General features: G+C 46.9%; 2 protein-coding genes and 1 pseudogene across 5 annotated transcripts; 1 reads left to right on the forward strand and 2 right to left on the reverse strand.

Annotated features, from left to right (window-relative positions):
• Positions 1 to 32,534: 32,534 nt before the first annotated feature.
• On the reverse strand, positions 32,535 to 59,129 carry LOC139059314 (ipis-1-like). Of its 2 annotated transcripts, XM_070537541.1 has the most exons (6): positions 59,030 to 59,129; positions 58,061 to 58,221; positions 52,351 to 52,617; positions 51,192 to 51,558; positions 38,190 to 38,420; positions 32,544 to 33,041 (listed from the first exon to the last, which is right to left on the reverse strand). In XM_070537541.1, the coding sequence occupies exons 2-6, from the start codon at positions 58,138 to 58,140 to the stop codon at positions 32,646 to 32,648; spliced, it is 1,341 nt and encodes a 446-aa protein (XP_070393642.1). In that variant the 5' UTR covers positions 58,141 to 58,221; positions 59,030 to 59,129; the 3' UTR covers positions 32,544 to 32,645. The 2 variants fall into 2 exon arrangements, with proteins under 2 accessions (XP_070393643.1, XP_070393642.1); XM_070537542.1 differs by lacking the exon at positions 52,351 to 52,617 and having other exon boundaries at positions 32,535 to 33,041.
• An 18,597-nt stretch (positions 59,130 to 77,726) lies between these two features.
• LOC139054780 (activating molecule in BECN1-regulated autophagy protein 1A-like) lies at positions 77,727 to 200,779 on the forward strand. Of its 3 annotated transcripts, none has more exons than XM_070532385.1 (19): positions 77,727 to 77,932; positions 83,117 to 83,282; positions 84,314 to 84,372; positions 97,147 to 97,372; positions 100,617 to 100,784; positions 107,753 to 107,986; positions 115,934 to 116,077; positions 127,104 to 127,417; positions 135,354 to 135,534; positions 143,835 to 143,928; positions 149,032 to 149,208; positions 154,697 to 155,295; positions 166,697 to 166,901; positions 173,285 to 173,368; positions 185,948 to 186,207; positions 186,676 to 186,738; positions 191,293 to 191,450; positions 192,569 to 192,698; positions 196,939 to 200,779. In XM_070532385.1, exons 2-19 carry the CDS (start codon positions 83,127 to 83,129, stop codon positions 197,188 to 197,190), a joined length of 3,504 nt encoding a protein of 1,167 aa, XP_070388486.1. In that variant the 5' UTR covers positions 77,727 to 77,932; positions 83,117 to 83,126; the 3' UTR covers positions 197,191 to 200,779. The 3 variants fall into 3 exon arrangements, with proteins under 3 accessions (XP_070388486.1, XP_070388487.1, XP_070388488.1); XM_070532386.1 differs by having other exon boundaries at positions 97,147 to 97,330; XM_070532387.1 differs by lacking the exon at positions 115,934 to 116,077.
• On the reverse strand, positions 168,869 to 169,700 carry LOC139055000 (uncharacterized; annotated as a pseudogene).
• Positions 200,780 to 206,774: the final 5,995 nt, after the last annotated feature.

The following is a 206,774-nucleotide window of genomic DNA, read 5'->3' on the forward strand; positions in this document are numbered from 1 at the left end:
GGGCGTATGCGCGCCACTTCTACGGGTTTTTGCGTGTGTACGTGTGAATATAACATGTCAGTGTACAATATTGGTTTGTTATTGGTGTATATATATGTAAATATTTCTTGTTCTCATTCTTCACAGCTTGGTGCGAACAGTTTCTTTTTCTTTTTTTCTTTTTAGTTCTTTTTTGTTTCTGAAGTTGCTTTTTTTCTTCTTCTTCTAGTACGACATACACTGCTGTTTTGCCGCTGTTGCCACTGCCTGTAGGGCCTCAGGCCTCGCCAAGCTGCTCAATGAGCAGCTTTTTGTCTGGGGTCCATTTTTCCTTTCCTTGAGGAAAATAAAACCTATTGTGATTCTGATTCTGATTCTGACCTTTCGTCGGATTCCACCTCCATCACGCCTTCCCGCGTGCTCCGCCGTCAGGTCTCCCATTTTACCGTGCGAGACAACCTGCTCTACCGACGCAACTATACACAGTGTCTTTTTTCAGCTGCATCAAATTTTTAAAACCAGAAAAATATAAATCACGGTAACATTATTTTTACCATTTGAATGTACGGACAGACAGCCTCTAGATACAGCGCAATTTCCGCAATGCCTACTTAGCGAAGTTTCGGTAATTAACTTTTTAATTATAAACAATAGGTGGCTACAGCAAATGAGTGATTTGGGGCCCGTCCTCGACACTACCTATCCCAACGATTAAATTTTGAATAGCGAGTTTCATGTGGGAGCTACATGAACAATTAGTCTCATTTGACCGTCTCCTTGAAACCGAAACTGGCTGGAAAAAGAGTGTCTTGTAGTGAATGTCGCCGCCCAGCCCCGCGAGCAACTTGCGTTATCTCCTTGCGGTCTGCGGCGTTGGCCTAGCACTTCAATGTCGGCGAGATGCCAAATTTACTTCGTCATTCCTTTGGGCCCCTTAAATGGCATTTTGTTGGTGGAACCGGACACGTGGTGCCCAACGTCTGATAAGGATTTGGCCACTTTCCGTGTAGATTCACTCGTTTGCTTATGGATTCCACCTCACGTTCTCGGTCTTTCATCCAAGCTGCTGGCTCAATACCGCGGACTCTATAGGATTCTCGCCTGTAGATCTGCTGTAAACAATGTGGTCGAACCTCTGACTCCATCTCACGACCTGCGGCGTCATGGTCGTGAGGTAATGCACGTCAGCAGGCTTAAACCGTATTATGATCCTTTTATTGTGTCGTCAACGTGAGTCGCAAGGATGGCTACTCTTCTGGCGTAGGGACATTGTAATAAAGAAGATAGCACAAGCGTTGCTCTGACGCATGATTCATGAAGTGAGGAAGGCGAATACAGAAGGATCGGTGTCGCTGCTTTCGCTCGCGCTGGCGCTTGGCTGGAAATGCTCAGCAGTACTCTGCGCTGGACCCGACTTGACTGGGATTCCCGCTAACCGTCAATAAACCTCGTAGCGACAGTATTAAATAACTTTGGTTCGTCAGCATATAGAAGGAATTAAAAGTGTTGAATTGCTGGCGAAATGTCATTTATGAACAGTAGGAAGAGAATAGGACCAAGAACAGATCCTTGAGAAACTCCGCTAGTGACCTCATAGCTCTCTGTCCGTTAATTCCAACGCAACACGATCTATTGTTTAGGTAATTTGATACCGTGGCAGTGACGGAAGAAGGTATATCCATTTGCGTGAGCTTTGTAATAATCAGCTCATGGCATAAAAAGCTTATATCGATGTAGTAGTAGTAATAATAATAATAATAATAATAATAATAATACAGTTTCTACGAGGTCAAGAGGGAAGTTAGGGGAAACGTTGTTCAACATTAATTCACTAAGCCAAAACTTCCAAACAATTAGCTGCAGCAGGGCAGGAAGGACAAAAAAATTGTACACTTAGAAGAAGAAAAACAGAAAAAGAATAATAGGAGCATAACTCTAAAAGAGGCCGTCAGTAATAAAAATAAGAAAACAATAAAAGATGCACACAATACATTCGGAAGAAGCACGGCAATCGCCAAGTTACTTGACTGGAGCGAAAAATAATGTAGCTAACTAATAATCACAAGAGCAAGCATTTCACAATCCGGTATGACGAATCTTTGCGTTGTTTACACAATTGTACTTAGTCAGAAGAAAGAACGAATATTCGATCTCAATCACTAGACGACATTGACAGAACCGCTAGACCAAACACGGTATGCATAAATTCGTTTGAAATGGGCAAATATGACGCGGAAACTGGTTTTCACTGCTCACCGTCATGAATGCGTGTCCCTCGCTACCGGGCCTTTCTGTGCACCCGTGTTCTGCGGGCTTGGCAAGCGTTTTGGAAGCCGGGAAAATTGAGACCCGAAAGCAGTGACGCACTAGGCCGTATATATATATATATATATATATATATATATATATATATATATATATATATATATATATATATATATATATATATATATATATATATATATATATATATATAAAATGTGCGAGTTTGAAGGTAACGCATCCACCACCGCGCCGGAACAGCTGGCAGAGATGTGCCGCGCAAGTTTTTCAAGAACTAACAACCCGAACACGAGGTGAAGTGAAGCGATCTCTAGCTTCTCTGAAAGAGCGCGACAGCGCGTATGGATGGTACTTTCAGCACAGGGCTCAATCTTTATGGCAATAGACGCCTGAGTGGCGGGTTATGAAAAAAAAGAAAGGAAAACGTACAGTAAAGTTTAACCCTACAATGCCCAACGTATCATGGATGCTGCGCTGCTCTGAAACCTCAAAATTGGGACTAACGCACAAAAATTTTGACATGTACGGTATGGGAAACGAGTGCTGAAGGTTTTGAATCGACACACAGCGCCCCCTTGCGTACATCGTGCGCATAGTTTAGGCGTATACAAACAGAAGGAAATTGCCAGCGGCTGTATGGTGGAAGACGTGCGAAAGTTGTGAAAGAAAGAAAAAAAGCACCTTGAAGGTCGTCGATATTTGCGGGTGTTTTATTGCCGCAACTAGAAAAGCTGTACTACAACCCCATCATTCTATCATTTTCCGTAAAAAAAAAAAACTGCGAGCATGAGCGGTGCCGAAGTTGGATTCAGGCAGGCACAATCGCATGCCATTTCGACGATTATTTCTACGGCTTTCAATATATTCGTGTGAATTTGATTTTGTTGAGCCGTGTAACTGCAACGACCAAGAAAATGTTTGTACTGTACAAGAATACATGAGGCGGTGACTTTTTTTTTTTTTGAGAGCGAAAGGAGTCTAATATTAGTGCCAGTCGATGTAAAAGCCCATTGGGTTTAGAGAAGTGCGCGCTTTCACAGAGCCTGGTGACGAAACGTAAGATCAGCAAATGAAACTGCTAACCATACAATCTCCCAGCGAACATAAAGTGTAGATGGTTTACTTTGATAACAGCGCATCGACGCTGTATCAGCGCGGCGCCGCAACCAGCAACATAAACATGGCTTATTTTAGCTATGCAGCTTATATTCCAGGCCTAACTGTGTCCTTTAGAGTAATGTGATACGTAATGTAATGATAGTTTCATTAAAAGCAAAGTCTGCGGTCAAGCGCTTAGCGCAAACAAGAATTACGATATAAGTCAAGTTCAGCTGCAGTGCGCGGCACCCGCCGTGGTTGCTCAGTGGCTATGGTGTTGGGCTGCTGAGCACGAGGTCGCGGGATCGAATCCCGGCCACGGCGGCCGCATTTCAATGGGGGCGAAATGCAAAAACACCCGTGTACTTAGATTTAGGTGACGTTAAAGATTTCCGGAGTCCTCCATTTCGGCGTGCCTCATAATCAGAAAGTCGTTTTGGCACGTAAAGCCCCATAATTTATTTTTAATTTTTTTTTTGCAGTGCACGGCTACCACAGCTCACGGCGAACCAGCTTGGCAGCGCTTGCATCGCAGCCGGCGGCGCCACAAACATCAGCATGTTTTCTCCTTTGCGGGAAATTGTTGCGAGCAGATGTCCAAGCGGCAACAGCGCTAACAAAACATTGCGGCTTGGGAGCGTAGCCGGTTCGTTCTGAGGCGCCGTAAGCTACAGATTCGAAGTGAACCGGAAAAGGCTGACGATATCGGTGGCGAGCCATCAGTGGCGGTGAGGCTGCCGGCGACGCCAAAGCGTAGCCGCGACCACTCTTTTGTCGCTGAACGGCCACGTCGCTGTGCCGCAAGGGGGATCTCGCAGGGAGATCCTCTCTGTGATAGTGAGCTCTCGCCGCTTGCCAGCAATAACGGCGTGCGGGGAGTTACCGTGCCGCTAACGTGGGCACGCCTTCATTTGCGGAGCCGTGAAGACTACCAGTGGCTCCAAAGAAATCGCCCCTCTGCTTACGAATGAATTGTCTTCATTTGCGCCAGGAATATTGTTGTGCCATTACCACAAGCCCGGATTCCGAATCTGCAAGATGCGGAATCTATCCTGCGAGCGCCATAATTCTCCCTTCACAAGTCAAGATGCTGCGCCTTCGTGCGGGAGAAGCCTCGGCGGAGCAGCGTGTTTTGACGTGCCCGCGTGTGCCCGACGGCCCGGCGCCGCACCTCCCTTGCCTGGAGGTCACCGCGCGCGCGAACTTTGAACCGAGTGGCCAGCGCGGTCGCTGGTTGGACCCCTCGGACGACCGTCGTGTGCTGACTTTGTATTGGGCCGGTTGAGTGACAATGGGCCTCGGGGATTATAAAAGCAGTGACAAGCCGCCTGAAAAACAGGATCCGCCGACCCCACCTGGAGAGAGGGTCGCTCCCGACTGGGGTGAGATGTGTCACGCGTTTTCGCCGGACGCCGTCGTGCGAGAACAGTCGCGTTTGTGTGAGCTCTCGGCCCCAGTGCCGATCCGTTTATGTCCTGTATGATAACCTGTATATAATGTATAAAGTCCCTTTTGTTATTCTCATCGACGCCAGGCTCGGAGTCTTCGCTACCAACGCTCTGTCACGAAACGGGTGAAGAGCGCTACGGGACCACAAAGCCGTAATCGTGGTGCAGCGGTGCAAGTTCGTAACACTGGTGGCACCGGTTGGGAGTTCGTAACACTGGATGGCAGCTACGGGATTGACCGGCATCAGCTACCTCGGCGCGGTGAGTGCCTGAAGTTTACCTCAAACACCAGACTTTCTCTGACACAGGTTATAGTAGCTTAGGGAAGGATTTGGTGTTGCATTGTGATAACCTTGTGTGTTTCAAGCCTAGTAAGAGTGTTTTGAAAACCAGGGGATGCTGAGGGGGTAAACAGGGCAGTGTGTGATATACTTGCATATGTCTTACTAGTAGTGTTATAGTAGCGTACGGCAGGTATATTCAAAAAGGGTAAACAGCAGGAGGACAGTGTGAACGATGGAGAAGTACAAGGTGAAGGAACTTCTCGAAATTTGTGAGGAGTTGGGCATTGAGTTGGGCTCAACCAAAAGAAAGAATGCGATCCTTGAGGTCATGAGGACTGGGGACGTAACGGCTGAGGAAGCCGCAGAGGCCTTGGCGGGTATCAATGAACGTCGGGAAAGGGAGGAGAAGGAACGTTGTGAGCAGGAAAGGAAGGAAAATGAACGACGGGAAAGGGAGGAAAGGAGAGAACAGGAACGTCGCGAAGAGGAAAGGGAGGAAAGGAGAGAAAAGGAACATCGGAAGTTGCAGGCAGAGAGGGAGCGACGTGAGCACGAGCTTAAAATGAAAGAGTTGGAGACCCGAAATAGCTCGCCAGCGCCTAGTCTCACTTCTAACGTTCCAAGAATACGCGATCAACTTCCACCCTTTGTCGTCGGAGAGGATATGGCCAAATACCTCGTGAAATTTGAGCACGTGTGCGAACGGAATAGCATTGAGCGATCCCTCTGGGCACAGAATCTGTTAGCGTTGCTTCCTGGGGAGGCATCAGACGTAATAACTTGCTTATCGAAAGAGGCGTTTGAGAGCTACAGTGATGTGAAGGAAGCGCTACTGCGGAAGTACAAATTGTCGCCCGAAGCTTTCCGGCAGAGGTTCCGGTATGCAAAAAAGGGTAAGGAGTCGAATGTTGACTTCGCGTTTCGTCTAAAAGCCGACCTGGTGGAATGGCTGAAGGGCGAAGAGGTTTACGACGACCGCGACAAAATTGTCGAATGCATCGCGTTGGAGCAGTTCTACCGTTGCATTGATGAGGATGTCCGGCTCTGGCTGCAAGATAGGCTAAAGGAGGTTAAGCTAAACAAGGCAGCAGAGTTAGCGGAAGAGTATTACACACGCCGCAGCTTGCACAGCAAGGCAGTGCGCGTAGAAAAAGCTGATAGAAGAGATGTGTTTTCCGGGAAGTCCGACGAACGGAAGCAAATCACGCGTCGCGAGTTTCGGAAAGATGAGTCTCTTACCAAAGAAACTGTAAGGGAAGGACAGAATGCATCTCAGAATGCTAACGATGGTCCCAAGCAGCGAAACGATACGATGCGTTCTTTTGAAAGACGTAAACCGTTAACCTGCTACAATTGCAAAAAGCAAGGGCACATCGCTGCAAGCTGCCCAGAGAGAATTGCTTTTGCAACGATACAGGAAACTCACAAAAACATACGTCTATTGGAGCCCTATGTGCAGGAAATTAAGGTAAACGGCAAGAAGTGCCGAGCACTGCGGGACTCTGCAGCCACTATGGACGTTGTTCACCCGTCTTTCGTCTCCTCGAGTGATTTTACGGGAGAGTGCGTTAGGATACGGCAAGTGGCCGAGAAGGAGAGTGTCTGTTTACCGATCGCAACGGTTATCATTGAAGGAGAGTTTGGAAAACTTAACACCGAAGCCGCTGTGTCAGCCGCCCTCCCGGAGCAATTTTCCTACCTCTTCTCAAATAGCTCGGAGCAGCTGCTGAGGGATCAGGGCAAATCATTCTTTGCCGACGTGGCGTACATGGCCCCCACGCGATCCAAAGCGCGCCCGCTGTCGAGGGAACTTGACTTAGCGTCGGTGAGCGAAAGGCGGTGCGGCACACGGACCGATCACGGTAACTTGAGTGGCGAGCAGTCACGGGAGAGGCAGAGCTCGGAGGCTGGCCTAGACGAGCGGGTCCTGGAAGTGAGTGGGAGTGACGCGTGCAGTGCTAGCCGCGATATAGACTCGACGCCGCAATCAGGCGACGCGGGCTCCACACTCGCTCCGGTTTCCGCCAGCTGGCAGGAGCAGGCTGCAGTTGAAAGGGAAACTCGGATTCGCGAACAACAGGAAGATTGTTCACTAGCCGATCTGAGGAAGAGCGTCAAACGGGGAGTGAAAGAAAAGGGGGTTTCATTTGGCAAGGAATCTGGCTTATTGTACCGCCGCTACACGGATAAGCAGGGTCGCAAATATAAGCAGCTTCGGATTCCGCGAAAATATCGCCGGGAAAAATGAATGACCTCATTTGCTTCCTCAGAAGTATGTTTTCGGTCCAAGCGATTTCAAGGGGACCATTCTATTTGTCATTATTATTGATGATTAATAATTGTTTCTAGTTTGTTATGTTGATGATTTGAAAACTGATTGTTTGAGCCTTGTGTGCTAGATCGTACACCTGCCTCTTGTTGCAGCGGGAGCAAAAGGGGATAGCGATTAATTAGGTTGATTTGAATTATGGCTTTGTCTGGTGTTTGACGGGAGACAGAGGGCACTTGTTCGTGTTGGGTGTTGCCTTTTGCCGGTCGGTTTTGCAAGCTGCAGAACGACCAAGCGGGACCAGTGGCGAGAAGCAAGGTCTTAGGAACGACCCGAGCGGAGCTGGTCAAGGTGCCTTGGCGACGACGTGGTGAGCAGAGCTCCTGTCCTGACGAGTCGGACCTGGGCACGTGAAGTTACCTGGCGTCCCGACAATGGACGTGAACTTGGACGAGCCTGACGAACGTGCGCGCCTGGCATCCGAGCCACGTGGAGGCAGCTCGTCTTCCCGGCGCCTTATCTGAGGGCGGGGATGCTGTTGTGCCATTACCACAAGCCCGGATTCCGAATCTGCAAGATGCGGAATCTATCCTGCGAGCGCCATAATTCTCCCTTCACAAGTCAAGATGCTGCGCCTTCGTGCGGGAGAAGCCTCGGCGGAGCAGCGTGTTTTGACGTGCCCGCGTGTGCCCGACGGCCCGGCGCCGCACCTCCCTTGCCTGGAGGTCACCGCGCGCGCGAACTTTGAACCGAGTGGCCAGCGCGGTCGCTGGTTGGACCCCTCGGACGACCGTCGTGTGCTGACTTTGTATTGGGCCGGTTGAGTGACAATGGGCCTCGGGGATTATAAAAGCAGTGACAAGCCGCCTGAAAAACAGGATCCGCCGACCCCACCTGGAGAGAGGGTCGCTCCCGACTGGGGTGAGATGTGTCACGCGTTTTCGCCGGACGCCGTCGTGCGAGAACAGTCGCGTTTGTGTGAGCTCTCGGCCCCAGTGCCGATCCGTTTATGTCCTGTATGATAACCTGTATATAATGTATAAAGTCCCTTTTGTTATTCTCATCGACGCCAGGCTCGGAGTCTTCGCTACCAACGCTCTGTCACGAAACGGGTGAAGAGCGCTACGGGACCACAAAGCCGTAATCGTGGTGCAGCGGTTGAAGTTCGTAACAATATGCAGTAAGGGAACAATTGATCGCTTACTTGAATTTCGATGGCGTTCATATGGCTCCTTCGCTGGTGAAATGCATTTCGCCGAAACACTGAATCGCCGTTGTCGGGTATCATTTTCTCACCATGGAAAAGAATTTGCTGTGTACAATTCTCTCGCTTTCCGACTTATCTTGAGCGAAAGAACTCTTACAGTGCGTGGACCCTTTTGAAACCATATACCGCAACACGTACCGGTAGTACATACGCTTGCAGGTGCTGGTGGCCCCTTGTCTTCTGCGCAAGACACGTGTATAGGGCCCTTTTTCTTGACGAGGTGCGTTTCCTCGATCGGCAGCGCTGGTTTCCCATCGTAGCTCTTTAAAGTGAAGCTTTTTTTTTTTCAAAACTGTCGGGGGCTCTCGTGATCGCGGGTGCTGCGCGGCAGCTCTTTTGACGAATAGGCCAACCACTCACGGTGGAGGACGCGCGAGACGTCACGGCCGCAGGGTTCTTTGCACCACCACAAGATGGCGCTCGCCTCCGCGCATCTGCGGCAGCGAACACTCGGGGCAATAAAAAAAGAGAACAAAAAATACGCCCCAAGACCTATTGCACGTTTGTGTTTCGTTCACAAAACATTGCATCAACATCACTAAAATGCCTGAATGAAGCTTTCCGTGTCACTTTGTGACGATGTTCAATAAACATAAACTCATATTTCGACTCTTCATGTACTCACGCAAAGCTTCGCTGTATGTAGATACCAATCCGTTTGATCTGCCACTTTCTCCTATATTCTGGAGAGTTTTCACGTTTGGATATGTATTGTTGTTAAGCGAACTAATTACTAAATAATTAATTACTGTACTAACTAACTTCATTGCCATGTCACTGTTGTTTTTCCGTCTTTTTGTATTAATCTATTCGCACGATATATGTATTTTAATTCTAACTTTATGCTACGTGGCAATGCATGCGAATTTAAAGAAAATGTACTCCCCATTACAAGGAATGGGGATGACTAAGTTGCTCAAATTTTCCTTCATGTGAAACTGAGTTTGGGCGTTCCAGGGTTTTTAAGGTAGCTAATATTTGTCTTGGCACCGTCATCTGTTTACTGCGGCTTCGCAGTACGCGTTTTCTGTTCGCGGTTTCGCAGCATTATGGGCTTTCAGACTGCACCCTTGCCGCTTTAGAAACAACATTCCTATAATTTCAGATAGGCATAAGAGAACCAATACTGAAAGAGATGGCAAGGGCATTTATTTTTAAACGAGACAGCTTTATAGGAGAGTGTATTGGTCTCGCTCGATGTCGGAACATTTCTCGTGGTTATTTACTCTGTCAGTATTTATGTTCCAGATTGTGAGCGCGGTGTTTTCATTGTGCTACGAGCAGAAGGACTAGCGAAGTGGACGATCATCAGTGGGACAAAGAAGACGACGCAGTGTGGCTAGGCTAGACTATCCTCCATACTGGGTGTGTCCACGCGAGCTTGTAGATAGCAAATATGTTTTCATTTATCTCTGTTTCTACCCGTATCATTTTTCGTGGAGGTGCTGGGCTTCGACGGAACTCCGCAGCAGAGTTTTATTTAGTGCGTTAGTTGGCCTTACGGCGTCAAAAGGAAGTGCTACACATAATCGTTAAGCTGTCTCTTGCATAAAGTCTAAAAAGGTGCGGGGATGAAGGCCAAAGATCCACTTGTGTCAGTCTGGCGGCCCATTAGGGTGGAGACCCACACGGATCAGATGACGTCGACATGCCGATTGCAGACCAGGGCAGGTCCCTAGCAAATGCTTTAGCTCTGCCTCTTGTACTGGCACAGGATAGTACGGGCATCTGGAAGACGCGTCGACATGTCCACACTGCGCGCGTATGAACGGTGTGACAGCCGCACTCATGACAACTCTTCGGAGCGATATCTCCTCTTGACGCGTAAAGGCCAAACCAGTGGCACGCGTCGGCACACCTCCACACTCGCCAATGCGTCAAACGCGCCAAAAGCGTCAGTCGCGAACAGGCTCACGTGTGGCGATGCGTCGCCAGTGTGCACCAATCAGAAGCTGTGACGCCGCGCCGGCGTCCACTAATGAGAGGTTGCGAGGCCTCTGGCTGCTGTGCCCATGATGGCCGCCGATGCGAAGACGCCGACACCAACGATCGTCCGAGTTCTTTGGACGTACGACGCGCGCGACAGTGTTCGTGGAAGACAGTGGTGTGATACTAGGCCGACAACGACGCGACCGACGACCGTGGGTTGTAGCAGTGCGACCTGGATATGAACCGACTTCGAACGACGCCGACAAATCCAACCTGCCCACTGGGTTCTGCCGGACTCAATGCGATCGTCTGCTAAAACATCCAACCGAATCAGGATAGCCGCAACGTATGTGCTTGGTGTATGTGTATTTTGTCGTGCTCGAAACGAATGGAAACATGCTTCCGAACTACGACGTCTGGATAACCAGCGCTCGCCTACCGCCTATGTCGTTTACATTACGCGTACGCCTAGCGCGTCCATCGGGTGCGTAAATGGCGAGTTAATGAGCCCAGCTGAGAAACTCTGTCGAATGAAGTGAATTTTCAGTTCCGTTTCGCGCTGCAGCGATTTAAAATGTGCCACTCCTGACTTCGTGTGGTGTGTAATGTGGTGAATTAACCCTGTGGAATTTCGGGTGGTGAACCGAGGCGTGTTTCGTGTGGTCTCAGATGACTCAAGTTTAATGGGCGAGCTCTGCGCTGTTTCTAGCAGCAAACTTCCGAAAGCGAAAGACACTAGCAGCCAAACAATGGGAAGTACCTACATCGTCATTCATGACATCCGTTTCAGCTGGCATTGCGCTGTTCTATCCTGCATGCGAATCCAGTTCAGTATAAGTTCACAGTACTCATTCACTCACTTCATTAAACTGCACGCATCTCATAGGCGAGTTGGGAATAAATCGCTCGTGCAGCACTCGGGAACGCTGTTGCACCGAAGGAAACATGGCACAGCGCTGTCATGTTTGAGTCAGTGTGTCCTTATGCTTAGGCACAGCAAAAAAGAAATTATTTCTTTGTAATATGTGCACCATGTGCAATGCATAGGAGGGCCTGCATCATGCAAGACCTATGCATGCAGCTGCGTATACCAGGATTGCTTCGATGCCTGCTTGAGAAGCAGCACGTACTGAGTCAAAGAAAGTGTGATTGGCTTTCGATCCCCTCCCCCCCCCCTTTTTTTTTCTTTTTGTCTGTGGGAAGAACAGATGGTGTGAGTGCATTTTCGGGAAGGGGAAAAGGAGTGATCAGTGCGTCGTGCAGTCTTTATGCTTAAACTGCCCGAATCTTTTCAGCTTCCATTGAAATATTTCTCCCTGCGATACTATAAATTGTAGTCAGCAATAAGATCAACTGAAAACCAAGTTTCTAATGCATGTTTAATTAACGTGTTTAATTGTTTAAATGTTTAATTGTTTAAATGTTTAAGAACGTGTTTAATTAACAAGTTAACACTTTCACTGACACATTATGCCGATGTACAGCATATGCGCTTGAAATAAATACGTTCTGTAAATGTGAACGACTGAACCTGCAATAACAAACTTTGTAGTAGCGCTGCGAAAAGTGTGACCATGCGTGTCAGTCACAATAAAACGGCTGCGTATCCGACCTACTTCCCCGGAGGCACCCCTATGAAGACTGTTCGGGCCCTACCGATCCTGTGTGTAACATTCAGGCCTTCTCTCGACTTTCCGCATATCTCACCAGCACTGTATGTAAGGCTGGTCCCATTCTTGGTTTTGTGCCCCGTGTCTTCCTTCCCTATGGACCTGACGTTTCCTGGCAAAGATGCATCGCGGACTACATCCAGGTTTGCCTGAATGCCTTTCTTCTTGACTACCCGTTCTTGTTGATCCGCAGCTCTAAAGAGGTTATTGCAACGCTGAATAGCAGCCCACCAACGTCTTGTTTTTCAATAGACGTGAACCACCTCTTCTACAGTGTCCGCAGGCCAGCGGTGGCACAAGCGGTTGAAGAAGCCATCGAGAAGTTCAGCTGCACAAAATGTCAGAATGCGTGCAAGTGCAGTATTTCCAGTTTTGTGAACTTGCTAAATCCATATCTGCAGTCTCCGTTTATCGAATACGGTGATAGTGTGCGTGAGCGAAGTGACTGTATCGCTATTGGTTTCTGTATAGCTCCTGTTGTTTCGGACTGATTTTTGAATGTGGGTGACAGAAAACTCGCAGTCATAATTGTTTGAAAAATACTAACATAACTGCCTCTTTAGATATGTTGACGATTATTTCGTGTGCAGGGAACAAAATCAGAGCGAACCAGTGAGCGTAGACACTGTTATCGGCATTTTCAAAAAAGTGCATGATGGTCTAGAATTCACGCACGAGACTCCTGCCAAAAGGCGATGCAGTAGCTTGACATAAGCATAAGGCTCAGCTACTCCCACACCTGCTGGTGCTACAAAACAAGAAGTGAGAAAGAAATCCTGCGGCATGACCTTTGCCATTAAAAATCAGAAAAAGAGGCATCGCCAAAGCTTGCGTTAGTCAAGCAGTTGAAAAATCATACCGCAATGCTGTGGGGGAGAGCCTTGATTTGCAAGTAAGTCGCGTGAAAAAAAGTGGGTACCGCTAGAGCATGGTGGCGCAAATCGGTGAAAACATGTTGCCGGAAATGAAGGCAAAGAGAAAAAGGCAAAAAAAGCACAGGTAAAAGAAAAATTTCAAAACGAAACACACGTGGTGTTGCCTTACCCGCATGGAATGTCCCATAGAATAAAAAAAAAACTGCGCAATGCTGTGGCGTTCAACTACTGTTCTCCGCTTCGCAAAAACTAAAAGGCATGTGCAAGAGGGTGAACGCGGAAACAAAAGAAGGAAAAACAACTGTTGGATTCTGTCAGACTAAGCACGTAAAAAAGTGCGTAGCATGCTCTAGTTCCGTGGTTTACCACACCCCACTATAATGCGGGAAATTGTGTATTGGGCGAACCGGACGCTGTCTGAACGACAGATTACGGGAGCACAAATACACGTGCCAGCTCCCGACAGCACCTAAGAACTTGGCTGCGTACAGCAAACAGTGCGCAGCTCTTTAAAGCATCGATGATGCTCTTAAAAAGCATCAAAGTCATTGGCACAGCAAAAACGAGAACGGAGCGACAAATATGAGAAGCACTTGCGATAACAAAAGAAAAACAGAAGTGCGCAAGCACTCCTTACATCATGCTCATCGAAGCTGTGATCGACTTTGCCAGGCCGAACGGGTGCAATTGAACGCTGTTGTTTCGCCCAACCGCATCATCACATGTCGGTCACCTTGTCACGTGTTACATTTCACTCCATCTCCCCCCCCTCATCTCCTTGTATATAAGCAATGCTTATATGCTTATTAAGCATGTTATTTAACAGTATTAAACGAGTTGATAGTTTGCGCCACGTACGTCTACGCTTTTGTTCCTTCGTGTTTGTCCATTATTTCCGCCAGTGTAACACTAATCCCAATACAATCATGAGCTGTTTGCAGAGATTGACGATAATTAGTGGTGATACTAGTGGCGAAGGTGTAATTTCTTCAGCGTTTAGTCCAATACCAGAGTGATGACTTGATACGAAACGTTACATTTCGTGCAGCCCTCCTGTTCGTCTGCGTAGTCCATACACCCAGAACACCCAGAGACGCGTTTGCATGAGGTGTTGTTGTGCGTCATTATTTATAATGTCTCGGAGTGTTGAGCATTGTCATTGCCTCACATGATACATCGCATGGCGGCAGAAGTGTTGCACTTCAATTAAATTTTGAGACTGCACGTAATTCCGCTAATCATTATAATTGTATATCTATGCATTGTGTACATACATTAGCGGTGTCTGCCACGTTTAACAGCGTGGCGAAGACGCTGTTCCACGAGACGCTTCTTTCGGGCCTGGGTAACCTCGACGCTGAGTGAACGCTCTGGGGCTATTTTGCAAGCAAACTACATGTTTATGTGCTATTTCTGCGTACGTGACCAGCACGCCATTGAGACGCCAGCTCCAAGTGACCTCTTCAGGCTATCGACGATTGCAATGTTTACAGTATCACAGCCCAGCACGCGACCTCCACAGCCCAGCAACCGCATTTTTGTCGCATATGAATGCATAGATAGCACGTGCAACACACAAACTGTGTACCTCTGTCCCGGTTGCGCCGGCCGGCCGGCCGGCGATGTATGTATGTATGTATGTATGTATGTATGTATGTATGTATGTATGTATGTATGTATGTATGTATGTATGTATGTATGTATGTATGTATGTATGTATGTATGTATGTATGTATGTATGTATGTATGTATGTATGTTATGAACGTCCTCTTTGGAACTGGGCGGGGCGTTGCACCACCAAGCTCTTGCCATTATACTGCCTAATGTCCTCCCTAGGTTAAGAAAGAAATAAAGAAGAAACCAATATGAACTCCCACAACCAAATTTTCTGACCACCTATACCGAACTTTGCTTTTGTACGTCTCTGTTTTCTGTCGTTTCCCTACTTTTCTTCCACCAATCTTCCAATCACCTCTTACTAATCTCTATTTCGGACATGTTTACTTTTCCCCTGCTCTCGCTGAACCCAAGGGCTTCAAGGACGCCAGTGGTGCCTAAATCGACCGCTGGGCAAATGTCTTCACATTCTAATAAAACATGCTCCATCGTTTCCCTAGCTTTACCACAGCAAGCGCATGCTTCTTCTTACTTCTTATATCTGGCTTCATAGGTGCGTGTTCTAAGGCATCCCGATCTCGCTTCGAAAAGTAATGAGCTTTCCATTGGGTTAGCATAAATTGTTTCTTTCCTGATTTCGTTTTTTCCCCTTAATTAGTTACTCATGGCCAGCTTATTTTCCATTGCCACCACCTATGATATTATTTCAGCCTCTATGACTTTCCGCTTGACGTTCTTTGTTGCTGTATTACTCACGCTACAGGCCGCATACTTGCTGGTAAGCTTCCTAGTTCTTTTCGTCCGCTGTGAATCAATGTTTTTCCTGTACAAACACCTCAACACTCTCCCATCCCATTTACTATCTTGCATATTTCTCAGTCGTAATTCATAATCACTTTTACTGTGAGCCTCACTTCAAACCTACTCCAGCCCATATCACCCTGCACAGCTTCATTTGTAGTCTTCGAGTAAGCGCCCAATGCGAGTCGTCCCACTGACCTTTGGTTCCCATCGAGTCGTGCTTGTACCCTTGATTTCAAGCCAACAAGCGCATTTCCAAAAGTAAGTCCTGGAACCATTGCACCTTTCCGCATACCGCGGGGCACCTCGTACCTATTTCTCCCCCTAGCACTCTGTGCTTCATTATGGCTGATTTCTCTTGCCCTTTACTGTTATTGTTTTTTGCTGTGTTTCCATATATCTATTGTCTTCGTTTATCCATATACCAAGGAATGCGTGGACGTGAACACCATCTGGCGGTGTCTCAAGAAATCCAGCTGCACGCGCGAGCATGGATGGATGGATGGATGTTATGAGCGTCCCCTTTGGAACGGGGTGGTGGGTTGCGCGACCAAGCTCTTGCTATTATACTGCGTAATGTTCTCCCTAGGTTAAAGAAATAAATAAAAAAAGAAACCAATATGAACTCCCACAACCAAACTTTCTGATCCCCTATTGCGAACTTTCCTTTTGTACGCCTCCGTTTTCTGTCGTTTCCCTACTTTTCTTCCACCAATCTTCCAATCGCCTCTTACTAATCCCTATTGCGGAGATGTTTACTTTTCAATTGCTCTTGCTGAACCCAAGGGCTTCAAGGAGGCCAGTGCTGCCTAAATCGACTGCTGGGCAGACGGTTTCACATTCTAATAAAACATGCTCCATCGTTTCCCTAGCTTTACCGCAGCAAGCACATGCTTCTTCCAAGACCAGGAGCAAGACCAGGAGGCGAGCGCCGTCTAGTGGTGCTGCAAGAAACCCAGCGGCGCGCGCGAGCAACACCACTTCAGCCGCCGTGCCCGGAAAGTCGTGAGAAGAGACAAATAAAGATTCGCTTTAAAGGTCACAGGCCTGCGCGGTACACCTAGCACAGTCACAGCGTAAGCTCGAGGAGCGGCTCCATAAGAGCTGCATTTTCGGCACCACGCACTACAGGGTTTTAGCAGATGGCATTCGATGAGACTTCGTTTCACATGGCGGAACGTTGAAGAAGATTGCCAGACCAGCCATAGAAATTAAATAGGTCTTTAAATGCACCTCCCAGTCACCCCGATTCAGTCTTACTGTGCGGAGGTACTGCCCTATCTATTAACACTGTTGTTTATATACTACCGTTCAAACACTGCCATGATTCCTACTCTGGGAAAGCCCATTTGCACACTTGGGGTCGGTTACACCTCAGTGTTGTGCACTCTATAGTTCCATCCGTGATAAGGCTCCAGCGTTTGTTACTGTGAACACTTATTCCAGTCGAGAGTTATCACTTTGTCATTTGGCGTATTTAGTGTATCTGATCATTTTTCTATTATATATTTATATGTCGTGAACATTTCTATCTACGATTTTATTTACGGAAAAGTTCAGTGATCCGCTTATCTTCTTCGCACCGCGCACTTAATATACCTGGTTTATTTCGCTATATTATTTTTGTATTCTATTATTGTGTGTGCTCTTTTATATTCCAGTAACAAGAAAAAGGTGTGAAACAAGACGATAACATTTTTTTACGTTGCTTCATGTTGCATATCAATGGCTGCTGTGACAAAATTACGTGTTACATTTAGAAATATGTGCTCAAGACAGCTGGTCACCGGGCTAAAATTGCAATCGGTAACAGGCGACAAGAGCCATGGTTGCACCAAAGCAAATAAAGGCATTTAAAAAAATTGGAGGACGCTTAAGCTTCGCCTTCAAGAGTGAAACGCGATAGCGTTACCGCAGCCCGTTCGCACCGCCCACTCATTAGCTCAGCATGCTCTTGAGTCACACAAAGACAGCGTCCCACATCAGACGCTGCACCTAGGAATCGTGCTGTGAGTGGAAAGAGGAGCCGCGTCGCCTAAGCATGAGAGAGATAGAGAGAATACACTTTATTCAAGAACCCCGGTCCGGGTTCGCCCGCTTAGTTCTAGTTGTATGCAAAGCCGAGCGTCGTGATGAGCTCGATCATGGCATGTACGTAGTCAGAGGAGGAGTCCGCCAGCCACTCCTCAAGTGTCGTACGTCTACGGGTGGGTGAGAGTTTGGCAAGGCTAGCCTGAATAGCGCGACGGCTCCCCGGACAATCCCACAGAATGTGAGCATTATCCGGGAAGCCGCCACATGCCATGCAAGCAGGTTTACCAGGCAAACCTTGTATGTAGTGTTGGAAGTGTGGGGACAAGAGAGAGTGCGTCTGTGCACGTCTCCATAGTACGGCCTCTCTTCGATTCATGTGTGTATCCGCTTGTGGATACTTCATGGAGTTGTTTAATAAATCGTCAAGTTTTTCGCGCCTTTCCGCCCGCGCGAAGGCATATTGCTCATTCAGACTCTGTGGCTTGAGGGACGCACGCTGGAAGTTAGAAGCGGAGAGAGCGAGAAACTTATTAAACGCAAGGGTATTGGGGCATACACGCACGGGTCCCCGCACGGCACCAATGCGCTCAAACAAGACGAAGGGGAGAAGCGGGCAAGTGGCGCGCCACCTGTCGGGGCAGCTCCGTACATTGCGAGGAGGGGGTCTTCTGTATTTGCCGCAAGATGGCTCTGCGTGTGCGCCAAGCGCAGAAGAAATGTAGCGGAAACGTACTTCGCTACTCATTTAACTGCGACTTTTGCGACATGCTCATAGTTACCTATATACACCGCAGCAAAACTTTCTATGGCACGTTTCTAAGGCAACACCGCATTCACTAGAGGCGCTTTTGTCGCGCTTTAAACCATCGAACTCATACACTCCGGAGACCCTGGTTCGATTTCCACCCAGCCCATATTGCAAGTTGTTTTTATTTATGAATTGCATTCCGGGATTTTTCACTTACGGCCAACGCCGCGACGCCGACGACACCGGATTTTCTGCGACACGAGCTCCTTAACGCTGTCGTGTTAAAACGTAGCGCACTATAGTCAGCGTGAGATGAGGTTAGTGTTGATTAATTTTATCGTTTATGTATTCCTGTATCAGCATACAACACGCAGCAAGGGCGAATTCAGATCGAAGCGGGCTGTGTGGACTCTGGCATGCTGTTACAGTTACGGCAGCCGAAGGAAGCCACCACGACAGCCCACGGTATAGGACGCACATGCGCCCTCTGGGCGTATGGCGGTGACATTGTCATGGTATCATATCAAAAATACGACAGCACGCAAAGTACGATTGCACGCAAAATTTCAGGACGTACTCACGCTAACTATGCTGTACAAGCTCTCTACTACATGAACAGGACGTGCGTGCAAAGAGCGCGACCTCGCTAGTAGACGACGCACATCATAATAACAACAAAATTCAACACGTATAATCCATGCGTCAAATATATATATATATGTTTGGCAAAACGGTGTAAACATAAATTTGCAGTTGAAATGAAGCACTAGGATAAAGTGCGCAACTGGCCTTGGCGCCCGCAGAGCGAGTACGTTGAATATTTCGCGGAGCGCGTCTCCCTCTCAATACAGTTCAATACAGTCTCAATACAGACACTAAAGGTTACTATTAAGTCAACGTGGACTGTTGAAATACCATCCCAAAAACCTCCAAACGCTTGTTTAGTGCCAAGGAGAGACTTATTTTTTAAGGGAAAATGCGTTCTGAAGCGTCCGCGTACCACAAGCGCAGTTCATATCGCCCGCCCTCCGATCGAGGAGTACTGACATCATGGTCTCATAGTGACGTTGCGCCATGGATGAAGGAAACTGAGGAGAGGCCCTACCCCCTCCGCGCGCTAGGAGAAAAGTGTGGAGGAAATGACGTAGTAGGTTCTCCTTTGTTTTGCTGTTATTTTATTTCTTTGCTGTAGCGGCCCCACCTTTCGGGCCACAATGGCGGCTTTGTGATTGTTCTGTACGCTCACACGTGTTGCTCCGTAGTTTTCGTACTGTGGCAGAGGCGCCGTGCGGGCTGGCTTGCGTTGGTCTCCGTGTTTTGTTGCACTTCGTTATCTGGTCCGTGCTCTACCGGATGTTGCTGTGGCCAGGTGGGACAGGAGGAACTAAAGTTTGTGAAATGAACGCGCATGCAACGCTGTACGCAATGTACCGCGCCACGGCAATGGCAACGGACGGAGGAATATCCGCGGGAAGTTTTGCCCACTTTGGCGGAATCATGCTAACGTGCTACCGATTGCTTAGTATTGCTGCGGAGCACGCGGGTCCGAGCAGCACGGTTTGCGCAGCGCGGCGTGGTTTCGCGAGAAATGTAAACAAGAGAGGGGAGCTGGCCCGATAGGCGGAGCAACGCCATGAGCAACGCCATGAGCAACGCCAACTTCCGGCTTCACTTTCGCTTCACAAAGAGTGACGTCAGGGCCTCTCCTGAGTTTCCTTCCTCCGTGCGTTGCGCCATCGGTGAGTAGAACGGCGTCCGCAGACGGCGCTACGGCTTTTCTGCGCAAAACGCAAACGCGCGGCCAGAAACAGAGCCAAGACAAAGCCGACAGCAGAGCGAAAGCGGGAGTATGGTGGCTAGCGGAAGGAGAAACGCACGACCATAAGCTGGTAGTTCATTCTATGACGCAAAGTTCGACGCTCGTCGCAATGGACCCTGACAACGACAGATTGGCTCGCGATGCTGGGCTCAACTTAAGCGATTTGAGCACTGACGAGTGCGACCTGCTACTGAGGGCTCGCGCTGCCGGCGTCGTTGCGTACCACGACGGCGGCCTCGACACCGGCTCTCCGGAGCGGGAAAGCAACGAGGGCTTCCCACGGCATCACATGGACGTGGCGTTCTCGCTGCTTGTTCCAACTGAAAGTTTCGCGACCCAGCAGAACCTGCACAGCACGACGCGATAACGAAACTACTGAAACTCCAAAGCGTGCGCGGCGCAGAGTCGAGCGAAAACGAAACCTTTCGAACACCCATATTACTGAAGGGTAACGTCAAAGTGTTACTTTTTCTTAGAATCAAATAGACGTAGACAAGTAGCATTTTCTTCCGTCTTATAATCGAATAAAATGATATTTTTAATACGAGTAGTTGAGTATTAGTAACACAAATTATGAGGAGTGCTTTCGTCACCGGGCTAGTACCGGAATGTCGCTGGGGGGTCTCAAATCGTGTCATGCATTTACCTCAATTTCTCTGTTACTAAAGCTCTGTTCGCGATTATATTGACGCCTTAGACGTTCTAGAACGTTGCTCTACCACTTTAACTTGACTTTCTGGTAACCTTTAGTGTCCCTTTAAGGACCCTTGTTACGATCGGCCTGCATGAGTACTGAACTGCAAACTCTTCTTAGCACGCTGCAGTTGTTTCGATCGACCTGCAGGGGTGGCGATCTCCGGAGAAGCGACCTTCGAACCCTCCCGGCCCGCTGCGAAGAGTCCCTTTGCAAAGCCAGCAATGCGCCTCTTCGGACAGCCCAACGGCGCCGGCACGTTTGGCTACGTTCGGCGAACTGAGTATTGTTAGTTGGTTCGCTGTCACCTCCACGGTCTACTTGGAGCAAGGGAACTCCTGGAAAATGGTTTTTTGCGGTGCTTTCTGACGGGCCCCAGAAATCGTCACAGTCAATGGACAGACTGCGGGGTCAGCTCTGAAATCAAGAGGCGCCTGCTTGGGTCAAGCGCATCAACCCCTGTCTACGAGAACCCTCTCACCTTGGTGTGTTCAGGGAAACCAAAGTGCGGAAGTGAGTGTGAGAACCCTCTCCCACAAAGGCGGGTCGACTACGATGACTTTGGACGCTCCCATTGGAAGAAGGTTGAACGGAAGTTTTCCTTCACCTAGGGAACTAGGGAGCACAGAGGGTTTTTAAGCAGCCGTTGTCGGCTGTTCGGTGTGGTTTTCTTTTTCAGTCATGCTAGACTGATGAGAAGTAGCGTTCTCCGCACTTCATGCAGATATTGTAAATAAATCTCATATTCCTCGTTCTCGACGAGAACAAGTCCCTCCCTTCATCAACATCTTAGCGTGGATGAGTCGGACGACGGCATGGCCCAGCTACCGATTATTTAATGCCTGACCCCAACTCTTACACCCTGAATGAAACTAAAAGGTAGCGACTTTCCTTCTCGCCTGGCCTCTCGTTCTCCTGACTCGCTTTTTCTCTCGTACCTCGCCCTCGCAGTTTGGTCCTTCGCTCGGAAGCCGCGCATAGTGTTACACGAGGTGAGACATTAAAAATTGTTGGGTGTTCGTGCGTGATTTTTTTGCCGTATTTATGGCTGGATTATTGTGTGCTGTGATAGGAGCGACGATGGAACGCTATGAAACTGGCAGAAGCAGATGTTTTCTTCGGCGCGTAGCTGCTCGCTTGTTTTGTGGCTTCAGGTTAGCTGCCTGCTTCCAGTTAGAAGAAGGCTTTTGGGGCTAGTTTGGTGGACAAATTCCATTTAGTGTCGAGTACTAGCACGAAAATCAGAATTATTTGTCTCGCCAGTAATGTATACGTAATGTACACGATGTTTATATACATGCCAGAGCTTTGAGTGTTATGTCATCCACGGCCATGCATTGCGGTCGCATGCGAAAGACACTGTTGCGACTTGCACAGATCAACCCGCTTCGTGAGTTATTCCTGTTGCATTGATCAGATTCTTTACTTGGCTTTCTAAAGACACTTGCCCGGCGTGAAAGAGCCCTGATGGTTTCGCCGGTACACGCCAAAGGCGATGCGCTTGCGTGTGTGCAGCACTATGTAGCAGCCGAATCGACAACTCGGATGCGTTTGCGCCTCTCGAAGTGCGTACGTGTGTACTTGCGTGTGCCCAGTCGACTGCCATGTGTCCAGCTTGTGCAGCTTCATAATTCAATCATCTTAGTACCATGATTACCGCACGCAACGCGCATGACATATTCGCCTGAATAACGCGAGCTTCACGTAGAAACGTGCGCGAGCAACGCGGAGCACCTCAGCTATTTTGGTCGTTTCGTCATGATGCTGGCATCTCTTCATGCGGTGAAACTGGTCCTACGCGCTTTATGACAAACTGGTGCCGTTGGCTCTCGAGCGCAAGCATCACAGTGGAACCTGTACTTCATTTGTGAACAAGGCGCACGCAAGGACGAAATTTACACATAGAAATGGTTTTTATCAATGAGCAATTTCCCCATTTGCGCAGTTCCAAGCCAATGTGAGCCAACAAACTCCTGCACTATTTTATCCTGCCGAGACCGCGAAGCGTAGAAAGCCTACTCACAATAGTCAAAATCATTTGCACTGGTAGTGAACAGCTTGTCCTCGCAAAATATGTTTGCAGCGCCTATGAAAAGCACACACTGACAAAGCTACGCGCTCTCGGTGCTACAACAATAACACGTGTTACGTTTTTTTTTTTTGAAGTTTGAAGTTTGAAGTTTATTATTACACAATACAATACAATTACAAAGGAAATGTAATACAGAAGGAGGTCCCAAAGTAAAAACTGTCAGGGGGACCTCCTGTTACAACATGCACAAAATATGTAATATAGGATTAGCAACGAGGGTAAGAACACCGTGAAAATACAATGAACATATTAGAAGTAATTACTGAAACATCGGGTAGTTGAAGATTATACAAAAATTAGCAAGAATAATTCCATATTGAAATACACTTGAAGGTACTATCATCACAGTAATTGAATAGAAGTATAATGATTATGAACAAAAGTGGGCAATCCAACAGTGCAACAAAATTAATTTACAAACGACTCATAATCTATCAACATAAATCGAGAAAAATAATGAAACATGGCTACACAGTAATAAATGTATACACACACGCACACATAGATACACACCTATATATAGACACACATATAAAAGTATGTACACTTGTCGAATAATCAGGTAAGGTATGTTGTTAATAAGAACTGTTTTAGAAGCCGCCGGAAACAGTGTAATGAAGAGCATGATTTAATATTTGATGGCAGTGAATTCCAAAATGAAATTGCGGAAAAGAAGGCTGTCATTTTACCGTAGTTAGTGTTGACTTTAGGAAGCAAGAGATTATTATTTTCAGAAAACCGCGCGTTATTTGTATTGAAAAGTTGCGTTGAGGGAAGTAACTCAGCTGGAATGTCACTGTTTCTACTTCTATATAATATAAGACATAGTTTCAGTTGAAATGTGCAAGTTAATGGTAGAATCTCAAGAGTGCGAAAAATGGGCGCTGCTGATGTGATGTATGAACTGTGGGTAATTATTCGGACCGCCCGGTTCTGAAGGTGAATGAGCGTTGTCAGATGTGCAGGATATGTGTTGCCCCATGATGAAATGCAGTAAGTAAGGTGACTGTTAATGAAAGCGTAGTAAAGTGATTTTAGTATATATTGCTGAAAACAGTGTCTTGTTCGAATGAGCACGCGGATGCCGAAAGCAGTCTTCTTAGTGACAGAGTTTACGTGAATGTTATACTTAAGTTGGGGGTCTAATGTAACACCAAGGAAAGTTACAAAATTAGATGGGGTAATGACGTAGTTATCAATGTATAGTTCAGGGGTTCTTGTAGGCGTTTTTTGGGACGAGTGAAATAACATAAACTTTGTTTTAACAGGGTTTACGTTTAGCAAGTTATTTTTACACCAAGACACAAGATTCGTGACATCGGTGTTTAACTTTCTGAGTAGACTGTTAATGTCTTTATCACTACTGAATATCGTTGTATCGTCAGCATAGAGGATGCACTCAGAACTGTTAAGCGATGATGGTAAGTCATTAATGTAAATGAGGAATAGCAGAGGACCCAAAATTGATCCTTGTGGAACGCCCTGGTTCGTTGTTATTGGGGTGGATAAAACGCTTCCATATCTAACAACCTGGGTTCTATTAGTAAGGTAGCTTTGCAAAAGAGCTAAAGCAGGTCCACAAATTCCAAATGATTCAAGTTTAGCGTACAAAATGGAGTGGTTAATAGTGTCAAAAGCTTTAGTTAAATCAACAAATACCGCTCCCGCCCATAGCCCATTGTCGATAAACTGCTTTAGGCTGTCAGTTAGTTTTATCAGTGCTAATTCAGTTGATAAGTTAGCACGAAAACCAAACTGCTTAGAAGTTAAAAGGTTAAATTTTGTTAGGTAGTTCGTTAGGCGATTAACAAGGAGCTTCTCAATTACTTTACTAAAAAATGGCAGTATCGTTATAGGGCGATAATTATAAAAGATATTTCGATCACCTTTTTTAAATACTGGAGTGACTTTTCCTTGTTTGAGACTCGCTGGAAAAACGCCGGTACGAAATGCAGTGTTAATAATATCAGAGAGGACAAAAGATAACTCACGACCAACAAGTTTGATTTTTGATGGATGAATTGAATCTAGGCCACAGCCTGTTGTCTTGAGCCCTATTATAGTGCGATGAACTTCATTTGGCGATGTGGGTTTTAAGAAAAAGGAGTGAGGCACGCGGGGCAACTTGGGCAAGTTAGGGACACCGGCTGCAGAGCTCTTGAAAAATGATTCATTAAATGAATTTGCGACATTTATAGGATCAGTTAGAGTGCTGGTGCCGTCAGTAAACCCTGTCACAGGTGTGTCTTGTTGATTAAGATTTAAAAATTCTTTAATTACATTCCAATTTTTTCTCCAGTCATTCCCATTTTCGAGCACTTTATTTTCATAGTAGGTTCTCTTAGCCTGTTTAAGTAAGACGGTGAGAGTTTGTGAATATAATTTGAATCGAGCCTTAAGGGCGAGGTTAAATGGTTGGAGTTTTAATTTTTTGAAAAGGTTATCTTTTTTATTTATAGAGCGCAGTAGTCCTCTAGTGATCCACGGATGCCTGGGGGTGGAATACCAACGCGATATGGAGGATACAGACGTACAAGTATTTATAATATCTGTTAGTTTCTCATTTAAAGTGCTGAATGCTTTGTTAACACAAGATTCCTCGGATAATAGGCCCCAGTCAGAGCCGGACACCAAATCCACAAAATTTCCTGAATCAAAAGAACTCTTAATCACCATTTTATTTTTGTAAGTAGTTTGAGTATTTAATAAGAGAAAAATTGGATAATGGTCTGTCAGATTAAAATGGACCACACCAGCTTTTTGATTAGTCATAATATTACTGAGTACATGGTCAATAAGCGTATTTTGACCGGAAGAAGCACATCGTGTTGGAGAATCTAGTAAAGATTCCAAACCATGTCCAATGAAGCACTTGGTGTACTGGACACAAGAACTATCGTTAAAATTTGTAATGTTAATGTTAATGTCGCCGACAATGATTACATTATAATTTTTGGTAATGAACGAGTTTAATAAACTATCAAGTTCACCACAAAAATCATCGTAAGATGACGATGGGGAACGGTAAATTGAACCAATGATAATTCTTTTGTTGGTTGGTAGAAAGTGATTGTCAAATTCAAGCCAAACTGATTCGCATTTGGCCATGGAAAATGAGATATCTGCACGCCGTTTATAAGATAATGAGTTGGAAATAAATATTCCCGATCCACCGTGGCGATCAGCCAGACGATGAAAATATTCCGAATGATAGCCCGGTATGGAAAATAAGGTATCGTCAGCTGCAGATAGCCACGTTTCCGATAGACATATGAGCGAAAAGTGGTGATTGGTTAAAGTAAGAAAGTTAACCATATGATCAAAGTTTTTGGGTAAGCTTCGGACGTTAAAATGTATGATAGAAATCTGAGAAGTGGACGAAGAACTAAGTAGTTGCTTCAGCTCATGAACAATGTGTGACGCCATGGTGATTCCCAGTCATTAAGGCACAGGAATAGTGCTTTTCAGGTAAAAATGGATAGATCATCGACTCCAGAGATGCGGTACACCCTACTGTCTGTAGACTTTCTTGCTTTGACACGGCAGTTGTCGACCCAAAGGAACTGCCACTGCTTTTCCCTTTTAAGAGCCAGCGCTTGGGCAAACAGCCGCTTGTTCTCTGGAGTCAGGTGATCGTTGACGAATATGGGCTTATCTTGATTCGTTATGCCAATGGACCTGGTTGACAGACGCACCTTCCTAGCCTTTGTAGCGAACTCGGTCTTCTTTTGACGCGAACAAAAACGCGCAATAATGTTTGAACCACCTTTAGCAGGGACCCTGTGCACAACATCAATTTCTGCAGGAATCACAGGACAACCAATTTTTTCTGCGATATGATGCAGAATTGCTTCACAGCTTTCGCCCTTTGTTTCTGGTACACCTTTGATTTCCACATTGTTCATGCGGGAATATTGCTGCAACTCAGCAACCTGTTTTGTTAGCTGCTCGTTCGTTCGCGAGAGCTCCTTATTTTCTTTGACCAGGCCTTCCTGCTTTGTCTTCATCGTTTCAAACGTTTCATTAAATAGGGCGATGCTGTTACGCAATTCCTCAACTTCTTTTCGCAACGAATCCATCTCTCTAGATAACTCGGCACACGTTGGCATTATGATTTGGCAGCAGTGGGTAGGGCAAAAAAATGTGAAAACGAATTCCTATGCAGTGATACAAATGAAACCAACCTGCGTAGGCGACAGAAAACGTTCAGCAGAATGCTCCGCTGCCGCGACCTCAGCTGCCAAGTGATGAATTCTGCGGTGATCCAACTTTATATGGTTTCCGGGTGCCGATGGTTCCTGGGGTGATGTACAGGTGGCGTTCGTCACGGGCGGCACGTGGCGCTTCGCTGACGCAGCCAGTCCTGTTAAATCTTCATGAGATAGGGCACACGTGCGTTGAATAGGATGGTCGAAGCACTGCTGACGCTGGTTCACGGTAGTACTGCGCCCGATCTGTGAAAACCTGCGTAGGCGACAGAAAACGTTCAGCAGAATGCTCCGCTGCCGCGACCTCAGCTGCCAAGTGAGGTCGCGGTTCGATATATGACAGAACACAGCCTAGGCACTGCATAGCTTCATACACGTGTTGACGAAAGCGCGATCAGGAAAATAAGTCTGAACGAGCACCGAGAATAGCACCCGTGCATAAGCTTAACCATGCCTGAGCTCCGTACCCCGTCCACAAAGAAATATGCTCGGTTCGTACATGTTTGCAACCCCAGTACTCGTACAATCGATCCCTAAGATAAAATAAAACAAAAACTGATTTCTTCATTGACGCGCTTAGCCACGAAACAGCCAAAACATCCGAAATCTCTCGCGAAAGCCTCGCCGCGGAGACTCGACGGCCAACTGTCACGGCCATGAGGGCGGTGAGACGCGTAAAAGAAGAAAAAAAATAGAGAAAAGGCCGCGAAAAACACCACGCGACGGCGCTGAACCAATAGGGAGACAGGAACAGGTTATTAGACAGGAAGACAACAACGATACAACAACATATCCGAAACGAAGATGGAAACAGACGGGAAGGAGAAGCGGCAGTAAATTACACCCGAAAAGTAACAGCCGAATCTTTCCAAGGCAATGGCGAGGTTGTACTTGAAGAAAAAAAAGAGCATGAAAGAGAACCAGGTGGACGAGGAGCTGGTGCAGACACATTTCAACTGGAAGAAAGCCGAAGTGAAAATTCCTAAGCGCACAGCCACAGGGCTAGACGAGGTTCCCGTTAGGCTGATTAATGAACTAGCACCAAAAAGTAAGCATGCTATCGCGAAAGCAGGGCAAAAAACTTTAAAGGATAGACGAATACCAGACAGTAGGCGACAAAGTAGAATGAATTTAATTTGTAAAGGTAAGGGGGAGAAAGATAGAATTCACTCGTATAGACTGTTGATTACATCGGTAATATATAGGCTAGTAATGCAGGCAATCAAATTAAAGCTTCAAGCATGGGCAGAGAATAATGGCATTTTGGGTTAACTTCAGAATGGCTTCAGAATAGGTAGACGTTTAGATGATAACTCATTTGTTCTTACTCAGTGTATTGAAATATCAAAAGTAGAAAGCATACCGTTATATGTGGCCGTTTGAGACATTACAGGAGCCTATGACAACGTAGACCGCAACATTTTGTGGGATATTCTGGAAGGGGAAGGCTTAGGTGACGATTGTATACAGGTTTTGAGATTTACCTAGAAAATACCGTTTGCGTTGAATGGGAAGGAATGAGGAGCGAGGAGAAAGTGCATATCAACAAGGGACTGAGGCAGGGGTGCCCTTTATTCCCACTGCTGTTTATGAGGTACATGGTGAGGATGGAGAGAGCGCTAGAAGGAATGTCAGGTTTAATCTCTCATACAAACAGGCGGGTACAGTAGTAGAGCAGCAGCTTCCAGGTTTATTTTATGCGTACGACATTGTCTTTCTAGCTAACAAGCAAAGTGATTTGCAACGTCTGGCTAATATCTGTGGACGGGAAGGCAATAATTTAGGTTTGAAATTTAGTGTTAGAAAATCAGGTGTTATGGTATTCAATTAGAACAGTGAACAGACAGTGGCGATACAGGGCCAGGAAATACCTCGGGTAATAGAATATAAGTACCTTGGTATATGGATAAACGAAGGCAATAGATGTATGGAAACACAGGATAAAACAATAACAGTGAAGGGGAAGAGAAATGCAGCCATAATGAAGCACAGAGCGCTATGGGGATACAATAGGTACGAGGTGCTCCGAGGTATGTGGAAAGGTATAATGGTTCCAGGACATACTTTTGAAAATGCGGTAGTTTGCTTTAAATCAGAGGTACAATCAGAACTCGATGGGAACCAAAGGTCAGTGGGTCGCCTCGCATTGGGCGCTCATGGAAAAACTAAAATGAAGCTGTGCAGGGTGACATGGGCTGGACTAGTTTTGAAGTGAGGGAAGCTCGCAGTAAAATTGAGTATGGAAACGATCGAGGAATATGGAAGGAAGTAAACGGGCTGGGAGGGTGTTGAAGTATCTGTACAGGAAAAAAATTGATTCACAGTGAAGGAAAAGAACTAGGAAGCTTACTAGCAAGTATGAGGCCTGTAGGGTGGGCGACACAGCAACAAAGAACGTCAAGCGGAAAGTCAGAGAGGCTGAAATAATCTCATGGTTGGCTGAAATGGAAAAGAAACCTACCATGAGTAACTACTTAAGAGGAAAAAACGAAATCAGGAAAGAAACAATTTATGATAACTCAAAGGGAAGCTCATTACTTTTCGAAGCGAGATCGGGATGCCTTAGAACACGCACCTATAAAACTAGATATAAGAAGCAAGAAGAAGCATGTGCTTGCTGCGGTAAAGCTAGGGAGACTATGGAGCATGTTTTATTAGAATGTGAAGACGTCTACCCAGCGGTCGATTTAGACATCACTGGCCTCTTTGAAGCCCTTGGGTTCAGCGAGAGCAGTGGAAAAGTAAACATGTCCGCAATAAGAGGCGATCGGAGTATTGGTGAAAGAAAAGTAAGGAAACGACAAAAAACGGAGACGTACAAAAGCACAGTTCGGATAGGGGATCAGAAAATTTGGTTGTGGGAGTTCATAATGTTTTTTTTTCTTTTTTCATTGTTTAACGTAGGTAGGACATTGGGCAGTATAATGGCAAGAGCATGGTGGCGCAACCCACCGCCCCGTTGGAAAGGGAACGCTCATAACATCCATCCATCCATCCACGCCGACCTTCTCTCCTGCCTCCTCGCATGCTCCTCGCAGCAGCGGCGGCGGCAAGGTAAAAGTAAGTCGCTACCTTTTAGTTTTACTCAGGGACCTTAAAGCCAGTTCGCTTGCAGCGAACTCGCACAATTTTTTCCGCACACGGCACCTCAGCAGGACAGCGGCGTCCTGCACAGTCGACTTCATTGTGGTACACTCTACGTGCACAGCATGCTGCTGCCCAGACAAGCTAACGAGCGATGCACCCTGTTCCAGCTGCTCAGGCGTCCCGTAGGACATGTTCTATTCCCGCGCCAGCTACGCTAGACTGTGGAGCGTCCAATTTTCGCCAATGTAGCGTAACGGGGCCACGCGTGGATCGCGCCCGCGTTAAGGACTATACCGCACCTTTAGCTTGGCCACACCAGTCCGCTCTCCGAGCGGAGGCAGAACGCACCGAGGCCCTGCAGCTGAACGTAGACAACCAGATAGAGAAAACAGGCTAGACTCAGAGAATACAATTCGCATTAAAAGAACACCGCGGGCGCGCTACGGCGTTGTCACAGCGCACGAAACAGGTAACAAAGTGCACTAACTCCGTGGCTAGCAGACGTGCGGGACCTGTTCGCTGATGCACCAGAACGGAATGCAAGTTAGGAAAGCAGACAGTACGGGCGCTGGTTCTCTACATTCTTCAGCTTACATCCCCTCCACTGGGCGATAATGGCAGCGTTTTTTTTTTTATGCGAAGCATATTACGAGAGCTCAACCCAGCTCCTCAGGCGCGGCGGTGTCGCCTTCAATGACCTTTGACCCCATGCCATACCACGTGACACCGTGACGTCACGACAGAGGAGAAACGGGGCTCCAACTCGCGGCGTCGCTCCAGGCGTCGCTCAACTCTCGCAAGATGGGCTGGGTGGGAATCGAACCAGGGTCTCCGGAGTGTGAGACGGAGACGCTACCACTGAGCCACGAATACGACGCTTCAAAGCGGTACAAAAGCGCCTCTAGTGAATGCGGTGTTGCCTTAGAAACGAGCTGTTTCTAAGGCTCAGGCGTGCGTCGCTTGCTCAGGCGCACATTTCGTTGCCGCGCCGAACGCTGCGTTGCTCGACGCTCACCGCGTCCAATGCGGGGCGCGTAGTCGCTGGCGGGTCGACGGGAACGCTGTCGCGTTCCACTCTTGAAGGCGAAGCAGAGTAACACATGAGTTGTTTCTTCGTCTAGCCGAACCAAATATAGCCAAGCAACAGCAGTTCACCAGGCTAAACAGTGGTTCAACAACTAAAATAAAGGCTAGTATGCTTCGCATCCTGGGCTTAACCTTAGCTAAGCCACAGCAATTTTTTAGTTTCCGTATGAAAAACTGATATTTGCGAGCGCTTTGTGACGCATTAACCTGTATTTCAAGCGTAAGGTACATATCCCCGCGCGTCGCGACGCTGCCAGTCGGTGCGGTGATTCCAACGAGTTCTGCCGTGCGTTCCGATGGACGAACCTTCGACTTCTCAGTCAGTAGCTGCGTCAGGCTCCTTTGGACGCCCACTAAACTACGCGAACGAGGTCGAGGCACGTGACACGAGAAATGATACAAGGCAACCTGAAAATGATGCCATTACGTTTCCTAAGACGAGCCGTCATCGGAAAGGCGTCGCCATGTATTCGCATTCATCCACGTAGGGACACACACGTGCCCTCGACATTTGCCTCAGAATTTTCAAAAATGGCAGCCGGAAAACAAAATTTATTCTAAATCTTCTGACTTCAATATTAAAAGTTGAAAAAAAAGAAGCTTCTGTGCTGGAACCTGAAAGTGATTCAATTTTAATGGCATGGCTCTTTCCGGGGCAGCGTAGTGCGTGGCACTTCTGCGATGTCATTCCAGGTCCTACACGGCGTGATAAAGAAGGTGCCAGCAATTCTGGCACAACCACGTGTTAGTCGAAGCCGCGTATACTTAGAACAGCGTCCGAGAAGCTCAAGCGCAACGCTAAATCTTGGTAGTGCTTCGCCCTTAAAGAATTTGTAGATTTTTCTTCGCGCTGTGGATATGACGAGCTGCGAATGACGAGGTTCCTTAGCGTCTACGAGGGAAGAGTCGTCGTCAGCCTATAAAGGTGTCGGCGAACGGACAGACAGACGCACATGGCAAACCCAATATAGAGCGCTTACCTGCCGCAGCACTGAAAACGAGTTTTGCTCATGTGGACGCTTTCTGGTAGCACTACCCAAGGCATGTCGGTACGATTCTGCAAACAAGCTGACTTATTCAAACGCTTCACGTCTTATATGGAGGTACTGACTTTCTGTCAATTCAGTGGATAATGATCATATATTTGCTGCCCACATGCCAGATATACTCAAGCTCTATCACCTATACTGCAGCGCAATATAACTGCTGTCCGCTGCTAGCACAAAGACAAACAATGCGAATAAAGCTGTGAACGCAAGCTGTGCACTTCTTTTCTTTTTTTGTACATCAGAACTTTCTATAAATGCATTGTTCGCGCGGTTCAGAGCGCGCGTCGAACGGCGACCTAAACACTCGTCATTTCTTGACGAGTCCGAAGAGAAGGAAGAAGTCGACGCCGTTGTTCAAGATGAGGAACATGAACGGGTGGTCGACGACGAACTTGCGCCGCTCAGAGTTTTCGGCGCCGGGACCTGCGGCGTTGTCAGCGTCCAGCGCCACCCGTGCGGGCTCCGGTCCAGCGCCAGACGCCGTCGAAGTGGCCGACGAGGCCGACGCCTCAGCTGTCGCTTCCGCTGGTGTCGCGTCCGTTTGCTGTGGCTTGCCGCCTCGCTCGCTGGCGCTGAAGCAGGCCGCGTGTCGCGCCAGCGTCACCCGCACCCCTTTGGCCGAGCTGAGACCGGATAGGTCAGCGCGCTCCGTGAACACGTCGTCCACGCCCAAGGCTGGAAGAACGCGCTTCAGGTCGGTCACCTGCGGCGCAGACAACGCGGCGAGAATCACCAGGGCGTCGCTAAAGGGAAACGTGAGAGAGAGAAAAATATTTCCAGCTTTGTCACGAGTAGGGACCAAGCGGTAACCTGGAGAAGACTACAGGCTGGAACCTACCCACACGGAACACTGCTGCACGCCATGTACCCGGGCATCTACGGGCGAGACTGCAAGCTCTGCCCGCCGGACACGCCCAACACCTTGCGCCATATGGTGCTTGGATGCAGCAATAATCGAGAAGCACGACCATCATCATCGCCACCAGGCGATAACATGCAGAAAGAGGCGGATTCAGATGAAGAATTGGAAGACCAGTGGGAGGCTCTGCTGGTGACGCAAGACCCTGACAGCCAGCTGCGGTTGGTGAACTGGGCTCGGGCGGCGGCAGCGAGCCATGGCTACCTGAACTGAGGAGGCCATCCACCTTTGGGCTCAAGAAGCCTGGTCTCACAATAAACTTTATTTCTCTCTCTGTCACTAAACTATCCCTCTACAATATGCAAAAGAAAAGCACCTCTTGCGGCGAAATGAGGCACGGTAGGCCAGGAAAGTCGCAATACCAAAGGACAGGTGGCAGCGCCGCCTCGAAGTTCCCGCACGAACTGGCCGTGACGTCATAGACTTCGATGGCAACCATTCGGACAAAGTTCATTTTTTACCGGTTATGATGGCGTACACTGTATTCTTAATGAGCTAGAGATTGAATTAAGCAACTCTCAAGGACTTTTGTTTAGCCAAAATCACCCGAATGCGAAAAGATACATTGAAATACGTGACGCCACACTGACGTACTGGCGCTAAGGTTCCCGTGCGAAATTCAAAAAATGACACTTTGACCTTAATTTTATATTCTAATAGGTAACTTATATTACCGCGAAATATAAGAAAGTAGTGTTTCCAAAGCCTGCTTCTTTATCATTGCAAACTGATTTAGTGTCTTTCTTTAGTGCCCTTTAACATGAGGAGAAAAAAAATCGATACAACCAATCTCTCGATGATCGCCGACGGTAATGCATTAGCATTGAATCAATATAGCGACACAACGTATTGCCACCATGCAAACAAGTTATGTGAGGTGCGTACTGCAGCTGGACTCCTCTTTCGCACTTCCATAAAAACACTCTAATACGTAAACAAATACACTGAGTAAGAACAAATAAGTTATCATCCAAAAACCTGCCTATTCTGAAGCCATTCTTAAGTTCTCCCAAAATACCATTATGTTCTGCCCATGCTTGCAGTACGAATTTAATCGCTTCCACTGCTATCCTGTATATTACCGATATAATGGTCAACGGTCTATATCAATGAATTCTATCTTTTTTCCCCTCGCCTTTATAAATTGAATTTATTCTTCTTTGTCGCGAACTGTCTGGTATTCGTCTATATTTCAAGGTTTTTTCTACTGCTTTCAACAGAGCTTCCTTACGTATTGGACCTAGTTCATTAATCTGCCTAGCGTGACCCTCGTCTAGCCCCGTGACTGTGCATTTAGGAATTTTTTCTTCAACATTTACCAGTTGAAATTTGTCAGCACCAGCTTCTTTTCCATCTGGTTCTCTTGCATGCTCTCTTTTTCTCAAATACAACCTCGCCATTGGCTTGGAAAGACTCGGCTGTTATTTTTCGGCTAGGTATAATACCGCGTCCCCATCCAGTTCGTTTACATCTTCGTCTAGGATACGTTGTATTATGCCAGACTTACGCCTAAAAAGTTTACGTGGTTCCGGAATATTCCAGGTGCAGCCACGTATTTCTGACAACCAACGTTAACTTTCACCTTCTATCTTTGCTTGAACCAGTATTTAAACCACAGATTCTTTCTTCTCCCGGTATATTTCCCATGTTCTGGTTACTTCACCCTACGGCAACTGCGCTTGTTTTGCCTGCCTGTGATCTCGGGATGCTTTCTGTCGTTCGGCGATCGCTTCTCGTATCCCTCTGTTCCACCAGCTTTTCGGTTTTTTTTTTTCTTTCCAACGAGCATGTTGCTTCTATTTCTGTATTTCTGTCGTTATTCAATTTAGAAGCTCACTATATTTCCCCTCTTTGCATGGCCATTTGCCAGGTTCTTCATCGACTCTTGTGGCTATATTTGTTGTTGTTGTCGTTATTGTTGTCCAGAGTTCAAGTTTGCACTGGCCATTTTGTACTCCTTGCTTTCTTTCTCAACATTTCCCATTTTCAATATGATGCGTTTATGGTCCTAACCTAAGCTGCTATACCCTTCCTCGTCAATGACCATTTTTCTCAGCTTATCATTAATTCCTTCTGTCAGCAGACAGTAATCAATTGTCAACTGCCGGTTTCCCACTTCCCATGCGAGCTGTCCGTCACACTTAGGCCATGTATTCACGCCATAACGAGGTTATGCTGCTCGCAGAGATCTAAAACTGACTTCCCGTTGTTGTCGGTATAGTCATCTAGATCCTGCATGTGGGCATTCATGTCACCTAAAAAGATAACTTCGGCATCATTCCCGAAACCTTTAATATCGATGCTTAGGGCTTGACATTTTTAATTTAATCTTTCCCATTTGGTCCCCTTATGCGTGAGCATTCCGACTCCCACTCCCTTTCTTTTCCGTTTAGTTCTGTTGCACCCTTCCCAAACATAATTCTCAATCACTGGTGGCTCTTTCAAGTCTCTAAGGTGTATCGCTCTAACCGCACACATATTCTGTTTGTTCTCTATTTAATTGCTCCTCACTGTCTAAACACATTTTCTCTTTTATGTGGTTCCGCCTTTTTATGCAGCCTAGAGCACGGCGAGCTTCGCTTTTTGTTCGCTTCTTCCTCTTTCTGTTATAGACGCTGGTGCTAGTCCCAGGCGCCCCTAGGGGGCCTCCTCCTCCATTACTACCAACCCTGGCCTCCTGATTACCTGTGGCCCCTCAAAAAAGCAATTGCGCGACCAGCAAGTCGCCAGCCCACTTCTCGTCTAAACCTGTGATTGAAGTGGATTCCGTCTCGTTGAAAACCACCAATACCTGCTCACTTCTCTGTTTACTTCCACAAACTCGAAATCTCTCTCGGCTCGCTCATGTAGCCTCATTAACGGCCGAAACCGCTCTTTGATTGTTAGCGTCACGTAAAGGTATCTCCGACACAGTGCTCACCCCATTCTGCACCAGAGGGGACGTCTCACACAAGTCATCTACACCCTTCGCCAGACGCTGGGCTGGTCCTGACCTTTTGCTGTATAGAACATCATTTAGCCGACTCCCAACTAAAAGGTTGCGTCCCTTTGCATTACGCGCGATCTCTTTTCCTAGCTCGTTCCATGACACAGCCCAATGTCTGCCCTGTAAATGCCCCTATCGCCACTTTCTTGCCGCCTTTCACACTCTCCTCAATCGCCTCTGAGCACCTAGTCAGATTTGAGTCCCCGGCGATTATCACCTTTTCATTCTCTTCTACTCACGAGGCCTCTTCCTGCCTCCCCTTGTCATCCTTTTCCGTGACTCTGATTTGACACGGGGCATTGACCATATGGTTCCTCCTTTCCTTTTGTGGTAGCTCCAAGGTAGGTGAACCTCTTTCCAGCTGCCCGAACCGCACGTTGGACGTGTTCCACTCCGAATCCTCTCACCTCGGGAGGCGGCGTTCCGTCGTTACCACTGGTGTGTCTACCATTTCCGTTCATGATGGTGGCCCTGCTCAGTTTTTTTCTCGGCTGCTCGAATTCTTTCTTCTAGCGCCTTCCGTACATCTCGCTCCATATTGAGCTCATTTTTGAGCTCTTCGACCCGCTTTACAAGCTCACTCCGAACGCCCTTAATTTCCTTCAGTCTGGTATTGCCATCACAGTGCCTGCATATCGACTAGATTTCCTCTCCATTCTTATCCCACTCCTCGTCTACCTTGAGGGACCCCCCGCACGCTTCACACTTTACCGCTTTCTTGGCATATGCTGAACTTAGCTTTCTCTAATTTTAACTCCGAACCTATTAAAGCACGTACTTACCAAGCAAAGCCGACACGTACAAAACCTTAATCCTTAAAATGCCACAAATTATTGATATACAAAATTCTATAAGCAATAAATGTCGAACACACTTATGGTTGTGACACACGGTCGCACGCGTTCAAACGAGTGGGCATGCTCTGACTGTCCTACAAAATAAATATTCCCGATACAAATGCGCAGACCTTAAAAACACTAATAGCTAATAGCATTGGCACTTCGCGTCTACTACTTCGATGAAAATGCGGCGTGCGGAACGGAGAAGTAAGCCTGTGACCCTAGTGTCAAGCACCTGAACGCTGTGGCCAATCAGCCAGCCACAACAGCTCAACGAAGTCGACCTAAACTACTCGGTAATTAAACTGTGAAGGTCAGGCCCTTGGCATGACCTTCACATAGAATACAAACCAAGTATCGAAGATTATAATGTCAGTATACTGAATATCGTGCAGAATTATGCATATCTGTGTTTGTTACCGACGCATCAAAATCCTTGACAGGCCACGTCCCAGACATTTCATTGGACCGATACAATCCCTAATGCATTAAATTTTTTTGAAGTATTAAATTTTTACAAGTATTATTAACATTTCATTGTTTTCTATCTTTATTCGTGCAGACCTACCGAGAAGCGTAAGTAATTCCGTGATCTACCTGCAAGTAAAGATGTGTTTCATTTTTCAACCACGAGGCGGAAAGTGGAGGAAAGTATGGCGAAAGCTTGAGTAGAAAAGCGTAGTGCCGCACAAGACGGGCTCTGCGGCGACTATGGCTACGAGATGGCACCAGAGTAGCGCGCGTCGTCTGTTCGCCGATGACGCCTCCAGAAACAAAGCGCTGCGTGAGCGGAGGTCTGTGTGCGGCGGCTGCGGTCAAACGCGCCCACGCGTCACACACGCGCTGCCTTTCACGATCTCCCGATTAGCGAGGCAGTCGCGCCACACTTCGGTCCGTTTGCAACGTGCCGCACGAGACAGAATGTCTGCACCAGCCTACATATCGCGAAATGAAAACACGTATAGAGCAGCGTTCAAATTTCGGATTAGGGAGTAGCGTGATCGTCGGTGAATTTTTATGGTGCCGCTCGATAAATACTTGGCGATAACACTACAATTCTCATACCACGCTCCCTTTGCTGCGTCAGAAGCGCCTTGAGGTCCTCACCTGTCGCAGCCGGAACCGGGGCAGGCTGACGTCGACGTCGCACTCACGGAACTGCAGCTCGAATGTGCCGGCACTGAGCTGCTCCTGCAGCGCGCCAAGTCCATCCAGGTCTTGGGGCAGGAAGAGCACCATGACGGCGCCCGAGTGTCGGTACGGCAGCACCAACGCGCTGGCGCCCAGCGCAGGGCAGTCGGCCAACAAGAAACGGCCAGACTGGTGCATCATGCGCACCTGCATGGAAAGTACACGAACACTTATACTTAACTCGCTAGCCTTCGCATGTCTAGTCGCGTGGAAGTGCCTGCCTAACCAATCTGGTTTTTCTATAGGGCAACTTTTTTTTACGTTTGAGCCTCTGTAAGGTCATGCTCAGTGCACACTCTAAAATGGTTGTTTCACATGCTGCGACTAGAGTGCAAAAATCGCAGCAGCCGCACGCGTCGCAACGCTGTTTTAAATGTCGAATGTTGAAATACCATCCCAGAAACCTCGAAATGCTTGTTTCATGCGAAGAAGAGACTTATTTTAAGAGAAAATGCGTTCTGAAGCATCCGCGTACTTCTAGCACAGTTTAAATCGCCCGCCTTACGATCGAGGAATGGTGACGTCATGTCTCACAGTGACGTTGCGCCATCGGTGAGTAAAACGGCGCCCGCAGACGGCGCTACGGCTTTTCTGCGCAAAACGCAAACGCGCGGCCAGAAACAGAACCAATACAGAGCCGACGGAACTGTGGTTCCGTCGGGGAAAGCGCGCGACGATCAGCTGGTTCTTTATTTTATGACGCCAACTTTGACGCTCGTTGCAATGGACGACCCTGACAACGACACATTGGCTCGCGATGCTGGGCTCGACTTCAGCGATTTAAGCACTGATGAACGTGACCTGCTGCTGAGGGCTCGCGCTGCCGGCGCTGTTGCGCACTACTACGACGGCAACTGTATGTCATGGCTGTACATATTCGCACATTTGTAGCTTTTCCTTCGTAAAAACCAAAATGCCGCCGTCATCGCCCCGTCTTCGACCTGCAGTTCTTGCGCTTCGGAGAATGCAGGCAAGACCGACGGAACAGCGCTACGGGAAAGCATTGCTTTGAAAGGCACTCCACACGACTTCAGTAAGTCGGCATTGAAATCGTAATCCTCTGGACGAAAGTGCAGCAAGCATACTATGCGATTTTTCGGCTCTTTGCCAACGCGCTGCGGCAGAGGTACGGCACTTAACCACTTCGAACGGAGAGGTTCACTCGTTGGCACACAGTGATAAATAACGTTGGATTCGCCACTGCAGCTGCCCTTGGCCAAGTTGCGCGGACCGTTCGCGCATCCCACGACATCACATGGGCGTGGCATTCTCGCTGCTTGTTCCAAATGCAAGTTTCGCGAGCCAGCAGAACCAGCGCAGCACGACGCAATAACGAAACAACTGAAACTCCAAAGCGCGCGCGGCGCAGAGTCGAGCGAAAACGAAACCTTTAGACCACCCATACTACTAAAGGGTAACGTCAAAATGTTATTTTTTCTTAGAATCGAACAGAGGTAGACAAGTAGGATTTTCTTCCGTCTTATAACCTAATGAAATGATCTTTTTAATACGAGTAGTTGAGTACTAGTGACATAAATTGTGATGAGGAGTGCCTTCGTCATCGGGCTAGTACCGGAATGTCACTGGGGGGTCTCAAACCGTGTCATGCATTTACCACAACTTCTCGGTTACTAAAGCTCTGTTCGTGATTATATTGGCCCCTTAGACGTTCTACAGCATTGCTTTATGACTTTAACCTGACTTCATAGCAAACTTTAGTGTCCCTTTAAGAGGGCTCATTTCACACAACTGCGATTTCAGCGATGCGGCTAGTGCGACACCCAGGGTTGCTTGCTGCCAAGTTTCGTGGCATACGCTGCATAATTTTTCAAATGTAACAAGAAAACCAGTGTCTTATGACTTCGTTGGCTTGTCTTTAGCAATAGCAAATAATACGCGTGTTTTCTTAATTAAAAACGCTTCCAAGTTTAAATTTGTTTTCGAGTGCATAACAGCGATTCTTGAAGCGCAGTGCGCAGAGGCATGACGGACGTTCACGGCTCTTCGCAACTGGTCGCTCAGCGCTCTGTGTTGTCTCAAGTGCCTTCCATGTCGGTGTCATTCTGCCTGCGCAACAACAAATTAGAATATGACCTACCAAACAAGCCCATATGGCTGCCCGCACCGCATATGCAGTGTTCGTATAACTCGGCTGCAGCGAAGTCGTCGCAGTGAAGCGACGACTTCGACGACTGCAGCGAAGTCCGCGCAGTGAGATCCTCGCGCTACCTTCGCTCAGCCTCAGCTTCTGGAGGAATGTGTGTATAGTGCTCGTAATGGCGCCTAAGCGGTGCCTGCTCCTATAGCCGTATTCCTGCGCCAAACGCAGCAGCAAGCACGAACCCGAAAGCCCACGTCTGCCCCTCATGGAAGCCGCAAATTATCTGTGTGTAATTACTGAACGGAACAATGCGATTTGTGTTCCGAACATCCATCTTAGTGCTAGTATGGCTCGTCCACCGCGGCGCGCGTGCTATATAGTTACGCATAGAAGCCATCTCTGAATATTTCCATATGCGTAAGCGCCGACACCGCAATCATTTTAGGAGCTGTAGTCACTTGTGTACACAGCATCATGGTATTCTAACAGGAGTGGGCGTCGTCTACTTTCTAGTCCCGTGTGTCGTGTCGTTGTTGTACTGTGAATCTGTTCAAAGATGCTTAAATCAATATGCTCCAGTATGTAGCGCGGCGGCGTAGCCCTACGGCGAACAAGAAATACACTTTTAGGCGTATATTTGTTTCATTAAACAAATTAGAGTACTAGAATTGTTCTATTCGTAGCGACAAAGCAGGCGTAAAGTAGAAAGTTATCGGAACTATGTGCTAGTCACGTTGACATGCATATGTTTCTATCTGCTTCGTCACATTATATTAAAGTGGGGCTGAAAACCCCTGATTATCAAAAACCTGTGCAACTGGAGCAGATGTTATAATTCCTTTACTGGAAATTAAAACAAGAAACTCTATCTGTAGGCTAGTCATGTGCACAACCTGTATTAGATCAGTTTTAAGGCATCCTTATAGGAGTGGTTTCAAACTAGAATAATCGACCAAAATAGAAAAGTGCAAGGAAAGCCTCAAGGCCCAATCTAAGCTGATATTCCTGAATGGTTTGCAATAGCCAGATTTTCGCCTGCTTGAATTGCCTGCATTGATGGACTTTTCAAAGCAGGGCAGACTGATTCCTTTTCTTGCTATTGAAAAGCTGCTTGATTGTAAACAGCATATCACGTATTATGAAAAAAACTGTTGAGTATTGTCAATATGTCTAAGCAGGCACAGACCCATTTATTTTTTTTTTTGGGGGGGGGGGGGGGGGAGGGGAGGCACCCACGGTAAGTTTTCTATGCAAATGAAGGGGGGTGTATCTTTACTAGTACAAATGGCAATAATGCCTCCCGTTCGCCATAAAGACGCAGCTCTGCTGGCACAATGAGCTCAAACCCATTTGTTTTCGCCATACAGATCGCCGCCTTACTGCTCATACCAGCAAAATACGACGGAAAAGGCCAGCATGTGTCAACCAACTCGACCTGTCTTCCAAGGTGTCTTGGATCCCAAGTGCCTACCTCGCCATTCTATTTGGATAAGCACAATCTAGAGCACCATTACAGTGCAACGACAACGCTGGATGACGTCACGGACTTCAGCGCCACCAAAGCGAGGCTATGGGCACCACCGACCATAAAACGAGGAGACAAACTTCGATGAACCACTGGGCATGGCAGCTCTGCTGGCACGATGAGTTCAAACCCATTTGTTTTTGCCATACAGGTGAGCAAACGTGAGCAGACAATCCAATGAATTGTGCCTAATTGTGCCGCATGCCAAAGGCTACTTTCAAATTTGTTGTGTGACTTTTGCGTGCATATTTCAAAACTGCTGCTTATAGCAGGTGATGTCGAAAGTAACCTTAGTCCTGATTATGACCAGTTTTCCAAGCAGCTAAAACAAATTGCAGGCGACCTTCATGCTATTAAGGAAGAGCGTCTAGCATCCATCGACTTAAAGCTTGACAGCCTAAGCAATCTCGATACCAAGGTTTCTACATGCAAGGAACAAATTAACAGCCTCCAGAAAGCACTAATATCGCTTGAACTAAAAGTGGACGATCTCAAAAATCGTTCCAAATTATCCAATCTGATTGTTTACGGTCTTCCCGAGGAAGCTAAGGAAAACGAAGGCTCACTTGAACACAAAGTGCACGAAAAGATTCTTAAAAATGTCCTTAAAGTCGAATATGTAACGATTGAAAGAATTCACAGATTAGGGCAGGCCAGCAGCTAAAAAAGCCAGACCGGTTATTTTGAAGCTCCTGGACTACCGCGACAAATCATAAATCCTAAGCAACTGTTATAATCTGAAGGGGAGCAGTTTTTCAATCGGCGAAGATTTTTCATGGCGTGTAAGAAACATCAGGAAAAAACTATGGAACTACGGCAAAACTAGAAAAGAATCGGGGGACAAGGTATTGCAGGTCTACGACAAACTGCGTATCCATGACGACCTCTACCGATGGGATGACGAAACAAATGGTGTGGCCCTAATCCAACCACATTCAGCTACCTCCAGCTATAAAAAAAAAAACAGGAAGCAGAAAGGCAAACAACACACACTCGGCGCAACGCACTCCGTCCGAAATAACTTTCTGCAATATTAACGCGCGTAGCATACCAAAGAAAACTGACTTCCTTGAAGCATTACTTCTTGGTATCGAACCAGATTTTGTTGCTTTAACTGAGACTTGGCTAACAATCGATATCAGGGATGCTGAAATCACACCACCAAACTACGTAATCGTACGGAAGGACCGGCCGTGGTGGCATCGCGCCTTATTGATTAAAATGGAAATCCCTTATATCGTGTTACCTCACGTCACAGGAGTGGAATGAATTTTTTTGTAAAGTAACATTTCCTACATGCAATATCGTGGTCGGCTGTATTTATCGTAGTCCCTCATGTGAGGTTGAAGTGATGGAAAGACTGTGCTTGTATGTGCAAAATAACGTTTTGGGGGCCAGCCTAATACTTCTAGGGGATTTTAACCTGCCTTATGTGAACTGGTAAACATTTGAACACCACTCACCAAGTGCTGATATGCTTTTCGAACTCATGCTTTCACTGAATGTCAGCCAAATTGTAACAGAGCCCACACGTGTTTAAGAAACTGCTTCCAACATACTTGATTTTTTTTTTTTGAGCCATCATTTCCCGTTAGAGCAAACGTATCTTCAATTCATTAAAGGCATATCTGATCATGAGATTACTTTATGTGTTGTACCTGCTCAGAATACTACGTTTTCTTCCCAACCACGCATCACTTACCCGGACCTCAGTAGAGCAGACGATACGAATATTAATGACTACTTATCTAACGAATTTACCACCTTTGAAGCACTTTCAATAAGTCCCACCACAAACATCGAAACGTTGTGGCATAGTTTCAAAAAAAATGTTTCATTGTGTTTTCAAGTATGTACCTTCTAAAGTTAAAAAAACGAGGAAGCAACATCCCTGGATCTCACGTGACATCATTCATGCCAAACGTCAAGTCAAGCGTCTGAAAAAATCAAATAAAATAGCACCTCATTCTTCATCTCAAAGTAATATTAGTCTAGCTATCCAGGGCATTAAATCTAAAATAAAGAAAGCGAAATCAAACATTTACTCACACATTTCAAGGATTCCTAAGAAATTCAGCGAGCAAATTCTGGAACTACCTTAAACCTAAGGCATCAAGTGATCCCAAAATGTCGCCCGAAATTAACAAAGGAAGCACCAATTCACCAAGTAACTATTTTTCTTCTATCTTCACGACTGACGATGGGGAAAGTACCTCAAATTGACATCACCGTTGATAGCAGTCCAAGCCCTCTTACCGTCACGGAGGGCGGAGTACCGAACCTTTTCCTAAACGTGGACACGAAAAAAGAGCCAGGCCGGGATAAAATACCCAAGGCTTTCTTGAAACGATACGCAGAATAGACGACGAAGTGCTTCTGTATAATATTTAAGATATCATAATCATCTGTTCTTCCAAAGTATTGGAAATCTGCAAAAGTTGTCCCAATACATAAATCAGGCTGCAAAGACAACCCGACCCGTCCAACTTTCGGCCGATTTCGCTTACGAGTACCGTGTGCAAACTTCTGGAACACATCATACTAAAACATATAATCGTTTTCTTAGAAAAGTGGAGTATAATATCAACATGGCTTTCGCAGAGGCCTTTCTACAATTACTCAACTACTGGAACTAACCCACGACATATTTAATATCGACCAACACAGACAAACAGACCTCATCCTACTCGACTTATCGAAGGCATTTGATCGGGTATCACACAAAAAGCTCATAAGGAAACTTGATATTACATTAGGTACAGGCCCCATAATTTACTGAATTTGTGACTATCTCACTAACCGTACCCAATATGTGGAAGTGAACGTACAGAGTTCCCAGACAGCCCGGGTAACATCGGGAGTCCCCCAAGGAAGCGTTCTGACTCCCTTTTTATTTTTACTTTTTATTAATGACCTATCCGCAAAATTCACAGGAAACATTAGGCTATTTGCAGAGGACTGCCTTATTTATCGAAATACTAACTCGCATGATGACCACATAACATTAAACAACGACTTGAAAGCTGTGTCTAACTGGTGTGCCCACTGGCAGATAACTATCAATACTAAGAAATCTGCTGTTCTTTCAATCACCTGAAAAAAAAATTGGCAGTGGCTTAGCTCGGCTATGCCAGAATATACGTAGCGAAAGCTAAGGCATAGCATGGTTAGCCCATGGTTAATCTTGATTGCAAGTCCAGGTTAGTCTGGTTGTCTAGCTATGTTGAGGCGTTTCGCCAGTCGTTCGGCGCGATGTTTGTCTGTTTCCTGGGCGATCCGTTTCCTCTTCAACTCGTTCCGATGTCGATTCCAGGCCTCGTTCTGCTTACCAGAATTGTCGCCGTCCACACTGCCGCCTCAACTGTGGTTGCGGCGCACGCGAGCTTTCCTTTTCAATCCGACATGTTATCAGGCATGCGACGCAGCTGGCAAAGCGAGCGGAGGCGAGCGCAACGACGAGAAGCGTGTGTGACGTCATACCAAACGGCGGCGGCGGAAAGGCGCTGCGCAGCGGTGGAACACTTGTGGCTCGCTGCTACTAGTTGCGCATGCGCAGTAGTGACTAGGGAGCGAGAGAGAAAGAAAGATCCGCGGCGAGGCGCACGTTGTGACGTCATGTGCCTCCTCGGAGCACCGCCACGGCGAAATCGCAAGTTCGCGGTCAGTAAAGCTTTCGCTTTAAAAACAATTTGCCGCAGGTGGGGAACGATCCCACAACCTTCGCATTTCGCGTGCGATGCTCTACGGATTGAGCTGCCGCGGCGCCGTTTCCCCGTCCACTTTCTTAGGTATTTATGTTTGCTTGTAGAACCGTGGGAGTGTTAGCCAGCGCCATCACTCACAGACCTTGGCGGCGGATGTGGAACATTCTTTCTGCCGCAGGCGTCACGAGAACGTGATCTTGTTGGGTGAAGGCAACCTGTCAATAAACCCACATATGCTACCTGAACCAATGTTGCCGAATTCGAGACTTTCGTTCTGTAATCACGAGAAGAACGGAGATTCAGGTACACAAGGGTCATGCTTTCTTTCTATACCTTGCAAGTTGCGCGATACGTTCACTATAGAGGCATGCAGTTATGACAAAAAAAAATAAATTATGGGGTTTTACGTGCCAAAACCACTTTCTGATTATGAGGCACGTCGTAGTGGAGGACTCCGGAAATTTCGACCACCTGGGGTTCTTTAACGTGCACCTAAATCTAAGTACACGGGTGTTTTCGCATTTCGCCCCCATCGAAATGCGGCCGCCGTGGCCGGGATTCGATCCCGCGACCTTGTGCTCAGCAGCCTAACACCATAGCCACTGAGGCAGTTATGACAAGATATGGTTATATGAGTTCATGAAGTAATACAATTAATTCCAAACTCATTAGCAACTTTGCGTCCCTCTCGTTAGGCATGGCTTATGCCCCGTGATAGGTCCGCGCACTCGATTAGCTGTGGACGTGCAAGAACCGTCCGCACTTGAAAGAATGCTACCATTCGTAGGTTTTGATGCACCTGGCTGATTTGCTTTTGTTTAATGTGTTATGTGCCGTTTATAAAAAACAAGGTGTCTGCCTGCTTTCCACATTGTTGCACCTGTCTTACGGCAAGTAGAGAGAGAGAGAAGCAAGAAAAAGCAGGGATGTTTACGGCGAAGTAGTTTATCTTAGACTACTGTGATGTGTTACGACCAGCTTAAACAAAAGCTCAGTGCACTGAAGTAAGTGCAATGTGCGATTACCTTTTAAAGTGATGGTGCAGTACAGGTGCGGTAAAGGTACAAAGTCCACTACATACTGAGGGTTTATTGGTTTCCATGCAGGAAAAAAATGGTATATCAGAAAAAAAAGAGATCAAACTGATTAAATAATGTTCATCCTGCATTAACGCTTCGGAAACAAATTTGCGATGCTGTTTTCCTATCCAATACGGCAAATATTGTATTGCAGAATATTCATTGCGATATCTCGTTTGCACGTTTGCTTTGCGAACTTGATAAGGCATCGCCTCTCACGGAGGAAGTAACAGAACCTTGAAATGAGACGTTCAACTCACCGGAAGAAATACGTGTGAAAGCCGACACCAACACACGGAGACTAAATGGTCGCGCGTACAGTGCGACGTTGATACGTCGGTTATTATGCTGTCATGTCATATCCCTTCGACACCGCATTTGACCATAGTTGCCTATTCCTTAAATTGATGCATCCATAAAAACATAACCAACTACAACTGTGGCATTTTCGTATATCGCGAGTAGTTTGTACGCAATAAACCAGAAAATTGGAGCAACATCCGAAAGCCATGTCTTCTCATAAGGAACAACTCGTATTATTTACAACTAGTAGTGCGTTTAAATAATCGAAATGCACGCAGATGTACGTACAATCAGCACCCGAAGCCCACGTGAAAAAAAGAAAAAACGAAAGAAAGAACCCCGCCGCTTTATTAGCAAGGTAGCGCGTCAACAAACGCATAGAGATCGCAGAGCTGAATCGGGCCTACGAGTTTTCAACTGCCTTGTTCGCGTGTATACGTAGGTGGTACGTACCACTTCGGCAATCTACGGCTACACTAAATTTGTCACACTGTTCACAGATTGTCGAGAAACCGACCGGCAGAGCGATTTCCGTCGCATGCGACCGAAATCGCACTCCCGGTGCGATGAGAATCGCATCAAGTGAAACGGACTGAAGTCGTTCTCATGGGCAAGCTTTAAGAAATATAAAGATGATATTTGACAAAGAGAGAGTCGTAGATAACGAATATGAGACGTGCAGATTCCCAGTCATTGGGTAATTACCGTAGTGTTTATTGTTAAAGTCAGACGCTATGTGAGGCGCGGTCACTCGCATTGCTTTTAGCCATTGAAGCAAAAAAAAAGCTAGGAGGGAGTGTCACATGACAATTTGGAAGTCATCATGCATATAAAGCAAACACTCATGGGAAACACGCCCTCACCACGTGATAAGCAAGCGGTAATTTTTGGCAGGCTAGCGCATATAAGGGAAACAGTAGAGCTGAGAGCGTGGGAGTGGGTGGCGAGGACGGATCGCGAAGAGTACCTTAATTAATGGCATTAATGGCTACCATAAATCAGTCACTGCCATAAAAAGTCCAGCAATCATGGAGGGCTTATTTCTGAAAACCCAACAGATAGGCAGGCCTCGAAAGCAAACAAGGGTGACGTCCGAGGAAGTTGCCTCAGAATTCAAAACTGCCCGAGTTGGTACGCATTCATTTTGTGATCTGTGCACACTCATGAAAACTCATCGCAAGCGCTGATTTGGTACTATGCAGGGTGTTTATTTACAGAATTTTAAATATCGCTTGTGTCAGATAGCCCAATTGTAGTTCTTCAACTGTGTCGAAACCGGTGCCACACTCCGAATTTCTTCCAAGGCATACCTTGCAAACTCAACAGCCACAAGATGGTTGTTAGCCGGACTTATTCGAATAAGGGCTCTTAAGAATGGCCAGCTGCAGTGCAAGATTGCCACCCACTTACGACTATGACGGCAACATCCCGGCGCTGTTATGAATGGCCAGCTGCAGTGCAAGATTGCCACCCGCTTACGACTATGACGGCAACATACCGGGAGCTTCGCCGCCAATTTCTAGTCACAGCGTGACTATAAATCGACTTTGTGACGGAATGAGTTCGGCGGGCCAACTATTATTCCCAAACTCCCCAACGGGCTACCCGGAACGGCTCCGAGTTCTACGGGGCCCCTCTGACGTCGGTTCTCGACCTTCGAACGTCTGCGCTTTTGTGCGTGTAGACCGTCCTGTGGAGAGGCGGCTAGTTTTGCGATCACCAAATGAACGTTCGCGTCGCCTTGTATCGTGGGAGGACCGAGTGTTTAAAAACTGCTGTTGTGCGGATGCTCGACACACTTCTCTTGAGCAGTCATGTTGGACTGACACTCTCTCTCAAGCAGTCATGTTAGACTGATATAAATATTTTATATAAACCCATATTCCTCGTTCTCGATGAGAATCAGTCCTTCCCTTCATCAACGTCTTCAGCGTGGATAAGTTGGACGACGGCATGGGCCAGCTACCTTCTAATTCATGTCCGACTCCAATCTTGACAACGGATCAAGAGCGATGGGATTGAGCCCCCAATCCTGACAGGGCACCACACGGAAAACACCTCAAAAATGTACAAATGGTAGAAGCAACGAACGACGCGGGCGCTGACTGCAATCAAAGTTTATTGCTCAGGGGTGAGAGAGGACGCAAACCAAAAATTATTACATCAGGGACTAAGGAATTCCCAATACGCGCGGAGAGGACGGAGGAAGTAGAGGAAGGGAGACCTATTCATGTAGACACGCAATGTTTAAATGTAACTGGCAAAGGATGTATTACATAAATTTCACTATGGCAGAAAGTTCCCAAAAAGTGAGGCCGATGTTCAAAACTAGCTGTCGTCCCTTATCGGCATGGGATTCCCCACAGGCTGAAGAAAGCAACGGGCAGCGCGGGCGTGTCTGTAGTTTAGTCCACCCAGTGCAGATTACCGAGTCAAGTATAGGAAGGTCAACCAGGACGACCTTCCGCCTACGAACAAAGAATCGGAAAAGAAGCATCAGGCACCCATCATGAGCTGCGTCGCGGGGGTTGTTTATGGCAATACATAAAGCTGCGGCCGATCATACGTGAGCTAGACCGGGCGTCGCAAACCAAGCGGCCACGAAAAAGACAGGGGCAAAAGAAAAGGAAGGGTATGCGCTTATTGGCAACTTATTGTTTTATTAGAACAATGTCACCGTATATATTGTCTAAGTGGAGGAAAAGCTCAGAAGAAACAAGTACAGTGAAAGCTCGTTAATTCGAACTTCAATAATTCGAATTTATGGATAATTCGAACTATACGATTTGGTCCGGCCAAGCTCCACAGAAGTCTATGTATTAAAAAGTCCGTTAATTCGAACGCGAGGAGGTTCCCTCACGGATAATTCGAACTACGCTCGCCTGGCACACGGCCAGAGAAACGCGCCTACTGCCTACACACAAGGCTGTATTGCCTCCGAAACGGAGAGAACGGCGAGAGAAGGCAAAATCGGAAAAAAAATCTAACCGACGCGGGGTCAGCCAGAAGGCAGCGGCGGCTACCGCCCTTCCGTTCTACGTAACCTCCGAGACTTCTTGCCCGTTGCGAATCTCGGAGGCTTCGCAAATCTTGTACAGCTGCTAATGTTGTGCTGAGATGGCACGGCAAGCGCCAAAGCACAGCGAATCAAGTACGTCGCAGCTGCGCTTGCAATCAAGAACCAACGAATCAGGACCTTCGCCACCTTCACATGTTGAGCATCTTTCTCTCGGCAGTCTTCATCGGTTGTGCACCTCTGTTTTCAGCTTAGGAGGTATCGGCCGTCGCGATTCATTGTGATGGGGTTAAGCCTCGGCTAACGTTCGTTTCGGTGGACATCGGTGGTGTGGCACAGTCGGACCCAGAGCTTCGACTTGAAGATGGCGTATGCCCGCGGCACACGCCATCACTTTCTGACGCCAAATTTCTGACATGCCCTACTGCTTCCAAATCGCAGTGTACTGTTGCTCTCCTTCACTTTCGTTAGTTCGAACTTTCGTTAAGTCGAACTGAAGCGGCTTCCCCTTGCGGTTCGAATTAACGAGCTTTTACTGTATGTCCCAACAACTTGTAACTCCGTTAAGGCCAAGCGTATTAAAAATTCAATTTCTCCGCGAGCTGGCGAATAACTCCCATTTATTGCCGCTCAGAAGTTTCGAGATTGCTGCACAAATCACGAGATGAGGTTGCGTTGCCGAGGCTAGCGACCTCGCGTCATGCTTCCTCCCACATTCCTTTTTCCCTGCGTTCTTTCTGTGCAGCAGTGACTCTCGGTGTCCCTATTACACGGAAAAATTATCGGTCGTTGCGTTAGGCGCCAGTTGAGTGCCGTCGTCTCACCGTATAGTCTCTGTCGTGCCATCATCATTATTATTCCGCTATCTTTGTCGTCGTCACCGCCGCATGGTGTCTTCGTCGTGATCTCGACGTAGTCCTCCCATTGAGAACTTCGCGAGGCCAATAGTTTGAGCGTGTCAAATGCGTCAACGCTTCAGGGTGCGTCCAGCGTGGCCTCACCTCAAGGCGCTCATCAAACCGTGCAGAAGAAAAGCGGAGTGGACAAGGGGAAGTTCTAGGGCCCCCTGTAGGTGACTCCAAGCGATGTCTTGTCGGGGCTTCCGTAACAAGCAAGCTTAACGACTTCACCCACGTACCTCGCAAAGGCCGGTCCACCACACGTGGTGGCTCGTCACCGTTCTCGCTCACCTTCTTGGTCCTGCCGGGTGCCAAGTGGAACTCGGCGTCGGTGGTGCGCGCTCGGCTGAAGCGCACCCGCCAGCCACCGGCGAAGCCCACGAAGCTGAGCAGCAGCAGCGAGGTGCTCGACGCCAGACCGGCCACCGCCGACGACGACGACGCCAGCTCCGGCAGGATCTCGTGGGCGCCGAAGCGCGGCACCGCCTGGCGCGCCTCGTCGGCGATGCGCGCCAGGCTCCCGCCCGGGTCGGCCGCGAGGTCGCGCGCCCCAAGCCGCACGGCGCCCGCCGCGTCGCACCGTCGGAACTCGCGACGGATCCGCAGGCTCCGGTCGTGGTAGATCAGGTTTCCCAGCTTCAGGCGCAGCGAGGACACGCTGCGGCGCGCGTCCGAAAAACGCGGGGAATCAGCTTCGGGGAAGGCGGGAACCACGTAAGTGATTCCTTCATATTCCTCTATTCACGTGTCCCTCTTCTTCGAGCTGTCGGTTAATTCAGCCTCGCGCTGCGATCTGCTGTATAGCCTCCTGGTTAACTCAGATGGTAGAACGACGAACGGCCCGGAAAGGCGTTGGTAAGGGATTCGATCTCCAGTTTAAACATCTGTGAAGCTTTCTTTCTAAAAAAAAAGGATTCCGTATGGGTTTCACTTGTAGTTTCTTGCTACAGTCCCGTCGATGACAGCTGTTCCTTTCCCGTTTCCGCACACCTTCAGATAAAGGAGCAAAGTTTAATCACGTCTTTCGTGGTGCGAACGTTCGTATTCGCGACCCATACGGTAGTTATCTAGTTATCCTAGTTATCGGCGGAGGTGTGTTTTCTGCGAAGAAATAAATCACATCGTGTTCACTTTCGCGCCATCAACGAACGATGATCATCAATGAATTTGATCTTACATATGAATTTGGTTACACAATATTCATCAGTTCTTGTTCTATTTATCAGCACACATTATCGATGCACGACGACAAATCTTAATCGATAATTTCCGATGGCATCCCCTCTCAAATGCGGCGGCGGCGTATAGTCATCTAGCCTGCTTGAGCTATTTAAGCAGCAAGTTTGCCGACACTCACTGCAACCTAGCACTTCACCTGTCTCTAGTATATGTGCCTACCCTTCGTCAAAACCTATATCTCTATATTTGTAATATTTACTCTGCCTGTTACCTCACGCAGGACCGGCACTGGGCGTGCAGCCGAGCGAAGTAGTCGTCCGTGATCGGCCAGTGAGAGCGGCGCGCGGGCTGCAGGTGCAGCGCGCACGCGATCTGGTGAGCGGTGGCGCCCCTGGCGGCGTGCAGCAGCACTTCTAGCGTGCTCGCCACAGCGTAAGGCGAGAAGAGGATGTTGCCCGTGCGGCCAGCGAGGCGCAGCTGGCGGCACAGCTCCAGCGCGAACTGCAGCAGGCCCTGAGAGATCTGGTCGTATCGCTCACTGCGCAGTGGGCAACACGCGTGAACAGTGGGCATCAACGTTTTCGCATAGCGTCAGCAATTCGACGCAGTAGTGTTGCTACTGCTATCAGGTGTCATTCCCTGCGGATGTAGCATAGATTATACTTCTCGTAGCCAAAAAGAGTGGCATGTGCCTAAGATAACCTGCATAAGCCCGAGGTTGCTGAGCTTGGCTATAGCTTGGCTGTAAATCTGCGACCGCTACCCGTTCGCCCGCGTGCCATCGCAATAAACCTCATTCGAAATGTGTGCAGCTCCTCGGTTGCAAGGTGGACGAGGACCGTCATCTTCACTCTTGAAATGAGGCTTATTGCGATGCGACGCGGGGCGAACGGGTAACGGTCGCAGATATACAGCCAAGCTAGCCAAGCTCAGCAAACACGATCTTATGCCTATGGAGATACCGCTTAAGTAGAGGCCACTTTTCTTAAAATTAATTTATGGATTTTTATGTGCCAAAACCACGATCAGATTATGAGATACGCCGTAATGAAGGACTCCGAAATAATTTGGACCACCCACGGTTTTTAGCGTGCACCTAAATCTAAGTGCACGGGTCTTTTCGCAGTTCGCTCCCATAGAAATGTGGCCGCCTTGGCAGGGGTTTCATTCCGCGACCTCGTGCTTAGCACCCCAACAACATAACCACTACGCAATCGCTGCGGGTAGGCACCTTTCTTGGCTGCAATCGTTTACACAAAGCACGTAATAACGCAATGGAAGCTAAGGAAGTATAATGCGATCATAGAAATCTCCCTCTGCCAGTCTCGCATGCAGTGCAGTTGCTCTTGATCTGCGGCGCTTTCTAAAGAATAACCGACTTCATATGCGGCTACAGCTTGCAGGCGTAAGTTTACGTCAAATGACACGTTATTTGTGCACCTCTGAGCTTCCAGTATGCGGGGTGCTATGTTTTCCCCGAGAGCGCCAGCACTGGGCTGCGGCTGCACGTAATTCAACAGGATAAATACCTGTAATCTGAGATCTGCGACACCGTTCATGTAATACTTACGTCATATTTTGTGGCATAAAAGTGTGTTATGTCGAATGACATGACGCACACGTATAACTGTTTTTCATATGTGACTTTACACATGCAGCGGAACCATGAGGCGGAAAGTGGAGGAAGAGGAGGGTATGGTGAAAGCGTGAGAAGAAAAGCGTAGTGCCGCGCAAGATGACCCTTGCGGCGACGATGGCCACGAGATGTCAGAGTAGCGCGCGTCATCCATGAATAACTGCTATGAGTAACTACTTAAAAGGAAAAAAAGAAATCAGGAAAGAAACAATCCATGATAACTCAAAGGGAAGCTCATTACTTTTCGAAGCGAAATCGGGATGCCTTAGAACACGCAACTATAAAGCGAGATAAAAGACGGAAGAAGAAGCATGTGCTTGCGGCGGTAAAGCTAGGGAAACTATATGGAACATGTTTTATTAGAATGTGAAGACGCCTACCCAGCGGTCGATTTGGGCACCACTGGCCTTCTTGAAGCCCTTGGGTTCAGCGGGAGCAGTGGTAAGGTAAACATGTCCGCAATAGGCATTAGTAGGAGGCGATTGGAGGATTGGTGGAAGTAGGGAAACGACCAAATACGGAGACGTAGAAAGCACAGTTCGCACTAGGGGATCAGAAAATTTGGGTGAGGTAGTTCCTAGTGTTTTTTTTCTTTTTTATTGTTTAACCTAGGTAGGACATTAGGCAGTATAATAGCAAGAGCTAGGTGGCGCAACCCACCGCCCCGTTCCAGAGGGGACGCTTTTGACATCCATCCATCCATCCATCCATCGTCTGTATGGAAACAAAGCGCTGCATGAGCGGAGGCCTGTCTGCGGCGGCTGCTGTGAATCGCGCCAACGCGTCGCCCAAGCGCTGCCTCTCGTGATCTCCCGATTAGCGAGGCAGTCGTGCCACACTTCGCTTCGTTTGCAACGTGCCGCACGAGACCGATTGTCCATGCCAGTCACTATACCACGAAATGAAGACACGCATAGTGCTGCCCTCAAATTTCGCATTAGGGAGTATCGTATTAGTTGCTGAATTTTATGATTGCTGTCGTTGGTCCGGTGCCTAGTGGTAGCGGTAGGACTTTCATCGCCGATTAAAAATGTGTGCTCTCGCGCAACGAACTTCTTGTATGTTTCCGGAAAGAATAAAATGGAAAAAAGAAAAAAAGAAAACTAGCCCTACCATTTGCGGGATGCTAACCAAACATCCGCACAGAGTCATTCGCGAGGTAAACCATACAATTTGTTCACAAAAATATGCAAGCCTTTTCAAACATTTTTAAAAAGCACAATAACTGCTTGATGTTTAAAACAGTCCCCAGCAGCTGCGAAGCAACTGACCACGGCGGCGGTCAGACCTGTGACGCTGCAGAGGGTGCTAAGAATCACTGGCTCCGGACAGGCCGCCATTGGAATATGAACCTGGCAACGTTTAATGCTAGAACGTTATCTAGTGAGGCGAGTCTAGCAGTGCTATTGGAGGAATTAGAGGGCAGTAAATGGGATATAATAGGGCTCAGTGAAGTTAGGAGGCCAAAAGAAGCATATACAGTGCTAAATAGCGGGCACGTCCTTTGCTACCGGGGCTTAGCGGAGAGAAGAGAACTAGGAGTCGGATTCCTGGTTAATAAGAAAATAGCTGGTAACATACAGGAATTCCATAGCATTAACGAGAGGGTGGCAGGTCTTGTTGTGAAACTTAATAAGAGGTACAAAATGAAGATTGTACAGCTCTACGCCCCTACATCAAGTCATGATGACCAGGAAGTCGAAAGCTTCTATGAAGACGTGGAATCGGCACTGGGTAGAGTGAAAACTAAATACACTATACTAATGGGCGACTTTAATGCCAAGGTAGGCAAGAAGCAGGCTGGAGACAAGGCAGCGGGGGAATATGGCATAGGCACTAGGAATAGCAGGGGGGAGTTATTAGTAGAGTTTGCGGAACAGAATAATATGAGGATAATGAATACCTTCTTCCGCAAGCGGGATAGCCGAAAGTGGACGTGGAGGAGCCCGAACGGCGAGACTAGAAATGAAATAGACTTCATACTCTGCGCTAACCCTGGCATTATACAAGATGTGGACGTGCTCGGCAAGGTGCGCTGCAGTGACCACAGGATGGTAAGAACTCGAATTAGCCTAGACCTGAGGAGGGAACGGAAGAAACTGGTACATAAGAAGCCCATCAATGAGTTAGCAGTAAGAGGGAAAATAGAGGAATTCCAGATCAAGCTACAGAACAGGTATTCAGCTTTAACTCAGGAAGAGGATCTTAGTGTTGAAGCAATGAACGACAATCTTGTGGACATCAATAAGGAGTGTGCAATGGAAGTCGGTGGTAACTCCGTTAGGCAGGATACCAGCAAACTATCGTAGGAGACGAAAGATCTGATCAAGAAACGCCAATGTATGAAAGCATCTAACCCTACAGCTAGAATAGAACTGGCAGAACTTTCGAAGTTAATCAACAAGCGTAAGACAGCTGACATAAGGAAGTATAATATGGATAGAATTGAACATGCTCTCAGGAACGGAGGAAGCCTAAAAACAGTGAAGAAGAAACTAGGAATTGGCAAGAATCAGATGTATGCGTTAAGAGACAAAGCCTGCAATATCTTTACTAATATGGATGAGATAGTTGAAGTGGCTGAGGAGTTCTATAGAGATTTATACAGTACCAGTGGCACCCACGACGATAATGGAAGAGAAAATAGTCTAGAGGAATTCGAAATCCTGAAGGTAACGCCGGAAGAAGTAAAGAAAGCCTTAGGAGATATGCAAAGGGGGAAGGCAGCTGGGGAGGATCAGGTAACAGCAGATTTGTTGAAGGATGGTGGACAGATTGTTCTAGAGAAGCTGGCCACCCTGTATACGCAATGCCTCATGACCTCGAGCGTACCGGAATCTTGGAAGAACGCTAACATAATCCTAATCCATAAGAAAGGGGACGCCAAAGACTTGAAAAATTATAGACCGATCAGCTTACTGTCCGTTGCCTACAAAGTATTCACTAAGGTAATTGCAAATAGAATCAGGAACACCTTAGACTTCTGTCAACCAAAGGACCAGGCAGGATTCCGTAAAGGCTACTCAACAATAGACCATATTCACACTATCAATCAAGTGATAGAGAAATGTGCAGAATATAACCAACCCTTATATATAGCTTTCATTGATTACGAGAAAGCGTTTGATTCAGTCGAAACCTCAGCAGTCATGGAGGCATTACGGAATCAGGGTGTAGATGAGCCATATGTAAAAATATTGGAAGATATCTATAGCGGCTCCACAGCCACCGTAGTCCTCCATAAAGCAAGCAACAAAATCCCAATAAAGAAAGGCGTCAGGCAGGGAGATACGATATCTCCAATGCTATTCACAGCGTGTTTACAGGAGGTATTCAGAGACCTGGATTGGGAAGAATTGGGGATAAAAGTTGATGGAGAATACCTTAGTAACTTGCGATTCGCTGATGATATTGCCTTGCTTAGTAACTCAGGGGACCAATTGCAATGCATGCTCACTGACCTGGAGAGGCAAAGCAGACGAGTGGGTCTAAAAATTAATCTGCAGAAAACTAAAGTAATGCTTAACAGTCTCGGGAGAGAACAGCAATTTACAATAGGCAGCGAGACACTGGAAGTCGTAAGGGAATACATCTACTTAGGACAGGTATTGACGGCGGATCCGGATCATGAGACGGAAATAATCAGAAGAATAAGAATGGGCTGGGGTGCGTTTGGCAGGCATTCCCAAATCATGAACAGCAGGTTGCCATTATCCCTCAAGAGGAAAGTATATAATAGCTGTGTCTTACCAGTACTCACTTACGGGGCAGAAACCTGGAGGCTTGCGAAAAGGGTACTACTCAAATTAAGGACGACACAACGAGCTATGGAAAGAAGAATGATAGGTGTAACGTTAAGGGATAAGAAAAGAGCAGATTGGGTGAGGGAACAAACGCGAGTTAATGACGTCTTAGTTGAAATCAAGAAAAATAAATGGGCATGGGCAGGACATGTAATGAGGAGGGAAGATAACCGATGGTCATTAAGGGTTACGGACTGGATCCCAAGGGAAGGGAAGCGTAGCAGGGGGCGGCAGAAAGTTAGGTGGGCGGATGAGATTAAGAAGTTTGCAGGGACGGCATGGCCACAATTAGTACATGACCGGGGTTGTTGGAGAAATATGGGAGAGGTCTTTGCCCTGCAGTGGGCGTAACCAGGCTGATGATGATGGTGATGATGTTTAAAAAAAATAAACGCCGCCAGATGAGAAACCTGTCAAAATAACCTACATGTTATCTTCGTTTGGTAACTGCCACTTATCGCTTCAGTTGAGGTAGAAAGGAATATACCAATCGTTTTTTTTTAAACATGGCAAACGTTATATGGGAAACCATGTACACTCACGATTTTTCGCCAGGAAAGTCGGGTCCCGGGAGCCCCACTGTTCGGCTTCGACTCCGGCTTTGGCTTCGGCTCCGGCTCATATCCGTGGTCTGGACGACTTTACTGCCGATTTGGATATCACGATGGCAGCTAAATGTCTATGGCACCCTAGAGTGAGGCACCTGCGCGTCGTAGCATTATGATACACTATGAAAACAACCAAGTCTCGGGAACTTATTATGCGGAGCTAAGTGCTTCTGATATAGTTAGCCTTTTTCAAAAGTTCTTGTACGCGTCTGTGCATTGTCCTACTTGTTTGAGAAGAACTGTCAAAGATAGAGTTAAATATTGGACATGCAAACACTGGACCAAAAGAAGCTGCCTGCACTTGCTTTGTTCTTAAAGGTTTAAAACATCTCGGGCATAAGGCATTGTTGAGCTTTAGCATAAGTCGCAGACGTGGTAACAAAAACAGTGTAAGGCATATTAAGGAACAGGAGTCCAGTGTCGACAGTTTGTGATGCCGTGATTAAGAGTAATGCAGTAAAATGGTTACTCCTGATGAGGCTGAAATCTAGGAAACGCTACCAGCCGTGCATACAAAAAGAACGCACAATGCACCAACGAACTCAAGCAAGTTTCGGTTTTTGGGTACGCTAAATCACTGGGTACACCATTTCTGAAGATCGCTATATTCAAGCAGGGCTACTCCCCCTCGCTCAAAAAGAAAAAAAAACGCGAAAATTTGTTCGTTATGCTTTGTCCTTATGGACACACCCAATTTCGGCGGCATATTAGTTGTTTACAATATATGTAACTGTGACAGGCATTATATTCGCTTTGGGCAAACACATTGCTACTGCCTTGAGCTGCCGTAATTTATGAGAGTTTCGCGAGTTTACGCTCAATCTCGATGCTTTCCGAACATTTTACTATTCTAAGGGATAAGAAAAACTGCCATAATCGCGAGTAGAACGGACGGGTACTCACAGGTTGGCTGGGCTGTCTTCTTCTGCTGCTACAGCTCACTGGCACGTGACGGGATGGCTCGTGCAACAACGCGCATTAAAGAAAATCAAAAGCAGAAATTTGAGACACGAGCAACCGCCGAGGCCGCGAGGTGAAAGCCGGAACTGAAACGCGATTTTGAATACCACGTATCGCTTGTCTTTTCTTGAAGACAATGTGTTCTTTGGCGAGTTACCACCACTTTTCCGCATCAGTTATGTTCCCTTCCATCCTGTTTACAGCGTCTTTCGTCGGCCGATCCCGGAGATAGCGCGGTCTAAGAAAAGTGCTACTGGGGTCACTGGATGGGTGCCAAAGGGTATGTTTGCCCCTGGAGTTGCTAGGTGTGTATAACTGAGTATGCGCAACTGCGCCCTCTGGATATATGATGACTATAGTGATGGTGATGATCGTGACGATGACTGTCATGGTGTTAATAACGATGATAATGACGAACATGAAAATTGTCATGATGATCATACCCGATGACACCAATTTGGAAGGCGATTCAATCTTTGACGTCCATCAAACATTGTCGCTCCAGCGAGGTTCTCACAATAAGTAACAATATTCATTAATGCAATCCAGCATGTGCCACTCTGTATGTGCCAGTCTTCAATGAATCTATTTGGTACCCGCTTGTGTCACTGGGTGTGTGCCAGTAGGTGCGAGCCCCTCTTCAGTGAATGTCTTTGACGCCAACTTGGGTAACTAAGTAACTGCCACTGGGAACGTGCCTCTCTACATCGGTGACAAAAAGCTCTTAAATGCATCCGATGTTGAGCGGAATCGAGCCTACGTCCTTAAGCTTTCTCAAGGACGAAATCGTGGGTGATTTCAGCACGTGTACCCCTTGGCCATACTACGCGAACTTAGCAGTATAAACTGCGGGGAGCGAATCTACCGCTATATATATGCGCAGCTTCCTCGCGAAGCGCACTGCGACGCTCCAATTAGGCAGCGAACAATCTGGTCAAATAAGTTTAGGAAGCACTGGCACGTCCCAAGGGGCAGTACTTTCCCCCTTTCTCTTCAGTTTGGCTATGCGACCTTTAGCTTTCACTCTCAAGAAGATTCCTGACCTCCGATTCACACTGTACGCGGACGATATTACGCTGTGGATGACGGGAGTTTCTGACGGGCACATCCAAGACACCGTCCAAGCAGCAATTGATCAGGTCGAACAAGTAGGTCACGAATTGAATCTCAGGTGCTCCTCTACCAAATCACAGCTTCTCCTTCTGTCCCTCACGAGACGCTTCAGGACTCTCTCCCCCCCCCCCTCGAATATACAACTCACGATTGAAGGGGACCCTATACCCCAGGTAGACAGGATAAGCGTCCTAGAATTACATCTCCAACGCTACCGAGCAAATCAGCATACCTTGCAAGCACTACAAACAACGGTAGATAATACGCTCCGCCTCATAGAGAGGATCTCCAACAAACACTGAGGGCTTCGAGAGAAGGAGCTAATTCAGCTAATCAAGGCTTTTGTCTTAAGCAAAATCACCTCCGCACTACCATATCTCTCAATCTCTAGGCAGGAAGAAGATACTGTGAATTACTTGATCCGCAAGATACACAAAGCCGCTATTGGTGTTCCAATTAGAGCATCCACACAAAGGTAATGACCGCGGTTATACTAAATACCCTTCAAGAATTAACCGAAGCACATCTATCAACGCAATGCCACAGATTTACCACCACTGAAGCTGGGCGTGAAATTCTGAGACAACTTCATCATGCTCCATCATTCAACGAGAGCAAGCGACATCAACTTCCTCGGAACATACACGGCCAATACCACATCCAGCCCCTAGCCAGAAACACGTATCCCGAATTACACGTCAAACGCCGCAAACTTCGAGCCAAGGCGCTACAACACAGCTATGTACAGGCTGTAGGAGTCTGCTATAGGTGGACGCTGCAGCCTACACCAATAGACATCGTTATGATCTAGCGGTTGCAGACAAGCAGGGCAACACTGCTTGTTCAGCATCAGTCAAGACCACCTCGGCTATCCAGAACTTCAGTAACGGCTACATTAACGACCTCGCGCACTCTCTACTTGTCGCTCACCCACCAGAAAACGACATCGCTCTAGTCTGGACTCCAGCAGATCAAGGACTCCAAGGCAACGAAATGGCTCATGCCACTTCTCGAGGATTCACGGACCGAGGGGCCGCAAGTTTGGGCCTAACTCTAGAACCCTATGACTCCCAACAACACACCAATAAAGACACACTCGTCACATTCCATGAAATTTGCACACATTACAGACACCAACGCCTATTGTATCCGCCTCGCTCTGTGGTTAGAACGCGCCAGAGAGAAATACTGTGGCGCCAACTACAAACTCGCAATTTTATTACTACGCGCACCTTGCACTTACTCTTTCCCACCACATACCCGACACCCAAGTGTCGCTTTTGCCCTGTCCCGATAGCAGATCTCTCCCATATCATGTGGCAATGCCCCATCAAAACTCTCCCCGCACGCTCAAACCATTAATTTGTAGCGAAGAGCTGTGGGAGACTGCCCTGCGAAGCTGTGATCCCACCATACAGGACCGAGTCCTGAGGTGGGCTGAGGAGGTAGCGGAGGCCTACGACGACTGGTAGACCGACGTGTAGCTACATAATGTGGTGATGGATGCCTGCTGGGACTGAAGTACTTAGACCTCCATCTCTGCACCACCCCCCTGGCCCCTCTCCTCTCTTAAAGGAGGTATAAAGTTCATTCATTCATTCTCAAGAACAGCAACCCGATGCTCTAGCAGGTTGTGACACAAGTGCAGATGGTATGTCCTGCTTTTCAGTGAACGTCTTTGTGCGTGCCACTTTACCATGAGCCTATCGTGAACTTCGCCCGAAAGGCGAAGCACCCATTGCGATAGTAAATTAGTGACTTGTAAACATTCGCTTTCTAACTAAATTAACAATGGCATAATGTGTAAGCGTGACTCAACGAGGATGTAAAAAGAAACAGAAACACAGAGACAGCGCTGTCTTTATGTGTCTGTTTGTTTCGATGTCCTTGTTCAATTGCGCTTACACATTATATCATGAATTCAAACCAACTAGCCCGCCAACGTGCTTTAACTAAATTAACCAGCACGGTGTCAGGCGCGCGCGGGTAAACATGAACACATCTCGCTCGATAAGCGCGGAAACTCGCTGTCAAAATTCTGGAGTGAGGAATCGCGGCAGCGGCAAGCGAATTGGCCTACGTGCATATCTCACTTCAACGCGAACGAAACGTCGAAAGCACGGCGCATACGAAGCTGCCGGCACTACGCGCACTCTTCAAACATCACAGATCGCTTTGAAGATGAGGCCCGCGTGAACACGCACTTTGGCCACGTCGCAGATCGCTTTCAAAACACGCGAGTGCCGGCAACGCGTCGCTGTGGCGTCCGCCAAAGGCCTCTACCATAGTCTTTTTCTTTCTCTATGCCTCCACTACGGCAACCGCGATTCGCGTGGCCAACGCCGTAGCAGACGCCTTTGGCGAAGATGGCTTCGCTCGGCCAAGATGGCTCAAAGCCTCCCGCGCAACGCTCAGAGAAGACGGCCCGACCTGGCTCTCACTCGTGGCCAAGTTCGCACTGACTTCGCGAACGCGGCGCTCCTCGCAGCCAGGACGTCACCACCGTCACACATCATGGAGCAGCACCAACACAGTTTACAGAAGACGGCGAGCCCTTTGGTTTCCATCCGCAAAGCAGCTACTTTGTAGCTGCTCAACACACTGCAATAGCTGTCTGAGGTCTCGCAACTGTGAAGGCTTATTAACATTGGAAAGGTTCTCGATGCGGGATTCTCCTATCAACACTTCAACGCACAGTTATGCTGACACTGTCACCGAACTACGCACAGCGGGAGCATGTTGAAGTGCTAGGTCCAAGAATATAACCTTTGACTCTTTGGCAATCACGGTCCAGAAGTCGGAAATCGAGAAGTTTGAAAGAGCATCGCAAAACTCTCCGAAACTACCTACTTTGTTCTTCCGGTTTTCTTCTGCTTGTGCGGCGACAGAATGCTCAATAGCTTTTTGCAACGATGCAGCTTCTGAACGAGCCTTCTTTTATTCTGGCACGAGCCTCCCAGGCGGACGCTGTTGGGCGGAATATATACTTCGGACAGTCGGCGAACACACTGGGCAATGCTGTTTGCTTAAAGCGAACGCGCTCCAGCGGCACTTCAATCACCTTGCCGGTGTGCGCATCCGTGTACGTTGCCGTTCTGACGGAGTCTGTCAGAACAAAATGATTCTCGCACAGCTGAAAAAAAAAAGGATGTATAGTTCTATGGACGCATACGTGAAACGGTCGAAGCGAGCATGAACACCGACTACACAAATACCTTCAGGAGAAAGAGCTAGTGTGCCGCAATAAACACAACAAACATAACGAAAAGCGCTTATTTTAAAAAGCGACGCTTACCACAGTATGCTTTGTTGGCGAGATATATTCCCGAGAAACGGCCTTTGTCCACGCCGCTCTCTGCTGCGGGTAGCTCGGAAACCTGTAAACGCGGACACTTCAGCACTTCACATGGTAGTTAGACTTGCAATTCGGGGCACAACATGAGCCAGGCATTCTGATGTGTGCTTGAACACGGCTCCTATTTCCAAGACAACCAACACGAAGGAATTCGATGACAAGTTTGCACTAACACAGCCATCCCCCGAGCGAATGCGGGAATGCAGTCTCCACACCACATGGCTATCACCCTCCATCCCGTGGTCGTGACGTAGGCGGCTGGGAGAGGAGGTTGCGCGCCAGCCTTGCAAAGTTCTCGGAGGTGAAGGCCAGGCGCGCGGCGAGTCGTGGTCAGGCGGTGACCCAGCTGCGGAGAGCGCATGCGCGCAGCCGGCGGCGGCGACGGAGCTCGGCGCGGCGATTCACGTGATGCGTTGCCAAGGCTACAGCACAGCTGCGGTCAAATGAAGGTCAAATTACTTGCTACGGCGAAACTCGGCTCGACGCGATTAGTAAAGCTTTCACCAATAAATCCTGGAGTTTCACGTGTCAAAACTACGATCTAATTATGAACGACCATAGGTGGGAACTCCGGATTGATTTTGACCACCTGGAGTTGTCGACGTGCTCCTCAATCTAAGTACACGAGCATTGTCGCATTTCGCTCCTGTCGTACCCCCGACCTCGAGCTCAGCAGCGCGATGCCGTAGTCGCCAAGTTACAGCGGCGGGTAACAGCAAACGCGCGCCTACGCTGAGGAAGAGGGCTAATTTAGTGTGAGCGACAGTTCCAGACAGACGGACAGGTGAATCCGATGATGTATTTTTTTCGCAGAAGATCGCGCGCAGTAACTCGGGTTTCCGCAGTAACCGCCCTTCCGCAGGATGTCAACGATGTGCGTTTTTCGCACGGTGCCGATTCAGCCTCCACGCCAGTGCATTATTTGCCAGTTTTTTCGCTTATACCTAAATCTGCTCATTGAGCTGCATCAAAATTGTGCTGTTGGATGTTCAGTCAAATTGTAAAGAACTGCAGTATCGCAAGCGGATTAATTCCTAATTTATTACGCTTTCCGTCGTTGTGTACTCCGATGTTGTGAGCTGTATCGTTCATTCTATCGCTCTTTAAAACTAAATACCTATATATGCGTTTACAAGCTACAGCTAAAATGGGCGCTATAAATGATTATGTGCGCTTTGGGGGCAGAGCACCATATCGTGCATTTCATCTAGACGTGTTCTCCTTTGCGCAATTATTTGCGACAACAGCACGGTGATTTTAGAAGCGTACAACATATCATAGTAAGCATTTCTAGAACTTTTACTACAGCAAAGTTTATTTCCGACTTACTAGAAAGTTGACTTGGTTAAAATTTGTATATTTACTCTGAAAATGTTTCACAATAAACAGAAGCACTAAGTTAAATTCGTAACTCTGCACCAAAGAGAGAGAGAGAGAAAGAGAGAGAAAGAAAGAAAGGCAAAGGAAGGACATCGAGGTTAGCCAGAAGTTATTTCCGGTTGGCTACGTTGTACCCGGGAAGAGAAAAGGGATGCAACGACGAGAGAAAAAGAATACGCAAAGAAAAATATTGGAGGACGCTTAAGCTTCGCCTTCAAGAGTGGAGCGCGATAGCAGTATCGCACCCCGTTCGCACCGCCTACTCAAACTATCTACGCGAGCCAAACGTCGCGATCGGCACGCGACGGGCCGGGCCGTGACGCGCCATGAAGGCGGACGCGATCATGGGGCGAGTGGCGCGCCACGTGTCAGTGCAGTGCCGTACATTACGAGGAGGGAGTCTTCTGTGTTTGCCGCAAGATGGCTCTGCGTGTGCGCAGTGTCAGGATTGGGGGCTCAATCCCATCGTCCGTGGTCCTTTGCCAAGATTGGAGTACGGCATGAATTCGAAGGTAGCTGGCCCATGCCGTCGTCCAACTTATTTACGCTGAGATCGTTGATGAAGTGAAGAACTGTTTCTCATCGAGAACGAGGAAAAGGGTTTATTTACAGAAATTAAATCAGTCCTAACATGACTGCTTGAGAAAAAGAGTATCAGTCCAACATGACTGCATGAGAGAAGTGAATCAGTCTAACATGACTGCTCAAGAGAAGTGTCCTCAGCCTTCGCACAACCACAGTTTTTATACACTCGATCCGCCGGTCATACGACGCGGCGACTGTTCGTTTACTCATCACCAACTCGCCGCTGCTCTGCAGATCAGTTTACAGACACAAAGGCACACACATTCCGATGCCCAAACGACGGTGTTGGAGGGGTGCCGTTCCGGGAATTATCGCTGCCGATCGAGGGTCGCTCGTTGTTCCGTGCCACGCCGAACCGTGAGAAGCACAAAAATACGTCGTTCCCGCGGCAGCTTGTCCATGCGTGTCAAATCAGCTCCGCGTTGGGGAACTCCGGAATCATTGTTCACGCACCGAACTAGTTCCGTCACAATGTCGAAGGGGCTGGAGGAAGGCGGCGGATTCCAGCGCAAAGGCCGCTTCTTCGAACGCCTCCCAGCTGCAGCGACGGAGAGGGAGAGGTGCGTGTCGTGTCGCCCTGTCGTAACTGTGTGGCAATCTTGTTTCGCAGCTCGCCATTCTTAACAGCAGAGCGCGGAAGAAATGTAGCGGAAACGTATTTCTCTACTTGTGAAACTGCGACTTCTGTAATTTACATGGTCATAATTACCGATATACACCGCGGTATAACTTTCAACGGCACGTTTCTAAGGCAACACTGCATTCACTAGAGGCGATTTTGTCCAGTTTTGAACGATCGAACTCATGGCTGAGTAGTAGCGTCTCCGTTTCACTCTCCGGAGACCCTGGTTCGATTCCCACCGGCCGATCTTGCAAGATGTTTTTTTATTTATGAAGTGCCTTCTGGGATTTATCGCTCACGGCCAACGCCGCTGACGCGGACGACACCGGCTTTTCTGCGACACGAGCTCCTTAAAGGGAAGCTGAAGAGTGTCGAATTCAATAAGACGCTCATACACGGATGCGGGAACCTTATAAACCATGAAGGTAAAATTTTGGGGGGGGATTTTTCACTTAGGAGCTACGCAATCGTCAGTTAAAATTGCGCTGTAGCTCCGCCCCCCGTCGAGCGCCACGCGCTGCTGCTGACGATGCGAGCGGAGACCGGAAACCGTGGCTTAGTGACGTCAACACTGGTGTTCCGCTCCTTCGCAGTCTCCGCGACCGTGCCTGACCGGGCTCATATTTGCGTGCGTGCCGTCCTAATCTGCTTCGCTCGACCCTACATTCCTTTATTTGTGTGTATATAGGAGTGGTAGATGACGTGTGCAGCATCAATTGAACTTGTAGGCCGATCATGCCGGCGTTCTGTGCAGCCTACGCTTGCACGAACACCAGCGGCCGCGACGATGTTCCGATGTTCCATTAGTTCCTGCAAGACAAGAAGCTTTCAGCTAAGTGGGAGGCTGCTGTGAAGCGAAACAACTTCAAGCGCTCAAGAACAAGTGTTGTGCTCTAACCACTTCCGTGACGATTACTACCGGAGTTTATCAATAATGCGTGCTTTGGGTTCTCCTAAAAAAAAATGTTAGCACGCTGAACGGAAGGTGCATGTTTATCGCCCACCCTTGACGCAGGTTTCATCGCCAAGCGCCGCGAATTTTCTATTCGCACGTGTGTTGTGAAACAGCCTGCATGCAGCTACCATAACGCAGTGCAAGCGTAAAGTTTGCATGTGTTGGAAAGCCTGCTCATGCCAAGACGCTGCACTCCCCCTTCTCTCGCACACATAAGAAACCGACCATCTCACGTAGCCGACGGAATTCGCCGGTTACGAGTAGCGTGCGGATGGCGCGCTGATGAAGGTTCTATACAACACGTGCTACAACAGCCGGTAAACTTTTCCCGCGTTTAAACCGTCTGTGTAGATTGCCGACAGCTTTGGGGCAGCGCACAAATGCTGAAGATCGCATCACCGCTTACGTTCTGCGAGGAGTTATGCAGGAACATAACACTACAATTGTTTGCCCGGAAACGTACTCACTGGAACGCTGAATGCAGCTTAGCAAAAAACATACTCGCCAAAGAACATTTCCAACACAAGGAGATACTAACACTTCGCCTTCGTTCGCGTGGAAAGCAGTACTTGCACCAGCATTTGTTGCTTCTTGGAGAGGCCGGCTCTTCGCAATCGGCTCGTACATGTAGTATGTACAAGTATGTACGTACGTGTAGTATGTACAAGTATAAACACCTTACAAGTGATCTTGCACGCGACAGCGCTGCAAGCGAGGCGATGGCTGTCGCGTTCACTCGTCGTCTGCAAGCCGAACCATTGTTGACGTCACGGGGCGCCCGACCAATCACACGCGGAAACGAGGCGCGCGAGCTGGGCGTGTCTGCTGCTGCACTTTTTGTCGAAATAAAATATGTTTGCGCTTTCTTTCACTCAATTTCGATGCGATATTCGAATTCAGAGGGTTGAAAACCACGGCGTACTGCTCTTCACTCATTTTTTCTGGAAAACCTTTCAGCCTCCCTTTAATGCTGTCGCGTTTTTTAAGAAGAACGCTGCTCCCCACGGCGCTTTCCTCGTCGATTATCCTTGCGCGCCGACTGCGCACGAGCGGCACGCTATTTGTCCTTTGCTCCCGCGGGCGGGCCGCAGCATTCGGTGGAGGCGCATGACTTTGGGCCAGTTGCGTGCCACTGTGGTGCACAAAACTTTGAAAAATGGTGATAACAACTTCGAAAAGGCCGGAGGTAACTTTTATGAGGAGGTTTGTCTCTTCTTAAAGGAACACTAGAGGAAAGCATTAAGTCGCGCTAGATCGACAGAGTATTCGTCTAGAAGTCTATCATCGTTTTCTGCATGCCAATATATCCCTATTTTGCCTAGGAAATTTCCGTCGAAGGTCCCGCTGCTGCTTCTCAATTTGAACCGCCCGAGCCAAAGCGGGGGACTTGACGTCGTCTCCACGTGACCTCCCTCTATGCCGTTGTTATGTCTGTTGTAGACAATTGATCTAGCTCCATATAGAAAGCGTACTGCTTGGCGGGAGTAGCTGTTCAGCTTACGTAAGTCATTCTGTTGCCCTGCTTCTGATCAGGTTACTTGAGCCTCCGCTGCCCGAGCTGGCTTGCCGTCTCGGCCATAGAGTTACTATACTGACTCTAGAGGACAAGCTACCCATAGGGCCCATGCATTAAAATCGGGAACCTCAAGAGCGCCGCCATGTTGCTACGCGCCGAGGTTGCCAGCTCCTGAGACGCTTGTTAGACTTGGTGACAGTAGTCAGTTTTAATCCGGCAACAGTAGCAGCGTAGCAGCATGGCGTCTCGCTTGAAGTGTTGTGATGTGTGCGTGCAGCCGTGTGTTTGGGCTTCATAAGTCGGTTCTTTATTCTATGTTGCGGGATGGTGTGGGTGTGGTCCATGTTGGCCGTAGAGCTGGCAGTTATGCAACCGAGGGATGATCCTGTTCAAGCTTCTGGCGGTATGCGGTTTTCAGCGGTCACGCCTGTTGCAGGAGTGTCACTCGACGACGTTACGAGCTCGAAGCTGTGGTCAGATTCCTCGTTGGCGTTCCGTAATTATCTTCGCACGGGCGCGGTATGTTGCAAAAGCCGCTTTCGCGATCTATCGTCGTGACGATAGATCGGGTTTTTTATTATTATAAGTAATGATCCAGCTGTAGGGCACATGTAACCGACAAACGGAAGTCTCAGGAGAGCACCTGAGATGGTAGTAGAGCAGGCGGCGCAGGAACTCCAGGGCACCCGAGGGACAGTGGGGAGATCAAAGCTCGAAGCAGAACAGTACGTAGGTTGGGGCCGCCGAGGCAGGTGTGTGCCAGGGAGTGTTCGCACGGACAGCTCCCCTGGCACGCGCAGCCGTGCCTCGCAAGGTCGAGATACTTTAAAGGCACCTGCGCCCATGGTCTTTCTTTTGCCTCGGCGCAGTGAGCACGATTAACGAGAATAATGTGGAGGGCATCCGGTGCAGTCGCGAATGCATCATGACAAATGTAGCTCGCGTCGCCTGGCGTCTGTAGTAATATCAGAGTTGGTTGTATGAACTTTATGCATAATACGTTTTGTTACGGTACCTCAACGGAATGGGTCTAGAGGACGGTGTTGGTACATTTTTTCGTACCGCCCTAATCCTATACCCCCACTACAAACACACACATACCCCCTTTTTTTTATGTATACATACAATTCCTTGCCATGACGGATCATAGCCTCCTTTATTTTTGAAAAATAGAGGAGGCTATATATATATGGACCGATTGACCAGTTCAAGTTGTCAACTTGTCAGTAACTGTCGTAGGAATCACTGTAATAAACATAATTCCACGATCGGATTGTTTACTTTCATTTTTTGTTGTAACACTGAGGACTACATGGAACTTTATTTTGTATATGTGAGAGAAGTATGTGGATATCACGAGCTTAAGCCAATGTGCGATACACAGACAAAGCAGCTGCTACAACATGAACTGCATTGAGGGCCACACAACACATACGTAATTAAAGGTGCAAAATATAGGGGGAAGCTTCAAAATACGCTCTGTAGCACTGCAAAGTATAACATATATTGTATGTGTACAATAAATGTTCAAAAATACAATGCATCAATGTACCATTTGCCTTCAAGTTTATTATGAAGTTCAAGTTTACTGAAGTTTATTATGAGCATATGTACAACAGGGATCAACTAACACACCCGCAGTCGAGGTGGCTGTTCGAGGTGTGCTGGCTGCCTCAGTGTAAGAAAAAGAAATTGGGTAAATGTCGACACCAGTGCCACTGCTTCTTGCCTCTGACCTGCACGTGCCTCCGCGGCATCTTTGTGCACAAGTGTGCTGGCGTGGTGAGGCGTAGGAGTCATCCGAGAGAAAGAGTATTGTTTACATGGAGGAGTGGCTGTTCACATTGCCTGTCACTTTCCCTCAAATGTTTCCTTGGCGACTAGGGTGACACACCCGCAGCCAAGGTGGCTGTTCGAGGTGTGCTGGCTGCCTAAACGAAATAAAAAGAAATTAGATGAATGTCGATACCAGTGCTATTGCTTATTGCCTCTTACCTGCATTTGCCTCCATGGCCTCTTGGTTTGCGGAGTCTGTATGAGGGAGCTGCTGTGGCTAGGCGTAGGCATTGTCTAAGCAAAAAGAAAAGGCCATTTAAATGGGGAATTATGGAAGTAAATGCAGTTATGTCTGCTTCTTGCACTCTTCTTGCCTAAAAGTTTTCAAACATAGTGTCCAGAACACACCAGCACTTTGACTGCTTCTGCTTTTTACCTGCAGGTGTTGTTGCGAGATCCTTAGTATGGCTGCGTGCAGCATTGTAACACTTGGTGGAGGCATTTGAAGTGGTAGCCAAAAATATAAAGAATCATCCTTGTCTGCACGAATGCTTTCAATTTCTAAATGCAGTGGTAACTATCACTATTGGTGCAAGGCCCCCCCACATCTATGCGGCAAGTGCCATAGCTCGAAACTGAATTGTTCCTTTATGTTTCACAAGGCATCTGATATGTCCACATTAGATGTGATGTGTTTGTTTTTATTTATCCCAGTGTGGAGAGAGCGTCATTAAATGGCTGAAGTACTATAGCACCAAACAGACGACACAAGAAGAGACACGGACGAGCGCTTATGTCCGTGTCTCTTCTTCTTGTGTCGTCTGTTTGGCGCTATAGTACTTCAGTAATATGCACCAACTAGCCCAACAAAAAGTTCTGCTGAAATATCATTAAATGTTTTGTTTATTTTTGCGTGTCTTGTTTTTTGGTTTATTTCTGAATTTATCATGATGCTAAAGTGACTTATGTAATGGCAATCAGCTTTTGTTTTGCAGAAAAACAATGCATTTCCTGACCCATTGTTTGACATCCCCTCACTCGCATTATTTTGCAGAGTATTCTACCTATATTGACTTGCTTGACCTCCACTAAAGGGTCTTGCATTTTTAAATACGACTCTTTCCTTAAAATCATTCGACACTTCTCATAATTTCTGTACCTTGGGCTTCTGATACTCTGCATTCACTATTTTTGCTTGTTTCTGACTAGAAATGTCTTCTTTAATTTAGAGCTTAAATTTTACCTTTGGGACACACGGAAGGGCTTGCCATTGCATATCTGCATAAAAGGGAAACATGTTTCATTAAACATTTGCAAAATCCCATTGAAGATTGATGAATGCAGCTTGCAGTGTGATATGACTGAATGAGCCATAAAAGTAACTCATCTCACTTGGTAAATGAAAGCACATATTAGTGTGATGCACAAGATACGTTACACTAACGTGGTGGGTTCTCTTGCTTATAAAGCAAAATAATCGGTGCGCGAGAAAAAAATTATTTTTGCATAACCCTTGTACACACTGACTTAAGGAAAATGAGCTGGAGCTGTCCACATGATGTACTTATTTTACCTGCGAGTATGGTCAACAAAAATGTGTCCCAGCTGCTTAGTGGTATTCCGGATTATGTCAGTATTGCATATGTGCCTGTTGTCGAAAATAATTGAATTTTGAAAGTGCTCGCAGGGATCTGATGTGCATATCTGCAGTTTATGGGTACATGTAAAAGACTCAGCATCAAGTGCAAGTGAACGGTCCCACAGGCCCGGAGTCGATCATGCAAATAGATTCGCTGCACAAATTTGTGACCAGAAAAGATATGCCACATGAAATGGCATGCAAGGAAGTGTTGAAAATATTGCACAGTTAATAAAACGCCTAAGCTATTAATATGTGGCTTGATGCACTCGTTATGCAAAACGGAGGTGAGGCGTGCAGACAGGAAACAAGAGTAGAGTATTTACAAGCAAACAACACGCGCGCCGCCCACTTCTCTACTCTTGTGTCCTGTCTGCACGCCTCACCTCTGTTTTGCATAATGAATCCTTACGAACTAGCTCAGCTTTCTGTCGTTCTAAGTCTCGATGCACTCTATTTCGTCCGCATTAGGCACTCGCCTCTTGATTACTTCGTGGCACAGAAATACTCGGTCATCAGGCTGTTTTTCTGCTGTGGCCTTTGTAGAAGCATGATTGTTCAAAGTGCAACAATTAAACAGATTCTTTGAGTTGCTTGTGGCTTCGCCAGTACAATTCCGGTGCGCTGGCCTGCCTGTCCAGCAATTTCCTACTGAAGGGAAACCTGCAAATAAAAACACCGCTCCGCATGCAGAAAAATGCTCTACTGTGACGCTTCTCGAATGATTGTGATGTACCACAAGAGCTGCCTACTCGCGTGATATTCTCAACAAGGAGATAAATTCGTTTACTTACATGTGAAGGTATATGCCAGACCACTTCGGGACTTCGGTGGCACATAAGGCACGAGTGTGTCATAGCGTCCGATGTCGACGCGCGATCGCATGTGAAACGAAACTACTACGCATCCAAAAAACAGATTCGAAACCGAAATTCGCGTCATCCTTTATTGCATGAATGCGTACATCGTGATTTACATAAGTCACGGACTTAGCGATCGCTTTCTGTAAACTTAATATTAACGTACCACCTTCATAAAGCCATCAGGTATGCGTTTTTAGGTGACAAAGCATAAGGTGACCTGTACTTGTTCTCAGCTCTTTCAATAGTAATTGCGCTGGCCACATTGACCAGTAGCAACAGGGCGGCGCCCTAGAGGTTCCCACTTTTCCGGCCCAGCTTTTCCTCTAGAGTTGTTCTACTAACTCTATGGTCTCGGCCGTTGTAAACGGAGGAAAGCGCCGCCGTGCGAAGTGGCGGGTCGCCGCCGCTCTCTGTGAACCAGAGGTACTGACGCCACACATAAGACGCACCATAGTCGACAACAGATGGCGCCACTGCGATTTTCTATTTTTCGTCATTTTCTCGTTTACAGAAACTCTGTCTTCATTACGAATGAAGCAATCGCTATAACAGAAGCAGAATCGTTCAATCTTGCTCGACTTAATATTTGCTTTTAGTGTCCCTTTAAAACCGTAGGAATGGGGCATACTGACGTAAAAGGAGCTTTGAGGCAAGCTCTGTACTCCAAACATTTTTTCATGCCTGATGATTCGATGCTTTAATTTGCGCATCTGATCTAGTCTTGCTTGTGCCACATCCCTCTGTGTATTGGCTATTTTTTTTTCCTTACCTGTGCATGCATGCGCGCCGCAGATAGTATATTCAGCGTGCCTTCTTATAATGAATTAGTCGCGAGCGCATCGTCCATCCATGTGTTTGTCATCCTCAATGTGAAAATAGCCTTTGCGTTGTGGTCTCTAAAATGAATAGGACGGTTGCGAAATTTCGGTGCGAGCAAACGTGCGCAATCGTGAACATCCCCTGCACAATGCCTGTATCCGTGAGAAAACCAAATACTAATCGTCAACCACTCATGCGTGCGTAGCAGGCCAATTCAAAGCAAATTCGTGATCTGAAAAGAAAGAAAAAACTCATTGTGTACTAGCTAGCGCTCATCACCCGCAATACCATGTCCGCAATAACAGAGACGATAGTAAGAGGCGATTGGAAGATTGGTGGAAGTAGGGAAACGGCAAACGCAGGCGTACAAAAACAAAGTTCACAATAGGGGTTCAGAAAGTTGGGTTGTGGGAATTCGTCGTTAGATTGTTTATTTGCTTTTTTTTCTTCTTTTGAACATAGGTGGGACATTCGACAACATAACAACAAGAGCTTAGTGGCGCAACCCACCACCCCGTTCCAAAAAGTACGCTCATAGTATCCATCCATCCATCCAACCACCGGTATACTTGCCATTCATTTTTTTCAGGGCCTGCATTTACTTAAGTGACTGACGCACACATTTATTTTTATTTTATTTATTTAGAAATACTGTCAACCCTCAGTTGAGGGTCATAACAGGGAGGGATGTTACATATACGTTCATAAGACAGCCAGATACAAAAGAAATATGCACATACACTACAGTGTCCTACGGATACAATACAAGATACTATATACATACTGTAAGGCATGTATTCAAATGTTCAACCAGCTGCCGCACGCACACAAACAGAAAAAAAGGAAAAAGAGAAAAAAAGAAAAGAAAAACACTTTACAATATCCACATGGTACATTTTAGTAAAGAACCTTGATTGCATTTGTAAACAATGCAGTATCAGAACTGCGAACAATTTCTGCAGGCAGCTTGTTCCACAGCTCTATTGAATCTGGGAAGAACGAACAACGAAAGGCATTGGTTCGGGACAAGTACGGTTTAATAGCTTCACTATGACTTAAGCGGGAGCTCAGTCTGCCTGGAGGTTTTGAATACAACTCTTTATTAATTTTTAGTTCACCATGGATTATTTGAAATAACGTTTTTACTCTCTGCTTCTTGCACCGAACTTCCAATAGTTCAAGACCGCAAGACTTTAACATCGCCGAAACTGAGTCTGTCCTTCTATATTTCGAGCAAATAAAGCGCGCCGCCCGGCGTTGCACCTTCTCTATTTTGGCCCACATTACCTTTTGATGGGGCGCCCATGCTACTAACGCATATTCTAGTTTACATCGCAGTAAACTGGAAAGAAAGTTCTTTTGTAAGACGCTATTTCGATTTGCAGTAAAACAGGCAATGGATTCTGAAAATCACGAAAAGTGTTATCAAGACGCTGTGCCTTTGCACGTAATTGTTCACAGCGAAAGCAGAACCTATAGTGCTACATTTCCGACTGAATAACAGTTGACGACGAACGAGGTGATGGTTTCTCAACAGAATATTCGCCAAACAGAGGACAAGCCCATTTTTTATGCAACGTACAAATTGTCGCAGCAAGGGCGATTATGAGCAGGCCGGAAGAATAAAATAAATGCAGCATCAGGGGATGCTTTGTTACGAGCAATGAGAAAGGCGCCTTACCGCGCAAACAACACTGTTCTTTGCCGCAACAAAGCGCCTCGGCCAATGTTGTGCAGCCACTGCTTCCTGCGAAAGCCGTCACACTTTCCTTGTGGCATCATAAGAACTGCATAACCATCTTCAGGCTTCTTGCTGCAGTTATATGCGCTACTGCATGGTGTAGCCGTAGAACAACGCCGCAGGAAACACAGCACGCAACGTTCGCTGCGCCGAGCCAGCCGAGCTGAGGAGAAAAATGGCGCCAATGAAAAAGAAAAACGCAAGCAAAACGCAAGGTCCGTGCGTCTTCGAAGGCAACGGCAGGGAGACCAATCGTCGTGCAGAAAAGGGTGCGCAAAACCAGTTCCAGCGGAGGGGACACGCAAGAGGCGAGAAGGACGCGATGAGGTCGGACGTCGGCGGCAAAGTTCCAAGAGTGGCGGTACTTTTAAATTATCAAGGGATTTTGCAGTGCACGAGGCGGATACGTATACCTTTGTCAAAAGCAGAAGTGGCATGAGAGCTTCGCCATCTCACGCGTACCATCACGTTGAGTCACTGGAGTACTCCGCAGAACTCTAACCGCGTCGATTATACAGCCTCGACCCATCACCAAAGCTGCAGTTACTAGCAAGCTTTTCAAGATTAGCCTTCACTAAGTTGTACAACTATCTCATTGGAATTTCTGACTCGCCCACATGGTCTAAGTGCAGGTGTGAAGCTTAAGCATCGACTACATCCTGTGTCACTGTCCTCGCTTCGACAATATTCGTCAGACTCACCAATGTGCTTTGATTAGACTGCGTGATCGGCCCTTTACAGAAGCAAAGGATGAACCAGATGTCCAACATGTCGATATAGAATTCCAGGAACCCTACAAACGCGGGACGTCTGCTGGACCACGCGAAGCCACATCACTCTCGCCTTGGTAGAGTCGGCGTGTTGATGCTGGCATGCTGGGTTCGGTCGTCCGGATCACCAATTAGTGGGAGGCGACGCGAAGAGGTAGCCGCTTTAACCACGGTTTGTTTAGGCCGGCCAGCCATGCTGCCGCGGAATATCAAGAGCGGCCGATACCTCGGGAGCTCAGATCGAGCGCGCTGGCGTGTTGTATTCGCGCCGCTAAAAAGCGAAAGCAAAAAATAACCATCTCACAACGGTTCGCGTATAAGTGAACGGTTCGTTTTCTGAGCCGTAATCGGACGTTGTAAGATCGCACTCCTCAACTCTCGGAGCCATCGCTGGGATCTGCGATTGGGACAAAACAATTGTGGCCATAATTGGCTCCTAAATTTGCTTTCGGAGCCTGCAGTGCACAAAAGCACCGCCTTCAAGCCTGTCATGTGTTACTACGACGGAGTCATTGTTGAGAATAGATGATGTCCGAATCCCCTAATCGAGTGATCGCTTCCACGGAGAGAGAGAAAAAGAGGTAGGTGCCGCTTTAGCGGACGCAGACCAATCAATGGCACGTTGTTACAGCGAATCGGAGTTCTTGTTCATGGCTGGACCGCGGATGCGTATAGCGTGCCCGTGTGGTACGTGTACTGCTCCCGTCACCGACGAACGTGCCACTGTTTGCGCGTTGAAGACGCACTGCGAAGCTTTTTGTTATGTGCTTCCGGCCAGTGACACGGGTCAACCACTGACGACAAAAAACTAACGCTTCGCCATTAGAAACTCTGTATTTGCCGCTGATCTAGGACGTCCCCGAAGCAAAGCACGTCGTCCTCTGTAGTACCTAGGCAAAAGCACATCTAGAAGCAAGATTCCCCAGCAAAAAGTCCCCAGATTTCCGAGGGGACATTTTGTGTCGGAATAACGCCAGAACGAAGCTCTCGCATAAAACCGCTATACAAGCATGAGGTCGCAGCTTCGATCCCCGGCTGCGGCGGCTGCGGATTCGATTGGGCGAAATCCAAAAAACGCTCGTGTACCGCGAATTGGGTGCACGTCGTCCTCAGGTTGTGTTCAGATGGTCAAAATCAATGCGGAGCCCACCACTACGGCATACTTCATATTATTATGGTGGTTTTGGCATGCAGAAGCCTAGAATTGAATTTTGTTTATAAATAAGATGCTTCTATATTTTAAATCACTTCTTCATGCTTCTGACTATTTTTCTGACGCTTGTAGTATAGAAAGCATTACCTTTGAGATTCGTTCCCTTTGCTTGTATGAGCCGTCTTTGACAAGGAGATTTGAATCGGCTTATAATGCATTAAAAGTAACAAAACTTAGAAATGCTTTGTAACTGACTGGTTCTAAAACAATTTTTGATAAAGTATTAATATTATGTCAAAGAGAACTTTTTCTTTCTCCAGAGGGTTTTGTTTCGTACCGTCAGGTGGCGAGAGGTCGCTGCAGACGGCCATGTTTGATGAGTGATGAGCTTCGGATTGCAACTGAAATACTAGTCGTATTCTAATTCTGTCGCCGCGTGTAAATTTCGTTGGATCACTGTTACGCTGTGTTACAGTTCAACGTGCCACCAGTGATGGATTAGTGGGAGCACAGCGCAGGGAGTTTCTTGGAAGCTCCAGGGCCTTCGTCGCGTCGCAAAGTAAGTCGCCCCGTTTTGCCTTGGGGTTACTTGCCTCTGACATTTTCTCGGCCAATTTCTCGAGCCCCGCTGTATGTACATACCACAAGTACCCGGAATAAATGTGCTGTGAACCTCTGTAGGCGGCTGCAGTCCCGTGATAACACCTTCAACATATCACTGTAAACATTTTTGAACTCGGCCTCCTTTCGGTCAAGACGCAGCGGCTACGGAAGTGAGCGTCGCGTCGACCGCGATGCACCACTTGTGTCTGTAGCAGCGACGCACGACGCTGTCTGGCGTCTTGTCTGCATAGACTGCCGGTCACGTTTGTCTTGAAACTAAAGTTCACGGCGAGCGATTGGACATTGTGCACCTCCCTCCTCCTCCTTCCCTTCCTTCGAGTTTGTATGACGTACCTCGATTAATCAGTGACGTAAATAGGATAACGCACTCGAGGTCGTTAGCTTTTCGGTCATGATTCCCTGCCTGCTACTAAGTCGGTGTCATCTGCGCTGCCGATTCTGAAACGAGCCGGGGATTCCAAAGTCGGCGGCTATCCCTTACTGCGAGTTCGGCCGAACGAACCGTGAAGTCGCGAGATCGTGACGCTGGGTGAGCACGATCTGACCCGCCTTAATCCGGGCAGCTGCTTGCTTGCGGTGGCCCCACGGAACACACGCAACGCTCGGGTCTTCGTGCGGAATCTTGTCAGGACGGCTTAGCTCGTCAGTTCGCTGCTTCCGCTCATTCAAGAATTCCATCGCGGGGTATTTGGCTGTCGCATACACACGCCAACGCCTTGGTGCGTGTGTATGACAAGCTGCGCCGTTGTATATTGACGAGACCCGGGATTTCCTGTCTAACGCGAAAAAGAGAACTTCAAGTGAACAGGTGCCATAAGTGCATATCAAACAATATTTCGTTGCTAAGGCATTGAAGCTTCTTCCTGGCAGACACAAAAATGCCCGATGCATACATATAAAAAATGCAAGCAACAATCCAAACACAACAGAGGGAATTGTGTATGTATTGTTGGTGGTTTCACAGGTCAGGTTTACGTGTTTACACACTATGCTTGCTTGTGTTCAAGCAAAATATGTACATGATAGCTCTGTGTGACTGCTCTGAACTTGAAATTTCTAATGCCCGTTTGGTAAATGACATGTATCTAGTTGTTCAGATCAGACCCCATGTTTTCAATCACTCATTTCTGTGATGTTTCAACACCAACGTAGAGGAAACATTGCTGCCTTGCTAGAAGCCTGTGTTTTTACCAGTGCTGTTGATCGGGCTAATTAGTGTTGCATGTTATGTGTGCAGAGTGAATGTTACACGAAGACAAACAGGGCACAAGGGCAAACGCTAACTTCAAACTACAGAAGAAAGCTAGAAGTGCCAAGAAATATCACAATGAAGAAAAAAAAAATCAATCTTTGTGCATGGATGCCTCTACATTCCAAGGATAACAAATACGAGCCTTGAGCTTAGAAACCACTGTTGCCCTTGCACATCAGTGTATGGCAAGAGGGTCATTATTCTCACAAACTTAGCGAATGCGCAAGACATTGCAACATCTTGCCATTGCCACATGAATATCAGCTTCCAGGAACAAGTGCAGTTGCTTCATATGGCTGGTTATTCACAAGCACTGCTCACCTCAGTTGTGGAACCAATTCACAGGAAGGTAAAAGACTTGCCAGAGGTGGGCAGGTCGCTGCGAGCGATGCCCGTAGGCGTGTCAGAATTACAGTCATGCCATACATGCACTGCATCTTGTGCTGCATAAAAAAGCTAGGCAAGAGGTCTTAGTTGTTTTTTCAGCGCCAAGCTGGCAGAAAAGGCAGAGGGCAGCTGTTCTGTTAAGTAGGCGGGTCGCTGATGGAAGGTTAAGCATTGTACACGGTATGTAGATAGCATGTACCAAGCTGTCAACCTAATACCGTTTCCCTGCGCTGCTGGCTATGTTATCATACTGGCCGGCAGGATTGTATCAGTGAAGTTTTTCACAGGGCTGGTAGAGAAGGAATTGCAGTTTTTGGAAAGCATGGGCATGCGTGTACAGGGATATGTCCTTGTTTTCTAATTGTCATGTTTCCTTGGTCTTTTGCATTGCTCTTTCAGTTTCTCGAGTTTTCATGGCTTCAGTCAGTTGCTACAATTTAAACTACGGCAGTTGGAAGCTGGCACTAATCCTCATGTCTTCTCGGTCATCATTGTCCAATGTTGATGCTTCACTCATGAGATGCCCGTGGCAGCAAATTATAGAGCTGCACGCACATTCACTAACATGTGTTGCTCTCTTTTGCAATGTTCGTAATGTTAACAGGCATGTCATGCCTGAAAAATGACTTCTAGAAAAACACCTCTCCTTGCCTTGATGGCAAGCTTTGGAAGCATTCTTTACCAGCTCCTTAGTCCTTTAGAGGAAGGCACATATTTTTTTTTTACAGAGCGCTTAAAATTTATTGCGTGGTATGGGAAAATGAGGTGCTTAGAAATAGCTTCCAACGAATTTCACTTCTCTACACCAAGCTAGATATTCTTCAAAAATCGTACATATTTGTCGCTCTGACACTAAGTAGTCTTTCAGAAAATGGGATGCATATGTCCCATTGACCCTCTATGGTTTCAATGCAGAATTGTTTCTGACCATTTCCCTTGGGAACCAATGGAGGAAATTTGTGTGGTCTAAGTAAATGGGGTGCTAAGGAGTACTTTGCAACTAATTACACTTCTGTACAACAGGCCGTTTAGTTTTAAGAATAGGGACGTACTTGACCCACTGACCTTCGGCAGTCTCAGTGAAAAATTATATGTAACCACTTCCCCGATAAAGCACACCAAAGCATGACGGACAAAGTGACACAGCTGAGGCCATAAGCAAAATGTTTTGTGCACTTTTTGCCAGGGTGTTGAACACCAGTGGCATCAGCGCCTGTTTCCACGTGCATGCTGTTGCATGTGTATTCACAAGGGTAAGTTTTCGTACAAGCTGTCACTTCAAGATACAAAAATGGGTGCTTATGGTGAGCTAAAGGTGCCTGCTAGTGGGTACGCATTCAGCCACACGATACGACGATCTGAAACGCACAGTCCTGCAGGCCCTTGAGCCATCGTAACAGAGGAGGCTGTAACAGCTGCTCTCCGAGGAGCTCTGTGACCAACGACCATCACAATTCTTGCTGTAATGAATAAAAGGACAAAGAAAACGCTCTTGTGTCTGTCACAGTGCGTGTGTTCAGTGTCGCATAGTAGCTTTGTGACCTCGATTGCGCAAGACATTAGTGTATTATAACAAATTGTCATACTACATTTCATATGACAATTCAGTTAGAAGAAGCTGGTTTCCCACAATCAGTCATTTCAGCAGTAGCGTAGGCAGTGCTTAAAGAGAATAAAACAGAAAACAATATTAGGGAAGCTGCAAGGCAACGCAAAGATCAAAAACGTAAAGTTGTGCCTTATGTTCGCAAGACTTCCCACAACTTAAAGAAGGTTATGGAATGATAAGGGGTTGAGGTGACATTTTCGGCTCCTGGCAAGGTTGCGGGAAAAAGTACAAATAGGTCCCAAGGATGCGGAGTAAAGCGCATTGATTCGTACGTAGGTTGCACTGTTGGAGTAGTATATCAGATTCTTCTGTCATGGCAAAGTCTGCGTAGGGCAAACAGGAAGGTGCGTGAATGTAGACTTGCGTGAGCATGAATTGCAAATTAGGAATAAAGCGAGTGGGCACCTTCCTTCCCACTTTTTACCATGGCCGTGTAAGCCGATCCTGAAAAAAGTGAAGATTTTGTGTCAGTGCCGAGATAGTTCTGCAGGAAAGTTACGCAAGTTAAGAAAGAAAGGGACATGATTGTGTCAGCGACAATCAAGTTTGTCTGCACAACAATGAGATGAGGTTTGTTTGCGAGTGTAGTTAGGTTGCCTATTGCGTGAACTGAAAGTTTTTTGGTAATTTTGTCTTGTTGTGCATTTTCAGTGTACTTATGTGGTTGTTGTGGAATAAAAATCAGTTGAAAGTCTGCTCCTGTCCTTGTTTACTCTCTCTGTGATGGCTTGTTCATGCAGTTAAAAATGTTTAATATGCACCAGCTCGCCCGACAAGTTCTTCTTAACTAGCACACATCTACAGATGTGTGCTTCTGTTGTAAATAGAAACATGTTCATCTTTAGTGAAAGTTTTAAAGAACGACCTTCAGGTTACTTTTGTACCCTGCTAGCCAGAACAGATGACCTGGTTGTGTATTTCTGCTCTTGCAAACGGATGCAGACTGCTGGCAAACGTAGACAATGTGTTGAGCACAGGTCAAAAGAACAGAGGTCATCTCGATGGCAGCGCCGCCAATTTTTAGGTTTAGTGAGGCCACATCGCTTTTGTGGTGAGCCTACGCAGTTTCCCAGCTGCCCCTGTCTACTAACGTTGCTGTAGATCTAGGAAGCAGCATTATGTTCTGGAGAGGAATCCAGCAGAAGACACAAAGCAGGATACAACTGGACACGCTGACACAGGCAACTAGTCTTCTACTGCTTGTTGCATCTTGCTCTCGATTAACGCCCAACTTAATTACATACCAATTTCTCTAACTCTTCACCTTGTTACATTATGTTCTTTTTGAACACATTTGGAATTGTGAAAGAGAGTCCAGCAAAATGCTTTGACAAGCTTGTATATTATTAATAAAGAAGCAGGATGAAACAAGGACACAGTCACCTGGTCCTGTCTCCCTCTTGTGTTGTCCTGTTCGTGGTACTGATAATTATGGAATTGCGAAATCGTATCGCCATCCCACTCAAGGACTCGCATAGCATTTCCAAAGGGACTGGTGCAATTCCCCATGACATATTTGTTTTCTAGATGCCTCTCTCTCTTTTTAGCTTGCTGTGACTTTGGGTGAATTCGTTGTCAGCATTTTATGTCAATATACATGCCCTCTCGTGCACACACACCGTTGTGGCTTAGTGGCCAAGGTGTTCTGCTGATAAGCACAAGGATGCTGCTTCAGTTCATAGCAGGGCGATCACAATTCAATTGTGGAAAAGTGTGCAAATCTAGTTGGATTACAATGTATGTCAAACCCCAAGTGGTTGAATTTAATTTAGAACCTACAGCTGTGGCATCTCTCATATCGTCCCAGCGTTGCTTCGGGGCATTGAACCATGTGAACCGATCAACAGCACCCGTCTTGCCATCTTCTGCAGGTGTCCCACTATGTGGACAGAGCGGCGACGGGCGCGCTGCCCGGGCAGCGCGGTGACGCTGCTGCTGCATCGTGAGCTAGGCTATCGACCGCGGCAGCCGACACATGCGCTGGCCTTCGACTGTGTTGCTGAGGACCGGGCGGCCCACTATGAGCTGGAGGAGACGGTGAGCATAGTCATGGGGTAGTAGCAGAATAGAGCGAATGCAAACAAGTGATGCATGGGATCACTGTGTAAAACTGGTTTTTGCGCCAACGTTTGTGTCCAGTGCGAAGACCTGCATGGCACACTGCTCTTGGTTTTCATACTTATGATCAGCCAAAAATTATTAGTAATAGTAAAATTTACTAGTAAAGCACTTTAAGAAATGTACTTGTCATCATGCGGTGTGTGTTTGCATTTGTATGTATCAGCTCGTCGTGACGCCGAGTGGGCAAGCTCCTCAAGCTATATGCTTCAGTGTTTGTAGGTGGCATTCGACCCTCTTCAGGACAAACCTTTCTGTTGTGCTGCTAAGCTTGAGGGCACAGGATCAAATACTGGCTGCCACAGCTGTATTTTGATGAGGGGGAAATGCAAGAACGTCTGTGTACTGTGCACCAGGTGCATGTTAAGGAAACTCTGGTGGTAAAGATTCATGTGAAGTCCCCCATTATGGCGTGCCTCATAATCGTGTCACGGTAAATTTGAAGACAAAAGTTTTCTGTCCACACACTGCTATAGCATCGTCTGTTGATGCATGTGTGCTTTTATGTGTGTACGTGTCTCGGTGTTCAGGTGTGGTAACTTGTTGTTTAAATGCACGTGCGCACATGTGTGTATGAGAGAGAGAGAGAGGGCTCTTTATTAGAAAAACAGGGAATTTTGCCGGCGCGTATGTAACCGCTGGCATGCTACTCTGTATAGGGATGGGGAATGGGATTAAAAGATTCCAGAAAAGAGTGGGAGAAAAGAAAAAGGATAAAAATAAATATGAAATGTCCGAGTCGCATGTCACGTGTAAAAATTAGTGTGTATGTGTTTGCACTATGTACATGCTTGGCACATGTGTGTTCTTCTGCACTGTGCATTTTTCTGTACCTTCCTCTGTGAGCATGTGTGTGTATGTGGGTTGACATGAAATTTCATAATTGCAAAACTTTGTTGCAGAAATTGCCGAGCTTCAGTAGACAGTTGTTTTTACGTTTTCTTTCGCAGGCATGTAATCTGCCACAATCAGTTCGGTCAACGTTCCTAATGGCATTCAGCCCTGACTGGTGAGTTCTCTCTATTTTCTCGTTTACATTGCACTAGGTGGAACAACATAGTTAAAGGGACAGACAACTGTACAGAACGTGAATTGATCGCTTTCAAAATATTGGCCCATGTGTTTCTCTCCAACTTGAAGCGGTGAAAACACAGGGCGTGGAGCTATCAGCAGTCGGCACTGTCTGTCCGCATCACAGTTTGTTTTCAAGATACAGTCTGCACAGCCATGCCATCTATGCAGCCACCGCCACCGGTGTACGTTTAATCACAGTTCATAATGGTTCCACGCAGATGGATAAGGCGCTAAAGCGTGATAACGGCTTATAATGATCAGAGCGTCATCAAGCGCACCTGGTGCCATCATCTGCACCAGTTCATGTCGCCTCAGCACTGTCGTTTGTACTTGCCGGATCAGGTTTCATAACACTGATAATGACACCGTGCTTTGTGGAGATGAGCAAATTACACAATGCTTATGCATACTGAAACAACTCCCACAGGAGTTTCTGTGCGAATATTTTCTTGTAGCTTCGAGCAACTCACCACAAGGCTAGCTTTGGGTTTACAAGGTTAGCTTTGGTTTACTCTTTGACAGGTGGCAAATCACGCCAACCCTGACAAGGAAATGGCACAGACGGTGCGTGCTTTTCAATGTCGGCAAAGGTTACACCATAGAGAAAGACATTCAGCAAGAGCGGGCACTTGCATAGAGCCCAGCGGCTGAATTGACTGTGGCGCACCAAGTGGCTGGCATCTAAACCTGAACTACGCTTCCTGTTGCAGTTTTGGGCGCACGTGTTTTGAACGCTAACTAGTTTGCATTACGTTGGCTGTACTGATCGGCGCGGCATTTGTTTTTGCTTTTACCGCTCAACTGCACCCTTTCTGTTTTGGTGAGGAATCCTTTTCTTTATTTCGTAAAATAAATATGATTGCGAGCGATCTTTACAAGCCTCCATCGAATCTGACCTCTGTGCAACGTGCAATTGCATAAAGTAGACGCAAGACACCTTGTAAAATGAGGAAATGTTTATATTTCTCTATATAAATGCTAATTCCGGGCTTTTGGTGCATTAATTAAAGGTTGTGGCACCAGGTAAGCAGCAGTAGTTCCAGTACGAAGCTCCGTGGGTGTCATCAGCTGGAAAAAGGTAATTACAAGGATGTGTCAGTTTGGTATTTATACCTTATAGGAAAGGAAAATTGTGTGTAGAGGCAAAACATGCGAAAGCGGTGAATGGGCAACATTTGAAACAAAGGTAATTACTAATTTGCTTATGCAGACGTGGCGTGAAAAATACCCGATTCGTCTCAAGCAATACCATGCATAAGATACGGCGAAAACATCCGATTCCCAAGCATTCTCCCATTCCTGGTCTTTACTTCCTGCACTTTAAAGGGACGCTAAAGGTTACCAGAAACTCAAGTTAAAGTGGTAGAGCAATGTTCTAGAACGTCTAAGGCGTCAATATAATCGCGAACAGAGCTTTAGTAACAAAGGAATTGAGGCAAATGCATGACACGGTTTGAGACCCACCAGCGACATTCCGGTACTAGCCCGATGACGAAAGCACTCCTCATAATTTGTGTTACTAATACTCAACTACTCGTATTAAAAATATCATTTCATTCGATTATAAGACGGAAAAAAATGCTACTTGTCTACGTCTATTCGGTTCTAAGAAAGAATAACATTTTGACGTTACCCTTCAGTAATATGGGTGTTCGAAAGGTTTCGTTTTCGCTCGACTTTGCGCGCTCGACTCTGCCCCGCGCACGCTTTGGAGTTTTAGTAGTTTCGTTATCGCGTCGTGCTGTGAGGGTTCTGCTGGCTCGCGAAGCTTTCATTTGGAACAAGCAGCGAGAAAGCCACGTCCATGTGATGTCGTGGGAAGCCCTCGTTGCTTCCCTGCTCTGGAGAGCCGGTGTCGAGGCCCCCGTCGTAGTACGCAACGACGCCGGCAGCACGAGCCCTCAGCAGCAGGTCGCGCTCGTCGGTGCTCAAATCGCTGAAGTTGAGCCCACCATCGCGAGCCGATCTGTCGGTGTGAGGGTCCATTGCAACGAGTGTCGAAGTTTGCGTCATAGAATGAAGTACCAGCTTATGGGCGTCTTGCGCTGGAGTTTGAGGTATAGTAGCGGCGCCTGGTGGCGGTGCGGTAAACGACATCTGGGTCGTGCCAGCTTGGGTCGTATTGAGCCCTGGCTGTGGCGAAGCACGTTTCTAGGCCAAATTTTGCGTCAATTCGCACTTTTTTATGCCCTGTTGCGAGTGCGAAAAGGCTCGTCACTTCTCACAGACCACGCCAACCACGCTGCGAGCTCGCCGCAGCCTATAGTTTAACGAGAATGGACTCTCCGTGTGCCGTGGGACATAATGCTGGGTGCAGAAGGAATCGGTGATGCCGATCCGGAGAGACCTAGCCCAGCCTCGAAAGGGCGCCACCGTCATTACTTCTGCGTCGTGGGCTGCCATGAACAAGAAGGCCTGAATCCCAACATCAGATTCTACCGTTTTCCTTGAAGGCGTCACGAAGTGGAGCGTCGGGCACGCTGCATAGCTGCAGTTCGTCGCGCTGAGTAAGCGAAACTTCGTGCCATGCTGACTGCTTCGCCTGTCTTGAAGCTTGCTTGATTATCTGCGTTCGAAATTTCGGTCTTTTGCACCTACAGTACCGACAGCAGACCGACATAGCAGCAGGCATGGCTGGTAATTCACAATGCGAGACCTGGCCACAGCGACAATTAACAATTCGACCGATGCGAAGTGGTGAAGTGTGTGTGTAAATGAGCACAAATGGCCAGGCTCATTCGATGACAATTCACTACTACACTACGAGCAGCACAGGTTAAGAGAGTTAAATGCGCTCATCCTTGATCTCAAGCCAGCACGTTGAGGCAGCGTAGCAAGGCAATATTGATTGCAGCACATCGATGTTCGAGCGCTGTCATTAAAAGCTACAGCAAGCAAGCAGCGCGCGAGTTCGCGCTACAGCGCGATTCGCACGTACGTGCGAGCTCACATGCATTGCATCAGTTTGGCGGCATGTCGAAAGACTGTTGCCGTCGCGGCGCGTACGATTGTGCGCTCGAGCAGTTCGTACATCGCGGTGCGTACCGTCGTGTGCTCGAGCAGTTCCGTACACATGATGTCTGCTTATCGCTGCTGTGGATTAATTTATAGCACGCATTTCCTCGCGTTTGCGCGCCTGAATCTAGCAGCTAGCGTGCAAACCTTACCTGTAGTTCCACTTCGTACGCGACTCGCTTCACTTGCGATTGACACCGTGCTAAAACTTCGCCGCCTAATTCTTGAACGGCGTGCACGTATTCGGCACTGCGTAATTTCTTGCCTTTACGCAGCGTGCCACCCCTGAAAAAATCTTCGGCGCCCGATATACGCAGCAGGCCGTGCTACAACACAACCAAAAGTGCCGGGTCCATAATGTAAAGGTGCTCTCCGAAGCAGACGACCGAGCTTGGTACGACCAATTTTAGGACAGAGGGCGCTTTTTAGCACCTTTCTCGCAGCGCCCCCTGGGCAATGCAAGAGCCCCATGGTCGCGCGTTTCTCCTTCCGCTAGCCACCATACTCCCGCTTTCGCTCTGCTGTCGGCTCTGTCTTGGCTCTGTTTCTGGCCGCGCGTTTGCGTTTTGCGCAGAAAAGCCAAAGCGCCGTCTGTGGACGCTGTTCTACTCACCGATGGCGCAACGTCACTATGAGACCATAATGTCAGTACTCCTCGATCGGAGGGCGGGCAATTTGAACTGCTCTAGAGGTACGCGGACGCTTCAGAACGCATTTTCTCTTAAAATAAGTCTCTCCTTGGCACGAAACAAGCATTTAGAGGTTTCTGTGATGGTATTTCAACAGTCCACGTTGACTTAATAGTAACCTTTAGTGTCCCTTTAAGGGGAACTTGGCTTGTTGAAGTATTTTCTGTACTTCAAGGCCAAACGTGATCAAAATGCTCAAACTTGTTTAGTTTTTATGCCAATTTCAAATATGCAAAAACTTTTATTGTAGGTCAGTAGTTCAGGGGAGAGACAAAGCAGCCATTCTATAGCTTCTGGATACAATAGAAAAAAAAAGCACTCAGCAGAATCTGAATATCATTACATAACTGGATACTAGAACATGCAGTAAGTGCAGCGCTGGAAGCAGAGTTTAAATCAATTCATGATTAGTCATTCTGCAGAGGATTAAAGTTCAATGTTTGCACCATGGCTACCACAAAGGAAAAACAAATTCTGAATTTAAAAATATATATGTACAGGAAATTAAAATTCTGCTCCCAGCATTATCTAATATACAGATTAGTCTTTAAGTTCAAAAAAGAATTGTAGCTCTAGCTTTTCTAGATAATGAGATATCACTCTGACAAAATAAAGACGTGACCAGAAAACATGTTCTGAGAAAACAGGAAAAAAACAAGCAGGTCTACTTTATTTATCTATTTACAGCTGGAACAGTTTAGTATGCGCCAGGCATATGGTTATGTTGACTCTTAGCACCTTTGTGCCGTTTTTTTTTCAGGGACCGGTGCAAGTTTTCTGTTGCCTCGCGTTTCTTGGCTGACGCTACTGTTCGACGCCAATCCTTGTCAGTCATGTGGCTATGACTTGGTCTGCTTGGATTGAGACTCACTTCTCTCAGAATGTCTTCTGAAGCCCTTACATTACCCGTATTGAACTTTAGTACTGCTTCTGCCACAGCAGCCTCAACTGTGAACAAAGAAGCATGGCACTCCTTTGGTGTCATTGCCCATATCGTCGAATGCAGGCCTTCATTGTTGTTTTGTGTTTTCTCATGCTGGCATTGCTGAAGCAGCTTTTCGTCTGAGAGGCGCTCATATATGGGAAGCAATGCCTGACAGACATGTGGAGGCAGCCTTCGACGGTGTTTGACAGCAGACTCGCCCTAGGCCTTTGTGGCATTTTGCTTGCACCAAGAGTTGAGGCCTGTTGGGCAGAGAGTGTGGCCAGCCACATTGCCATTAGACATACCATGGTGCTAAGTGGCCACCACTGCGCTCTGCATGTCATCCACATTTCCTTTGTGTGTTTTGACAGCCCATTCATAGTAGGAACTGAGTTTGTTAATCAGGTCTCTTGTCAAATGGCCCTTTCCACTAAGGCTCTCAAAGGGCCTCTGTGTTTCGCAACACAGTTGCGCAGAGCTGTCCCCATGCGTTTTCGGACATGGTTCACACAGTCTTCTGTTTCAATAGGGATACAGTCGAACCCCGCTACAACGAACGTCGCTTCAACGAAATTTTCGCTTCAACGAAATATTTCCAATTCCCCGTAAGCTCGCTATACAAAGTAATGGAACAAATTTCTCATCACAACGAACCATTTTTGGGGCGCGTTTCCGCTTCAACGAAATTTTTGCTATGCGAAGCTCGATTTAAAAATATATCTTACAATAAAACAAGCATATCGCCGCCCATCTATGTACTTCCATAGGCCCACGCTGCTTTGTTTCGCTAAACATTCGCTGGACCAAACTAATCCACTCACTGAAACGCACATGATCACCGCCATAGCTTGGTGTTGATGACTATCGGGCTGGCTGCCTTGCGACAAGGCGCGGGGGCAAGCTCCCGTTTTCTTCCAATCCAATTCAGAGCCGCAACCAATCCGTTGCCAAAGGACGCAGCAGCCTGGCAACAGCAGCGCGTTTGCCCTAGTTTTTTTCACTCGTGCTTGTGCTGCTAGTGCGCTGTAATGAATGCGAGCATGGCGACTTCATCTAGAAAGCGGAAGTTCCTCTCGCTTGAAGAGAAGGCACGGATTATCAGCGCGGCATCCAGTGGCAGGAAAAAGGGAGATGTTGCAGCGGACTTCGGCATCTCACAGAGCACGCTGTCAACGATCTTGAAGTCGAAAGACGCGATAGCGCAAGCTCTTTCTTCGGGGACATCCGCGAAGCGGAAAAAGCTGACGCAAGCGGCTCATGAGGACCTTGAGAAGGCTCTGTACACGTGGTTCCTCGACGTGCGCGCAAAGAAGATGCCGGTCAGCGGAAACATGTTGCAGCAAAAGGCACTTGGCTATGCCTGTATGCTGGGCATCAATGATTTCAAAGCCAGCTCAGGGTGGCTGACCCGTTTTAAGGCCAGGCATGAAATCGTCGCTAAAGTGCTGTGTGGGGAGTCGGCCTCATCAGACGCCGACGCTGCATCTGCTTGGGCATCAGCTACTGTGCCGGAATTAATGGAGAAATATGCCACATCAGACATATACAGTGCCGATGAAACGGGACTTTTCTTCGAGCTCCTCCCCTCCAAGACGCTTCACATGAAGGGCCAGCCATGCAGCGGAGGGAAGCATAGCAAAAAGCGTGTGACTGTGCTCCTGTGCTGCAACATGGACGGGTCTGACAAGCGCTGCCCACTGGTGATAGGCAAAAGTGCGAAGCCGCGGTGCTTCAAAGGTGGCAAGAGCCTGCCCGTCAAATATGTTGCCAATAAGAAGTCTTGGATGACACGGGCCGTTTTCAAAGAGTGGCTAACCGCTTTCGACCGTGACATGACGGCAAAGAAACGTAAGGTTTGTTTGCTCATCGACAATTGCTCAGCGCATAACGTTGAAGACGTTCAGCTTCAAAGCGTGGAAGTAAGATTCTTCCCGCCGAATTGCACGGCTTTAATCCAGCCGCTGGATCAAGGTATCATCAATAGCGTTAAAAGCGCTTATCGACAGCGACTGATTCAGCGGCTGGTGTTAAACATCGACACCGGTCGGGCAATCGAAGTGGATTTGTACATGGCTGTACAGATGGTCTCAGCAGCGTGGACGGCAACCAGTCGCAGTATCATCTACAACTGTTTTGTGCACGCCGGCTTTCACTCCGATGCTCAACTGGCAGCGAACTCCACGTCGGACGAGGAAGGCTGCAGTACAATTGCTCCACCCTCCACAGAGGCCAATGCGGCATGGGCAGCCCTTCAGGACTCCGGAGATGTGCCGGCCGATGTTCACATCGGCGACTACATCGCTGTTGACAGTGAAGTGCTAGCTCACGAGGAGCTGAGTGACGAAGCTATAATTGAGGGCGTTCGCCACAACGACGCATCATCGGATGATGACAGCGACGCGGAGGACTTAGCGCCACCACCTGCAATAAAAGTGATGGATGCTTTTGATGTGATCCGCAGATTTTTCGGTGCTCACGATGACGACGTCGCGATGCAACTGTTCACCGAGTGCGAAAGCCGCGCCACTGCACTCGTGGCAAAAAAAAAGAAGCAGAAGAAGCTGACCGACTTCTTTGGAAATAAATGATGTTTTGGGACTATGTGGTCCAACCTGACAGTGTTTTTGGCCTGTTTTCGCCTCAACGAAATTTCGCTTTAACGAAATTTTTCGCGCGCCCCGTCAGTTTCGTTGTAGCGAGGTTCAACTGTATACGCATAGCCTTTGTCCTCTTGCAGTGAAGGATAGGTAACTGCGGCTGTCTCCTTTAAAAAGCACTGTGATATACCGCAGATTCTACTGCCCTAACGATCTCCTGAAGAGGATCAGGGCAGCCTCCACCTCCGTCTCGCCAGTTTTCTTGCTAGTGATCTTTTGACACTAGTGGTCATCCTTCCACGCTCCATAACAAGGGTCACTCTACTTTGCGCCTGACTCGCAACCAGCACAAAAGTTGCTCAACACAACGAAGTCTAACACGAGTCTGCTAAGCAGCTCTATTACGGTGATGACACCAATGTGCAATGAATGACTGCGTGTCATATGTGGCCCATGGGACGTCGCAATGTTCCCGGGGTTGGCTCATGTGCAGCTCGGCATAAAGTTTCCGGACCAACTGCTCGCAGTCGATCGTCAGGTTACGCGTCGCACAATCAGCCGCGGGCGTCAACTTTGTTTTTATGTAACATTGCCGTGTTTTCGCGTGGAGACCATGATGACTGACCTATCCATGAAAATATGTCATTCAGAGCTGTCTGTCTATTCCCGGTTGCGTGCGTGGCACGCACAGCCAGAATGTTCACAGGGAAGGGGTTCATTGTTTCATCACTACATACGTGTGGCGAGCTCCACGTCGGCAAAGTCTCCACAGTTTGCAGACACCAAATGCAACTTCATGGCGAGTCCGTACTCCCATTCATCTTTGTTGATTTGAAGTGCACCTTTGCAAGCTATGTGCTTGGCAAGCGGCAGTAAAGTGTTCACTGCATCTAAATCTACATCTAAATCTACAATCAGGAGCGTAGTCCCATCAAGCAGGCGAGCCGTACCATCCATGCCATCCGTGCCATCACCCACGAAGTCGCATTTCCTCTCTGTTGCTGGAGCTCACGACAAATATCCCAAGTCGGAGGGCTGCCGATATATTGTGTATATGCACGCAACCACTGCTCAAAGGGCCGGTAGCTGACAGCCTTGTCACGGTCCCTGCAGCAGCTGACACACTCATTAGGCCTACATTGGTAGTGTTGACGACATCGTCGTTGCACACGGAGGATGTGACGTCTTTGGCATTTTGTGGTACCACATAGCGTTTCTCGAAGTTTTCATTCGGCATCCTTTGCACTTTTCTCGTGCCAAACTTTTGCCTCGTACGGAATTTCTGCTCCGGCTTCGACGTTACAATGTGCGTCCTCGTTGACGTGGGCAAAATGGCGCGCATCAAAATGTGGCCCAAGGCGTGGAGCAGACTGCAGTGAGGATATTCCACCAATCGGATAACGCCTTCAAGTCATGTGCACCAGGTAACGAATAGGAGGATACACTGGTACCTCTTTTTGCCACACATTTTCTAAACTACCAATGGCTGAATGGGATCTGACCTGGTGGGAATTTGAAAGAGAAAAAACGGCTCTTTCAAATGAGGTCTGTCAGTACTACAAGTGTCATCGAAAGGCTCGGAAATGATTATGCCCATGTGACTGTACGACTTTTTAAATCAAGATGTCTGTGCTACTGCGTGTAGAACCGCAGGTGCGTGTTGTGGACATCACAATCTTGGCCCCAAAAAGTAATGATGTCGGAGAAAGCACCACAAGCTTGTCCCAGTAAGATTCAGCACTCGTGAAATTCCTACATCACAACGGCCAAGCTGCTTTTCGCTAACTGCGTCACATTGGGTGTGGCTAACGTGCCTCAAAAGTATCACAAAAAGTAACGAAATAAGTTACGATAATGCTAGGGTCCCTAGAAAGTATCGCAAACATGTCCTAGTAGGATTCTGTGCATGCGAAACTAACTGTGCCACAACGGCCGACCTGTTTGCACTAACTGCTTCCCAAGGCTCGGTGTCGTGCCGTAAGCTTAAAGTGCTTGGAATGCAGTGCAGACTGTCAAACAGTATGTCTCGCCTTGTCGTAGTCCAATACCACAGTTGTGCCATGTCCAAGTGCAGAAAGAATGCGAAAATACGCCGAGAGCCAGGCTACATAAAAAAGGGCGGGGGACTGGTTGCTGAACGATGACATGCGCAGCCAGCCTCGCTCTCACTCGCTTTGGTGGCATCTCTGGCATGGGCATGCATCTGGCGTGTCATTGGCTTGTCGCTAGGTGATGCAAGAAAAATAAGTTTCAAAGTATAAGCTCCTTTATATTCAAAACGTCTTTAGTTTTAGCTGGAAAGAATAAAAAAAAATATGTTATCTGTTGACTTCATTTCACATTCTCATATTCCGATGCTCGCGTCAGCTAATGGCTGGCATCAATGCTAGCGTGACATATTTCCTGTTTCGAGTTTTCGCCGAGTGTCCGCTCTTGTTGAATTTCTTTCTCTATGGCTACGTTCTGAGCGGTGATCGAGTCACGTGATGCGTGGTCCTTTCAGCCATCCCACAGATTGGCCTTACAATAACGCACCTGCCATAAAGTTGGGATAGCCCTTCTTTATTTTGGAGAAAAACTGCAAAGCAACACTTTCTATGCAATAAATAAAGTGTTTCCGCAGAACACAGGTCCACTATTAAACTGAAAACCTCATTGGTATTCACTTCAGTAAAATGTCACTACAGTCGAACCCACTTATAACAATATTGAAGTGCCACGAAAATTCCATTGTTATAAGCGACAATTGTTATAACCGGGCTACATAAAAAAAAAAAATCGAAATGGGGGATGGCATAGCTGTTCCGAGAAAACTATAATGGCGGGGAGGCCAATTCCCCTCCCCACCACCTTTCTCCATCCGGCTTCTGATTCTCTTGACTCATTTTACTGTTCAACTTTGCTTCCTGTGTGCTCAGATTGCATGTTGTTAATAAGCTGCGACTGTCGGCGTTCAAGAATGGCACTCCTATAACCACTGCAGAGAGGGGTCATGGGCGGCTAGTGACATACGATCTCCGCCAAGGTATTGCTTTGGTGGCCTCAAAAGGCACCTTCTAAAATATGCAGAAAAGTTGTCAAGGCACCATCTCAGCTTGAGAATGCAGAGGAAATGCTGGGGCGGTATCACCACAAGCATCTCGCCACGTACTTCTCTCTGGCTTGCACGGCAAAACCACATGTCCGTCAGCCTTGCTTGCTCTACGCGAAGCGTGCCAACATCCTTCTCCAAGGCATCCAAGTGCTCTGCGTGGTGAAGCGGAAGGTCCCTCACGAAAACAAGCCCACGAGGGACTGAATCATCTATTGGACCTCCTGCGGGGACAATGTAGAGGCAGCCTGCCCTACCGTGTGAGCACTGCCGTCGTGACCATCACTGTCGCTATCCAATGCAAGCACATTTGCCACGATCGCCTCATCGGTTGGAAGCATTTCGTTTCCAAATCTATAGCAGTGCACTTTCTTTTCACCGGCAACATCGTGCATTGCTGGCGATCAGCTGGCGATCAGCGATCTTTTGTTTCAATGGTGAGTCAAATGAAGCTGAGATACAACGTGGCCAGAAATGACTTTGATGCAACGAACGAAGACAAGCACGAGCGACTTACTCCATTTGCAGAATTACGCAGAATGAGGGCCATAGCATAGAGAAAGGCATTGGCCGCAGAATAAAGAACCAACTGTGAGGGCCCAGCGAGCAATGTGGGAACAGCACCGGCGGCATTGCCAGCTAAGTTGGCACAGCCTATTTGGGCTCAGAGGAGTGAAAGGGTGATGGGAGAGATGCGCGGAAGGCTGGTGTGTATCTTTTATGGAGAAAAGCGCGGCAGCAGCTGGGGTGGCAGGCGATCGTGCAGTGGCTCGCATATCACTGTTTTTTTTTCTTTTTCATGGATTTCGCATTCCATTACCTTCGGCACGGACACCCAGCAGTCAGACTTCATCATTATAACTGATAATGTGGCATGGGGACATTGCAGTAAGCGGGTTATTTTCCCATAAAAAAACATACAAAAGTTGACGGTGCAGCACCTTTTCATTGTTAAAACTGGTATCGTTATGAGTAGGTTTGACTGTAATTCATTAGTTTCAGAGAAAGAAAAAACTCGATTCTATTGAACACAAATTCTATTGATTAAAAAAGATATATCTGCCAGACCATCATATACTAGACCTGAGCTGTAATCAGTTCTGGCATACTATCAGTCGGTGTTTCCTTTAATAAGAGTAGACCGTACCGTATATCTTGATTTCTGTCTACCTATGTTATTGATCGCTTGGTACATTCTTGTTATGCATGCTAGGAGACTCCTGAGTATGTGCAGCACCATATTTTATATTCGTTACGATATTCGGCTTTCTTTTCCAATTCAATTCGATATTTAATTTGAAATCTACTATTCGGTATCCGCACAACCCTAGTTGCCATACCTTGTGTGCAACTGCGATATCGCCAAAAAGTGACCGGACCAAAAGTTTGTGACAAATTCTGCCTCATTCTACACCACCTTTATCATTCCGCTAGCTGAAATCTCATTGATAATGCGGGTGGAGTGTCGCTCTGACCCCTGACGAAGCACGATAAACACGGGAAGGTACATGTGACCTCCGCAACATACATGCTCACGTATGCACAGAGCATTGTCAGTTTGCTTGTTCGCTGTGCTCTGTGCTTCTATATTTGTAGATCCGAGTGCTACATCATGCCACGTGATCTATGTACAGATACCGCAGGTTACGTAATTCCACGCAATAACATGCAACAGCGTTTGCTTGGCTCTGTGCAAGGTTTGCTGTTTCTTGTAAATGCCAAACGTGTTAGGTGCCAAGTCACACAATATCTAGTTATCAACTTATCTAGTTGTTGCTTGATGCAACACACTTTTGCTGCATGTGAAGTTTCCATTATACAACCGTGCTCTCTACTTTCATTGTTTAAGTGTTCCTTGTGTTTCTGGGCACAAGCTTGCTTAATTAAGGGCATTATTCGTAGCTTGCACTTTGTGGAGCTGCGCCACAGTGCGACAGTCGCGGCTTGTGGGCAAAAAGCACACTGCAAGACTGGTCGAGTATGCGTGCCTGCTGTACTAGGCTAACTGGGTGGCGAACCACCAAGCATGAGAAGTTGCAAGAAGCATTGGCTGTGGCAAGGAAGCGCTCATCAGTACAGAGCTCGGGGAGAGGGCACTAGGAGGCCAATCGGGGTGCATTCCCATGATGTGTGTTTGCGTGCGGGACTCAACGCTAGGAGAGGGAAATGCGGTTTTTGCGGGGAAGTATCTGCAGCATGCTAGCCGTATCTGCCATGTTGCCACTAGGGCAGTGGTTCCCAGAGATAGAGCTTGGCAAATGGCCGTCGCCACCTGTGAGCACGGGGGATGCGGCACGGAAAGGCACCTGCCCTCCCGCCTCCCCACACACACACAATTTTTGACAGTGTTTGGCTCCTCACTGTAGCTATGCGACGTCATATTACACTGCAGCACCAAGGTGGCCTCGACGCACGGGGACCACCGCATCCACGTGTGCGAGGTGGCTACGGGCAAGCTGGCGCACACCCTGGAGGGCCACCCCCGCACGCCGTGGTGCTTGGCCTTCCACCCCACCTCCAACCACATCCTGGCCTCGGGCTGCCTGGCGGGACAGGTGCGCGTCTGGGACCTGCGGGTGAGTGGCCACTGCTCGTCCACTGCTTTGCCCAGCTGTCAGGTGAGGCTTTGCTGCTACTGTTCCATCTCGGGTAAGATTTGGCTACTCTGCTCAGCTCCAGGCACGCTTATCATGCAATTGTGGTGGTTATTTCACCTTAGAGGCTTCTTTAATGCTGACATCTTGCACCGTTCTTTTCACGTTTAAAGAGCAGAGAATGGGGCGAGTTGGTTTAGATTCAGGGTTGAGGGCAGTGCAGGGAACGAAGGTGAAGAAAGCGAGATGACGATTGTGGAGCGACATGCCAACATTGGTGCTGTGTTTTTCATCTGGCTTTCTTCGTCCCTTGTGCTGCCCCCGTGTTATTTTCAACCCTTGCTTGCAGTGTGCCTTTCTTGCCTTTCTCACGTTGAGATGTAGCCAACTTTCCCATCACATGACATTTATGCTCATGCAATGAGTGTGTGCTCTTTATAACTGCTAGCATTAATGAAAATGTCACCAAAGGTTGTTGTTTCAGTCATCTGTATTGTTTTACCCAGACTGATTATACACATCTAGAACATAGAACGTATGGCAGACAGTGCTTATAATCAAAAGGGGCACTTACGTTCCATCATTGTATGTTAGTGGGATGCGTTGTTATAAAGTTTATCGTATAGTGGGGCCACCAAAGCAGAGTGTTGCTTCCGCCAACAGCGGTAGCTGTTCCTTCGCTTGTCTGCAGCCAATCTGTTGCTTGTCAATAGGAGGAGTACTTTGTCATTTTGGTAACACGTTCACACTTGCTATTGACAGCTGTGGCACAACGCACCATGGTGACTGACATTCACGCTGTCAAATGCAGCCTGCCCATCACTTCGCCAATATGTCTCAATAATATTGGTGTCGTTCGTGCCTGCTTTCGCACCAAAGAACGAGGGTCTTCATGATTAAGCAGCGTGAAAAGTAGGATAACAAGAGAAATGTCCCGTTTACATCAAGCAGGCAAAAATTTCAGCTTTCCGAACTGACAGCCCGATCATGACTGCATCTTTTATTGCACAAATGCTTGCTTCTTTCTGCTTTTATTGCAGTGTGAATTATACGAAAGCTTGAGGCACATTCCAGACGTCAGCGCTGTACGTATCGTCATGCTTTCCCACGATAGGTGGCGCATGTGTGGCTTGTGTGTGGGAGGTTAGGACGTCTCTAGAGACACGCAATGCGTTTGCCTGCGAAAACGACGAAGCATTGTTGACCCACCATCAACGCTACTCCGAATCATCACCTCGATAGCGAAGCCAGGAATGCCAGCCTTCTGCTGGCTGGCATGAGCCTTCTGCGCAGATGCCTTATAAGCTTACTAGTGTTCCTGCTGAGCTTAGGTGTGTATGCACTGGTCTGAGCAGAACGGGTGGTAAACCTCAGCAACATTCTCTAATATTTCACTTGGACTGTTTAAACGCTGGCGTTCGTTGATCTCGTCTCGAGCACCATCGAGGTGAGAGGTCTGTAATGCTGCTGGCAATGCTCCTCATCGTGCCAGTGCAGTAAGATGCCCGGGGTAGCAGCACTGTTCTTCTGTATGGGTACTGTTCTTTCTGCTCAGCAGCAGTTGCGTTGAGTGCTGTGTCGCACCAATGTGTCGCACCTGTTTATAGTTAGAACACCATCTGAAAAGCTCAGGTGCAACAATAAGCCTTGCTATTGCTGTCAGTTCGTTGCCCTTTGGGTGAAAATGCTAAATTTTCACCTCTATCATTATCGGGATCTCGTCCCCTACTTCAATGATTAACTTGTCACAGGCACCTTGAAATGTGCAGCAGTGATGTCAGCTGAGGTTTTGCAATCACTGCTGCAGTGAAGAGGGATGAAAAAGAAAGCACTCAGTAGGGGCACGAGTATTTAGTCGGCTTCCACCAATTTGACCTTGATGGCACCGACAAAATTGATCGAATACGGTAATCCGGCGGGTCGAAATAAACATGCTGAAGAAAAAAGCAAAACGCTGCAGCACAGTGCCAATTCATTTGGCAGTATTTGCTTAAGTCTAAAATGCCCCCGAATCAAATGCACGCCCACTTTCTATCTGTTCAAAGTAGAAAATGAGCGTAGAAATGATATTGCTACGGAACAGCTGCCGCAGTGTGGCTGCACTGAGGAGAAAGAAGACGACGTGGCCCCGCTTGATATAGCATCGCCATCTTTGCCACTGTTGGTCTACGTATAAATATATTGTAAATAGACTTGTACATCAGCTACACGTAACATTAATTAACATTAAAGCTCATAAAGTAGAAATGTGACGCGCACCCAATTTTTAACAAGAAAAAGTAGGCACGGGTTTAATATGTGTTGCACAATCGTGGCCACTTTGCCTCGTCAACTTCGCCGCATGGTTTCCTATTTAAGGTTAGCTTCGCCGCAGTACATCCGTGTTAAGTTGTAAACCGTACAAATGCCGCGCAGGCAATTTTTAACAAATTCTCCTGAAACAAAAAATAAAGGTGCATGCCCTAGAATCGAGTAAGTGCCATAATGAGACATTGTATCCTGGACCTGTACAGCTGATTCGTACAGTCACTTTGCAAAACCACTCGAGGAGCTGAAAAAATTTAGCAACAATTGGCTTGACTTGAAATGGTGGCTTTTCAACTCTTATGACCAATTGCAACTGACTTGGTTGCACAACCTGTACAATTTGCAGGTGTGTGTGTGCCTTTATGAACAGCTTGAAGGCAGGAGAGCATATTGCATCTAATGTTGATGGTGGTATCTACACTTGCCTTTCTGTCCCGTTACAATTTTTTTCCAAACTGGCTTCAAACAATATTATGCAGAAGTACTTATTTCGACCTTCTAGTCTAATGCAGGATAGTTTCATTACTTATTAAGTAGATCTATAGCTGTGTGTCTGCGAAAATAAGTTAAGGGTTACACTGCCTTGGAGCTACCCATTAGTGCTTCTTTGGAGTGACTTACAAAGGCAATAGGGCTTATAATATTGAACGTAGAACACAGCTTTTCTTTAGTGTTGGTATTAAGCTTAAAGAAATGCACTTGCACTGGAAATTGTTTATTGCTGCTGCTGCTAAGTGTTTTAGGCTTGTTGTGTGTGTTGGAAGAAACATTTTTAAACGACCACTGTACAAGTACCCAGAGCAACCATGACAGTTGTATAGTTTGTGACAGGTAGCTTTGTGGAATGGCCCTTAGATGAACACTTCAGAGCTACAAGAACCCATTTTGGGCCAACGCTGTAAAAGTTAAACTCGCAAAATTGCTTGTTTCCTGCTAGAGGTGCGTGTGTACGTGTGTGCAGGGTGGCAGCGAGGTGTGGAGCTCACGTGAGGGCACGGTGATCTCATCGCTGGCATTCCACCCACTGGAGCCCCTACTGGCCATTGCTACGGCCAACAGGGTGGTGCTCTGGGACTGGCGCAGGGGTCAGGCACTGGCCACCTGCAAGACGGCCTCCGAGCGTGAGAAGGTGGGTCCCTCCTAATGGCATGAGAAGTGCTGACGGAATCTGTAGAGTGCTAGTTGCTGCTAATGGTGCATTTGAATGGTTTCATTTGCATGACATGTTTGGGTTGTTGCCTGTTAAAAGCGTTCAGTATGCTTCCTGCGGCACTAAGTCACACGGGCTGTGGAACAGGTAGGTTATTGCAGCAACGTTAGTGGCAATAGCTGTGAATGCACTGGGGAGGAGATTTGCTAGTACCGGAATAGGAAACTGAGTGGGTACCAATGTTTTCTCGTGAAACGGGTGAGCTAGTACTGAGGGGAAGCTGCTGCAGCGGGCCGCCATTGTTCTCGATCGCTCTTGCCTTTTCTTGTTTACGTGGGACCTAGCAGATGGAAAACGTATCATACGATTGCAGCTTGACGGATTACTGAACGCTGGTGCCGAAAGATTGTGTTCTCCAGGAACATCTGAACCGCAGGGATGGAAGTGCTCTGCCAGTTGCGCCATCTTGTGTCAACCCGTCGAGTTGTGCCAATCTGCGCCAAAACACTAATTTTGAATGAAGATGCCAAATTTAGCAGGGTGTGCAGGTTCAGTTCAGTGGCAACCGCATATCCGTTCGCTAGCCCTTAGTCCTGCAATCTAAGCCATGCATTTCAGCGCCGGCATCTTTGGAGTGTAAGTGTGTTTGCTGGCATAATTGTAGCTAGGCTGCAAGAAAATGAAAACCGTTCTATACTATACAATGCGCTATGAATGTTTTATATAAGTGTTGTGCATTTGCACATACGAAGGCCATCTAAATATGATTGGAACTGGCACTAATTTCATGGGGCAGTCTGGAAAGAAAGCAGCTCTGAACGAATAGGGTCGTACAGTTTGTTCAGCGTTTAGCTCATCAGTTTCGTTATACATTTTAGCGCTTGCTTTCGTGTTGTATTGGTGCATCTGCGTCGATTAAGGGGCAGACGCGTACATTCTACATCTATTTCACATGTGCACCATGCCTCGTCACCAGGATAACAGCACAGCATGCCAGTAAACAACCTACTTGCTTTCATGAAACTTCTTGGTCACAAATATCCAATGACAACTGCAATGATCACTCAAATTTGCACTTGGGGTGCACTGCTTTCTGCACAACCACAGCACACAAAATCGGGCTTTTGCTGCCGTAGAAAGCAAGCCAAGGATGTAAAGTTTTGTAATTAGTCAATCTTATCGGCGAAATGGTGGTCGTAATTAAAAGTTCGGTGACAGCGCAAACCTACGATATTGTGTTCACGACGGCAACAATGTTTACGATGCGACTTGCGCAGATTGAGTCCGAAATTTTAACAAACCGTCGTTCAGCGCACGAAATATCGCCTCCTGTTTTCCATTGGCTTTATGGCACCTGTAGCGGAACTGCAAATAAGCCCGAATAATCTAGCTTATTCAAAATATTAGTCGATAAAGCATATCGGAAAGCCAGTGAATATTTTTATCTGTGTATTGCGTTAAAAAATATCTTTGAGGAGTATTTCTTGATAAGTGATGTGAAATACTGTCCAATATGTGATGACCAGTATGTCACTTTACATATTTATTGCGATATTCTGCTATTTTAAAGGGCCTCTCACCAGGCCCCATAGCAAATTTTGGTTATACGCTGGAAATTGTTACGTGTGCCCTAGAGAGTGTTCTGCCGAAAAAAATTTTTCAAGTCTGCTCATTAATAGTCGAAATAAAAATACAGTCACCGTCTGATTTTCCGGACTCCAAAAATTCGGAAATGCGCGATTATTCGGTAAGCTTTGCGGCACCGCCATTCTCCCCATAGACCGTAATGTATAACAACTGCCGAAATTCGGACACTTTGCAACCTCTCGTCTGATTTTTCGGACACTCCTTGAGCCAACTCGATTGAGGGCATCATGCACCGACCCTGACCGGCGCATAGTTCGACTTGCTGAACGCCATTTTTGTTTCAACGGAGCCTCCTTGCTGCCCCACTAAGTGGCGCTACTGGAAATCCCCGCTCATCATCATCGTTTCTGCCTGGTTCGATAGAGTGGCCGTACAGCAGTTCCGGTTTCAGCTTAGTAAACCATGTCAAGACAGTCCAGCAGCTGATTTGTTTCTTTCGCGCACGACGCTTCGAGCAGGCCACGTTTTTCGTTTGTGCGACAGGTGTCGGCACGGTGGTGTTTGCTTTGTGTGCTGTGTCGAGGTTTCGGTGATCCAACGCCGTGTACGGAAACATAGCGTCAAGTGTCTAATGGCGCCGACAGTGCCCGCGCAGACTGCGCTGGGAAATGCCGGCAAGCGGGTGCCGGGAGGCCTAGGTTTTGTCGACTTCCGATGTGCTCCCTACTGACACGGAAAATGTTCTGCCGAGACCTGCGCAGTGGTTGCATTGCATTGCGATTCCGGACACCGTCTCATTTGACAGTGTCACAGGTGCTGACACTGCTGTACTGACACGCGCTGAACTCGACGACGGCGAGATCATTCGTCAGGTTTCTGCTGCACCCGCCGGACGATGACTCCAAGTTGGAAGATGACGCAACATGTGCTACGCTGCCGTCGCATGCGGAGCGTGCACAAGCAGTGACTGTGCTTTACGACCCTCTCCGAGATTCAGGCTTATCTGATTGCGCGTAAACGGAACAGCGTGCAACGGCGCACTCACGATTTCTTCAAGCCTACTGCCGAGCCCGAATAAGTGCATGGAAATAAAGGATTTCATTTTTTTTTTCTTAATCTGCTTTTTCGGACACCTGTTTATTTGGACATTTCCGCAGTCCCTGTGAGGTCCGAATAAACGGTCGGCGACTGTATTACTGTGCCGCGAACCCATGATTTCAGGAGACGAGCGCTACCGCCAAGAGACACTCTCTCCACTTGCCCCGTCTAGCCTCTGCAAGCGAAATTCCTTCCCTGCTTTCTCCCATACCGAACCTCAAGGATTGCGTGATGCATACGTCATGGGCCCCACTTTCATTTTTTTTTCTCCTCGCTTTTTTGCAGCGCGGCGCACTTCCGCTGACACCATCACGTGCGAGCTGCTGTGATTGTCTCTTGCATGCTGTGCATGAGGACGCCTGACTAGTGCTATAAGTCAGTGCTACACGAATACTGAGGCAGACACAAGTGGATCACAGAGCATGATCCCACGCTCGAAAATGGTAGAAAATTACATAGTTTCGGTGTCTGCACGTGCGACTGCATGACATAGGGAACAAGCAAATGAACTGGAACTAAATCTCTCTTGCTGTGGTGTAAAGTAAAACAAAAACATGCAGACATTCGATTTGTGTGTTTTATTATTTCTCTAAGCTTTAATTCATCAATTCAAGCTACAGATAATGCAAATAATAGATGTTGCATTGAATAACTGTCGAACTCACGTGTCTCGATGATCGATGTCACTTTGTGAACACGAGTAACTAGGTGCAGGAACACGTGTACGTTCCCGTCCGGCTTAGAGCACGGTGCTGTGAAGGAAAGGGAAAACGGCGTTCAGATTGAAATTTCAGACTTTTCCACAGTGCGTAGCGATGTAATACTTTGCAAACACAATCGTTAATGCGCATTGTGTGCTCTGCGCTTGTCAGTTCAAAATGGCCAGACCTGGTGAAAAGCCCTTTAACTGAACATCTTCAAGAACTGAAATTTACCAAATTACCAGAGGGTGCTACATCAACGGCATTCACTTTGATGGTTGTTATTCCTGGTGGCCACTGTGAATATTTCTCGTTCATTGTGCACAAATGCGTTTAATTAGCAAAATTTATAAACTCACCTAGTCAATGAGATGGTCAATGAAAAAGTGTTGGATGATGTTGAGATATGACATAATATAATTTAGAGCAACCTAGGGTTCGTGAAGATCCTTGTAAAGGAAAAGAAAGCGTCTGAAAGAAATAAAAAAAAAATTAAACAAAGGACACAGCTGTGCCAGTGACGACGCTTCTGCACACCAAAGATTGCATCAGCCGCCTTTCCTCCTTTGCACACAGGAGGACTATGTTATCACGAGAAGGACCCGGTACGTCTGTATTGCAAACGAAACCTGTAGCAACTGCCAGAGAATGTCAACCCAGCGCGCGTCCGCCTACCTTCCTCTTCCCCAGTGCTTTGCCTCATTTCTCCTACCCCACTTCGCTCAACGTCACCTCAACTTTCATCTAGGTTGCATTGCTTTGCCACGCGCGCAGTGCGCTCCTTAGCACCTTCGCTAGTTTGGAGCCTGCACCGATGACCTGTGAAGCGGATGATGCTTGCTTGAACTCCCTAGTGAACTTCTTCCAGCAGCATGAAGGCACAGAATGATTTTTAAGGTCATTAGGTGAGATGACACTGTTTGTGGCTGCTCTCCGATATGCACACATGCGTCAAACGTCTATCACGGACTTGATGAAACCAAGCAAGAGTATCACTTGAAGGCAGTTTTCTACTAGGTTCAGCTAAATAAGTGAGTTCTGTGTCATTTCCCCCCCCCCCCACCCTTCGTTTTAAGTCTACTTAATTTACCATATTGAAGTAAGGTATTTGTATGCAACTGGCCATGTTGCCAATTATTCTTCTGTTAAGACGAACAAATTTTCATGGCCCCATCAACTTCGTCTCTATGTATACACAGTGTACTAGATGACCATGTTTACCTCTGAGAATGCTTTGATTACAGGTGCAGCGAGGCGTTGCCACGTGAATTTTTTATAAATCTCGCAGGATTTTTTTTTTGCTTCTGGAAAGAAAGGACTACACAAGACTTAGATTGCTGTATACGCTGTCATCGGTCATCCCTCAATGTGTTGCACAACTTTTGCGTTAGTATCTTATTGAATAGGTAAGGTAATAAATGCTACCATATTAAACTTAAATATTTGTTACTTGTGTACAATAAAAAAAAAATAAAAAAACTCAACTAGCATTAACAAAAGCCTATCAACGTAGGCGTTGTTCACATAAAGCCCTTGGTAATTTTTTTCTTTTCCACATTTAGTTAGTACGCCTAGTATGTAACTTAATGGTTGTTTTTGAGAAATCCCTCTAGGCTTCCTTTGTAGTTCCAAGCCTATTCGAACCCAGCTATATTGAACTCACAAAAAGATGCCTGTCAGTTTAATATAGGGCATAATTTGATATAAGCCTGCTAAAGAATTGGAAGTCATAAAAGCACATGCCATTTATAAAAGCACTTTATTGATGAAACTAGCTTGGCTTTGCATGAAATAGTCCTGTATTTTCTTCTGCTTGGGTAATTTCACTGCCTGTGACGCACACACTTCTCCACATTGTCTAAAGAGTTGCAGCAGGCCGCAACCTGCAACATTCGTGCAGAAACGCCGGACTAGTACGAGGGCACCAATCACCTCGGAGGATGTGGGCAAAGGATCATCGTTGCTATCCACATTGTGCCCACTTTCACTTGTGCTCGGTGTGATGTTGGCAATGTAGTCTTCGTTTTCAGACTCTCCTGTGGTCGCGACACCGTCACCTGCACTCACAAACTCGACAACCGTTTGTTCATCAACAGCTTCCGGAAATTCTGACAGCTTGTTCCAAACTTCAGCAACACCGGCAACGACTTCGTCGCACTAATCGGAACTTTCAGTCATCACCGGGCATGAGGAAGCTGGTATGTCAGAAGCAATTTTGGGTGAACCACTTGTACCTGGCCGCCTCAACGTCTCGTACATGGCCTTGCGCATGCATCGTGTGCCACAGACACCGGGTCTCGAGTTTGTCCTCTTTAGCCCTAATCTCCCCCTTATTCTTCAAGATTGTGCCGAGAGTGCTTCATGGAATCTTGCACGCTGCTGCGACATCCAACTTCTCACATGTTTGATTCTATTTATGATTCACGCGAAAGGCAAATTCTGCCACTTCGTCACGGCAACACTGTGGGAGAAGGCCCACAAGGCGCTAGCACAATGAACCAGAAAAGCAGCGAGATAACTCGCACTTGTGCCACCTTGCACAACGAGGGCACAAAAAGCCCCGATTGGCTGTCTGAGCAAGTGCTGCGGGTGGGTCAGGATAATTTTTTGCAAGGGGCTGTCAATGGCTTGCATGACGTGTCGTGGCGCGCAGTCACAGTAGGAAGAGCAGTTGGATGGAGCTGCACCACCGGGTTTCACCGCCGCCGCGAGGGAAAGCAAACTTCTCTGGGCACTTTTGCGCCGCTTGACATTCAATATATCGGGAGTCGCTGCTATTTTTGTTCGATGTAAGTGTAACTTATGCTATATATACTCATTCAAACTGTACCGTGTTCAGAAATTGTTCGATATACAGAATAGTTCGATGTAAATTGGTCCAATATAGTCGGGTTCGACTGTGTGACAATTTTTCTTTGTCATGAATTTTGTTTACCTAGCGGGCTTCCAAACTGATTTACTGTAACCTAATAGCGTTCTGCAAAGTCAAATAAAGAACACCTTTTCTTAATCTGACTTCTTAGTCTGCCTGTATCTCACTCATATTGACCTTTGCCAAGCTGCACCAAGACGCATATTTACTGCACTGAAACAGACAATTCATGCTCCAGACTTGCTCTAAAGTGCCACATATTCGGCTCCGAGAGCTGCTTCAAAGCTTCCGTGGCCGCTTTCATCCCTGAACTGGTAAAAAAGAAGTGTCGCTGTATTGGGTCATTTTTTTGCTCTCGATTGTGAATGGTGGCGCCGGGAAATGGTACATAACAGGATCGAATCAACAAGGTTCTGCTGTACTTCATGGAAGTAGGAAGCGTGTCATGCGTGACAGACGATAAATGTTTCATCTATGTATCTTGAACACCTTCCATCCATAAAGCAAAACTGGAAACGCACCATTAAGAACTCGATTGCTACTGAGTGTAGTGCAGAAGCCTTGAGAACTTCAAGGCGAGTTGACTCCAGCAAAGGGACATTTCTGCTTCCTCCCTGGTTGTGCCACTTGGAGAACTGTGACGCTGTGTTGTGCACTGATGGCAGCTAATCCTCTGCGCTTGTACGTAGGTGCGGTTTGTGCAGTTCTGTGCACCCCGGGGCGACTCGCTGGTGACTGGCATCACCAATGTGGACCCGGGTGCCCCCGGGAGCAGCGGGCCCCGCGTCTTGGACCCCCTGCTGGGGCCGCAGGTGGGGGCATTGCGTGTCCCTGCTGCGGCAGTGGACACGGGGTCGAGCCAGCGACGCAGCATCCTTACTCGGCTCATGTCCATGTATCAGCACCTGGAAGGGCTCGAGGAGGTGAGGCACAGGAGTGCTTGTCACTCGGTGGCACTCTCTTGCATGCAGCCATGACCGAGTCTATTTAAAGCTTCCCGGTTGCTGTGAACCTTTCTCCTTTTTGCAATGTACACACACCGACAAATAAGGTGAAGGGTTCTAAAGTGTAGGCAAACGTGCTGTTTGCTGGCCAGGCCATTTGTGAACCAGTGTACTGCCTTCTGTGTAATCTCTGACTCGATTGCTGATGACACTGCTGCAGCACCACAAGTGCATGTTAGGGTGTCGCTCGTCTTGCGGAAATTGCTGCGCTCACTGCATCTGTTTATGCTCTAGTCAAGCTTTACTTCTAGCATATCTTGAATATAAATCTCCTGCTTGAGCTTTTATATTTGCGGTGGTTCAATCTCAACTGTGCTGTTTTATTGGAAGATTTGGTGCTCCCATGACAATGTATCGGCAGTTGAAAGTTGTGATTTGGTGCGAAGCTGTCATACTTGGACATACTCAAGCTTTTTGCCTCTAGCCATAGCAACAAAAGCGACTACTTGGGAGACTCATAAACTGCCTCACTGAAAAAAGTAAGACTAATGTAGTGGGAATCTAAGGATGGTTGCAACTTCAGCCGTGATAGCCTCGTTACACATGTGGTTCATGTGTGCAAAAGCTGGGCGGTACATTAAATAACGTCAGAAATTTGCCATCAACGCTGTGAAGAGTCTGAACGACAAGAAGTTACAAGAAAATCAGTCATGAAAAATTTCGCCGACGATTACGATACTCCCCAATGCGAAATTTTAGCGCAGCTATATACGTGTTTTTATTTCCTAATGTATTAGCTTGTGCAGACAATCTGTCTCGTGCGGCACATTGCAAATGGAGCAAAGTGGGGTGCAACTGCCTCGCTAATCGGGAGATCTTGAGAGGCAGCTCGTGGGTGACACATGTGCACGGTTCACAGCAGCCATCGCAGACGGACCTCCACTTGTGCAGCACTTTGTTTCCATATGGGGTACTGGTGGCATCATCGGTGAACAGACGACGCACGCTACTCTTGCAGCATCTTGTAGCCATCGTCGCCGCAAAGCCTGTTTTGTGCAGTAATACGCGTCTCACGCTTTCGCCATACCCTCCTCCTCCACTTTCCTCCTTGCACTCTCTTTGCTGTCGCCGTCTTTCATCCGCGCTCCGCATTGGCTCTTTCATCCTTTGCTGTGCTCATTTGCTGTGCTCATTTGCTCGGTTACAAGGACGCTGATGCTCGTTGCAGGATCGGGTGCCTAACTGCTGCGCTGTAAGATACAGCATAGATCACTTCTAGTGTTAGTCGCTGAAGTTGCAAATTTCTGCAGTGCATTGCAGTCTGCTTATTACGATACCACACATAATGATGCATCAACTTAAGTGTATCAACCTATGCATTAGGGCTATGAGAAAAAGGTAAAAACGGTATGTTATAACCGAATATCAAATGCAACAATCGAAATGTTGCTTTGTGGGTGGCGTTTTGCATGCGGACTGAGGTTGACATTTGCATTGCTGATTCCCCTTTGAATGAACGATGCCGAGATAAGGCGAAAAGTTTGCCTACTTAAGTTCATATCTGCCACCATTACCGCACAGCGTGTTCCACTCGTGCACCTGTTGCAAGAGCCACAGAGAGCATAGAGAGTCGTGCAGCGCACCACAAGATGGCGCCAGCTGCTTCGTGTCCATGTTGCCTGCGATCGACCTCCACATGCGTCCAGAGCAGAGAGAGAGAGAGAGAAAAAATTGCGCAGATCTCATGCACTGTGGGAATAGACATTATGTGAAGCAGTTTGCAGACAGGAGGTTATGTAGCATTGTTTGTGGTTCCGCAAAATGTTACCAGCATGACAAAATGGGTTTGTGTGAATTGAGTATTTGTGTGTGTGATGCGAGTACAGTGAACTAGAATTAACACGGCTACGTGTGCGTATCACGGCAGCACTAAGACGATGACTTTAACCCTTTGACGGTCGATGACGTAAATGTACGGCGCCGCGAACAAGTCCAAAAATGGTCGATGCCGTATATTTACGGCACTGTCTGTATGTTTAAAAAGCGCGTCAATTTCCTAACTTTTTCTTTTCTGTCATGTGCTGCCACTATGTGGGGATACAGGGAATTTTTTTCACGCGCCTATCTCTCTCGATTTTCGTTGCATGGTTGAAATGCAGTGAAATGCGGGATGAAAAAATTTTTTTTCTTCTCGCATGAAATTTAATTCGTGTAATGATCGCACCCCTCAATATGCGTCAATTATTTTGACAAAAAAGTGCAATCATTGTGCGAGTAAATACGGTATTGTTGATACGGGATTGTAGTACAGCAACATCTTGTTGTCAAGACGTACGAAATGCATTGACTCCCATGGGTGTTCGCTGGGGATACGAAAATATTTCATTGTTGCAAGAATTTCGTAGTCGCAGGATTTCGTTATTGCAGGTTTCGTCTGCGTATAACTCTCTTTTCAACGGTGCCAATATATTGTTTCGCTATATTGATTGAATGATAAATGCATTACCGTCAAAATTTGTTGTGAGATAGATCCTGTGGAATATTTATTTGTTATCCTCATTTGCCCCAAGTGCAGCAGAAAACTACTGGTGTTTTTCGCCTTTTATTCTTTCTTCTCGCATCAAAAATGGACAATTTTTGGTTTGTCGCACCATAGCTACTATTTTGGCTACCAAATTATGCTTTTGCCACAGTTGGCAGTGTTTTCGGCTACCGTATTTACTCGATTGTAACGCGAGTTTTTTTTTTCATGATTTTTGTTGCTTGAACTTGGCCCTCGCATAACATTTGAATAACTGCAAAATTTACAATTCTATACCTCGAAGTGTATGGCCGACAGTGTTCTTGACGCTAATAATGAGCTTTGTACAGTGCCAGAAACACTTGTCAGAGATGCTTACAATGCCTAGTCTTGAAAAATTTTTGCGATGGTGAAACTATCTCCCAAAGTGATTACCTGAGAATAACATCCAAGGAAAGCTCCGTCTCCTTCTCAGACGACGATGACAAGTGAAGAGAACTCATTTCCGAATCGGTTATTTGATTAAAGCTACCATTTATTTTTCCGTTCTTCTCGCGTTACATTTGCAGTTTTATTCTGAAAAGTTGACCCTCATGTTACAATCAAGGTTGTGTTATATTAGAGTGAATACGGTACATTTCAGAATTTTGTGGGTACTTTTTCTCCCGAAGACCTGGCAACCCTGGCGGAAATGTACTACAAAAGCAGCCCTGAAGCAGCGGACAGCCAAGTTTCTAGAAGATGTTGCCGACAAAGCACAAAATTTTCTCTCTTGAAACAATGCTGCAACTTTTGCAAGACTGCAAGAATTTTGCAAGTATGAGTTTGCGCACTCGACGATATTGACGATTCTACAGACCGGGAGCGCCATGATCATGAACACTGGAACCAGTGGGCATGCCGACCAACTAGTGCCCAGTTAGTGCTTTGTCGGGTCTTAGTGAGTGAACTTAGTTTGGTGCTGAGTCAGCACAGATCTGATCGGTGACAGCACGACGCTTGGACAGTAGACAAACTAGTTTGGCAGTGAATGCAAGTGTACGAGATGACACCAAAATTGTTCACAGCTGCCATCTTGGCAACACACTGTACAGCTGCCTCTCGTCCCGTAAGCCATTCAGAGGCGCCCATCGGTCTTTTCTCGTAGCCTCAAGCAGCCTCTGACGAGACTAGCTTTGGGTTCACCTTAGGCGGGAAAATTTCATCTGGCTGTTGTTCACTGCTGTGCTGGCTGTCTAGCTGCAGACGCATTTCCACGAATGGGAGGTAGATATGGTAGGGGCAGTGGGTGTCACGGGAATCGCTGTGGACCTCCCAAGTTCAATGCATTTGGCAAGTAGCAAGCGATCTCGAACACAACAGCGAAAGGGCACCTTCTCTTTACCATCAGTGCCGACCGCAGTCAACCTGCACTACGCCATTGATGGCTACATGCGGAGCAGTGATGTCGAGTCGCGTTATGCGCAGTCCATGCTTCAATCTGGCGCACACATTGGCCTTAACGAGTGGGTGATTACCCACAAAACCGACCCGGTGGTAAAGATGGGCAAACCATTCTGTTTTCTGGAGAAAAACTGGAAAGCAAAGCTTTTTTAACAACAGTAGTTTGCCACAAGGTGCATTATGGCCCCCTGTTGAATTTAATTCGATATTCGATTTGAAATTTACTATTCAGTGTCCCCACACTCCTCGTTCTCGCTATTCTCCAGCATTGGCCACTCATAAAGAAAACACCAAACTAGCAACAACTAGTCAATGTGAAAGAAATGTTTCTGCAGCTTCATTTCGAAAAGAATGGATTTGGAGGCTGATATGAAGCATAAAGTAGGCACACATGCTCACACAGCACACCAAATTGAATTGTTTACAGTTCTTTATGCTGTACCTCAGCTGTTATTGGTGGTGGAGTATGTGGGTTTCTCACCCGTGCTCTTGGGGCAAAGGAACGACAACACAGTAGTGCAAACAATCACAAGGGCATTTCTTGCACCTTTCATACACCAATGCCCGCTAGCCGAGTTGCTATCCACGAAACAAGCGCGACAAATCTAAGAAGTCCGACTCACCGCGACCTGATAACGAGCGAATATGTTTGCCCCATGCTGGACACCAACGCCTGGGCGTTCGCGCGTGTGGTCACGTGAACGGTGGCGCGTTCGAACGAGGCCTCGCAAGACGGTCTCGCAGAAGCATGGGTCGGCGTACGCGCAGGACGTCTGCGCCACTTGCCGGCCGACTCCAAGCCAAAGAGGAAGCGCCTTCTCCTTTCTGTGCCCAAGTAACCCTACCGTGAGGCGGTGTTAGCCGTGCAACACTCACGCCATCTCTCGTACTGCGCTTCAGTCACACCTACCGCCTTGGGCCCCAGGCCATGCAGCGAAGCCGGGATACAGGAAACAGGAGCTATGCGGGAAAGCAACGTATCAGGAGACACGTGAGAGTCGCGCATCCCCACAAGTGTTAACTGGGCACCTCCTTCAACTGTTTCTGTACTGCGCCCATTGGGCATCATTTGCCCTCTAACTATGGTTTGAAACGCCAGTTTCGAGACTTTCCGCACCGCTCACGGAGGCACTGCACTATCATACGTGAAGGTGGAGAACTGTTCTTTTGTTTCCTAAGCAGTTCACCTTTTTCCCCCAGGCAGTGGTTTTTGAATGCGCTTCGAAGTAGAAAGCAAAAATGGCCATCCGCTATAGATGATTTAAAATGCAGCTTTTGAGACTTTCCATACCGTTCACGGACATTCTATGCCATAGGGCGTGAAGGAGAACTATATTCTTGTTTTTTAAGCAGTTCGCTTTTTTTCTACCAGGCGTTAATTTTTGAACAGACTTCGAAGTTTGCTGATCGACAAAGCAGAAAAAAAAAATGGCTGTGGCTTAGGTAAGGTTAAGCCCAGGATGCGAAGCATACTAGCCTTTATTTTAGTTGTTGAACCACTGTTTAGCCTGGTGAACTGCTGTTGCTTGGCTATATTTGGTTCGGCTAGACGAAGAAACAACTCATGCATTACTGCTTCGCCTTCAAGAGTGGAACGCGACAGCGTTCCCGTCGACCCGCAAAGGGGTGTAAGACAATGGGCTACGGCGCAGCGACTACGCGCCCCGCATTGGACGCGGTGAGCGTCGAGCAAAGCAGCGTTCGGCGTGGCAACGAAATGTGCGCCTGAGCAAGAGACGCACGCCTTAGAAACAGCTCGTTTCTAAGGCAACACCGCATTCACTAGAGGCGCTTTTGTACCGCTTTGAAGCATCGTACTCGTGGCTCAGTGGTAGCGTCTCCGTCCCACACTCCGGAGACCCTGGTTCGATTCCCACCCAGCTCGTCTTGCAAGAGTTGAGCCAAAGCCACTTCTCCTCTGTCGTGACGTCACGGTGTCACGTGGTTTCAAGGCGACACCGCCGCGCCTGAGGAGCTGGGTTGAGCTCTCGTAATATGCTTCGCATAAAAATGGCCGCATCCGGGAGCAGCGTGTGCGTTTCAAAAAATTGCAGATCTCGCAAATCCGCTGCGTTTGTGGCTGATTGTATCCATGGGTTGAGTATCTAGCGAGTCTGAGCGTGCTACCCTTTTGTTGGACTTTGACTCTGAGACCAACGACGACGCAAGGCAGCCCGGAACATCAACGGCCACAGCCTGGCATGCCAAACTGTAGTGCTTGCACTTGAATTTTTGTGGTGGGATACTTGTTCGACGAAAAATTTTGATTTTTTCGGAGACAGTGCCAATTAGACGGCAGTACATTTTGTTTATCTCATAATATTTTTAATTTTTTTTTCTTAGTATATACAACCTTGTCTTAACAAACTTTGTTCAATTTTATCCTACAATCTTGATTTTGGCAATTTATATCTTTTTTATTACATACATCTCATTAATTAAAATTTTATACGTGAAAAGTGCACTCATTTTGCCTTTTGTTTAAGTATTAGATAAAATTTTGAGTGCAGTAGTTCCTTCCGAAAAAAACAAAAATATTGCGTAACCTACACGAAAGACCAATTTTGCTCATGGTAGGGAAAGAAGCAAAGGGGCCCTCACCAGGCCCTATAGCAAACTTTGGTTATACTCTGGAAATTGTTACATGCCCTCTAAGGAGAGTTCAGCCGCAAGTATTTTTCAAATTGGTTCATTAATAGCTGAGATAGAAATGTTCCTGTGCCACGAACCCGTGATTTCAGGAGGCTAGCACCACTGCCAAAAGAGGCACCCTCTCCGCTTGCCCCGTCTAGCCTCTGGAAGCGAAATTCCTTCCATACGTTCACCCATATTGGACGTTGAGGATTGCGTGATGCATATGTCACAGGTCCCGCCTTCATTTTTTTTTTCTCGTGACGGCGTCATGCGTGGGCTGTTTTTTTTTTTTTTTGTCTTGTTTCACGCAGCGCACAATTTTGCGTACTGTGCACAAGGGCACCTGACTAGCGGGATAGGTCTGTGCTACACGAATACTGAGGCAGACACAAGTGGATCACAGAGCACGATCTCACGCTGGAAAATGGTAGAAAATTACATAGTTTCGGTGTCTGCGCGCGTGACTGCATGACATAGGGAACAAGCTAACGAAACGGAACTACATCTCTCTTACTGCGGTGCAAAGTAAAACAAAAACACGCAGACGTTCAGTTTGTGTATCTTGTTATTTCTCTAAGCTTTAGTTCGTCTAAGCAGTATATTACATGAATAATAGATGTTGCCTTGAATAATGGTAGAAGTCATGTGTTACCACGAGCGACGTCGCAGCACTAATGTGTACGTAGGCGCACTAGCACGTGTACGTTATCCCTCTGGTCGGGAGCGCGGCGCTCGCTAGGAGAAGGGCAAATGGAGTTCTGTTTGAAATTTAAGCTCTTTCCGGGGTGCATAACGATGTAATACTTAGCAGACAATCGTTAGCGCGCATTGTTTGCACGGCGCTTGTCAGCTCAAAATGGCCAGACCTGGTGAGGGGCCCTTTAAGAACATATTAGAAGTAACCGTCAAGTCATTAAGACGCGCTGATTTTCGGTAGCATTCACTGCTGGTCAAACTTCTGTAACACTATCAACGTAGAACCGCTGCAGATGGAAAGGATAGAAATTCACGCCTCTGCGAAATGGAAATGTCCACAACAAAGCTGGCAGTTGCCACATTGTAAGAAAACTATACCCAGAAGAGTGTAGATCGAAGGTAAATATTAAGTTCAGTTAAATTTTCAAGGGAGTGTTAGAAGGCTCTGGTGCGGTTTAAATTTCATTGAAGCATGCTTGAACATGCATGCTTTGGTCCTGCATACGCCGCCTTTACATATCGTCCAATTGCTTTTGCTTAGCCGATACTTGACACTTGTTTACGATGCGAGTTGAAAATTGGCCCCACGTGACCGGTGCGCTGCCCGTTTTGTGTGTGTCCCCCTTGTTCAGCTGTCGGGCTACCAGCAGCTGGTGTCGCCTGTACTGGAGCCAGAGGAAGCACTACAGGATGCACGCAGCTACGCTCGCGAAGTCACCAACTACTCCAACAACCTTCATCGCCTGAACCAGCTCAGCCAACGGGAGGCGCAGCAGGCGAGTTCCAGAGTGGGCCAAATCAGAAGGCTTTGGTTTTATAGCAATGCTAGCAATTTTAACATGGACACTGAAAACACGTTCATGCCACCACTGCCTCCGTGCCGTCCTGGGTGCTATATGGGGCATGTGGGGCCCACGTGTGGTTCGTTGGAGGCCACGTGATCTGCTGCAGGTGCCAGGACAAGCATGGAAGGGCAAGCCAAGAAGAGCGGTGCTTGACGCTGGCCGTCTTCCTGCGCACCCATTTAGAGGTCACGTGTCATGCACAGTTGTGGAGGTGCGGTGCAGTTCAGATAATCGGGGGAGCAGCAGCAAAGGGCGTTTGCTTTGGAACAAGCATGCGGACTCCCAACTGCCGGGGCTCCTCGTCATGCCAGAATTATGGCCACAAGTGCCTATGTTTTATCGGTTGAACTCTACTCATGTGTGTCTGTGGTGGTGTGACACCCTGCCTTTCTTTTATTACAAATTTTCATGACAATTCACACTGCCCTCAAGTTTACTAGTCTTTATGTAATACATTGCTATCACTATCAATGTTCTGTCTTTCGGGCAAAACTGTATTTTTGTTTTATGTGGTCTGTAAATACTATATTTTCATTTATTTTGTCACCTTTACCAATATACTACAGTGAAACCTCGTTAAACCGTAGTTGGCTGGAGCTCGGATAAAGTACGTACTAAACGGTAGTACTGCTCAACCCTTTGAGGATCAATGACTTAAATATACGGCGCCGCAAACGAAGTCAAAAATGGTTGATACCATATATTTACAGCGCCGTCTGTACATTTAAAACGCGCCAATTTCTTGACTTCTTCTTTTCTGTCATGTACTGCCACTGTGTGGGAATACAGGAAATTTTTTTCGAGCACCTCCCTCTCTCGGTTTTCGTTGCATGGTTTGTTATAGCGCTAGTTTGCTCCCGCACGTCTATATAGCACCACTCGCTCATTGGCGTAGGCGCGGGCAGGTGGCGGTTTGGGTTTTGTTCCGCGGGCAATGCCAGCTTCTTACGCTTGCAAAACTGATGGCTATCTCGTTACTAATCGCTCAAAGGGTGACCGCTTGTTTCTTGCTCGTTTTGTGCTCACAGGGTATGCATAGGAAGGATGCCGCCGTGCATGTGTTTCCGTTGCCTTTTTTCGTGGGGGGGAAGAAACTCGCGAAAACTAATTGCCTCTGGTTGGCGATAATATGAAGATTAGTGGAAGCTTGTCACACGTTTTGCTTTTTTGACAGGCACACAACCACACAGTTTTTTTGAGTGCGCGCAGTTCGATTATGCTATGGATGTACATATAAGAGCAGTGTAAGCAGCAGTGTTCCTGCAGTGTAAGAGCAGGAATATTTTAGTCTTGCAAAATATTCTCGTGTGCACATTTTAAAAGCCTTGAACTTATTATAACAATGCATCATATTTTCAATTCTTATAAGTTTATTTCCTTTTTCATTGTTGTTATTCATGAATGAAGCGTACATATATATCAAAGCAAAAAAATTTTTTTCTAACTTTATGGTCACCCTAAAAAAATTACGGTAAACTTTTTTTGAAATAACTCCCTAAGAAGAATTGGAATCTGCAATAAAAGAAATCGACCCTGGGCGGTCGCATAGGGTGAAAAAAATCAACTCTCAAAGGGTTAAGGGGGAAGAAGGGTTTAGAAACATTTTTTTAAATTTTTGGGCTAAGTTTAGCAAAAATTGTCACCCAGACAATTTTTCATGCTAATTTCAAAGATATAGTTACTTTGTAAATTGACTGAGTGGTTCTGTATATAATTAAAATTCATTATCTGTTGTTTATCTTAACAATTGTAAGAAGAGTAACAGTCAGAATGTTTATAAAGACATATGGCTGGATACCACAAAGTGTAAGCAGCACAACTGTAGGACTATTTTTTTTATATTGCAGGTATTACCAATTCTACAACGATTTGAAGTTTGATCTCCAGACATGGCAATAATGTGGTCCATTTATAGCCAGATTTTAAAATTTACAAAAGCAAAATTAAAATATCTCCTAGCATTGTGTAGTACACACATGTAGCTACATGCCGCTGTTAAAATTATGGTTCTGTGTGCCCTGAAGACCGAGATAGCGCTTCGGCAAGTTTAAAAAACACCAAAAATGAGATTCTGAGAAAACTTGAAAAAACAAAATGCGCTTATTTTTATAAGAGAACACCACAAAATATTTGTATGTATACAAGTGCTATTGCATTAGTAGCCTTCAGGAATGTAGTCTGTCTGTCTAGTGTCACTACGGTGATGCCTTCTGAGCACCCACTGCAAGTTTTCAGTAGATGCATGCTCAGCAGACATAGCCAGCATCTCGTTTGTCCCGGCAGCAGTGTCATCAACACAATCTAGTAGTTTTGATATTTGGTCTGTAGCAGGAGTTGGCACTAATGCTTAAGGTTTTCCTTGAACTTCAGTGTCAATACGCCGCAAAAATTCCCCTTACAGAACAGTTTCGTCGTGCCGAAACGTTCTGAAACGCAGCTGTTGTCAGGAGCGCTTCAGGGGACTAGGCCTAACATGCCATCAAGATCATAGAGTTTCACACAATAATTACTAGAGGGAACTCTGGCATGAAGTCGTTGTATCACCATGGGAATGATAAAAAGTCCATGGATTTGTCTGATCTTTGTGCTTGTGGATTGAGACGTTCTTGTGGCTTTGTATATTACGCTATGTAAACCTTATTGTCGTAAATTTCAGCGCAATCCATACTCATCGAAGTGCAGAAGACGCCGCAAACACGCACAATTGCTGTTCATTGTGACGATTGAGCTTGTCCAGGTGGCCAAATCGAAATGCGCCAAGCGTCTCAAGGCACTGGCATGCCCGGGATAAATTTTTAAGGGCGTTTCATTCGCTTGTCGATACGTGCGTTCGTGGCTTAATGTTTTCAATATTGGGCTTCTGTGCGAGTGTTCCTGTGTTCGAATCCTGTCGTCGGACAATTTTAATGTTTATTTAATTATTTATTACTCAGTACATTGTTCAAAATGACTAGTTTACAAAGCCACTTGAAGCCAAAAAGACAAAGTTTAGGGAAATTCATGTACTTCCCATAATTTCCGTGCTAGTACAACCGCTCTCATTGCAGCTCCCCTAGACACTAGCGCCAGAGTTCCCTCTAGTAATTATTGTATGAAACTGTATGATCGCGATCTCCAGTGTCGCACGACTGTGGGAGCGGGCGGGCTAAATATACCGTATTTGCTCGCATAATGATCGCACTTTTTTGTCAGAAAACATTGACGCAAATTCAGGGGTGCGATCATTACGCGGGTTAAATTTCGCGGAAAAAAAAAATTTTTTTTCATCCCGCGTTTGCTGCAGGATGCGGGTGCGGGACACCAAAACAAAAATGGCGGCCGGCGGAGCAAGCCGAACGCGATCTTTTTTTTTCTTCTCGTCAGTAAATTACGTGCATTGAAACAGTTTCTTCCATGTCAGTGATGAATAATATCGTTAATATCGGCAAGTTTGCGGCAATAACGTAGCCATGTCCACTTTGAGGGGACAGAAACAGATGGGCGCGCTTAGGTGCCAGTGACAGAAACCCATGGCCGGCGTGCTGCAGAAACTGCGGCACCTGTTTTCACTACTATCCTAACACGGCACGTTTCCGCTAAGGGTGGGCGAATATCTTAGCCGTGTAACAAGCGTTGGCGTATGAACAAGGTACACTTTTAACGTATCAGTGTAAACGTGGCTACTATCATTGCCGCGCGCGATTTGTTGCGTGCTCACGAGTGCAGATGAAAAGAATCGAAAGGCGCCTTTATTGTTTTTGTTGACTACAACCATTATAAAGCCTACCCATAATAAAGGCAAGTTTGGTTGCGCAGAAAGTGATGAAAGTAATGAAATGAGGCATCTACTTAAGCATGTTTGGTGCTTGCAGACGAGTCGTTCGCGTAGCACTCGACAGATGGTAAGCGCGATCATTATTAGCTAGACTTGGCACACGACATATCGCTGCGGCAAGTTCAGGGTGCGATCATTATACGGGAAATAAAAAAAATCGAATTTTGACGACAAAATTCAGGGGTGCGATCATTACGCGAGTGCGATCATTATGCGAGTAAATACGGTAGTCCATGTAGCGTGAGCATGCGCACGCGTTATGTCACATTGGCGAGAACAACAGAGTCTATCGTTAGACCGATGGTTCGACACACCGCTGTAGCCAGCGTAACCGGACGCGGCCAACCGACTCCGACACGCACCGCGTCGAGTGACGCTCGCCCGTGCGCCGATGACGTCGGACTATAAATGCGCCTTATCGATGTCATCGGGAAGCGGTGCGGCGGAGTGTCGCTTCTCGGCGGAGTGTCACTTCTCGGCGTTGTATGCCGACTTCCTTTTCCTTTTTTTTTCTAAATTTGAACTTCGTAGCGAACTTCAGAGTCGAGGTTGGCATCGCTGTCAGCGTGGGAGACCTTGTTGGCACGCACGGTGTGTGCAGAGCGGCCGGGGAGTGATGCAGACAACACCAGTCTAGCCAATGGTGTGGCTAGCTGAGGGTCATGTGCCTTTGTCAACCAATTACAGCACACATTGGGTCTTCATTTTGAGGTGGAATTTCTTCACTGCCATTGTGCAGACTGGTTTTCCCACCCGTGGTGGTGGGAAAATGAAAACGAGAGACTGCTCTTTCAAATGATATACGGGTCGACGCCACTGAACGACTGTGGGGGATGTCATGTGCTGTGGAAAAAGTGCTTTTCTATAGAAACGTTGGCTTATATTTAGCCCACACTGGTGACAAAAAATTTATATTATGGCTAAAATATTAATTAAAGATGCGTAAAATCTGGCAAAGAAGACCGGCACATTCCCGCACGGCACCCTGCTACACGCCATGTATCCTACGAGCTATACTCACAAATGCGCCTTCTGCTCCACGCCCAATACCCTCTACCACATGGTATGGGAATGTCAAAAAAACTCATCGACACCGCCCATCACCGGACCAACCGTTGAGTAGTGGGAGGCACAGCTGACAAGCTCGACCCCTGAAGACCAGCATCGCCTGGTGAGCAGGGCCAAGCTATCAGCTCAGGCCCACGGCATCGTGGACTAGGGACGCCGCCCACCTCGGACGATTCTACCGTCGGCTCATTTCAACTAATAAAGTTTATTCCTCCTCCTCTAAAACTTGTGTCTCCCTTAACTTAAATTGCATAAGATCTTCCACTTACCTGTCAAAAACAGAACTCAAAAGAGAGTGCAATGAAAGGGGGAAAAACACGCAGTATTTATTTACTTCGCGCGAGAAACATCTTATTTTTGTTTGATGCCGCGAGGGCCTAGCAGCAACAACGGCGACCTCAAACTTGCTGAAGCTGTGAGCTAGCATTTCAGCCAGCCCCCTTTTCTCGGCAAACACTCGGATGGCACATTCCTCGTTGACGTTGCATGTTCTTCGTGCATGCGGGCGGTAGCGCTGCAGAAGTCGCGGGGCAGCTTTTTCATTGCGGGGGGCTGTCCTTGTCGCGACGATTGCATTCATGAGGCTTGGTGAGCAGTGCTACAATGCTGCTGACAAATTCATTAAAAAGAATTTTTTTTGCGGACATCTTCATTAAAGTAAAATCTTGTTCATTTTGTCATCGTTAATCCCGGAAATTGGATAATTTGGACTTGTCCTCTGGTCCCAGCAAGCGTAGACATTAATTCATGGCATCAAACTCTGGTTAATTCAGACATTTGGCCACGCACCGGTTAATTAGAAACACCTTTGGAACATGCAGAGTGCGGAGCGCCACAAATGTGCAATGCAAGAGAGGACAGGAGAAGCTAAAACCTAACTAAACTAAAGCGGCGAAGTCCACGACACCATATTTGCCAGCAGGAACCACAAAAGAACAGAAGGAATGCCTGATGCCCTTTTATTTATGTGCTTGCCGTTCTTTATGATGCCACATTGACCACGGGCTTTCAGAACTGTATGGTTCCCATCCATGATTGCATTGATAGGTAGCACAGGTTCACCTGCACTGTTTTCAACGAGCAGTAGTTTCATTTTGATTTACTGCAAGCCACCTGCAATATCGCAAACACAGCAAAAGGTGTTGAGGATGAGAAGCAGTTCTACTGCAGCCTGCACAATGGCATGAAACCCGCTGGCTAGATCATCATGGATGATTAATTGCCGACCTTCTAGTGGGGGCTGCCAACTTCTGAAGCCAGTTTTCCCCTTATTTGGATAAGAAACTTCCCTCAATTTCCATACATTTTTGCAAGATGCGGTTTTCAGTTTGCCAACATGTCTTTTATGAAGATAAATTTTGGTTTGTATTGTGCAAATAGATGGCAAATTTTGTCATTTAAAGTAATTTCTAAGCACTGTTCAAAATATTCTAATGTAATAGTTCTGCGGAAGCCCGCAAGGAGGAGCGAAATAATCAATAAAGGGAAAATGAGACATCCACCCAAACGTAGCTTGCGGGTTTTCACAGAACTATTACATCAAACTCTTGCCTTTCCTTCTGTGTTGTTGATAAATTCGACTTCGCCTGCCATCTGCTAGCCACCTGGTTAGCTCAGATGTTAGAGCGACTGCCCCGGAAAGGTGGTGATCCCGGGTTCGAGACATGGACCAGGACGAATTTTTCTTCAACTGCGAAGGTTTTCTTTCCAGGAACCTGGATGGGTTTCCTTTGTAGCACTTAGCTACGTTTGGGTGGATGTCTCGTTTTCCCTTTATTAAAATATTTTAATATTGGAGTCTCTGCATTCAAAATGAGATGATGATCCATGACACTGAAATATAAGCTCGTCTCTTCAGAAAATGTGGCCGAGAGAAAAAGAAAACCAGCTGAAGGACAGCGTGATTGTTGTGATACCGGAATATTTGAGATTTTTTTTAGGTCTCTTTATTTCACCATATTGGCACATCAGTACATAACAAGAATGTACCTAAATGGTGAGAATAGCGGGAGAAAATCTGCATTTCAGCAGCTTTCAAACAGCAGATTAAAGGTGGCACTCTAGTACTACAGGTAAACCTCAATTAATGAAGTTGGTAAAATCGGCAATTTGCTTTGTTATATCAAAATTTCATTGTATTGAAATTGAACCTTATATGCAAATAAGTACGGTCACCGATTGATTCTTCTTGCACGGAAAGCGGCCGCGAAATTATCTGAATTATCGGGCAATCGAGCAAAGTAAATTTGAGTGAGAAAACAATTGCTTTTGATGAAACTGGGAGTCGGTGACAAATTATACCGGTTTCATGCCTCGTCGACAATATCTTCAGGTCGGTGGTACGAATTAACTGAAGCCAGCCACACTTTCGCATGCACTGTGCCCCCGCGGCTGATAGTGTCGCCCGCACTGAAATGACGTTATCACAAAAAGCTCCGGCAGCGGGGAGCCAATACTTTGTTTGCCTCTCACACCAGCGGGTTACCGAAAATCGAGATTGCGCAACCTCTTATACTAAACGCGCGAGGAGACAGCTTATATGATGCCACGCTGTCTCGGCATGCCCACTCTTTGAACATGCAGCAGATTACCTCTAAAGCAGGGTGCGCAACTGCATATGCGCTCAGCCGTGCTTACAGCCATGCGCAGCCATGACTGAGATGCGCGCCAGAAATTGAGGCATGCGCCAACTTACCCCTGACTCTGTCGTGTGCTTGATAACGTTACCGCAACCTCGCTGCCCTCCCCCTTGGTCCCTTTGCTCGCATGGGAAGGCAGCACTCGGGAAGCCACCATCTTGTCTCATCCTCGGACACATTCACTCGTACTTAAAGCAAACAGCACATGGTGCACAATAGGATCTTATCGCACTTGGACTTTGTACGGAGCATGATACGGCTCCACTTCGCGGGTCTCTCTTGTGACATGGCATGCGATTTGAGAGGTGCATTTTGCAAGCAGCCGCTTGTAATTCAATAATTTGACTATCTGCATCCGTGGAAGTTTCCATTTACTGTCTCAGCATTCCTTTGCGACAGCAGTGACATTTTTTTATATTGAGTTTGCATACAAACAGACTTCGTTATATTGAGGTTCAAAATACATGGTGTTCTATGGACAGGGGGTTGCAAAAAGTGAAATACTTTGTTATATCTAGAATTTCGTTATATCAAGGTTTAACTGTAGTGCAGAGAAAAGAGAATGCACATTGCTAGTGTGAGAGAAGCTACTCGTGCATACTGTTCTGCACGAGAAGGCACAAGTAATTCTCGTGCCATCGCTACTTGCCACAACTGACTAGGACTTGACTCCAGTGCTTGTTCGCATCGGTTGATAACTTTTCAAGAACAGTTTTCAGAGGATGACTTCGCTTCTGCACTCAGCGTCTGCATGGCAGTTCAATTTGTTTGTGTCACCTGTGCAAGAACAACACAGTATCCTGGACAACATAGCATGTTCGGACAATGTGTCAAGACTGACATGGAATCTTGTTTGAATTGTTAGGAATATGGGTGCCAGATGTTCCTTGCAAAGTATAGTAGTGTCAAAACAGTATGCCGCTTCACGACACTAATGTAAAAGATGACCTGCAAGATTTTCTGAAGTTCATGGCATGCAGCCACGCTTACGCTCTTACACATAACTTTCAGTGAAGCACGCAGATACGCATCCACTCTTCTTTTCTCCAAGCTGAAACTCGCCAAACACGTGATCACTGAAACTCTGTCCTAGGTTGCTCTGCATGTTGGTGGTTCCTGGTAAACTGAAGTACCATATTTTGGCACAATTCTAACAAGCCTCAAATCTAATGTGACCCAATTTCTGCATGCTTGAAAACAATAAATCTGCACCTGCATGTAACATGCACCTCAATGTAATATGCGGCCAAATTGTAAAAGAATATTATTGCATGTCTGCACTTCGTGTTCATAAAAAATGAGATAGGCAGAATTTACCTTCACAGAAGGGAAACTTTATCTAAAGTGAGCTTTCATAATGAAAGAGGCGCGTCATTATTGTTGTGGTTATTTGCACTTCATTGGCCGCAATTTACTGAGCACACTAGGCGGTATTTGTAAATACTGCTATCACTTTCATCGGATTTTAGGTGACTCTGCGTTGGAGTTCTCCAAATACGCGGCTGAGAGCGTTCCTGGCTCAAGAAACAGCACAAGAAACGCTGATGGCCCTATACACCAATGCTTCCAGTGTTGAGTTGTACAAAAGTGGTAGTATCTTCGAAGGGGATCATAGTCAAGCAGAAAATGAACCCACAGCAACCTTCAAGAAAAGATGCCCTCCCACCATGTCGTAATGGCAGTGACACAGCGTCTGACAGTATACTGTTGGCAATGCCACAAGCATTGCATTGGTTTCTTGCACCCAATTGTAAAGTGCAGGCAATCTGTGGAGCCTCTATTTTTTTTTTAAAGGTGCTGTTAGATTTGTATAAATACGGTACACATTTGCATAGTCAGCAGCTCAGCACTGCGACCGCTTTGTCGCACTTTGTGCTGTGTGTCCGCTTAGGCTGAGATTGCTGCTTTCTATGATGTGACAGCATCCAATTACAGGTAGGTATTTCACTCAAAGTGGAGAGAAATCCACAGCACAGCTTAAAGTACAAACGACAATACTGTAGTGAAATAGCAGTGCTTCGTGAATGAACCTAGGGCAGTCACACACTGTCCTCTACCTGGTGAGATGCATTCACTGCGATGAAGTAGAGTGATAAGTTATACTTTGCCTGATTTTGCAAAGTTCATTTGCGGTGACAGAAATCAGAACACCCCGCCACATTGGCAGTTCTATGTATTGGTCATTGCGGCGTCGCAGCAGTACTTTCTCACATCTGCGAGTTTTTCTTTCCTCCGTGCCATACGCGTAATTTCTTTAGATCAGACAAATTTTCCTTTCTTTTTTTAAACAAGACACAAAGCCTCTAGATCTGTGGAAGTTTCCCTATGGCTGGCAGTACTGTGATTGGCTCACTTGTGACAATATAATCGGGTTGAGTGTGTCAGTAGTAAAAAGCATGTCTACTCAGATGAAGATGCGTGTTTTGCGCTGCTGACACATTGAGAAGGAAGCCTCAATGCTCTTGCCGGTGCTTTTTATCAGTCGCGAGATGATAGTTGCAGCTTCCGTGCTGATTTTTGGCAAAAGAGAAATGAGTGTTAGGGATGTCTTCAGTAAATAAAGCTGTGCAGATGTAGCAAGCATTTGTTTTTTTTTTATAGATTTCATAATGTGACATTCGTTTGATTTGAACATTTTCTTTCCAGTTCCATGAAACGCGGACACGAATTTTTTTTGTTTTTGTTGTTTTGGTTCTTCTGAATAGCACCATCACATGTTCACAATCAGTGCATAAAGGCAGCCGAAATTTGTAACTACGTGGGATTTTTTAGGCATCTTTCAAAACGCGGTCCACGCGTATAACATTGCAAATCTCACTGCTGTAAGCAATATTTTTTTGGCTGCTAAGCCCAAGGGTTGTAATTTTCTATACACACAGTTTCTTCACGGATCATGTTCACAAAATGTGGGAACATCAACATTGGAGCTGTTCAAGTTAGGAGTGTAAAAGCTAGAACTGTACTGCATCATTGGCCATACCAGGCAGCAGTGATTGAGCCTGAGATTGCACAGAGGTATAGTTGACTAGCGAGGGGCAGTTCAGCTTAAATTAAGTATCAAGGTTACCTGTAGTTGACAAGCTGACTATGAGAAGTCATTGTGGAGTGCCTGCTAGTTTGCTTGTGATGCTAACAGAGAGGAACGGAGAAAAGTTCGCAAGCTATACAATACTAGGCTGCTCAACTTATACTTTCCAATTTTTGCTGTAATGCTAGCGATGAATGCTAACTTTGGTTCACCAAGGTTGTAGTTACGCCATAAATGTTCTTGTCGCCGTCTATTCCGCGATTTTTTCACAAGCCCGATGTCGATAAAACAGCTTTTGCTTCCACCAACTTATGTTTCACTCTGCCGTTAACTAGTACGCTGCTCTTGTTAACGCTAGTTTGGAAGACATTGCGAGACGGTGACAGAGGAAATGGATTGCGTATGCAGGTTAACCTGCATGGAGCTGAGGATGGCTCTTCTGCGGATGAAGACGCTGGTGCGAGCGGACCGACCTCTGCTGCCGCAGCAACGGGCCCCGATAGCCGCCGCTTCTGGGCCACCTTCTATCGGCTGCGCTCCATCTGCTCACGGCTGGAACGCCGCATGCGACTGCACGCCTCCCCCATGTGGGCGCCGCCCCATGTGCCGACGGCTACAAGGAGCGGCTCGTCCCGAACGGCACAACCGAGATACATGATGCCGGCGGATGCGGCGGCTGCGAATCGTCGTGCGAACAGGATGTCCTCTGCTGGTTCATCCATGTGAGTGGGCAAGAGCGCTGGGGAAGCTCATTAATCGTCGAACACACAAATGTTTTGCAATACAGTATAATTCTATTATAACAGACATGGACATAAGGCAGTATTTTATGTAATGGAGTAACTATAGGTGTGGTTGGCACTGCTATGTCTTGGTGTGTTTTCTGCTGTTAAAGCAACTGCAAATGCAAGATCTGAGATGGAATCATAGGAAATCAAGTACAGTTCATCAAGTATTCATCACTTCTACGCTCAGCGTAGAAGTGGTGCAATCCTTTGAGAACTGTTTTTGAAAAGCCCGAGAAGGCATTTCATCATGTAAGCTGTCTTTCCATGCCCTCTGGCGCCATCGTATTCCGGTGTCGTGCACCAGCTCAATTTCGTTTGTTTCCCTTTGCCATCTTAAAGCACTGTGCAATAGGAAAAGAACAAAGTGTTTCTCAGGCCCCTTGGGCCCTGACAGCTCAATGCGTATTGGTGTTAGGTCTGCAACTGTTCTCTCCAGGTGAGCATGTCAAAACTTGCCACCAAAATGCCCTACTCCAAGAAGCTGCTTGACCCAGGCTGAATTCAAGGAGTGCGAACATCAGCTTGTTGAAGCTGCAAGAATTGCAATGTGCATCTTGGGCCACTTGTTCCCCTCCAGTTCAGTGCACGTCAGTGTTTCGTGCTGCAACAATTCATGCAAAGCTTCGCGTTACATAGATGTCAACTACAGTTGTCAAATTTGTTTTGTGATATCAGGTTGTATATAAACAAAGTTCTACTTTGTACAACTGCACCATGCAAGTTTTTTCTTTAGGTAACTATAAGAAACTTTGTGCTTGAGCCATTCTTGAACCAACCAGGGAGACAGAAGAATGGAAAGTTGAGCAGATTGCATGTTTGAATCGCGTGCAAATCGTGATGCTATATGGACTGCAGCATGGTCCTATCGCAAGAGGATGTCTAGGCTAAGCACAAAGGTGACTGGATGGGCCAAACCTGCAACGAGACTATTCTTTTTATTCACGAGAGCATGTGGCTTGTGCAATCTGAATAGCACCTAGTAATGGCAGAATCAAGCTGGGCAAAGAAGACAAGGGTACCAGCGGAGTTCGAATTGTTATTTAACCGTGTAGCTTCTAACTTCACAGCATAATATGGTAAAGAACACAGCAGCATATGCATAATATGGTAAAGAAGCCAAAGAGATTGTACCTTGTGTCTTTGATTGCTTGCACGAATGCAGTGAACTCTGAAGCTGCAAACAGCAAATACTACAGTGGACTGTGTGGTGTAGCATGAAGCGGGACAAGGGACACAGGAAAAAAACTAGGAAAACTAACTAGCCTATACCATCACCCTTCTAAACTGCGGTAGAACCTCGTTCATACGTATTGCAAAAATGCACGAGAAAAAAAAAAACATCCTAACCGAGAAAATGTGCTATCCACAGTAACAAAACAATGTAACAGACTCAGCTGTAGTTGACATCCACGTGATGCGAAGCGTTGCACGAATCGTTGCGCACGAGCCACGAGATGCCTACGCGCAACGAGCTTTGGCAGCCTGAGACACGCGTCATCTTCCCATTGCGTCGTGTTTCAAGATGACGATGGGAAACCGAAATGAAATCGAGCTGGTGGGCGGTGCCGTATGCTGCCGAAGCAAAATGTGACGCTTGCATCGCACCGCCTACAGCAGGGAACAGCGGCGCATTTGGATTATCGCCTGCTCAAAGCGTGCAGCACGCTACCAATGGCACTATGCCCCACACGCTGTAGAACAGATAGGTGAAGAGGCTTATCGCAATAGGTTTGACAGTGGTGGCTATGAATGCGGTGCGCAACAATCCAGGAGATGAGTTGGTACTGGAATAAGAATCTGAGTGCACGCTGACGTTTTCACATGAGCCAGGCGAACAAGTATTGTGGGGAAAGCTGATGTGGCGGGCGACTACTGTTCTAAGTTGCGCGCATGTCGCGCATTTTCTTGTTTACATGGTATCTAACGTGTAGAATACCTATCGGAGTTGGGCATTGTACGGAATGTTGGTGCTGAAAAAATCACGTTTTTCGTTGATACGAGGTCGTATCAGTGCGGTTCTACTGTACGCACAATGTATTTCTCATGCCTTTTCGTCGTCGCATTCATTTCATGGTGTGTATAACCATGCTTCATTTGGGATCAGATTGTGCACCAGGAGGTGCGCACTTTTTTTTCCTAATGCGTGGAAGAGATTTGTGCCAGCACAGAGACTACACAGCACAATCTAACTACAGTGATGATGCCAGTTGATGCTACAACACAGATAAGCCGCAAACGCATCTAAATTGGTTCCTACTACTACTACAGTAAAACCTTGTCAGTTCGACCCTTATTAATCGGAAATACTGTAATTCGGTAAATCGAATAATTCAGACTTATCCTCTGGTCCCGTCAGGCTTTTGCATTATTTAATACGACCAAACTCTCAGTAATTTGAACATATTTGGCCGCACATCAGTTAATTCGGATAACTCTCAGAGCTAGGCAAGTACGGAGCGCTGCAAATGTGCGACGTGAAAGAGCAAAAGCGGCACTAGCGTCCAGCTGAAATGAAACAGCGGAGTCTGCATCACCGTAGTCATCAGTGGAAATTGTACGTGAATGACAGCAACACCATAACGTTTCATGCCTAATTGTTCCTTCAAAGCCTATTCTTGCATCAATGCCATGCATGAAACCACAATAGCTGCGTGCCTTCATAAATGCATAGGTGCCATCCATGATCGCATAATGGCTGCCACAGTTTCATGCACAGGAGTTGCGCCAAACAGTAGCTTCGTTTTGACTTGGTGTGCATGTCAGCCACATGCCTTTTAAACCGTGCAAGCACCATCCATGATCGCATCGATAGCGACCGCACTTTCATCCAGAGTTGTTGCAGCAAATGGTAGTCTTGTTTTGACTCAGTGCAAAGGTCTTGAGGATGAAAAGCACTGGCTACATTGAGATGGATGAACTATCTGTTGGCAGTCAGCTCGCTGGCAAAAAAATAATAATCGTGATATGCTTTCTAGAGTGAAAAGTGTATCCAGGATGAAAATGCGTACCACCGTTGCACTGCGAAGGAAGTTGTGAGGACTTCACCTGGGAGAGTGCAAATCCAGGGAGTCTACCAACCAGGAAAACTGGGAATTCTCAGAGATTTTGAGTAGTCTGGAAAAACTCAGGGAAAAGTCAGGGAATTTGTGCTTCTATCAGGGAAAATTAGCTGTAATTTTATTGAAAGGGTCAAAAGTCGAGGTAATGCTGGCTCGAGTAACAGACAGAAATCGTAATGAATTGTCTTTGACGCCCGGTCGTCGGCTGGAGGAGTTGCCATTGCAGAGTCAACGACAGACTTTCCGGATTCCCGATAATTTGGATGGCTTCGCGGCACCACCATGTACCCCATAGAGTCAGTGTATCAGAACGTCGGAAATTTCGGACGTAAGAACTCTTTGCCGTCCGATTTTTCGGAGGTTTCGTCGTGACCGCAGGTCCGAAACGGCATTAATCAAAGCGACCACCGCTGCCATTTTGATTACCTTGCCGCCTCGAATCGGCGCTCTCACACGCTGATCCGCTGGCAGCCGTAGCCACCATGGCGGCAACGCTAGACTTAGCTGCTTCGACATTCGCTATGAAGCTTCTTGCCATTGGATGCCGTGTTTTTTATTGAAAGAATTCGTTGCTATCAGCAATGCCCTGCACTCTGCCTCTGTGGTCCTCGCGATGGGCTTAGAAGCTTGGAAAGCACGATGCGTTGCATAATGCCGGTTCCCGAAAGTCAGCTTCGCCTCCGTACACAAATGTTACTTGGTGAACCATATGCAAAAGTAATGCAGTGAAGCATAACAAGCGTGGGAAGGGGCTATTTGCAATGGGACAGCATGTATTCCTTAACTATACACGCATGGACCCGATATCTCTTGCGGCAGTATGAGCACCAATATGCCTAATACGTGTACCGACAGGCCTTCGGAGCGTTTTAGAATGTGCCTGTGGTGGTTTGAGCCCTTAAGAGAAGTAAATGGCATGCATTTATTTTTTTCCCACCGGCCGATTTTTCGGACGTTTTCGCGCCCCCTAGGGAGTTCAAAAATCGCACGTGGACTGTGCAACTGACCAAGAAGATGCTTCAAATGGGCCGTGGGACGAATGAGTGGCGGAAGGAGGTCAAGAACAGAAAGGACCTATGCATTGAGGAATGAACGGGAAAGGAAGTGTGCTGCCGCCGATTTGAAGGAGCTTGAGCTCAAGAAACAATGTTGGCTGATGCCGAGATGCAGGTGTCCCTCATCCAAACCAAAATAAAATTTTCAAAGCAGTGAAACACAACACTGAGGCGTTGTGTGTGGGCTGAGAGTATGTCAGGACAGTTGAGGTTGACTTACGAGCTCTTGAGAGAGAATCTCAATTGTGACAAAGTTCGGGCCTCGTACCAATGAGCTTGCTATCAGTTGATAGAAATAGCTCATATTCGAAAATATTTGCTTCTCTATGCATCTCCTTTTTATTCGTATTTGAGAATGTCCGACTCGATTTGCAATTTTTTTCGAAGACATTTTATTTAATGTGCATTCTCCTAACCCCTCCCTTCTATTCTCTTTTTGAATAACATAAACACTACTCCTTAGTATTCATATTGGACTAAGTCGCTTTATTTAAGTTTTTCGTATGCTTACTAGAGAGTGACGGCATCGGGCGATATGGTTTCAGCCCGTCTTGACATAAAACATATTTCTGCATCACTCAGAGAATTTCGCAAAGGCACTCGGGGAATTTGGAAATGTCACCTTGGTGGACACCCTGTAATCAGTCACGAGATGACAAAAATTGCAGCTTCCGCACTGCTTTTCTGCAAAATGAAGGCATGATTTGCTGACTCATTTGGTAAATTAAAGTTTGTTGACGTAGTAAGCATTTGTTCAACATTCTGTTAATTCGGTCACTTTTTCCGGTCCCATGAAATATGAATTAATGAGGTTTTACTGTGTATATATTTAGGCTGTTTCTCAATTAAACCAAGTTCCATGTTGCTGCAGTCTCCATTTCTTTCACTGTTCCGTCCCGTATTAAAGGGAACTATTGTACCAAAACAGGCAAATCACACTCCTGAGGCAATCTTAGATCTTTCTTTTTTTTCACTCCGTGTCTCAGTTTAGTTGTTGATTTTCACATTCAAAATAATGCCTCTGGTGTGTTGCACCATCCTTATTAAAGCGAAGGTAGAAAAAAAAGTAATGCTGCCTAAAGTGTGCAAGTCTGTGTTTGTTTCTATTTAGTTATTTTATAGTTGTAATGCATGCAGAGAATACCATAAGAAAGGGCCTATACAGTTAAAAATATGATACTGTATTTACCGTATTTACTCGCATAATGATCGCACTTTTTTCGCCAGAAAAATTGACGCAAATTCAGGGGTGCGATCATTACGCGGGTTAAATTTCCCGCAAAAAAAAAAAAATTTTTCCGTCCCGCGTTTGCTGCGGGATGCGGGTGCGGGACACCAAAACAAAAATGGCGGCCGGCAGAGCAAGCCGAATGCGCCGAACGCGATTTTTTTTTTTCTTCTCGTGAGTACATTAGGGCATTGAAACAGTTTCTTCCGTATCAGTGATGAATAATATCGTTAATATCAACAAATCTGCGGCTATAACGTAGCCATGTCCACTTTGAGGGGACAGAAACAGACGGGCGCACTTAGCTGACAGTGACAGAAACGCATGGCCGGTGTGCTGCGGAAACTGCGGCATCTGTCTTCACTACTATCCTAACACGGCACGTTTCCGCTAAAGGTGGGCGAATATCTTAGCTGTGTTACAAGCGTCGGTGTATGAATAGGGTACACATTTAACGTCTCCGTGTAAACGTGGCTACTATCATTGCCGCGCGCGATTTGTTGCGTGCTCACGAGTGCAGATGAAAAGAATCGAAAGGCGCCTATTTTGCTTTTGTTGACCACAACCATTATAAAGCCTGCCCATAATAAAGGCAAGTTAGGTTGTACCTCTTTTTGTCATGGAAGATCGGAAAGTGATGAAAGTAATGAAATGAGGCATCTGCTTAAGAATGTTGGGTGCGTGCAGACGAGTCGTTGGCGTAGCATTCGACAGATTGTAAGCGCGATCATTATTAGCTAGACTTGGCACACAACATATCGCTGCGGCAAGTTCGGGGTGCGATCATTACACGGGAAATAAAAAAAATCGAATTTTGACGACAAAATTCAGGGGTGCGATCATTACGCGAGTGCGATCATTATGCGAGTAAATACGGTACTCAATTCTAATACCCCTGTCACACTGGACATTCTTATGTCATTAGATTCAAATGAAATTCGATGCAACGAATGCCATTCAAACCATAGTGGTGATACACAGGAAAAAGTAATGTCATTCGGTCATGATATCGATGGCAATCATTGCAAAAAAAAAAAAAATTGCGAGAAAAGGAGAACAAGCATTGTGTAGAATGTCTGAAAAATAAATGTTTGCTTTAATATAACTATGGGGTGTCGGTCCACTAAAATAACACATGTATAAAACTTCTAATTCCAGAATCTCAGGCCACTATAAGCCAAAACAAGGCTTAACCAGCTTGATAGCCATAGCCGACAAGTTGCGGACGAACAATATCACTTACATGGCAGCGCTGAATGATGATGCTCAGTTGCAGTAGGTAAAGCGGTTAGTTGATGTGTGCTTTCCATTGCGAGCAATGCATACTAATCAGCGGCTGGATCATCAAATAGGTACAGATGCCATTAGAGATGCTAAAAAACATGCACAAAGGCGCCCGATTGTTTACAGTATGGCCGACTTGTAAAGTGACGGCCGCCACACCACATTTTGGGACAGCCTGCGGTACAGTCTTTCTCTAGTTAAAATGATAGATTCCTTAAACCACGCAAAATTGCCTCTTCACTCGAGCACTTCTGAAATTACAAACGTTCAATGTCATATTTTGTCTTGTCCCTGGGGTGGAGAGTATACATTCGCTTCGACTGCAAAGCCAAATGAGTTTCTCGAACTCATTCGATTACAGAAGTTATTCGATTCTAATGGCAATAAATATCGCTGTGTAGCAGCTGAATAATGTCATTTGATTCTAATGCCATTCGATTCGAATGACATTAAAACGTCCAGTGTAACAGGGGTATAACACATTTATATTGTAAAAGAAAAAGATAAAATACTGAAAGAAGACTTGCATTATTAAATTTGAGTGCGAAACGAATACTAGAATAGTGACAATTATTAACATTGGAAGAAAGAATTCCTGTAATACTCTTCAATCCACACGTTCCCGCAGTTGTGGGAGCTGCAGTAGTTGTGTGCAAGCTCTGCAAGTTTGTTGAAGCTGCCATAGTTTGCAAGATGTCCAATAAATGCTGAATCTCTAATGCATAGAAAGCATGAGAGATGAGATACTGTGTGTTGTGGATGCTGAGAAGGAGTCCTCTGATAGCAACGATGAGCAATCTCCAGCCCACTTTTTTTAAAGTGCTAGCATGTCGCCATTACTCTCCCTCAGACCATGAAAAGCTGCTGAGGGAAGAACCAAAGGCATTACAGTATAGATACTTAGAGCACAGCAAAAGACAATTTTGTAAAGTGCCTCTTTCGTCTTTTCCAACTAGCCCACCTACCTTTCCTAACCAAAAGCATCACATTTATAATTCCTTGAAGCACGAAATCGAGGTGTTTGTTTCAATCGAGGACGTTGCGTTTCTGATTTATGGGCATGAAAATAGAAGGCACATTATAATCGACGGTGCATTAGAATCAGGTAAATACGGTAATAGTATGTGTCACTATATGAGTCAGCATGCCCATTGGCTTTTTGTGCTTGTTGGAGACCAGAGAGGCAGTTCATCTTTTTTCTAGGGGTGTCGGTCTCAAAAGCTCAGCTCCTCAATTTCATGCAGTTCCTCTGCCGGACCTTCATCGACGGCCTCGTCTTCGTCGGGTCGTGGAGCGGGCTTGCCGTCGACACACCCAGATGTGTCGCTGTCGCTAGTGTCGCTGCTCGCACGTCTGCAGATGTCGCTGCAGAGCCTGAGCAGTGCTGCCCTGACCACGGCTGTCGCTCGGGAACAGATCCACCAGGTCAGTGGCATGCTGCTTGGCATTTCATCTTCACTGAACTGACATCATGATGACTGACAGGGGACATGAGTCTTCGAGGCTGAAAATTGCTGAATAACGTTTGATCTCAGTAAGACCAACTTCAGAGGACTGTGGCAAATTGTTCGTTTTTCTGAAGTGTCCTTATAGTGAAAGCCCCAAAACTAACCATTTCACCCATTAGTTCGTCGATTGTCTCTGTATAAGCTATCCACAAAAATGTCTCTGTTGGCTCTCAGCTCATGCTGTTGCTATTTTCTATACATTCTGCTGCCATGTACAACCGAAGCACTGTATTAGCCCCGAGAACGAACTACAGGGGCGCTGCGAGCGCTGCTCGCATGACGTCAGGGCACGGACTCGCGCCTGTTGTCTGCTACAGTTTGGGCGGTGTCCGGGTGCCTTCTGCAGTGTTTTCTTTTCTTCGCTCTCGTTCCCTCTGCTTGTATACTTATGGAGGTCGTCTCAAATATATTTTTACGATGTCTTCGTTCGCGAAAATGTATTCAAAGAGCTTATTTTTTAGGTGACAATACAGTTCTCAAATTCAACGCTACAGTGCCAGCCGAAGGAGTGTAGATGAGCCCATTGCAGTTTTTTTTGGCGTCCTGGCCGTGACGTCACTCGCGAGAGGGTGCCACTACAAATTCTCGCGGCTAATAGCATGAGCGGTGCATGCAATAGAGATGCTGATTCCAAGAAAACCACTTACAATTAGGAAGCTATGTGTCGCCTCCTAAATGCAATGTTTTTTGTTTCTTTGTTTTTCACGTTCCTTGCCAAGGACACCGCCGGTGGTCTCCCTCGAGGTAGACACCTGAACTATTCTGAAACACAAGTGCATGTAAATGACGCCATCCGGAAAGTGCGACGGTGTGGCAACCCTGCAAGCACAGATGTTGCATTTCTCTGCGCACGTAGCTGGTATGGCTGCAGGAAGAAGGCTGAAAAAAGGAAGTGATGCACCTCTGTTGCTAGGTGACACTTGTGTTGGCAGAGCACGTGCTTGAAAAACCTGATGCCTTGTCCCCTCTGCAATAGAAAAAAAATTTAAAAATTCCTCCCACCATCTCACGTTTTTTGTGCTCTGGTTTTTATAACCCATGCGTTGCAGTATTCGCTTTCTTTGCCTTGTTTGCTGGCCTACTGTTCCAGATGCCATGAAAGATGCAGAAAAATCCAAATAATCCTTAGATTTCGGAGTAATAATTCGTAGTACCGATGTGTTGTTAACATGACATAAAAACTATCATTATTCTAAGAAGTCCAGTATTCGGAAAATCGTAGTACTGAAATATCTTTACATTTAAACTATCAGTAGTCAGCAGGGTATTTCTGAAAGGTTTACTAATCTGAAAAGTTGGTTAATGCGGTGTCTGTAGTAACATGGTTTCACTGTACTTTGTTTTGTTTCTACAATTTCATAATTGCTAGCATATTCCTCGTCGACATTGTGAAGTCTCCGTGTAAAGGTTGCATGGTTTCTCTGAAGTCAACTGCATAAAACAGGCATTGCTGAACTGCCTTCCTGCATGGCTGTGGGGGGAAAGAAATGTGCATTTCTATGCTGTCTTAGGCACAAAAAGTTTGGTAGTCTTACGGACAGCACACACCTGTAATCGAATGTCTTTTCATTCTGTTCACTCAACACGGCCGCTGCAGCCTGACAACCTTGAAAGCAGTAGCGTTGTTTATGCATCCACAGAGATGCAAGAAGATTCTGTAGCAAACCACAGTCGAACCTTGTTGATACGATCCTCTTACGTACAATTTCCTGGTGCCAACCTTTGCGACTGACAACACAAAAAATGACCCAATACATTTATGCTTCTTATTTACCAGTTCGTGCGTTGCCAGAAAGCACTTATCTTTAGGCACCAACGTTTGGCACATTACCACACTACAATCATATGATATGTTTTCACTTGCTAGAGGCCGTGTAAACACGAAAAGGTGCAAGGCACCTGTGATCGGGAACAGTAGCCGTCCTCTGCAGCGGCTTCCCGACAATACTCGGCTGCCCATCTCACGTAAAAACACCGGCGCATATTAAGTTTCCTATTCCAGTGCCAGCGAATCTCCTCCCGGGTCGTCCTTTGCCACAATCACAGCTATTGCAGCCAACCCTATCACGATAAGCATCTTCACTTATCTGTTTCAAAGCACGTGGGGCGTAGTGCCATTAGAAGCATACTGCACGCTTTGAATAGGTGATAATCCAAATGTGCCGTCGTTCCCTGCTGCAGGCACCGGGAAGCGAGCATCGTGTTTTATTTGGATAGCATTGTAGGCATCGTACTCTGGCTCAATTTCATTTCAATTTTCCATTGCCATCTTAAAACATTACCCAATAGGAAGACGACAGCGTGCGTCTCGGGTTGCGCAGGCCCTACCCACTGAACACGTAACAGCGATTCGTACTACGACAATTTGCACTCATTGGGTATGTCAACATTTCCCGCCAAAATGCCCCACTCCAAGAAGCTGCTGACCCAGGCCGAATCCGAGGAGTGCAAACGTGAGCTTGCTGAAGCCGCAGAAATGACAGTGCACCATCTCGGGGCCACTTGGGCCTTGCCAGCTTGGCGCGCGTCGGCGTCTTGTGCTGCAACAATTCATGCAACGCATCGAATTGCGTAAATGTTAACATTTCACTCTGCCAAATTTTTTAGTGACTCAGATAGTATGTTGTTGCGGTTAGTGCGTTTTTTTCTAGCTCTTTATTTCCTAAATGTATGAATGAGGTTCTACTTTAATCATTTTAGAAGGATGCCTATATTGTGTCTGTTCCTTCAGGAGTGGTATTGCTAGCTGAGCTGGTGTTGTAGCCCAGTTCTCACGTTTTGTTGGCTCAGCAGCATGCTTGCCTAGGCAGGATGAAATTCAGCTTCTCTCTTTTTCTTTAATTCAATAAGCCATCAAAGTAAGTAATTTAGAACCATTTATTAGGATTAAGATTTGGTACCACCGTAACCTTGACTATGTGTCAGCGGTTAGTGAGAAGTGACCTACTCTTACCATAACATCCGAATTTTAGTCTGCCACCGATTGCTATGCGCACATGTTGGTTGTTCACAGTTGAAACCCCCTAATTGCATAACCTTTGGATACAAAGAAGGAACACCAAATCATCATTAGTGCAGGAAACTAATGCCTGTCACTTTGCTTTTCTTTAGGGATTGGCAAATATTTGAAGTTTTAAATACCAATGGAATGTTACAGTATTACTATTCATATTTGAAAATTAACCACAGTCGCACCTTTATATAACGATGTACTTGCAACAAAAAACTTTGTTGAATCACGAATTTCATCAATTCAAAGTTTTACAATTTCAGCAGTAAAAATCATTTCACAAATTTTTACATTACTCTTGGTGTATACAGTAGACTTCCGTTAATTGACTTCAGTTAATTCAATTTTTTGGCTTATTCGATTTTGACCAGTGGTTCCTGCCGGCACCCATGCACACAGAGTTTCTCACTATAATACCTAGAGGGAAATCTGGCACTGCTGCGCTGTGGTATGCATGGGAATGCCGGTATAATGTGACTTTGGATTGGCATCGTTCTTGGAGAGTAGTCAGGACACCTTGAAGATGCGACTGCCGAGCACCATTCCATCTGTCACGACTCATTTTCTACTAAAACAGCACGTAAAGAACTGTGTTAGCCTTAATGTTACACAGAAACAAGTTTTTTTTTAAATTATGAGAACTTGTTATTGCATGTACAATTACATGAAGTGTAAAAGTTATCAGTGGGCCGCTAAAGTTGGAGGACAGACGACAAGATATGCGCTCGCTTTGGAAGAGTTTATCGTCTGTTCTTGCTTTTCTTTGCTTGGTTATGTAATCTAGGTGAGTAAACTTCATTGCGAGATGAAATGTTGGTGAAAACATTTTTTGTGAAGATTTGACTTTAAGAATGCATTATTTGTGTAGCCATATCCACGTTTTAGACGAAGCCTTTTACAATACCAACCAACACAAGCCTCGCAGACGCTATACCGTCATTCCCATGACTGCACAGTGCCCCTTAGGAAACTCCCATAGACAGTGGTGCCAGATTTCCCTCTAGCTATTAAAGTGAGAAACTCTATGCCCATGCATTTCTGTGGCTCCCAACGTTCGTTACTGTGGTCCTAAATTTAGCCTTTGCTGCATAATTTGAACTTCATCAGTCAGCATACATGCACCTGACTCCTATGGTTGCCCCAATAGTGACCTTTTCAGTAGCAGTATATGTCTCGGCAGACCTTGGGCAACAGTAGGCTCATTGAACACACGTCATCCCTTCTCAAAAACACCTATTTTCAGCCTGCCTTTGGAAGATTTTCAAGCGTTAACCAAAGCTCACATTGTCCGACTGCGGCATTTATCCAATTCTAGCACGCGCCGTTTTGTTTTTGAGAACATTGGGTCGAAGGTTGCCTGTGTGGTGCAATTGCACACAATACCAATATCGCCTTTGCGACGTCCGTATGCTTTACCGCATAACACAAACATATTGCGTTGAAGCTGACTTCAGGAAAGAAATCGCCGCTGTGCAACACGTATTAAACCTTTGCCGACTTTTCTTGCTAATAAAATCAGTGCGGGTTAGATTTCTACTCTGTTTAGGAGATTTAATGTAATATAGGTGTTGATTTAATGTAATATAGGTAGGTGTTCTTCTTTCGACTTATAGAAAGTAGCCGTGAGTTCGATTGTGAAGCATGTTAGAATCTGGAAAATGCTACCAAATGAAACAACGGTGTGCATTGACATATTTTCTGCATATTGCTTAATTCAAACTGCCAGATGATTCGATCACTTTCGTTGGGCCCGTCGGGTTCGAATTAATGCGAGTCGACTAGTATCATGTCACTAATCACTTACAAATAAATCGCAAGAATGCCGGGCCATGATAGTGCAGTTATGAGCGCTAGCTAAGGTAATCGCAAATAAGGTAATCGCAAATAGAATCGGAAACACCTTAGACTTCTCTCAAGCAAAGGACCAGGCAGGATTCCGTAAAGGCTACTCAACAATAGATCATATTCACACTATCAATCAGGTGATAGAGAAATGTGCTGAATATAACCAACCCTTATATATAGCTTTCATTGATTACGAGAAAGCATTTGATTCTGTCGAAACCTCAGCAGTCATGGAGGCATTACGAAACCAGGGTGTAGATGAGCCGTATGTAAAAATACTGGAAGATATCTATAGCGGCTCCACAGCCACCGTAGTCCTCCACAAAGAAAGCAACAAAATCCCAATAAAGAAAGGCGTCAGACAGGGAGATACGATCTCCCCAATGCTATTCACAGCATGTCTACAGGAGGTATTCAGAGACCTGGATTGGGAAGAATTGGGGATAAAAGTTAATGGAGAATACCTTAGTAACTTGCGATTCGCTGATGATATTGCCTTGCTTAGTAACTCAGGGGACCAACTGCAATGCATGCTCACTGACCTGGAGAGGCAAAGCAGAAGAGTGGGTGTAAAAACTAATCTGCAGAACACTAAAGTAATGTTTAACAGTCTCGGAAGAGAACAGCAGTTTACGATAGGTAGTGAGGCACTGGAAGTGGTGAGGGGATACATCTACTTAGGGCAGGTATTGACTGCGGATCCAGATCATGAGACTGAAATAATCAGAAGAATAAGAATGGGCTGGGGTGCGTTTGGTAGGCATTCTCAGATCATGAACAGCAGATTGCCATTATCCCTCAAGAGAAAAGTTTATAACAGCCGTGTCTTACCAGTACTCACGTACGGGGCAGAAACCTGGAGGCTTACGAAAAGGGTTCTGCTGAAATTGAGGACGACGCAACGAGCTATGGAAAGAAGAATGATAGGTGTAACGTTAAGGGATAAGAAAAGAGCAGATTGGGTGAGGGAACAAACGCGAGTTAATGACATCTTAGTTGAAATCAAGAAAAAGAAATGGGCATGGGCAGGACATGTAATGAGGAGGGAAGATAACCGATGGTCATTAAGGGTTACGGACTGGATTCCAAGGGAAGGGAAGCATAGCAGGGGGCGGCAGAAAGTTAGGTGGGCGGATGAGATTAAGAAGTTTGCAGGGACGGCATGGCCACAATTAGTACATGACCGGGGTTGTTGGAGAAATATGGGAGAGGCCTTTGCCCTGCAGTGGGCGTAACCAGGCGGCTGATGATGATGAGCGCTAGCATGTGCAGTGCAGATCGCTCCAATAGCAATGCATCGGTGTGGCTCACGGTATCTGAGATTTGTGTGTTGTGTTGTGCAAAGCCGTAAATCCTGGACGCCATGGCCGGCCGTGCTTAGTGCCCGCAGCTGTCATCATATGGCACCCTCAAATTAAAAACAAAAGTGCAAAAAGATACGGATAATTTTCTTGAGAAAAATAGAAATGTTGCACTTTCGCCAGAAATGCGGGGCATTGATTGCATTAGCAATAGAGAGAACTGCACGAAGTAAGGTTCATAGTTATGTGGGTGTCACATGTCACATGTGCTAAGACAAAGAAACCACTTGATGACCAAGAACACACGCTGTCGCAACGCAAGTGAATGCACCGTGCCTCAGAAACTTGAGATTACATGACCGCCATGCATGCTTCAACGGTGTTTTTTCCACTTAAACTTTTCTTGCAAAAGGACGTTTGCAAGTAGCATTTTCCTTGGCCGACATTTTATAGTTTTTTTGCTAGGTTTACCAGCCGTACAAGCCTCAAGTACATGCTTGAAATGGCCGATAACTTCGTTAAATTGAAAGTTTTTCACAAGATTACTTCATCAAATAGTGAAAAGCAGTCCACGGTTTTCAATGGAACTAAGATTGCAAAATGAAAATAGTTTGTTGCATTGCAAATTTCAATAAATCAAGGTTTTTTATATCGAGGCTTTGCTGCAATTCAGCAGGCTTGAAAAAAAAAAAATTACATGTCAGAAAAATTAGTTGGCAGACTTATGGGACGACCCCGAGTTGTCGGATGTTAACCTTTCCAAGATAGTAGATTCAAAAAGATGCAAGCATTTGAGTCGCATGCATTGATTCGTGGCTTTGTGCGGCTGCTTGGTCTATATGTTTCACACTGTGCTGCCTTTGAAAAATTTTGCGTTGGTTATTGTGCAGTACCATTTATAGTGTAGATATTCACAACTTTGGTGTCTTAAAGGGACACTAAAGTGAGAAATTATTTCTTCTGCATCAGTAAATTACTGTTCTGCAACACCAAAAACACCACTCTTACAACGATAAGACATTTCGTAAGCCAGAAAAAGCCCAAGAACAAAATACGGGTGGCGACGCCTGCTGAAGTTCCCGTACCTGGGGGCTGTGACGTCATGGATTTTGATGGCATCTTCTAGGGCCTACTAATTATATATAGCGCTACAGATTGACTACATTGTGTTCTAAAGGAACCAAATATTAAACATGGCAAGTTTCGGGAACCTTTATTCAGCCAACGCGGCCCAAATGCGAAAACATATTTTGGAATCCCTGACGTCACGCTGACCTACCGGCGCTGGGGTTTTGGCGCGAAATTCAAATACTGATACTTGGACCTTCATTTTCTCATCTAGTGATCAAACTATTTTTTTTAAATGACTGCCTGCAGGGTTTTTAAACAATGCTTCATTAGTCTAAACTGATTTATTGTTTCGCTTTAGTGTCCCTTTAAGTTACAAGTGGTCTACAGTGTACTTATATTAGGTGCACAGTAAGCTCTCTCTCTATGTGATGTCTTTTACAGCGAAGCTGTATATGGCTAGCTGATTTGTATGTTCATCGCCAGTACGCCAAAAACTCCGGCGCAACCTCATGCGCATGCGCGGAAGAAAAAAGAGAAAGAGAGGCTCACCAGTAGTAACTTTGTTGCTCTCCGTTGCAGCCAAGCGCGTGTGCGCCAGTTTTTCTCTGGCTCCGAAATGGGTAGGCCACGCGTCATACGTACTCCTGAGGAGCAGGCAGCTTTTGATCAGCAAAGCTGCATGTAGAACCGGGAACGAAGCGTGCCGATGCTGCAGCCTGGGCGTGAGAACAGGCTCATGCAGCTGAGCGCAAGCAGCAACTTTGTACGAAGTATCCGCCAGCCTACCAAGCCATCGTTTTATGAGCCATCAGGACTAACGTAGTAACAAACACTGGGACTGCACGTTTCAGCTTCGCTGGTTAACCATCTGCATGGAGTGCTTGGGCGGTGGTTTCTCTTTCCAGCTGTCCCTTGCAGCCATGCATTGGTTGGTAGTGAATGTGGCGCCTTCCCTTCCCCCTCCCATTTGTATGTGTTGTGTGTGCGCAGGTGCGGCTGCGCATCACAGAGATCCTGGAGCGCCTGGCGAATGTCAGCGGCTACCGCGCTCGCCTGACCAGCCTTAGGGAGCAGATTTATGAAGGTGAGCACTTCGAATTGCATGCACAGCTGGAACAGCTGCAGCAGACTCTCATCGAAGTCGCTGGAAGAGGAAATTAAATTTGTTACGGGCAGTCACTAACAGATAGGGGGGTACCCAATAGTAGATTTTGAATCGAATATTGATTAGAAAATTTTTCACAAAATGTAATGCTTACAAGTTTTAGGCAAGAAAATACACTACTGTTTATATTTGGAAATTTCCTAGATTTGCGTAGCATCAAAAGGAGAGAAGCAGACAATAGGCTGTCCACCAGAACACCTGTTCACTTCTACTTCTTCTTGCCCCTGCCCATCCCCACAGTCCGAGCATGTGAGCCTAAGTGTGTCTTTCCTTCATTACACGTGGCCACGCTGTAGTAGATTGCTCAATTGGTTGTGAGGCCACGCTGGTGATGGAAATCTATAATCGACAAGACTTGGGAATGGGAGTCTTTGTCATTAGGGCTGTCCTGTGTGCAAGCAGCTTCTCTGGGGATTGGCAATGAGTGTTGCATTTGGGTCGCTTGTCACACTTGGCAAAGCACAACAGGAGGTCTCGAACACTGAGCAGCAGCTGGCCGCACTGATGCGTCGTGCAAACAGCAAAATCCTCTGCTCAAACGTTGCATGCGTCTTCACAACGTTGCCAGTGACGGATCATGGCTCGCTGATGCACTCGAATCTGGCAAGCTCTACAAAATGCCGACTGCTGTCGAGTCGTCTGCTACTGAGATGTCCGAAGGCGGAGTCAAAAGCGATGTCTGGTCAGAAGCTGCAATATTTTCTGCGCTTAAGTCTGTGGTCTCAGGTCCGTCTGATAGGGAGATTTGGGCGGTATGATAACGTCTTCAATAATTACGGCTTCAGCGATGCTAGCCGCCTTGGCTTCCTTTAGTGAGACCTCACTCAGTGCAGGGCGAATGGTCGCACATTCGGCCAACGACTGCTGCGAAATCCTGACGTACACCTCGGATGGGTCCTGAAGTACATCACTTGCGCAATCCGTGAACGGATCACGGTTGTGGAGTAGTAGCTACCCATCATCGCAGTTCGACGGGCCTGCAATGTTCAAATGCATAGATGGCCATTTCTCATGAGCTTGAACTTTGCTTCAGCCAGCCGTTGTTATGGTTTGAACGGAGCTTCCGGAAAGTGTGAGCTCGGAGGCCACCTGGCGGTGGCTAACCGCAGGAACAGCGGTTTGCCGGGCGATTCCCACTGGCTGGAGCGAAGATGATGGCGTCACCCAATCAGCCGGTGCTTTTGTCTGCACAAGTGATGGAGAGCTTGTAGGCTGCATTGCTGACTGTCGTGGATGTAAAGTGGTCACAGTCTCTAAAAGTGATGGTGTAATGTCAGACTGCACCATTATAAAGTAGAGAGAAGCAGACAATCGGCCGTCTGCCAGAACGCCTGTTACTTCTACTTCTTCCCTCTGCCCATTCCCGTAGTACGAGCACGCGAGCCTACTGTATTTACACGATTGTAAGTCGACCTCTTTTATTTAATTTGAAAATCTGAAGTTGGGTGGTCTCGAAACCAAAACCTGGCATCGTAAAGAAAAAAAAGCAAGACCAGTGCATATCAGGGGAGCTACAGCGTAGTTCCAATTTTATGTTTGCTCTGCGGCCCCACCCATAGCTTTCCGCTATCCCGCGCGTTTGTTCGCTTTTCGGAAGGGTTTTTCAACATTTTTGAGAATTTTACAGTGCACATAGCACTCGTGTGGGGGTGTCGATAGTTCATGGAAGGGCCGCTGTTCCATTTGCGGTGGCACCCCCAGAACGGCGGCGCTTGCGGGGAGTTTCGATAGTTCATGGAAGAGCAGACTGCTCGCGGCTTGCGTGTTTCTCTTTCCCTGTAGCTCTTCAGTTTCATGCATTCGATTTGACTGCCGGCCAAGTGCTATTTCCGTGCTTCCTCAGTCGTCATGAGTGCACCAAGTCCTCTAAACATTCAGCGCTCGTTCACAGTGGTGTTGACGAGGGCTGCCATCCTTTACGCTGAAGAAACAAATAACTGCACAGCGGGCTGCAAGTTTGATGTTTCCTAATGGGTGGCGCGAGAGTGGCGATGGCAGCGAAGCAGAATTTTCACCTGTGGCGGCAAGCTTTCCGGAGCTGAAGGCCAAGCTTGCGGCATACGTCGCGCAAACGCATGATCGGTCCCTGCCAGTGACGTGCGACATGGTCGTGAGACAAGCCTGGATCTTCGCCTTTTAAGGACCTGCTCCGCCGTGAGTTCGAGTGGCTGGCGGCAGAAGACTGTGAAGTTACGCCAACCGGACATGTCAAAAGAGCCTCCCTGACAGCTCTATGTGGTTGGGTGCTTTTGGCGTGGACTTGGGTATGTATGCAAATGCGGAATTTCGCTGGACGGCGACGTGCTTCGGGGACCGTAGCAGCAATGACGATGGCAGCACTAGTGAGGAGTAGTAGTCCAGTGACCATGCCAGCTACTAATAAATTTTCGTTATGGAATGCACCCGCGAGTATGCTCTTCTTTTTTTTTTTTTCCATGTCACACGCGATATGGGGGGGTCGACTTACATTCGAGTCGACTTACAATTGTGTAAATATGGTAAGTGTGTCTTTCTCTTCATTACAGTAGCAGGAATGTAGCAAAGCTATCGGTAACTTAGGTGCATAGAAATTAAGGCATACAGTACGGTCTACTCTTACTAAAGGGAACAACGTATGCCAGCACTGATTACAGGTCAGTTCTAGTGTATGAAGGCCTGGACAATGTTTTTATTTTTCAGTAGAATTTCTGTTGAATAGAATCAAGTGATCTACCAAGTGAGGGCGCTAATGTCGAAATCCACACTGACGCCAGTAGCCTAGGCCTTGGTGCCATCCTAGTACAGAGGAAAGACAGACATGAACGCGTGATAGCTTACGCTAGCCGGTCGTCAAAAGCGGAAGGCAATTCTTCTACAACTGAAAAGGAATACCTTGCCATCGTTTGGGCTACAGCAAAATTTCGTCGTTACCTATATGGCAGGCCATTCAATGTTGTCGGCGACCATCACGCCTTGTGTTGGCTAGCGAAATTAAAGGACCCTTCAGGACGGCTGGCACGATGGAGCCTAAGGCTGCAAGAATGTGATCTCACTGTAACCTACTAGTCTGGTCGAAAACACTCACGTGCCGATTGCCTATCACGCACCCCCATTGACTCGCTGCCGCAGGATGACAAGGATGATGACGCCTTCCTTGGAATATTAAGCACGGAAGACTTCACTGAACAGCAACGAGTAGACTCGGAGCTGAAAAACCTCGTCGAGTATTTGGAAGGGCACACCGACATTGTCCCTAGGGCATTCAAGCGAGGATTGTCTTCGTTCTCACTTCAAAACAACCTACTCGTAAAGAACTTCTCACTAGTGCCCGCCAACTACCTTCTTGTTGTTCTGTCAGAGCTGCATCCAGAAGTATTGCACACCCTACATGACGATCTGACCGCTGGACACCTCAGATTCTCCTGGGCACTATCGAGGATACAGAAAAGGTACCGTATTTACACGATTGTAAGTCGACTCCTTTTTTAAAATTTGAAAGTCTGAAGTTGGGGGGTCGACTTACAATCGAAACCGAAACATGGCCCCGCCAAAAAAAAGCAATACCAACGGGATCTACAACGTAGTTAGAATTTTGTTTGCTCTATGGCCCTACCCGTATCTTTTCACTATCACGCATGTTTGTTCGCTTTTCGGAAGGGTTCTTCAACATTTTTGAGAGTTTTACAGTGCATGCAATGCTCATGGGGGGGGGGGGTGTCGATAGTTGATGGAAGCGCCGCTGTTCCCATTTGTGGCGGCACCCTCAGAACGGCGGCGCTTGCGGGAAGTATCGGTAGTTCATGAAAGAGCAGTCACCGCTCGCTGGTTGCTCTTTCTCTGTTTGAAGGCATTGGTATTGGTTTGACGCGTTCCACTTGACTGCTGGCTACGCGCTACTTCTATGCTTTCCCAATTGTCATGAGTGCTCCAGGCCCTAATCGTTCGGTACTCGTTCACAGCAGCGTTCAAGAGGACTGCCATCCTTTACGCCGAAGAAACAAATCACTGCACAGCGGGCCGCAATTTCGATGTTTCTAAACGGGTGGTGCGAGAGTGGCGACTGCAGCGAAGCGAAATTTTCACCTGTGACAAGTGAGAAATTTCCCACGTGCCAAAGTCTCGACGCTTTCCGGAGCTGTAGGCTAAGCTTGCGGCGTACGTCGCTGAAATGCGTGATCGGTCCCTGCCAGTGAAGTGCGACGTGGTCATGAAACAAGCCCGGACCTTCGCCTTAATTTTAAGGTTCTGCTCCGCCGCGAGTATAACGAGTGGCTGGCGGCAAAAGACTGGAAATTAGGCCAACTGGACCTGTCAAAAGAGCCTCCCTGACGGCTGCGTGTGGTTGGGTGCATTTGGCGTGGGCTGCTGTTCTGCAAGATGTCCTGGTGCGGTCGTTTGCCAAATTTAAAATTTCGCTGCACCACGACGCGCTGTGGGACCGCAGCAACAATGACGATGGCAGCACTAGTGAAGACGAGTAGTCCAGTGACCATGTCAGCTACTAATAAATTTTTGTTATCGAATGTGCCCTCGGGTATGCTCTCTTATTTTTTTTTTTTTTTTTCCGGTCACGCGATATGGGGGGGTCGACTTACATTCGAGTCGACTTACAATCGTGTAAATACGGTATGATTCGCCGCGCCTGACCGCCGACGTCGCCCATTACGTCAAGACATGCCGAGACTGTCAGCGACACAAGACACCACAGACAAGGCTAGCTGGATTACTATAGCCAATCGAGCCTCCTTGCCGACCATTTAATCAGATCGGGATGGACCTGGGACCCTTTATGACGACAACAACCGGAAAGAAGTGGATCGTCATGGCAATGAACTACCTCACCCGCTTCGCTCTGCCGAAAGGTAGCGCTGCTGAAGTGGCAAAATTCTTCGTCGTTTCTTTTTAAAGTTTGTTTGAAAGTTTGGCCGCTGCAAATATGTTTTCCATTAAGTCTGACGGTGGCTGTACAAGGCTTAGGTGGTGTTGTGGCCTCGTGGAGAGTTGTTTGTCGAGGCTTACCACTGTGTGTTGTTCTCTCCACAGCGGCTGTGGCAGCTGGTCCCTGGTCCAGCCAGTCAGGTGCAGGCCCGGCCTGGGAGGCGGAGGCAACTGACCACCAGCTGCGGTCATCCATAGCCGCCGAGCGTCGCAGAAGAGAGGGAGAGGACGACACATCCCCCAGCCAGCACTGGGACCTGGCGTACTGCCTCTGGCTTGTCGGTGAGCCTGCACGTGCTAGAGTGACAGTGTGCGCCTTTCGTCAGCAAATTAATATTGGGCTAAAGGAGTACAGACGTATGCCTTCCAACTATCCGGAATCAAGATTTGCGAATGTGGCCTCGTTTTGAAATTGTACGAGTGTCGTTGCGTGAAGTGTTATGAAAAATAATACATTCTGTTCGCAAGAAATGTATCGCTTGCGGTCTCCAAAACTTCCGTTGTAAGTCTTCTGATGGTGAAAGGGTGTTTCATTCGAGCAAGTTTATGTGGACAAGTTTCTGAAGCAGCAGAAACCAGCAACAGCAGGCTGTCGGAAGAAGTCGCCATAATCTAAAAACAATGTTTTCCTTGTCAGTCTCTCCTGTTCCAAGTTTACCGCTGCTTGTGTGCTCAGGGCAAGCTTTAAAACATGCATGCTATCCCCTCCCTCCCCCACCCTGTGTGTCCCCTCCTGGCAGTGACTGTATCACGGTGCTCCTGACAGTAGTGCTGTGTGTCCAAGGGACTTTACAAATTACCGTAAAAACCGTAATATAGGTCGAACTTTTTTTCAAAAAGCTATTGTGAAAAGTCGACCCTCGTCCTAAATACCAGACATTGGCGGAAAAACTGCGGAAGTCTTGCAACAATGGGCGGATTAAGTGAAGAAGCGTCTTTGCCATCAGCAGCAGCGCGTCGTGGCGACATTATGGCATCGCCAATTTGCGTTTACATTGTCACAAAGTTATATTGGTTAAAGGCTGCTTTTTCACATTTTGCTTCACAATGAGTGGAAGCCGACGACAAGTCACTGTCGCCTTCAAGAAAAAGGTGATTGAGTGCGTGGAAGCCCACGGCAACTTCGCGGCACAGGGCGAATTTGGAGTATCCGAAAAGATCATTCAGTACTGGCGGAGACAGAAGCAGCAAACCAACAGAAAACGTCATTTCGTGGGTGGACCGCAAAACTGGAAGACAAGGGTGCGGAGTTCGTCTGAGAGCTGCGTGTAAGATCGCTGCCTGTGACAGCCGAATGCATCCGTTTGAAAGCGGTAGAGATCGCACGCACCTCTGGAGTGGGCAGCGAGAAGCACTCGTCATACGACTCTAGTTCGGACCACTCTAATCAAACGCGTTGCTCTGATTCGGAGTAGCGGTTGCGCACTTTGTGCCCTTCTACGTACTGTATACCCGGCCAATTTTTAACAGTATCGCGCTACCATCGACCCGCATTTGTCAGCACCTTATCACGGCATGGAGCGGCGAAATAGGGAAAGTAAACGCACGTGTACACATGCGCGGTACCTCATTTGTTTCACCGCTCAGCGCTGTTAATAAGGTGCTGACAAGCACGCGGGTCGATGGTCGTGCGATACTCCTAAAAATTGGCCGGGTGCACATGCAAGCAGCATTTAAATAAATACTGTCACTATTGTGCATGAGTCGCATTTGTTTCAAGGTATGGGTGTCTTTCGGTACTTTGCCATTGAAAAAGATTTTTTTCATTTTTAGAATTCGTTAGTTGGAGGATCGACCTATATTCCGGTCCGACCTATAGTCCGGTTTTTACGGTATTAAATGAATTTTAAAAGTTCGCAGGCTGGCAGGTACGTTGGTGTGACAATTTCGACTTTTCATTTCCTGCATTAAATGAAGGTCGTCAACCTGTCAACCCTATAAAAAAACACTGGCAAGCTTCAGAGCACCCTAAACACTCCACCATAATAGTTGTTCTGCTTTTCTACGTACCAGCTCTGATTTTGTTCCCCAGGAGGGGATTATGTGTTGTGATGTCGTGACGCAAATGGTGATCACGGGGAAGCAGAAAATCGCCCTTCGACACTCTATTATTTGATGAGGTTACCGTAAAAACCGGAATATAGGTCGAACTTTTTTTCAAAAAACCATCGCGAAAAGTCGACCCTCGACTTATATACCGGACATTGGCGGAAAAACTACGGAAGTCTTGCAACAATGGGCGGATGAAGTAAACAGCCGCTATCGCCATCAGCAGCAGCGCGGCGTCTATGGCGGCGTGGCGACGTTGTGGCACTGGCATTTTGCGTTTCCACTGTCGCAAAGTTACATTAATTAAAGGCTGCATTTTCATTTTGTTTCAAATCGAGCGGAAGCCGACGTCAATTCACCGTCGCCTTCAAGAAAAAGGCGATTGAGTACGCGGAAGCCCACGGCAACCTGGCGGCACAGCGCGAACTTGAAGTATCCGAAAAGAGCATTCCGTAGTGGCGGAGGCAAAAGCAACGTATTACAACTTGCAACAACCAAAAGAAAACGTCATTTCATGCCGGATCGCAGCGGACTGCAGAACTGGAAGGCAAGGTTGCGGAGTCCGTCCGAGAGCTGCGTGTAAGATCGCTGCCTGTGACTGCCGAATGCATCCGTTTGAAAGCGGTGGAGATCGCACGCGCCTATGGACTGGGCAGCGAGAAGCACTCGTCATCCGACTCTAATCAAAGGGTTGCTCTGATTCGGAGTAGCGCTTGCGCACTTCGTGCCCTTCTGTGTACTGTACACCCTGCCAATTTTTAACAGTATCGCGCGATCATTGACCCGCGTGTTTGTCAGCACCTTGTCATCACGGCACGGAGCAGCGAAATAGCGAAAGTAAGGGCATGTGTACACATGCGCGTATCTCGTTTGGTTCGCTGCTCAGCGCCTTTAATATGGTGCCGACAAGCACGCGGGTCGATGGTCGCGCGATAACGCTAAAAACTTGGCCAGGTGCACATACGAGCAGCATTTAAATAAATACTGTCACCATTGTGCAACCCCCTGAATCGCATTTGTTTCACGGTAAGGGTGTCATGTCTTTCGGTACTTTTGCCATTGAAAAATATGTTTTTTTTTTTCATTTTGAGAATTCATTAGTTGGGGGATCGACCTATATTGCGGTCCGACCTATAGTCCGGTTTTTACGGTATATCCCCCCCCCCTTCCCCTCATTTATACTACTCTTGATCCAACCCTGGTGTGTTGACCTGTGTAAGCAAACAGGTGTGACACAGGTAAGGCGCAAAAGACAAAAACGCAGCTTATATACAGGTAGGACAGGCAGTGTCCTGTACATCCCGGAATGTCCAGAAACCGTCCATGGCTTCAGGTCTGACTAGCCCTGACAGGAGAGTACGTCACAGTCGCATGACCCAGCTGCTGGGGACTACTGTTCGGGGAGGTTTCACCTGAAAGCACCGTGACAAGAGGCCACATTACAAACGCAACCACGAAGCTTCCATAGTGGAGTATTGCAACCTGAGCTCATAGTATGTGTTTGCAAAGCGTCGTTATACTGCAATTTATGTTGTGCCCTTTCTTTTTCGTGCCACTTTTAACTGCTGTAAGCCATAGAGTTTCCTACAGTAATTACTAGAGGGAACTCTGGCGCTGTGACCGTTCAGCCACTGTAGAAATGATGGTTAGTACATGGATTTGTCTGATCTTCATGCTTGTGGCTTCAGACGTTCTTGTGGCTTCATTTATTACATTTTACCTGCTTTCATTGGCCTAAATTTCAAAGCAATATATACAATTCTTAAGTGCAGTAGGTAATAAGACTCTGCCAGCATGCATAATCGCTGCTAATCGCAGTTGTTCCGCTTTGTCCATGTGTTCAAATCCTGTCTTTGGACAATTTTAATGTTTATGTAATTTTTTACAATGCAGTACTTTCTTGAAGACAATCACTTAGCAAATTCACGAAGCCGTTTAAAGACAGGACGAAGTTGAGGTAAATCCATGTACTGCCCATCATTTCCACGCTGCCTGAACCACCCTGCTTGCAGCTCCCATGGACACTAGTGCCACAGTTCCCTCTAGTCTATCCTGTAAGCTAGCTCATCGCATGCGAAATTGAAGTGAAATTTCTACACGAACACAAACAAGATCTCGAACGTACTGCATTGCTGTTCATAAAAAAAAAAAAATGCAGTTGTGTATCACACTCATATGTTGTAAAAGAAACTCGTTAGGTTAAGAAAATGCAATTACGTTATGTATGGACCTCGAAGCCCGTTAGACCCATCTGGGAAAGGGCCGATGGCGTCACTACATGTGAGGCATGGCTAGGACAGAGAGCATGTGTGTTTTGCCGCAAAATTTCACCATCTACTAATCATGCATGTCAAAAAGCAAACACTCGAACGTGGCAACAGATGGGATCAACACATGTTCAAAATTACATGAATGTCTTATTGTTATTGTATACCACTCCAGCCACCAGCAAGAAACAGCCACACACACCAGCTTCACTCGCCTAAGAAAGTAAAATCCATCTGTTTACTACACACAGCAATGAGCATGAGAGGTTTTGCGAAACGCATCAAGAAAAGCCAGCACGTGCGTCTCGTCACTCTGCTTGTCTCTAAAAAACGCGACGACTAAAGCTGCAATGCACAGCTCATGAAAGCTCGCATGATGATGCAGAAAACACCGATGTAACAGATGTGATAGCTGAGTGCACAATATTTGCTGTCTGGAATGCGCCACAAGATGCGCAAAAGCACACATCATCTTTCACAACATGGCGGCCGGGGACGTACGAATCTTTTTCAAACGGATGTCGTCTGCTGGCTGCTTGTGCTGGTCTGGGCAAAAATCTGCTCACAGCTCTAAGAGTCCGCAGAAGTGCGTGACTTCTGGTCAGTGAAAAAGCAAATGTGATTCTGGCAGCCTCGTACTGGCGGGTCGAACTTTGTAAGCTGTTCGAGAAAATCAAATGTGGGACAGCGGTTCCAACATAGAGTTTCTCACTACATTACCTAGAGGGAAATCTGGCACTGCTGCGCTGTGGTATAGGGAATGCCGGTATATTGTGGATTCGGATTGGAATCGTTCTCGTAGAGACAGGACACCTTGAAGACGCGCTTGACAAGTACCGTTCCGTCTGTCACAATGATTCATTTTCTACTAAAACAGCACGTGAAAAGCTGTTTTAGCTTTATTATTACGCGAAAACATGTTTTGTTTAACTACGAGAACTTGTTATTGTGTGTACGACTACATGTTACGTAGAAAGTATCAGCGGGACGCTAAAGTTGGAGGACAGACGACAAGGTTCGCGCTCGCTTTGAAACAGTTGGTCGTCTGTTCTTGCTTTTCTTCGCTTGGTCATGCATCGTGGGTGAGTAAAGATGTAATATGTGTGAATGGAAACGGTTTATGAAGATTTTACTTTGAGAACGCGTTATTTGTGTAGCCATATCCACGTTTTAGACGAAGCCTCTTACAACACCAGCCAACACGAGCCTCGCAGACACATATACCGTCATTCCCATGACGGCACGGTGCCCCCTTAAGAAACTCCCATAGACGGTGGCGCCAGATTATCCTCTAGGTGTTATAGTGAGAAACTCTATGGGTTCCAAACAGTTCAAGACTGTCAGGGACAGATACTCTAAGTGGCGCACTGTGGCCACATGGAAGTGAACCAGTGCCAATTTGCACAGCTTAACTCCATCGTTTATCTCTTCTCTCTCCTTGATTGCCATTGCAGAGATGAGTCTCCAACTGACGCGTCAGATGCAGCGGATACTGGCTGCCGATTACCGGCTCACTCAGCTCCACCTGAACGCCACATCTACCTCATCGGGCCCCACCAACTCCGGTAGCCCTCCATCCCCACCGTCGTCGTCGTCGTCATCATCCACGAACCATGGCGGCCACAGCTACCGCCAAGGCCGTGTGCACTCCTCCACCAGTAGCACTTCTGGTTCGCCATCTGCTGCTGCCGGCGCTGCTCCCATGTTGGGAAGACCAGCGGGCGTTCCTGCTACCCCTCCTCCGTCTCATCGACCGATGGAATGCCCGAGGCTGAGGCGGCACCACCACCAACGCCGGCGCCTCCATGCTGTACGACTGGTGGACACCAGGACTGGCAATCCGCTGGCTTCATCGTCCTCGTCGTCGGACTCACTGGACTCCTCGGACGAAGAGAGCCTCGACTTTGAGCACATGGAAGTTGATGCAGCTGGCAATAGATCGCTCTCGTCTTCGTCGTCGTCCAGGAGGCGGAGGAGGATGTTGCGGCGCAACCGCTTCTGGCCGGCCTCGCCGCCCCCTGTCGTGCCGGAGGAGGACCCGTCTGTTCCCGAGGTTGGTGACTACAGTTACGCCCTTTTGGGACTAGTCTCCTCTTGAAACTGCAGTCAAAGACCACTTATAACAATACTGGATTTAACAATTTATTGAATATACCGTATTTTGATCCGTATAACCCACACCAATAATTCAAAGTATTTAACAGTAAGGTTGGGTAGGGTTATACAGTGCAGTCCACTTATGACGATATCAATAAGAATGAATGTTTCGATCGTTATAACCGATCATTGCTATATCTGAACTGCCGTTAAAAAATAAAAGGGAGAAAAACTATCGAACATACTTTTATAGCTCTGAAACCAAACTTGACACTTCGCTAAAAGTGGATGTTCTAGAAAGTAGGCAGTAAAAAATAAAACGTTTATTTATACCTCTAAATAGCATCTCAAGCATTAGGCGCATTGAAATAGCCAGAAATCTGCACTTACTTTCACTAGTGGGCACCAGGAGTGGCAATATGTTGGCTTCAGGTTGGAGTTTCAGGGTCACAACCGCGGTTTGCATCGTGCCCAGCTGCTGCATGGACACTGGCAGCAATAATCTAGCTTGCATGAAATCAATGAATGACTCAATCGGGGTCAGTATCATAGACGGGCCATTGTCAGTCTAATTGTCATTGCCACTGCTGTCATCTTCTCCGTCACACAACGCTGCTATCTGTTGCGCTAAGGATCGCCCCATCGGATGTCTCCTCACAGAGCAAGGCAGCACAATCTGCACTCAAAAACTCCTTCATCGAAGCACTGCCTGTTTCATTGTCAGTTGCGGCATGCTCCCAGAGCTCGGTAATGTCAACGGCTTCCATCGTGTTGGTTTCCCTATCATGCAGGATTTTGCCCTGGTGCACAAAGCCTGCCTTTTCTGTTGATTGGCATGGCCCCTTGTTGCAGCCGTCATGGTCGCAGTGCTCCTGCATGAGCTCGTACTTCTTTGAGTCCTGCAAAATTTGCACCTTTGTCTTAAGCGACACAGCTTTGTGCTTTGTTGGTACCACCTTCTACTAACAGGGCCGTCTACTGCTTCGAGGCTGCTTCTGCAGCCCATTTCCACGCTCGCTGAGTGGGCGTAGAAAGGGCGGGCATTGCTATGCTATACATTTCTGTTTATCTCTCCCTCTTCTCCGGACGCGTGGGGCACTATTGTGGGTGATGCGGACGCAAAGCGGCTGGCACTACCTTGTGGCGCGCTGCGCCAACTCACGATGCTCTCCGTGGCTTTTTCTATCGCGCAAGGGTGGAACCAGCAACAGGGCGCGCTGCGAGGTAATGGCGGCAGACATGAACTCACGTAGGCAATGTTTTCGCCCCGTGACGACATCATTTGTTTAAAGGGAACTTTGCAGTGCAAATGTTACAATTATTCTGCATGGAAAAATGCCAATTAGAAGGCAAAATTTTGACTGTTATATCCAATATGTGGTGAATCACATATTGTTATATATGGTTTTTTTTCTCATAGCCCTAATGCATTAGTTGATACTCTTCAGTCAACTGATCGTTATAACCGATATATTATGTGTGGTACGTATCGTTGCAAGTGGACTGCACTGTGTGCGAATTTCATCATGAGATCTGGCTTCACAGCACTGTGGCGCACGCAGCGAGGAAGCCACGCCCTAAGGCGAGGTTCTCTACCATTTAAAGTTTCGTTAACTTATCTCCTATGGAACCCCACCCCTCTCCCCATCCCTGTGCATTGAAGCTCTCGACTTCCCTCCTTCATGGTCGCCGATTCACGTCCATCAAGCCCGTCGTGAGAACCCGACTGTGTCAGCATCCCCCAATGGACACTGTTTTTACAAAGGCTTGAGCACTGTTGTAGGCAGTTATTTCCACGGCTTATGTGCACGGATCTTTTTTTTTCTTTCCGGTCTGTTGTAAATGTAGGTGCGGGTTGTACGCTTAAAAATATGGTGACAGTGGGCAACCGTGGCGGCGTGAACTAGTGTGTTGTATGGTAAAATCGCTCACTATAATGTTCCCATGCTGTGTTATTCGTGTGGGGATGCGCGACTCTCACGCATCCCCTGATATGCTGTTCTCCCGCACGGCTCGCGTGGCCATCGCCCGTGGCGGTCGGAGTGGTACAAGTGCAGTGCGAGAGATGGCGCGAGTGTCGCGCCGTGGCGAGGTTACTCGGGCGCCGAGAGACAAGGCGCTTCCTCTTGGGGGTTCGGGAAGCAAGCGGCGCGGACGTGCCGTGCCGCGCGTGCGCCGACCCATGCGTCTGCGAGACCGTCTCGCGTGGCCGCCTTGGAATGCGCCACCGTTCATGTGACAGTACGCGCGAACGACCAGGCGTTGGGATCCAGCATGGGGCGAACATATTCGCTCGCTTCCGGTCGCGGTGAGTCGGACTTCTAGATTTGTCGCACGCCCATCGGCATGTTTTGTGGATAGCAACTCGGCTAGCAGGCATTGATCTATGAAAGGTGCAATAAATGCCCTTGTGATTGCTTGCACTACTGTGTTGTCGTTCCTTTGTCCCAAGAGTACAGTGTGAGAACCCCACATTCGTTATAACAATTGATTCTGACTACTGGGTGTCTTCACCGACAGGAAATGAATGCCAAATTCTGCCTTCAAAAGAAAGCGAGTCGCATGTCGAATTTATTTTTGCCTCTTTCAGTGTTCCTGCTCTAAGCCAACCAGTGATACTTGCTGCCTGTCATTCGGTGTTGGCTGAAGATATTCGGCCCAGAAGTTTATTAATAAATTCCCAAATTCAGCAAGAAAAATACGTTGTTCTGGCGTGTTGTCTCTAGACAACATTTGTCAATAAAGGGTTGATGCCGTTTCGCAACTGCAGTTATGGCAAAAAGACGAAAAATTGGATGGATGGTGAAGGGTTTCAGCCTTCGAAATTACAGACGTCCTTATACATTGGCTCTATGGGGTATGTGGAAGTGCTGAAAAAGCTTCCAAATTATTGGGCATGTCCGAAAAATTGGCCATCCGAAAAATCAGTCATTCAATGTGTTTCATTATACATCCCGTTTCGTTATAATGAGGTTCAAGTGTGCATAAACTGTTCTCCATGGCTTCACTGATAAAGCAAACTGCAGCTTCTTTGTTCTGTTTGGTTGAGATGTGTTGGTGTGCTAGTTGAACAACAAACACTTATCGAAAATAGCGAAGCGCTTTACTTGTGCAACTGACTAGTGAAAGCCATGAATGCTGTTGACGAAAAGCCCAGTTTATTGGATGACGCACCTTTATACTATACCGGTAACAACCATAGCGCCACTGTGGTGTTCACAGTGAAATCGGAACAGAAACTCTATATGCAACACATCCTCTTCCTTAAAGGGACACTAAAGGCAAATACTAAGTTGACGCAGTCTGTTTAAATACCATTCCAGAAACCTCGCAGCGCTTGTTTTATGCCAAGAAAATACTTAGTTTATGAGAAAATTGTATCTGAAGGGTCCGAATACTTTTATTGCAATTCAAATCTCTCACCACCCAACTGGAGGAGTGGTGACATTGCATACGCAATCACCACTGTTTGCTGACATCGGTGAGTAAAGTGGCGCCCGGCAGACGGCGATACCGAAGCAAGACAGAGTGGCAGATTCGCTGCTGCAGCTGCTTTTTGGTCAAGTGGTATAGACCGTTTGGGTATTCGCGACATTACATGGAACTTGAATTCTCTGCTACTTGCAGTTTGCAAGAGTTTCGCGAGCCAGCAAAACCAGCGCAGCACTACGCGATAACTATTAAAATGCGAAAGCGTGTGCGGCATGGAGTCGAGCAAAATTGGAACCTTTTGACCGCCCACATTGTTTCAGGTTTATTTCACCGAGTTCTTTATTCTAAAAGTGAAATAGAACTGAACAAGTAGTATTTCATTTCATCCTATAATACAATACAAGGAAGTTTTGTGCAGCGAGTGGTTGAGTACTAGTGACAGAATTTAACTGAGGAGTGCTTTCGTCATTAGACAAGTACTTGAACGTCCCGGGGAGTCTCTAATCATGTCCTGCATTTACCTCAATTTCTCGATAATTAAGGCTCTGTTCGCGATAATATTAACACCTTAGAGATTCTCAAGGACTAGTCTATCACTTTAGCTTGACTTAATGTCTGCCTTTAGTGTCCCTTTAAAGGGGCTCTCACATGGTTTGGCCTTCTTTAACAAGCGTATTATATATACACCGTTTTTTCATAGGCGCCACCATATTGCTATGCAATGGCGCCATCTATGGGCAGTTGGCATGCTGGCTTGGGCGAGCGCTCCGTTTTGCATTGCAGGTATACATTCTGCAATAGTTTCTGGTGTTTGATTTCGTAGTCGTGAGGTCTATTTAGCATGACGTGCATCTTCTACGCGCTAAACAGTTCTGTGAGATGTACTGAAGTGGTTTAAGTTGGTATGGCCGGTGACTTTCTGCTGGCATTGTGGCAGACGGAGCACGCAGCGCGATGTGTGCGCGCATATATTTGAGCCTACAATCAGCCTAGGAGATCAATTGTGTGTTTCTGAATGTCCCGTTCACTAATGTGACTTTATTGCAGTATTATCCTCTAGTTCTAAGGTGTGCTTTTAGGAGAAATAAAACATACGCGACAATCGTAACAGCGTGGGTACTGTTCTGCTACGATAGAAGCTGTGTTGTTATACTTTGACAAGCATTCAAACTGTTCACAGCAGGTTACATTGCGTGACTACTTGGTTCGATGAATGAGGTTTCCACCGATGGATAAAATAGTTTTGGCTATTAATTTAAATTTAATTTAAATTTAAATTAAATTTTACTAAAACTGGGATAATGTCATTTTCTAATAGTGCCTCTCCTTCATTGATCAATTACACTTTCAACGACAACCTTGCACAGGGTCTCAGAATACAAGTATCTTGGCGTCATATTTACCACTAACATGTCCTGGTCAAAACACATTAATTTCATTTGCACTAAAGCAATCTGGCAGCTCAGGTATTTGAGGCGCAATTTCAACAATTCTCCAAAGGAAACTAAGTTACTAATGTATAAAACTTTAATTCGCCCAATCCTAGATTATGCTTCTCCTGTCTGGAACCCTCATAAGCAGTGCGACATTAACTCCATTGAGAGCATACAACGAAAATCTATTAGGTTCATATATCGCCGCTATGATCACAATTTTTCACCCTCTCGTGCCTTATCTACTTTGAACCTAACCCCTTTATCCATACGCCGTCACATTGAGTTATTGAAGTTTCTGCATGGCATCGTCAATTTTTCTTATCGTGTCTCACATCCCATATATATTCCTTCAGATATTTCTCGGTCAAGTAGAAGTCACCATAGCCTTAATATTAAGCCTTACTTTGCTCGATGTAATAAATTTAAATACGGCTTTTTCCCATGTACTATTAAATTATGGAACTTAATTCCTAGCACAATTAGGTCACTGCCATTAAACGATTTCCTGTTAAAAATTAACCACACCTGATTTTACGTATTTTCTTGTTGTTACAGTGTATTGACTCATTCTCATTTTTGTACTGACTCTCAGTGTTTGCTGTTATATTGAGTTTCATTTGTGTCATCTGCCTTATTTCTTGTGAATGTTTAATTTTATTGTTTACTTGTCTTTTTTTGTGTGTGACTTCTTGTCTAACCCACTCCTGCAATAGCCCCATAAAGGGGCTGCAATATGTATGAATAAATAAATAAATAATAGCAGCATACCTTACAGTCTGAATTAAGCTTGTCTGGCAGAGCGATCGTTTACGAACTGCGCGAGCGTGCTAAGCAGTGGTAGGTGCTGGATTACTGATGTCTTTGTTCTATATAGCGCATGGTCCCAGCATATGGCTTCAGCGGTTATATATCTATAAACGTTGTGCGGCGTGACCATGCGAGGTCGTATTGCGGCATTAGCCCATTTTCACTTACTTTTTCGAGAAAGAGGATGATAACCGATTGTTATTTTTTCAGTTGTGTTCGTTCCGTTCTCTACGATGCACTCACACGTATTAAGGAAATTTTGTCCTCAAAAATAGGCATCGCATTCTTTTTATGCGATCCCTCTCATATATTATGGCTGTACACAGGCCAAAAAGGCGATGCCGAAGCACACAGCTTATACTAGTACATATATGTATCGTGCTGGTTCACCAACCGCAGTGATCGCTGTGTTGAGCAGCGCCATTGGCCTCTTGCAGGAAGGCTAGCGTAGACATATAGTAATTTCAAGCCTCAAGCCTGAAATGCGTGAGAAGGATGCCAGTGTATCACGAATATTTCATAGCACCTACCGCTTACATGTTTTGTGGTTGCCTTAGGTTGGCCATGCACGAGCATGCGCTCTTATGTTTTACTCCCTCCGCCAAGTGATCAGACAGTGAGCTGATTTACTATTCAATGCTGGTAATACAGAGACACCAGTTTTCTTTGTTGAATTAAAACCGATATCAGCAAAATAGCTCACAACACATACGCACACCGCGACTGATAATGTGCGTACACCGCGGCTGATTATGCGCCCCACATTTCTGCGCCCCTAAGACATATTTCTGTCTACTGCAGTTATCGATGCACCGAAAGGCTTCCCTGACGACCTTATATGAACGGACAGGGCGTAAATTTCCCAAAGTACGATCTAAAACATTCCGAAATCGTTCCGTGGCATGCGACAGCAATACTTTCAAGCAGCGCCCAAGCCAGAGAGGAGGAAAGGCTCGCCGCGTGCCCTATCCTCCTCGCCTGATGAAAAGGTCTATAGGACGCACTGACAATTCCATATGCAACGTATACTGATGCTGCGTGCCATGAGAACAGCTGAAATTTTGAAGCAGACGCCATACTCCTTCTCTCTTGAGGTGGTGCGCTCCCAGCCAGAGAGCCACGGTCACGTGCACACGTTCCTCTTTGCAGTGCGTGTCTCGGTACTCACCATGACTAATCCAATGTGGAAGGCGCAGTACCACAAGGAAGGAGGTGGGGGCTTAAGCCGCTGTACATTCCTCAGCTCTGGTATGGGAGAAGACATGAAAGGAGCACCACTATGGAATGCTACTGAATGCAGAGGGACAGAGTGTCTCCGTTGGCAGGGGCACTTGCCTTCTGGTGGCGTGATAAGAGGACAGTTAATTTCTTCTACAGTTGACGCTCTTACAGTAGACCAGTGTGATTCACCTAAAAAGGTTCATTATATCTGAAGTCCGGTCTATTCAAAACTAGGGCCGTGGTATGTTGTGAAATGGCGAAGCATGGCACGTACCACTCTGTAACCTGTCAGCGATCACAAGAACACTAAGAGCAGCAAAGTGAAAATAAATACCGTATTTACTTGCATAATGATCGCACTCACATAATGATCGCACTCCAAACTTGCCGCAGCTATATGTCGTGTGCCAAATCCAGCTAATGATGATCGCGCTTACCATCTGTCGAATGCTGTCGAATGCTACGCGAACGACTCTTCAAGACATACCTTAAACAGATGCCCCCTTTTATTTCTTTCATCACTTTCCACCCTTTCACACAAAAAAAAGAGCTACAACCAAACTTGCCTTGGCTTTATAATGGTTGTGATCAACAACAACAACAACAAAAAAGGCGCCTTTAAATTCTTCTCGTCTGCACTTATGGGCACCCAACAAATCGCGAGCAGCAACGACAGTAGCCACGTTTACACTGATACGTCAGAAGTGTACCCTATTCATATGCCGACGGTTGTAACACAGCTAAGATATTTGCCCACCATTAGCAGAAACGTGCCATATCAGGATAGTTCTGAAGACAAATGCCGCAGTTTTCGCTGCATGCCGGCCATGTGTTTCTATGTCACTGGCAGGCTAAGCGTGCCCATCTCTGTTTCTGTCCCCTCAAAGTGGACATGGCTACATTATTGCCACAGACTTACTGATATTAACGATATTATTCATTACTGATATAGAAGAAACTGTTTCAATGCACGTAATGTACTCACGAGAAGAAAAAAAATAAGCGTTGGGTTCATTTGGCGCGTTTGGCTTGCTCCACCGGCCACCATTTTTGTTTTGGTATCCCTCACTGTTACAGTGGCAGCTGCCTGTTTGTTGACCTGTTGTCATCCCACATTTGCTGTGGGATGACAAAAAAAAATTTGTTCTTTTCGCTGGAAATTTAACTTGCGTAATGATTGCGCCCCTGAATCTCCGGCAATTTTTTTTACAAGAAAGTGCAATCATTATGCGAGTAGATACGGTAGCTATAGAGGAACAGGTTTACACGGTAATTGTACAGCCATGCAGCAGTGCATCTTTGCGCTGTTTTCTCGACACACAATGCTGACAAGTGTTGGTTCCTGGTACTAGAGCGCATATATACCGTATTTACTCGTGTAATGATTGCACTTGCATGGTGAATGCAGCCCCCACTTTTCTACTCAAGAAGTGTTTTTCTTTTTCTGTTTCTCACATAATGATCGTACCCTGAACTTGCTGCTGTGAAGTAGGAGACACACCGTAGGATTCGGCATCTGATATGGGCTTCGGAGGGTGTGATTGGGGCCATCGCCGTGTCAGACTCCAAATCGCACCGTGTCTCCTACTTTTATTGCGATAGCAATTATATGGGCACTCCAGGCGCATTTTTGCCGTCATTGTTGACGCCATGTGCCACATGGTGTAAGTGTGAGTGAACGCGCACGAGAAAAGTGGACGATCACGGCTCGATCTCGCACACCAACTTTTGTCCCGCAGAAGGCCCTGATTTGGAGGAGAGGTAGGGACGACGGCATTGTTCTCTGGCAGCAACTTCTTATTGCACAACTGTGCCCGAGGGGCGCCGACGATTGTGGCTTAATCTCCCGCGTACAAGGGAGGAAAGCGGTGAGGAAACGCGCCATCTTCCGTCGTGCACATGGCGCCGGGGGTAGAGAAGGGAGGGTGGGGTGTGCACAACGTTTTACTCTGGCACCAACTGCGCATTGCACAGCCGCGGTGCGCCGTATCTTCAAAGCGATCTGCGTCAGGTGCTGAGTCGATGGCGGGTCGCACCGTTGTGCGTGCTGCGTTTTTGCCACTCAGTCCGCGTTGAAGCAAATGTTTGCAAGTTTATATGGCCGATAAAACTATTGTCCTTACTTCCTGTAGCTGTCTGCACATTTGCTATCATCATCGATGGTTGGCGTTTCGGGTGAAAGAGACTTTTTTAGAAGTGGCCGCAAAAAGAAAAAGAAAATGCTCAATATTTTACCGTGCATAATAAATGCACCCCCCAACTTTGCGCATATTTTTTGGGAAGAAAGTGCGTTCATTATGCGAGTAAATACAGTATATTGACACATGTACTTGTTTATCCTCTTTTTTTTTAATGAAGAAAAGATAAATAAGTGCACTTGCCGATGTACACCTGCACAACAGCAAGATTGACTGGCAGGGATCTGGCTGGCCAGCGAGTGCTGCCGTGCATGCCACCAGGCCCGAGCACATCGTCGCCGCCAGTGACAAAAATTGTCTCCAGTCCTACACGCAACACAGTGGCCGGCAGTGCAAACTAATGTCTTAATTCTACATTACACGTCAAGCGACAACTGCAGTCAAATTTCTGGCACGAATGAGAGCCGTGGTACAAGGCAAGCACAACTAGAAGCCCGCGTCTGGCCCCCCCTACATTGCATGAGAGGCAGCACGAGCACCTCGCAATCCCGACACCATGAATAGCATCGTATATCTTCATTTTTTACGAGTTGATGCGATGAGAAATAAACCGTTCTCAAAAATCGTTCTCAAATTTTGCAATTTTGGCTGTTGTTTTTGAAGCACCGTATACTACTACGGCTTGGCTTCAAAGCCGGCTAGGGCTAGTGTGGCTTTTGGTGCTTGCCTGACTTGGAGACAACATTGGTGGGCGGTGGTGGTGTTCATTACAAAAATTCCCCACCGGTGGGGTGCTGCATGGCAGGACATGCCTGGAAGCTTGCCGCTAGTGTGCTCATTCCTTAAGAAAAAGGGTATTTTTGCAAATTCCGCATGTGGCCGGAAATAGTTGCGTGCAGTACACTGACACAAGTATGCATCACTGCATGCTTGTGGCACTATGTATGTTTATTAAGAGTTATGCTTTATTTGCACCACTCAGATGCAATTTGTTTCAAAAATTGTGTATTGTAGCGAGCAGCCCTTTATAGCTGGGTCCGTTAAAAGCGGAGTTGGTTGCATTGATAATATAGGCGGAACAAAGTAAGCAAGAAGAATAGTCTTACATGAAAGTTTGTTGTGTGCGGATCCATTGTAATGGGCGTGGACTGTATCTCTCCTCCAATAATGAAGTGATTTGAGAAATTATTCCAGTTAGACGCTTCTTAAGCTGCGCTTTACAGCTTCCAGTGTAGAACCAAATTTTGCCATGGGGCTTGATGAAGGGCCTTTTACCATGGAGGTTTAGTAAATCAGTAGAATGTACATAGTTCTTCATTTGGAATGACAAATGTCAAATACACTTGCACATTGATAATTCAGACAGGGTTGATTATTCGGACAGCTCTACAGCGTTGCCACTGGCCTCAGACATAATGTATAAGGACGACCAAAATTTTGAACACCTTACAGTGCATCGTGTGATAATTCGAACTCCGATTGCACGGCTGTGTCGAACAAAAATAGGGACAGTCTGGTTCTGGTGCGTTGCCATCATGGTCATTGGCCATGTCACCAGTGCGCCGTCTTGAAACTGAAACCAGTGAAGCCTAGTCAATCTGCTAGTAGTCACTGGCCGAGCCCAAACCGCAGGACAAGCCAAGCCACTAAGTTCTAAAGGCTGCATTTGCTATTTGCGTGATTTGTCATGCGCATTCGGTTCCCCCATTCCTGGCCAGCTGATCCTGATAACACTGGTGTAGTGTTGCCTTGATGATAGACGAATTGGGAAAACAATTAAAATGAAAGACATTGCTGGAAAATTTTGGCCAGCGACTGTCTAGGCTAAAGCCAAGCATATGTACGCGTTTCTGCGTAGAGACACGTTCACAAACTTGGGCCATATGCTTGGATGATCACTTTGAAAGATCATTTTGCTTTTGCAATATTTTGTATATTTCGCGATATTTCACAATTTACACCGGATGTCTCAGTGGGCAGCAGCATTTCCAGCCAGTTCTACATGGCTCACGTACAGACAATAGTTCCTCTTTGCAGCTTGTTCTTGTAGTTTTCAGCTGTGCCATAGAAGTGTTTTGAAGCATAGGAAACAGTTATACAATGGGTAGCATAAAACACGTAGAAAAGGGGACAAACAGTCTATCATGCAGCAACTAGCCTGGACCATCACCTTATAGGAAGCAGCCTCACCAAGTCTCGGGGGTGACACTCAATATTTAAAGGGAAAATTTTTAAAAAATGTTTAGCTACCCTCGTCTTGATCACTCTTAATTTTTTATCACACTGCGTGACCGGCTAGGTTTACTTTGATGCTCATGTGCAGGTGCACGTGTCTCCACCCTCGTCACCGCCACCCGTAAGGCCCACGGCCCCTGTGCCTCCGAGACCACGGTCCCCGCCACTGCCCGTGATCTTGTCAGGGGGCCCTTCTGCTCGGATAACCGCCCTGGACGCTCTGTGGATGGGCCCCCCACCCTCTACAGCATACTTCTCGCTCCTCTACGAGGGGGGCTTTCGACCACGACTCAGTGAGTGTTGCCCATAAGGAACTTCTTTGAATTGCCCAGACACGAAGCGTAAGGGCACGTTTGGTATTAGTACCATACCTTGTGTTACCACAGTGGTGGCACAATGAAATCTTGGTTAATTCGAATGTCACAGTACCAAAAAAAGATGTGTGAATAAATGTGATGACAAACCATCAGATGTTAAAAAACAAATAGCAAGTTCTGCAATCGCATGTACCAAAAAAGCTCAATATGATTATGAGGCAAGCTGTAGTCGTGGACTTCAGATTAACTTTGATCGCCTGGGGTTCTTCAATGTGCATCTGAGTTCGGGTAAACAATTGTCTTTTTGCATTCCGCCCCCATTGAAATGCAGTTGTTGCTGCCAGGATAGAGCCCCCAAGCTCAGCAGCACAATGCCATAGGCACTAAGCTTGTGGGAATTCGGGGGCACCTGGTGCCTTTGTGTGGGCATTTTACCTGTTCTACCATACCTATGCATCCCCCTTTCTACCCCGTGACTGCTGTCAGCAGTGGGGTGGGGTCTTGTTCTTCGGTCCGATTTCCAGTGGGGCACTTCAGACCCGCGATCGGCAGAGTGAGCATTGGGGAGACCTCTCTGGGACACCATTCGGTACGTCTACATGTTTTCCCTCTCATTCGTTGTCCCCTTTGTTTGGCCATCGATCGGACTTGAGCTTGTCTGTGGTGCCTTGCACCTAAGGCGAGCGCGTACATTGTGTTGCTCCTTTTCCGAACGCTAAGCTGAAGAACGGTGCCTAGTGCTCGCACGTGGTCACACTACAACAGGCCATGTTTATTGGAGGCCTAAGCCAACGGATATTGCTCTGGCTCTTCCGATTGGGCCCATTGATTATGGCGAGAGGAGGCAGCATAGCCATGGGGTCACTTTTCCCTAGCGGCGTGTCGCAGGGTGCAGTCTCTAAGGTGTGCGCAAGATACTGGCGTCCCTGTGTGTGATGCACCAGAAGAGAATGAATACAGCGGTGCACGTGGAAAGTCTGGAGAAAGAAGCTGGCGCAACGTGATTAGGAGAAAAGGAGTTCGGCGGTAGACACAGTTAGGTGACCAAGCCAGAGTGTCAAGTTTCCACCTCAAGGTCCACGAATTGGCGTTAAAGGCATGACGTGGTCAGTCCAGTTTTTTTGCCAACACGTCTCATCTTCCCGGTTCCGATTCCTTTGACTGCCGTCGAACACCAGTGTTGAAGCCTTTGATGCCAACGGTTCGGCTCTCGCATCGCTCAAGTGGTTCTGTGTGCCAACGGGTGAATCCTCTTGGCACAGACTCTCTGACTGCCTCGGTCACGTCTTATATCCGTGTCACCTTGGTGGCGTACTGCTACACGAGAAAAAAAAAAAGTGTTTTTGGAATTGGTGGCACTGGCAATGGGTGCATCAGCAGGCATATATATTTGTTATTTTAAGCATGGTTTTCAATATAACAGTGTGTCATAGTTTAAAATAGCATTTATAATAAGTTTCACTGCAAGTAAAGTAGTTCATTGCAACCGCAATAGTATTATTGATCATCAAGAGCCAGGACAAGAGAGCGTCGCATCTAATGCGAGGAGAGGGAAAGTGCCAGATTCTGTTGCAGATGGCGCAAGAACGGATTGTGAGCAGTTGAAGTGTGTTATTACAGTGCTTATTTGTTGCTTGCTTGCCACTCAGGGACTCCATTCACCTTTCACACGCACGGATAACATAGAGAATTTTGTCAATTTTGCGTATTCAAGGACACGTCTGCAAAAGAGAAGTTAAATGGGCAGACTGACATGCCCCACTCAATTTATTCGTCAACTGAGCAAGAGCAGCGCACCACTTTCACCTGAATGAATGAATCAAACCACGTTTCTTCCACATTAAAATGCGTCGAAGACGCTGCGGTGGAAAGAGGAGGGGTGTTATTGGAAAAGGGGAAGGGTAAGGCTGCCTCCGTTTTATTAATGAACGTCCTGGAGGCAGCTATGTGGGGGCGGCATGACGCTTGTGGCTGTCGCGGAGCCGATCACCAACGGGTGGTACTGCAGGGTCCTGAAGGAACAGCAGCAGTGCTCACCAGAGCTCGATGGCATGGTCCGGAGACGTGGTATCCGGGCAAGCCCAAGTCCGGAGAGAAGAAGGCCAGGATCCCCGCTGTATGGTGGCCAGGGCACGAAGCCTTGGTGGGATGTAGAGGAGGCACTCCCAACAAAGGTGGTTTAGATCAGCACGACATGTGCACATGGAACAGAACCCACTTACGGGTAGTGGTGTGCCACCCTTGTGGAAACGGTTCAACAAGTGAGGAGTAAGGAGGGTGCTTGTCTGGATTCTCCGAAGCAAGACTGACTCTCGCCGTGTGAATACCTTCTGTGGAAGTGATGGTATAGAGAGTGGATTGCCCATTGTTGCGAGGTAGGCGGGCACGTCGTTGTTTGGTCACATGCTTGTCTGCCATTGGGTCTGCTACCTCAGGTGTGGTAGCTAAGAGAGGATAAGGATTATCGGAGGCTCTGGCTAGCACGGTAGAGAGATGAGCGCGCGCCAGTCTATGAGCCTTCTCGTTTCTGGGGATACCGCAGTGTGCAGGGACCCAGTGAATGGTAACATCGTGACCGCATTCGCGGAGCAGGCGTGCCTGGTGCCGGATATTCTGCAGTACGAGATCTGTGTAAATAATATTAGCACATGCCCAATGGGCAGCCTGGCAATCTGTATACACATGATTGCCAACAGGGTCAGTTTGAGATGAAGTTGCGAGGGCCCACTCCAAATAATCTAGGATGGCCATTAGCTCAGCGCGGGTGCTGGGCATTGCTTCTGCTGATATATGATGGCGGCGGTTCTGATTTTAATTTGTCTGGTCGTACCACGCAGTCGCATAACAGGTGTTACTAACGTCGTCTGCAGGCAGTGCAGCGTCCGTGTATACGATGCGTTCAGTCAAGGAGAGTGAACTCGTAGCCTTAGCATGGCTCTTGGCATATGCAAGGTGCCGCATTCACTGAGTGGGGTCCATATTGAGAGGAAGTGGCCTGCCATCGGTGAGAGCCGTGATTTCCCACGGCGGTGTGTTGTTGGACAAAATGGGCATTTTGTGGACGTCATACCCGAGGAGCATGAGCGTGTGTTGCCCGGCTTTTGTGGCGCGAAGTCTCGTCTCTTGTGTATAAATGTGCATGTCTACGAGCTCGGACAGGTTGTTGAGTTTGCTACAACTTTTAAGCGCTTCGAGGCTTGTGTACCTTGGGAGTCCAGTTACAATGCGTTTGGATTCGTTAAGTAACCGGTCGAGCGTGTGCATCTGTGTGCGGTTGACTGGATGATACGGCAGCCCGTACATGATACGGGAGACAAGAAAAGCTTGAGTGAACTGCTGCATTTCACCTTCGTTTACTCCACGGGTGCGGGTAGAGATTCTGCGTAAAGCGTGCAGGATTTGTTTGTTGGTCTTCGTAATGCATTGGAACCAAGTGTTAGCTGTGCAGTTCTCGTCTAGGTGCATACCGAGTATTCGGATAGTAGATTTCCGTGTGATGGGTTGGTCACCGATGTACAGTTTAAAAGACTGCTTTTCTTCCTGCTTTCCAAAGGTAGACCTGCCACCATGAATGACGACAAACTCTGTTTTGTCTGGGGCAGTGTGTAAACCCGTTTTCGTGGCATAGGCGTGAATAATGTCGAGAGCTCGTTGTAAGACGTCCTCCTGCTCCCCGATGCACCCTTGATGCGTCCACACGGTGACGTCATCGGCGTACACCGCGTGTTTCAGGCCCGATACGTCGGCAAGGTGCTTAGGTAGCTGGTGCATAGCTATATTAAACAGCGTCGGTGAAATAACCGAGCCCTGGGGGACGCCTACACGGTTGGTTCGTATGGCACTGGCGTCGTGACCAACTTCGACTTGGTAGCTTCGCTCTTCAAGGAAACCCGCTATGAAGTTGTACATATTCCCTCTGATGCCAAGGGCACGTGCTTTGATCATGATAGTTTTATGTGGGACGGAATCAAATGCCTTGCGTATATCCACTGCGACAATGGCTCGTGGGTGCACCGAATTAGAGTCACCTGCGCTCGACGAAAGAGTGCGCCGTTTGAGCGTCTGTATGGCGTTTGTACCACAACAACAAATGTGTCGCCATCCTAATTAGCGAGAAACAGTGCTATCAAGACACCTCACGTATCAGTGCCTTGGTCCCCTCTCCCGACCATGTCATCATTGATGCACTACGTCCATCCAATAAACTGAACTAATGAAGGCAGCTGTACAGGTAGGGTGACTAGCACAGGCATACACAGGCATAAATGATTATGTGGCCGTTGCACATAAACAGCCTGAGATCGATAATAGTACAGTAGCTTTCTTTTTTAAGTGTAGCACATTGTATTGGCTTATAGCATTTCCAATCACGAAAACATGGTTTAAAATGACTACCAAATAGGCGTTCAGCATCAGTCTAATGATTTTATGTGCCCTTTAAGCATTGCTAGGCCACACACTTTGACACAGCATGATGAGTTCGCCAAACGCATTCGCTGGCAAGTTCGTTTTGCAGCAAGTGCCATTCAACGTTCCCAAGTGACAACCAGTGAATGACACTAGCGGTGAAGTGCACTAGTTGAAAATGGCACTAAATTTGCCTGTTTGACAGGGGTATTAGTTGCACAAAGCTTGTCGTGTGTGTATTTGTCATGTCGATAAAGGGACATTCGAAACCAGCACGCAGCCTCGTCAGGTTGGAAGGGCCATTGCCGTCCCTAGCCTAAACACTCTTTTGAACCAACTCATCATATCCTCCTCCCAGAGCGACGTGCTAGTGGTACCCTTTCCTGTGTTTTGCACCCTTGGCATGGAGCCACTTAATTCCCACACTGCCCTGGGACCAGGTGTTTGTGCAGTGCAGGGTGTCACCGGAGGCAAATAAACTGTTTCCGTTAACTGAAGTCAATACTGTGTTTTCTTGCTTACGCAGCACATGGTAACCCTCTGTTTGCAGCCTGAGTGCGCGCGCACTGGTGCGCTAGATTACACAAGGTGACCGCTAACACGGGCCTGAGGTTCGCTAAGGTCAAATCTGCAGTGGCCGGTACTCCTGTGAGATACCAGATCCCGCCACAAGCTACTGTAGTGGTTAGTTATCAAGTGTATTGAGAAAACAATTAGCAAATGCTTACTACCTCACCACGCTTTTATTTACTGAGATCCAGAACCCTCGTTTCTACTTGCAATTATATCAGCTTTGAACTTTCAGTTCCCATCTTCTTGTGACTGATAAGAACTCGCAGCAGTGAGGGCCTAGCAATTTCCTTCACAGTGCAGCCTCGTTGTCTGACCTGCGTCATCAGAATAGACATGGTTTTCACAACTGCACGCATGTGCTGATTATTGTTTCACCACTGAGCTGGTCAGCAGCAGAACATCCGTTGCAATATAGACGTTAGGTTTGTTGCGAGCATGCAGGTTGCAGTGGAATTGCTGTTTATCCTCTACGGCTTTCGTAGTTTTTGTGACATCGTACTATGCACAAGTTGGAATTGGCTAGTGCAAGACGGGTGATTGGAGACCACTGGGGAGACCACAGCCTTCGTCTTGCAGGGGACGTAAAATAGGCTGATGATAACAGCTCTTTGCATTGAAAACGAAAGTACTCGCTGCAGCCGCTGCAGATGAATCTATGGTCGTTGCTCTTGACACAATCCTGGATGGTGGCCTCTCAGTTCCAAAGGCGTGCAGCAGTCACTGTCAAAAAGCGAAACAATGTTTGTATGATAATGTAAAGACCAAAAAGGTGTCATTTGTGTACAGTTATCTTTAATGACTATGTGGTGCAGACTCTGCCTCTTCGTTTTGTTTGGACACTAGCAGTGCTTTTTTTGCTCATTCGTGATGCTCGGTGCATTTTGTGGGTTGTCTGAATGAACAACAGCGTAGCCAAATATGTCTGAATTCATGAGAGTTTAGTACTATTAAATAATCGCTCATGCAGCTTACTACAGTAAAACCTCGTTATAGCAAAGCAGGATATAATTAACTAATGGATATAACGAAGCAATCATGATTCCCCCTTAAATTCTAATAGGTGCCCATGTAAAACCTTGTTTTAATGAAGCTAAAATTTTGTCACAATGGGTATTCCTGCATTTCGCGGCGCCGTCGTGCCTCGGCATGACCAGCTTCGTAGCCGGGGCCAGCGCGCTGCTCTAGCTGCGCCTGCTCATGGCGCCATCTCTTGCACACGCCGCATACCTTTCTTTTGTTTTTGGTGCATTTCTGTGGTTCATGTGACAGCCCATTTGTATGTCATTTTCCATGCAGTTCACCATGGTAAAGCCGCTCATGTGTCAGCTGTCACTTATATTAATAGAGAATAAAGAAATACATTTTCCTTTTTTTCCCAGGTGTGTACGAGACAGGCCCGAACCTGACCCACCGAATCCAGTGCTGGGATATGACTGGCTCTGAGCTACCAGACATTGGTGATGGTGAGTAGCGTTTCTGACGTTGACCTGCCTGCTGGCATTAGGGGGGATGAAGTAAGGGGCATTTTTTTTTTCAGAATAATAAAGTTTCAGATCCTGTACGACGTCTTGCTCCATCTCTATAGATATTTTGGACATTCTTTGTGCACACAATGTAGGAAAATTGCACCATTCTGATTGTCCTCTGTATTGTCGCATTCATTGGTGATGTGATTTCTCGGCAACGATACTGCAGCTTTGGTTGCCGACAACCGGTGAATTAGCTCTGATTATGCCTAATGGCCTGAAAGCCAGGGCAGTGTTGCTGGGGCGGAAAGTCGCTGCTTGCCCGTGTGGTGGCGAGCGGGAACCATCGCAAAAAGTAGGCCACTCAGAGAGGGGCTCATTGGTGATTTTGCCAGATATTATGTGCATGTGTAGAGTGAGGGCCGTAGATGTGTGTGCATGTCCACAGGCGAACAGCAGCAAGCATGCCTATTAGGCTTGTCTGTGCACTTACTGGACATGTAGGTAGAAACAATCAAGCTAAATCTGTGCAACGCTGCCTAAACTGCCGGCGTCGCACGGTTGACGCAGTCAAGGGCGCATTAGACATCTGCACTTCAGAGTTCGAGGGCTGTTCAAAAAAACACCCGAACAAACAGCTGCAACAGCCTTAACACCAACTTTAAATGTCCATTTTGTTTGCACCTGTCTGCCCGCTGTATGTCATGTAGTTGTAATCCTTTTTTTAGTGCACTTTTCTTATATCTAGGCATGGCAGTCAGTGCTTGGCCACCATGGTACCTCAACGCTTGGTAAGGAGCGTTTGTCCTCAACCCAAAGGCATCCTCACCTCAATAGTTGCATTTAGAGCACCGCATGGGAAGTGGCCGCCATGGAAGCGGCCCATAGATTTCTCTCTCTCTCTCTCTCTCTTTGATAAATTAATTATTCTATTTATTTATTTATTTTATTTATTTATCAATTTTCTTTCTCTTTTTTTTTGTGCTCATGACGGTCCCAACGAGAATTTGAGGTGCAGGCTCCTTTCCCAAGTGTATTACCCCTGAAGAAAGCCGAACACTATGCCGGCGTACACTTGTACCCATTTGCGAACCAGCGGGTGCCCAGCGGCGTTGGGAATTGAACCCACAACCTCCAACACCCGAGGAGGGCAGCCTGCAACTTCAGCCTTCATGATTGCGGCGCTCCCAGTTTTCAGAATCATCGATGTCGTTGACTGCTTGAGCTCGTGCTTCTTTGAGTCTTGCAAAATTTGCAGCTTCGTCTCAAGTGACACAGCATTGTGCTTTGTCGCCAGCATCTGCTACAAACTGTGCTGCTTCAAGACTGCTTTTGTGAGATCTCTCCCTCACTGAGAGAGGGAGAGATTGTAGAAAGGGCAGAGTGCCACTGCGCACAGTCGTGGTCAACATACCACGTGGACACAAACCAGCTGGTGCTGACTTGTGGCATGATGCGCCTATTCACAATGTTCTTCGTGGCTTTTGCAATCAGCGCGCAGGCATGGTGCACTGCATAGTAATGGCGGGAGATACAAACTCGCTAAGGCAAAATTTTCACCACGTCTCGTCATCATTTGTTTAAGGGAAACTTGGCAACACAAATGTCAAGCTCAGTCTGCATGGAAAACGCCATCCAAGAGGCAAAATTTTGATCATTCTATTCAGCTTGTTGTTATAACGAAGCTGTAGGGCTAGCCGAAATTACTTTATATTCATTACTTCATTATACTGACTATTGCCATTTACTGTAGTATATATCCATAGGTATGCACAATTTTAAACATGCAAAGAAGACCACAGCTCCACTGAACCACTATGCAGCCCTACATGCTATGAAAATTAAATAAAACAGGAGCAAAAGATTCTCCGGTGTGCGCAACATGAGACTTTTTAGCACCTGACTTGACAGCCGTTAACGGTAGCATCCTTATGTTCCAGTGTGATGGTCTTTCTCTTCCACTTTTCACTTAGCTCGCTCATATTGTCATGAAACCCGTCGAAGTATGTGGCCGACTGAGCTTTGCACAACGCCAGACACACGGACGTATGCATAAACATGTTCTGCCATTGAAAGCGAAACTATCTGATCTGCTGCTTTCTTATGGCCCCACGGCTCCGCTGGCTCGTATCTGTTTCACGCAATCTCAGAAGTCACGCCTAGCACAGCATGGCGTGTGGCAGTGAGAGAAAGAAGTGGAGGCACTTGTTTATAGCATGTTGTGCACGAGCATCATGATTGATATTTGGCTGGGCGCAGCTAGGTGTGGCCTCCCAGATTGTGATCTAAGAGGGCGCACCTAACTTCGCCAGCTACCTACCGCAGCGAGAGAGACATGCGATAAGAAAGAAGTGCTGCTTGTGCGTGGCAGTGAGGAAGGCCAGTGTTGTTCAACGACGTATTCTACATGGAAATTGTCAACTGCTGCACCAAACGAGTGCAGAACTTGGCGGGATGCGATATGCTGGGTGCGCAGCAGTTGGTATTTTTTGGTTTCAGAGAAGAAACTAGTTCGTTATATCTATTGTCAGAACAGTTTTGCTTCATTAAAAGGGTATTTAGAATACATGCGGATTTCAGTGGGAATTGCACCTACTTTGTTATATCATTATTTTGTAATACAGTCTACGCTCGTTACAACGGACCCGTGTACAACAGACTCGGATATAATGGACCATATTTAAACCTTGGTTTGCACTACCTATTTTATTAATGCAATGAAGTTCGCTTCTAACAGACGGTGCTAAAACGGACTATCGGCTATAGCGGATGAAATTCGCAATTTTTGTCCAAATTGGGCATATAAAACGGACTTTTGCCGTGTCGACACGGGCTGGCAACTGACTTGCAAGGGTCAGCCAACGATGGCGGCTCAATATTGTGCGTGCGAGGGAGGAGAAAGAAAAGCGGGGCGTAAGTGCACTGGCTTTCGCGTCCGAGGCATGGGGAGGGGGGATGTGAGGGAGAGAGGGTTCTACTGCGGTAACTGCTGTTAACGGCGCAGCAGCCTGGGCGCCATATCTTGAAAGCGACCTGCTATGTGGACAAAATCCGCCAAGTTCCGGTAGCTTCATATGTGCTGTGCTTTTGACGTTTTGTTTGCTTTGAAGTGAGAGACGGCACGAAGGTGAATTTGCTCGCTGTTGCTGCCGCGCTTCCTCACTCCAAAGTTTTGAGTGACTTTCCTCAGTCATCAAGTGAGATATGTTCATGTTTACCTGTGCATGCGTGACACTGTGCTTGTTAATTTAGTTAGTAAGCTAATGTTTACAACTTTATTTGGTCGATAAAACTACTATTCTTACTTCGCATAGCTGTCTACTAATTTGCTCAGTAGACCATAAATATTTATGATCGCTTAGCGCAAACGAGGAAGGACGGAAGGGAACAAGGGGAGCACCATCCCTTCCGACCTTCCTTGTTTGCGCTAAGCAATCATAAATATTCGTAGTCTACTGAGCAATATGAATGCAACATGTGCTTCTGGACAGCTAATTTGCTATCACGTTCGAGGCTTTGCCTTTGACATGAAATTGCGACTCCCTTTGTTTGTTTGTTTTTTACTTTGGATGTTTGTCACTCACTCTTTGCAATAACGTTTTTACACATCGTGACCAAAGTTTCGGAAGTGAGGCGTTTTGGTTATTACGGACTTCGGATAAAACGGACATTTTTTGTCGGATTATCAGGGTCTGTTGTAACGAGTCAACTGTACAGCAAAACCTCATTAATTCGGAAACATTGGATAACTCGGGGTCATCGTCTGGTCCCAGCAGGTGTATGCATTATTTAATGCAATCAAACTCGTTAATTCGGCCGTGTTTGGCCACACATTGGTTAATTCAGATAGCTCTTTGAACTAGGCAAGTGCGGAGCGCCGCAAATGTGCATCGCAGAAGAGCAAAAGCGATGCGTCCAGCCGAAACGAATCAGCGCAGTCAGCATTGTAGTCATCCGCATTAATCGTACGTGAATGATAGCAATTCTGGAGCACTTCGTGCCTATTTGCATCCTTAAAGCCTTTATTATCGTGTTTACCACCGTGCATAATGGCGCATTGGCCAGGTGCCTTCATAACTGCATAGTTGAGGCCCATGATTGCATCTATAGCAAATGCGGTTTCACCTCCAGTTGCAGCAAATGATAGCGTCATTTTGAATCGGTGCACATGTCAGCCATGTTCCTTTAAAACTGTGTGGTTGCCGTACATGATCGCATCAATATCGGCCGAGGTTTTGTCCTCAGCAGTTGCAGCTAACAGTCTCTGCTTTTGACTCAGTGCAAAGCTGTCGAGAATGAAGAGCACCGGCGACATTGCGATGGATGGAAAATCTGTTGGCAACTAGCTCACTGGTGAAAAAAATAATCGAGATGTGTGCACGGTAGTGAAAAAAGCACCTCAGATGATGCCGTGCGCTGCGAAGGAAGTCGTGAGGCCTTTGTCCCTGAGAGTGCTAATCAGTCACGAGGTGGCAAGTATTGCAGCTTCCACATTGCTTTTGCCCAAATTAGAAACAGGATTTGCTCATTCATTGTGGAAATAAAAACATGATGAAGTAGTAAGCATTTGTGCATTAGACAGTTTTAGTACTGCGTCATGACGATACGTACGCCGCACGCAAGGGCTTTGCGGAACATAGGAGAGCGTGTCGCGTTGGGGCTTTTAGTACTGCGAAATGCCTGCCTACGTAAGAGGGCGAGCGTTAGACGCCGGGCGCGTCGGAGCGTATGGCCGTGTCCGCCAGTACGTCGAACCGTCGGCCAAACTAGACACTGTTGATCTCGCTAACGTGATGTAACGTGTGGACGCGTTACCGCTTCGTCTGACTATATTTAGGCCTTTAAGAGACTCTACTTTTAATGCGGATATAATGCAGGAATCATATCGAGAAAAATAAAAAAACGAGTACTTGCTTTCTCAGGCTGGCACGGTCATTTGCGACAAACTGCGCCAAAAGCAGGTCGAGCCTTTCGCGCAAACAGCACACACTGAACACTTCCTCAAAAACAAAGTTCCTATTTTTGCTATGCATTCCCAACGTGCAGGGTCTGGGAATGCCTTCTGCGCGTTCACTTCACGCAGCAAAGCCAAATCGTAGGCCATTGAAAGTACCGCCTTCCGCGAGTCGCCTTTGACGCTGCCATCTTGGGAAACTCTTTTGTCTCGTGCTCTCCCGAACAAACGAGAACCACGAGAGCAGCACGCAAGGCTCCCTACGTACGCACGTAAGAATCGGATGTGTGCGTACACAACGGCCGCCTACGCATCTCGTACCGTTTGTGTTGCGTTCTGCACATGCAGGGGGGTCGCCATCTTGCCGCCGAGCAGTGCGGACGTGTTTCGCATGGGCTGCCGACTTTCGACCGATTTTTGGCAACTTTACGGACTACGACGACCCGGGAACATCACACCGAGGTCAGTGAAGGTGCTGTGCACCTAACCGCTACGTTTTTGGAGACAAGACCTGCTCATAGCCAGATTTCGGGCACTTCTCCCCCGAGCCGCACGTAGTCGTGCTGGGCCTACTTTAGGCCTAACGCGACTAGGGCCTTTCCCTGCCGCCGCCGGCGAAGACCGCCGGCGCCGGCGCCGAGCCAGAATGGAATGTACCGTGGATGGGGAGGATATCTCCCCGGAAGAATACAACAACGAAAAGCTCTGGACCTCTGCCATCAAGGCCCACGACCGCGTCCACCCTAGGAAGAAGAATGCGACGCCGCTTGCGTCATCCATCACGACTGACGACGGTAACGGCAAGGCCGCCGAGAAAGAGAAATCGGCCGCTGGCCGACCAACAATCAGAAGAAGGAGACCGCTTCCTCGCCTCCCGGCCACGGATTATAAAGTGGTTTTCAGACCGAAAGGAGGCCTCGATCTCCGTTTCCACACCGCCACCACCCTCCTGCAAACGGTATGCCAGGGGTCCGACACGGACATCGCTACAGCTCGAAAGCAAGACCAGGTGCGTGTCAACCCAACCAATAATTCTTTCACCGTGAGCTCTCCATCGGCGGAGAGAGTCAAGAAATATGTCAGTCTACAAAACCTCAGAATCATCGACCAGATATACCCTGTAAATGCTTACATTGCGGCCCCAGACGAAGCCATCAAGGGAATCGCCTACAACGTGCTTGAAGACCAAACCCACGAGGAAATCCTCGAAGACATCCAGGACCTCAACAAAGGGTGCCAAATTGCAGACGCAAGAAGGCTAGGCAAGACCTCATCGGTACTAATAACCTTTACTGGAACCCAAAAGGTACCCAGCCAAATCCGTTTGTTCGGAGGACTATACTCGTGCTACCCCTTCCGTGCCAAAACGGAAGCCTGCTTTAACTGCCGACGGGCCGGACACAGAACCGACGTCTGCCCGAGGGAAAGGACCAACCTATGCAACCGCTGCGGGACGCAACACCCCGCCAAGGAGAAACCGGACTGCACCCCAAAATGCATCCTGTGCAACGGAGATCATTTCACGGGCGCCAGAAGCTGCAAGGCCCGCTTCGAAAGACCCCACTACAGGGGAAGAAAACCCACCGAAAGCCAATGGCAACGCGGACAACAAGACAGCGGAAGACACCATTCCAGGAGCCGGGAAAGGTCCAACTCCAGCCAAAGAAGATGGAGAAGCCGGAGCCGCTCCATCTCCTTCCCTCCCCTCCCGAAAGCCGACAGTCAAGAACGCCCAAAACAGGTGAGCTGGAAACCGCAGACCTCCCTAGAGAGAGATAGCAACGCAGAGCTCAGGGCTATGATTGAAAGACAAAATGAAACAATCAAAGAGCTTAAGGAAATCATTGTAAACCTACAGGGTAGAAACTCCCCCCAGAAGGAAACACAAAGCTCAAAACAACGCACCCCTTCTACGATACCCAACACCTCAGTACCCCCCTCCGCGGCATCCTCGCGTGCCTCGTCACCACAAAGAAGCCCCCCGGCTAAAAAGAGAACGATCGAAACGGTCAAAGACGTGGAAAGCCCCACCCTAAACGATGTAATTCACCTAATCCAAGGCATGAACACCCGACTTGATCGCATGGAGGAGAAGATGGCAGCAACCGAAGACAGAATCAGGGCAGACATGAAGGAACAAATTGGTGCATTAGCTACGCAGCTAAACGGGCGCATGGACGCCCTCGAGACCAGACTAAGCCAAACAGAGGCTACCGTAGCCACGATAAAAACTCAACTCGCAGATCATGCTGAGCAACTTGCAGCGATCTCACTATCCAAATCCGGTCTCATTAACACCCAGGTACAAAGATCAAACCAATATGGAGGGAAACCTTAAGGAAATCAAAATATGGCAGTGGAACTGCAGGGGCTTCCGCCCAAAGCGGGAGAACCTACAACTCCACATCCAAAACTTAGACAAGCCGGAGATACCGGACATCATAGCACTGCAAGAAACGCTAACTAAAGCCAAACTCAGAAACTATAAAACGTACGAAAAAACGGGAGCGCAGAACCCACGTGCGGCCGTCTTGGTCCACAGAAACCTGACCGCTGTCGAACACGAAATTGACACGAAGGACGCGGACTGCCTCCTCGTGGAAATAATTCCACAGAAAAGAGGACAAGCGAGCCTATTTATTCTCAACATATATAGCGCCCCCAGATCGAACCACCCCCCGATAATAGAGGCAGTTAACAAAACACTCAAGCTCTGTGGACACAAGCCGCTATTAATAGTAGGCGACTTTAACGCCAGGAACACGGCCTGGGGCTACAAAATAAACAACAAGAAGGGCACCGCCATATGGAATTACATACAAGACGAAGGCCTAACATTACTGAATGATCCGCTACAACCCACGCGAATAGGAAACAGTGTGCAGATGAACACCAGCCCCGACCTCACGCTCAGTAAGAACATGGGAGAAGGGAAATGGAGGAACACCGCCTGTAGCCTAGGCAGCGATCATTATATAATCGAAACCACCATCCCGGCCACATCGCTAAAGAAGAAAGGGCGGAAAGTGATCACGATCACCGACTGGGACAAATTTAGACTCATCAGAGCACGAGACGAACCCACCACCATAGATGACCTCGACAAATGGGTTGACCAGCTAGGCAAGGACGTCAAAACCGCGACCAAAAGCATACCAGTCACAGCAGAAACACACGCAATAGACAACAGACTACTACACATGTGGAAAGCACACGAAAGCCTTCAAAAGAGATGGCTCAAACAAAAACACAACAGAAGACTCAAGCTCAAAATTACTCGCCTAGTTAAAGAAATAGAACAGCACGCACAAGAGCTGGTCAAACAACAATGGGGTCAAACATGCGACCAGATGAATGGAAAACTGGGCCTAAAAGACACGTGGCACCTACTCAGGTACCTCCTAGACCCTGAAAATTGTAAGACGGCACATAACAAGAACATCAGCCGCATTATACACGAACACCCCCTTCAAGATGACGAACTCCTCGACGAACTCAGGAGCAAATATGTAGATACCTCCGACAAGGAAACGCTTCCCGAATACAAAGGACCTCCGAATCCAGGAATGGACGAGAAAATAACGACGGCGGAGGTGAGGGCGGCGCTACACAAACTCCGCACATCCTCTGCCCCGGGAACGGACGGAATCACAAACCGAACCTTGAGAAACCTGGATGAGGAATCAATCAAAGCTATCACAAAACTCTTCAACCAATGCTGGGAAAAGGGCAAGCTGCCGGCAGCGTGGAAACACGCAAAGATAACCTTCATACCGAAACCAGGGAAGAGCCTACAAATACAAAATTTGAGACCTATCTCCCTCACGTCATGCCTGGGCAAATTGCTAGAACACGTGATTCTAGGTCGCCTGCAAGAACACATGGACAAGCATGAACTCTTCCCCAGCACAATGTTGGGCTTTAGACAACATCTCTCCACACAAGACCTCATGCTTAGACTATCGGAGGAGGTCATTAACCCTATTCACAGCAAACGAACCAAAGCAATCCTAGCTCTGGATTTAACCAAGGCATTCGACAAAATCAAGCACGAGGCTATCATGGAAGCCCTTTCAAATCTAGGAGTAGGCGAGCGAGCCCACACCTACGTCAAAGCCTTCCTATCCGCTAGAACGGCGGAAATACGCTTCGGGTCACTCACATCCGACCCTTTCACACTGGGAAGCAGAGGAACGCCGCAAGGATCGGTACTCTCACCCCTCCTTTTCAATGTCGCGCTCATATCCATGGCACAGCTGCTCGAAGGAATACCAAACCTATCGCATTCCCTATACGCAGACGACATTACACTCTGGGTAACCAAAGGGAACGACGGAGAGATCGAGCACGTACTGCAAACTGGAGCAGACGTAGTCTCGGAACACGCCAGAAAGATAGGATTATCGTGCTCCCCGCAAAAATCTGAACTTCTCGTCATGAGATACAATCCGCGAGGCCATACAAAAACCTCAGTCCCTATAGAAGTATACGTGGACGGCACCCTAGTTCCCGAGGTCCAAACGATTCGGATACTAGGTATGCACCTACAAAGCAACGGCAAAAACACAGTGACTATCAACAAACTTACGGCATGCGTGAACCAAACCAACCGTTTGATCCGACGCATCGCCAACAAACACTTTGGGATGAAGGAAGTGGATCTTCGGCGTCTAATCCAGGCTTTCGTGCTCAGCCGTTTCGTGTACTCCCTCCCATATCTCAACCTGTATAAAGCGGAGAAGGAAAAGGTAAACTGCCTCATAAGACAAACCTACAAGGCGGCGCTTCACCTGCCGAGATACACACCAACTGAGAGACTCCTGAAACTGGGCGTCCACAACACGCTGGACAAACTAGTTGAAGCACACAGGACAGCCCAATACGAAAGATTAACCAAGACACCTGCGGGAAGACACATCCTAAGGAAATTAAGCATCCCGTACGAGAGCACTCAAACAAACGTCGGGCCCATACCCAGAGACATCTTCAATCGCCTCAGGGTTGACCCAATCCCAAAGAACATGCACCCGGAGTATCACAGCAAACGGAGACAGGCCCGGGCCAAAGCACTCCAGAAACACTACGCAAACCACGAGGAGGCGGTCTACGTAGATGTAGCCGAACTCGGAGAACGCGACGCTTTCTCCGCAGGGGTAGTAGGAAACGACCTCAAACCTATCACCGCGGTCACCATTTTTGGAAGGCACGCGGAAGAAGCGGAAGAAGCCGCGATAGCAATAGCTATCACAAATACCGCAGCCAAAATAATTTTCTGCGACTCCAAGACGGCAGTGCGTAATTTTGCCAAAGGCAGAACCCACGAACCGGCGCAACAAATTCTGAAGAAAATACATTTCACGCCCCGCCAGATCAAAATCATCTGGATCCCTGCGCACTCGTCCCATCCCGGGAACGAAGCGGCTCACAATTTCGCCCGAGGACTCGTCAACCGGGCAGTGAGCCAACCGATCCTGCGAGGAGCAAAAGAGCGCATGATAACCTACCACGAAATTACGCAATACTATAAAAACGACAGACTCGAATACCCACCCCCTGACAATTCCTTAACCAAAAACCAGCAGGCGACGTGGAGGCAACTCCAAACACACACCTTCCCCAACCCGTACAAGCTATCCATAGTCTACCCAGGGACACACTCCCCTGAATGTACGCTATGCGAGGCCGACAAAGCCGATTTAGCACACATCTTGCACGGATGCCCTGAGCTCAAACCTAGAGCCGAATGGCAGCTATCCAACCGAGAGCAGTGGGAGGCTGCGGTGACCAGCTCGGAACCTGCGGTTCAACTGCAGGCCGTGACCTGGGCTTTAGAAGTCGCCGTAAGACACGGTCTGATGGCCACCTCACGAAGCCATCATGACTTCCCACATCTAATCTCCTAAATCAATTTCTGTTGACGAATTAAAGTTTTTACCACCACCACCCTGCACATGCACAGTTTGCAGAACGCAGCGATGTTACATATGCAACGCCGTTGTGTACGCTACGTACGCAGTACTAAAACTGTCTATTGTCTTCTTGATACCCTCGTTAATTTGACATTAGTTTAATTTGGCCATTTCTTTCAATCCAGTGAGAACCGAATTAACGAAGTCTTACTGTATCCCATTTCGTTATAACGAGGTTCAAGCGTACAGTCACCGACCGATAAATTGGACACGGATAATCCGGACATGTTTGGTAATTTGGACAGCTTCACGGCACCACCAATGCCTCCATAGGCTTAATGTGTAAAGATGACCGATATTTCGGACTGCCGCCAGCTCTACATTCGATTATTCGGACTCCATCCATGGCTATAGCATACGCCAACTCGGCCACCATTATCTTCTCTGGCAACCTCGACAAGACATCAAATACGGCCTCAGAGATTACGTGCTGGGCAATGATGTCTGAGGCCTTGGCTTGGTTGCTGCTCTATACCTTAGATATTTGACTGCAAATGCCAATCTTGGAGGCTTTACTTTAATTCTGAGGTCACATCTACATCGCGATCACCATATCCTATTCTGGCACCCCCACGCATGACCCGCTATTGCCATTGTGTTTGCCGAGTTTGCCTTCTGGACAGCGTTCTGTCATTCTGTGCTTGTTTGTTTAGTTTGCGTTTCAGACAGCTCTCTGCGGTCTCCAGAAGTCTCCCTCATGAAGTTATAGTCAGTCCACATCGAATGGCACCAATGGTGCCCTTGCAGTCGTACTCCAAATGAGTCGAGTCGCAGTCCGAATGAGCCCAACTCAGCAATTGAAGAGGCTGAACTGATGCCTACCACAACGAACTCAAATAAGGACATCATTGATGACCTGCTAGGCTGTGGTATGCTGATTCCTGCTGCCGTTACATCTGAAAACTTTGCAGACGGCGACAGCACAGTTTCGTGAGCTGCCGAATCAAACAATGACGAAATAATTGAGCAAGTTCTCCCACTGCCAAATAGCGACTCTGACTTGAATGATGATGATGTGCCGCGTGCTCTTGAGACTTCACATGCAGATATGACTCAAGCCTTTGCAGTCCTTGCATCAGCGTACAGTGACAACGTAAAAGTGGCAGAAATACAGACGGACTTAGTTATGCATGAGTTGATACTCTTTAGTTGACTCATTGTTACGACCTACGTATTGTTATATGTGGTATCGTCATAAGTGTACTGCAGCATACCCAATAATTCGTTATATCCGTGTTTGTTATATCTAGGGTCAAGTGTATTTCCTTCGTGGTGTATTTTTGTGCAGCACTCACAATTAGACAAAGTTCAAAGACAATACACAAAGGACACACGCGATGAGCACTTACCAACACACTCAGTTTTCTATCCTGATGTGTTTCCTTGTGTAATTGCTAAATAGAGTTGCTTATTGGTGCTGTTGGATGAGTGTATCCACTTGCAGATTAGCCTTTTGTATTTATTCACTGTTTTTCTCGATAAAAATCTCAGTTGTGAGCCAGTGCCTGACCTGTGTACTTACTCCAACTTCTATTGTCCTGTTTGCACTGTTTCACATATTAGCATTAACCCATTTGTTACTGTGCAAACACGTTTTGCTGTGACATGCTTGCGTGCACCAACTGTGTCCCCTGTCCTGTTGGGGTAATGCAGCCAAGGCATGCTTGGTGGCACCCCGGTGCAAGATACACAACGATGCGAGTGTGGCTCTGGGCGGTGGTCTGCTGGCTGCCCTGGTGCCCTGTGGTCTACTGGGGGCTTCGCTGTGCGTCTACTCGCTACGGCCGCGCGGAACCCTCCTGCACACGTGGAGCTTTGGGGCCAATGCCATTTCGGTCAGCCTGTCCCCGCTTGCCCGGTACCTAGTTGTCGGGTTCGCTGCCACACGGGGATACTTCACCCAGGAGAGGGAGGCAAGTGGCCATAGGGACAAGTGACCATTGGAGCCAGTTGACTCTGATTTCAACCTTCTCTCTTTCGTTTGTGTTGTCCATAGTCCATGGTGTTCTTTGTTCCTTTCCCATGAAAGAAGTGGGGCACACATGGCAAATTTGATTCTGTGAGAGAGGAGCACGTAAGCAACTATGAACATCTGCTTTTTGCAGCCAAAACATGGCTTCGGTAGCCTTTTCTTATGCCTGAATTACTCGCACACTCCTTGCTACCGTTTGTGCTCAACTAAACTGAACAAGATCAACCTGCTTTTAGTACTATTTCTCTGGAATAATCTTGTTAAAAATAAATGTTTCAGCATCACATGAAAATATTTTCTTCTTGCTGTGTGCAGCTACTGTATCGGGTAGGTAATAAAGGGACTGTATCAGGTAGTCCTCAGCACATATGAGCAATTATTTTTTTCTTTTGAATCATTAATTGTGCAGGTGGTGGCCCAAATCTTCAAGCTGACTCCACCAGACGCTGAAGGCTCATCCTCTTCTTCGTCGGTGAGTGCCGCAAAGTTCCTTGATTGACTTGCGCCAGTGCGAGGTTGATTATCGTGGTAGAGTGCCCGCACAGTGCCCGTAGAAGGGAATTATAATATTTGCCTGATTGTGATGCGCCCGTAAGTCTACAGCACCACGGGTTTCCACGGGTTCAAAGAAAGAAAATAAAAGCGCACCTGAATGTAATGTACCACCTATATACAGTAGAATCTCATTCATGCATTTTGCAAAAGAAAAAGAAAGAAAAAAACGTACTAGCCGAGAAAACATACAATCCGAAGTATCTAAAAAAATTGATAGACTGAACTATTGTTGACAGCTTCCATAATGCAAAGCGTCACGCGGATCGTTGCGGCACCATACGCCGACGCGCATTGAGCTCATGGTGCTCCGGCGGCCCGAGACGTGTTTTGTTGTTTTCCTATTGCGTGGTGTTTTAAGAGGGCGTCCGAAAATTGAGACAAAATCGAGCTGGTGGGCCATGCCGGATGCCGTCAGAGCGAAACGTGACACCCACATCGCGCTGCCTGCAGAAGGGAATGGCAGTGCGTTTGGATTATCATGTACTGAAGGGGTGCAGTATGCTATCAATGGCACTGCGCACCACGCGCTATAGAACAGATAGGTGAAGATTCTTATCATAATAGGTTTGGTGGCGATAACTCTGAATGTGGCGTGCAACGACCCGTGCAGAGACTTTTTTCATACCTGAATAAGAAACTATGCTTGCCATCATTTTCACACGAGACAGGCAGCTATATACAGTTCTCGATTGCGCGCACCTCATGCTTTTTCTTGTTCACATGGAATCAAGCGATCGGAAAATGTATATGATCACAGTCTGGCAGCAGGCAGCAGCGGTGAGTTATGGTTATTGCCTATTGAAAGCGTGCACTACACTTTCGACAGCACCATGCCCTGTGAAACAGATAAGTGAAGATGCTGTGGGGTCTCAAATGTGCTCTTGGGACAAAGGAACGCCACACAGCAGCACAGACAATCACAAAGACATTTATTGCACCTTTATACACTAATGCCTGCTAGCCATCACACAAGACAGAACATGCTGATGGGCGTGCAACAAATCTAGGAAGTCTGACTCACCATGACCAGATATGTTCGCCTCACATTGGACAACAACGCCTGGTCATTCGTGTGTGTGGTCACGCGAACGGTGGTGCGTTTGAACGATTATGTTTGTCCGTTCCGGTGCCCTGCTCCTGGAGGCCTCACCGGATGGTCTTGCAGAACGTCCATGCCGCTTGCCGACCCCGACCGAAAGAGGAAGAGCCTACTACCCGTCACGCCCGACTAAACCCGTTGTTAGGTGGTGTTAGCTGTGCAACACTCGTGCCATCTCTCATAGCAACATCTTGATTTGGGCGAGTTGGTTCATCAAGTTGTTGCTACTACAGACACAGTGCTGGACCTGTTGTGTGCGTTTTCGATTGTTGTCCTCGTCTTCTTCGCACTGCTTCAAGTTTTGAGTCTCTCGTAATGTGCTGCAACCAGACTGACTGTTGCCAGCACTAAGGTACGCGGAGAAGCCAGAGTACAGAAGACGCAAGAGCCATGCGGGGAAAACAACATCAGGGGTCGCCTGAGAGTCAAGCATCCCCACAATGCTTATCACAATAGGATTGCCGGTGATAGCTGTGAATGGTGCATGCGACGACGCTAGAGAAGATTAGCTGGCGCCAAAATGAGAAACTCAGTGCACACCTTGTTAAGAATGGCGAGCTGAAAGGCAAGATTGCCACCCAGTTACGACCGGGGGACAAGACATGCATCCCCCACTCTCCGTCGCTTCAGCTAGGATGCGTTCGATGAAGCAGGCTTTGTGCTGACACCGCCGCGTGATCCTCCAACCCCATCGCCGTTGTGACGGAACGAGTTCGGCGGGCGAACTATTGTGCCCGAGCTCTCCAGCGCGGACCTGATCTGCTACGCGTGAACGGGCGGCTACGGGAAAGCCCTTTTTTGTTGCTTCCCACGCGCGACCGGGACGCAAGACAACGAGCTACCCACCATGGCTCCGAGCTTCCCGGAACGGCGCCCCTCTGACGTCGGCGCCGGACATCGGAATGTGTGCGCCTATGTGTGCGTAAACTGTTCTGCGGGGCAGTGGCAAGTTGACAATGCGTAAACGAACGTTCGCGTCACCTTGTATCGCGGGAGGACCGAGTGTTTAAAAACCGCTGTGGCGCGAATGCTCGGGACACTTCTCTTGAGCAGTCATGTTGAACTGACACACTTCTCTAGTGCAGTCATGTTGGACTGACACTCTTTTTCTCAAGCAGTCATGTTAGACTGATTTAAATACTATAAATAAACCCATATTCCTCACTCTCGATGAGAAGCAGTTCTTTCCTTCATCAACGTCCTCAGCGTGGATAAGTTGGACGACGGCATGGGCCAGCTACCTTCGAATTCATGCCGGACTCCAATCTTGACAACGGATCACGAGCGATGGGATTGAGCCCCCAATCCTGACAACCTGTGTTATCACGCGGGATGGGCGGGCGAGTATTGCAATGAAACTACCGTGGCGGGCACCTACAGTCGAACCCGGCTATATCGAACTCGCAAAAATATGCCAATCAGTTTGATATAGAGCATAATTCGATATAAGCCTGCTGAATAATTAGATGTCATAAACGCACATACCATTTATAATATCACTTTATTGATGAAACTAGCCTAGTTTCGCATGAAATAGTCCTGCATTTCTTTCTGCTTAGGCAGTTTTGCTGCCTGCGACGCATGCACTTCTCCACATTGTCTAAGGAGTTGGGAGCAGCTGAGGCGGCAACCTTCCGCATTCGCGCAGAAGCACCGGACTAGTGCGAGCGTACCAATCACTTTGGAGGACGTAGGCAAAGGACCATCGTTGCTTTCCTCATTGTGCCCACTTTTACTTAGGCTCGGTACGATGTCGGCAATGTAGTCTTCGTTTGCTGGCTTTCTCGTGGTGGCGACACTATCATTTGCAGTCACAAACTCATCCACCGTTGATTCGTCAACAGCTTCCGGAAATTCTGACAGCTCACTCCAAGTTTCGGGAACACCGGCAACGGCTGCGTCGCATTAATCAGAATTTACAGTCATCACCGAGCACGAGGAAGCCGGCACGGCTGAAGCAATTTTGGATGAACCACTCATACATGGCCGTGCATACGCGTCGGGCGCCACGGGCACCGGGGCGAGAGTTTGGCCGCTTTAGCCCTAATTTCCCCCTTATTCTTCAAGATCGTCCTGAAAGTGTCCTCGGAATCATCCACGCTGCGGGGACGCATCCGACTTCTCACCGCGTTTGACCCGATTTATGATTTCGAGCTTCAGGACAAAAGGCAAATTCTGCCGCTTCATCACGGCAACACTGCGGGAGAAGGCCCACAAGGCACACACACAATGGACCAGAAAAGCACCGAGACAACTCGCACTCGCGCCATTTTGCACGACGAGAGCACAAGAGCCTCTGATTGGCTGTCTGAGCAAGCACTGCGGGCGGGCCAGGATCATTTCTTGCAGGGGGGTGTTGACAGCTCGTCCGAAGCAGCGCAGTCACGGTAGGGAGAACGGTTGGATGGCGCCGTGCCGTCATGTTTTTTCGCTACCGCAAAGGAGAGCCAACTTCTGGGTGCACTTTTGCGCAGTCGATGTTCGATATATCGGGAGTCGCTGCTATTTTTGTTCGATGTAAACGTAATTTCTGCTATATATACTTATTGTAACTATACCGTGCCCAGAAATTGTTCGATATATAGAATAATTCGATGTAAACGGGTTCGATATAGGCGAGTTCGACTGTGTATGCTGTTCTCAATCGCGCATGCCTTGTGCATTTTCTTGTTAACATGGGATCTAGCAGCCGGAAAACGTATCATACGGTCACAGTTTGGCGACATACTTCACAGAAGGGAAATTACCTTCACAGAAGGGAAATTTATTTGCAGTATCCGTTGTCATCACTGTCAGAGAGCTCCATGTTGCTGTTGACTGACCAGAAAAGGTTGCCTTTCGTGCCATACATTTCTTGAATGACTTACAACCATCGCGGATGGGAGGGTGGCCCACATACTCAAATAGCCACTTAGCCAATTCATTCAGCGATTTGTGCCTTGACCTATTGGCGTGACACTCTGGTTGCTATTTATTAGCTACTCACTGTACAATGCACGAAAGTGATCTTGCTCGGGCTTAGTAATGTACATGTCCAGTGAACCACAGCGGCTTTCACGAAACTTTGCCACTGCCACCGCAAGGTGGTGATGACGTTGCTTTGATGCCAATGCCACCAACACAGCTTTGGTTCCACATCTGATTGTGATGCAGAGACAGATTTCAGGGCCACTTTCTCTGGAAAAGAAGAATATGCGTTAGGTTCATGTAAACCCTGCACTGAGTGCAAGATGTAGATGATGACAGAGGTAGAAACAGGTAAATAAGGATAAATGCAGAGTTTTGCTAATGCTTGTACTCGTAAAGGCACGAAGCAGATGGTGAAGTCTCAAATTAAACGTTTCATTCCCTCGGCTTGACTGGTGCGCACAGTCCTGTGGCCAGCTACAGCAAGTGGGCAACCTGAGTCAACCGGGTGGGACCGCTGGCCAACCTCCGGTGAGCCTCAACTCTGTACGCTGGCTGCCCCGGCCCGGGGAAGGGCTCATCTACGGTACCAACCGTGGATCCCTCTGCATCTGCCGCCCACTGTGAGTTTACATAGTCGGCAGTTCAATAAAACCTTGTCCAGTGAGGTTGCATCTCGGAAAAAGTTAAAAAATTGTCTCTGACAAAGTAAAAGGTTATTTGACGTTTCAATATCCTACGGGTTCCTTGTGACACGGCATTGTCGCATTGCAGTCGCAATCATTGCGACAGCTGTAATTGCAGTCTGCTGCACTGTGATGTCACAGTTGTAGCAGTGCAGCGGGCACAGGCCTCTGCATTGTCACACCTGCACGGTGACAGCTTCTCACTGAGAAGGCTTGCCAAGAGACGTTTACCTGACTTGACTCATCAAGGACATCCAGTGTTTGGAAAGTCAAGGTTCCCACTAAGCAGAAGAATGGGAAAAGCGAGCATTTTAAGTCTGCATAGATTGTCTGATTACTTTTAGAGGAATCTTGCGAGATCTCGTTTTAAGCAAGGAGTTGACTTGGTTGTTGGAAAAATTGGGACTAAAGTGGCCCCACTGTTATTACACAGTTTAAATTAGCCTTGATAACGCAGTTACAAAGAAGCTTGTGCTGTGGCAGGGATTTCGAAGGTCATGCTCTGTTCAAGACCAACTGCCTGCTTTTGAGTCCAACACCCATAGAGTGCCCTGCAGTCTTACAATCGTGCCAACAGACCATTTGGTAGGAAACTTTATTCCCAGGGAAATCTAGCAAAATTAGCCAGCTGCATCTTTCTTAATGTTCAAGTGCAATAATTAGTATTTTATTATAGGTGGTTAACGGTTATTTAGCTAATTATACAAACAACATGTTTAGAGCCAGAGCTGCAGTCTCGAGTCTGAAATGGGGTAACGCTGAACGTGTACCATATTTGTCAGTTTTTGGCTTACTGAGTTCTCAGTAAATTTTATGCTCTGGACACCTAAGAGCACCAGTCCTATCTTACAAACTGGTACCAGTAGACATAGTCTCTCTTTTAGCAGCCTCCTGGGAGACTGAAAAGACCTCTTTTGGTTGTTGCCTTGCCGCGCACCCAAGGCTGACATTGCAGCCAGAGTTGTCGTTTTTGTTTTTGTCTTCTGCTTCATCTCCTAGGTTGGTGGATACAAGAAGCATCTAAAGCTTTGTGCATCTCCTTTATGCAAATGCAGAAAGCCTATCTCTAAGGAGGATGGCAGCAACGGGCCAGCATCCCGCTCTGGTCCGACACGAGATGCGACCAGCCCCTTTGTGATGCTCACTGACCAGGTTGACAGGACAGCCAGGAATACCACCATCCAGGTGAGGTCATTTGTACCTGGGCAGGACCTAGAATGGCTGTAAAAAAATAGAAGTTTCTTTCGAAAGGTGACGCATCGATTGCAATAGCAAATTGGTAGACCGCTATACGAAGTAAAAATAGTAATCTTATCGGCTATATAAACTTAGGAAAACTTCGCTTACTAACTGAAATAACAAGCACGGTGTCGGCACACAACCTAACATCAGCATATCCCACTCGATGAGCACGGACACTCGTCAAAACGCTAAAGTGAGCAAGCTTGGCAGCAGGAGCCAGTGAAGTGACCTTCGTGCGATCTAGTGCTTCAACGCAAGGGTAGATAGAACACAGTGTGCACAAAGGTATGAGCTGTCTGCAGATACCTTTCACGATACGGTGCGTGTGACTGTGCATGCCCGTGCAAATACGCACTTGTTGGCGGAGCCGAATTCGCATCCCCCCCCCCCCCCTGTCGCCACTGCCTCCCGTGTTGCCTCCCCAATTTGCTTCATATATGGCACACAAGATTGAGCCTCAGCCGTCAGTTCACCTTGCGCCCGGTCGTGAAATGCGTAGTTGCTACCAGAGCACAACCCCGCCCCCCCTTCCCTGCTTTCCTCCTTTGTGTGCACGAGATCGAAGGGACATCGTTGGCTCACCCTCGCATGCTTTCACTCGTACATGCAGTATATGGCGTGTGGCTGCGATTTTATCATCCTTGGACTTTATGCAGTACCTCACAGCGACGCCGTTGGCAGAAATGCGCCTGGAGCGTCCATATAGAGCTAAACCTCGATGTAATAAAGTCTGTAAAAGCAGCAATTTGCTTCGTTATATCGAAATTTGGTTCTATTAAAATGCAACTTTTTATGCAAATAAATACAGTCGCCGATCTATTTTTCTTACGCAGAAAGGGGCCGCAGAATTTTCTGAATTATCGGGCAACCGAAAAAAGCATATTTGAATGAGAAAACAATACATTTTGATAAATTTGGTAGTCGGCAACAAATGATACGGTTTCATGCCACGCACGTCGATGATATCTTGGCGGTACGAATTAAGGAAAGTCAGCCATGCTTTCACGTGCACTTCGCCCCCACGGCAAATAACGTCACCCACACTGGGATGATGCTATAAGGAATAGTGCCGTCAGCGGGGAGCAAACGCTAGTCTGCCTCTCACTCCATCTGGTTACTAAAACTCGAAATTACACAACCTCCTATAATAAATCTGTGGTAAGACAACTTACATCGTTCCACGCCGTCTTGGCATGCCCACTCTTTACACACGCGACAGATTATCTGTAAAGCATGGTGCACGGCTGCATACGCACTCAGCTGGGCTTACAGCCATGCGCAGCCACGACCAAGACACGTGCCAGAAATTGAGATGCGCACCAATGTGCCCCACTCCGCCCCTCGCGCGCGCTTTATCACATTACCGCGAGTAAGCTCCCTTCCCCCTTTGCTCGCAACGGAAGGCAGCATTCGTGAATTCACCATCTTTCTTCTCTCACCTTCGCACACTTTCACTTGCACCTGAAGCACACAGCGCGCGACGCGATAGTATCTTGTCTCACTTGGATTTTATATGGAGCGTGGTGCGGCTCCAGCACAGAGATCGATCTTGTCGCATTGCGTGCGATTTGAGAGGTGGGATTGCAAACAGCTGCTTGTAATTCAGTCATCTGACCACCTGCGTCCGCCGCGGAAGTTTTCATTTATTGTCTTGGCATTCCTTTGCGACGGCAGTGAGATTTCATTGTATTGAAATGGCTACAAACACACTTCATTATATTGAGATTCTAAATACATGGTGTTCTATGGAAAGTTATGAAAAATCAAATACTTTGTTATATCGAGGATTTCGTTGTGTTGAAGTTGCAGATGAGTAGAATGATTTGCGAGGCTCTTTAACATTTGTTGATGGCCTTACACACTGCTTTGAAAATGTTTTAAAAGCCTTTGAGGGGCTGACCTTTTTAGCCATAGTTATTGAGATTAACTGGACCAGCTTTATAAAGCGTGGATTGACTGTCAAGCTGGTTTATTCATGATCAGATGATCCCATGTGGAAGCGCTGTTTTCTCACTATCTTTTTACTTCCCTGAATGCTGGGTGTAAGGCAGGAGGAGATACGTGGTACAATGTAGCACCCTATCTAACAAGCGAAGGATTTGAAAGATGGTTGCCGCGGCTGCTGGAACTTATTGGAACATTGTAGGGGCTTGATGGTACTTATTGAATGCAGATGTTGCCACAACAGACAACGGGCAGAACTGTACCATGTGTCTCCTGCGTAACTGTATCAAAACTGTGCTGTGCATAGGCTGGCAGGCAATACAGCAGAACGCAGCTGAAACTTGCTGGCCTTGTAGCTGAAACTTGCTGGCCTTGTACTTGGCAGATGCAAAGTGTATTGCTTCAAGTTACTGCACTTTATAATGGGGAAGTGGCAATAAATATACTCGACGTCCATTAATTCGACCCTGATGGGACTGACGAAATAGATCAAATCATTCAGCGAGTCGAATTAAACAAGATGGAGAAAAAATGCCACAGCTCACTGCTCATTCATTTGACAGTATAGTCTACTTCCGTTAATTCGATCTTGACGGGGCCGGCGAAAGTGGTCAAATTAAACAAAAAGGAAAACGCCGAACCACCGTTGTTTCACTTGGCAGTATTTGCTTTTAAAGTCAGTTTCGTTGCAACGCATTGTCTTTGCAGTAAACATACCATGCGGGGAAGGGGACCACTGCTACAGCACATATATAGCACGCATTCCTTAATTTGCACACGCACCTGTGCTCTCTCCGGTCACAGTATAAGCACCAAGACACCTAATAAGCTTACTGGCAGGCCTTCAGAGTTTTATAAAGACCCTTGGCTTTTGTTACCTTTAAACAACCCCTCAATTTTCTGATTATTTTTTTTATCTTACTGCCTTCCTTTTCACTAGCTTTCCCAAAACACAGATGCTTTCTCTCCACTTTTCGGTGCAGGCACGTTCGCGGGCGTATAATTAAGGAACGCCTACTAGGCACTGTTAACGGTCTCCAATATGAGACATGCATGGCGGCTGGAACGAGGGCTGAAATCTCCACATCATCATAAACAGATCTGAACGGCTGCCAGTATGCCTATTACGCATCTAGGTGCCTGTACTCTGACTGGATGTAGCACGTGCACACCTATATACTAATTAGGAAATGTGTACTATGTCCCGTTACCGTGGCCCCTTTCTATTCCTGATATGCTTCACTGCACAACACGACTCTATTGCGGCGAAACTGACAAAGCTTGTTCGGATATTTCGATGAAGACCAGTTTTGAGATTTAAATAACGTAAGTCTGGGCCTATAGAAATGTATACTTCGACTGGATCAAATTAACTGAAAAATCGAATTAAACGGGGTCAAATTACTGCATTTGCCCAATTCTGACCCACCTCACAATCAAACGCGTCCGCTTTCTATGTGTACAAAGTAAAAAATCTAACATAGAGATAACAGTAAAGCTCCTAAACAAAGCATAAATATAACACGCACCCAGTATTTCAGCAAGAAAATTGGTCAAGGGTCTAATATGCGTTGCACCATCATGGTTAGCTTCGCCGCAATGATCCATGTTATGCGGTAAAGCATACAAGCATAGTGAAGGTGGTTTTGGTTTTGTAGCAGGCAATTTTTTACCCTATTTTCGTGAAGAAAAGGCTTGCATTAGGATCGGGTGAATACCATACTCAGACATTGTGAGCTACAATTATTGCTCGAAAGCCTGCCCAGGGCAGGTCGGAAATCAGCTTTTTCAACAAGAGATTTAACCTGGGTTCAACACGTTCACTGACCCCTAAACTCCATCGAGACAGACGCTACCACTAAGGGTGTTGCTATTAGGCCACCGTAGGGGTGAGGCACGTGCATGCTGACTCCTCAAGTTCAAGTTTTTCGGTGAAGGTCAATTTTGGGGCTGAAATAATGCAAGCTTGGGCTCATAAACTGGCTGACACCTTCGTGCAGGATGCAATTAATGGAAATGTACTGTAGCACCACAGGTGTCGTTGCATACCCAAGGCCCAAGGTGACCCTGCCCCCCCCCCCCCCCCCCCCAACTTCCCCTTCTCATGTTCTTCTATGCTCCTTTTGCATTATTTTGTATACCTTCTTGGGTTCTTCTTTGTACACCCGATGGTTAGAATCCCCTAACTTTGGGTGGACAATACCTAAAACTCTGTAATGTCGTTCTCCCTCCCTCGCAGGTACTGTCAACTGCTTCACAGACAGTGCTGCCGCAAACGCAGACTACAGGGACTCAGACGATGCTGCGTGGTCCTGGGTTTTTTACGGAGCAAGAGCAATCCAGTGACAGTGCCATGACCTCAACTGCTTTGTCGTCTTCAATGTCAGCGTCCTCCGACAACAGCCCCGTGCCGGGCCCCAGCAGCTCGAGCTTGGACACTGCAGGCAGCGGCAGCGGGGCTGCCTCGGATAGGTGGTACCACTCGTGCTAGCGCTGGGAACTTTACGGCAATCCTAGCAACATTGATCTCATTTTGTGGCATGGCAAGCCACCACATCCATGCAGTCACTGTGTGGAAGCAGCCTTTATGTTTATTCCTTTGTTTTTCCTTCCATTGGTCCCTCTCTCTATATTGGTGGCAGTCTTTCAGTAAGCGACGACAGAAAGCGGGGCTTTTTGTCTGAACAAGAAGTAGGCGACGTACACTCGCCCACAAGATATTGCGGGGTGCACGAGCGCATGGTGAAACGACCCTCCTCCTCTTCTACCAGCGCACCCCTGGTGTTGAGACCGACGCCTTCATGCATGCGTGTCCCTCCGAGACTGCAAGCGTGCATGTTCCCACGCTTCGTGGTCCTTGCGCGCCGGCGATATAGTAATGTAGCCGCGAGGTGCCTCTCTTGCAATTGGCGCTGTGGCGGCTTCGACGGGCAAAACTATGTGAAGGGTGTTTAGAAGCATGAGCTTGCGCGCGCCGCTGCAGCCGCCTTTTGTCGAGTCACGAGTGCTGACGCAAAGGGCGCAGGTGGCGAATGCCACGAGTCATTTTTTTTTCTGCGCTGCACCTTTTCGTGGCTGATCTTCTTTGTTTATTTTTACGAATGGAGCGTTCTCCCGCAGAAGAGCGTGGCAGAAAACGCGTTCTACAGAAGGAGACAGGCAAGACGAAAATGAGCTCTTCATTTCCGTTGTATATAAACAAAGTTTTGCCCCTCGAAGCTGCCCCAGCACCAATGGCAAGAGGGGCACCTTGTGGCTACATTTGAATATCGCCGGTGCACAAGAAGGAAGCGCGGATACATGCACGCTTGCAATCTTGGAGGGAAGCGCATGTGTGCAGGCGTCGGTCTCGACACCAGGGCTGCGCGGCTAGAAGGGGAGGAGGGCCGTTTCGTCATGCGCTCGTGCACCCCGCAATATTTTGTGGGCGAGTGTACATGTCTGCCTTTGTCACATGGAGAGCACTCTTCCTTATTTCGCTCTCGAAGTATGTGCCAGCTGGCCGATATTAGCACTCTGGAATTGCAATGAAGAGAGTGTAGTTTGCTAAAAGCAAAGAGCCCACAGGCTAATGTGAGTGAGAGTCAAAGCCTTTGTCAGTCTTTTTCGTCTTGCTCCATTTTTGTGCAGAAGATGATGTATATAATACAAGTTTGTCAAGGCACCTGCATATGCAATGGTGGCTTGTCAAGGCTGCTTGCGGATCGCAGACTTTTTGACGTAAGCTCACCATCTGTATGTTGGAGGGTGTCTCTTGTCACGTGCATGCTGCAACCAATTGTGATCTGCTGTAGGTGAGATCTCACTCCAGCAGTGTGAAGGGGTGGATATTGTTGCATATTGAAATAGGTTGCGCAGTCCAAAGCTGTGATACAGGGCTCGCTTTGGAACGCTCACTGCATAGATAGAAGCATGCTGCTCCACAATGCTTGCCTTGCCCAAGCACATATGTTTAAGCACGGGTGTGGGGTTGTTCACCCTGGTGAGTGCATCAGTCGATGGTGAAAGTCTGCTGATTCAGCGACGAATTGACATTTGATTTGATATACTGCCTATTCTTTGGTCTCAATCATGTTCCAGACATTGGGCAATGCTTCTGAAAAATCGAGGGCTAATGTATTTGAACAAATGTGGTAGAAGCCAGCCACTTCGTTCCCACAACAGAGTTGCTATTCACCGTGTTGCCGAGCCCGCAGTGTCCGTCTCTCCCCTTGTGGGGTGAACAGCGTTTCCTTCATATCATACTCCTCAAATTCCAGGAAACTTTATTTATCTGGTCAAATTGTTTCTTATCCTTTGGAGAACTTCGTATTACGTATGAAAGGCTGTAATGTTTTATCTGTCTGTCTTCAGAGCATCTCGTAACAACACACTATGTGGCTGACATGCTTGCTTATGCAAAGTGTTGTCGAACTCGGGCATGCTTTAGAATAGGGTACACTCTCTGCTTTTCAGTGGGCGTGAGAATGAGCAACTTATTGATGCGTCATGTTGTATTGTGAACAAATTAAATGTGCATAAGTTAGAGCTGGCTAGGATGCATACAGTTTTGCTCTTTCCATGTTGCACACCATCAGCATAATTTAAATCTTTCAGTTTTGGATCCACACCGCCCTTGGCAACCAAACAGTGTGTCAGCGTGAATAACACTCTCAAGTTATTACGCACATTTACATGTAAATGATATTCTGCCAAATGCATATGATTTGTCCACCACAGCACATACTGCAGTACTTCTTGTGTTTGGCACGCTGGCCACAATGCTTTAGATCATGTATTACTAATTGCGAGCTACAGTCCAAGCTTTGCAAAGTGGGCTGCGAAGATGTACAGAGGTGTACAGTATGATGAATCTATTTCTTGCTATGCTACTGTAGTAAAGGCATCATCGAGCTTCCTGGGCTTCCTACCTCAATAAACCATGCTTCCTTTTTGCCAATTTAGAACGGTACGGATGTCTCCTAGCTTGTGTATTTGTGGGCTTTATGAATAAGTGTTCCAAGATGAGCCTGCGGAGGGGCTAGCTTTACTATAGCTGACGGCGTGCGTGCCTTGAATGCAGTGGTTGCGAATGTGGGTGCGACTGTTTTGAGCATTGGGTTTGAGCAAGTTTACGTGTCATAAGATATATGACGGGCACGTGCTGTTTTGAAATGTGTTGATGCTGGTGAAAATATGCAGTTTCATTCTTGGCCACATGGAGCAGTGTGGCAGGAGCAGTCATGAGAATGTTGATTAGACGTAACTTTTTTCCTTGTCTTAAAGCAGGTTTTATATAAGGTATATAAGCAGCAGATTTGTAACGATTCGGTCTCTAATCCATTGCTTTTCGTCCTTTGTCACTTGCTCGCGCACGGCACTGAGTGCTGTTTTTACGAGGATTAGCCATTCGCAGAAATTGCGATTGACGCATACAGGCCATTGCAGGCTGTTTCCGCTGAAATTGGCCATTTCACGTGACCACAATTTGCATGTAGATGTTGCACGCTGGTTACGCTGACATCAGCTGCATAGCACAATCGCGATTGGCAAGCACATGCCATTGCGTGTTGCGGTTGCTAAAGCATGCCACTTCATGTAATTGCAATTTACACGTGCACATTGTTTGCAGGCTTCTTTCACTGCGATTGGCCACTTGGCCCTGATCGTGATTGGCCAGGAATTCGAAATGCTACACCAGAATTGAAGTTCAACGTGTGGTCTTTTTCGATTGTTCGCTATAGCAAAATTTGAAGGTCAGGTGACTGATGAGGCTTATAGACAATGTCACTTAAAAGTATCCAACCAGCATTGTAAGCAACAAATTTAGACTAGTCTCATGTTTTCCCTCAGTATTGCTGGCATTTTTATCGCTATGATGTATATCTGCACTTTTGCAATGTTAAACCTTGCCACTACAAATGTTTATTTGTACAAATCCATTACCATTAAGCATTCTTTTAATTTTTTCTGATAATTTGGGCCATTGATTTTCTTTAATCAGTTTCAGTGCATTATTTTTCATTGCAGCTTTTCGTATTGGTGAGGCTCTCGCACACTGCATGAAAGTGTACAATAAACCTTAAGGTGAGGCTAAAGCATGTAAACTAAACCTTGGCTGATGTCTCGTTTATCTTACTTTTACATATTATATTTCTTGTGCATATAACACTCCCCTTTTTATAAGTTTGCACCTCCTGATTACAATCCTTGACAGAGGGAGAAGGAAAAGAAGTCTGCACATACAATCAAACCTCGTTATCGCTAATATTAATTATAAGTGTATACAGTAGAACCTCGTTCATACGTCTTAGAAAAAAGAAACGCGAGAAAAAATGTACTAACCGGGAAAACGTATGGTCCGAAGCAACTAAAAGAATTTGACAGATGGAACTATTGTTGACATATGCATAATGCGAAGCGTAGTGTGGATCGTTGCGGCACGAGGCACCGACACACCTCGAGCTGGTGCTGCTTCAGCAACCTGGGACGTGTTTTCTTGTTTTCTTATTGCGCGGTGTTTTAAGACAGTGACAGGAAACCGAAACGAAATCGAGCTGGTGGGTGGTGCCGGATGCTGCCAAAGCAAAACATAATGGCCGCATTGCATCGCCTGCAGCAGGGAATGGCGGCATGTTTGAATTATCGCCTACTAAAAGCTTGCAGTATGCCACCAATGTCACTACGTGCCAGGCAATGTAAAAGAGATAGGTGAAAATGCTTATCGTAATAGCTGTGAATGCGGCGTGCGACACTCCGTGCGTAGATTTGCTGGTGCCGTAATAAGAGACTGTGTGCGAAACCTGTAATTTAGGGTGTTTGTTTTCATTTTGTCAAAATTGCCATTATTTGAACGTAATGCGAGGGTAGACTTCAAGCTGTGAAAATAATTAAAAGAAACTCTCATCACAGTCGAGTAAATATGGTACTTGCATTTTTTTAAACCTATAGGGCGTATGTTATGCATTAGAAAATGCTGTAAGCAGCTCCTCAAGATGCGGAAGCATCACTGCATTGTGTTGGCAAATTTTACGGGCCTGTGTGGCCAAGGACTGTCTGCGAAGCCACACCAGCTGTGAACCGCAGTGAGGTCTCACGATGACAGCTAGTGGAGGCGTGTTTCGTCCAGAGGTGGGCTGGTGTCAAAGTCACAACTGAACTGAACTGCAGAGCCTCTTGTTCTTAGTGATGCCTCGGCGTCTATGCCTAGTAGCAGAGCAGAACTGTGCTGTAGTAAACCACTCACGGAAGCCATAAAAGTACCGAAGACATGTACGGCGCCCTTTAATGAAGAGGCATTGAGACAGAAAAATTTACAAATTGAAGTGTATCAGTCAAGCTTTCTAAACCGTGCTGGGCCAAGAAGGCATTCTGACTGGAGTGTACTTGGATGGTAGCTGAACTAAAAGCTTACCCAGAAAGTTGCGACCATTCAAAGGGGCACATTTGTGTGTAAAATATAGGAACTTGGACTCCTACCGTGCAGTAGTTCCAGTGAGCTTTTTATGAAAGTGTAGGAATTTAATAATGACCAGGGTCATGCTGTTTTACAACACCTTGGGGAAACATTGTTTTTGTTTATTTTTATTTTTGCAGCATCATGTGAATTCAGGGCGAGGGCTGTCAATTCAGGGATAAATTGTCATGTTCATGCCTGTGTGATACTTCTGCCATTGTGGCTATGGATAAAAGTTTCCTGTGGTACAAAATGTCATACTACCAGTTTATAGGCATTCAAGTTCAGTATACAGAATCAACTATTCAGGGAGGTGTCCAGGTCAAGGTGCCTGGCAGTTTTCCTCTTCTTATGTCTTGCTATACCAATTAAGTATATTGTCCCTGGTCATATGGAGCCATGTGCGCAAAGGGGCTGTGAAGCCCCCCTTTTCACCTCTGTGATGGGGAACATGTTTCGTAAAGCGGGTAGCTTGTTAACGTGCTGGTAAATTGGAGGCGGGGTGGGGGGGGTGGGGGGGTGGGGGGGGGGGGGGCGTAACTGCTGCCTAGAAGTTAGGCTGTTCCTTCTAACATGCAAACCTGCACATTGGAGGGGGAAGCGTCATGATGATAGAATACTGGCCATTGCAATTATGGAATACAGGTAGTGGCCAGTGTTTAATCAATAATGCCAGTGTTCCATCACTACCAGTGATAGAAATACTGACAGTACCAGAGCAATTACATGATCTCGTAGCATTGCACTAAAACAGTAGTGCTAAAGTTCACAAATGCCAGCTAAAACTCTCTATTAGCAGATATACAGATTTATGTATTCCTAACTCCGTGGCCAGCTGTTTGCAGCAGGTCGTTGTGTTCTTTCCTGCTAGACCTTGCTCCGCAGGGCATCATCGATGTGAGTGCTAAATCGGGCGAGTACATTGAATGAGCAAATTTGTGCCCGTGAGGCAGAGGCAGCATGGGCTCTACTTTTTGTTATTTATTTATATTTTTTTTTGCTGCACTGTTGGCACTTATAGCAATCGCACCAGACAAGGCTCAAAGAAAGGGTCAAGATAAATGTAGGCACACCTGCAAGAGGGTTCCCTTATCGGTAGTTTTATTTGGTAGAAAAACAAGTGCTGCACCCAGAGGGTCCCCTATGCACTTGTTTTCTGTGCTTCTTGTCTTTGTGTGGAGGCATATTCATATCGCCTTTTCATTGTTTCTAACGTGCATATACCGAGCAACGAGGAACTAAGTATGTGGGCTTTTGGCGATCCCTTAGCTATGAGGCAAAAGGTTTTCAAAAGTGGAGAGGGGCTGTGTTTTGCAAGGACCTTTTGCATCCGATTTAACTTGTTTCTTACCATGCTCTACCAATTTAAATGCTGATGTTGCATTGTGTAAGCCAGATGTGGAAAGCAAATATGAGAAGCGAAAATAATTGTTGGAAAATATGATCCCATGTCTGTGTTTCATGGGGGGAGCTTTGTCAATGGGTCAGAACAAGTTCTGACAGTGTTTTTCTTTTTTCTTTAAGGCATCATTTGACGTTTCAGGATGTCATTTGATGATACTTCTTTATATTTTTTTATAGCCGTAATCTATATTAGCTGAAAGACGTTCTCCATCAATGGCTGCTCCGCATCTGAGCCGCTTTGTCGGCTGGTGCGAGTGACATTTGGCTTGAGCGCTTCGTCTCAGCGATGTTGTTGGCATTATCCGAACGTGTGATTGATGTGGAAAGGGTTGTTGAATGTTTGTGCATAGGTTATCAAATCAACTTGTACCAGATTACACACTATATATGTATACATAGCCTAATTTAGCCTAACCTCAACATGTGCCCAACGGAGAGGTGTCTGTGAAAGCAATACTACAAGATTAATTGTGTGCAGCTGTAAAATTTGGGCATGAGCCTAAATGTTGAATCCACCCTATATATATATATATATATATATATATATATATATGCATGTATGATTTTTTTTTTTTCGTGGTTTGTAGACAGAGTTGAAGTTGTGATGTTTCCGTGGGCTGTGCTTGAAAGATTCTTTAGGAGTGAATGGTTGTTGGTATTTTTTGTTGTTGTTTTCTGTTTTCGAGAAAGAGTATGAGTTTTATTGCCACCATACCTTGTGGGTGATGCATTGTGTTGGGTGATGATGATGATGACTATGCAGGCGGAAATGCTCGGGTGCTGTTTCCTTGACATCACTGCAAATCCTTCGCGTGATTATTTAACATTGAACATTTGCTTCCGTGCATTGGTCATTCGTGCAGGTTTAATTGGCTGCAAGGGAGTTTTATGCATGCATCAGAATGGGAAACCCAAAGATGATACTTGAAAGCATGCAGCAATAGCAGCGATGTCGATTTCGGTGACAAGATTACTTGTCACGTTGAGGTATACACAAGCCAAGGCTGTCCAGGCAGACAAAAAAAGTATCTGTAACTAGCACATAGCTTTAGTGCCTAGTAGCAAATCACATAACTTCTGGAGGAGGATAATTCATTTTATAATGGTAGTTTATCTGTTCTCATGTGAACTTTGTTCCATTTATGTTGTATGCCAGTTGCTCTTCGGCCAGTAATGGCTTAATAAGGCACAGCATTATTGAAGTGAGCACGCACTTCAGTGGCAAGAGTAGTCCACTGTTTAATTCTGGTTGTAGTTTTTTTTTTCAGAAACGAATGCACACCAAATTAGGTGTGTAAGTTTTCCGTCATGCTTGTTGATGCCACAATGCCTCGGAACCTTTCGTTTGGTGGTTCCAATGTATTTGCAGTCTGAAGTGACATCAAGCACCAAACTTTGTTGCTGCTGCTGCTGCTGCTGCTCTTTGGTCGTGCTATATTCTTACAACCATGCTGTTGCTGTTGTCATGTTCCTCATCGTAAATTGAGAAGTCTGTGGCAGCCAATTGCAGGTAACTATAAGCAAAACGTTTCTGTATCCTTATGTAAAGTTTTTAAATTGTTTTGCAGTCTCTGCAAGGAGATGTATTTGGACAACAAGGGGGAGTTGGTGGTGGTATCTGGGCATCTGGGACAGTGGGCATCTGGGAGTGTGTGTTGTGTGGATGCCTTGTGCTGCAGCGAGTCCTTGAAGACGGTGTGTGCAAAAAACCTCTCGGGCAATGCCATGTGTGAATTGACTGTCATCTCTTGTAGTGTAAAAAAAAAGGAAGAGGGCTATAGAGGAACAATAAACAAATTCTATAATTGCCATTTCTTCCTGTCTGCTCTTCTTGATGCTCGATGGCGGGGTGTCGGGTCTCTGGTATTTTTCTTTTCTCATAAGCAATGGAATGGGGAAGCAAATGATGAGGTGAAAATCCGAAGAAAAATTTAAGTAGAGCTGGAGCACATTCGGCAGGCATTCAAGATCATCTAATAAATATGCATAGGACAAACACGGAAGAGACAAAGACACAGCGATGCATGTCTCTTCTACACTCGTTCCTTGTTTTGTGCACTGTTATCAGGTGATCAGTAATAGTCAGCTAGCTTAAATTTCTGCTCTAGTGGGTTACAGCAGTGGGCTACTCTAGCAGCTTACAATTGTGCAGCACCTATAGCCTGTCTGTAGTTCTTGATGGCCACAACGCATGCCCCAGCAATTGTAATAGAAACGATGCTTGGAGAGTCTTGCTTTGCCATACTACAGACATCGACAGCGATTGACCAGAGGTACTATTTTGGTGACGGTGGAATTTTGAACCAATCGGCACAGCCTCTGAATGGCTCAAAATGCCACTGCTACCAAATTCGACTGGGTCGAATTCGACAATGGCCAGGAAGCGTCGTAAGCACCATGTTTTGGGAATCACGCTCTGTAAGGGGTGCAGAAGAAAGCTTAGCATCTCTTTTCACTCTTGTTTTTTCTTGACAAACTGAGCAGTTCAAGTGTTATATTGAACAGTTCGGACCATAAGGCGCAATCCTGTTGCAAAACTGAAGGGAAAACAAAGTGAAGCGTAAAGCACAAGAGTAAATTTTTTTGCTTTGTGTTTCTTTTTCTTCTGTTTAACTTAAAAATGCAGGTCACGGAAGAATACGGTCAGAATGCTGTTAACAAACCTATATTTCGGAAGCCGCATGAAAACTTGGTATTGAGAGCACCGATGCTACCGACAACACAAAACACCGTCTGAAATAAATTTTTATATGCGGAAAATTCAGTTTGCGTGCTTGTTTAGCTGCACTCAGCGGCCTTAAGAAAGCTTGCAACCAGCATTCCGTGTGGAGTGGCCTAGAGACAGCTATTCTTAAAGGAAAAGTTTACACTTTACGCAGCGAATGAATTTGTTACACGTATTGCTGTCTGACTGCACTGCTGCTGTGCGCATTCGTGTCATGCTTCTGACTGCGCTTGCGCCAATGGAGGGAGGATAGACAACTCCTTCCTCCACCTGTGCGCCCGTGGCTCATTTTCGAGTTTAGGTACTCGTAGAACAAGAGAACCTGAACAATAGTGGACATGTTTTTCCTCCATGTAAAAATGCTTAAAAAGCTGAAAATTAAAAAAAGAAATGTACCAACGCACAGTTTAGATCCACGGACCTCTGGGTTATGGACCCAGCACACTTCCACTCTGCTCTTCTTTCTTTATTTATTGACGGTTTGGCGAAAAAACGAGAGAACACTGTTCAT

The sequence above is a fragment of the Dermacentor albipictus genome, chromosome 1, assembly GCF_038994185.2.
Source record: "Dermacentor albipictus isolate Rhodes 1998 colony chromosome 1, USDA_Dalb.pri_finalv2, whole genome shotgun sequence".
Classification (NCBI taxonomy): domain Eukaryota; kingdom Metazoa; phylum Arthropoda; class Arachnida; order Ixodida; family Ixodidae; genus Dermacentor; species Dermacentor albipictus.

What these genes read in the sequence shown, in the direction of transcription:
- LOC139054780 (XM_070532385.1), top strand. Translation starts at nt 83,127, where the DNA reads ATGTGGACAGAGCGGCGACGGGCGCGCTGCCCGGGCAGCGCGGTGACG. An exon ending in GCCAACGGGAGGCGCAGCAG is followed by an intron (nt 116,078 to 127,103) that starts GCGAGTTCCAGA and finishes TTGCGTATGCAG; the next exon opens with GTTAACCTGCATGGAGCTGA. An exon ending in TCCTCTGCTGGTTCATCCAT is followed by an intron (nt 127,418 to 135,353) that starts GTGAGTGGGCAA and finishes AATTTCATGCAG; the next exon opens with TTCCTCTGCCGGACCTTCAT.
- LOC139059314 (XM_070537541.1), bottom strand. Translation starts at nt 58,140, where the DNA reads ATGAGCCGGAGCCGAAGCCAAAGCCGGAGTCGAAGCCGAACAGTGGGG. An exon ending in CAGTGCCGGTCCTGCGTGAG is followed by an intron (nt 51,559 to 52,350) that starts GTAACAGGCAGA and finishes CGCGCGCCGCAG; the next exon opens with CGTGTCCTCGCTGCGCCTGA. An exon ending in CACCCGGCAGGACCAAGAAG is followed by an intron (nt 38,421 to 51,191) that starts GTGAGCGAGAAC and finishes CTTTCCATGCAG; the next exon opens with GTGCGCATGATGCACCAGTC.